Raw genomic sequence first — 288358 nt, 5'->3', positions numbered from 1 at the left:
ATTACCAGTTCAAGGTTCTTGAAAATTCGTGTAGCCATGCACACGAAACTAGAATCAGAAGATGTTATTAAACCCAGAGGAAATTATGTGTTCATGACTGCTGCAAGATAGTAAGAACAACAGCAAACAAGTCTGTGGTGAGCACATAGACGTAGCTGCTGTTTTTAAACAATTTCCCAGTTAGCATGCACAGTTGGTACCCCATAGAGTAGTGGCTGCAGAGGGCACGCAGATGTCTACATGGTACCATGTGGTCGCGCTGTGATGTTCAAATTTGTTTCACTTGGACTTACGCAGACCCTGAAAGAAAAACCAGAATCACATTTAAAAATGAGTGTCCAGAAATCCTTATTTGCATCTCATAAAGTAGCAACCCCTCATGTCAGTGACGCGGTAAAGTCTCGCGTTGTATACTATACTACTTTCAGTCTGATCTGATGACTCCCTGTGCAGAAAAAAAAGTAAAAAGTGCTTTTTGGCTATGAAGAAGCTGAACTCACTGTTTAGAGCATCAAAAGAGTTGAAATATTTATGCAAGTGAGTTTTAAAATGCTGCAATATATGTTCCAATTCAGTGCCAACCTTGAAGCACTCTAGACCTCTTTACTTTTTATGATGGCTCACCTTGCTAAGAGGCACACTATTGACATGGAAATTACAAAAGCTCTGAAAAAAGGTTTACCTTCACTGAAACGCCTCTTTCTTCTTTTTCTTTGTAGCTTTGCTTGAAAGCCCTGATAACTGTGGTTAGAGAACTTACATGTTATAATGAAGTCTTTATGTGCCATTTCCAAAGTCTCTTAACATAAAAAAACTAATAAATAATCAGAAATTTCTATCAGTCAAACAGACGTGAAGGTATAAATGCTTACAAAATCATATCTGATTAAAATCAATTATATGCATGTTTTGAAAGGGTGAAATGTGTTTTATTGAATAAAACTGGCTGCTTATAGGGTCATCTGATCAAGATACTGACATTCAGCTACCTCTAATACACAAAAAATAATTATGTGTACGGATAATGTTCAAATTATTTTGTATGATTTAGCCTTGAACTGAGTTGAATGAAGTTATGAAAATTTCTCTAAAATGTTATTGCTTTATTGAAACAGAGATAAAGGCTAAAACAAATTCCTCATAAAAACATTTGAATGTAACACCATATTAGATGTGAAAAAAACAAAACAAAAAGCAAGCCATGAAAAATGATATTGAATTACAATGTCCCATGTTATATTATTGTTTTTTCACAGGTTTTCTCTGTTAAAACTGTGTTTTGTTCTGGTGGGCCAACAAGAACTGGTTCAGGTCAAATGATGAGGGCTGCAGTTGCTTCAGTTGGTAGGAGGTTACCTGGTTTATTTCCATCATTCTAGGTCAAATGTCAGTATATGTCATTATTATCAATGCAATACATTACAGTACTACAACTACACCATTATTAATTCACTGCAGTTGAAAATAAATAATAAATAGGACTGGGGACTGGGAAGTCAACAGACCGTTCACTGAAGAAAATGCTGACCTGAACTGGTAAGTTGTCCTATAACAGATGCGGCAACAGATGTGAGACTGGTTCATCAAAGCTAAAAATCAGAAAGCAGGTATAGACTGTAATTCATTAATTATAAAGTAGATATAATTGTGGTGGATATCTATCCCATTTGTATCTCGCCTTTTTGTTTGAATCAGTTTAACTTGAGATTTTTGATGTGTCCATGATCATGCAGACCAGTGAACTCTATCAAACTGAGTAAAAGAATGCCTTAAAAAAAAAACACACACACACAAAGCTCTGCGTGCTCAAGTCAAACAAAAATAGCTACACATATTCAAACAGTTATACACGCACACACATGCATTGACAAGAGTATTTGTTTTGGGGGGTTTTTAAAATCTAGTTTGTTAATAAGGTTTTTTTTTTGAGGAATCAGAATTCCTGCTGACAAATGAACTCTATTTGTCTTTTGTGCTCCTTAATAAGCCACAATTTCCTCACAATTCTTCATTCTGAATGATAGCAATCTATGCAAACTCAATCCCAATTTTAATGTCAGCTGTGTAGCAGGAGACTATTATTACCATATTACTGCAACAAAGACAAAAAATTAACCACTACTGTCAACCATATTTATCAAAAAAGATAGATATTCTGCTATACAGCCCAGCCAAGAAGTCACAGTCAGCATTAGAATACTATGCATCCAATCAAGAAATCATTGTGTGTCTTTACTTTTTTCATCTAAAGTAATCAATTTAGCACACTGTGCCTTTTTGACATGCTGCAGTAAAAGCTCACAAAACGCCTGTGTTAGTGAAAACAAAGATTCATAAGAGGGTTTATAAAAGAGAAGCATTCATGTAAATTAGTTGTTAAAATTAAATTACTGGAAGAAAAACTATTCTTTAGCAGCATGTATACAATTAAAAGTAGGATTTTTGTCTGTAAGCAGCTCTTTAAATTCCTCTGGAAGTGCAGGTTAATGACTGTTCACAGGAATTTTGAGGCAGCATAGAAAACTTCCAGGAACTGCCAAGTACTGAAATGACATTTGGAGTAATGGCGTTTTACAAACCTGTAAAACTTGGCAGTTCACCCCCGGTCCCTAGGCCAAAGAGAAGCTTTAACATGTAAATCGTAATGCTGTGAGCTATGCATGTGCAAATGAGGAGAGTAGGGGTCCTGCTCCAGAAAAAAAGCCTTTTTCTAAAATATATTAACTCCATTTTAAGCTCTTCTCTCGAATAAATAATAATGATTAGTATAATTATAAACTTTGGAATTAGAAGCAAAGATGCAATAACCTAATTGCAGGAAATGGTACTTATTTATATACTGACTTCCCACTGTTGCTGACCTAAAAGCTACTGTATACTGTAGCCACAAAATGGCTTAAGTGCACACATGTGAATGGCCATGGAAAAGTGAGTTCCTGTGATAAACCCTTCCCTTTATATCCTTGAGACTGACAGTGGAGCACTCCTGCCATCTCTCTGCCTTTTTTTTTTCCACAGGACCCTGAACAACACAAAAGTCACCAGCTCCCCAGAGAGCATTTCTCACAACTTTGCAAACACCCTGTGTTTTGATGTGTCTGTTTTTTGATGACGCAGTACGTTTCAATGATCAAGGGCAGTGCAAAGGGGGACAGTAAAGGTGAGAAGATAAGCACAAACGCACACACACACACATGCACACGCACACACGTACACCCCACTTTGAGTTGTTTGCCAGAACACCTGCGTGTTTGAAAACGAAAGCAACATAAAGCATCTCCCTTTTTTTCATTCTGCAGCCATGAGGTGACACGCCATTGTTTTCCCCTGTATTCCTCCCTTGTGAATTTTGATTCCTGCCAGACAAAGAATGGGCCTATTGAAGTACTCTTTGAGAGGAGCCATTAGATACCGAGCTGGTCATCACTCTGCTGTGAAAGGCATTCTACTGATGTGCTGTCCTTCATACAAGTAAACTTTTTAAAATATACACATGCATTTTGGTGCCAGCAGCATGCAAATCCAACTTCATCAGGATCTAAAACCTTCAATTTACCATTTATAGTTTTGTTTCTAATGTATTTTCAAATTTCCTCTTATAATCTATCTATCTATCTATCTATCTATCTATCTATCTATCTATCTATCTATCTATCTATCTATCTATCTATCTATCTATCTAAAATAAACTGATAAAGACTTATGTGAAGATAAACAAGTTTAAAATCCTCCCGAAATGTTTTGAATCAATAAAATTCAGTGCGTAAAATAATTGTGATGTGGTATGGGAACACCATCTAAGAGGCATCTTCCTTCATCAACAACAAACCAACAAACAAGGATTTCCTCTCTTTGTTGTTTGTGTACTGTGTGTTTGAACGTGCACATGTATGAGAGCAAATCCATCAGTGTAAACATATTGACCTGACAGTGGGAGGTCTGGTTCATAGTGTTACTCTGCCAACGGTGCTGAGTTCCAAATTAATCACACATGATGAGATGATTAATCTGGTTTATGTCCCTCTATCTGTCCACTGTACCCATCCATCTGTCCTCCTCTCTTTCTCTCTGCTGAGCAGTGAAGGCTTTCTGCTGGGTGCACAGCCCAGCCTAATACCACTGACAGGGCTGTTCTATACTAACATAAAAGGCGTAGGAAGGGGTCAGCTTAAGCTTATATGTCACACATTAAGCTTAAGCTGCACATTTTTAGTACTGTATCTTGACAGTGATGTAATAGTGGATAAGTTTGATATTCTGCTGCTATTTTTTTTTAAGTTTGTTACACCATTAAACAATGAGAGAATATAATTATAAATACATTTTAATATGCATGTATTAAATTAGACATAAGCTGTTAATTCGCAAAAAAAAGATTTTATCTCATGGCTGGCTATGATTTAAAAAAAGTTGAAAAAAAGTAAACAATTTATCTGCAAAGGATTTAATGCCTGTCTAGAAATCTCGTGACCTTAATAATCTAATCTTTAGGTCTAGCTATTAAAAACTTGTATTTAACACCAATACGCTACTATGATGCTATGAAAAACGATAGTGTAGAGCAAATAGTAAGAATCAAACAAAATGTTGCCTCAGTACCAGTCATGCAGCACAGTGTGGTGTTATTTGATCCCTGTATTGCCACTGCCAGCTCCCGTTTCTCTCCAAGGTGCTGAAACATTCAGACATTTTCTGTCTCTCTGCCTGTGACTAAATATGTGTCTACTTAACAGTATTGGTAAAGTGTCCCTTTAGTTTCCACTCCTTAAGGTGCCAAAACAACCAAACCCAGTCTGTTCTGTGTCTCACTCCAAGGTGCTGAAACATTTTTTCAGGGTACTTTTTTTTGTTGTTGCCAAAACGACCATAACAAGCATATGGTATTAACAAAAAAGAGCACACCATATCTACTACCTAGTAATTACCCTAGATTTTTTTTTAGAAACCTCTTTTTCTGCCCACATCCCGGCTCATTATTCAGCCAAAGAGGAAGAAGTTCCTGGGGCAAATTGACAAGTCAAGAAAAAGAGTAGCAAAAACACCTTTTCTTGTAAACCCTCTCCTGAATTTGACATAATTGATGATAAATGTGATGCTTGTTTCATTGTAGTCTGAGTGATTTTTGGTTTTACAGTACAAAACAACATTAATTAAAATGCTAGTTCACAGCTTTGACACCACCAACAGGTGAAATGAATACTAATATCTGTCTCATTACAGCACAGCCTGATAAGGTTTCCGAAAGAGACTCAGGCGCAGGCCAGGGTGTTCCTTTAAGCGAAGAACAGTGCGTTTATTTACAGTGGACACAATCACCAAGTGGCTATATACAACGTGCAGGGGAAAGGGGTCCGGGTCGCCAGGGTCCGTGGGGACACAGGGTTAGGGGGAAAGGTGCTCCACACTTTCTGTACAAAAACTCCTCCTCAGTCACTCCTCTCAGAATCTGGTTTCCAAAACGATCTAAACACAAAAAGGTCAGGTTAGCGGGATAACAACAAAGGGCTTTCAAGATTCAGGTTGGCAGATACACAAGTTTGACTGACGCTGATAGCTCAACGATCCAGCGAAGACTAGTGCAGACTCGCCATCTTAAGTAGTGCAGTACTCAGCCGGAATCAGCGGCCGGTGCGATGATGAGAGCAGGTGTGTGGCCAGCAGCGGGAGCCCGCAATGAGCGTCGCCGCGGCGAGAGAGAGAGAGCGAGAGAGAGAGAGAGCAAACACACCAAACATATTGCCTAATAGAAGGTCGACCAGCGGGGCACAGGGACCATGACACAGCCTTGGGAACAGCGTACAGCTCAAGAATGGCTTGAGGTCACTGACCTTGGATCCAAATGCCCAAGATCCCAATTTAAGTGAACCTCTCACAGGATCCACCAAAAAAGCATGATCCACTGATGTCTAACCTCACACTCTACAGAACTCACAATTATGGCAGCACAAAATGCACCTACACAATAGTGGTGTTTTTAATGTTGTTATAGGTGTCTAATTTCTGTGACACTTTTTGCTGCATTTAGAATTGAGGAAAAACTGATTAGCCTAAGCCAACTGCTACGGAGTGGGATGCAGAGGTTGTTTTCAGGAGGTTGTTTGTGAGCATCGCTCCCTCTCACACCTATGGCATCACTGGTGCTTTTAAGCAAGCTCAAGTACTATAAGCTAGGGGCCACACCTCTTTGAAGTTCATGCCTCAATCCCAGAATATCTCTGGGTGGTAGCGCCGTGGTCAGGGACTTCTCTCTGCTCCGCCTGCAGCCGCACAATCTCTCGTCTTCCAGTTTGAGTTCTTTCATCTTTGTTTTTGAATGCTGTTTACGCACATTTCATATCAACATGTTTCTTTTCAAAACAAACTGACAACCCACAAATTAACTCTACCTCATATTTTACAAGGCTTTGGACAAAAACACTGGCACCTAATTGAAAAAACAAAACAAAACACATATTCTTGTGTGTATAAAAATTTAACTCAATTGCATTTTATTGCTTACAAGTAACTCACTAAATTAGTGACAAAATAATACTAGATTCATCACTTCAGTGTCAAACTTTTGTTTTCAGCGCAGCACTCTGCAACAAGAGCAAAAGATGATAACATCCAAGTCTAAAATGGAGCTGAGTGTAAAATTCTTCTTAAACGTTTTATTTTTATTCAATCTTTTTGTTAAACCCACTGAATTAAAGTCTGCACTTCAACTCCATCCGAGTTGTTTCATTTCAAATTCATTGCGGTAATGTACAGAACAAATTTAGAAAAAAGTATATTTATTTCTGTCGAAATATTTATGGACCTGACTGTATCTGTAACTCAAAGTTTGATTCAAAGAATGAAGCTTAAGAAAAGTAGCATTGCTTGAGCACTCATTACTCTTATCATAGTGTGTGTGTGTCCTTTGTGTGACTCCAGCCATTGCAATAATATTTATAAGACAAACTATGACAATCATAATTTAATACAAATTAAGGGTGTCTTAACAACAATTTCAGTCTGCATTACTACAGGTTTTGTTAATAGAAAAGCAGAGACGTGTGCAGTGAAATATTAAACTATTCTTCAAGGATTTGTCTTTCTTTTCTCCTTTCTTTACTTTTTTTGTAAGAAATGAAGTATGAATCAAGATGAGACCAAGTTATATTTTTGCTCATTTCAAAGGCTCAAGATTTGGAATGTTTACACGGGGATTTGAATCTTTGTAATTTTACTTGGACATAAATCAATAGATTTTGAATGGCAGATGGCATAACTGTAACAAAATAAAAGTTGCCAACCTTTTATATGGCCCACTTGGGAAATAAAGACTTTGAAAATATATTTGTTTCTTTTCGGGGTTTTTTAGACTATTTGTTGGTGTTTTTCTGGAAATCTCTATATATGTGTGTGTGTGTGTGTGTGTGTGTGTGTGTGTGTGTGTGTGTGTGTGTGTGTGTGTGTGTGTGTGTGTGTGTATGTTATAGAGAGAGAGAAAGAGAGTATGTAATGCGTGCTTTATCATAAATCACATAATTATGATCATGAGATGCCTGGAGGAACCATTTTATCTATTGCTGATGTGCTCAAGGACAAGCGTAACTAAATATTAGGGTTCATGTGCTTCGGTATTTCATACACTTGTATCCGATTCTTAAAAGGTGACAAGAGATCATGAAAAGTCAACAGTGAACAATTCAGTACAATCTTATTTATATAGGGCCAAATTTATGACAATAGTTGTCTAAAGGTGCTTTAGACCTACAATATTAGAAAGAAACCTGAACAATTACACAATCCCTTATGAGTAAGCAATTGGTGACAGTGGGGAGAAAAAAATCTATTTTAACAGGAAGAAACTTCAGTCAGTCAGAGGGATAGCCACCTGCCATGACTGGTTAGCAGTGAGGGGAAAGAGAAAAGAGCAGAAAGAGACAGGACAAAAGGCAAAATATAGGAGAGAAAGCTAAAGTTGTATAATTACTAATGAGTAATTACAGTAGTGGTGTATAAACACACAGAAAGTGAAAGGTGATGAGTGAAGCAGAAATGCTAAATGCATCATGGGATGCCCCCCAGCAGCCTAAGCCTATTGCAGCAAAACTAAGAGATAGTTCAGGGTCACCTGATCCAGCCCTTTCTGTAGGCTTTATTAAACAGACAGGTTTTGAGCCTAATCTCAAAAGTAGAGAGGGTGTCTGTCTAATGAATCCAAAGTGGGAGCTGGTTCCACAGAAGTGAAGCCTGATAGCTAAAGGCTCTGCTTCCCTTTCTACTTTTGAAAACTCTGGGAGCCACAAGTAAGTCTGAGAGTGAAGTACTTTGTTAGGATAACAGGATATAATGAGGTCTTTTAGATATGACTGGACCTGAGTATTCAAGATTTTGTCTGAGGAAATAATTTTAAATTAGGTTCTGAATTTTACAGGGAAGGAAACAACGATTAGAAGATACTATGGGAGAAATATGCTGTCCCTTTCTCGACCCAGTTAGTACTCTAGCTAGATCAGCTGAAGGCTTCTTAGGGAGCTTTCAGGGCGACCTGATAATACTGGATTACATTAGTCCAGCCTAGAAGTAATGAATCCATGAACTAGCACTCTGAAAAGGGATCTTTCTTTTTGTGATATTTTGCAAATGAGTGAAGAGTGTCTCACATATGCATGGTGAAGGACATATCCTGATCAAAAATGACTCCAAGATTCCTCACAGTGTTACTGGAGGCATGCCTGTAGTTGAAGTAGTTGATTCGTATCATCTGGCTTAAAGCGGATAAGTAAAGCAGGCTATCATCTGTATAGCAGTGCAAATTCATGCAGTGTTTTCTAAAAACATTGCCAAAGGGAAACATGTATAATGAAAAAAGTGAACCTCTGGAACTGCATGTCTAACTTTTGTGTGTGAAGAAGACTCCCTGTTTAACTTCCACAAATTAAAATCTGTCGTAAAGATGTATTTTAAACACTTCAGTGCAATTACTGTAACAGCAATACCGTGATCTAGTCTCTTTAGTTGAATATGTGTGGTTATTGCTGCACTGAGGTCTGACAGGACACGCACACTGTTAGAGGCAATTATCAAGATCATTCATAAGCTACACTGCTGCTTCTTCGCTATGATGCACTCTAAATCCTGACTGAAACCCCAAACCATTGATTGCAAAGCATTACGTAACTGTTTGACAATCCTTCAAGAATGATCTTATTAGCTGAATTAGGTAAGGACATTTAAGTATTGGTTTAATTACCAAACTTAAGACCCCACGGTACATAACCTGCTAACAAAAATACCTTGATCATAGTTAACATTTAAGCAGTAATTAATGGTGAAACTTGAGCAGTCTTGTAGGAATGAGCTCTAAAAGACACATTGATGGTTTAGAGGATGACATTATTGAAGCTAATTCAGAAATATCAATAGGGCAGAAAGAGTCCAGGAAGTAAATATCAGCAGTTATTAGAATTCTTAATACTTAATGGCACATCTGTGCTACAGCTGTGAATATTTTTTTCTCAAATGGTTTAAAAATGTATTTGTAAAGAAATTCTCAGTAAAGTCATTGCTAGTTAAGGTTAAAGGAATCTGTCAGCCTGGTTACACCGCTGAAAAGAAACCTGGGGTTGTTCCTGTTTTCCTTAATCAGTAATGCAGGAAGTCCTAGCTTAACGGTGGGCTATTTTTTGATAGAGTAACAAACTCTTTTTCCAGACCAAACAGACATATTCTAAATAAGCTCAACACCCTTTGAGTTATCTGCTTTAAGGTGGCCGCTTGAGAGTAATACCAGGGAGTCGAGCATTTCTGATTTGTTGTCTTCTTTTTAAGCGGAGGCATAGTATCCAGCTAGTCATTAAGAAGATAATTGACCTTTGTGGGAATTGAGTTTAAGTAGCTGCTCTGCATTGTGTTAGCACACAGCATTGAGAAGGTGGTGGAATCACTTTCTTAAACTTACCTACAGCTTTTTTTTTAGAAAGTATAATGAAATTTATTGTCCATTTTTAAACACCGGGTCTCTATGGCTTTTAAACCCCAAAATACGCTGCGCCAAAAACTGGTCCACCCCAAGGATCGGGTCCCCCGACACAAACAGAGTAACATAGTGTACGCTGTTAAGTGCCAGGAGGATTGCCAGGATTTATACATCGGGGAAACCAAACAACCTCTAGCGAAGCGGATGGCACAACACAGAAGAGCTACCTCGTCAGGCCAGGACTCTGCAGTTTATTTACACCTACAGGCCAGTGGACACTCTTTCAACGATGAGGATGTACACATCCTGGACAGGGAAGAACGCTGGTTTGAGCGCGGAGTCAAGGAGGCCATTTAAGTGAAAAGGGAAAGACCATCTCTGAATCGAGGAGGGGGCCTAAGGGTACATCTTTCGCCATCTTACAATGCTGTGATTGCAGCCTTTCCCCAACTCTCTGTGAATGGTACTCATGGCCATTGATCAGTGTTCTTTGATCAGTCGGTTTTGGTCAGTGATTGTTGATCAATGGTCATGGGAATTTGCATAATTATGATTAAGGAACTGACCTCACAGCCCATTGTTCCTTCAGTGGGCTGGTTTCAGTCATTATGCAAATGTACTGTTTATAAGGTTTGGGGAAACCTGCAGTCAGCTGAGACTGAAGAAGTCACTTGGATGAGTGACGAAACGTTTCTCCCACAAAACGCTACGTCCAGATGAACAGATTCAACTTTTGGAGATATTGTCCATTTTCTGCATCATTTATTTCAATAAAAATAAATTGGTCAAACAAAGGAGAATTTTTGGGGAATACCATTAAGTTCAAGTCAGGTCAAGTCAGCTTTATTTGTGTAGCACGTCAAGTGTCAGCCAAAGTACTGAGCAGAGGGACAATGTAGTCAAAATAAAAGAAAGAATAAAAATAAATTACATAAAAAGATTATAAGAAATCCATATATACATTCATACATTTATATTCAAATGCCTATACGAGCATATACATATATATGTACATATACACATGCATACATCATCTGATAAGATAAAAAAATAAATAAATAACTAAGACAGAATGGACCCAGTTTCATGTGAAAATAGATAGGTCTTCAAGTTGGATTTGAAGATTTCCAAACAGGAGGACTTTGAAAAAAGAGGTAAGACTATTCCAGAGTCTCGGAGCAGCGATGAAGCAAGCCACCTTTGGATTTTAAGTGGGAGTGTGAGACCTGTAAAAGCATCTGATTGAAGGACCGTGAAGTTTGAGCAGGTAAGTGCAGGCTAAGGAGATCTGAAATGTAACCTGGAGTCAAGCCATGGACAGCTTTAAAAACAAATGATAGAATCTGAAATGTTCAGTTTCTATGCTTTCTGTCAGAACAACATCCAGAGTTGTCTCATAATTACCAGTTAACAATATAAACCTGTAGGCTTCAGTCGCACACACACAAATCTCTGTCCTAATGAGGACACAAATATGATGTTTCTCCTTAGTATTTAGGTATGAACACAAAAAGATGAAAACTACCACAAAAAGACTTAAAAGTGATCACTATGGAAACATGAAAAGGTAGAAATCAAGGCTGCATGACATTTTCTTACCTATTGAAGTTCAGGGTCTGGCTGCTGGGCTGAGGTGGCAAACACTCTGGGTTCTTGGCTAGTTTAGGATTAACATGCTATCTGTGTAAAGAGGAAAAGTTGTAGTAGCAGTATAATGCAGTTGTTTTTGATCTGGTTTGCACTTTACCATCATGCTTTTGTCATTTTCAAAAAATAAAAATAATGTCCAAATCCAGGCTGTAGACCGAGCCACTACTTTCCTCCTATGATGCACGAACTACACATTGGTGGAACCATTGACCCTCCTTACTGAGGAGTGTTGATTCATTTAAACTAACATATTCATCCTGCTCTGACCTTGACGTTTCTGTAACGTTAATATTAATATGTTGATCAATTATTAATTCGTTTACTAACAGGGTCTTAGAAGAGAGAGAGACCTAATGTTTAATGGACCACATTTAATTGATTTATTTTTGTATCCAGTTGAGGCTATTATATTCTTTCTTTGTGAATTTGTTAACTGATTTTAATTTGTTTATTGATGGCCCAGGAGCAGATACAGTCTCCATGGAATGGAGTTTTGGGGGGATGACAAGAGGAGAGAAACTGAACAGATGTTTGGAAGACTGCAACCCAACTTTTCCCAACTTTGAGGTGAGGGACTGAAGCGAGTACCAGTGCACACCAGGAATGCCTTACCTAGGCAATCACAGCCTGGAATGTCCACAAGCGACTGACTGTCAGCAGCAAAGACATGCATGACAAGTGAATAGTCCCTGTATGAATGCTCCTTTAGTTCCTTATGGTTGATTTAAAAGTAGAATTCAGAATATTAAACAGCTAAACTGTGTGTTGAAATATATAATATATAATAATACAAAACTCAGTGATTATATAAAATGCATAGCACACTGCATATGGTGCATCCTCCGCACTCATTTTCTAACATAGCATTACTCCATTGCATCATCCATCATTTCCTTGTGTGAGAAACGTAAGGGATGTTATCATCATTTCTTGCTCTGTGTGATGTCTTTTTAAACTAATCTTTACATTTTAGGCCTGCAGATCACTGACTGAAGCCTTAATATCAGCTAAGTAAATGCTTATACATTCAATATTATTCAGTGTGTCACACATACAAAAACCTAGTAAAATCATGATACGAAGTCTATCAAAATTACAAGCCATCTGTGATTAATATGAAACTGTATTTTACAACATTGTCAAGATGACTGATTGTGAAAACCAAGACAAAGCAATTAAATGTGTCTGGTATCAGGGGACTGGAACACACTCCTCTAACCTTTTATTATATTGCTTCTGTCAAAGTACATACATTAACATGAATGCTTCTGATGTAATTAACTTTTCTATTAGCAGACTGGCCTCAGAGGCAGCATATGCCACATTTTAAAAAGGAGTTGTTCATTCAGAGTGTGCCGTTTCAGATGACTCATTAATGATCCGGACCTAATTAAAATGCAGGAGGACTTTTGGTGATCTTTCCAAAATTCTAATGCTTTCACCCTAGTGCAGCAGACTTCTAATTTTTGAGCAAAAAAAATAAAAACATAGTAGCTATTTAATAATAGCAAGCGTGTCGAAACCAGGTCAAAATAAAATCACTAACCTGGCTGAATTGAGTCTTTCTTTTTAACACTGGACACCAGGTAATGTATTAGAATTGTAATTTTCTTCAGGTTTTGTGCCCTTATTTAAACTTCAGCACATACCTACTAATGCATGTTTTACAATACTACTGTGAATCTAAAACATAGCTATGATGTAGTCCTATTCCCTATGCTGTAACCCATATTCTGTAGCTTGTGTCATGGGCTGATGTGGGCTTTCCCCAAAATGTCAGTACACATCACAGCAATGCAAACCTCAACAAGTCTGTTTGGTAATAACATAGGGTGAAAATTTCGCAAGTTTAAGACTAATATTGAAATAAAACAGGCTGTAATTGTGACCAGCTTGATGACAATACTATTTTGGCTGTGCAGATTTTCATAGTGCTGGTAATCCTTGGATAGATTTAGTTTGTTGTGAAGTTTTCTCTCTTTCCTTCAGTTCAGTTCATGTTTGTCAAGATTTAATAGCTTCATTGCAGATCAATGCAAACAGACAGGTATGAATGCAAACAACAACATAGCCCAGGACACATGATTCAAATAAGTTTTTATAAATGAAACACATAATTATTATTAAAACAAGTGCCAATTACTAAAGACAGATAAACAATTTGAACAGTTTAAGGCTGCTTGCTCTGAATTCATTGTCAGTGTTGTTTATGCTGTAGGTTGGTTGTTGTTTGTGTTTAACCTTTTTCTTACACCCAACTTGTACAGTTACTTTTCCACTCAACATGACAGCTGGAAATATAAATTTAGTATAAAGACTTATAGATTTTGTTTGTACAAGCAGTCAGTATGCCTGGGTGCTGATTTTATACACCTGTGGCCATGAATGTAGTAGGAACACCTGAATTTAATGATTTGAATGAGTAAGTGGATAATTTTGGCAATATAGAGTAGGTTTAGTTTTTCCAACCCACAATCCTGTTGGATACAAGGAGAATGAAACAAGTAATAAGGATTGATATGCACTAAATACATAAATACAGTTATAAAGGTATTTCTTTAAAAGAACTTAGATGAATTGTGTTATTTTATGTTATTTTAAAATAACTTGATATCAAGATATATCTTGTCTTCAAAGGTACATTACAGCATACAGATCTGAATAGTATTTGTGTCTGATATTTATTCATAAATTATTAACTTGTGTCTCCTTCCATACCGACAGATATAGAACGTGAGAAAAAGTTGCCTTCAGAAACGTTTTATTAAAGGCAGCATATTACCAGTGGTTACTTTTCATTGTAAACGTGCCCTCTGATGGCAAAGGTAATTCAATTACCAAAGGAGAAAGTGAGGTGATATAGTTATTATAGTTAAGTCTGATTATTCTTTTAACAGATAACATTAAAAATATTGTCATATTGTCATACTCTATATATACAATTAACAACAAACATTCAGGATGAACAAACAAAACACCTTTAGGAGTGGATTATATGCATCTTTATTTACCTGAAAACTCCATATAGCTTACTGTGGGTATATTCTGTGATACCAATGATTTATTACTGTAATATATTACTATTACCTATCGTCTATAAATATCTATAAGTCTTTATGGAAATTTAACCCAGTAGACAAACCCTGAAATCAGCTTTACAAAAGGTCTTAGTATCAGAAAAACAAAGAAGTTGGTAGACTTAAGGGCCACACAGAGTATGTTGTTATTTAAATTTAGATTAAAAAAAATTAGGATAACTGCTACCTGAAACACCTGATGACAAAACCTCGCTACCTTTAGGCACACAGGAGGCTTTGGATTGTGGGTCATATCAAAACAAGCTTTTGCAAGCTCCAGTTTAACATTATGCATATCAGAAAATATAAGTAAATACTAACTGAAGACTTTATTCACACATATACACACATTCACAAGTGCAAGCAGTCTGCTTCTACTGACATTCACACATCTGAGCAGTGGAACTGCAGACTGAGCCAGTGCAAACTCTTTAAAAGAGGTTGATCTAGCAACATATCATCTTTAACTGTCTGGCTGGATGCCTATTTGTGGAGCTGGTCATCAGACATTACGTCAGCATTTTTTATTTCCCCCCCGCTACATAAAACCTCTGTGAAACCACTAGACGTCACATGCTACATCCCTACATTTTAGTCCTGGGAAGGGTTTAATTGCATCATAGAATGTCAAATGCAAAATCAATATTTTAGCATTTCTATCACAAATCCAAAGGGCATTGATTATTTAACAAATGTAAAAAACAGAATAAGAAGATTTCTCAGACATATAACCTAATTTAGCACTGGTATAGAGAAAGCATGAAGGAAAAAGGTCTTTCCCTGTTTGTTTTGTGGACCAACATTTTTAAAAAATAGTTTTTAATATATTACAAAAAAACATTTAAAAAAACAAAACTAACTAACAAAAAAAGCCTTAATAAGTAAGTAAGCATTAATTCTGTCATGCAAATTAGTTACCTTTATTTAATGAACTGCATTAAACTTCAAAAATGGTGCTCCATGATACTGGCTACCTTGGACGGGTTGCCAGTCCAGAACAGACCAAGATGTTCAGTGGTTGAGTTAATGGATGGATGGCCAAATATTAATTAAAAGTATTATTAGAAAAAAACCCTAAACACTAAAGACAAAGACATTAACCACCCTTTGGGAGTTTTTTTCTTCTTCTTTTAATCGTTTTATTTAAACACAACCGAGTTTTTGTAAAATAATTGTTGTTTTCTTTGAACGTCTGACAGAAACCAGAATTATTAAATAGGTCTTTGGTATAGCATAAAGCTTTATACACAAGTCAGATGATGTTCATATGGCTGATCAAAGATTACTTTTAGAAGTTCTGAGTAAACAAAATTCCGCTGACAGGCTGTGCTTCTGATCCTGCCTGTGCTGTACAACACCACAAAAAGAACGGCTGTGTTTGTGTGGGATCTGTATGTGTGTCTTTGTACTGATATTTCCTTTGTCACATACATGAAGTCAAATCAAGCTTACCTTTTACTAATCCTCACTCAATGGTGCCATAACAAGAGGCTACATGTATTTGCCGTATTTGTATTTGTTTCTCTATCTAAGTAAAATCCACACACCACTATTGATATCATCAAGTCTTCCACAGTCCAGGGTTGTCATCGTTTATCTTCTTTTGTCGGTTTTACCCTGACCACTTGTTTTCCTCCTTTTCTTTCTCTCTTCTTTATAGTGTCCATAATCCTGCCTTTGTTGTTGTGATCATGTTTGTATTTCCAACATAATTGGATGAAGGACTGCTGTCTAGACCGGACTGGCACATCAATTGTTAGCCATCCATCTTTACGGATGACTTTACTGTGCCAGATAACATTCCATCGATGAAAAGAATGGGAAGAAAAGAAAAGGGGCTTCGGGGGAACCGAGGAATTAATTTAAAATCACTGAGCATTTGAGAATGAGTGGCAAGTATTCATGTTGATATAAGTGTTAGTGTGTGAATATCTGAGCGTGTCTCTTTGTGTTTATCATACAAGCCTGTGCATGTTCATAAATTCACAAACTTTAACTTAATGTTAATGTGCTCCGACTTGTTCCCATATATGTTTTTATATATACCAACTGCTGAAAACTGTTAACATGCAGTTAACAATTTCAGATCTTCTGCATTCATAAAAAATGAATTATCATTAAATGTCAAATTTTCAAGAAGTCATAGTGCAGAGAGGAAGGAAATTTATTAACGGTATGTAGATGAACCCAACTAATGGAAACAACACCACATGACCTAAAATTGCAGTAATTCACAGTTAGAAATGTCAGTGCCTAAAAGATACTGCAGTGGCTTAAAGAAGAGTGGGGAGAATGCAAATTGGATATTTTTTATTCCCCAACTTTTAATAATCTAGAATTGTTCTCCAGTATGAGAGTTTATCAGAGAGAAAACACTGTGATCACAAAGCAGAACTGCTCCATTCTATAAGCCTGGGGCCACTCTGAGCCACTGGGTGGTGCAGTACTTATAACAGCCCATTAGCTGCTGAAAGAATGACCTAACCCAAAAATGACCCAACAGATCCAGCATTTGTTCACATTAGCAGAAACATTAGTAGAATCACGTTCACTCTTAAAGTCAGTATTTATATTTTGTCTTTCATCTGCTGTCACTTTATCACATTTGATTTTTTTCTTCATGACATTGAAAAAACAAACAAACAAACATTTGGAACATAGGAAATGTATTTCTTGCATTCTTTTATTGTCAGTAGGCAACATATATTCCTCTGAGAAGCTGGATCACAGGTTCCACATTTCCTCTTGTGTGTATCTGAAAGCAAATTATTGAATGGCAGAAAAAAGTAGTATTTTATTATATTTTTTATTAATTATATTATATTTTAGAAATTAAAATAAACAGAAGTTGACACTGGTGAGACTCCTGTTTTAGAATTCAAGTCCAGCAGTTTAATTTTATTTTTATAACACCAGTCAACACAAAAACAGTTGCTTCAAGATCACACAATAATAAACAGAAAGCCAGAAAGAAACTATCAGATGATCCCCTTTGGACAAGCACATGTGATGTTGGGAAGCAAGAACTCCTTTTTAACAGGAAAATATTTTGAGTGGAATCAGTCTCAGGTTGTGGCAGTCATCTGACTTCACTAATTGAGGCAGGTAGGGCAGATAGAGAGAGATAAAGAAATAGAACACAAACTATGCGGGAGATAACAGATAACAATACTGCATGCCAGTAATGCAGTATTGGCACATAAATGCATGGGAAGTGAAAAAGAATGAGCGGACTGGTTCTGATATAGTGTTTCTTAGCTCTAACTGAGCACTCAAAGTGCTTTACACAATTTGCTTCATTCACCCATTCACATAAGCAAAATCTGGATTAGAGAAGCTAATGTGCACAAGATATGATCTCTTTCTATTTCCTGTCCGTACTGGGTTGGCTGTGACTCAGGAGGTAGAGCAGGTCACCTACTAATTGGAAGGGTGCTGGTTTGATTCCAGTCAGCATACCAAATATCTTTGGGCGAGATGCTAACCCCAAGTGGCCCTTCAGTGCATCCATTGGAGTGTGTTAAATAGAAATCAGTTGCATAGGAAAAGTGCTTGCATGAATGAGGCAAGTTGTATAAGAGGGCTTTGAGTGTTCAGTTAAGAGTAGGAAAGCGCTATTTAATTAGCAATCCATTTATCATTTACTCTGATGTTTTGGATCAACTAAAGGTCTTTCAAGGACCTTTGAGAACAACCTGATAATCAGAAACACAAAAGTCCAGCCTAGAAGTAATAAACCCAGGAACTATTTTTTAGCATCCACGCATAGACATTAGGACATTTCTCATTTTTGTGATATCTGTTTAATGTGCACGCTGAAGGGCATCCTAGTTATAAATGACTCCAAATTTCCTCATAGTGTTACTGGAGGCCAGGGTAATGCCATCCATAGTAAATACCTGGTTAGAGACCATATTTCTGAGGGGTTTTTTGCACCAAATACAATAACCATGTTTTTTTTTTCAAATTTGGAAGTATAAGATTACAGATAATCCAGGTCTTTAAGACATGCCTATGACTTAATTAATTGAGTTGTGTGGTTTTACACATAATACACATTTAGTAATAAGGTAATCTATCAATTAGAAATACTTTCGTCTTATTAATGAGCAATATGAAATATTCAAAAGAGGAACAAAAACAGGCCTTTCAGAATGAACTGTCTATTTTTAGTCATAAATGTGGGTGAAAAGTTCACATTTAAATCGTTTTACACAGTGGCGCATGATAAACAAAGCATCGAGAAGAAAGAAAGAAAGAAAGAATTTGTGTTGAGAATTTTTTATAATCGAATTATTCAAATTACTCGATGAAGCATTGCAGCTTTATTATATAAATTAAAAAACCACTAGTCCCACAACAGAACCCTGAGGAACTCCATGGCGAACGTTATATTTGATGAACAGTCCTCTTTTACATCAATTTGAATTATGAGATAGATACCATGCAAACCAGGACAGCACCTTCCCTTTAATACCAATAAAATGCTGTGAGCAGCAGTATTGAATGGTGCACTGAATAAGCTTCACTTTTTTCTGTGCTATGATGAGCTCTAAATCCTGACTGAAACGCCTCAGATAAACCTGTCCTGTGCAGATGACATAGTTCTAAAAGAACACGTTCTTCAAAATAGAGAGATTTAACTCCTTCCTTAAGTCACAAACTAACAATTGGTCAGGACCCCTTGTTCTCACATTCAACACACTATGTACCCATTTAATGTCATTCTCAGTGTAATGCATAATCCAGAAGATTTCATTCGAAGTCCATCAGTGCCTGAAGAGATCAAAAGTTTTCTTCTTATTATTAATATCATGGGACATGTCACACTACTAAAGAACAGAATGATGGAGTAGTTTATTATGGATGGGAGAAGTTTACCTTCTTACCATCATTTCATTAAGGCTCTGAAAGAATGTATTTTCATTATAACGATCTTTTCCAAAACATACAAGTAAAAACACAAAAGTCTAAAAGAAGCGGCCTCGCATACATGAGATGAGAATGCTTATTTTCTAGGTATAATTTGTCTGACATATGTCACCAACACTCCTCCAACCATCTTTCGTGGACTTAAAGTATATCCACAGGCAAGATGCTATTCAGGAGCACGAACTTGGATGTAGAAGAGGGTACTCATTATTTTGAAATGTGACAAAAGGACATCAGTATGACTTGGTAATTAGGATGTTATGGTACCATACATTACCACCACCACAACCCTGTGCTACAATAGTGTCATTATATCTGTTTTTGCTGACCAAGAGAAAATAATCACATTTCCTGTGGCCACAAGAGGTCCATGTCACACAAACCTAAATAGAGGCCACATTGCTAATGAACTTTTCTGAGCCCTTCCCTTCTTGTCTGCCTTCTTTTGCCTGTTTATCATTTTGTCTGTTCCTTCCCTCTTTTCTTCAGCGTTCTCATCTTTTACCCCCTAAACCTTCTTTTTAGCCCTCTGTCCTTCTTCACCTAGGGTTCATAACTGCTTTCATTACACCTATCCTAAAAAAGCTCTAAACAGTGACTTTACTCCTCTGGCAGTATTTTCATTCCAATTCCAGTAGCTTGTATGTTCTATTTTGTGGTCATCAGAGGCATTGGAACAAACTGTTGCGCCCCTTTTTTTCTTTTTTCTTCTTTTCTGAAAAATCTGGTCTTTTCCAACTACAAATTTTACACGCTGAACTAAGAAGGAATAGGTTTGACTTGAGGATTTATTGAATGGCATTTTAAATGTCACCTCACAGCACTAGAAAGGCTCTTCAGCTATAGTAATTAGATGAATATTTAACAAGCACATTATCTGTTCCTGACAGCCAAAAACATTCAGAAAAGATGGGCTCATTGTGCTTATTATGGACACAATGAGCCATTACAGGTATTGTTTCTTGCTCACTCTAAAGGTGACACTTCTTCTTAGTCACTACTGATGTAACAATGCCTTGCTTTCCATGGTAATGCGATATAAACAACAACAACTATACATTTTAAATGTCATCTCCCTCTCTGATGCTGTCTTTCTCCGCTACTCCCTATGTCTTTAGTTTTCTGTCATACATGAATACAACGATTCTCCCTTTATACATCCTGGCCTCCTAGTGGTACTTTTCCTGAGTCACTGTGAAGATGGAAGAATATGTTTAAGCTCTCATGATCTTATATATCCATTTCAAGCTGTATTTTTTTTATCATTTGTACAAATGTTTTCCTGTTTTTAGCTGCCATGTGGTAATGCATGTCCTTTAATCATGCCTGTAAGTAAATGATATGTGCATTTCAAAAGTTGTACACAAGCATGTCAGATTATTGTGTATACCTGTGTGAAAAGATTTTGTTTATTCTTCAAATATGCTTTGCTTGTAATTGTGTAAACTCTGAATGACGATTCACCCTGATAAACATGAAGCCTTGCCTATGCTTTATCAAATGCCTGTGAAGACAAGTTCCTGTGTACAAAAGAACGGAAAGTTCCTCTTAAGCAGATGTTTAGTATAGTATGGAGAGAATGTTTTAACAAGATATGCATTTGTCTGTTAAGCAATCTATATTCTGAGAATAAGCGGAGACTGCCTCCGCTCTGTTGTGATAACCGCATGCCTATATAACCCACAATAAAGAAGCATACGGTGCGACTCTCTCTCGAGACGTTCACCCATGTACATGTGATCGATTATATTGTCTCACTGTTTCTCTGTTTTACTTGGCAGCCTTCTATTTGGGATTTTCCCCCGACAACCTGCTAGATGTGATATTTGATTCAACCTCATTTTTTAATTTGTGTTTTTATATTAGTGAGTTTTTTTTGATTATACTGGGAATAAACATATACCAGAGTACATTATGAAATATGCAAATGAAAGCACAGTATTGCTCATAATTCACAGGTAACAACGCAACTAATTTAAAAGAAACAAATAAGGATTTATTAACATGTAAAATAATATACTATGTAAATATAGCACTTATTGGCTAACCTTGCAGTGTTAATGGAAATAACTTCCTTACCTCATTTGGATTAGTGCATTTGACTTAATGTAGTCTACTTTTAATAAGTTTACTTACTCATATTGTGTGATCTAAACTGTTGTCTGCATACTGAGTATTGCTATAGGTGTAAGACTCATGGGACTTTACATTCAAGTCTTTTGTTTTTTAGTGTTTTGATTATTGTTTCAGTGAATGCGCAATGAGCATCTTCTGTGTGTTTTGTGGCCAAGAACAGGTTATAAAGATATTGCTATAGAAACAGGCCACTGTGATTGAGGCTATTGTAGCAGTTAATGTAGGGTTCCAATGTAAATAAAAACCAGTGTCTGTGGCACAGACTGATCAAGCCAAGCAATGTTTCTTCAATGTTAAATAATTAATGACCAATTATTTTTAATATATTAAGTTGACAACAATGAGTAACTAAAGTAAGACATAATGATACAAAGATCAAAAGAAAAAAACTGTAGACAAGTTTTTGCTGTGCTATTTTTTGCTTTCACTTTTTGCATACTGAATAATTAAAGAATGGAATCAGTGTATAACTATACTCGCCCCAGAGCAGCAGCTGCATGTGATGGCTATCAGCGTTGTATACATATGCAAAAACACAAACAGTCAGCCACAGCAGGATTAGACAAAGGCATACGTGTATGTTTTGATCCTGCTTTGCTTATTCACCCATGCACACATATGCAAACACACACACAGACGCACTCTCTCTCTCAGCAGGATCAGATCCAGGCATTAGTAGTTTTGATCCTGATCAAGTGCTGCTTCAGATAATGTTGCCCTAGTAATTTACAAATGGTTCTTTTAGTCATTCATAAAGGTAAATCACTAATGTCGTATAGTTAATAAAAGAAACATAGCTCCCAAAAATGCATGCATTTAACATTGTTCATGTGTGACTGTTTGGTTGTTATGGTTTTTTTTCAGTAATTTATTCATTCTTTATGTGTTCTGATGATCCCCTATCTCGATTCTTAAGACTTCCCTGCTTTTCTGACTGCTCAGTCACCTCAGGGAACAATCTGAAAAATGGTGCACCATTTTGGTTTCAGGCTCTGAGTTTTTGCTTTTTTCATGGGTGTATTTTGAATTTATCCAATCAACAGCAATGTGTATATAAATCATAGACTAAAAGATAAATGGGTGTTGTCGTACTGGAACCTCACCATTAGTATTTTGGCCACTGCTAGTTGGTTTTCTGGCAAAAAAAAAACTGTCTATAATCACAGAGTACGAAGTTAGCAGCTAATGCTAGCAAACTTGATTAGCAAGCTGTAACCCTAGAAGAGCCTAGTGGGTCATTTTAACCCCTTGGCATTTTAATTTTTAATTTTAACTTTGTTAAAATAAAATGGGCTTATTCATTAAAATAAAATGGGCTTATTCATTAATAAATAATGAATTTTGGCTCCTATAACATGAGCCAAAGTTAGCTAGATGTGATTGATAAATAAATATATAGGGAACTACAGGGAGGCTGTTAAATTGATGCATTTAAAAAGTGTTTAGGTTTCATAATGTTTTGTCTCAAGTGCCATGTTCTGCCTTTAGTTCCTGGATGTGCCAGCCTCAAGTGCCAAATCCAGGAACTTAAGATTTATTTATTTTTTGGGCGGGAGGGGGGTGGGGGGGTTGGTTCCTGTCTGGCAGCTTTTGCAATCAGAATCATGATCTGAGTGCACTGTTGTGCCAAACACATTTTCCTTTTCCAATCAGCTCTATAAATTCTGTAAAGGTTCTTGTTCAGGATTTATCTGCTTATTTCTTCATTTCTATACGTGTCATTTCAGTTATCACATATATGTGATGTACAGTATAACAATGTTTAAGGTGGGACAGGCAGAAATATAAAAAGGGGGTGGGGGTACAAAGAGTACAAACAGAAATACAATGTTTTGCCAACTGCCGTAACTGTAACAAAAACAAACATACAACACCCGGAACACAAACATTTTAAAATGCACCTGTACATAAATCAACAATCTTCTTGTGGTGTTTGTGAGTCTGTGTGTGTGCATGTGTGTGTGTGTGTGTGTGTTTGTCTTTTTCACAAAATGCACTTGAAAATGAGGATGGGAAGCTGCAATAACACACCCCAGAAGCCAGAGGCAGAGAGAGATGGATCTGGGAAACCGGGCCATCCCCAGCCCCCAAGAGTACCGAAGACCTAAGGCCACATATCCCATCCCAGCAGGAGGAGGAGGAAGACCCTAGATGGTGCACCCATGGCCAAGGGTGGGAGTCCCAGAGATTTAGGCGTGACAGGCAGCCGACCACTCTAGAGGCTGGCCACCCCAGTACGAGGGCTCCAGGTGCCCAAGAACCGCCTGATTCCAGGAAATCAAGTTTTTGACAAGTCTGTGTTGCCATGATGTTTATTTTTCAAATACCTGAGGTCCTGTTTGTTTGTTTTTTATTAATTAATTTACTTTTGCAGTGCAGACTGGATCATTGTAGATACAGTGCTTTCGTACCACAGTAAAGTTAATGCATTAACCTTTATATTTAAACAAACACTTTGCAATACTTTGATAAGGGCAGCTTAGATCTCTCAAGCCCCTCTGCTCAGCTGTTTCTACTCTTCTAATCAGTCACACTAAGGATTTAAACTTCCAGCCTTCCACCTCTCTTTTGCCAGTGTGACCGAGTGCTTCATGTTGTGGCTTTCCAGCATTCTGTTTTGTTTTTCAGAAAGCCAGGATTTTTGAACCTTTGCTTGTACTTTGAATTGTGCCGCAGCCTGTTCTCTGTGTTTTGTTTGCCTGCCTGGTTTTTGAACTCTTGTACCTGTAGTGAGCAAAGCTGGGTTTTTTTCTTTGTTGTTTGTTTGTTTTTTCTTGCTTGTCGGGTTTGTTCTTTTTTCGTTGTTGCTGTCTTTAGAACCCACCTTTACATGCTGCATTGTGGTCATCACTGAGCTGAACCTTTGACATCATTAATATCGAGAGAACCGTTTTGCTTTCTAATTATTCCATTTACCTTCTGTCATACCAGTCTAGTTAAATGAACCAATCAGTATATGAACAGGGTAAAAAGAAAAGTGTGTCATATGAAAATCTGTTGCAGTTACCTTGATTCTGTGCAGGTTTATCTCTCCTTGCTTCCTTTTTCCTGTTCTAGAGAACACCACCACATGGCCTTACTCATGTATATAATGGTTTCTATTCCAAAGTGTTTAATACAGACAGTACAAAAATAAAAGCTTCCTGTTGTTAATTTCTAAGTCTGTGCATAACCCCAGTCCCTGCCTGAGTCCCAAACCATAGCCCCTGGAATTGGCATTAATTGCTTGTGAGGGGAAAGTAATTATCTCAGGTAATTATTACTCTGGGTAGAGTGAGAAGCTGGAGAACCCTTCTCTTCCAGATCCCTGTGGAGAGAAGTAAAAAGAATTCTGCCTTTAACAAGCTTTAATTGGAGGGGCAGGGCCCTCAGAGCTATAAGCTCTCATGCCTATAAGGTTTGCGGTATGTATATATTCAAAGACAAAAAAAGCAGACAAACATCTATCTGCACAACCATTAAGGGAAATGCCTTTTTCTTAGCCTTTACATTAATATTTTTTGCACTCAGTTTGCCCCTAGTGGGAAGTTAAATAGACAAAAGTAATTTAGTTTAATTTAAACATTTAAAATAGTCCATCTTGCTGAAATAAGGCAGGATGTACACCTCAATTATCAATTTTTGCCCTCTGTATGAAAACCATCACTCTTTAGAACATTACAAAAATTTGTCCCCATGAGATCATGGGCCAGAGCACATGGGCTCATGAAATGACATCACTGTGGAAGAGTGTCTGATACTGAAATATATTGTCTTCAACCATCAAAGAAGTAAGGCAACTGAAAGTAACCAGTGAACTTAGAAATCATAAAAGAAAAGTTGTGTAATGATCCCTCTGGAGATGTGCCGCATCACCTGCTGTGCAGCAAACATGCCAGTCAAACAACAGGTGGTCAGTCCTCTGTTAAGCCTTCAGGTCTGTAAATATATACATACAATGACACACACTTTTATACAAAAATGCATGTATGATCACACATACATATACAATCACGCATACACAGCTAGATTACGTTAGGGGTGATGAATAAAAAGGTCCAGATACTGACTATGTTATTGTCTTCCGGACTTCTGTTTTGTGATTCAGGGTAACGAGCCAGAGGCTACAAGGCCCAGGTTAGGGTTGGGGTAGGAGGGGTCACTAAAAACTAGCATTTAAGAGAAGGAGTTCTTTCGATTTACTTGAGAGCTACAAAAGTGGCAACCAAAGAGTCACAGAGTATAAATGTTTCTCAGAACTTAAAAAAATTAGACAGAACACTAGCCTGTTCTACTTCATCTCTTTTGTTGTGGATTCCCATTGGTGAAGTAACTACCCTGTAAGAGGTGGGAGAGGGCCAGCAGTCACCTGCACCAGGAAATAACAATGCTTTCACACTTAAGTATACAGAAAATTTGAGCTCTGCAGAGTTCTGAACTCTTCCTGCTTTCTCTGTCACTCTCTGGACCTTCTCTACTGTGACCTGACTTGGCTGTTTTCTGCTGATAGTCACTATGCTGTGCTTTTTGTTCATTACCACAAGAAGTGTTGCCTTCTGTTGTTCTGTCCTCTTGTGCTGACCAGTTTGCTGTTGAGTGCTACCATTCTTGTCCCAGCTGTTATTTTCTGGTGTTACTGTGCTAGCCTGTCTTTCCAAAGTAGTAAAGGGCAGTTACTTGGACTTACGTATTGGATTCTATCCGTGTAGCATTTTAAGTAGTGCCTCCCGGAGATTAGTGCCTTTGTTGCCATGAGTTGACATTGTAAGGATGGCCTTAGTATGAACTCTCTCTTGTGGCTGCTGAAGAATTTCCAAAAGTTAAAGGTCATCTTTTTTGTAATGGAAATAGGAACTTGTAATCAAAATGTTTACCACTTTCAGATGGGTGTTTAAGATCACTTACTGGAAAATGTACCAATTCAGTTTCACTTTCATTCAGGCATTGTAAATATTTCTGAAATGCCTACACTTGTGTCATTTCTATTCATCGTCTTCTTTAACACTGACATCTATAAAAACAGAAACAAAAACAGACAAATTATAGCTTTTCTTTTTCAAAAAACATACAAAACCATTACCAAATATATAGAAAATATCCATTGGAGGTCCCCAAAAGGTGATTCTATTCATCTGGACGTAGCGTTTTCAGCGGGAGAAACGTTTCGTCACTTATTTAAGTCACTTCTGGATGAGTGACGAAACATTTCTCCCACTGAAAACGCTACGTCCAGATGAAAAGAATCAACTTATGGGGATTTACTTACCTGGATGAATGAGCATGCATCAAGATATCAACAGGAGGATTAAATTTTATTGCAGAAACATCTGAATATCTGAAATCCCAGGAAACTCATTTTTGTAAAGTGGAGTTTACTCCATATCAAATACAAAACAGTTTTGGATGGTTACTTGATTTGGTACTTGTAGCAGATACTCCACACTAATGTGCAAATTGAGTGAAAGTTGGTAGGGAGAGGTTATAGGGGCCAGATTAGAATGGGGCCTAAGGGTGTACTCACACTAGGCACAGTTGACTTGTGCCATGCCCGAGGACAATTGTCCCCGCTCCACACTTCCCCACTGGCTTGCACTCACAATTCTCTTAACATCTGAGCCAGTGTTTCAACCCTCTCCCTCTCTCTCTGTAGCTATAGGAAGCATTGGATCTCTGAGCTGGGATGTGATTAGCAATCACACTACACGTATAACATGCCTGAGAGCAACTGAACCGCACCCAGGCCCACCTCTTCAAGCTCTACAGTATGCTTAACCACACCCAGGCACAGCATGCAATGATCACACTTGCCAAATGAACTGGAATCTGAGGGTACTGGGGTTCAGGGGTAGATTTATGATCAGAATACAAACAGGTGTAGATTACTGGTTGATGATAAGGAATTGGAATTTAAACATTAAAACTTTTCACTGAAAACAACTTTAAAAAATAAAAGCATCAACTAAACCAAACAATCAGTGCATGCAAAATACAAAAACACAGCAATTTAACATTTTAAAAAGCCCAATGAACTAAATGAATGCTACAAATCATGTAAACTCTGCTCTGTGGATTTTTAAAAGAAGACTAAAACAGTTCATGTGTTAATAGCTTATCAGCATGCGGTCTGAAGGAAGCTGTGATTTAAATAGCCCTTTTCTCAGGCAGGCTTCAGATTGTGGCAAATGGTTTTATACCATTATTTTTTTATTGTAACCAATTTAAAATCCACACTTGAGTTTTCTCGTCACAGTCATTTTGACACAAAACTGCACTGAGTGTTGTATTAATCAATGTGCAGTAAAAACACAATTAGCCAGTGCGTGGAAGACACAGAAACAATAGCTAATAGTGAAGTGATACTAAAGTAATAAGAAACCACACCGAGGACACAGAAACACTAGTTACTGCTTTGTTTCAGTGAGTGTTGGATTAGAATTATTCAAGAACTGGTAAAGAAAAAGAATACATTTTTTTAAAAATAATTTTGATAATCGCAACTAATGTTTCACTAATACGCTATCTCTCAAGTGACTTTCTAGGTGATAAAGTAATTATGATTACAATTATCTACTACATGGTCCTGGATTAAAAGTATTATCTAATAAATTATTCCTGAAATGTCTCACTTCCTTTTTAGAAAGTACAACTACACGAGTGGATAGATTGTACTGGAAATAGCATTCAGTTCTGTATCAAATGTCTGTTCTCCAAATTTGAAAACATTCATTGTTCCCATTTGGTTTTGGACAACCTAACATTTTAACTTAAGCGCTTAACACTAGGTAGCAGTTTTATCCGAAAAGACTGTAATTTCATGATCTCATTTTGATAGCGTGGTTTTTCAAAACTGATCTACTGATGCTCTTTACCATGGCACAAACCTATGCCTTTCAAAAAAAGAGAGAAAAGGAACAAGTGAACGACAAGAGCACAATGGAGAATTGCAGCTCAGCCACAAATGATATTACATTCCTGCTGGAGAGCAGAGGAGGTAAAGTTCTGACCAGATGGGAAAATAGATGGGTTCATACAGAGGATGGATTGCAAAACCTCAAGGAACTCCAGAACAGAGAGCAGGAAAAGACAGATTGTGCTCAATCATATACTCTTGATTGGGAGGGAATTGTTACCCTACTGAGCTTTGGAAAGGACTCGGGAAATGACTTTAGAAATGAAGCGAAAAATACAAAATAAACGGAAGGTAACATATTTTCATTCCCAGGTCATTAAATGTTGCAGATATCTATGAGATATGTAAAGGGTGTTCTTTGGCATCTGTGCAGTGATGTACTGGTCATGATAATACTGGACACAGCGAGAAAACGCTGCAGTTTGAAAGAGAAGACTACAATTTGTCATGTGTAGAATCTTTGTTTATGTCCAAAATTTTGTTGGCTTTTACTCCCTGTTTAGTTTCACTGGGTGTTAAGTTAGGTTTAGTTACCAAATCCATAAAATATGCACGTTTATGACTTTAGTCTTGCATGTTACAAGATTATACTTGACTAAATTATTAGCTGTTTGTTGTCTCTTGAAAGACTTGTGCACACAGAGATAATATTTTACCCAGAAATAGCAGGTATGTGTAATTTCTTATCACCAGTTTTCACGACTGTGCCTCGGGTACTCCAGCATCATTAATGGGTCAGTGTTGTTGAACTGTATTTATGTGTAGAACCACTGAACTTCATAGACCATGCTTCTAAAATCCTTAGTTTTTTATCAAATGACCTGTTGGACTATAAAACTAGGACAAGCCACCTGTATATCGTTCAGTCAAATGTTAGCTGAAAAATAAGGAGCTCAGTATTCACTTAAGGTCAGACATTGTGAGGCCCATAAAGAGGGCCTAGACTATAAGACTAATGCAATGTGATTCCAAGTCCACTCACTATGCAAGCTAATTTACAGTCCATTATCAAGAAGATCAAGAACATTCAGAATGTGAACAATTTGAAAATCTCCAAAATGCCCACGTGCAGGTCCACAGTATGTAGCTGTGGGTGAACTTATCCCACAAGGGCTCTTTTGGATCCTCACTGCCCCTCCTGTGGGTTAGCACATGAAGACTCACAATAGTTTTACCCCAAGGAACCTCCATCATGGCTTTCTGTGGGCAGTCTAGAGTGTACTTACAGGAAGCCATACAGGGATATCAAAGGGCAAAAGTGCTGTTGTTTTGTTGGCAAACCTACTTGTGACCCGCATGGCAAAAGTGTGGCTTTTTCTGACCACATAGCCCCACAGTTCACCCACAACTACCCACACCGTGGGTGGAACTATGAGCATAAAGATGGGCCCACAGAGATCTCTAGACTGAATCTTTTTGATAACCTGCAAGAGAACTCAAGAAGTGAAAAATATTCAATTCACTTCAGTTTTATTTATGTGCCAAATCACAACAAAAGTTGCCTCAAGGTGCTTGTATTGTAAGGCAAAGACCCTACAATAATACAGAGAATGCCAACAATCAGCTATCAGGTCATTTTCCATTTTCTAAGGTAAACTACTTTGTTTGAAAGGATTTTTTCTTTGAGAGGGAGAGTCTGCATAGTGTACTGTAGTGCACATGTTTGATTGTCAAGCAAAAGATCCGGCGTTCAAGTGTGGGCAGAGACATAGAGAACAATATTTGGTGAATAAGGGAGTGGCTGAATGTAGTTCATGTCTGGGCAGTGCACTGTGGGGCACCTAGAGTGTGAGCATATTTTGGGTATGCTGTTTTCTGCTCCCAACCCAAGCTATGGGCTGCCCCGTTTCATTTCATGTTGATACTGGAGCCAACAGTGAGCTGCCCATTCCTGGATACTGTTTTTTAAGAGCTACACTTCAACTCTTTTTATTACTGGCTTGATCAACACAAGACTTCAGTACCTAAGCAACATTTACCACTTGCAAAGTCACCAAGATGATCCACATTCCTGATGTTTGACAGTAACTGTTGTTGCTTTTCAGAGTTTGCCTAAGACCAGTTGATTGATTAATTGATCTTCATTTTTTTTAATTACAAATAGAAAAAAACTTGGAGTTTCATATTATTATTATTTTTTTCTTTGTTTTAAAGAGAAAGGTAAATTGCCTAACGGTCCAGATGTGTAAATACGTACAAACCTCGGTTTATGACACCAGAGGCCTGGAAAAAATGGAAGAAAAGGGTTAAAGGAGTCTGTATCCAGAACATCCCTAAAAACGGAAAGAAAATAGATTCCCCCAACAAGCAGGGATATGAAGATTATGGAGAACTGTTTGGTTTGGGAGAGAAAGAGAGAAAGCCTCTTCTGAGGCTCATTTAAACAGGAGCTGGGTAATCGTCAATTACTCAAACCAGCACACCTGAGGAAGAGAAAGGAATGTCCTGATAAGCAAGAGAGGGAAAAGTGGAACAGAAAAGAAGAAAGAAGGAAAGACAACACAAATGCAAGAGAGGGTGCGTAACAGTTACATATTTTCCAGGAAATAATTGCAATTCGTGAAGCAATTGCATAAAAAATTTTAGTATATTCATTAGGAGGATGGTTGTGTGTAACCAAGTGTGAAAAGATTCTTAGGGAGCTTTCCTGTTAGCATCTTTATAACATGTTTTTGCTGAATTATTAAATGTGTTTTACCTATAGTTTGTGTCTATTATAGATTCACAGGACAGTCACCGGGATTAAAGGTTTTCTGGCGTCCAACTCCAAGTTATGTTAGACTTGGGCCAAAATGATAAATCAACAGTTACTTGTATAGCACCCTTCTGCTCACTTTTGAGCAGTCAAAACACGTTCTACTAAAAGTCATGTACACCCAGTTGCTCACATTCATACAGCACTTTTATCTAATGTTTATCTGCATCAGGGGCAACTCGAGGTTCAGTATCTTACCCAAAGATACTTGACACATGGACTGTAGCAGCCAGAGATCAATGCAAACTTCAGATTGGTAGACAACCTGTTCTACCACCTGAGCAGCAGCAAAATAGCAGCAGGAGCAAATGCAGTACTCTAGTTGCCTAACATGGCTCCCAGGATGGTTTTGGATGAGAGGCATACCTTGGACAGCTCAACAGTCAGTCACAAATTCTATTCAATTGGATTAAATTCAGAGTAGTATTATAAAGAGAACTCAAAAGATCTGGTGAAGCCATATAAGTAAGTACTTGGTGACCATGTCAAGTTGGAGCTCCCTTTGAACGGGCAGAGATCCCTGGGAGAAACAGATTCAGGAAATGACAACCATCTGGCTTTACTGGTTGGGTGTGAAATCAAAGAGAAGATATACCATGAGAATCTTGTGGAGACTCTTAAAAAAGAGGCATGGCTGCTACACCAACAATCCGAAGAGTGCCATGTCCTTTCTGACAAGGTCCCAAGAAAATAAGAGAGATGATCATCAAAAACAACAAACTGGAAATTCCATTGGAACGTGGTCATCATGTGGAAGGACAGCAAGCCTGTTGTCATGGTGTCAACTCTCTATTTGATTTAGCTTCAGGATATGTCTTTGAAATGGCAGAAAAAAAACAAACAAATAAATAAAACAAAAGGTACATGTCATATCACCTGCATCTGTCTAGTTCCACCAAGAAGTAAAGTATTTGTACTATGCTTGAGGCCTTGAAACAACCTGCCAAGAGATATTGGAATACTTGGAGTTTCAGCTCCGTTTGGCAGAGGAAAGGTATGTCAGTGAGAAGACACTAATTCAGATGAGAGCAGTTTTCTTTCTAAATGAAGAAAATGAAAGCCCACTCGTATTAGAAATGCAGTCCACTGATCCCACATGCACGCTGCAGAGTGAATGGACTAAGTGCAACTTAATTAATGTGCCTTCAAAAATTCAGAACATATAACACATAATCCAAATATCTCATTTACAAATACAAATAATGGAAAATCACATTGTTTTAATGTTTTATTTTATATTTTAATGCATAATTGCAGTGGTCCCTTATATTAATTAATGTTCATTTCATTAATTTAATGTCCTGTCACAACAGACCCATCACAAATGGGCGCCGACGGATAAGCCTTTATGATATTGGTAAATTTTACTGTCTAATTTGTTTGAACTTTTATTGATTTTTATTTTTTAAATATTTTTTTTTGTCTTTTTCCCACTAACAGTCAGATTATGCTCAAAATAGTTTTCTCTACTTTATCACTTCTGTTTGTTAAATATGTTGTAAAGACACAAGAGAGGAGAAGTTCAAAAGATTACTTTTACACACTAGTAATCAAGGAAAAGCCATTTAGGAGAAGTGCGGTGGGCTTGCTTGTTCAGTCTCTTGAGATTTGAGCAGGTAATGATCTGCTTTTTCAAGGGGTTTGGGGCAAAATGTATTCAGCCAGGGCCGGGGTGGATGCATCCATTTACATTTTTTTTTCTTAAATTCATTAATTAGAGCATTGACTATAACCTACATTTTAAATAGGTCGATTCATCCCATCATTTACAGAAACAGAAAGAACCATTTGTCCAATTCATCCTGCAAATGACTGAGATAAAAATAAAGCAATCTATATTCTCAGCTGATTACCTATTTTAACTAGCCTACTTCATGCGCCCTATTACAAGATATTGTGATGCAATTACAAGATCAGTGTGACAAAGTACCTGAGCACGTATTATTAATCAATTTAAACACATACAAAACAAGAAGAACCTTGAAATGAATGATACGCATGCAACTTATTGCTTCTCATCTTTTTTCTTTTTTTATCATATAGGCTTTTCTTCAATATATTGCCAAATTACACTGTTTATTTTTTTTAGTGTACGCTCTACAATATTTCAGATTACTCTTCACGGTGGAATTAAAGGCAATGTTTTCTATGCGCTCTTCTCACTGAATTCTCCATAACTCAACCTTTTTTGCTGTGCATCAAATTCTAATCAGGTAAGCATCTGCTTAGAATTCACTAAACAACCTTTCATATTTACGCTGGGAAAAAAAATTAAAGCTTTCTGATATTGCTCATTTTCTCCTTCTGCTGTTTGGGATAAGGGCTATGATTTATTCATTTCTAACCATTTTGGGCTCTAGATGGTATTCAGAGTCAGTTTTCCCTTTTAATCAATGTTGAGATAAGCAGAAGTTGCATTTTGTAATTTATAGCACTAGCCCTGCATAACTCTATCTAATGTTTCTGTGCATGAGTGTGAGTATGAGCATGTGTATGAGTGTGATGCATTCGTCTTTGTTTTTGAGAGAAAGAAAAAGGCATAAATTATGGCTTTTACCTGCTTTTTTTGGCTTCTATATTTATATTAATATATTTTGTCTACTTGTTTACATGTGAATCAACATGCGTGTCAGAGTGCTCACATTCATGCACATTATTATGTATGTCAAAGCTGATGATATCAGGTATTGGTTGAGGCAGTGAAATTAAATTATAGCCAGAAGACTATGTAGATGAGACATTGTAATGCATGCCTAAGGTTGTGGAGTGCTGGATGATTAAACAGCTTTAAAAATAGCATACCACCCGAGAAGGGACCAACAGTCAAACACATACACAAACAGATTGATGAGTAAAAATAAACCCAGACACTCTTTCAGCTTGATGTCATGATGTCACATGGCTATATGAAATTTTCAGAGACTTAACATGTTGCACAAGAAAGCTACATCTTGCTCCCTCAGCCTGGAGTTGTATTTTGACGTTCCCATTAAATCCTTCACGTGTATGATGTGCTTTTACTCGGGCTTGTGGGTTGTGTTTTTATACCAAAATCTTTTTGACAGAGGCTCTTAATTGTCCCCGGGCCCGGCTCATCTTGTCTGTGACTACATTATTATACTTGAGATAAAACTAATAAAGAGGAAGGACTTCAATTTTATCTGAATTTTTACTGACCTTTTCATCTATTTCTACATGTGTGAACCATGACTGGTCTTTAGATACACACTTTGTACAACAGATGCTAGCCTGAGACTTTTTGAGTGATCGTGAACAAAATTACGCGTGTATGAATGCAAGTGACTGGAAGTTTGTCTGCAGTGAGATTGACAAAAACCCTTCCAAACAGCACAGAGGCATTACTTCCTATTAGGCTGCAGTGTGTGTGTGTGTGTGTGTGTGTGTGTGTGTGTGTGTGTGTGTGTTATTATTTAGCCCTTTCGTGCTTGCATATGTTCACTGCCTATGGGGAGTTCCTTGCTAAAGCCTCAGTTTATGCTAAAGGGAGCATATTGTTCTTCAAACCCTGCAAAGGAAGAATAACCCACAACACAGAGAATGTGATGTGGCAAAGGTTTGTGTTTCTCCACCTTCCTTCCTTTATTATTTAAATTGAAAGAAACAAAAAAAACTGTTTTCTGTTAACATCATGGAAGATAACTAAACATATTCTTTAATTAAAAATACGAAAAATGAGAAACCACTAAGGCTTAAGAAGAAAACAACATGAGCAAATGGGTGAATCAAATCAAAAGTACTACATATTAATTTCATGTGACTTTTTAGTTAAATGTTCTTTTTACACTTTCTTGATTTTCTACACAGTTGGGTATTTTGAACGTGTTAATCTGGGGGTTAGAATTCCTGATTTTGGGTTGAGGCAGATTTATTCAGAACTCTGTAGTGACTACGGATCTGTAATAGCATAGGGACAAGCCAGTCTGGCCTAAATTAAATTTGAACACAATACCCTCTGGTTTGGCATAATTACAAATGTTTCACACTAAATAATGAAGCGGACTGCAATGCTAATTCCAGGGGAATGACAGAGCAGCAATACTAGGACAAAAAAGAAATTTCCCATGTTCTTTGATTACAAAACGAACGCTCTCAGGTAGGATGAGGGGCTGAGTAGTCTAGAATCTGAGAGAGATGACAGCTGACTTTTATGACTGTTTATCTGCGATTCAGGTGCTTTTTTCCACAAGTGGAAGAGGTGTAAGATTTTTGGGGGGCAAAATTGCACTCATCCTCATAACATTGTAGAGTTAAATACATACATTGCTTTTCTTCGTGCACCACAAAAGAACTTAAAATAGCACCTTTGGAAAATTTATATATACTTAAAGAAAAAAATGGTGAAACATACTGTGCATTCATCAAAAAGTAATTTAAAGGAGATGATTAACATGCAGAGAACAATTTAACTACATTTGTGTTATTCCCAAAGGAGAATCCTGTGATGATGCGCCAATGGTGCTTCTGGACAAGTCACAGAAAAAGGAAGCATTTAAAATAATTTTTCTTATATTATTGAGATAGAAAAAAATACGATCATAAAAGTAATAAAATATGAGAAAAGCATCCATAAAAACCCTCTTAAGAGATCAACATGCAGTATTGTTCCAGCTCAGATACAAAAAAAATTGCTTTTTGTAGTTTTGAGGAACATGAACTTGCATATGCCCATCAGTAGCCACAAACAGAGGAGGAAAAAAAGAGGACACATTTTTATTAAACTGGGAACATAAAATGTTTTTGTATTCATATATATAAATACTGTTTGTTTTGCATATTTTCCTTTCTTTCGGTACATCCATGTAAATACAGTGAGTCAGGATTCATCAGCAAGGGTGAAAAATGACAGATCTGACACCTTAAACTGAGCCCCAAAAACATGCAGCTTTGTCTTAAAACTCAACACTGGCCGAGAGAACATCATTTAAAAGGAATAACAATTCTATAAAGGGAGATGATTTTGAATAATCGAGCATCATTTAACTAGAGATAGAGAAGTTATGTATTTGGTGATTAGACTCCAATGATTCATCATGCCAGAATCCCACTGGTGATAGGATTCCAAACAAAACCCACTGGAGTCTAGATACTGGTGGTGGGGGTGGTGAAGGTGAAGACTGAGGCATGGATGGAGCTCTGACTTAGATGTCTGTCAGGTGGAGAAGGGGAGGAGGTAGGTTTCATGAATGACAAAGAGCACAGATTTAAACAAGGCAGGAGGATGATTGGACTAGAGTAACGATGTAGAGTAACAAGTAACGATTACTGCGATTGACAGCGTGTGAAAGCGCTAGTGATGTAAAGAAGAGTAAAGCAGGAAAACACCCAGGAAAACAGGCAGATGAGTGATTACAGATTAAGCTTCAGAACTTATTGGCCAAACTTGCGCATGTCAGCTATGTACCATTATCTGAGGTATTGAACGTCCCTAAATTAATTTATCTGTGCTGACTTTCTCATCCCTAGTGTGCGTGAAAATAAGCTCACCAAACACCTGTCAGAGGAGTCGGCTCTACCTGTTGTGCTTCATTTTGAACAGCAGGAACAGAATGGCATCTTATTTTCTTTGTTTGTTATTTTCTTAAGGGAAATAGTGAACTAGATACATATCTGGATATATTTAATAGTATTTGTTATTTAGATAAAATGCTGTATTTCATTTTGAGTGTCTGAATCAGTGTCCTAATCTTTAGTATTTAACGTTTGTCTCACGAAACACTGAGTAAAACAAATTATACTGAGGTCAGAGTAACATTTGTTTACTTTACTTTCATATTGCAGTCACATAATCTTACAAAAGTTTTTAATTTAATTAAATACAATTTGTTTGAATTGGGCTGAAATAAGATTCCTTTACTGAACAATATCCCAATAATTAGCTTTGTGTTAATATCCTGAAGTGTGACATGTTGACTGTTGGTAAAGTGCATTTCCAGGAGGGATGTGCAACACTAACACACTCTCCAATCATGACCCATTGATCGTTTTAGGCACATTGAGTACAACAAAAGAAAGAGAAAGTTACCCAAACTGTACCCAATCAACCATTTACACCCTTGACATTAAAATACTTTGCATGTCAACAAGCATCTAGTGCCACAAACAAAAAGGCAATTGTGAGGATGAATTTTCAGTCAAGAGCAGACAGCACACCAAAGGTCTGAGAGCCGATTAAAAACCTCAAACTCTGAGCCAAATAGGTTTGATATCTCATGCTCAGGAGCACTGGGTTGTGTATTTACCAATCACTGTGCTGCTTGTTTTGTTGAATGTGCTGTCAGAATCCACAAGCTACGACTGAGCAGAGCCTAATGATCTTCAGCAGTCCCAGTTCATTTTGGGTTGAAGTGATACATGAAAATTATTGCAGTGTTTACTTGTACAAATTTACTAAACCTCTCTTCCACACTCCTATCAATTTACACCAAGGCAGCTTAGCGCAGGCTACCTCAAGCATGGCTGGCAACGTACAACACAATGCAGTCAATCCTGCACAAAAAGGCAGCTGGGAACTGTGCACACACACAAACTCACCACAGAATATGGCATAAAACTAGGCTTACATAACAACAGAAATTGAGACATACATGCTGTACTCTGCACTGTATTTTTTTTAACTTCTCAAGTTATTACATTGGCCTATGTTTCTTTAAGTGACACATCAGTAATTACTGCACCTCGATGTTGCGCCCCTGAATTTTAATTCCTACCCTGTCATGTAAATTTGATTTGCCATATACCTATACATTGAAGCGTTTATAGGTTCCCTGCTGTTTCCATTTTACCACTTATTCAGATAAGTATGTGCAAATAGTATGCTGCTCTTATAATGACAATTTTATTTTTATTCTGGGTAAACTCAATGTGCTTAACACAGGAGATAAAAACATAAAAACTCATATAGGTTCACAATATTTTAAGGCGCTAAAAACAGGTAACTAAAACGACAACAGCAACAAAAAGTTGCTGTAAGCTGTGTAGCAGCTTGGGTTACTCTAACACTAAAGAAACAATAAGGTCAAGTCAGCCTAAAGAACTGTGTCTCTCTCTGTTCATCTTGAATCAGTAAATCACTGGTTCCCATTGTGGAAAGGGTTCAAACATGTGATGAGTAAAGAAAAATAGCTGTGAGGGTGGCAACAATAAGAGAGTTCTGCTCAGCTTCTGTTACAAGCTGTGCAACAGTGGGGTGGCGATCTATCTCAGCTAGAATCTCTAGAAAAGTGTGTAGAAGCCACTGGGGGACTGATTGTGTTACCTTGCTGTGTGTTCCTAGTAATTTGATTGTGGTGGGTCTTTGGTAGCACCTCTAACAGGCTGGGATGGCAGCCAGGTGTGCGAAGTGATGAGCTGCCAACCAAGACTCTGGTGAGTCCCTCCTTCCATTTCCACATGTTTAGATGCTGTGCTCAGAGATATATATTAGACGTATTTGAGTATCCCAGTTGCATCTCTCATGACCTAGTAAACTGCATGTGTGTTACTCTTGGTGGTACATGCAGGATATACAGCATCAAACAACTCATTTTACCACTGATGGCATCCTTTCTTTCTCTGCAATATATGGAAACTGCTGCTCATCAAACCCCACACTTAGAGTCTTAGTGTTTTAGGCTTTCTTGTGTTTTTTTTGCTGGCAGACTGCTTGTTATGTGTTTGCATTCACCATTTGTGGGCCAGAAGATTATTCCTTCATGGCATTACAGGACTGTGATAAATGAAAAACAACATAAGCCACTAAAACTCAGCTGGTCTACATTTATCAAGACACCTGCATCAGTAGTAATTATTTTATACAACATATATATATCTTATAGTGGCAGTCCCTTTTGCATTAAGCATTTGCTGTAGTCGGATACTGACTTGGGTACAGTTGCATATAACAAAAATCAGGGAGCAATTTAAGAAAAAATATTGTTGATGGCATTTTGTTATTTTAATTTGAAATGAAAAATGTTTAGGATCATGTTAGATTGCTGCTGTCAGGGTGACTTTTAAACACTTAATCTAAATAAGTTTGGATGTTAAGCATAACAGGTGAATTTATATATACGCATATATTTTAATATCTTTATCTAAAATTGCATGTATTGATTTGTGCAGTCTCCATCTGTTCTTTCCTCTTGCAAACATAACTCAAATGGTGAAATGTTATTGTTAAGCGCCATTTAGACAACTTTTGTACTTAATATTTAAATGATCCCAAAATGCTGCAGGACAAAAAAATAAAAAAATTAACAGGCAGCATATTTTCAAGTCTTGGAGACAAACTCCCATGTACAACATCAGGAAGCATGATGGTTTGTGATGGACTGATCTTTTCACATAGGACTGTTGTGCCCCTATGTATCAAATGCAAACGCATAAAAGCTGCAACCATAACATTTCTTCAGAGCTGCCTTAAACATCACAAATAGCATCCCCGACGCATGAGTGCAGGTCAATGAATTAAATATTTGCAAAGAAAGCATAAGGTAAGATAAGAATTTGAAAATCTGTGGTGGAGTAGTTTTTGCTGCTTGGCAGTAAAGTAAAAAATACACATTCAGGGTCTTACTCAGCATCTACAAACACCATGTGGAAAATTGTGTATTTCAATTTGCAGCTAATTTTGTGGAAATAAAAATTAAGATTTGACAATTTTAGATTTTTAACACAACACCATTGTGCCCCTCAGACTAATATGCGCTTAAAAGATGGTTTTATTGTATTAGTTGTTATAATATTTTCAATGAGTTTATCTTGCTCTGTATGTACACATTAGTGTTTTTCCAAGCGCAGCAGAAACACTGTAAAATGTGAAGAAAAACTCAATGCAATGATCATTTGAATCCTATAACTAATTAATACAAGTGCAAAAACAACATAAGTGGTTAAACATACATAGTGTTGTTTAAAAAGAAAATATTTTGTACATTTTAGTGCCAGCAAGATGGTTCAAAAGACTTAGATCTGGGAACAACAAGAGATTTGAAAAGTTATGCAACTGAAATAAATAAATAATTAAAAAGAGAAAAATAAACCCCACACCCAATTAGATAATAGAGTACTGAGAATAAAAAGCATCTGTACCAAGGCTGTAACAAAATACTGAGGTGCTAAACTGGCCTGTCTGCAGTACAGACCTGTCTCCTATTGAAACCTTTGCACTTGGCGCATTATGGAATAAAAAATACAACAAAGGAGGACCCGAACTGCTGAGCAGAGCGATGTCAAAAGAAGACGTGATGCAATACAGTAGTAAACATGCCCTGTCTACACTCTGAAATATGTTCTGGGATCAAATGCAAAACACTTTTCTTTAAAAACAAAAAACAAAATAAATAACAGTTTCAAAACTTTTTTTGTAACTTTAAATTTTGTGTAGCAACCCATTTAAATCTTTTTTTATAAATGTGTCTCGGTGTTTTGTTTTGAGTGTTAGTGCAAACGCATTAAAACGCTGTATCTTTCAAACTGCGTCTTTGTTTATAAGGATAAATAAAGATGCTGTTATTTGGTGTCATCATCCTAATATTGTAGTCATTGCTTTCAGTGTGCTATAGATAAAGCAAATGTGTTACAAACTGCCTCCACACACCTGCCTGTACAATACCCACCATAATTACTGCTGAGGTTTATGAGTGTGTGTGTGTGTGTAAGCATATCCACAGAGTGTGTGTGTGTGTGTGTGTGTGTGTGTGCGTGCATTTATACAGTATGTAGGCCTATGTATCTGTGTTGGTGCATTCAACTGTTTCACAGCAGATGGCCACTAAGTTGCAAGATTTATAACTAAGGCATGGCTTTTTGGGAGACTTGAGTAAGCCAAAAAGATGCAAGATCTGTTTATGTCTTTAATGCACATGCATCCTTATGTGTTTGTCTGGTTTTTGTATGTAGTTTCACTTGTTCTGGCTTCTGACCCCATGAGCATGACAGTGAATATTTGTACACATGTCCCAGCATCCCATTTTAGCTTGTGTAAATGTGTGCGTATTTCTAAATAGGAATCTCATCCTCTCTATCTTCCCCTACCTTTAATGGCTTCTTGGCTGAGTCACAGCCTCCTTTCATTAGCCAGTGGCCACAGCAGCTACAGTGGGGGGGTTTTCTTTCCGATCTGCTCAGCTCAACAAGGAAGCTTAGCAACATAGTGGGGAATAGATGTGAAGCACAAAAAGAGGTGAAGATAAGAGAAGGATGGCTGAGCTCGATTCAGGATGGGGTAGGGACAGGCGATTTCTGAGAGCCGACAAGTGAAATGGGGCAAAGAGGGTAAGAATAGGTGAGGAGAGATAAACGGGTGTCGCGTGAGAGGAATTGGTTGATAGTAATAGACTGCATAAGACGAGCATGTGCTAGTGGAGAAAATACGGCTAACAGTATGGACCGTGTGAGGAAACATCACACCTACATCTGAAAGGTGACACTGATATATGATTTCAACGTCATGTTGTTGGAACCTCTTCATTATTCTCTTCAGTCTCTGCCTCTTTATTTTGTCCCACTTGTCATGTTAGACTATTATCTGCCACTGCTTTCTCTCTTTTCCTTTCTCTTGCTATGCGGCTGCTTCTATCACTAACAGTATATTAAAGTGCAGTGTATTATGTCTGCCATTATCTCTGTTACAGTAACTGCCTGTCTACTGATAACAGTAATCAATTACATCTCTGTTCACTGTGCCATTGTGCACTTACTTTATGTAACACAGTCCTCATCTCTGCACTTTTTTGGTCATTTGTTCAAACCTCTCGCCTAACTCATTATTCTTTCTGAATCCTACTTCACTTCTTTAATTCATCCGAAATATGATGATCTCATCTTTTTTATCGATCTCAGTCCCTAAGTTCGACCGCGTCATAAAATGTCTGCTGTATTAATTGTATCACATGACTTTTTGCTGTTGACCCCGACCTATTGTGTATGTACTCAAATTAGAATCATATTAAAATCTATATTGTTAGCTAGATAAACCCATCATGGTTTAGTTCATTAATACTTTTTCCCTACAAGATGTATAATTCACAAAAAAATTTAAATTGTTATGTGAATTATGATTAAATGCTTTAACAGTAATGCCTGCATGGTCTGGTGTGGATGAAGTAATAGTACGTGTTTTTATACTAACCTGTGCTAACCTTTCATACTGACAACACCAGTGAGCAGTGTTCCAGAAGTTGTCCTCTTTAAGACAAAATATGTTACTTGCTACTTAAATATGCTTAAAAAATGCTACTTATTATGGATTTTAATGTGCTAATTCAAAAATAGCTAATTAGCTATCATTCCCAGGATATTAAATCTTTTTTTTTTTTTTGTATTTACACCTATATTAGCTGTAATCATAAACTTTGAGCTTGTGTGTTCTAATTTTTTTATAGTCACTTGCTTCATAATGTAATAGTTTAAAAATTCACACACAAAAAAGGTCTATAATTTAAGATAATAGCAGGATTACTCCACCTCAGTTCAAAAATGAGGAATTAATTTATTTGAATCCCAGCTTGCCAGACCAGGTGAAGCTGTGTCACGGTATTATGACATGTAGATATTCTGGTTTCATCAGTTTGTCTTGCCTGTCTATGGGTGTCTCCAAGCTTATTTAATTATTTATCAATGTACCCCAGCAACAGAGGTAGTGCAGTGGTTATATGCATTTCACACATGCAAGTCCTATGAGTTACTTTAGTTACTTTAAACAGCATACTGTGACAAAAAGGAATTAAAAAAATATTAGTTGTATCATCTATTAATATTAATATATGATACAAGTCAAATCTAAGGTCAAATAGGTGAAAAGGTCAAATACAGATAATCTAATATTTGAAATTTGATCGTGACAGTTCATACTCAATGCAACTTGAATTCATCAGATTTAACAAAATTGGTTACATACATAAACATTTATCCTCCAATTTAATAAGATTTTTATTAAATTTGTTTTGGAAGCAACTGTCTTCTTTCTGGTATAAAAAAGTGCAAAAAGTCTCTCCAACTCCAACCAGGTTCAAAATGTTAGTATTCACACGGCAATTACCAAATGACATCTTGTCACTAGCATTCTGGCTTCTCTACACTATCTACAATTTTTATAATTATTTTGGACATTTTCAGCTTGCTATTAAAGCACGCTGTAGTCATGTGCTGTAGTCTGCACATCAGAAATGTTGTCTGGTGACCTTCCTGTAGTCAGTAGGATGGACACATTGTGACTTTCTTCAAGTCACTTCTAGAAACACAATTTATAAACTCCCTCTCTCTTTCTCGCTCTCTCTCTCTTTAATTTTTCGTGTGTATTTTTCTGTTGTGATTATTGACAGCTTGTGGTTTTTTTATTTTCTTTGCAATGTTTTCTCTGTCTTAGCTTTTTTTCACTTTATTCTATTTTATTTCTGGCCTTTTGTTTGACTTTCTGTTTGAATTCATTATTGTGCTTTTGCTTGTCTGTCAAACCACAATGTGAACTGTGTTTGTAGGCGCTATATACATAAATAACGTTACCGGCTATATACATAAACAAAGTTTTCAGCACTTTATTTGTTTTAAATGAACTTACCAATACAGTTATTATTGCAATGTTGACGTGGCATTGGTGCAGTAATAATGTCTGGCCTGCACTAATGGAAAGAGAGATTTCCAGACCACTGAATCTGTCTACAGAGACGGTGCATTTGCCTGGGCCAGAGAGCAGGACAGGAGAAACTTTAGCTAATCAACTATGATATTTTTAAAGAGCCACAGCTTGTTTGTTTTTGGCAACTCAGTGCACAACTATTAAATAACAAAAGGTGAAATATGCTGAACTTTTTTTCTTCTTCTTTTTCTTTCTTGGCGTTGCTTCATTATGGGAACTTTAGTTAAAACAATATGTCGCTTATGTAACTGTGTCAAATTAAAATGACTTTAAATTCTAGCAAAAAGTTATCTGGTGATTGCTTATAGAAAACCAATTCCCAAATTGCTAATAGGGAACTAAAGTGAAAACAAATTCAGACTGATGCTGAAAATAAAGTGTAATCAGTTTATTGTTCTTTCTGATAAGAGACAAAGATAAAGTAGTATTACCAACATATAATATCCATCAAATAATTCTTGATTTTTGCCTTCGCTGGTTTCTATTTTTCAGGTAACTACTGCTAAATTAAAAGCATGATAAAGCCATGAACATTGTTGTGCCTAATATATCATGATTACATTCCATATAAAGATAAATAAATACTGATTTTCATTGCTCCCAATAATTATCAAGAAGACATGAACATGATATATATTGCTCTTGTATTAACGCATGCACAACTAATGCTGACTCATATACATTCCTGGCTGTTCCTGAGGTTTTACATTAATTGCTTGATGCTTTTTCATTAAGTATGGATTCATGATAATTTATGCATCTTTGCTAATGTTTGCTTTTTCAAAAAAAAAAAAAAAAACTGCAAGCCTTGATTACTGCCACTGCAGCTTTCACTTCAAAAATACATCAGGTCTTGAAAAAGCGCTGCCTTCACCTAAGACCCCTCTGTAGGCTGTGAGTTTAGTTTCACCTATACTGGAACTGAGTATTGTCGCTCTCCACTCCTTGCTGATTTGCACTTGAGTGGGGAGAGACAAGGTCAGAGGTAGCAGCTATCAAACATTAATGCTGCGAATATTCTACATTTTACACACTGTAATACACTATTCTATGTGAAGTGTCTGACTGGAATATGATATTTGTAAAAACCATGCCATAGTACCTGTGCACAGACACTGAAATAGAATAGAAAACTGGCCCTTACCAATGTTCTGCTTCCTTCACACGTGAAATGTTTCACATTTGTTTCTTTCTTAGTAATTTAAGTATCTGGCAATGTCGCAGCATGACCTCTTTATCAGGAAAATTGGGAATATTTATTATATAGAATTGGGTAATAGCTTTAATGGGTAGGCAGTTAAGATGCAGATTATTTCTTAATTTTAGCATATTATCCTGAGTCACTGTTGATGGTCTGAAACTCATTTCAATTCATAGATGATTTTAAAGTGACATTGTGGTACCTTTGCACTTAAGTATGCTGGAGGATACTTGTATATTTGGTATTAGAAATCTTCATACTACATTGGGAAGCCTATTATATGAGAAAAATAAGCAACCCTATAATATACATTACTGTAATGTACAGTAGGTATATTTTACTAGCTCCTGATTTAAAAATCAGCATGGATCACAATATTTGATCTGCTCTGACCAGATCTGGATGAGAAAAAAACATAGCACTTATTTCTTTGCATTTATTATTAGACAGTTGAGCATAACATGACATCATTTTATTCATAATGTGGGATGCCAGATTTAGACTCGAAGGCAGTGAAGCTGTGATACACTTTCACAAAGAGTTAAGGTACAGCAACCTCTAATTTCATGCTGATTTGTACTGACCCATTGCTTGATTTGCCTTTGCCCACAAGGCCAAACATTGCAAACCTTACTAATAATGAAACTCCAAAGGGATGCTAATGACTGTGTAATATAAACAAGGAAGCAGGATTCAGTATAATCTCCTGTAAGTGTAAGATTGGAAAACCCATGACTTTATCAGCTCCTCGTGGTAATATCCAAATAGACTGTGCAGCCAAAAACGATGGATGTTAATTCATGTTAAAGAACTTTAAATCAATCATAACCTCAAAAAAAGATTGATGTCATTGATTTCATTGAACTTTGTTTTTGTTCATTTACTTAAACTCTGATTTGTATAAGAATTTGTCCCCTTAATTCTTTTTGCAGCAGCCGGTCATCATTGCCTAAATTTTCTGTGTGTGTGTGTGTGTGTGTGTGTGTGTGTGTGTGTGTGTGTGTGTGTGTGTGTGTGTGTGTGTGTGTGTGTGTGTGTGTGTGTGTGTGTGTGTGTGTGTGTGTGTGTGTGTGTGTGTGTTAGTTAATAGCACAGTGAGGGCCTGTAAACTCAGTGAGCCTGATGGCCAGAAAGTTTGTCAGCACCCAGGAACCCTTTAAGCCCATGATCATCTGGACCTCTGTCATAAACCCAAGGTTTATAGCAAATTCGGGCCCAGACATGCTCACTGACACCTTACTCTTAAAAAATAATAGAAGCAATTTGATGAAACAGTAAAGCTGAAGGATCCTGCAAGGAGACTTTTGCTTCAAAGGCTGCTCCCTTGAAATGGGAAGTAGTTGTAGTAACATGTCGGAAAATTCCACCTTATGTGAATTCCGTTTGTAATGTTATTATCAATGTGTGAGATCACAAACTTTAAAGCATGCTCTGGATCCAGAGACAGAAAACTCATTGCAACAACAAACCCATCAGCTTTCTAAAGCTGTCGCTGCCCAGTGAAAACCACAAAATATCAAAAATTAAACCAAAAGACTACATTTTCTTTATTTTATTTTATTCACTGTGAGTCGGCTTGGTGTTTCTTCTTTTTTTACCAGATTCCCATCCATCATTTTTCTTTAGTAAACCTGAAACGTGTTTCATAGAAGTAAGAGTTAATTTTTGATGTATCACATTGCTAAACCTCACAGTGAAGATCGTGTTCAAAATCGAATAAAAATGCAAGCTGCTGTGTAGCTGACACTTGTCTCTGGTGTTGTTCTGCAGTAAAATGTCACATTCACTCCATAACAAAATGCGAAACAGTGACAAATAATAAATTCATTCTCCTGACACCACTTAGGAGCACTGGGGAAGCAGAAAAAATATGGATGATCTACTGCACATTAATTTGGTAAAAGATGAATAGTATTTCTAATAGCAGTGTCAGGTATGGTGTTACCTCTTGGAACTAGTGTGCATGAGTTACTTTTAATATGCTAATTAAAACAATACAATCATTAGTAGACTTACTACGGTTTTGTAACCCTTCCCTTTAATTCTTGCTGCTATCCTTCTATGCACTGTCCATTGCTTTGGATGGTTGATCCAAATATTCTGTCTCACTCTCTCTAAAAAAAAAAAGCATATTAAATAAGTTAGTACAGCTTTCACAGTGCTTTAGTTGCCTAGATCTAACGATCAGCGTAACAGTTCACAAGCCCATAAAAAGCTTTTGACTATAAAAAAGCCAGCTATTACGCTTTACCCACAATGAATGTTGAGAAATAAATATTTAAAAACAAAAAGGTTGAACAAGCAGTCTTACTTTCAAGAATCAGTGACTTGGCCTACTGTACAAACATGGCAATGAAACAAGTACCACAGCAGTTACCTTAGCCTTAATACATAAAGCAGAAGTCTGAAAGTGTCCTGCTTATGTTGCATTAGCTTGATAGATTATTAAAAGATAAGGAAACAACCAAAAGAAAAAAAAAAGCAATGGCTCATAATAAATAGATAAAATCACAAGTGAGTTAAAAGTTGCTGACAAAGAAATTCATATACATCACTACAATAAGATTTATAGATCATACAAAGGCACCCACAAGCAATTGCTTGCCATGTTTAAACATTGGCAAAAACTGTCATAACACCCTCACAGCAGTCCCAGAAGTTCAAAGCTGTTGCCTCTTTACTTTGTCATAAATGCTGCTCAGGAATTTGTCTTCTTTGCAGAGTTCTTTTGTCTCTAGGCTCTTTAAAAACAGTGCTGCTGGGGATTAAGTGAAGTAAGCCACAAATAATGACCTCAGACCATCATTGTTATAGTGCAATGTGACACAACTGAATAGATGCAGAGTCTGACCTGTGAAGGTTAATACCTATTGTTGACAGCAGATCAGTCCTGCAAGTTCATGGTGAGAAAGAAGGCAATGTGCCACTAATAAAGCGCCATTCTTACTTGCTTAGTTGGGCTGCAGTTCATTTAAATTTAGAATGTGTCTAAACAGGAACAACAGCAATAACACAGAGACAAACGGTAGTTGGAAATCTGCACATAAAAAAGTCTTCATTGTATGGGATTTTTAAGTGCTAAATGGAAAAAAGATGGAATTTGTGGCTAAGCTCACCAAGAGTCATGTAAGCTACCAAACCAGGCTACAACTTCAACACGCAAAGAGGCATAATTTAGCAAATGAACCAGTGTGACGTTTCCATTGCTGCCAACCAGAGTTTGAGTTAATAAAAATCTCTTGACTACTACAGAGTTTGCCTCGAGAATGAAGACCAATTACACCCTTTTTCTGAAGGTTTTTATCCAGTGTGATTAGGGCATTACAAATATAACAATAGGAGGATAGTTTATCATCCGCTCTCACGACTGCTACTGATTAAAACCAGGCTTCGTTATAACTGCCATGATCCACAGTGTTTGTTGTTCTTTGCAGTTTTCTGGCTATTTTTGTGGGAATGTCTGGTTGGTTTTTCGTTCTTATTCTTGAGCTTTAGTTTTGATTGTTACTGTTGGCTAAGTCTCATTATTGTGGGTTTCTGTGATTACTGTTATAATTGTTATTCTGCTTTGAATTCATTCATGCTTTCGTATTTATTAGCTTAGCCTCCCTAGTGTCTCCTGTATCTTGTTGTTAAGTCCTCCTCTCTGTTCAGCGTTTCCCTGTTGAATTACTTCCTGTTTCATTTTGCTGGTTTCCTGTCTCATGTGTTTTGCTGTTAGTTATATTTCTCCCCAGTCATTGTTTTAATTAGTTGCAGCCATATCTCATTGCCCTCCTGTGTCCACTTCCTTTGATCACCTCTTGTGTGAGTATTTAAGCCCTCTCTTGTGCTTCCTCTGTGTTCCTGAAGACTTTGGTTTTGTATTTTGCTGCCCACTGGGCTTTAAGTTTTTGTTTGTTTGTTTGTTTGGTCGATTGGTTGGTTGGTTGGGTTTTGTTTTTTTGTTTTCTCACTTGAACCTGATAAAACATTTTATCCTGCCTATCTTTGAGTCTTGTGTTTTGTTCCTAAACCTGCATCCAATGACAGCTGCCGCATGGTAAAACATAGCCATGACCATGCTTGGGTTATTATGATTATGACTATAACATATTATTTTATAATATGCATAACTAGCACATGCAGCAGTTGAGTACATGCATTGCATAACACCTTAGCACAGGTGACTCAGCAAGACTTAGAGTTCAGCCTTTTGAATAAGAAGTGCGTCACGTTAAATGTCTTTTCTCCTCCTTCTGTTGTATTAGCTGAGCATTTTCCTAAATTGGCAGCGTATTATAACTAGACCAGATCAATACTCCAGCTGTCCATATGAATCAGAACACAAAGCACAGGGCTGGCAATACCACACAGATCTTTGTTTTATATGTTAAAACTGAGTTATTGTCAGCTGAGTGCCTGAATGTGTGTGATTAGCTACAGATACAAGCATGTTTTGTTTTGTTTTTTTACTAAAACCGTGTTTCAGTAAAGACACTAAACATCGGCTTGTGTGACTTTGTGTGAATAACCAATACATTTTAAAGTCACTTGTAATGCAAGGACACCTTTGTATATGGAGTGGCCAGGAGGATTGAACCGCTAACCTGGCAAATCTCTTTTATCACAAGAAGGGCTGCGTGTATCCATTGTGCAAATCCCATCCTTTAGTTTTCAGTGAATGTATGTTTTTGCTTCTGCAGACAGACGGGATGCTTAGTCTGAGTTGGTCATTCCAAGAGTAGGTCAAGTGCCATGTAGTGCCCCTCTTCGCCCTGATTCTGATCACAGCACCTAAAAACAAAACTGGTTTCTGACAAGAACAGGCTTTTGCGGGATTTTTGGGGTATATGAAATCTTCAGACATCCAAAAATCCTGGGTATCACTTTTATCAAGTGTGATGAGCTGGCTGTCAGTTTTTCCCAAAGGAGCTAACGTTGAAACAATACCTGTCATTTAGGTTAGCCAACACTTTCTCTTGATTTCTTGTGAATAGTCTCTCTCTCTCTCTCTCTCTCTCTCTCTCTGTCTGGCTCTCTGAGCTAGCGCACACACATGCACACATGTACACATAGAGAAATGCGAGGGCTGTGGCCCATGGGGATATTTTTCTTTTGGCTGAGGGATCAGAAGGATGCGGAGCTGTGAATGCTTCACTCCCGCTCTCCTCTAGTGTGTGCACTCGCTCACACTGTGTTGGGAATTAATGACATCTCTGTGGCCCATCAACAGCACAAAACTCATGGGGAGAAAACATAAGAGATGGAGTTTGGAGGGAGCAGCTACGGAAGAAGAAAATGGCAGATAAACCTGGCACTTTATGTTGAATTTTTTGACCGGTACTGCAGCAAAAGAGGTGATAAAGTACTTGAGAGCAATAGGAATGATGAAAAAAAAGAACAATAAGTTAGTGCTGAGTCAGATTGGTGATATTGCAGGAAGAGGTAATTTCATTTTGGCTTTCCACCAGAGACTTGCAAGAAGAAAAAAAAAATCAAGCTTTTACACTTTATGCCCTTTCCTTTTACCTTCTTACATTCATGCTGAGGTACATTGTTTTACTGAGTAATCTCATTCTCAAGTACACACAAACACAGTGTGTGTACCTGAGACGACATACACATTGAAGTAAGAAAACACAGTAAATGTAGATGGGATTAAAATAGTTATGAGAAAGTTAGAGCGATTGGGAGGGATTAAGGAAATGTTGTCACAAAGACTTTTAACCTTAGAATATCTGTAGCTCAAGTCAGATATCAAGTTTCAGGACATTAACTGCCCTGACTGTCTGTTGTCCTATATTAATGTTTTCTCTATTTTCCCCATTTGTAGTGGCTCCAATTCCCAATTTAATATTGGCAAGCTGTTGGGCACAGTAACTAAAAATGCTGCTGACAGCACGTTCAGTCTCAGCAGACAAAATCAGGCAAGGTAGCTCTCCTGAGTTACCCCATCTAGGACATTTTTTGTTGTATTTCTGCACTTGTGGACATTTAGCAGCACCGCACCTGTCCCTGTATGAAACCAAGCATAACTGTCTGAAATTTTACATGTAGTTCCCTTTTGCTATCCTCTTCCTCTTTTTATAGTGTCCTTAAACCCCCGACAGACTCAAGCTCAAGCTCAAATTCAATTTTTAGTTTAAATTTGCTGTTAAATGTGCATGTGCCATAGCAGTGATAGAGTTTTTTGGGACACGGCAGTAAGCCATCGATTGCCTTTATGAGAAAGCCGAGCAGTGCTTGTGGCACCTTCCAAACATGGCCCCAGATGGTAGCAAATCCTTCCCATGATGTTCACCAGACCTACTGGCACAAAGCCTCGGCCTTCCCATTCATGCTATCACGTTCTTTTCTTACTCCCCTTCATGTTTGAGGGACAGTAAGGTCTTGTTTTTTAACCTACTGGGTCGCTCTCGATTATTCTGAGTGGATCACCCTATCAAAGGTAAGCCCCCCCTGCTTGCTGATGTTGCCACATGTCCAGTCATTTCTTCACTTCCTGCTCAGCCTGTGCACCCATCATAATTAATTCATTATGGATGTTATGTTTTTATGTCTAATGCAAAAAAAGGAATAGTTATAGTAATAGTAGGTGTATTTATTTGTTTTTTATTATCCATTGTTGTCCACTATCTTATTGTTATATGATCACTAATTAAGGAAAAATGATATGTTGTTTATGCATTATAAATAGATCTGTGGCAGAAATTCTTTTATAAGGATTGTCTTTGGGTCAGATCAATACCGGCTTGGACCACACTGCATTTACAGAATATGAAAAGTAAGGGTTAAGCTTGTCTTTTGTCTGCTTAATAACAACTCTTTCTTTTTCTCTTTCTCTTTCTTTGACTGAAATGCTGTGGATGTCAGCCTTCTCAATTTATTTGAGTCTATGTATTACCTTGTGACTATCTCAGTGATTGTGTGGCATGCTGCTCAGCAGATTAAAAAAAAAACACTTATTTTGTAGTTGCAGAATGGCGCATCATAAAAATCGGGCTTTTATGTCCATCAGCGTTGAACAGTCATTTAAAATGAAAGCTGTTGGCGGACAGTGACACAGATATTGGCTTACAGACAGACAGTCCATTACTATTGGCAGTAAATGTAGGAAAAGGGGAGGCATTCCCGCATTACTGAAAAGAAGTTCCCTCTGACATAATTTGTATACATATGATAAAACTGGTACCTTTATGATGCTTCATTTCTGTTACAAAACTGGCACATGTCCACCAACTTACCGCATATAAAAATGCAGACAAGCATCTGACTATCTCACCAGAACACATCTATCTCCAACCATCCATTCTGTTAAACTCTTATCCAGTGTAGGGTCACAGGGGGACTGGACACATCTTATCTAACACTTCAGGTTGCGCTAGATTAAAAGGGAGGCTTTTCTCAAACTCAGAGCTGATTGAACTAACTCTGATCAGCTGTCCAGGAAGCAATGTTGGCATTTCAAAACTCCCAAGTTTGTTGAATCTGCTTTTTTGTAATGACTTCATATTAATGTAGAAGCACAATCTGGTCATTTTTTAACACAAGATATTTGAAATGATTCTTTTTCGAGCTATATTCTTGATAATAGGATGTCAAAACCAGTGGAGAATGCTTCCTTTTCAGCTTCCCAGCAATGCCAACTACAAGGAACTGACATATATAAAGATAATGTAAGTAGGCATGTTCAGTCAGCAGAGTAAAGGGAGTTTATTATGAGCAAAGTTTAAGCTCAACCTTTAATAAACTTTTTTTTTTTTTTTTTACTAGATAGGCTTCTAGACTGAGTTATATCTAATAACAACCTGCAGTGATTTGTTATACCAAATGCCAATACTTTGCTCCAGTGTCCTCCCATGTGCCTCCATTACTGACTTGAACAAATCCTTGGCTTATTTGGGTGCGTTAGACACACTGAGTCAACATTTTCTGTTCATTTTCTCTAGGTCCACCGTCTTGAGTAAGATTGATTACATAATTGACTTGTGGTCACCTTAAGTACTAGAATTACCCTGGACTGCTGACTTTAGCTTGCTCTCCCCAGAATTTATGCCATCAACATTCATGGCCAACTTACTTGGCTTAGATAGCCTATAGGTTTCCATTAGTCCATTTCCACATTTACTGAAAGTGACATCTCTGTCGTTTGAAGTTGTTGTAGTTTTCTTAGTATACCATCACAGTAAGAATAGATTTTCCTTAAAGTAGAGACGGTAAATAAAGATGATTATTTAGTGATTCTTTATCACTGTTTGTAAAAGAAATACTAACAAACACAAATGACTGTGAACTATAACATATAAAGGATTTTTCTAATCATCTTAAAGATCAACCTGATAAAGGGATTGTAATTAAAAAAGATTAATTAATTAATGAGATCAATCCAATAATTAATTAACTGTGCTATACATCCAACGTTTTACACATTTTACAATAGAGGTAAAATGGGAATTCTTGCTCACTATAAAAGCAGTGATAAAATATTTAAGATGTTTATTATTAAATCAAAACTCGACTTGTAATAACAAGATATGCAAATGTTCCCATGTTGGAAAGTAATATTTCATATCAAAGCGCTGAAAGGCTGAATTTTACCAAATACTTCAGTGTTCAATCACTTCACTGTTATCAAACAGTGTTATTAATGCAGTTTTTGTTGAGGAAGATGAGTTCTGGAGCACAGCAGGGCAGAGATCAGCAGTGTATTTGCGCTAATGGGGTGATAACACCCACACAGGAAAGCACTGGCATCTTTAAGTGACAGCTCCTGCTGTCTGTTTTAGTGCTTACTGGTCTGAAGAGGTCACTGAATCCGTTTTGGATAGATCTGGCTTCCTCAGCAGTCCGTGTAGGCAGCTAGTTTGGTGCGGACCAGCTGGCTGTAATTCAACAAGATAAACAGAGAATGGCTCAGTACAATCCTAATCAATAGCTACAGAGCCGTTTTAATGAATTAGCAAGCAGAAGGAAGAATGAATTAAAACAGCAAATTGCAAAACAAGAGTTGTTGGCGTTCATAGATATACGGGTTGGAAGAAAAACACAAAGCAGACGCAAGTGCGCTGCAAAAAAAAAATCTTGAAGCCTTTAGAAATTTAAATGTTGATTAATGGGAAAATGAAAGTGCCGTGACACTGCTGCAAGAAATGATCCCTTTTTAACTTGACAGCACATTTCTTGGGGAAAAAAAATAACATGAGATTAAATGGGAGTTTTAAGAGGCGTTGAGCGTAAATTCTTTAGGGAATGACAACTGTTCCGATACACTAGATGATTCAACTGACAGTGAGGTTTGCTTTTTGACTCCAGGTTTTGGTGACCTGACATCGATCCTCCATCTTCAAGCTATTAGATGTCTCGAGCACATTCTCCTTCCTTGATGCATGAACATCAAATGAAATCCGATCAAATCAGAATCCAATATTTGCTACGTTTTTCTGCTCGGTGTGCATTTAGTCAACAAAACATGTAATAAAAGAATCTAGTTTATATCCTCAAATGTAAACAAACGATCTTCTTTTTAAAACTACGTTTTCATTTTTATTATTGTGCCTAGAAAATCAAATCTGAAAGAAGCTGTCATGCAGTCTCTCGAGACTTATTATCAGTGGGTTAATATCTGATGACCTGATGTTTCTATTGGTCTGTTTTTCACTGACACTGAAACACATTTCTGCTGACTGATGAACAACAGATATACCCAATTATTTTTGAAATTAAAACAGTAGTCAGCTCTTCAGTGAGTGTTTACGCCAGTGCTGAATCACAGAGCTTTCTTCTGTAACAGAGGATTTAAGTGAATCAGCTGCCAACCATAGCTAATTACTATTCAGTTGCCACTTACAGATGTGTGCAAAGGTTTCTGCACCCTCTGGGCAAATTACATGTTGTATCATCATTTATTTGCAGGCTGAAATGCGTCGCTCACAGCCTTTTCCATAGACTAATGATAATTAACTCAGCTTAAGTGAAGGTATCAGAAAGTAGCGTTCTTAAAATGCTGTTCTAAGAGCAGTACCTTAAATAAGCTCAAACTGCTATAATGAAAAACACTAGCTTGTTGTGGCCATAGGGTTAACATAGAAGAGAGAAGTTTATGCATTTTCAAGGTCATTCCTACACAGTAAATGTGGACACTGACTTGTCAACATTTTTATGGGTTCTAGGGCAGAGCAAGCTTTACGTATCAGCTGGCAAAGACAGTCTGACAACAGGAGAAGAATTAAGAGAAATTATAGATTTAAATTGTCTGTTTTAAGTTTTAAGTGCTCATAGAACTCTATGCAGTCTTGTGAAAAACTAAGTTTCTAACCATGTTTCAGCAGCTTTCAAACCACTTTTTGCAGAAATACTTTAATTTTTTTTCTGCATGCCTTTATCAGTCTCTTACATTGCTGTGAAGGAATTTTTCCTCATTTTTCTTTGCAGTGTTACTTCAGTTCATTGAGGTTTGTGATCATTTGTTTATGCACAGCTCCACCACAGCATTTCAATCAGGTTGAGGTCTGGAATTTGACTGGAACGTGCAACACTTTGATTATTTTGTTATTCAGCAATTCTGTTGTACATTTGCTGCTGTGCTTGGGTTCACTGTCCTGTTGCATGACCAGACTTCTTCCTAAGCTTTAGCTGTCAGACAGATGTCCTCCCATTTTGCTCTAGAATCCTTTGGTATACAGAGGAGTTCATGGTTGGTGCAATGACTGCAAGGTGAGCAGGTCCTGTGACTTCAAAACAAGCCCACATCGTCTACCAGCGTGCTTGACAGCTGGTATGAAGTTTTTGTGCTGACATGCTGTGCTTGCTTTTCGTGACATGTGATGCTGTGTATTATGACCAAATTTTCACTTTGGTCTCATCCATCCAAAGAGCACCATTGCAGAGGTTTTGTGATTTTGTTAGAAGCAACTTTGCAAACCTAGGCCTTGCTGCCAAGTTTTTTTAGAGCAAACGTTTCCAAATGAGCCACACTTGCTCGTTTTTTGTTTTTTTCTGATTGTACTGTCTTTAACATTTAACCTAACTAATATGTGTAGAGTCGGAGATGTAGCTTTTGAGTTTTATGCTGTTTCTCTGAGTACTGCAAAGTCTGACGTTGAGGGGAATCTACTCAGACACTCTTGTGAAAACTGTGGCATCATGGTAACACAGGGAATGCTCCTGACCTCTAAACTCCCAAAACAGCTGCTTTTATGAAGGTGGTCACACTTACTGATTATCAATTAATCAAGAGCATTTGATTAGCAGCACCTGGCTCCTACTTATCCTCTTAATTCCTATGGAAGTACTGATGATGCACTTAGTTTTTTAAAGGACTGTGAAAACTTTATTATTCACACGTCTCTAGGTAATAATACCAGACAGGGAGATATAAATGCAGATATTAGTAATTGTCCATCTCTTTCAACAGAGCAAAAATAACATCCAACATAACCTTGTTAAAGTGAGTCATCAGTGAATTAGTAGTGTACAAAGACTGCTCTGTCCTAAAAAAAAGAAATGTTCACATGTGAAGCAACAAAGATGTTTAGAATTTCCAGCATAATAAAAAATGGTAATAGATTTTCTGATTTTCTGATTCTTTGATTATTACATTTTGTATTATCTTGTTTTCTGTGGCACAATTGCAAAGATTGTGTGTACTTTATAAGTGGACGCATCTAAATAGGAGAGTAAAACATCTGGATCGGTAGTTTTCTTAAATCCTCCAGCAATAACTAAAACACACACACAGATGTGCGCGCTTACACATACACACACATCTGTACATCTGTATAAGCTACAAGCTGAATTGCTCTCCACATAGAACTTCCTTTTGGCAAAATGTATGAAGGTGACATTCAGGAGTGAAGGTAATTTAGACAAGATAGCACATTTAGCCAAGAATTTAGCAGATTGTACACACAGCTTCAACCCTGCAAGCAAAAAATGAAACAAATTAAATCTAACTTTGCTTGTAATAGTTGTCCTTTACTATGTGAAGAATTTAAGTAGATGGGTTGCCAAATTACCCATTTTCTTACATTTAGCTCTGTAGCCGTAGATCCAAATGGATTGAAACACGAAATATGCTGAGAGTGAAGTTTGGAAAATGGTATCTGCTAATTAGTCACATACACCCCTGGGCTCTAATAATGTGTGAACATTTGTATGCAAGTTTGTATCCACATCTAGCCAGGTTTGGGTTCCAGGTTCCACATTTTTAGACTAAAGGCACATCTTACAATCAGTGTTTAGTCCTTTATAAAATCTTTCACTTCTCGCCTTTCCCGTCATTTAAAGGGGGGTCTTTTAACTTAAAAAATAAAGACCCGTTTTATGAAGATAAAATTTTCAATCAGGTGTGCATTTTAAATAAAGTTAACTCTAATTAATTTTCTCTAAAGAATAAAGACCTGGTTTATTTTATTTTTGTCCACATTACAGCTTCTTTTATGTGCGAAGCTGATAAATTCTCACTTTCAGCCTTTTATTTTCACCTTCCTCCTTTCTAAATGTCAGTGCCGCCAGATCACTGTGCCGTCGTTCCACCTCTGAACACCCAAACGGAATTGAGGGGAGCCAAGAGGAACCGGAACAATTTGGCTTGATAGCACACCCTCTGCTCAACATTGCTAAGCGACCACCGTGAACTCAATTTCGTGAGCCTTCCCTTACCTAGAGGCTAGAGCAAGTGAGGGAGAGTGTGGATGTGTATGTTTTTGTGTGTCTGTGTGTGTATTGAAGACCCAGCTCTCAAGTGAATCATCCCAAAATCTGTGCAAGTTCTGGTCTGTCGGGTTTTTGGTCTACACTTGGTCGGTGTATGTTCATGTGTGTATAGTACTTGTGTGCAACTTTGCGTGCATGTGGCATTTGTGTGGTTCTGCATGAGTGAGAGGTCTCTGCTGGCCCAACTAGATACCTCAGCTGCAGACAGTCACACTCATATTACAAATAAATGGCAAATGATGGAGCACATTACTCTCTCTCTTTCTCTATGTGTGTGTGTGTGTGTGTGTGTGTGTGTGTGTGTGCTCAATATGTACTGAAGACCTACCTCTCAAGTGAATTGTCCAAAAATCTGCTTAAGTTCTGAGAGAGGGAGAGCGAGTTTTCATAGAACTAATTTTATTTACTATGTGAATGTGCATATTTTATATCTCCATATAGCACAATGCACCAAATGGTTATTTCTGTTCATGTAAATGCTGTAACTTTTCATGGTATTAAATTCAGAATTTTCCTTTTTAGCCGCCTTAATCATCTTTTTCTGCCACCATCACAGAGTGTTGCTGGAAAATTGAAGCACTAGGAGCCTCTTTCTAGCACTTGATCTTAGTTTTACTCCCACTGATTTGGCATCACGAGCACTGCTTAGCTGAATATGGCAATCAAACACGGAAATGTAACTTAAATGGACTGGCTAATAATTTATCACTGACTGCCAAGAAACAGTTGGTGTATTCAGCTCTGGCTACCTCCCCCTAGACCAGTGCTGGATCTGACTGAATCAGATGATGTATTGTGTACAAGTGCATAGACAGACGTACAGGCAGGGAGAAAAAGAAGACATGGGAAGACAGACAGAGGCTGAAACAAAAATAAGAATCTTGGCTTTTGTTTAGACTTTCTCATTCAACTCTCATTCTGTGCAAATGAGATGGAAAAGTGCTGCAAAGCTTTGTAGTCTTTTAATATAACTGAAAACAGTTTTTAAATGTGCTACAATGTTATACCTAAACTTAGCATCATTTCCACGATGTTGGCCAACTACCTTCCACACATCTCTTACTGCAATCAAATTTGAATATTCAAGAAAAAAAATAGTGCATGTGTGTGTGTTTGGAGAGGGGTGGGGACGTCACCTGATAAAGGTGTTGTCTCTGAAATAACTATGCAATGCTGAACTACCAGCACAACATAATGTGACATTTCACAGGTAACAAAACATGCCTTTTTTGACCTTTAGAAGTTTACATTTATGAATCAAAATGATACATGCACACAAACACACATAAAGCCTTTCTGCTCTTTGTATGGCACAGTTTAGATTCGAAACAGTGTTTTGCTCCTGCAGTACAGTTTGAAAAATGGATTATCGTTATGATATTTGGATAGCCAGACAATACGTGATAATATCATATATAAAACACAGAAAATGTGTTGTTAAAAAGACTTGAGCCACCCCTCATGTCTTCATATTTTTCTTCCAAGGAGTCTGACTTTAAAAAAATTTTTTATGGTTTTTCAGCAACAGTTTTCTGGGCTTTTTCTTTTCTTGTTGACTGTTTTTTTCACTCTTTTTCTGTCCAGTCCTTGTAACTGATGATTTTCAGAGGAAGGACTTTTTTCTTTCTTTTTTTTATTAAGCCACTTAACACTGACCCATGAATCATTCAAGTATTAAAAAGACACCTAACTCAAAAGATGAACCAGTGTTGTGGCTATAAATAACATACAACTTAGGCAGGATTTTAAAGAAAACTATTGTAAGAATTTTAAATTGTATCTTTAGGCATTAAAGCAAATGTATTTGAAAGGCATGTCCTTAAGAAAGACCTGACACAGGACCTGAGAGATGCAGGTCCTGTGTCAGGCACTTCACTTTATCCATCTACTGTTTGCTGAAGTCAGAAATGGTCTCAGTGGAAGACTGGCTGTCAAGAAGCCATTTTTTTTAAAAAGGCAAACAGGGAGAAAAGACTGAAGTGTGTTATTACACAAAAATAGACTTAAAATCAGTGGAAATGACTCTTACGGAGTAATTAATCCAACTTGACTGTTTTGGTTAAAATTGTCATCAATATGTATGAAGGAGGTGAGGGGAGAGGTATAACATGAGTGTCTACAACCATCTGTAAAACACAGTGGAGGATCATGGTTTGGGGCTGCGTTTCAGCCTGTGGTGTCAGAATTATGAACACAGAAAAGTACCATCAGATTTTGATCCATCTTGCTATGCTATCTGGGAAACCATCTGACTGGTTTAATTTTTCAGCATAACAATTATCCCAAACACAGTGATAATGCTCAGAAAAACACACAGTGGAACATTATCAGTCAAGGATTGGCCGAATCAGAGTCTGGGTCTCGATATTATCCAACCAGTGTCTCATCTTCTTGACAGAAAACAACCCAAAAGCAGTAAACTTCCAGAGAAGAGATTTGAATGTCCTTCCATAAGACTGGAGAACTATTCCTGAAGACGATTTTTAAAAATTACAAGAAGGTTTTTACATATTTAAAGCAATTAACATATAATTACTGAAGGATGTTTCATGGATCAGGAAAGCAGTTCAAAAGAGAAGTGTAGTGCATAAAATAAAAGAGATATTCTATTGATACTTGGTATTGTAACGTACAGTATTAAAGATAAGTAATATCGATTAGTCCATTCATTCTTTATGGTACAGGATTGTAAGGAGAACAATATAGTGGTGCTGTGTGTTTTATTATGATGATCTGTCTGTGTGTGTAAAGATGCTGCAGGTAAATAACACATTGCCCCAGAGCCCCCAGAGTAGATGCTCTGTTCCTGAATATGCCCACATAGTAGCTCAAAGAAACAAAACTTTATTTCCTGTCTCAGTGCCTCGTATCTACTACAAATCAAATAGTAATACACAAAGAACTGTCAACTACAAGTAAATACACATACGTACAATAGATCCTCTGAAGAGTCTGAGTTTGAGACTGAATATTATGCAGGCGGGGCATCTATCTGGTCGTTTATACCTTTGAATGGATGTGGAATGCTGCCATTCTCATTAACAAGAGGGCAGTCCCTACCGTCTTTGTATGCAGAGTTTGGTCTAGGAACACTTTCCGAGTGAGTGGTACTGAAACAATTGGTGTGCCACTCTAATCTCAACACTGCTGCTGAGCTTTGGATCTGGTTGTATTTGGCAGACAGTCTCCCCTTGTGGTGTGGCAGCCTGCAATAGCTCTGCTCTTTGTGGCACTTCACGGTTGCCAAAATCGGAAGAAAAGGTCATTTATACTGCCGACACAGTGGGAGAAAAACACTCAGGTGTCTGCAAGAGAAGCAGGCTCCATGCTGAAGTTATACATCCATTCTGCAAAGTAGCAACTGTGCTGTAAAGTCTTTTCAGTTACTGGTGCACTCTGCATCTACATATAATTTTCCTTCCCCTCAGTTTCCTGTCTGTGCCGCAGCAGAACTTTTCACCGTGCTTTTCGCCTCCTACTCTGTCGGATGGATTTCACTTCCCAAGTTTTGACATGTATAGCAAGTATACAGTATTTGTGTTGGCAGGCATTCTATGCTAAATTGCATATATTACCAGCTTAACACAATATTACTACTGATAATGTGATGAGATCCTGCAGTATTTAAATAGCTGTGATTTAGAATCAATTAGTGATTTCATGCTACAGGGTATTCCAGATTACTGAAGTACCAGGCTGTACTTTTTGCTCGAATTAGACAGTGAAAAGCAGGCAGACGGAAGCTGAAAAATGGATTGCAGGGGAGTGCTGCAGAAAAAGAGTGTGCTCCAAGCCCCTTAAGTCCTGGCAATAACATCAGCACAGTTCCAGATGTCACATCACGAGTCCAAAGAGTATCAAGAAAACACAACATGTAATTTTCAAAACTTACCAAGGGTAGTTGCATCTCTGTGTTTTAATTGAGTTTTGCAACTAAAATGAAAAACTGAGTTCATTATTAATCAGTAAATATGCATACATTTACATGTCATTTCTGTTTATGGTAAACATCCAGTTTTCTGTCAAGGATGTGGAATTGTTTAGGTTTTTTTTCAGCTTTACTTACTTATTTATTTCAGTTTTGTTATTGTGAGTGGCTTTGACAAAGTAGGTCATTCATTTGAATATGCAGGCACACGGACACATGGCTGAAAGAAAATTTCAATATAAAAGGTGAGGTGATTTATGTGGTGCCCCGCCTTGTTCCATCCAAGCCAAAGTGCTAGGCCCTCAGCTAGCTTGGCAACATGTGTCAGCCTACATTAGGTGGACCAGTGAACAATAGTCTCAGCCAGGAGCAGGTGGTTGTGACTTGAAACTCTGAGAGGAGGGTGTGCACTAATGGCAATGTGTGTGTGTGTGTGTGTGTGTGTGTGTGTGACAAAGAGAGAGAGAGAGGGAGTGAGAGAGAAAGGGAGGAAGGAGAGAGAGAGAGTGGTCTATCTGCCATCTGGAGCGCTGAGACAATCCCAGGTGAGGCGGAAACTTGAATGTGCTGTTTCTATCAGTTCACTGACTGGCCACTCTCCTGGATCCAAACGCTTTTTAGAGGAGACCCCCCTGGTTTCTTTGCTATGCCTCTAGTGATGACACACACCAATTCTGAGAGTGTGAAATGAGCCATTACCAGGTGTGCAGCAGCTCCTCTTAGAGTGGACTGACCCAAAAGAAGATCAGCAGGCCAAGTCAAGTCCAATTTACTCGTAGAACACCTTTCACAAGCTGATTGAAATATTTTACAGTAAATACGGGGGGAAAACATGCAGTGTGTGTGTTTGTGTGTCTGTTTGTGTGTGTGTATGAGCAGGCAAGCAAAAGCTGTCTTGAAAGAAAGCTTACAGCAAAATAACATTTAAGGTCATTTTTAGCCATCTCAGCTCACTGATTATCAGTAAAGCGTAGAACGAGTTTGAAATCAAAAATTTGATGTCATTTTTAAATTACTGCAAATTTGTCACACTCGTGCACACCGTTCGCCCCAAATAATGAAAAGAATTCAGCAATAGAGATGGATTGTCATGTAGCACTTGCAGAGTTTACCTCGTCTTGTCTGTTAGCAGATAACACTTCCTGCTATGCAGCTTTAGATGTGTGATTGAAATTATGCTGAGTTGTTATTAGTATGAAAAGGCAACTTTGAATAAGCAAAGCTAATTTTATAAATAATGCATAGGGCACATTTATAATCAAGCTAAAGATGCAATCTAAGGGAGCAGCACTGTGCCTTTACCTCAGAACTGTGTCATGAAAAAATTAGGCATACTGTTTCAAAGTATGTGACTGACAAATTATTACATAAAACATTTGTTCCATAACTAATTTTGTTTTGCAATCACACCATATGCACTATCCAAACAGCAACTCCCTAATAGCTGCTGCATCAAACGTTTGATTGCAGAGCTTCTGGTTTCTATTCTATGATTAGTTTTATGATGCTTGAAATTGATTTATGTGTAGAGATCAGTGTTGTTTTGTGCACTTTATCCATTTCATTCTTTTGATAGTTTCACAGTGGCCTTATAGCCAAGTGGTAATATGCTCAAAGGGCTTCATGTTGCCATGGCATTTTAAAAGACTTGCTCGTTTTAATGTTCTTCGTATCTTCATATGGAATAACAAAGCAGTCGGTAGCCCTTTCTCAAAATGAGAACTCCTCAAGTTGCTCAGCAGGTTCAATTAATTTCCATATACAGTCCAGCAGGCTCTGTGTTTCAGCACTGTCAGGGTGAAATAAGCGATACCAAATGAAAGTACCAAGCTTCAGCTTTCTCGATACAGAAAGATATATGAGACAGGGTGTCTGCACTTTAAGACTTTTAAAACTAATCAGCCAGATACTGATGAACTCAAACAAAATCACCATGTGTGGTGCTTTGTAGAAGGACACAGTGACTACTTCTGACTTATTAATATCAGCAAGCTGCACTTTGTTTCGTTTTTGCCTTGCAAACAGTTTTCTGCTTATACACTAGGTCTGTCTTCTTATGTCTCCCAGGTCACAGACTTCATTTTCAACCTGTTAGTTTTACACTATTTGTGATATCAATTATTTTTTTCTTTTCTTTTTTTCTTTTCTTTTTTTACTTGTTGCCAGCCAACAGCTCCACCTTAATCTGCATGAAGCCCCAGTCAATCATCAGCAACAGCTGCCTAAGAAATAGATATTATTATTACTACAATGTGTTGAGTAAGTTTTGAATACTTGCAAACTGGCCACTGCGTTTAAAAAGCTGTCTTACATATAACTAGTTACACGTGAAATCAAAGCCTCTGTTTAGTACCATCGCTTTTTATTACCTTTGCCAAGGGGGTCATGTTTGTGGTGGTTCTTGTGTGTGTTTTATCATTCTGTCCGTAAACTCAATAGCTCGAAAAGCTTTCACTGAATTCTGATAAAACTTTGTAGGGGTGTAGAGTGGGGTCATGTTAACAATTAATTAAAATTTGGCTTACATCCATCAAGGTCTTCAAGGCCAATCTAATAATTTCAGGGTCATAAACTGACATAAAGCCTTATAACTACAAGTGCATATTGTCAACATATAGAAAGTAGCATATAAATATTAAAATATCATGCCATATTCAAGCTCTCCTTCAAGGTTACTAGATTGATCTGGAGGTCAAAGTGATAATAATGCTATATAAAGCTAGATAATCTGTTTTTAGACTGACAAGAACACATAGGCATGGGATGTTATGAATTTGTCATGTACATTACAGTAACAGGTTATAACTGATGAAATGCATAACAATATGAAAACATATACAATGTTCAGCAATGTTTTTGTTTGTCTGTTTGTTTTCTTTTTCTTGGAAAGCAAAACAAACTTGTGATCAAAAACTTTTTTCACTTGATATTTAACACATTTAAACAAATTCTACTGAAAAATGAAATGAATGCTACACATGTTCTATGGCCATGTAAATAAAAATAATAATAACAAAATTACACTCAAAATTGTATGAGGTACATTCAAATGGGGACTTTTTTTTACTGCACTACAAACTTTGTGTATGTTTAAAACAAACAAACAAAGAAAACATGATGACCATATACAAATTACTTTTGCCTTAAAAGTAAATACCACTCCAAGAGGTATCTGCTGAAGCACAGAACCTAAAGGGCAATAGATACGTCATATGGTCCTACCAGTACACAAAGCCTGTTTAGTGATAAACAATCCTAATTAATTTCTGTGTTACTTATACCAGACAGTATGGTTGTGACCTAACCATCCAAATTCAGTTTCTCAGACCACCTTTTCAACATACAAAACTACATTAAAATGTGACGATCATACATGATTCATACTTCACATACCTCAGCCATGAGTCCTCAGTCCCGACATGTCAGTCTCACCATCCCCTCGTATTGTGGGACCTGCTCTTTCCTTTCCTGCTTCAGTCTTAACTGCCTTTTCTACCTGTGTCCCTCATACCTATATGCTGCCTTGTCCCCTCACATCCCACTTAACCTCACCATCCGTCTGATTGTCCCCTGCAAGACAATCTTCAAAGCTCAGGTATTTGTCAACCCTAATACTTCACAGTTCTCTAACCTTGATCATCACCATCAACCGCGCGGAAAGAGATGAAACGTGTACGTGAGTTACCCAGTTCATGCAGGAGGGCAGCTCGCGCTCAGGAGCGTGTCAACACGCACCTTCTGTGTTTTGAATTCAGAGTCCATTCCACGAGTACACTGTAAAAAATGATCCGTCTGTGTCGATTAGGCAGTGCCCAGTAGCAGCATCCCGGAAACAATGCATTTCACGCCACACTTCAGAGGCTGAAATCACAAATCCCACTCAAACAGCTGAATCGTTTTACAAGTTCTGCAATGGCTGATTCAGATTGTTTACAGGGAAATTTAAATAAGAATTCATTTACGAATTTCCCAGTGTTTCCGCACCTTATGCTGCCTTCGTCCCAGCTTTATTAGTCAAACTGTATTGGTCATCATCACTCATCACTCATGCAATGTATTCGTTTTACTTGTAAGAGGCACAACCGAAGAGTTGCACAATTTTCAAATGTATGTTTATAGAGTGGCGCGTGACAGCGTGCTTGCATATGGGTTATCCAGCTTTTTTATTGTTCATATAATAAAACACACACACAAAAGAATTCTGCTACTGAGCGAGAGCATTCCAGGTCACCACGAAACAGCTGCCTTCAGACATTTGCAGAGATTAGTATCACTGACTCGACAAGCTTTGTCCACTTTCCTGTGCGGGGGGGAGGGGGATTAACTCATCTCACTGACCTTCCTTCTGCTGAGACTGAATCATATTTTAACAGTGAATGTCTAAAATCTTGTTGAAAGCGATATTTCTTGCAGTATGCATCGCGCACGCGCATGGCACACGTAAACGCACAGACGCTCTCCCCTCCAGCTTCCCTCCCCCGCGGGTCGCTCTGATTGGTTCACCTTTCATGTCCGTCAGAACCGTGTGGGCGGGACTCAAACAATCCACTCGTGTTCCCTTCGCTGTGGACTGTACGCCACAGCAGACCAAGAGCGGGGCAGACAGTAGTAAGGCAACGGCATTCATCCTGTTACCGGAGGACAACTCTTCTTGGTTCCTGAGGTTTTCGGTTCCTGTTCAGAGGACCGGAAACTAACTCTACACCTTACAGGCGGTGCATTCGTGAAAGAACACCCAAAATATTGTTTTTGATGACCGAGACTTTTTACGTATTCCAAAGCAAGACAGACTGCGGGTCGGGAAGTCGGTTTGCATTAACCCCGTTCCCCGTCTCCAAGAGACGCACAAAAGGCGCACTCCCAAGTCTACCTGGATAAGCTGACAAAGCCGTCCGGTCCGGTTACAGATCCAGAATTGGAGAGGAGAAATAAGCGCGGAAAGACAGGAGCAAGAAAAGGGGAGACAGGATGAAACTCAAGAGTCATTTGATTTTCACCCTCTACACTATTTATGGGATTCTTCTTAAAGGTGAGCCTGGGACGGGTGGTGCGTACGTGCGTGAGTTCTGTATGTGCGTGATGTGTATACGCGCATGTTCCAGGCCAACAGCAGGGCAGGATAAACCCTCTCCGTTACACACACACACACTCACAGATAGAGCTTCTCATTCACATGTGCTATACGTGTGTCTGTGCCTGCGCGTATACTGTATACGTGTGTTGAATGGATGCGCGTTTGTCTGAAAACGTGAGGCAGCTAGAGGAGAAAGCGTGCCCTGTAACAGTCAGGTTGGTTGTTAATCTTCGGGAATGAGAATATCCTATTTTCGAAAATATATGCACAGGGCACAGGTCCTCAACCCAAGCGCGAAAGCCTAAAGTCTGTCGCATCTGTGTCTTTATGATGTTGATGTTGTGTCCCGTGCGTGATTGGTTGTCCAAAAAATGAAAAAAAAAAAAAACACACCTCAAAATGATCACAATAACCGTCCCCCGCGGTTGTTTTTTGATTTGCAGCACTTAAATGAGTGCCGGAGACACTGGCAGCTTTTTACGCACCGAACAGTTTGGCACTGCTGGTTACGGCAGCTTTAGAAGCTCTTTGACATGCGGAGCTTTTCGTTTGCTGAGTGCATTTCCCTGTTTTAATTCATGATTGAGACTTATGTTTAGTCTGCTCTGTAGAGATATCTGCGTTTTTGCGCACGTTCAGCTCTGGCGGGTTGTGCATCAGTAACGATTTCAGGAAACCTGGAATGACGACCACACGTACATGGGTTGATATGGGATTGACAGAGTTCTTGTGTTAAATTCTCAAAAGTTTTCATTCCGATCTGATTGCTCACAATCGTAATGTCTTTCATTCAGATTAAGCCTCACAGTGCCAATATAAAATATACTGTACAACTAATTTCCGATTTCAGTTGAGTCTTAAAGGTGTACGTCTGATTTCAAAATATTCTGTTATTTTAGCCTTATTATTTTTATTTTTGACAACTATAAACAGCTTGCAGCTGTGTTTAGGCATCAGATAATCCAAATGTAAACACATGAGTAAGGTGACATTGGGGGTCAAGGTCAACTGCTTTTGCTAGGAATGCAACATTGGCAAAGACTAGAATACAAAAGTAATCCAAACAAAGTGGCAATATATGTAATTTTTCAGTTTTTGTTTTGTCAAGTTAACTTCTTTTAAATGGAGACACATATAAATGTCCATAGATCAGATGGCAAATGCTCATCTTTGATGTTACGATTGTTAAATGTTTGTCGCTTTGGAATGTATATAAAAGAAAAAAAAACTGAAAATGTGCTGTTGTGGTATTTTAGACTCTGATTTTGAGAATGCACATCATACTGAAACCACTGAAAACCTGATGCAAATTCTATTGTACATTTCAGCATCATTTTTACATAAATTCTCTGTAACTTCTATATTAAGCGCTGGATGGCGTTCAGCCCTTTAGGCATCCAAATTGACGTTATAGTATTTCTATTTATGTACAAAGTAAAAGAGGGAACACAGGTTCTTGAGATTCTGGAATGGATCGGCAGGAGGGGGCATGAATTTACTTTGACACAACTGTTAGTCTCTCAGCAGGGCCACATTTGCCACACTAACCTTTTAGTCCACTTCACCCCCCCGTTTCAAATGATATCATGATGTATTTAAAGAACTGCGTGGCAAATGTATCAACATGAAAGGCAAAATTAGCGACATCTTGACTTGAGGAAAAAGAGAAATCTCAAATAAGAGAGCATTTGTGCTTGATTCCCTTGATCATTTGTTGTTGTCTCTTTGAAGTGCACGTGTGTGTGTGCATAAGAGCGAAATGAGAGAGAGCAGTCCTTTCTTAATAACCGCATGATTAGAGCAATTCTTGACTTAATGAATGGGTTTGTAATAAGGTATCTTAGGGTATATCTGACAGCTTCCATTGCAGGATTTACTGATGTTCCAGAGCCTTTCTTTTTCCTGCTCATTCTCTTAACACCGGCATGCTCTGTGAGAATGTGTGCATTTGATTATGGGTATGTGTGTTTGCATATATTCCTGAAAATGCGTGCCCTATGTTTATAGCTTATGTTTGAAGAGGCCTAAGCAAAGCCATAAGCATTCCGCCAACAGCAGAGCTCGTTGCATGTGTGGCTCCCCACCACACACACACTCACATGAGGCTCTTTCCCTTTCGTCCTAACCCTGAAGAGGATAATGCTAGGCTGCTTGATTTGAACAGTCATCTCTAGGTGCAAGGCCTATTATTGCATAGGTTTCACACAGCAGGCAGTTCAGCCTCCACCTGAATGAAGTCTATCAAGCCGAAGACATATCCGCGCGCTCCGTAAATGACAGCTGTTTCAGCCCCTCTGGCCTCGAGCCAGCTGGCATCAAGAGATCCCGAGACTCTAAATTCCTGTCACCGACGAGACCTGCGCCACATATAGTGCGAACGTGAAGTGTTGTGATGGAGGTCGTTGTTTACCAACAGCCCGAGTTGTTAGCATATTATTCTGTGTGTTTCATGTGCCCATGCCGTAGCCAGAGAAAACAGCCTGTTATGCAAATGGGTCTCTTACGTAAGAGCTCAGGGCTGAGCAGCAGGCGAGGGGAGATAGAGGCAGCGAGTGACAGAGAAACAGGGAGATGTTCTAGAATAGAGGAGTTGATGTAAGAGTAATGTGGGAGCAGAGGTGTGGAGGAGGAATGTGCAATCTCCTCAAATAAAGTGTCTGATATGTGCGCTGGTTGTTGTTTGCTGTTTGGATGCTTGTTTATCTTTGCTGCTCTGTCTGTTTCTTGTCGCTTTGCCTGCCTGGCAGTCTGTCTGTTTTGAACTCTGATCTTGCTACCCTAAATACAGACCCCCGCTGAGGGATGTGTTTATCCCTGCAGTGAGTCTAAGCTGCTGAAGACTGACCCTCCATCCCTCTGTACTTCCGTCCATCCCTCCCTCTCTTCATCCTCCCATCCTGGTGTGGAGCTTTGTACCAGAGCAGCGTGGGAAAGCTTCTGATAACAAGCAGCCTTGTGTGTGTGTGTGTGTGTTTACAGCGCCACTGATTACACGGGAGAAACAAGATTTCTGTCTTTCGTGCTCACTTGCACTTTCCCTCCCACTTCTGTGTGTGTGCGCGTGTTTTCACGGTCATGCTTTGACGCAAACCACATGTGGTGTACTCCGGTACCTTTTACCCAGGCTATGAAGCTTCGGTACTGAGAACACTCAATCTAGCAACACTGGCACTGTGTGCATTGCATAGTACACACACACACTTGGAGCTCCACTGTGGATTCATTGCTGCTCTGCCAAGGGATTTCCCATGATCAAAGCCAGTCTTTTGTTAGTCCAGGTGTTAAAAAAGTTAAAACAGAAAGGAGGAGGAGGCTGGAGGGGAACATAGTAAGATTCAGAGCTTACACGCTCTTCATGGCAGAGCAGAGATGTGCCACTCCAGAACTGCTCCAGAAAAAAAAAGAAGCAAAAACATTGTGATCCTGCCACCTGTTCCAACTGTTTCCATATCACTAAACCAGTGCATGTGGACAGGTTTTGCTTGGGAATACAAAGCTATGATAAGTTAAATACAGAGACTCTTTTGCTGTATTTAAACACAGGGATAAAATGAGGCAAGAAGAGGCAGGAGGCCAAGCATTGTTAAGCTTAATACACATGTTGTCGCAGATGGCAGAGATTCAGAGGTGGCAAAAACACATGTAGTAAGACACATGGGCGAAATAAAATGTTTTTATGCAAATGTCCTCCAGTGTGTAGAGTGCTAGCCAATAGCTCAGTTACTAAACCAGTCTGTGGAAATCTCTGAGGCATTTATATGAGCCCGCAAAATAGGATGCACCCACACCGAGTGACGCAGCAGAGACACCAATGCCAGGCGGACTGAATGTCATTGTTAAACCACACAACTTCAGCAGTGTTTGTTATATAGAGGACTTTATCAAGCTGAAATTCCACTCAAAATTCCAAAAATAAAATGAACTGATTTTTTTTTAAGTTGTGGAATTCTTTCTGTCATGATGGAAACTGCAGAAAACATTGCCAAATTGTGCCCATTGCTAAGTATCTCCAGATATGAAGTGATGGCATGACTCATCCTGCCTGTAGGATGGGCTGGCTGTGGTTCCAGAAGTAGAACAGAGTGTCTGTGATTTAAAGTGTCCTTGGGCAAGATGCCGCACCTCAAACCTTAGTGTGTCTGTGTGTGTGTGAAGTAGAAAGCCCTGTATGTATAAAATGTATTGATGTGCATGAGAAAGTAGTAAATGTGGCTTATGTATGATGTGCTTTTAATGCAGCTAGAAAAGCGGTATATAAATGCCATTTACCTTTCACTGCATGTCTAAACACAATGACATATATGCCGACTGCTGATGTTTTTTATGTACGTTCAATGCTTCCAGGTTGACCCATTATGCAGGTAAACACACAAATCAAATAGCTTTAAAGCAGACACGCAGCTTGTTGAATTCTATAATGCAGGGTTTTACAAATCCTGCTGAGTATTACCTGGAATATAGAAATAGTCTTGAATGATTTTCTGTCTGATACTGTGGTCTTTTTAATTACTGCACATTTCAAGTGTAAATGTTTTTTTTTTTTTTAAACCTTTGCAGTTATGCTGCCAGGCAGAAGTTCAAGAGCATGTCATATTTACAAGTAGTATAAGTGGTATTTTAATTTTAATAAATAGTATATTAGATTAACCCAGTTGATAGACGTTTTCGATTCATATGCTCATGATGCTGTTAGAGAAGTGATTTCTGCTGCCGACAAACACAGAAAGTGCCAACCAAACCTCTTTCCCCACAAATAAACATCTTTGTAGTGAATCCGTGTAGAATAAATGTAGATTTGTATTTTGGCGTCAGGGCTGTGTTTCGTATCTCTTAAGCAAAGTGTAATTTAAAGGCAGCCCAAAGCGTGAGAAGGGAGAGATCAAATGCAGCCTTCCGTGGAGAATGGTGAAAATACAAGCCCACAGGTGGATTTGGCTGCAGCAGCGGCATCAGCAGACAGCAAGTTTGCACCCTAAATAGACCTCCCGGTAGGAGAAATAAGTGTGCAAGCTCAGCTAACATATCAGCTGATGGGGCTTTTCTTCAAAGTTAAAATGCTGCTTTTTATGTGTACAAGTAAGAAGATGAACTAAAGTGCTTGTGTCAATGTATGACGTTCATGAGCCTGCTCTGACCACAGCACCGATTCAGTATGATGCGTCATTCTCATAAAGGTACTTAAGGCTTGCCGTTTCACTGCATCTTGTAGGCCGACCTCTGTGTTTAGCTGCTTTTAGTTTGAGGCTGACTACAGAGAGCAGATATCATCTCACCCTGAAAATTAATCACACGCGCACCCATCGGGAAGGAGACAGACAGCGTTATTGGGTGTTAGTGTGTCTGTGTGTACGCATGCTTGCATATGTGATGTCTGTATTAGCAGTGAATTCCAAAGGATTAGCGAGTAGCTAATCTGAAGCTCCAGTCTTTGACAAACCATGTGTTACTAATCTCAAACACTATGGAATAAAGAGACACAAACACAATCACCTTTTGGATTAAAACTCTCCCTGCAGAGGGTGTTGCAGGGAGAGTGTCTTTTCACTTTTGCTCAAAACGGTACAAGAACATTCAGAGTGAAAAGGAAAGGAGAAATGAAAGAAAACTACAGATAGCTGCTGATTTTCTGCTTCTTTATTTTCTTTCTTTATCTCACGCACATACAAAGACCTTACAGAATCGAATGGGCTGATTTGATGTGCTTTCAGTTTAACCTACTGTGCTCTTCAGGTTATCATAGGGTGTCCTGTCTGAGAACTCTGAGACTTGATAAGTTCTTTTTATTTTATTCCATGTGCTCTTTCATCTGACAGCTTGTTTTCTCACAATTCACAGAGGGCCAGAGTCTGGAGTGTAAGAGTGATTTCCTTCTTCTTAACTTTGCCTACTTACACGTCGTGCCCCGACGCTGTTATTTGTTTGTGGACTCTGTTCCTAACAGACAAAATAATTTGGCCAGCAAAGTTAGCCCATATTATGTACAGAAAGATACTCATGGAGGCATATTTTCTGTATACAGTAAATAAACATGCACAAATGTGAAAACAAAAGCCCGGCAGTGTGGAGGAAAAAAACCAAAAACAAAACCTGCCAAATCTCTTGTTTTCATGGTCTGCATTTGCTCTGATAATATTGACCCAACGTGGGATGAAGCTTCAAAATCTTGGCTTTTTTTCCCACTTTATTGCTGCTCTTTTGGTGGCAAAGATTCATCTTTCCCTGTCCGTGTGCACACATATTTGTTTTCATCAAATCTGAGTTGTCAGGAAGAGTTTACAGGCAAAAAACGGTGAAACATTTTGGAGGCAGACCAAAACACAATAGGGTAGAGAGAGAGAGAGATGCAACTCCAGGCCTAAAGATTTGAGGCCGTTTTTCTAAGTACTTTTTTGTCTTCTTGTCTAGTCTGGTCAAAACAGGAAATGAACCCGTATCCGTGGAGAATCCCACAGGTGCACTCACAATCTCTGCTGCTGTTTCATAAAGCAACCCCTAAAATGGCTCGCATCCCTTTTTGCATTTCCTCCTAATTATGATTCTACATTTTTTTAATGGATGGTAGCACTTTATCATTTCTCATTGCTATAATTTACTTTTAAATCAGTGTCAAAATGCAGCTGCATTAGTGGCAGCTGCATAAAACTTTCCGTGCGTATACTTCATTTTAACTTAATGGTTCTTTTATATTCTGCAAAACACCAATTTGGCCCTTAACTGCTTAACTTGTGCATATACATTAACAATATGGAAGTATTACATGATACTAATTGAAAAGCAGGATTTACGACATCCACAAATGCACAACTATGCACTTGTTTTACCATTATGGTCTCAAAGGAAAGCTAAAGCTAATTGAAATATAATTCCCCAAAGACACATGTTCATGTTAATTGACGCTGTGTGCGCCTCTATTTGTGTGTGCGCACTTGAGTGTGTATGTTTTTTGTATTCGTTTTATCGCCAGAAGTCACTTTCTAGTCCCTTGTCTAATCATCAGCTGGAGGGTCTCCTCACATCTTAATTTAGTCTGTGGGAGCTATTAAGCACCCTTTTGCATGATCACCATTCATAAACACATCTAATGTAGCAAAGTTATTCACTTAGAATCTCCTGATGTTGTCCCACACTCAGATCAAATCGGTATTTTCACCGTAAATCACCGTAATTCCGTTTTTACCAAATTGTTATTTCAGGACTTTAGATCTGAGAACAAGTGGAGGACTGTGTGTAATTGTGTGCATGGGTTTCTGTGTGTGTGCATGTGTGTGAAACTGGAGATTATATTTAAAGGCTGTAATTCAGTGATTACTTTTGAGAGCTACAAGTGTGAAATTTCATCCGGTTAAAAAGATTTTACACCATAAGCCCATACACCTGTTTACAGACACACAATTACACAAAACACACACACAGCATCAACATCTATTGTAAAAAGATGAAAAGTGGGCATTTGGAGGAAGACTTTTCTTCGTTGCACTTGGTACACTTTTGTCTTGATATGTGTAAATGTTGACATTCGAATATCTTTGTATGCTCGTACACGCTCTCTGCGTAGTTCAGGCCGCACTATATGACATCTTGAGATCAGCTGGGGTCTGTGTCATATACGTTTTTATAGCAGTATGGATCCAGCTTGTGAGTATTTCAAAATCTTATGTGGCTTCTAAGTTTAGACTCTGGCCGCTCTCTGTGTAGAAATTGCTCCAGGCCTGTTGTACAGGGGAGGGAAGATGGAGTCAAGTGAGACAATTTATAACAGTTAAAAACCAAATGAACTGAGACCCTTGGCTTGGGTGAGCGAGCGGCAGCATACATAATGTGCCTTAGGGATTTCTTCTCCGCACACATTGTGCTATGCAGTGTTGCGAGTGTGTGCGTGTGTGTGTGTGTGTCCAAGCTAGCAAACACATAGCACACAGAAACACACACCCCTCTCTGCCATCTGTCTCTGTTTGCCACAATGCAAATCCATTATATGCTACACAACATTATTCCCCCCATCCTAAGTGGCACACACCCCTAAGCTTACTTCCACTATCCTCCTCGGTGGAACGGTGACGATTTGCTACCACATACACATCTTTGTTAAAGATGCTGTGGCATGTTTCCAGCTGGATTTTAATACATATTTTCATGCTCCATTTAAATTTTTTCGTAAGTTGGCGTTTAGCATTGAAGCGCTGAGATTTTACAAGCCTGTTTGCTTGTTCCTGTTGCCTCATGTGGAAATTAGTGTGGTGATTTATTTTTTTTTATTTCCAATTGGTCCCTTTCGAACCGTCGCTGGACCCTAATAATCCTGCATCATCCAGTTATTAATTTTTGCATTTTGGCAGACAGATTGAACTCAAGCACATGCACAGACACACACACACACACACTGCATGAATCTGGGTAAGGCTTGGCTCAGTAGTTTTATAGCTAACTCATCTCCAGTTCTAATCAAAAAGCTTCCCCAGCCCTGAACCTCCTGCTGAGGAAACAAAGAAGTTATTATGTTTTTAAATGGTCTCCAATTACGGGTAATTTCACCGCCTATCTTAAAGCTATTTGCTTTTCTCTCACTTTGCTCCGGTTGGGTTGAGCAAGCATTGTGCTTTGCAAAAACAACGAGCAGACAAGTTCGACATACAGCAGATGCATTCTTTAGGCAAGCAGAGCGGTCCCCCTTTTTTGCAGCCCTTTCCCAGCTCTGCTCATCTCTTATCATGAGAAATGGCAAACACAGTCAACTCAATTCCTTCTTTATCTTCCTCATTATTGTTTGGCTCACAGAACTCTCAATTACCCCGTCCATCTCTTATACAGTCAAAAGCTCCCACTGGCTGAAGCTGGTAAATATTCTCACGTAGTTAGAATCTAGTGAGTCTCATTTGCGAGTGATGTTAATATACATATAAACATGTACACATGCTGTGCTTGAAACAATTTTCAAACAGTGTAATCTAATCAGTTAGCAGCCTGGTGCTGCATTTTTATGTTTGAATAATTTTATGTTGCTAGTCAGAGCCATGCTGACAGTTTCAAATGTTAAACGGTGCCCCACCTGGGGAGTGAATTTGGTTTTGATGGATTTGGGTTTCATTTGTGCGTTGGGATTCTGGCAGTTGTCTTTTAGTTTTAGGTTTTATGACATTTCAATGATAGAGGCACTCTTCAGCAGAAAATGTGTCAATGCAAGCATTTGATTAATACGTTGCACTCGCATTTTCTGACCATTTCACAATCAAATAAATTCTATATTTGCAGAAACTGAACTACACCGGATGCAAAATGCACAGGCAAACAATTAAAACTATGAATCACAGGTAGCCAGCAGTTTCTGACCCAAACTCTCAGCTTTGCTATTAAACCCATTTATCCATGGTAACTGTTTGCTTTTGCTTTACAAGACACTGAACGTGTTTAGCAATATTCCTGTTTTGAAAGTACATTTTCTTCTTTTCTTACTGCTTCCTTAGCTTCCACTCTAAATTCGTACTATGGCTAAAATCCCAGACTCGTTTTCCCCACATGCAAATGCTGCTGTATGTGTATCCAGTTCAAATGGACCAGCTAATGCTAATCTCTGCTAATCCTCTGAGAAGCACCCTCAGAACAACATTATCATGCCACTCTGTAGCTGAGATGGATAGTGGGAGAGAGGGGACAAAAATGGTGAATGGAGACATAAACGGGGCAAATATTAAAACCTTAACAGATGACTCACACACACAGACACACACGCCAACCCTCATGCCAGTGGTCTCCTGACTGTGTCCGCCTTTGCACAGATGCATACACACACAAAGAGAGAGAGAGAGAGGGAGAGAGAGGAAAATCTCTAGGCGCAGTAGTATTAATGAAGCAGTGTTAACCACAGTTGTACTGAGGAAGTAAATGGTAGCCTACTGTCCAGGACTAAGTGGTGATCCTAAGCCTTTGCCTTAATGCACTGACCACTCTAATCCTGACCTCATAAAAAAATTTGGAGCCTCTAAACGACAAGAAGCCATATCTTTAGACTGTATTAGTTCCTCGACACAGGTGATCATACTTTAGCTTGCTTGGGAGGAAGCCTTTAATCCTAGTACCACCTTTTAACCTCAACGGCATTATGTTTGTAAAAACTGAAGTCCCTTAGAGTTACATTTGAATATGATAGCAACTCACTTAGCTAAGGCGATTCTCAGAAATGTACACTGTATGAATATTACATACTCCAGAAATGGAAAGACTTTTATATGGGATGTGTTTTTATTGAGATTTACATGCTCGTGCCCGTATGGGATTGCGTTATTTTCGAGCCTTTAATCAAAAGCTGCAGTTTTGATACGTTTTCCTGACGTCAGTGCCCGTGCTTTCTTTGATGTAATCTTATGTCCCACTTAATGTAGCTCTGCTTGTAAGTAAAATGAAACTGATAAGTCAAAGATAGTCATGGAATTGATTAATTGCAGTATTGCACTTGTACTTCTCTAGCGCTGCTCATTCGCACACTTCTCGCACATTTGGGTTCACGATATTTACGAGGAGACATTGCAGCATGTATAGGCATGTCCCTCCCACGGATAGCAAATGTGACATTTAAAATCAACGCCACTTTTCCAGTTTAAATTAAGTGAAATGCTGAAATCACTGACATTATGGTACATTATTTCTATGCGTGGCACAGCACAGCAAGGCGCTGTTTGAAACAAAAATATCATATCATCCTTGGGAAGAAAAAAAAAATTAAGCAAGACGTATCAGAGACTGGGGCTGAATTAACTCGAAGCAAGTAGACATTTACTTGTTAATTTGTATTAAATTAGGCCTTTTAAAGTATGACACTACACCAAACAGAATGATTGCTTGGACCGCTTGCATTGCTTTCATCCCTTTCCAGCTCGATTCTCAAAATTAGCAGCATAACTCCTGAAGTAGCAGCTCTCCTGATATCCAGTGGGTACTTATCATTCAAAGGAGGCCACCTCGATAAAAGAGATAACAAGAAAGCAGAACCGAGGAGGAAGGCACAAGCAAAGACAGCAGAAAATTCACCGGGGGAAGGTGATGGGTTGTTTTGAGATGCTATGCAAGTATTTGTTGTGCCTGTGGCTTGGCTGGTGTTCTGTATGACATGCTATTGGCCACTGCTGTGTCAACACTGTCTTTAGGTCTCACTGTGATAAGATGACATGAGACAGGAATGGGGGTTACAGCAAAACACTGTGAATGCCTGCGACACAAAATGGGTGGAGGGAGTGTGAGAATTCGGAGGATGTGGGGGTAACAGGATGGATGAGGGGAGAATAGAGGAATTCCCCAGTGCAGTGGGGGGGAAAAAATAAGAGAGCCCAAAAAAAGAACAGCAGCCACGCATGAAATATTCAGGAAATGAGACTTGACACATCTTCAGACTTGTCCTCAAACACCTAAACTCAGGCACAACATCTCACAAACGCAAGTGGTATTCACAAAGAGTTTGACACATTTATTATATATCACAATGAAGAGATGGAGCCTCACAGGGTCTGTATCACTTTTGCCTTGTGAATGCAGAAAAAAAGGTTGGGTTTTCTATTTAAGTTTCAGTAATGCATAAAAAGCACACACATAGCATATAGATTCTGATGTCAGTCATTCTTATATTTTTATGAAACATGCAGACCCCCAAATGTGAAAGCTGCTGGGCTGGCCTCCAGTTAGTAATGCAGCAATGCAAATGTGTTTCAGTCTAGAAAGAAAGTTGTGTCACATGTTTTCACTTCACTACTTTGTCTCTCTCTTTTTGCGTCTCCTTCCGCTCTTCTCCCGTCTCTCTCCCTCTCTCCTATCTCCATTTCTCTCTCCTATCTGGATGTTTCATTTCTCTCTCACCCCCGACACCCCTCTCTCCAGTGTCACCCTTGGCTTTCATCTTGCCAGGGTGCTTCCTTTATAAGAATACTCCAATTGGCTGACAAGCGCCCTTGTCAGACACCATTCATTGCACTTGCGTAGATATGAAAAGTGTTTTAACAAGCACCGCTGAGTTTTGCAGTGTAGTGGAAACTGCATACCAATGGCAATGCAGATCCTGTGACCAAATTAAAGAAGCTGTGAAGTTTGGAAAAATTTATGTTGATGTCCTTGTCAGACATTAAAGTTTTACTGCAGCACCCACAAGGTGGTGAGTAACTACAGTTTATTTTGTTTTGCTGTTATCCGTAGGTAATTTGGTACAGCAGTGAACTGGATCCTGAGCACATTTTGTGAATTTGATTTACCAGAGACAGAGGTGGCAATTAAATTTTATTCTTAAAAAAGTGCACTCAATCACGGCTATCACAGAAGTGACTTCCACTGGGTATTTATATACTGTGGCACATAGTGTATAATTAGGTGTGTTAATAGTTAATAATCATTAATAATTAATAGTTATTTTAAGACTTTCTTTCTCATTTATAATCTCCATAGACTGCTGTCTGGAGACTGGTTAACAAAAGCAAAAGAGCAAGGTACAGCAGCCATTTATTCAGCAAGTGACATCTGGACAGTTGAGTAAGAGACATACCCATCTGATTAGTGATTCCACTTTAATTGGGCCTTTTTGATAGATTCACAGCTATTAAAACGCAGTGCTGAAAGCAAGTCACCTGGGAGGACAAAAAGAGGTAAAAATAACAAAAAGGTGTTCCTAACAACAAATTTGAAGCTCTCAGATTATTTTTGTCACATCTTGATGTTGCGCTTTGTAGGTAGTCGCCTGTCCACTTGTCTTGTGGTAGTCGTCTTGTGGCTGCCGACCAACTTTGTTTTTTCTTTTGTTTTTTGGTGGCACCCGTACTCACCAGAGTCAGGCCAAGTTTATCATTTAGGGATGTTTCAGGTTTCTCAGAACTAGTTTATGCCCATGTTATAGCATTGTTTCATCTGTGATTATAGACTGTGTGTTTAGTCTCAGTTGGTTGCTAGGCAACGCAATGACGCTATAATATCAAGCATACTGAATGTTTTGTGGATATACATTAAATTTTATCGCTATTGAATTGATGCAAATGCTTTTTTTTATTGTGATATCAGAGCATGATGCTACAAATGGGTCATTTTAGCGCTGCTAGATGGTTGCTAAGCAACACAATGAGACAATATCTGATTTAGATAAGAACCTTCATGGACCTAAGATGTACCTGTGTGCCAAGTTTGCTGTTAGTCTCCAATTATGTGTAACAGTATGAGTGGAGCAGCCCAGTGAAAATCTGGGCAGCTGTTGGAAATGACGATACAGACGTAGTTTTGGTACCAGTGTTTTATTGAGAGGATGATGCATTCCTTTATTAAAACACTGAACTCATTAATGTTTTAATGATCTTTCACTTAGAAGTTATTTATCTGTGATGTTTGAATTTGTGAATATCTTTGCACAGAATATTCGCAATAGTTCCTGTCACAGTTTGCACTGCCAAACCATGTGGAGGGAGGAAGAGGACCCAAATGCAGACACTTGGAACGAAACTATAATTTAACAAAAGGCAAGCCGTTTATTTGTGGCTGGGAAAAGATACAAAACAAAAGGCGGATGCACACTGAGGCAAAACTAACTAGAAATAAACTTGGAAAAACTAAATGCTAAACATAAGAGACAAAGAACAAAACCTTGGGCATGATAAAAACCTGACCATGAAAAACCCTGGAAAGATGGAGGCATGGAAACATGACGAAAACTCAACAGACGACCTGACAAGGAATGAATGAAAACACACAGACTAAGTGCACACAGGAGATGATCAGGGGAAGTGGAAACAAATGGGGAAACAGCTGATTAGAATGAACATAATGACGCTACAAGGGAAGTGAAACTAAACACAATGAACATGGGACACCAGACCTCTTCAAAATAAAACAGGAAACATAATGAGATGCAGACATTGACAACACGAGCTTGACAACATAAGACATGCGGACATGAAACACATGAAGGGCGAGGGATACTTAAACACAGGGGTGAAGACACAAGGGGAATCTAATAAACAATAAACTATAACAGGGCAACACAGGCAAAATAGAAATTAACTTAGCTAATGAACTTAAACATAAACCATAAACATCAAAATATATTAAAGCTCAAAACACTGTGTCAAATGACCCAGGATCATGACACAAACTAATCCAAACATAATAATCAGGCTAGTAAAAAGTGACCTTGATGTATATATTTGTCCCCAGTACAGTTTATTTCTTGTTTTTCCTGTCTTTGAACAACCCCATTTTCTGATCCTAAAAGAGTTATTTAACTTTACTATAACAGGTAGAGTTAGAATGAATAGGACACACCCACATACACGTGTTTACTTTGAATATTTGCTGCATTGTAGTGTAGTGTACTAAAAACACATTAAATAACACTTGTTCACTTATACAGTAAACAGAGCAAAATATTATTCATATTTTAGTTTCCTCAGAGTAGCCTCTGATTGCCTTGAGCCCTGTTTTTCAGACTAACGGCGATATCTTAAACAGCTGCAGGAGGTCTCTAACATAAATTGATTGAGTGACTAACCCTTTTTACTTTCTGCACAAGTTCACAGCAAGTCTTCAACAATCAGATAGGCATTAGAGGGATAAAATGGTACTTCACAGCTGTAAAGGTCTGCTATATCATTATGTTATTTCTGTTCTATTTTGGTTCACTGTCCTGGTCAAAATACGTAAGTGGAACTCTGTGTCCTTAAAAGTAGTTTGATCTTTTGCAGCCAGCCTACAGCAAAGAAACAAAAACACTGGCTGAAAAGAAGGGGATGACATCATGAGTGTTCTACATTGACCACATAATGATATAAGCCACAAAGATACTGTCTCTGAAAATATATAGAGTGTTTGCTTTATAGACCATGACATATAATTTTCTTTGTTCTGAGGTATACATGCAGTGCTCTGTTTCTGTCAGAATGTACCCAGGCTGTACTGATGTAACTGTTACACTACAAAGCTATGTTCTCCAGGTTTCATTTTGTGTCCTTTACACTTGTGTTCTCTATCTGACTATCCCTGGATAAAGCAAGACTTGAGCTTTAAATCTGCACAAGGCCAGTTCAGCTGCTTAAAGGTTATGTGCATCCAAATAATTTCACAAGGCTTAGATCATTTACAGCTAGGCATTTTTTGTGTCTTGCACTACATAATATGCATATAGCCTATAAACACCAATTGTATTTAAAGCTTTCTAAAATAACTTTTGGATTTTGGCCTCTACCTATATTTTAAATATATCATTGGCATTAATGAATTTGACTTAAAATATGATAAGAAGATGAAGGTGTGGAGAAATCTAATTAGTTCAAAATTTATAGTTGGATCACCAAAAGGCACCCAACAGTGTGGAAAATTCATGAATGCATTTCAGATTATCTTATACCACATTAAATGAAATGACACATTCTTCTTAAAGACAGAAGGCTGTTTATCCAGTCAATAAAATGATGCAAGTTGGGCACGTCATTGCTTGTTTTGATATGGTTACGGTTTGATTTGAATGCTGCTAATTGTAGAGGAACAAAATAATATTAAACATGACATCTGAGCAACTATTGACTCAAATGTGCTGCTACCTTGTAGTGACAAAAAACAAAAACAAAAACAAAAAAACGTGTTACATATTTAGTTCCCATTCATTGGCTTTTGAGCATGCATTCTACTAACTAATTCGTATACAAATTTCTTCATTTTAAATTAGTGCCCAATGAGCCAGGGACTGGAATTAGCCAATTTTCAGTGTTCGTGGAGGGGACTGGTGACCGACAGGTCAGTGACCCATATATCAAATTAGGAGCCTGTCCATTCATGTGCACTCACAGACATGACATGACATGCTAACATGTCATTAGCATTGCAGCTCCTCACTGTGAGTGAAGACACAAAGTTCACCAAAGTAAACCGCAGGGGGACCACAATGAACATTCCTGCAACAATAAACCTTTTCAGACATTTAAATCACCCTCACAAAGCTGAACACGAACTTCTTAAACAATCTAACAAAGGAAAAGGAAAAGTGGCTAAAGGTACAGCTAGCCATAGCTGGGAGCTAGCCACAAGCCAGCGGCCTCGGTATAAGCAAAGCTTCAAATCAGTTAGTAGAATAATTATGGAGATGAGAAAAGAGAAGATTGCTGATGTCTTGTTATCTGGTGAATTGATAAAGATTTTTATATAAATCTGTTGTGCCTGCTTTTATTTAGTAAGGTAAAATATGTCAGGTAAATACAGGTGGATGTACGGCAACTCATTTTCAGTTAATAATTTTTTAGTAGAGCCCTCTTTCTTTAGTTGTTTGGATGACAGTAAATATTATTATTATTATTATTATTATTATTTGTATTTGTATTTGTTACATATGAAAGTGGAGACCAGACAGGAAAGCATATTGTGGCATGTAGTCACCAGCTCATACCGGGAGCTAAACTAACACCTGGAAATTCTGAAGTTTAATAAGTTCTTTTAAAAAAAATTTATTATGAAAAACACATTTTTAAAAAAGTTTAGCATTGGAGAAAAAATATTTTTGTTTGTATATATTTCAGAAAGAAAATCAAACGTGGCAAAAATTAGTAAAGGCCACAGTAAATGTCACACAGGAAAAAAAATCAGAAATCATAATCAGGCGAGAAAATTGCCCTTTTTAAAATCTCAGTTTTTAATCTCTAAAGCTCTCGATCAATTCATCTGGAGTTTTTATGTAATGGCCATTGAATGGAAAAGTTGTATTTAAAGTGGTGACACTGCATCAGATTTTTAACACATACACTGATGTAGTCACAGCTATTAAGAAACGATGAGGGATTCTTCATCTTTCTAACGTAACCCTTCTTCCTGTCTGTCTCACTGTGTACGTCTGCTTCCTTCTGCCATGTCTCCTGGCAGGGCAACATGACTTGTTTACAGTCTCTGTAGTGACAACTAAATGAAATCACATTTCCCATCAGTCAGTGGGCTAATTGAGGCTAGCTCTTCCATTAGTTGTCTGCTCACATCTGCTTTGTAGGGAGATAGACCGATCAATGCTCAGCCAGAGCTGAAAACTTGGCACGCACACACACACACACACACACACACACACACACACACACACACACACACACACACACGTGTATTTACACATAGCTAAAACTATATGACTTGCAGGTGCAATCATTTTGCATCATTTTCTGTTTCCCAGACACACTTCCATGTTTTACTCGTGTAATTTCCGTTTAACCAACCTTTTTATGTGCAAATGTTTTGCATGCAATCCAAGCGGAAAAGTACTTTCACTGCTGCATCGGGCTCAGGAAAAGAAGGTGATACAAGGATAATACTTTCACTGCTCTGAAAGTTTTTATCAGAGAATGGGAGTGTTGAGCAGCTCGTCCTCCATCTTTTGTGGTATAAGAAGGAATCTGGCTGTTCCCACAGTCTTGGCAAATTCTGCCTTCCCAAATCCTTTTTCTCAGTAATTCTGTTGTCCTGCCAACGGTGAGTGAAAGCGCAGAAGTGCATTATGGACTGGTCATGCATGAGTAACGAGGGGCCCCTCTGATTGTGTGTGTGTGTGTGTGTGTGTGTGTGTGTGTGTGTGTGTGTGTGTGTGTGTGTGTGTGTGTGTGTGTGTGTGCGTGCCCTGGGCTTCATCTACTTTTCAGCCTCACATAAACCCCGCTATTATAGAGTGGCCATAAGTGGTCTTTTGCTCCTACAGTACACAGCTTACTAGAGCCCCTCCAGGGAAAACAATGGAAGATAACATACATCCCTGGATTGATTACAAACTTGCTTTTGCAGTTCACACCCACATCGTCCCTTAGCCCCTTGCTCCTTATCCAACCACCCGCTCCCACACACCACCACATTGCTATGCATCATACATTTGTAGCAGGTTGTGAAGTGGTTGCCGCGAGCTTCTTTCACAATTGACAAATCAATCCAAGGCAAACGTGACTTTGTTAGTAAAGATGAAACCGTGACAACTTTTAACATACCGCAAGGGATCATTTTGCCCAGTTCGAAATCAGTGTTGCGAAGATTCTGTGGATACAATAGATTGATCAGACTGATTTTTGGCATTTTGTATTTGTCTTTAAATCACATCTGTTTTGGTCTAGTGTGCCTTGGCCAAAGCTTTTGAAAGCTGAACAGTGTTTGGTTTTTAATAGATCACTTCTGCCAGTGCAGCAGAGAATAGTCATCAGCAGAGGCATGAGCTGCCAACATCTGATTCAGCCATATACATATATTTTATAACCATAACAGAATTTATAACTGAATTAATGTATACCCTTATATTTTTAATGGCATTTTCATATGCATTATGCAGATGCTAGAAATAACTTTCCTTTTTAACATTTCGTTAACCCACTTTAAAAAAAATTCTCATATATACATATTTTTTTTAGCTTACTATTGCTGCTGGGATATTCCAAAAAACACAACAATTAAAAACCACTTGTGAATTATACTTATATACATATTACTCACCAAACACATAGAATTTTTGCTCTCAGTTGCTGGTGTCTTTCTGATCTCAACCCATGTCAGTGTCTCAGCCACATGCAGGTCAGATGTAATCAGTGTGGATCTCACACGCCCACATGTGCACACCTTTGACCAAGGTCACGTGTAACATGTTTGGCATGCTGGGGTGTATTTGCTGATGTGGCATCGCACTCTTTTCACCCTCCTTTCCTTTGTTCTTACAGAGCAGTTTTTGTGTGTGTGCGTGTGCGCGCGCATGTATGCAAGTGCTCAGACATGTCATTCTCCCTTGCTACGGGCACAGTTGTGGTTTGGAGGCTGATATTGTTTGGCTTTCTTTTAGTCACATTCTATTTTTGTTGTGCCTCAAATGCAGCATGACTCCTAGCCTACGGCACAGTATAGTGCAAACTAACCGAACGCCAGCGCACAGGATTTGTGTTATGTCTTTGTTTATGTTTGTTTATATGCCTATATCGCCAATCAGTGAAAGCGCACTGTCAGACAAGATGTATAAATAAATAATACCCGCAAATGCTTAATGGATTTGAAAGGATCTTTTCTCTTCTTTGTGACTGCCTTATGTGTGAGTGTCCTCATAAGTGCTTCCTTATGTGAAATTTACTGGTGAATGGTTAGATATTAACCAGTAGAGACAGAGACAGAAGCCTCTTTGAGGCTCTGGATTTGCTGTTTTCCTCAGCCTCTTGGCGCACTGTTAGCCAGAGCCAAAGTGGTTCTGCAGGGTCAGCTTTGGACCTCTGACAGGCTGACGAACGGAGTGCTGTCTGTAAGGGCCCAGGCCTGTTAAGTGATGAGAGACTACCTCCCCCTCATGCTGTCCTGGCTGTAAAGCATCAACCCCCTCTTCCAGGAACCCTGAGGTCTCTGTTTAAAATCCATAAAAAATGTACAGTCTGTTTGAGAATTAATTTTTTTGTTTTTACTTTGGGACTTGTGCTTGTATACCCTGTGTATTGTAATAATGGATTGAATTAAATGATCCAATGCATACTCGCTTGTATTTGTTAGAAAAACACAGCGAAGCAGACATATTAGAGTGTGTGTGGGCTGTGCTCACATGGTGTTGTCCTGTATCTAGTGCAGTAGCCCAGGAGCTAGATTTATTCCCACAGAGCCATTTTGAGCAGGCATAGCTGTGCAGAATTGTTTCGATGCTGGAAGACTGGGAGAAACCCTAAATTCCCTTTATCTGTCACTGCTGGTCATTATTTGATTATTTGCCAGGTGTTTCCTATTTGCACCAATAAACGCCCACAGATGCACATACACAGGTTGCTAGTACTGGATAACCCTGTTTGTAGGAAGCAGCATTGTATATTAAATCGGCAGCTTTTATGGACATTTCATAGAATTTTCTTCTCCTTTTTTTAACAGTAGCTACAGACAGCAAGTAACATGTCCTATATGTTGGAGCCAGGTAAGAAATGAAGTGGAGGCCAGGGTGTGTAGCACAAGTAAAACAATCCCTGCTGCTAAACTTCATGATGGCTTTGAATGTAGTTCTTCCAAAGTAGCATCTGTTTGGTGTGCAGAAGAGACACTAAATCAGATTTCCAGGAAACTGTAGATACTGCTCAAGTAAAAATTTGTCATATCTACAAACCATAGAGAATAGCATTACTGTGGTTGTCAATATATATGAGAGTTTTTGGGAAATGCATGTAATTTTTCACCTAGCCTATTTATCAAGGTTTTTAAAGCCCGAGCGAGGCTTTGAATAGGATGCTCTGTTTGTGAAATTTGGGGGTGACGCCAATGATTAAAATACCAGTTTGGCAAATAGCCATTACTTGCATATTTCTGTCTTTTATTCCCCATGTTGTAAGAGGGAAACACAGTAAGTTGTATCATGAGCAGAAATTCAATCATACAAAGTCTTTGCACTCAATCCCAGAAATAAGGAGTGATGGTTGCAAGTATGGCAAATACTGGCTTATACCATATGTGCACATCCCTAGTTTTGAAAACCAAAAGATGCCATAAATCAATCCTTTTCATTTCTTTTAAAAATAATCAAAGTCTCTCTGAGCTACTTATTCTCTACTCCCTTTCTGTCTTTGTTTTGATTTCACTCACTCTGTGTCCTTGTGGTTGGAAACCGTGGATTGCATAGACATTGCACAGACAGCTCCAGATTTCATTAGAAAAGCATCCACAACAGCATTTTATAATGACATCTCCACCACTATTATGCTGTTTTATATCCTGTGTGTGTGTGTGCTTGTGCACAATTTCTTTCTCTAATGCTGCCTGATGAACGAGTATTTTAAAACCCCTACATTATAATTTAAAAACTCGACTCCACTGTTTACACGCGTGGTTTAAATATAATCACCTAACCATTAATGTTCAGAAAACAAGGCATATATTTCCTCTTTCCTCTTGGAGTTTTAAATACATTATAATTTAAGTCCTAATTATCTGGTACATAACAAATATCTCCTGGAGTATTTCTCAATTTACCTCTCACTCGTTTTATTCATGTAGCAAAGAAACAACACCAGAAACTGTGTGTTTATATAAAGATCAGAACCCGCTGGACACAATTTTAGATGCAGTCATTCTTTTATCGGTACCCTACTGTGTCTCCATTCGATCCCTGACCAGAAAGAAAAACACTGAACCAAAAGCAAGATTATACAATAAAAATGTTAACATTCATGCTCCCTGCCCCATAGGACTCACCACTGCAGTGCACCACTAGTGCCCTGACTTTTCAGAACTACAAATCTTACTTCAGATACTTCAAATCCAAAACGGCTCTTACCGTTAAGGCAGAGCACAAGACAGGTACACATCACCGGCAAAAATAAAAGTAAAATGCACTTTCAGTGACAGATTAGAAAAACACGGTCGGGGATATTTTTTCTCACACATTTACTAAAACTCAAATAGAAATTTCATACTATTTTAGAGCAATAACCCCTGTTGTGTGCTTTTACGTGTCTATAAAAACCGATCTGGTGAAACAACATCAATGATGGATGGATACGGATTCTTTTTAAGTTGTCTTCTCTGTAGTTTGTCTTATTTTTATTTTATTTTTTCTCTTTTTCACATATGTCACTTTGGGTTTTATGAGTTGGAGAACAGGAATTTTCCACAAACCAGTGGTAACTGAGACAGGTTGGCTTTTCCCCCTCTTTATAGTAGTAAAATTAAATGACAGTGAGATTCAAATGTGTTTACTTACTTGCTAAAGTAAACCTAGAATTTAAAAATATTCAGAAGTCTCACACATTAGGGAATGTTGTCCATTAATCACATAGTTGGTGGTTTTATCCCCGTCTCCTCCAGCGCACATATCGAAGTGTCCTTAGGCTACATGCTGAAACCCAAATTGCATGGTTAGCCAAGTGCCATTCATGCTAGTTTAGTGACATCCATGAGAGTGTGTGGGAATAAAAAGCAAGATGAAAAGTGCTTTGCCTAAAAGGGATATGTCATCTAAATGAAATCTGAAATGAAAAATGAAATATAAGCATCAAACATGAAAATTTTAAAATGGAAAAAAGTTTGTTTGAGGAAAAATCAAATCACTGGAGTGTGTGTGTGTGCGTGTGTGTGTGTGTTTACATTCATTGTGCATGCTCATGCTTTGGAGTGTCATTAATCAAATGGAGTATTATTGTTTTCAGCATCTCGCCCAAGTCTACACATTACCATTTTAATGACATTACTCTCCTATTAATCTGCTTACCACACAGCCAGTGGTGCAACTTATAAAACTATCAAAGAAGTACTTTGATAAAAAACAGAAGAAAAAAACAAGGCCATAAAGAGCGAGGGAACAGTAATTAAAAAGCCACTCTAATGAAAGAAACCTCATAAACAAGAAATAGGAGGAAAAGAATGGCAGAAAAAGTGCATATTCTGCAGTCTTGAATTAGATATGTGACAAATAAATGGAAGGCCTTTACAGCAGAGAAACACTTTGGTGTGTGGCGACACAAAGTCATACTCAGTGCCTCTAGCCATACCCGCTGCAATTTCAACTTATTAGAGTTTTCCCCAGAGCCTAATCAGATAACTAAATTAAAGCTGCCATCAACATCTTGCAATCTAGATCCAGGGGCTTTTATAAGTGTTTCCAAACGTTTTTAATGTCTTAAATCTAACTGTGCTACTTTTCTGCTTTCTCAAGCATCCAAGTATGAAGTGAAGATCTGGTCCCGTTGCTAGAATATGAAAAGATTTTTTCCTTTTTCGCCCGATGAGGTGATTAACATTGTTCACCAGGTCTAATGAATCTGTGAAATTCATTTACATGGGGTGACTTACAGACGACTTCCAGGCATCTACAGCAGTGAAAGGCAAGTAAGGCCCACTTGGACACTGAACCTCTTAAATCTTACATGCTTAATTTTCATCACTTATTAGCTTGTAGAGTTTAAAATATGATGTGCATACTTTTATACATTTGATAGAATAGAATATATGATATAAAGATAGGGCTTCAGTGTAGCCAACCCAAAATGATGTGAACAGATGTTGCAAGATGGGACTGTAAAAAGGTTGTGTAGCAGTAAACACAAGTCACCTGCTCTTAAACAAAAGGTGCATGTGCAAGGAATATAAATACAGCTGGCTGAGTATTTCCCTGTTTGTGACACAGAGCTGAAAAGAGATGAAGCTTTGCTCTTCCTCAACAGCAAACAGGAGTTGGGTGTTTGGGATGAAAAACCTAAAACTAAGGATGTGCACGTCTTAACCTTTTACAGTTTGAAAAAATGTCTATTAAGAGATCAAAGATACTGAATATCAAAAGAACAGCTCACACATGCAGTGTGCTTGACATGCAGTACTGTGCAAAGTCATCCGTCCAACATTTAAAGTTTTTCTTTGGACATTTGCTGCTTTTTCACTCATTTTCAATCCAGGCCTTTTGTAGTAAATGGACTGATTCTAATATAGCACTAGGGTTGGTATGTAGACTGGAGCAGAAGGGGTTAAACCACCAACCATCTGATTAGTAGAGGACCTGCTTTACCTCCTGAGCTACAGCCGCCCAACTTCTGACCAATTTTACAAAAATGTATTTTTATTTGTTAAGCCATTAAAAACCTACCTATCTTCAATCTCATCTAGCTCAGAGGATGAACCGGTGTTGTTTCTGCACACATCAGACAATTTAGTAAAGAAACAGTTTTAAACTGATTTTTAGCCTCTTTGTTAGCAGCCTGGTAAAATGCATAATTTTTGCATTTTTTTTTGTTGAATCTCTGACAAATGCAAAAGGTAACACATTCTGAAAGGCAATAAATAGTTTTTTTTGTTTGTTTTTTTTTACCAACAAAGTAATGTCCAGAGAGCTATTAGCCACAAACTTGGCATATCTCGATATAGTGTGAAATGTGTACAGAAAAAAAGAAGAGCAGAAAAAAGAAATGGCAGGCCTAAAAAAAACAAAAAAACAAAACAATTAAAGTAGATGAACATCGTTTGAAAGTGATGTCCTACATGGTACTGTACCCATGTGCACCAGCAATGTTGTGATGCTCTCAAATGGTATACATACCTTGGTATAACAAGGTAACTATAGTTAAGCAGGTGTAACTATTACAGCCAATATTTTTTCTTTAATCGTTCTGGACTCACAAAAATGTAACATTTTACACCACAGCGCTACCAAAACCTTTTTCAGATTGAGTATTCACCCAGAAAGAATACAACAATTTGCTTCTTGTTCCAAAAACAGGAAGCAAAATCTGCTAATTTGATTGTGATATTTCACTGTTTTGTGTTGTAAATGTGTCGGGCTGTGTTTAATTTTCCCTTCTATCTGGATAATTAGTCCTCTCTTTGTGGCACTTTCATCATCAGTTCTCTCACAGGAACATTGTGTCATTATGTCGCTTGTTCTTCTATTACAGGTTGGTGATGCAGGAATTAAAGCTTATCTGCTGTAAAGATGTTCCGATCAGACTTTTATTCGGTGATATTTATTGCTCTAAGAATTGGTCAGACCAGCAACAACAGTGGACTCAGAGCATCTTTAACATCTCTAATTCTCTAAAATCTCTTGGCTCTGATCAGAATTAGTTGGTGGTATCATCTTCTAAATTTCTTGAGTCAGATCATTTAATCTGAACTTGGAGAATTCAATGCCAAAACACCATCAGTTACAGATTACCCTAATATAATTGTTTTTTATTAAAAGTTGATCTAAAAAAAAAATCCACATTTATTATTTGATCAGTTTCAGTATTAAAAGACCTCGCTTGTGTGAACTCTGGTTAAAACTGGTATTGATGTAGACATAATTATTAAGTGGAACTTTTGCTAATAGATAAGGATGAGGGAGAGAGAAGTTTTGCCGGGGGGTGTAAGTGAAATAGAATGCATGTGAGATTGCGGATATAAAAAAAGCGACTGCATGAATGGTTGACATGGGTTCAGATAATGTAGGGGAAAATGAATGTAATGCGTGGAGGTGTCAGGCTGTAATGAAAAGTGTCTCATTTTCATTTGAGCTGACCAATATGACAAGATAAACAGAAGTAATAGTAACAGGAGCTGTGGCTACTGAGTATCAGTGGTTAGACATGTGCAGCCAGCCTGACTGTAAATCACATACAGCCGTTTGACTCCTCTCATCCTCTCTCTCTCTCTCTCTGACTCGATTTCCCCACTTTCATTTAGTCTCGCCACATCTTTACTCTGCATCGTTATTTTCACAGCAAATATGTGCAAGCCTCAGCTTTGGTAGATGCATAGATGGTGTGACTGAAAGAGGATTCCTAAAAGTCGCATCCCAGCAGCCCAAATATGCTGTCCAAGAAAAGGTCTTATTGGCTTATCTTGTGCTGAGAAGACCCATTCACATAATCCTTAAGCAGCTAGAATCCAGAACATCCATCCTTGTCAGCCATTGTTCTGTTCAGGAAAACTCTCCCTGTGTGTGTGTGTGTTTCCCTGAAAGCATGGCACATAGTATGTGTAAGTAGTGTTGCCTACCTGTGCATGGCTGCATGTTTGCTGTGCACCAACAATGTTATGTTTAGTTTTTTATTTTTGTCTTTGTTTCACTTTGAAAACTAGTAACAATAATAGTCCTTTAAGTGAAAAAGCGGGAAGAGAAGCGTATGTATTTTTAAAAAAAATATTGTTCATTGTCAAATTACCAAAAGAAAATTGAGCCTGTTGTTGTCAGTAATCAAACTATTTGCATTTCAAAATCAGAGCACAGTGACTGCGATGGTGACAACACGGCACATTACCAGTCATTTTGTGCATGTTGGATCACAGGACCATGTTCACCATGGGATGTGCCTGCAGTCAAGGGGCAAACTTCACATGGTACACTAGATAAAGTTGTGAACCCTTAATTGGGAATTATGCAGCACATCAGAACTGACCAATGTTGTTGTTGTCAGGGTAGAGCTTGATTTTTTTTTTTTTCTTTTTTTGGTGTGTGTGTTTGAGTGGACTGGGAAGTGGGAGGAGGGGGGCAGTTCCCTTAGCAACCTGACCAGGGTCAGAATGTCATGCTGTTTCACTGGCTGAGTGTGCTGCCATATGCAAATAAGGCCTGTGCCAGCCTTCAAACATTAGCATTAGTGGGCATTTGCATAATATCAACTTTTGCCGGTGGGAAAGTAGGGCATAAGAGAGAGAGAGGGAGAGAGCGAGAGAGCAGGCTGAAAGAAAGAATTTGGAATCGTAAAGAAAGAGTGGAAATCTTTAACAAAACACAGAAGGGGTATGAGGTGGCCTTTTCCTGCAAACATATCAGCCATTCAGGACAAATGTGTCTCAGCCCTGAGAGTGCTCTATGTGTTAACAAGGTTGATACGCGCTAACTCTGTCGTATTTGACATGATGTGCACAAACAAGTGCAGAATCTTATGTTTTCAATGTAAATTGGGGAATTTTTAGAAGAGAAGTAAAACAATACAGTTTGTGCTTCACTTTTGCGTTTGTTTGTTTTGTTCATTTGTGTGTGTGCGTGTGTCTGTGTGTTGTTTATAACATGGATTTGTCTTCAATCAGCTTCCCCCAAACAAAGCCATTCTCCAGAGATCAAAGAGCCTGCCTCTAACTAGCTTACTTGTGGATCAGGTGTTGAGATTCCAGCGTGCACCGCGGATTGCATTCTCTCTGTCTCTGTTGCTCTGTCAGTTTTTTTTTCTGTCTGCGTTGCAACATTGCAGCCTACGGTCTCTAGTGCAAATGTTGGCACAAAAGGACAACAATCTGCATAATTCCCAGCTTTTTATAATTACGTGCACATTTATTAATGATTGTTGGTACTAATAGAAAAAAAGGAAATGCGCTGATTAAAATGTATAAGCTTAAAATATACATATGTTTTTAACCTCCGAGTATATTAGGGTACCTTCGAGTATACTACAAGAATATATTCGGTATAAATGACATTCATTGCAACATAGTATCAGTGACCAGCTATTTTTAAACTATATATCTCAGCTCTCAATTTCACACCAACAAACACTGTACATATTACCTTGTGTATATTCTTGCATTTGTGTGTGTGTGTGTATGTGTGTGTATGTGTGTCCCAGCCAACTCCGAGGATACTTGTTAGGCACAGATAAATGTCTGATGCTCCCTCGGGCTCGCTTTTAGCTTGCAGAGCGTAGTTTTTCACAGTGATTGGATATCGACAGAGGCATCATGCTCTATAAGTAGACCATATACACTTTCACTTTGACAAATAATTCACCTATGCAAGCACATGGGATAGTATAATGTATGGATGTCAGACTATTTAAACATCATCATATATACAAAGCAGTGCGCGTCACAAGAGATAAGGTTAGACTTGGCTGTATAAATTGTGCAAATGTGTTTAACATGCTGGAAAAAATTAGGTTACAATCTTCGTGTAATCATTCTCCACTGTTTTCCCTCCTCGTTTCTCATCCTATTCCTTGCTGACACTTTCCTCACTCATTCATTCATCACTTCGGCAAAGGAAGTGATTTCCCGTACGCAACACATTTTATTTTAAAGATGAATCTGCTTGAACATGTTCCCCTGAAGGTGCCAGGGAGGAGTCTGCAACCAGCAGCTTTTCCCGACACTCACCCACTCCCCAAACCCTTTTCACTGTTTTCTGATCGCTCTTCTGCTTCTTATCAACTGTGGCCTCCTCATTTTTTTGTTCTCTTACTCATATCTTATGTTTGCATTCTGAAACTGCCTGCTGTGAAAGCTTAGAAGAAATCTCCTACTAGACACACACATACAGTGCACTCAGTTAGAAAGGAAAAGCAGTTACAAACTTACTGACAAAAAAGGGCGTGCACAGACGAGAAGTAGAAGAAGGGATTAGATCTAATTGTCTTTTACTCTTCCAGGGAGAACTGTGCTTTCAACCTACAGCAGATCAATAAAGGAAAGTTTTTTGAACAACTGTATCTGTCATCTAATGTTTACATACTATATTTGTTATAGTTCTGGCATAACATATATGAGGAACTGGAAGTAAATTATTATGTTCTTAGTGTTATGCAGTTACTACACTAAGAAACACTCTATGTCTGCTACCCTTTAATAAAAATGCTCAAACATTTTATAGCCGGAAAGAGTGAAAGTAAACGTTAAGGGGTCCCTGCCATTTTAATTGGCAAGCCCATTTAAGGAAACAAAATGTGATGTTACAAGAGATGGAAAAAAGCTAGTTCTTTACTAATGGTTTGATAGCTGCTACTGCTTCCATCTAGGCCAAGTCCATTATGAATTAACCCTTTTAACAAACACTGATCCATTATACAGTAATAACATTTTTTTTCTACTCCAAGCAAAGTACTGAAGCAACTGTATTTATCCAGTGCTCTTTGTGTTTCTGCAAGATTAAGTAAAAACGACATAGTTCATGTTCCAAATTGTGAAACCTGGTTTTAGAGCATATTCTCTGTAAAAGATGGACGTAGCTCCTGTAGCATCCCCTTTGATAGTCATTTTTAAAATTACATTGTGTCTTGTATTTCCTCTTCACTCTCTCTATTAATGACTCAATGTTAAATATACTATATGGACAAAAGTACTGGGCGAATCCTCTTAATCTTTGAATTTAGGTCCTTTCAGTCCTGTGACACAGGCGTGTGAAATCAAGCACCCAGTTGTGCCTTTACAAGCATTTGTTAAAAAAAAAATGTAATTCCAAAATGATTACTGAATTCAAGCATGGTGCTTTAAAAAGCCACCACCACTGCCATAGCAAGTGTGTAAAAGTTGTCAACAATCTGCTTACTGCAGGCCTTCAACCTCCTCTGGCATTAACATCAGAACAAAAACTGTGTGCCGGGAGCTTCATGGCATGGGTTTCTATGTATGTGTAATGTGTAGGTGACTTAATACGTTTGATCATGTATTTAGTAGTGGCTTAATTTTAACAGTACCTAATTTGATTTGCTTTGTATTTATATTAGGAAATTGTTTCTAATATACAGACAAAGTTGTAAAGCTTATATACCAGTAACTGAAGTTCTCAATTATGTATGTTATCCACAGGTCTGTGTGCCATACTTAATTGAAAACAGAGATGTAACCTCTGTGTGGGCACTGAGGAGTATTATCACACTACATACCTAATAAATCCTTACTCTTTATGTGGTCTGCTACAAACCAAATTCCCAAAAAGTGAAGCTGCTGTATGAAATGTAAATAATAAAAACAGAATGCAATGATTCACAAATCTCATAAACCCATATTTGAATGACAATAAAACATGGAAAGCATAAATATTTGCATAAATTGCAAAAATATTCAAACTGAGATTTTAATGACAATATCTACCAATTAGGATTCTAATCTGCCAAATAGGATTCTAGCTGCTCAGCAGTCTTGGATCTTCTTTGTCGCATTTTTTGTTGTTTTGTGTTGTTTCAAGATGCACTAAAACATTTTAATTGGTGAAAGGTCTGCAGCAGGATTGCTGTTGTAATAGCTGCAATGTGTGGTTTGTTGTTGTCTTGCTGAAATATGCAGTGCCTTTGCTAAAAAAGACATCATCTGCATGAGAGTGTATGTTGCTCTAAAACCTATACATACCTTGAGCATTGATGGTGCCTTTCCAGATGTGCAAGCTACCTATTTTTTAACTGAGCACTGATAATAAGCTGGATGGTGTCTCGTCTCTTTAATCCAGAGGATGCAGTGTTCATGTTTTCCAAGAAGAAGTTTGATCGGTGTGAACCCAAAATAGTTTTCTACTTTGCCTCAGTCCATTAAATGGAATAAATTGACTTTGGCTCAGTGAAGACTGCATTTCTGCATCATGTTCATGTATGATAGAGCTCTAACCTGCCTTTGTGGATGGCACAGTGAACTGTGTACACAGACAATGATTTCTGGAACTGTTCCTGAGCCCATGCAATGATTTCTGTAAAAGAATCATGCCTGTTTTTAATGCAGTGCTGTCTGAGGGCCCAAAGATCAGGGGCATCCAATATTGATTTTCGTCCTTGTCCCTTGTGCACAGAGATTAACCAATTAACACACAGATTGCCAATTAAACTGATTAGTTGCAAAATGTTCCTTCAGCTGTTTCTCTTTTATGCCACTTATTTTTCCAACCTTTTGTTGCCCCTATCCCAACAGTTTTGAAACATTTTGCTGTCATCATCACTCATCACTGTAGAATCATTTTCAATGCCTTACCATGTAAAAGCCCAAAAATCACAGGCATCCCGATTTTCAGCCTTGTCCTTTCTGCACATAGATTTCTTTGATTCTGTGACTTCTGTAATGATATTTTGTACTGTAGATAATAAAATTTAGAATTCAGAATATTTAGAATTTCTTCAGAATTTTAAATTAAGAAACGTTCTGAAAATTCTGAAATTTTTCCACAATTTGTAGACACAGTCTTTTTGCAAAGTCCTTTTATACACAATCCTATTACTGACCTGTTGTGGTTAAACCTAATTATTACCATTTACTTTTCCAGGCATTTGTTGCTCCTGTCAAAGCTTTGAACCTCCAAATAATCTAATATTTTCAATGAAATGGCAAAACGTCTCAGTTTGCAAATAAAATTTACATCTATGTAATTTGCAATCATTGCATTGCATTATTATTTACATTTTACAGTGCCCTCTTTGACACTTTTTTGAAATTGGGGTTGTATGTGACATTATAATAGTACTGCTGGTGGTAATTTCACATATCTTGAAAGTCATTTTTTTCCTGCTAACCAGTAAAAAAGACAAAAACAGAAAAAATGCGACATTCAAGATGTTTAAATATATACACACAAAAACTGCTCTGTTAGAACAAAGAGACAGGGGTGAAAAGAGTGCGATGCAACATCAGCAAATACACCCCAGCATGCCAAACATGTTACACGTGACCTTGGTCAAAGGTGTGCACCTGTGGGCGTGTGAGATCCACGCTGATTATATCTGACCTGCATGTGGCTGAGACACTGACATGGGTTGAGTTCAGAAAGACACCAGCAGCTGAGAGCAAGAATTATGTGTTTGGTGAGTAATATGTGAAAAAACAAAGTACAATAAGTACATAAAAACCACTGTACAGTACACCTAACAAAAAAATAACAAAATTATATATTGTGATGTGATTGAGACACGGCGGGTCCATAGATTGGTGTTTAGAGACATCTTTATAATACTTCACACCACATTCCACACCACAACAACTCCAATTACCCGTGGTTTAACACGGCGGGCATTATTGCAGATGCCGTGCAAGTGCGTCCGCACGGCGCCGCAGTCCACGCCCCGTCACATATATATTATAATATAGTAAACAGATTTGACTCAACTTGTGATGAAGCTTAGGGCTCTATTCACCATCTGTACAACATCTAATTTAAATGTCGAGCTGTGATTTGGAGTGCAACATCCCACTTGTTGGAAAAGTACAGATTGTCATTTGCTCTTAAGTCGTGACCAGTCCTGTCGGGAATAATAGTGATGAACAAAGTTATCCCGCATGCAAAAAATATTTCAAGATGCTTCTGCGTGAAGCAGTAGATATTTAAAATCCTTAAACAAAAGACTGCCATAAGCTGTGGGGAAGACACAATCATTATTTCTAAGTGTCATTAACAGCCCTTCACAGATATTGTGTCGCGCAGTTTCTGTGACGTTTATGGCCCAAAATTGGGCCTAAAATATGGGAAAAAATGTCATGTTTGCAGATTTTTTTTCTTGTAACGGTTTATTTATTTATTTTAGCCTCTCATCTGTCTTCTCACTTCTCTGGCACCTTGCTTGGCATGAAACAAAGTTTTTCTTTACAAATATAAATAGAAAATAAATACAGCATTGCAAGATTGGTCCACTGACAGGGTACGTAATGGATGAAAATATTTTCATCTTTTACACATTTCCAAATATCACACATTTTCTACTGTATATTGAGGAGGACAAATTGGTATTTTAAGTAAAAGACCGAACCACGCAACCCCAGCCTGCTGAAGAAAGTGTGGTAAAGCTCTCTTTTGCATCTCTTTTAATTGCATTTATCAACATTGCATTCTATACTTCTTGGTTTCTTAGTAATGCACAATCAGCTTTAGGCAGCGTTTCAGATGAATGTCATGAGTGGGGCTAATTTTTAAGATCATGCAACCCATCGTGTAACCCAAATGTAACTGTCATAATCCTGAGTGTGTGTGTCTGTGTGTGTGTGTGTGCACTGTACAGTACATGGGTGTATGTGTTACAGAGAATCGTTTAATCCCATATAGCATGCCACATATTTTGACAGGGGCTGTCCCCGCCCACAGCTTTGATTTTGTGCGAGAAAAGATAATTATTTCACCTTTCACTTGAAATTCATTATCAGAGGGAGAGGAAGAGACAGGTAAATGACAGGTAATTGCTTTTCAGAGTCAACACCATTCTTTCTCCAATATACCAGAGCAAGTGGGGAGATGTGAGGAATTGAAAAAGACCAGGTGAGAGAAGCGAGACAGAGACAGAGTGGGAGGAATGAGAAGGAAGGGCTAATTTCCATAATGAAAAGGTAATAATTTGTGGTGTTAGTGTTAGTTTCAGTCTAGTGTCTATGGCATGTCAGCTCCTTGCTCGAGGTCATTGTGTGGTACCACTCATGCATACTAAACCCACATGGCCTGTCCCTTCTCAAGAATGTCAGTTTCACCTTCCCTCTTGCGTATCATCTTTCTGAATCCATCAGCTCCCACTTTTCTTTTCCCACGTTTCCTTTTTTTTCATGTATTTTTCAGGCATTTCCTGCGATTCAGAATAGTAAAAAACAAAGAAATTTTAAAAAAAAAACGCCACACAGATGAATTATATCCACTTGTACAATCCTACAAAGGCCACAAACTTTATTTCATAGAGCGCTTCCTCTGACTCTCATTTTGGGACATTGATATGTTTCTTATTTCTCTTCTTACTTACACATAAACTCACAAAAACCACAATCCCTCAACCTAGCTACATGAATGATTTAGGAGCATGCACACTGACTATCTGCCACCTGCCCTGGGCTCTGCTCAGGCCCACCTAGCGGCTGCTGGCCCTGCATGTTAATGCCCAGCGGATAGGGACTTGCATGTTAACATGAAGCGGGACTCTAAGCGAGTTGACAGATTGACAGGGAGCAGACACTGTACACTATTGCTACTGGTTAAAAGAGTTGGAAGTTGGAAGTTGGAATATCAAGAAAGCTCTGCCTTGAAGTTGTTTTCACCGATGGCCACTGACGCGTTCAGCAGAACTTACTGATGTAATGATTGAGCTTTTGGACACATGTTGGATTGCTACGGGCTTCCAGTGAATCCCCGAGGCGTTTAAACTGAATCTATTGTAAAGTGGTATGGAAATGTCAAGTTAGAGCAATGATAGCAAGTATTCTAATCATAGTCAGAGAGGTTTTGTTCTATTTTTACTACAGTGGTCCTTTTTAACAAATGCTTTAGGGAAGGACTGCCGATGATGGGTGCTGTTGCTATGTGACTAATGGAACCATATTTGAAGTGCACTTCCCTTTTTCTAGATAAGACTTTGCTTGTTTTTACTCCAAGCACTGTAAACCATCTGATCACATGCTAAACTGTCAGTGCTGTTATGACTAAACAGGGTACAGTTTCTGCTGTAAACAGAAACGAGAGGTTCTTTGTGTTGGGTCACACATAGCATCAGTGAATCACAGATGAAGCCTAGGGACCATATTGCAATGGCCTTTGAGGTAGTTCTCACTACAGTAAGTGTCTCCACATTTAGCCACGATAACACACAATCACACACTCGGATAGCAACCAGCTATGCTATCACAGCTGGTAAATATAAACATGTAAACCAAACAGGGATATCTGTTTTGCACATGGTTTAAAAAATGCTGAACAAAGAGTAAAAACGATTGTACAACAGGGCATTTTTGTGGCTATTTTATATTTTAATTTTTTTTAAAGGTTGAAAAGGCTGTAGGTCTGTGACTGCTGTACACTTCACACTGTAAAGAAAGCAGACACCAGTACAGTACTGATGTTGAATAGCATGATGGCCTTGGTGATTAAAAAGTAAGTCGTGCATTCGGTCAAAAAAAAAAGGTTTTAGAGAACCCATTCACTCTGCAAATGTTCTACCTAGCTTCTTCCAGTAAATTATGTAAATAGAGTGATTTAAGCCATTTTAAATCAGCTTACAATGCTTCTTATTGCACATGATTGTAAATTGCAAATTAATTATCTAATCTGGGAGTCTGAGTGGATAATGAGCTTTTCAGCCTTAAATAATCTTTCACCAGATTCTTACCAGCATATACTTTAAAACTTTTTATTTATGTAATTTTTGGAGTGGAATTGTTCTTTGTTTTGATTTCCATACCCAGTCAGTGTCTGTGGAGCGAGTGTCTCAGCTTAGGCAGCAAAGGAAGGTAATTGAAATTCATTATATGTGTATGGTCACTTTCTCCCCATTAATTTTTGTTTCCAACTCACTTGCTTTTCTAAATAGACTCCATTCTTTCTCAATATAAAAACATGTGCTTGAAGAATTTTAATGTCTAACTTGCAGCCAATTTTAAGAGGTTGAATACATCACAGGTTTGGAGAAGACTGTTCCTGAATTTTAATTGGCATTTTTATTAATCAAGCTGACATAATTCCAAAGGGTTTGTTGAATTTGCATCAGAATCTGCCATTCTCTGTGATAAATGTGTATTTGGTTATCCACTGCTCAAGCACAATATGATCTGTTTATATTTTGGTTATAACTGATATGCAAGGAAAAAAAATCTGTGTAAAACTGAGTGCTGGGCCAGTTTTAGTTTTAAGGCCTAGAATACCTCAGTGCTGGGAAATGTGGAAACCCGGCCCACTTTTTAAGGTGTTGCCATTTGATTTATGCATGTATGTGTTCTCTAGGTGAGATTTTGGTCTCTGCGTAACTGTGTAACAGGATTAACCCAGCTGGGTTGCATATCTCTTTCCACTATCTCCCACTGGCAATGCAGAGTGCATCAAGCTGAGGAGGCTGTCAGTGGGTGGGCGACATATTCTCCACAACTAGAGGGGGATTTTATAGAGTTTGGCAACCGGCACAATAGGATACAGGGAGGCAGCTCCCCTTCTATCCACCTCCCTTCACCGTCTGGGCTTGTCACTACTAAAAGGGGAACAAAGGCGAGAGCAGCTAAGGGATTTGATTGTTCTTGTTTGGAGGAGAAATGTGTTGTCTGCATGTTGGTAGCATTTTCAGCAACATCCTAAACATGGGTTTATGCTAAAGGTGTACAGGGAGTTGGATGGCTCATCTTCCAGATAATCAACTCCTAGATATTCTCTGTGGTGAATGTGGGTATGAAATAGGTTGTCTCTCACTGTATGTTAAAGCAGACAGGCAACACTGCTTATTGAGACAGAGGCCCAGCCTACTCTCTCAAATGAACACATAACACTGTGATGGACTACTCTACAAATTGTATATGCAAGCAGTCTGTAAATAGGAAATGACTGCGGATGGCGTCCACACAGTCCGACTTCCGCACCGGATGATAATAATGAATAATTTTTAAAAATCAAAGGGTTAATGGGTGGAGAGGAAGTGTGGTGTAAGTAATCAGGCAAGAGAAAACCTGAGACACAGAGAAAATTAAAGCACCTACGCCATAGTTGGCTCTGTTGAGGTGGAGGCCTTTTTCCTGGAATCCAATGAAGTGGACATTAGTGCATTGGAGCACCATGGTGGTCACAAGCCATTTCAGTTTGAGCTGTTGATTCCAGCCCTAGTCATGCTCAAAGCCAGAGCTCTCAGAGCTGGGGCAATGCAAGTGCTGCCATCTGCAACCACCACTAAGCCATATTTGGATGTGAAGAGGAAGAATGCACTCCAACCATCAAAATCAGTCTGATCCATTGCTCCAAAATCGAAAGTGCTGTTATTAAAAAAAAAGTACAAACTTGTGCTAAGAATAACTCTGTCAGGGTATTGTAAAAGTGCAAAAAGTCTAAAATGATTGCATAATGTTATCACTGGCCTGTAAAAGCAGTGCATATATACATTTTCAAACCCTGAAATGCAGAAAAGCTTTAAAAGAAATCTCAATATTATTTATCCATTATTCCACAATTCCATCATTATTCATTTTCATCCCAAAAAACACATGCAGTAATTCTTTATAAAGATGTCTTTGTGTAATCTTTTTGGCTCTTAGCTGGACAAAAAATTACTTTTAATTGGCTCATGGGAATACAGAAGCTGAAGTATTAATTGTAATAACAATGTGTTAGTTACATGCACGACAATGTGTGAGGCCATTGCCTGGGAAGATCAGACAGTAAACTTCACCCTTTAAGCAGAATATGTGAAATGCTGTGGCATCCAGGGGCATAACATTTTGCCTTATTTGACAACCATTTTTTCTTTACATAACTAGGTTGGGAGCATGTGCACATCAGTCTGAATAAAAAAAATACTTCCAGTGTTTTTCTGTTGCCAACTGAGGCATGTATAAATATTCTACTTGTAACAATAAGCGGAGGAGACAGAGGTTGAGAGTGTGCCTCTCCTCTCCTCTCCTCTCTCTCTCTCTCCTCTCCTCTCCTCTCCTCTCCTCTCCTCTCCTCGCCTCTCCTCAGCTGAGGCCTATTGTAGTTTGCACAAGTGATGTTCAGACATTGCAGGGAAAGAGCTATTGTCTCTGTCTAAAAACAAATATGCCTTTTTATAAACTTTTAGCACAAAGAAAGGGGCAAAAATAACTGTGCCGTATATACCATCATACATATAATGTCCTATATTGTTTGTTTCTAAACATTCAACACAGTTGGACTTTGCTTGTGATAATTTTTCTAACCCCTTGTTCCTCTCAGACACTCTGTAGAAGATTCAGGGCTGTGGTACATCAGCTCCCTCAAGTCCGTAAAGTGTTGGTAACAGTTATGTTGATGATTATCACGACTTGATCATTGTGGCTGAGTAGTGACGGACATTGACTATTCCTTTGAGCGTTTAAAAGCCTGCGCATATGGCCACGCTGAAGTCATCCTAGTGTGTGGTGCAATGGTTACAAATTAATGGCTACGAGTGATGTTAAAGCAGGCTGAGTGACTCTTGTTGGACATGGGGATTTGAAAGCCAGCATGTTGTCTCCAGTGGTGGATGCGTTCAAAGCTCACTAGCTGCAGGCTTTACCTCTCCACAGGGAACTTTATGGAGGAAAACACACAGACATACACCACTGAGCATTTTTAACAAAAATATTTTGCACTTTGTAATACACACAATCCACTCTGTTATGCTGAATTATAACATTTATGCGGTTGCTTGCTTGGGGTAACATCTTGAACATGCTGTGTTGGTCAAAGTTTTTAGCGTGCATAAAACAGTTTAAAACTGTTTTTTTTCGCCTTGCGCACATATACCACATCACAAGCTGTGTACAACATACAGTCTAGTTCCAATTAACAGCAGTGACTCAGTATAAAACTGTGAAAGGGTGGGTACCTTAATGTTAGAGGCAATCTTATTATGTGCGTGTGGATCCAGCGTTGTGCTGGGAGTTGGGTAATCATCCTGCCAGTTGGTGGACAGACAGAGTGGCTCGCAGGCCACTCAGGGGACACCAGACACTTTGCCTCCCCTGTGTCAGTGATGAGGGACAGAGAACACCACAGGAGGCCAGCTGACACATGGGTCACTCCGAGAGAGTCTGAACCTCATCTGGCCTCTTTGTTTCACTTGCCAGTCCTTAATGCTCCCCCTAGACATGCCGAGAATGCCATTTCTATGAAGTGCTGTGTTGCAGTAAGCCAGGCTTTCGTTCTAAAACTTGATATGCATTAATGTTGACAGCTCATGCAATACTTGGGCATATCGTCTACTTAATAGGCGGGGGTCTACATTATAGGATCCCTTATATTGTGTTTGATAACTAAGGGCTTTTTGTTTGTGTTGATGCTCTCATTGATTGCAATGTAGAACTGTATCTCCTGGGATAACTGGCACTGAACTGCAACTATGCATATATTTCATGTGTTGAAATGGGCCTTGAGTAAAAGACAGCCCATAATAATAGCATCCTTGGCAGAGTTGAACCTGCGAGTTGTTGATGGCACATCATCACTAGCAACAGCTCTCTTTTTTTTTTTCACATGCAGTTCCAAACATTTACTGCCTCAAACCTATGTTATTGTGTTAATCATGGATGAAACAGTGATGCTAAAAAGAGGTGCAGTTGATTGGAGCAGATGTGACATGTTTGTCAAATGACCTACTTCTGTCCCTATTACGAATTAAAATTGTATGATGGCGACTGGAGCGACTAATGAATGTTACATGTGGGGGTGGGGCCAAGTGTGCTAGTGGAGAGGGAAAACAAAGGTTACACGGGAGTAAGTGTGCATTTAGGTGGATGTGCATGCAGTGCCTATGCGGTTAAATGTATAAATAATACATTGGGGTTCATGTACTATATAGAGATTGCATTAATGTTGCAAATCAGCACAAACGCAAACAGGCGTACTGACCAACGGGCCACCCCCAGAGCCTGAGTGTTAATGGCTCTTTAATTGGTTGAGTGTTTGCAGGGAGGTAGCTTTAGACAGATGTTATCTGGCCCTACTCTCTGTAGGAGGTGAGAGCGGGGCTCTAATGGTCTGCGCATATGGAACCGATACTTGGACCTGTGGTGGAGACACAACCTGCTGATCTGGCCCTTTAGCTACTTAGCTTCTGAATTAGGGTGTGTGGGAAGAAAGTTGACTGAAGGAAGATTAATTTCCACATTTTGCACCAGGCCCTGTTGTGCCAACATCAGCAAACTGCATGTCCACTGCTTGTAGTAACAGTACGTTTGCCCTTATGGACAAACACAGGCTTCGAGTGGGATGCAGTTTTTTTGATAAATGGACACTAGCTTCACTCAGGAAAAGTTGTTTGTCTGTCTTGGCCCCAACTCTTGTTTCTCTTTCTTAGTGAATCCTTCCCCCCCCCCCATCTTCCCCCTCTTTGTCTCCTTCTTTTCTCTCCATCTTTTTGGCTCCTCTGGCTCAGCGAGGCACAACTGTGTGTCGTGAGAGATCATATCCTCTTGACCTTGCTCCAGAACTTCTGATATATTTCATCTTTTCATCGATTTTTCTACTCTCTGCCATTTTTTTTTTATCGCCCACCCCCTCCCTTCCGTTGCCATTTTTCTTCCTCTCCACAAAATCATTTTCATCTCTCATCCCATACAAACATACTAACAGAATTTCTATTAGTCAGAGAAAAAGAATGGAAAAAGCAAGAGAGTAAGGGGATGGTACAAGATTGCATTTTCCATCAGAGTGAACTTTGAGAAAATGTCCACAAACAAATAGAAAAATACAGGTATGCTAGAGGAGTAAAGATGAGAAAAGAGGTGGAAGGGAAAATCAATATACTCATGTGCATGCATGTGTGCGCACACACACACACGCACTCACATCCACATACACAATAAGGTGTGTTTTTAAGGTTAGGCGCTACGTAGAAAACAGCCATTTACCCCCATACGATAACAGGGGCACTTGACTTGAAGCTTTCTCTAAACACTTCAGTGTCACTACCTGTGAGATGGGAAAAAAGACACAAAGCAAGTTCTTTTACCAACTGACTTTTTGACCTTGATAACCCCCGCTAATGTGTTTTGACTAACACAGTGTGTCCCATTAGCATCCATGCTGTTGGGGGGGCCACAAGATCAGCCACCGTATGGTGTTATGGTCAGGGTTCAGGGTTATTGTTACGCAGGCGGCGCAGCCATCGTGTTTACTGTCGATGGAGATGACTTGGCTCATGACCCGCTGCCCTGTTGCATATGGGTCCTCCCAGTGAAATGGCTCTGTCGTTTTGAGCATCCATCCTGAGCTGTCATTCAAATGTTTTCATCAGCTCTCATCGCTGTGCTTTATGGCTTGTTTGGGATGAGTAGTGAGGAAAAAAAACAAACCAAAAAACAAAACATGGGATGAAGGACGACGAAACAAGAGACGGAATACAATGGCCAGGCTATTTCCTGTCAAATCACTTCATCCTTCTCCTTCATTGCTTAATTGACAAACAGAAATGCACATCTCTGCAGTGAACAGCTCCCAGAGAGCAGTACCTTGAATGAGTCAACTTTTCTGGGGAGGAAAGTACAGACTAGCAACAGCAAGAACAGACTCCCAATTGATTTGTCAGCTCAGTTCAAAACAGGCTTATGTAATATCTTCCTCCATCTTTTTCACTCTTATAAGCGTTCTCTCGATTTAACCATCAACAAAATTTGGTTTGTGTGTTTGCACTTGCAAGTGCTTATATAATCAGATGAACTCATGCACTGCCAGATATGCTTATTATTAATGAGACAGAGATTTGGACTGTTATCTGTATTAATAATGTTTCCATTAAGTTAAAATTAAAATCTTGTGCTTACATAATTCACTGTCATTATTTTCTAAGCAAAATGTTTTCATTGTGCCCCCCCCCCCTTTTTTTTGTCTGCTGGTTGTGTTTGTTTTCCTGCAACCAACAATGACAGTGGGGTCAGCTTGGTGTCAGTCTATCATTAATTTTACACAGTCCCCATTTAAGTACATGGCCAAACATTAACAGGCAGTTTGAGTTTTTGAGGGGGGTTTTTGTTCTTCTTTTTCTCTTTGTCTGTCTGTTTCACAGCCTTGTCTTTGTGTCCCCCTGCAGAATGCTTAGCATACTTCCCAGTCTTTTCTTCTAACTGTTTATCGGGTCCCCTCATGGTCATTGTAGGTACTTGGCCAATCCTGTAAAGTGTCTACAGTAAAACAAAACAAATAAATAAAAAAAATAATTAATTAATTAATATTGTGTCATTTTCTTTTTATGCCTTGTATACCCTTTTAATGATCTTATTATAATGTAATTCAGATTAGTTTTAATTTGTTTCATCTGAAAGACCGTGTGAAGCAAATTAACATAAATTCCAACCCAGAATGAAACCAATTTTTTTTTCTTTAGCTATGTTATCTTCTGTTTAGTCAGTCCCATATCAGAAAGTTGTGTAGCCCTGTTTAAATAGGGAGAGACAACAGAGGAGAGAGTAGAGGTTTTCCTTTTCTGATACGATAAGGTAGAGGGAATGTTTTGACTGCAGGCTACATGTGGCAGTGAAAATAGCCGAGATACAGCATATCAGAAAAATATCTCACAATATCTGAATACTTTTCAGGCAAAAGCTGATCATCAGTGTTTGTGCATTTTATCTGAGACTCTTGCAGAGGTACTGCAGCAACACTTCAACTGTTTTCAGCGGATGTCTACATTAATTCTGCTGTTGCTGATGATAAATTGATACATTGTCTGTTCACCAAGCAAGTCTTATGTGTTTATTAGACCAATTAAAGCTAAGAGGAGATATATTGACTAAATTGTACTGAAAATTTCAGCTGCCAACTTACCTTCATAAATGTAATTTTGTTTCATCATAATGAAACAGTTCAGCTATATCTAAGCTGTTCTGGTACATGTGCTTGGTTGTATTTGCTTGATTTAATGGTTTCATAATATTTTAGTATTTGATATGCCTACCTTTTCCAGTCAAGGTTGACACAAAACCTGAAAATCTGTGTTAATCAGCATGATCTAATATTTTTCCAAGGATATCAGAAATGCTTGGCTTTCTCAGTTTTCATCCACTCCTTCGTTGGACTCGTATGGTTTCATTATAACATTAGTAATGTCAGATTATGAGTTGCACCTTAATAGTTGATGTGGTATGACTGTTTTTACTTGAAGAAGACAAGAAGAAGATGTGTGGTTTATTTTGGTTTTGTTTTCAAATGGGATAATTTTTTAATTTTCTATCGTTACAGATCCTTCCCTATCACAGGAAGTAGAAAACTGTGTTTACTTAAACTAAAACTTTAGTTTTCTTTTGAATAATGGTCAGTGGGGTACACTCCTGAGCTGGATTCAAAGTAAAATAAAGTCAGTCATGTTGTAGAGATGTTATGATAAATATTAGCCTAAACTAGAATTTAAATTGAAATTTGCTTGTATTTATTTCTGCAGATCATACGGTACTGTACCTTACTTTGACTCTCTAAATGTTTGCACCATTTTGTACTTCCTATGGGAATTCTTTCTCGTGCATCGCTTTCTCTGTATCAGGTCCACGGCCTTGCCTAACCCTGTCTATCTCATCAGAGAGAGTGGGGGAAGCATGACCTCTGTGTATTTTCATGGTTGACTGGAAAAAACCTGAGTCTACCAGTCCCAGTGGAGAAGGAGAGGATTGTAGAGTGCAGGCTATGACATTCTTTTCCCTGTGTGCTCATGGTTGGCCTCTTGTGGACAATCAGTTCCAAAGCTGACATTTACGCACAACTTGCTCTGCTCACAGAGGGAGAGGGAAAAAAAACTGAAGTGAGTGGGTGTGTGGGGAAAGAAATCTGACTTGCATTAAGTTACATCTTAAGTTTAAGAAAAGATCAAAAAGTCTTTCGCCGAGTAATGGCACGTACAAGGTTTTCTACTAGAAAAATCTATTTCTGTGTATGACTGTGTTATGTACAGCTGTCACATGGGATACTGTGGACTCATTGTGGGCAATGGTGCTTTAACATTCTCCAGTTCTTACAGCATTTAAAACTTTTTTTCATTTACATTATATCTATTTTTATTAATCTAGTGAAGACCGAAGTGTTTTTACGTGTACTTCTCCTCACTTTTACTGCCTACAATCCCAGCTTGTCTTCACGAGGATAGATGAGCGGTTGTGGAACGTGAGCGTATTTTGACTGGGCTCGTAAATGCATCACAATGATTTAAGTACAAATGTGTTTATGTTTACAGGCAGTGTTAAAATGCAGTGTCTTCACAGGAAACAGTGCTGCATTTAGACTTTTCACACTGTTAACTGCTCAGAGTGTCTAACTGCCTTTTACACACTTTATTGTGTAATGGTGTTTCTTCCTGGCTCTGATCCCACTCTCCCTCTGCTTGTCTCTTTTTCTCTTAGGTGAGTACCAGGATCCCGGATGCATGTGTCATAGCCACGAGAAGGACTGGCTTGCTCGTCACAGTATGCGGGCTTGTTATATTAAGCTCTCTGTGCTTCTTAAATCCTCGCTGTAAATTTACTGTGATTCTTGATGGCATCTACACTTCCTTGAGAAATGGCTGATTATAGTTGCGGGGCGCTACAATAGATAATCATTAGCCATATGCACTGTGCACTGGCATCGTTCAAGATTTAGAGTGCTGTCCATGGTGCTGAAAACAAATCTATTGCTGCCAATACATTTGTGCTCAGTTGTGTAATAGGTCTATTGTGTGTGCAAGAATCTGTGGGAGCATGTGGCAGTGTGTACCCGTCCATCTTTACAGCATGTGTGTGTGTGTGTGTGTGTATGTACTGGTATGTGAGCGTGGCTCCATTATCTTTGCGTCTGAACAGTTTTCCCGTCCCATGCATCATCCACCCCCGTCTGTCTCCATGTCAGCCCTGATAACAGCTCCTATTGCCCACAGAGATGACTAATCAATAACACACAACCATGGGAACAACAGCTTGCTCTCCACACAGACATGCAAGCGCGCACACACAAAGCGGAAGTATTGGCTCACTGTCCGCAAACATTGCATTGACTGCTGTAAGCTGACAAAGAATCTGTTGTTTTCTGATTTCGGGATATCTGGAATGCTCACACTTCCACAACACCACCCACTGCTACCAACACTGCTCCCGCAGCTAAACCACACCTTCGCATAAAAAATGCAGAAAGTGTGTGCCCACACACCCACACACACACGCGCACACATGCGCGCACGCAGACACACAATTTGTCAAAAGACCCAGAGTCGGTGATGCTTTATCAGCCTTTATCACTGTGTGGTTGAGGATGTTTCTTCTTACAAAGAATCTTCAGTTTCCTTCAGCTTGCATCACTATTGGTTCTCTTCCCTTCTTATCTATTCATGTTCCCCACTTTAATGCTCTTCCAGTACAAGGCCTGTCAACCTCCGTAGAAGTGAAATCAGGGCTTCGGCTGAGTGAAACTGCTTACTGATTTTACTTGATTCAATGCCCCTCACCTTCAATGAGTATCTCAGTCAGCCTCAAAGGAATAACATAGGACAGATGACAATAAATGCATAAAAGCCTTGAATGGCACCGGCAGAGCACCGTTCGTCCTTCTCCTTTCTTTTTTATTCTATTTTCTTCCACCTGTCAGTGTGTTGTAATGCCCATAGACAGACTGGCCTGTTTAAAACCTTGTCTTCTGTCCTGCTCCCCCCACCCCGAGGTGCCATTCTGACCCAATAACTCCTTCATTCCTCTCTCATGCTTCATTCACTCCTCTTGCTGCTTCTCCTCCCCCCCATGCTCCTCTCAGTCTCTCTCTGCTGCTTACTCTCTCTCCCTCCGGTGGCCAGAATGCTGTAATTGAGTTTTTTATTCAAGTCAATTAAAAGTGCAGGCCCAGTCGGAGACAAAACAAGTCTGCACAGTTGCTTTTTTCCTCCGGCTGCCTCATTTTTTATTCAGTCCACTCTTTATATCACTCAGTAGCTAAGAAAGCACGGGGTGTGTACTTTCATTTCATATGTGTCATTAAACTGTTTTGACATTGTTTACAATGTAATTTATCTTTCTGTATGACGCCTCCCCTTCTCCCAAAAGAAATCCTATTTAAATGGTAATTCAAACTTCCATTAAGTTGGGGCCTTTGTGAATGCCATACAGAAGTTGCTCTATTCCTCCCTTCTGCCTCAGCAGCCATCTGAGGCATGATTGTTTACTCCCAAAAAGCCAAATATTCATCAAACTGAAACACCAGCAATGTTGTCTTCAGTTGATAATGCTTTCCTGTTCTCATTTAGCATCATATTTTCTTTAGCCACTGAAGTGATGAATGATGGTGCCAAGTTCATAGGGATCATCTGAGATGATAGAGCGTCATAACTGTGTGTCATCTGCCGAGGCATAATAACTTTGTAATCAGAGGGAAGGTTCACCAAGGTTTGAATGAGCTGGTCCACTTCAGACTCCGAGTCGAGTATTGGGTGCAAATTGATATGCAGATGTTGACACGAGCCGCGCCGCATATCACAACTTAAATAATTTCTCTCCCTCGTTTACTGAATTGTAATTGTGCAACGCGGAGATAGTGAAAGTGAAGGTAATGCTTTTCATATGCAAATGAGGAATGAAATGAGAGATTTGCAGCATTCATTAAAGAAAAGCAAGGAGATTTATGGTGGCTGTGCGGCTAATTTTCTTTAAATGCTTTAATCAGCGAACCGTTTGGAAGGCACAACTCTGAAATGGAACTTGTCCTCTTTATAACCACATGCATGCTTACACACACACGTGCACTGCTTGCGGTGTATTCTTGTTTTAGTGACGTAGTGGCGAGGTTGAAGTAAAAAGCTATTAACACTTTATAATAACCATCATTAATAAATCGTAAATTGATGGGCAATTAAGCTTTATTTCACAGTTTTTTACTGTTAACAAGCAATTAAATTATAAGTGATGATGTTTACTAAGTGGTTAATAATTAGTTTAAAGAACATTGCTTATTTTTAATACTTAAACTGAAGGGAATTTGTAAATGAAGAAGAACATTTCAAATTGTTAATATAAACTGTTACCAGAAAAGTAGATATATTTGTATCCAATTTCCAGGTGAACTGTCCATCAGCTGATTTAAAAGCAATTCAGTCGGACAACTCACTTTTTAAATGATTTATGCAAGAGGAATTTAGGGTGTCTGGTATCCATGCTATGACCCTGTCACTCCCTGCAAATATCATACATATAGAAATCAGTGATGAGCCAGTATCTCCCCAGAGGCTACAGGTGGATGCCAGGATAATGGAAGGGTTGAAACAGCAGGCAGCAATGCAGGGCAGCATGACACTGATATGTCAGAGTGAGAGATGGGAAATTTTGAAGCCTAAATAGACCACCAAATTGGGAAGCTGTGTATGACGTGAAGAGAGCGCAGCATGTTTCATGTGTATGACGCAGTTCAGCTCGAGTTGAGAGCCTCAGATAACGACGTTTCATTAAGAAACAAAATTTAATATTTTCTCCCTATTTCTTTAAAAGCTATTTGATTTTGAATAGAGGCATATTCTATTAAAAGTTGAAGTCATACTATTTTTTCCTCACGTCAATCAAGAGGATGCAGAATCTAAGGGTTTTTCTTTCACTGAATTATTTTCTGCCATGAGGGTTTTTGACATTTCTGATGCTCAGATATTCCTGTTATGATGCCCAAACCTGTAACAGCCTTCTGTACCAATCTGTGATCACTGGTGAAGGTATTAAATAGATATTTCAGAACAATAGCATGACATGATGGATGTGAGAGGAAAACCTTTTTTTTTTTTAAACCATAATCAGTTTTATCAGAACAAACTTGATAGAGTGGGGGGAAATGATTATTTGATCATCTGCTGAATTTCTAAGTTTGCTCACTTACAAAGGAATGAACAGTCTCTAGTATTTATAGTAGTTTCATTTTAGCGTGCCCATGTGGCACACAGATTCCAATCAATCAATCAGTTTATAACAAATCCTTCTGATCTCAACTCGTTATACGTATAAAGCAAACATGTCCACAGAATCAGTTTCTTCCAGCCTCTCCACCACCATGGACAAAACCAAAGAGCTGTCCTAGGACACCAGGGACAAGATTATATACCCGTACACAGCTGGAATGAGCTACAAGACCATCAGCAAGACATTTGGTGAGAAAGTGACAATTGTTGGTGCAATTAGTAGCCTAGCTAGTCTCCAGACCTCAATCCAATAGAAAATCGGTGGAGGGAGCAGGAAACCTAAACGATTTAGAGAGTTTAGAGGAGGAGTTGGGCCAAAATCCATCCTGCAATGTGCGCAAATCTTATGACCAACTCCAAGAAACATCTTACTGCTTCTTCACCAAGTACAAAGTCAGGTTTTGCTTTGGGATCAAAGACTTGTTTCACTCAGTGACATTCAAATCAATTTAAAACTTTTATGTTTTGTGTGGGTTTTTTCTGGATTTTTGGTTAATATTCTGTCTCTCTACATTAAAATGAAACTACCATAAAATTAGGTAATTTTTTAACCTATAAATTCAGCAGAGGATCAAATAATTATTTCCCCCACAGTATTTACACGCATGACCATAGGCATTACATTACAAATGAGGGTAGTTTTGAATTTTTTTGGCTGTTTCTTTGTTGTAATGAAAACTAATTTTGACTTTTGAGGTATTCTTCACTTATCTGTATGACCGTGTGGGAAAGTGAACTATTTGACTGTTTCACTTATAGATGATTTACAGAGGTAAACCCAGTTTATCATGATGTGTGAACATTTACAGCTGTGGTCTGTGTGCTCTTTGTTAGCTGCCCCACAGCTAACACAGCTGTTGGCCTTTTCACAGCTATTGGCCTTTTCGTTATTTACAGTAGTTTTGCAAGGAAGTAGGGTAAATACCATGAAAAACTGAGGGAAGATAATTGATGTTGTCTGTACGCTGCAGAGGAGTATGTGTCTATTCAATCAATACCTGTATAAATACTGACTTAAATGATTCAGCTGTAAGAAATGGGGTTAATAGCATGTGGTGCAGCCTTAACTGGAGCTGGCTGTGAGATCATTTTGAGCTAACAAAATGTATTTCGAGAGCACAAATCAACTAGTGTTGCCTCCTTTTTTTGTGAGTAAAATTCATAATCTTTAGATGGTAGGGCAGCTGGTCAGTTTGAAATTATTTCTTGTATTTGGGAGATTAGAGAGAACGTCTTTTTGATTAAAATGCTAAACCTTTTTCCTGTCTTGTTGTCACACACACGCACATCGGCAATACAGCATTTATTTCAGGTAGCTGGTTTTTGATGTACCTGACGATGTGGAGCTTCTGGTTCTCAGGGTACTCATTTGTAAGATGGTACATTCAAATTAGGTTTTGATTGCAAGCCAAAAATATGTTCTAGCACAAAAGGTTTTTACATTACGTCCTGTTTAATGCTAAATACCCTTGCACTCATTTTAATTGCTCTGGATGAGAACATCAGCAAAATAATAATAATGTTTCTGGGCACATTTTCTTCCCAACAAAAACAACATTTATGAGGGAAGTTGGAGTGATTTCAAATTATTGGGATTGTAACATTCTAGATCCAGGACACAAACATACAAACAGGAAGAATAAAGGCACGCTTCTGACAGTTTTTAAAAAGGCTAAAAGCACAAACACGGATTGATTCATTTCAACCGCTTTACACTTAGGTGCTGAACACTTAAATATAATCAGAGAACAAATGTGGCATGACATCTTATAAAAATATTACTTAGATTCATTTCCAAAATTTACGCTTTTTGGACTGTTTCTTCTAAACGGAAGAAACAGTCCAAATAGCGGTGATTGGACAGATGGCATGTTAAAGGCCAAACTAAAGCCTGCTGCTGTCAGATCCACATTATTCTTTTATACTCTTCTGTTAAGCTGTTTATCTGTCCAGGACTTGCACAGAAGTGAAGCACTGTTGAAAGTTTAAAGGTCCTAATGCGTGTTACCCTTTAATTGATCAAAACGTTCACTCAGACTTTAAACTTACATGTAATGTGGGTGTGTTACAGCTATAACACATATTAGTTTACTGTGAGGATTTTGTAGATTAATTAATTCTGTATCTATTCATCTGCACTATATGAGAGTTCAGTATTCCTATTTCTGATACCTTTTTTCAAATCTCTCTGTTTCCATGGATACTGAAGACTGTAAAAGGCAGGTAGACGATGGATATACACTTTCAGGCTCTCTACTGTTTGGACTCACCAGTTACAAGTGCTATGTTTAAAATGTCCTACCTGAATTGTCAACCATTTAAATGTCTAAAGACGAGAATCTATGTGAGGTGTGGTTTCTAATGTGTTTTCATGGTCAAGACAAGACCACAGTCAGGTCTCATTTTCTCTGTTTCTTTGGCCTGTTTTATGTTTTTCAGCCTATTTTTTTTTTATGTGTGTCAAGATTTTAAAAAGGTCATTGTACAAGCACTGCAGCGGTGAATCAGATTGGTGAGGTCAATTTGTATTTATAGGGCATTCACAAGCTGTCAGTGCACCAGCTACTGTAAACAACAGGCAAGACATGCATGAGTGTGCAGGCTGGTTTCGCAACTAGATAAAAAGGTGAACAGTTTCAGGTTTGTTAATTCGAGGTATTGTGCTGAACTGGGGGGCTAATAAGAGAAGAATGAACAGAATAGATAGTCAGGTGCATTGACACAAGCATATATAATTTCTTTTCTTTTTTCATATAATAACAATAACAAAACATCAACTGGGTTTATCTGTGACCTTAGCGAGAACTTTTCTTCACCACACTGAACCAAATGTGAGTATTTTTTGCTCCTGCCTTACTTTAATGTGAAATAGTTCTTTGGAGGAAGTTCAGTGAGAGGAAAACTAAATCACAAAATACCTTTAAAGAGTGACCAGGATGATTTACTTGAAAATTTTTACCTTAAAAGTTTAAAAATTTTTCACATTTTCCAAAATACTTTATGTGTATAAATACTTTAGCACAGTGGCTTCATGTTCACTTTGGACAGTAGTCAAAAAGTTTCACTTTGTGTACTTGTGCATTTTAGTCTTTTCTATCTTTTTTATTACTAAACTTTTAGATATTGGAAACATTCATGCCCACACTTTTGACTGGTACTGTATGCTTTGTGGTCGCTTATTTACAAGTTGTCAGTTTTGTCCTTATACTGTCACAAGTTTTTGTTTTGTGATAATAATGTCAAGAAAAAAAATGTAGCAGTGATTAAAGATTTTTGCACAAATAAAAGAAAGGAATCATCAATTTTCTGAATAATTATTTAGTAGAGTAAGTCTTAGTGTATCATTTGAATTTTTATTATAAATATAAGTAACAGTCTGTTTTTTAGCACAGAGTTACAGACAGAGACAGTTGGGTGTTTAAAATCTTCAAACATGTCTTTTTGGGGGCTTTGTCTTCATTTGTAACTGTTGTTCTTTGTCTGTCTTGAATTCAAAGTGACGTTAAGAGTTTTGATGATGGATGGAGAGAACATTTTTAAAGCCCTTTTGCTCAAGCACGGTGTCTGCTTCAAATCTATACCAAGCATCTCTTTTTGTATCTTTTTTTATGATGAAAAATGGTAGTCTTCAAGTTCATACTCAGGTTACATAAAGTGATCATCTCAGTCATCTCAAGTTATTTTTTTTCACAGGGAACATTTTCAATGAACAAATGGGCTGCAAGAGAAAATCCATCTCAAAATGAATAATGCACTATATTTCTATCCTTATAAAACCCTGCATGCCCTTCCCAAAGACACATATTCTTCTTTCTCAGATCCATGCATACTGTGCTGGCACAGTGCAAGGTAGAGCAGATAGAGATCAGATACCTTTGTCAACTCACCTCAGCAGGTTGTAATGATATTGATGTCAGGAAGTCATCATGGAGGACATGTATCACAGCAGGAAATGTCTTAGGTGAAACATGTCCTCTCTGTACTCATCAATTCTTTAGCAACCTGCTGTCACCTCACTCTTCTGGATACAGCAACACATCTCCCACCTTTTGCCGTTTTTTTCTTCTTTTCTTCTTTTTTTTGCATTTGTCCTCCTTTGCACTCTCTCTCAAACACAAGTACTGATTCATCCACACAAAGTGAGTTAAGGTGAGTTCTACACAACAACTAAACAATGCTTTATTCGCACCTGTTTCTATGACTTTACAGGATTTTCAAGGGAGAATCTCAGGCCAAATGAGGACTGAAAAGGCTAACAAAATAAGAACAAAAATAAAAAAACATTGATACAGGTTTTAAGTGTAAAGATACTGTAAAAGGCTAGATCAGTTCAGCAGGCTAAAGTAGATGATTCACTTCTGGTAATGTGATCTGTTTTGGAAAAACGGGGACATTAGAGCAAGGTGCACTATATGGGCTCAACATACTTCCGTAATTCGAATCATCTTTGCTTCTCATTTTGATTGGCTGCTCGCCAGATTGATGCTGGTGCAAATGCTAACAGTGTTGTTTGATCGCACGAGAGCACATATGTTACTTTGTTTCTGCACAGCTTAACTCGGGAATAAACTGCGACCTGCTGGTGACTGCTTTCCCCCCGTCTTTTATAGCGAACAGGTCTCTGTACAGCTGTAAAGGTCAGAAACAGTAAGAGGGTCTAAGAAACAGCTGACTTAAACATAAATACTGCACAGGAAGAGTCTTCACCTGCCATGTTTGTTTTTTATCGACTGTGCTGCCCCCCGCCTGCTCCACTGCTTTGCATAGTTCTCATAAAAAATGACATTTTTATCATAAAACAGATGCTGAATGTGAAAGTTCTGCGTAAATGCAAAGGATGTGATGGATTTTTTTTCCTTCTTTTTAATGTGGGTAGACTTTCTACTACTCTCTGATAATAATTTAATATAAAATGACACATAATTCAGATGTCACAGCTCTTTGTTCTTTAACTTTTGCTTTAGCTTGTGAGAGTCCTGTCTGCTTTTGCTGACATTTAGGCATGTTAGCGTGTTGCCATGTTGTTGTTGAATATGCAGGCTTTGTTTGTGTTGTGTAGCTCTCTGCGGCAGGTAACGCTGATCGGTGGTAAAATGCGTCTTAGTAGTACAAACGCTTTTTTTTTTTAAGCCTAATTTTTGTTTTATTACATCTATTACTATCTGACAGGTAAAAAAAAAAATCCATAAATTTTCTCGCTCCCTGTGTTGCTCTGTATGTGTCCACATCCCCTGCTGAGCTGAAGAGAGTCTAGCTGTTCAGCTGAATCTACTAGTGAATTAACAGTTCTACAGCCTGGCAGGTGCCTCATTAGAAATATTTTAGAGCTGTTATCAGTAACCCAACGCTCCCTGTTTAAAGACCTACAGCCTTGTGTGGTTGTTTTTTTTGTGTGTGTGTTTGTGTGTGTGTGTTTGAGACAGAGAGACGAAAGGGAAGGCGTTTGTGTATGTGTGATTCTGGTTTAATTGGAGCTGTGTTAATTCAGCACAGTAGTGATTTAGCACAGCAGCTGAATGTGTTCATTTTCAGACCTCAGATTTATTTTTGGTGAGTGCTTCTTGAGCAGCTGTACTTATGTGAGGTGAGTCTCCTGAACACCCGGAAACGTCCCAGAATCAGCCAGTGACACGCTGTTTGTGTTAATTAGAAAAACAATTCAAGGTTTTGAACTGTGACAAGCTGTGAACGCAAACATCAACTCGATGGCAAAACTATATTGACTTAATTTTTAAGCCGCTGAATGATGAATTAAATGGTGCAAATACGGTTTAGTTGCCTGTTAATTTCACATTTTGACCTGTGTCCTTGAGTTTTTATATGCTGACGCTGTTGTGTACTGTTAAAAAAACTAAAGACCTTAGAGAAGGTTCCTTTAGTTTGAAAAACTGGAGCCTTAATGATGATGCAGAATGGCTTTAATGTGCACAGTCTTTAAGAGTGCTGCTCATTCTTCGGTTTGTTTTAGCCAAACTTTAAGTCATCCGTTTGACATTTTGGTTTGCTTAGGATGAAATACTATGATTTATCTGTGTGTGATTTCCCGTTTTTCTCTGCACAGCACGCTCAGAAAATAATGAGAAACATTTTCCCAGAGGCTGTGGAAATGCTATTTAAAACCTATACCGTCATCATAACATAAAGCAATAAATACATTTAGCCTGCATCAGAAAAGGAAATCTATTGCACTAGTAATATGTTTGCAATTGTTATTTTTTTCCCTTTTACCAAATTTTTCATATCCTCTCCAATCTGATATAATAACCCAACTTTCAGAGTCACAAAAAAGAATGGAAAATAAAGTTAAAGATTTTTTTTTTTGTCAACGCTCCTTCGTATTTTTCTAAAGCATAAAGTGATGCATTTCAGTTACATGCTCTAGGTCGAAAGACACATTTTTTTTTCCCATGGTCATAATTAGCAGAACATTTCATGAGGAACGTGGAGTGTAAAACATTTGCTTTGCGGTCCTATTTTTCTTTTGACATCAAAAGACTTTTTATTTTTATTTATTTCTTCTTTTTTTCAGTGTTTTTTGTGTCAGGGCAAAAAGGAATGAAGCTTTTGTGGTGGAGAAGCAGAGAAACATTCGGTGAACTACAAAGTGTGGAAATTGACAGAGTTTAGTCTTTGGCTGCTGACAGTGTTGACTGGAGTAGAGCCGAGATTTTCAGGCTGCTTCCACAGACAGTAAGATCTAAATTAACCAAGATTTTCAGAGTGCAACATATTGCCAGGCACTTTCTTGAGTATACTGTACATTCGCAGGGGTAAACATAGAGTTTGAGGTTCTTTCTGTGCATTTGTGGAATCGCACATATTTGGAGGGATGTAAATCTAAATATTAGCTGGTTAAAATAACGGCTTCACAAAGCAAAATCTAAAGTGAACAATGGCATTTTGGCTCAAGATATGTTGAGATGTGAGCTGGGGGGGCGCTCCTTACGGTGTTTATGAGAGTGAAGATAATTTGTAATTATTTTCAGGAGCACAAAGACAAAGGCTTTTGACACTGAATGTTAATTGTTCAACTGGGTACACAACCACTTCATCATTTTGCTCACAAACAAGGGAATATGAGCGATGAGACAATGTGACATTTAACATAATAGGATACTTGGTGTCTCCGGGGGTAACAGGAGTCCTGGTTATGAGATTAGAAATGTATGAAATATACCATATACTGACATTTTCTAATATGTGTGGAGGACTGTGAAAAAAATCTTGAGTCCCCCCCTCATTTTTTAATATTTTGTTTCCAAGGACCCAGACTTGGTGCAGACCTGGGGTGCAGTGGTTAGCATTAGTTTGTATGTTCTTCCCATGTCTGCATGGTCTGTCTCCAGGTACTCCGGTTCATACAACTTCATACAATATAAACAATTGTAATATTTTCACTGCACTTTATAACTAAACCCTACCCTGTGTACAGAGCACTCACTTTACTTTATTTATTGTTTTCTATGCTTAGAGTTAAGAGTTAAGTTTTTTCTTTTTTTCATTTAGTTGTGTGAAAGGATCTATCTATCTATCTATCTATCTATCTATCTATCTATCTATCTATCTATCTATCTATCTATCTATCTATCTATCTATCTATCTATCTATCTATCTGTCTGTCTATCTGTCTATCTGTCTATCTGTCTCTCTGTCTTACATTTGATTAGCCAACTTTGTACTTTATTAATACAGACACTGATAAAGTGAGAAAGTAGCTAATGTTGAAATTCTTTGGCTATTATGGTCTTCAGTGCTGCTTTTGAAATACCACTCTAAACAACATGAGTCTTTGATAGTATTAATATAAAAATAGTGAGATATTAGGAAATGGGTTTTAAAATTGGTAAACCTTTGATCTTCAGGATTGGAAAGAATGTTTTTAATTCAATAAATATGGATGGGTTCATGCTGAAGGAAATTTGGCTTTCATTTAGCTCTCAGTCTCACAAAGAGAAATGCAGTCCAAGTCAACAAAGTCTATTTTCACTTAGTCTGGAAAATATCCACAGAGAATCAGTTGAGCCTGGAAGAAGGAATGCTTTTGGCATGATACTCCACTTCTCAAAAGTCTCTCAAAACCTTGTGAATAGGCATCCAGGCTCATCCATTTCGCAGCCCGCTTTGCATGGCACCAGAACCAAGAAAATACTCATTGAGTGCCAGACCACAATACACAAAGTACAGTTTTCTCTTGTTTTTTTGGAGTTTTGAGACAGCTGATGTTAGCTTAACAATAAGTCTCAAATGTGCTAGAGAAAAAAAAATCGTGAATAATCAGAGAAATAATTAAAGAATAGTGAACCCCGACGAACGTGCTTTTGCTGACTTTCAGTGGCGACTCAACTGCTTCTTTTGGGTTAGAGGTGCAAAAGACCACATCCAACACTGTTAACAAGTGCAATCAGGGGTAAAACTTATACCGCTTAAACAGAGATTAATGCTGTTTAAATAATTAGATACGTGATTTATTCATTGTTTTGTAAATCGGAAGGGCTGTTATCATTTAGAAAGTTCATACTTTTAGATTACAGTTTAGATAAAGACATACTATACAAATAGAAGGTACATTAAAAGGCCTGAACCTGTGTTTGTTGCTTTAAGTACATGGTATGCCACTCCATCCACTCCAATCCACATATTAGGTTTCCTCTATCTTTTTTATTTTTTTATTTTTTGGCTTATTGATTAAGTCGATATTGCAAAGTGGCAACCATATGAGCAGTAAAAGAACCAAATTTTGTACGGTATAGCAATTATTCGTCTACTTTTACACACGTGGGAAGGAGGGGGTGAGAAAAACTAGACTACCAGGATGGACTGTTTCAGTATTTGATTGTCGTGTTGTAAGGTGAATTTCTTGTATAGTGTATAATAGCAGACTGACAGTTCCATACTTCTCTCAGACTCCATCATTAGCTTTTCATGCACTTGATTTAACAACTGTAGCAGTTTCTAAACTGTCATTCGTCATTACATCTTGTATTGTGGGTATTGAGGCCAAGGCTGACTGGACTCCAGACCGTGCCTAATTACACTGTATATTATATCAAAGTGTAATAGTCTAACACTTGCTCTTTGACCAGTGCTACATTTGCAGGCAGACATGAGCCTCCAGTAAGAAAAATAAATAAAGGAAAGCGTGCACAGATCTGACAGCGAGTATTCCTGGTGATATTTCATGATCTCTTATAATAACAATAAAAAAAGAAGAATTTGATAGGAGTCCTTTTTTCCCCTTCATCTCATTTATCACGTACACAGACAAAGATGTTTTTCTTTCTTTCCTTGCTTGTATGTCTGACACCGTAATTATCTTGGGGATTTACAAGCAGTCACAAGGCAACTCTGAGGTTGCGCCCAGACAAAAACACTTAAAGGCATTTCGGTCATTGTGGAGTGGATGAGGCTTTGAATGTGTTTGACAACAATATTGTTCTTGTCTTAGTAGTTGCTTGTCTGGAGATTCATCAGATTTTAATGAAAAAAAATCGTTGCTAGTGGACAGCCAGCACACAAGGCTAGCACTGTTGTTTCAGAGGCAGAAGGTTTGAATCTGCCCGGGTCCTGTGCAAGTGTTTTCTCAGGGAGATCCAGTTAGGAATTTTAAGTTAACCGGTGATTCTACGTTGACTGTAAGTGGGGATTTGAGTCTAAGTTACCTCCCAATGTCAGCTGGCTCCAGCCCCCATACCCTCTCAACCTTTGCCCACTAACCCTCTTCCCCATGAGCCTTGTTAGATAAGTTAATATATTTGTTTAGATTAAATATTACAGGAAAACAAAGGCCATTGTGTGAGGTTGTGTAACGAGTGATAATATTAGCCTTTTGTACATAAGTATACACAGTAATAAAGTAAGGCAAATATAGATAATATAGATGTCCACACATTTTACCATTTTTCGCTTGGAAAAAAAATGAGTGCCATAAAATCTGTAGGGCAGCAATCCTACTTTCAGTATTTAATTATGGATCCTTTAGCTTATCTCCCTCTAGAAAGGACAGCATCATCTCCCATTTCATGCTACTCCACAAGCAGAGATTCGCCCTGCCTGGCAGCTCTGCTTGCACTACTGCGTCACATAGAGCAGTCACACACTTGAACCCACACATCCACTCCCACATGCACAGACACACACTCGCTTTCACCTTGTCAGCACTTGCTCCAGATGAATCTTGATGGATAAAGCTTCCATTAACACATTAGAGTGTCTATATCCATGTCAGTGCAGCTGCGCACCTCACGCATGTGCTCCCTCTGTACACACTGCTCATCTTTCCCCTGCAGGTGGAGCTGAGCTTGTTGCACAGCAGCAACAGCAGCAGGGTGAGCTGTGATTAGGCGTTTGCTCATGATGATGTAAAGTCAATTCAAAGAGGCATTAATGTGTTTACTGAAGAAAAGTAGCTATTTTCCACATCCTAAAGATCACTTTGTTCACTGAGGTGAGTTCAGCTGTCTAATGTTAGTTCTTAAGGTTCCTTCTTCATGCCTCATTAGCATTGCTATTGTGTGATTGGAGGAGATGAGCTTTTACTCTGCTTCTGACTTCAACCCGGGGCTCATTACTCCTGCACTCTCGCTCGCTGTCCATTTTGACTTTATTTTCTCACACACATGCAGTTTGGGGCAGATTATTATAGAAACCTGTAGTTCTCCCATCATGCTGTAATTCTATTAAATAAATACAGTGACATATACTTAGTAACGTATTCACATAACATAATTGTATGTAACTATTTACTCTGCAGCCCTACAGACGTAATTTAGACAGCAGTGGATTCAAGCATTTAAAAAAATTTCATTAACAGATTTGTTGGACGTCATTTTTCACATTGCACAATCTGTCATCAATAGATGCAAATACAGTCAAACACAATAGAATTTTTAAAAAGCAGAAAACAAAGCGCCTTTCATAATTTAGAACTGCCAACGATGGCTGACACTGAACCACATCGCTCATCATTTCACAAGATGCCAGGATCTCATCCGCCCACTTGCACACATCCTTGGAAACACATATACACAATTACACAGACATGCATCTTTTTCTTCAAATAAACACACTCTCCACCCTCTCTATAATCTCCATCCGTCACTCAGCAGGGAAAGACATCCTGATCCTCCTCCGATGAGTTGCTCTCCATTATGGAAGGACGCAGTGTATCAAAGTGCAAGCATTTATCGATAGCTCTGTTTAAGCCTTAATAAATATACATACAGTGCAATTCACAAATTTAATCTATCTATCTATCTATCTATCTATCTCTATCTCTCTCTCTCTCTCTATATATATACATACATATGTACATACATATGTACATATGTACATATATATATATATATATATATATATATATATATATATATATATATATATATATATATATATATATATATATATATATATATATATACATATATATATATATATATGTATATGAGTTAAACAATGACAAAATGTATATTGCTTCTAAAATAATTAGATAATTCCCAAAGATAAGCTCAATATACAAAAGTAGCTGCAATTTCATGGAAATTGTTTTGGGGTTTTTTTTCCTCCCGTAGTTGCCTCATTCTCTGCATTTACATTTTCTCTTTCTCTGTGTCTCTTTAGGTGAGTCAGTAATGCAGTAATGTGCGGTGAAACCTTCTTCTCTGAAGCACTGGGTTTGTAAGTGATGGGAAAGCATTCACAGTGTTTATTTTCAGTAATGACAGGTTCACACCTATTTTGGAAACTTTCTGAGTATGCCATCAAATCTCAACTTTTTCAGTTCCTTAAATTAATTCAAAAAGGCAGAAAAAAATGTAAAGCCAGAAGCAATTCACCTCTCTTTCTAAATACATATAAAACTGCAAACCCGGTCTCCCCAACCACTGCCAGGAAGGTTTTATAAGGTCTAGTAGTTCTGGCAGGTTTTGTTGACAGGAACCTGCACTGCTTCATGTTTGGTAGAAATGTTCAGTTTGTCTCTTTCAACATGGGTTAACCAGGAAAGATCACCAAGCAATATCATGAAGCACACAGCTTGACATCTCAGCAGCAAATAAAACTTTATAAATCCTAGGAGATGCCACTTTTCTCTTACTGCCAACGTTATATGCCCAAAAGCAAGGAATAAGGAGTTCATGTTTCCTTTTCTCTGTTTCCACTTGTATATGGGAGCTCAACTACTGTAAAGACTCTTGGTGTGGTTGGTGTCATCTAAATAAAAATCATTTAGTTCAAGTTGAAGGTGGTGGAGATATCTATAGATTTTAGTGATTCCAACCTGAAACTGTGTTTTAATTTTGATGTGATGATAGGCTGCATAGCTTCAGGATAACAGCTATTTGAGATAGTGCTACATGCCAGGTGGCATCTACTGTTTGAGCTCCTAGTGCTAGTTTTTCCAGTTCAGACATGGCACCCTAATCAGCTCTTGGAACAAACAAAAATACAGTGATAATTTCTGCCAAAATACATTTGTTAACACTTTGCTTCAAAAGTTTTCACATTGTGATTTTTATCACTAAAGAATGTCGTGTGCAGGCTGTGACATTTACTTTCCTGTTCTCTCGGGGTTTGTTGGTGCAAACATGAAGTGGACTGATATCAGCTTAAAAGCCTCATGTGATCACTTACTGCTATTTGTACAGAGAACTGCACATGTATTACAAGGTTTCTCTCAGCCTATTTATAACTTTAGTAAATGCTATGCTCCATTAAAATGCTCATTTCTATTTTCCAATACCAGATCTTTCTTTCAGTATTCTTTTTGTAAAAAAAAATGTTTTTACACTAACAGAGTTAGTTTTATAAGCTGGAAAGTCAGTAATTGGTATGACCACCTGTATTCTTCAACGTCACCTGAACTCTGTTAGGCAAGCCTTTTCGTCATTTCTTTAGTCCTCCAGGGAGACATTTAAAGCTTTTCTTTGGAAGGCTGCTGCTTTTCTTTCCCCTTCTCTGTAAAATGATCACACATTGCTTCAGTAATGTTGAGGTGCAAGGCTACCAGTCGTGGATTGACCTCTCCAGAGGTCAAGCCACGACTGATTGTGCATTTTTTCTGTCCATGTATGCTTCTACTGCATTGGCAGTGTGTTTGGGATCATTGTCATATTATTAATTAACCAGTTGCCATTTCTGTATTCATAGTTCTATCATTTTAGAAGACATCCCAACACCACTTGCTGACATGCAGCCGCAAACCTTGACAGAGTCTCCACTGTGTTTTGCAGATGGTTGTTGACACTCACTGTGTGTATCTCTCTGCTGCCCTTGACAAAAACCCCAAACTTTCTAAATTGGATTCATCACTCAATAAGACCTGTTGCTACTGATTTTCAGTCCAGTTCTAGTGTAATCTGGCATATCCCCCATTCCCTTCCTTAACAATGGCTTCTTGACAGCCTTCCTTCAATAAAGACCATGCCTGATGAAGCTTTGGCAGCTTAAAGGCCAGAGGGATCTGTCAGGTCCTGTGTCAGGTCTTTGCTGCATTTTTTCCTTTGTCTTAGGGAGATGACTTTTAGATACTGATCTTTAAAAAACAAAAAGACAAAAAACATTCCTCTGAAAATGGGTGAAAAGGAAGCTAAGTGACAATTTTAAACAGACAAGAATTTGGACATTAGTGTTCACCACTGCAGCCCAGGCCCTCAAAACTCAATCTCCTCCACCTCCTTTGGAAGTTTTTGAAGACCCTGATAACTCCACAGGCAAAGGAGTTTCTTTGCCACCACACAGCTATGTGATCACAGCCTGTCAACATGCCCCTCTTAGCTTGTATGCTGTGCAGGGGCATTGTCCATGATAGACAGCAGTTTGTAAAAGGGCCTCTCTGCAACTGATCCCAGCTCACTCAGAGTCTACTCTCATAACCACGGTATTTAAAAATAGTAGGCCACTCTCAGAATGCTCACAATAGACATAATACATTATTTCTAAACCATATTTCATAATTATTTTCATAAAGATGAAGAGTGTCCACAACCAGTCCCTTGTGGTCTTTGATGGATTTTTCAGTAATGAATAAAGACATAACAGTCATTCTTCTCCCCGTTTCTGCTTGTAAATTTGAGACTGTTGACAGCTGTTTCTCGGGTATTTGTCTTGATATCTGTAAGACTAGATGGTATTGCTTATTTTAGATAGTAATTAATCCATACCACTCAAAATAAGGCCCTGCATTAATAAAAACCTGACATGTTCCTCCAAAAAACTCCAAAAATCTTTCAACTCTGCTATGTTCCTGGCATTTACCAGGTAGAGCCCATGCATCAATATTTAGAAAATGTTTTTTTGTTTGTTTTTTTTACTTGAGGTTTTCTTTTCTTACATGCAAATGATGTTTGCATGTAAGAAAACTCTTGTTTTGTTCCATGAGCCCCACCTCGAATCTTGTCCTGAAATCCAGAAGAAAAGCCCTCTGCATTTCTCTCTGGTGATAGTAGTATTAACATAGTTGGTATTCCCGAAGTTGCCACTTGCCTTTCTGCCTTACTAGATGAAAATTTGGAATCATGCTGTTTGTAGACTGTGGCCAATATTTATTTTTCCATGAATGTGTATTTCTTGTATGTCAAACACACACATCCACAGAGACTTAAAAAGTACAACAAGTAGAAAAGCTGCTTTCGACTGCTCCCTTATTCACAAGGGGTTGCCACAGCGGGTAGCTCCGCATGTTTGATTTGGCAGAGTTTTACACGGGATGCCCTTCCTGACGCAACCCCAAAGGGATTTGTGTCTCCTCCCAGAATCAAACTGGGGATCTTTCACTTGTTAGGCTCCACAGTGTAGTGCGTGTACTTGCTGTGCTTAAAAAGTACAGGTAAAATAAAAATAAAAAGTCAGATATACAATAAACTGAACTGAATCTTCATCGCCATTAAACTCTTATAAAGTTTCAACAGAGAGCAGGGAAAAAATAAAATAACAAGGACGTTTTTTTGCTCCCCCAAAGGGGAGCAGGTTCCCCAGAGTGATGTGTGCAGGTTTATGCCCCCAGCACATGGGTAATTAAATGACAGACACATACAAAAACAACAGTTTAAGCATATTTTTCTCCTTTAGTCTTTTATTTGTATCTGCTTTTCTTTTCATTATCCCCCCTTCTCTTCACCAAGCCCAGCTTAATGATACTGAAAGGCTGAGCTCAACCCTCCATAACCTCATTCTATCCAGCAGGACATTAGCAGCCCCTCCCAGTGCCCTCTGTCTTCTCTTCATACTCCTCTCTTCATCAGACACTAAGGCACACAAGCACTTTCATAAATAGGCAACATTTCCCTTCCACATACACACACACACACAGGCCGTTGGGCAGACACATGCACAGACACCTTCCCAGCTGTCTCTAGTAAAACATTAAGGACCCAGACTTTTGATCATGCAGAGTACGCCTGACTACTGAAATAGTAACGAATGAACCCTCAGCAAAAGTGAAACTGTTGTCCCATCTCAGTGTGCTTTGATTGGATCACATAGCAGGCAAATCCGCCATCCATAAAAAGGCTGCCGTGCAGTGAACCCCAGCTGTAGCAAAACACACGCATCTGGTTTGCATTAGCACAGTATTACTCATCTGGGATACATGTCTGCTCTTGCAATGGAGACCACCCTTCTGTTTTCTCCTTTTTTAAGTGGTTACTGGAGTCATTAACTACTGGTTTGGCTCATCATAAAATAGAAAGGAGAAAAAAAGAATGACTGACTGGAAAAGACCAACAAAAGTCATTTTAAATTAAACTTACTGGGAAGAGCTTGAAGGAGAGGGTGATGGGCTCAAGAAACTGGCTCACAGACTGTTTATGGAGTGTCACTTATAGCCTAGTGTTCTTTAATAAAGATATATAGCATTAATATGTGCATGTGCCCTCTGTTATGCTACAGGGCTTCCTTTCCCCTAACTAGTTTCTGACCAAAAGAAACATCTTGTTTTGACTCTGCCTTTTCCATTGCTAGAAACTCTAGACTGCCCTGATTTGCACAGGCCAGTGAACAAATACTGCGCTCAAAAGTCAGTGAAAGACTTGAGCACAGAGTTGTGCATTTCTTTGTTTTTTTTTTCTTTTGCTTTTTTATGAACACACGATATAATCACAGAAACAAAGAACAGACTTTGAAAGCTGTCAGATCTCATCGCCCTCTCTGCCAGTTTCCCTTCCTCCCTCCCTTTCTTGTGTGATGTGTCACATTCTGGGGTGTAAACAACCTCTACACTGGCTCAGGACTAGCATAGCCTCCCTTTGCAAGAGCTGTCACATCATTTTAGATGGCACATTAGATTGTGAACACAAGTGCACGCACAAACACACACACACACACACCCATACGCACATGCACACACACAGCAAACCCACACAACCCTCAGTTTATCGGAAAGACCTAACCCTATACGGCAGTTGGCGTGTCTAGACTCTACTAAAGCAGTGAAAAACCGCATCAAACACACTCAAATCCAAGCAAACATCAAGGTGTGAGATGCACTAAAAAAGCAATTTAAGTACCCCTCATAAGTTGCCTTTAGTGTGTCTGAAAAATTTTAAATTAAAAAAACAAGAGGAAAACCACTCAAAATTCAACTCGTATGTAGTTGAAATGAGAAGTGACTAACGTACTCAAATTTACTCTGTTTTAATGAAATGGAAATTATACTTAATACTTGAGTAAGCTCATATGTCAGTGTGCAAATTGAAATCAGCTCATTAAGTGTAGTGGGCCACTCTTAAATCAGTATGTAAATCAAGAAGCATCGCGATGGTTCCACACGCGCTTTATGAACACACACCCTCATTCTTCATTTCACATTGATTATGCACGCCCTTTGATTCGGGGTATAGGTGTGTTGCTGAAATTAGACTGGACTAGGTGCACAGAGCAAAATGTTCAGCAAGAAGTTAGCCGAGACAGCTAAAGAGAAGAAAGGACGACAAGCACACAGAGCCAGAAAGTGTGTACAGTGTGTATGAACACAGCCGTGTCTCTGTGACTGTGTCTCTGTGGTTTACCTCGGTCTGTAAGAAGAAGCCAGCAATAACAGAGTACAGTGTACAGTGTCTGCTGCTCAAGCCAGCAAATAACTGGGCGATATTGTTTTGTGGGTGCACTATAGGGCACACGTTTGAGACATGACACGTAGCGAGATGGTGGAGCAGTCAGAGCGACTGTCCTGTTTATGAAAGGTCACAGATTTGAACCTTGCGCTAGTCAGCTACACACACCCACACACACACTGCCATTCCCCTGCCTACTCACCGAACCCTGCATGTGCTGGGTTTTTTTTTCAGTTTTATTCATTTTACAAAAGCATTACTGTAACGGTTTCAAAACCTTAACTGCAAAACCTAAATGTGTATGCAAGTGCACATGTGTGCACTGATCTGCACATAAACACACAGACACACACACACACACACACACTTATTTTTATCAGGTTTGATTTTTATAGTTATGTATTTTTCATCTTCTAGACTATATGAAATATTCTGCAGTCCACAGTTACTCCAAGAAATGTTCACGCCATGGAAAAAGTTAATACGCTGGTACCATTTTTATCTTGTTACAAACTTTAACAATATTATATAAAACATGCTTTATAGAATAGAAAAGCAACCAGAACAAAACTGGTCAGATCTTCTCCGACTAATTCTGTATTGCTATAATGAACTTTGGTATATCTTTTACTGAAGCACAAACCATTGTGCTTTAAGGTGTAGTTTCTATTTTTGTCTCTTGGTGGTTATGGAAGAAAAAAAATGTGTCTGCTTTCCTTTGGACATACAGTCGTTGTTATTTTATATCTCTGGATATAAAACTGTACTGTAGGAGAGCACACGGGGGGTGCACAGCCTATTTCTCAACGCGTTTATTTTCCAGAATGGTCCCCATATGTGTCCCCGATGAATTGCTCAAGATAAAAGTAGAGCCTTTTGGTGGATGTAAAAAGAAGTTAGATTGAGTGGGTGGAAACTGTGGTCTGGACTCTTGGCTTTGTTGCTGTTAAATATGGGTTTGAGAAACACCACAAATTGAGAGTCCAGCCTTTATATTAGATCATTCTTGGGCTCACTGGCACAAAAGCATGGTAATGAAAAACACACCGTTCTATTCAGACACACAAATGCTGCACTTTGTTTTGCTCTGTCTCCTTCTTTCAGAAACAAATCTACATAAAGCAGATGCTTCAGACTTCTTGTATGACACTGGAGGAGAGCGTTGACCGACCTTAGCCATTTTGCGGAAGCGGATGTATTATTTGGCTTCAGATATGAATTGAGTTTTTCTTAAGTAACATATTATTAATTTGTTTATTCCATGAGCCCATGTTGTTCTGAAATTCTCTAAATCTCCCCCAAATTTGCTCTTAATGACCTCTTATACAACAAATGTACAGGCTAGCTCCTACACACAAACTGTAAAGATGTCAACAGCATGCTGTGCTGGTTTCCCAATTTCATTGGTACAAAACTAAGATCAAACGAGGCACTGATAGGAATTTGACCTCAAGGGAGCACGGACTCCCTAGGGAGGATTTTACTGTGGTCCAAGTCAGAGCCAATAAACTCTCCGTTCAAACAGGGCGATGACACTGACAGATATTTGTGTATGTTCTCGTATGTGTGTGTAAGCTTGCCATGCATGTGCTCTTTCTCACTGGCTCCAAAAAGTATTCTGTGACACTTTAAGATCAAAGAACCCAGAAATTGGCACTTGTGAGCAAGCATTTACCAGGCTTTGATGTTAAAAAAAAAAAGAAAAGAGCTGAAAAGCTAACAATCTGATGGGGTTAGAGATAGGTTGAGGAGAAAGCATTTAGTGTTTGAGGTTAAGGAAAGTGTTAAGGGTGGGAAAATGAACTAAAGTCAAACAATTGTCCTCAACAGAACAGAGGTGCGTGGGCTCGTACACGGTTTTTCTATTGATTTTTATCTTTGTGTAACAATCTCATGAATCCTTAGAGGGGGGTGTTACTGTCCTCTGCCCCACCAGGGCCCACATTGCCCTGCATGGAGAATGGAGGTTTGGGATTGAGGCTAAAAGGTTGATTGCATTAGTGACTTCTATCAGGATTCATTTGAAGACTGGTTTAGAAACAAAGTGATGGTTTTTGAACTCTGAGGGTGACCTTAACATTGGGGTGTCCATGCAATCTTATCCACTGGGACGTGTGTGTGTGTATGTGTGTGTGCACGCACCCGTTGTCCACAGAAGTTTCTCAAGATCATATATCGGGCAATGTAAAGTTTTTTTTCTGTGGCTTTTTATCTCTCTGATTTCAAAATTAACTCATGAATTATTCGCAAAAGAAAGTTCAAATAGTGCAACACATTTGTTTAAGATGTGATCTGGCAAATAGATGATAAAAATATGCAAACTGAGGAGAAACAGATGACAGAGGAGGTTTTAAGGACACACAAGGAGGAGAACCGAATCAAGAAGAAGCCTCATAGCAGTAGTGAAAAGAAGTGAATGAGGGAAAAATATAAAACACTGTAAATTCTCTGTCTTAACAGCGATCATAAAGAAGGCACTAAATTAAAGGACAGCAAAGTGGAAGTAATGTGAGGACGGCTCTGTTCCTTTGTTTCATGGTTGTTATATTGTCACTAGGAATTAAGCACTGCCCTGAATTTTGTTCTCATATTGTTACCGAAAGTCAAACACATGAAGTTGTCCTCGTTTGCAAATCAGCACATCATGCCTTCATATAACTTACAGTCTTGTAAAAGTCTGAAAAATCTGAAATCTGAAAAGTAAGTGATCAGTAAGCAGTGTTTCAGTTTCAGGTTGTTAAAATCAGGCATATTTTCCACACAACTCCTCTTTGTTAACCCCAGTTATAAGTGTTACGTGACGGAGAAAAAGAGCAAGAGAGGAAAGCGTGTCTCGGGAATAGTGTCCTACTTTGAAATATGCACTAAAACGCATTTCAGACTGCATCCATCCCAGCTCGTTACATCCCTGGCTTGCCTGGATGTGATAGGAAGCTGCGCTGGATTGCAACCTTCAGGTTTGTCCTTCACAAAACAATAGCTCTAACAATCTTGCTTTCCACCGCTAGGTCAGCGGTAACAAACTCCCTCTGTCGCGTGCATGCTTGCTCAAGTGTTTGCAAACACGCCAAGACATTTCCCTGAGACCACAGATCAAAGCACGTGTCACAAGCATAAAATCACAGTTTAGTCATTGTTGTTGTTGCTGTTTAGATACATTGTTCTCGACTTGATTTTTTTCTTCATCCCCCTCCTTCCTCTCATCTCCTCTCCTACCATCTTTATTTTCTTGTATGTGTTTGATGGATGGGCTTCTGTATCATATGAATAATACTAATGTAGGCCCGTCTGCATGCACTGGTTCTATCCTTGAAAACTGAATGTGTCAGCGTCCCCTTTGTTTTTTTCTAGGTTTTTTTTTTCTGTCCTTTTCTCTCACTTTTTTCACTGTGTGTGTCTCTGGGTGTATGACAGCACTCTTTAGCTTTTACACCCCCTCCCCTCTGCCTTCTAGGTTTATGTATAGACTTTTTGAATCATTCGTTCTATATTCAAACGGCCATTCATCACACTAGATCATGTCCGCTTTTGGAGTGAAACAAATAAATAACACATCTGAGCCCCTTTCTTATTGTATTCAGTCTTTATTTCACTTTTTCAAGTCCTAGCTCTTTTCCTTTTTATTTTTCTAATTCTCAACCCCCTTCTGTTTTTTCATGATATCCAGTTCCTAAATCGTCAGAACACTTACCCCTACCAAGTAGCTATTGCCCCCCCAAAAAATAAAAATAAAAAAAATAGGCTCTTATTCTTTGTCCCTGATCCCTCCCTGACTATGTCAGTGTGTGACTCCAATACTAAATGAGCCACTGTTCATTGCTAGGAGATAAAAGATGGACAGGGACAAGTCGTACCCTGCTTTCTTACTCCCTCCCTCCTTATCTTGTCTCTCTTTCTGTTCGCTCTCTCTCTCTCTTTCCCGCTGTCCTCCCCACTGAGCAGTAATCTGGCTGATGTTGAGTACACAAATTTGTTAAGTTCGACTGCGTTTCTTCTCATCTGTGTGTGCGCACGTACACAGGAACAGGGTGCGCTCGCAGATGCATGCTTTGGCCAGGATGTGATCACGCATACACCTGGTGCATTTACACGTTGTTTGTCTCTCCGTCAGCCGTCCATGTGCTGCTGAGGGCGAAAGCTGTGTGTCATGAACCCTCCATAGCTGGCCAGCTGATTGTTGCCCATCTGCATTTTTGGAAAGTAGCACATTAACACTCGGGGAAACAACACAGGCCCCCAACAGCTCTCTCTCCTGCCTGCTATTAAAGGAGGAGTGAAGCTGAACATATTTTTATCCGACCTGTAAAAAGCTCAATTTTTACAGCCTTTGGATCTTTTTATGGGTCATTTGCACACACTGTGGGTGTTCTTGTTTCTTGGTATCTACAGTATCTCTTTATCACCTTCCCTCAATCACTCTGTCTGTTTCTATTTGTCTTTGCTACACCAATTACTGCACCTCTCAAATCCCTTTTGCCAGCCTTCCCTCTCTTAGCTCTGTCTATTCTCCTCCTTCACATTCACTTCAGTCCCATCAACACGTTTTTTTCCAGCCGTTCCTTCCCTCCAGTGTGTTTTCTCACCTATTCTTCACAACACCATCTTTCAGTTTTCTTTCTCTCTTCACTCATCTCTCTATCTGCTATGGTACAACTGTCCCCTTGGTCTTTTTGAGCCTATCATTAGGGTCCATTAAGGTTTCGGCTGTTCCACGGAGAATCATGAAAACACACTGTCACCTTCAGTGGAGAAATTTGGTGGAAGATATTAGGGAAGCGAGAAAATATCAGATGGAAATTGAAATGTGAAAAAAAATCAAACTGCTCTGTTATGACCATTGTGAAGACTTAACAAGAAAGGTGCCTGTGAACTGGCTGATTAAGAAAAAGGATTACAGCAATGTGACAACAGGGTGATAATGCACATTTTGTGTTAAACGTGGCAACATAATGGTGAGGTGCACATTATCATCTGGGAAAGCATGATATTTTGGTCTTTGCGTTTTGGTGTGGCCGTCACTCCCTACAGATTATGCAACTTAGCGACTGTAAAATATAACTCGTGGATTTCAAACACATGACTGCTTAAGCATTACATTTGTTTCCAGCAGCGCTGAGTCAATGCACAAACAATGCTGTCGAGCTGCACTTGAGTTACAAGCACGCACATAAATAAATAAATAAATATTGCATTTGTGCAGTGTACTATGTCTGTAGTATATGTCAGGTTACATGAATCAGTATGTGTGTCTGTGCAAGAGAGAGAGGGAGAGGGGGAGAAAGAGATCTATCAAAATGACACTTAAAAGCTTGTAGATCCGTGAACTGCTCAGCCAAAGTGGAGCAGAAGTCCCTTAGCTCATGCCTGGCACTCACACATCTATTTTAATTTCGCTGCTCACTGTCAGTCTTGCCTGACTAACATGTGATCAATATAGGCAGACACCCATGTAATTATGATAGATTGGATTTCTCAGAGCATGAAACTTGTGACGTGGGGCAGGGGGATTGTGACATGTTCGGTGTGATGGTAGGTCTGTTCTCATTAGACAGCACATTCTTGTTTCCAGAATGTCTGCGGTTCAGCATGCTCTCCTCCTTCTGAACATCAGATCAGTCACACTAGTCCAGCTGGATAGTCTATGGTCCAATTACAAAATAAGGGCCCAAAAAAATGGGTGCGCTCAGGAAAGATTTAAACGTTCCTGCTCACTTGCATATCATTCCGTCGTGTTTTCAGGTGCAGGTAAACGAGGTAGTGATTTGTGAGTTTATTCCATGCTCTAGAAAGAGAAATGAGCAACAAAGCAGAAGGATAAGACAACAAACCAGATTTAGGTACAGTACAGTGTTCACAACCATGTTGTTTAGGATTACCTTACATATTTATCACCTAATGTGAGCTCAGTTGTCTTAGGTTTTGGATGAGAGCATGAGTAAGTGAGTAAGGCTTTCAGACAGAACAGGCTACAGTTGCATCTGAGTTCAGAGCACAATTCAGGGAAAGTCATAGGGGAGAGCAGTAAATTCATATCTTTTTCTCTCATTACTCACAGTAACATACTTTAATAGATTTGGAGAGCTGTTGGGGAGGAACACATATAGGAGCTATGTTTACACATGATGCCTACCTTTAACAAACTACCTGCCTCTTAAATACACACCTGACATGTCTGCTTGGTCCTGTGGGTATCCTTCATAGTGTGCAAGTTCAATTAATTTGAATTGCTTCAGTTGCTGCATGAGCTTGCTCAGCAGTAGTGACATTATAGCAGTTTGCTGTTTTGTGTCTAGACTTATACACAAAGGGGGAATCATGCATTTGGAGGTTGAGCGTAGACCGCGCAACAACCTGACTCTAAATATCAGGAGTGCTTCCTGGGGATTTCTTTTTTATCAAACCACAAATGGAAGTTTTTGCCTTTAGAACTTTTTGTTGGCTTCATAACTTAAGGGCCTTTCAGCTTTAGGTCAGATGACCCAATCGATACATAGGCGAGGAGTGGGGTTAAAACAACAGAGATGCTGTGACAGAGCCGTATCATTAAGCGCCATACAAAGAAACGGTAAGATGTTAGAATCAATTATTTTTTTTAAACTAGAAAAATGTGAGACTACAAACTGTAGAATTTGGACAAGTTGCAGACATTAGGGCCATATCATACTGTTCACGGTAATACCGGTATAATGTTGGGCAACGATAAGAAAATGAAATATGGCTATAGAATATGGGTAAAACGCACATGCGCAGTGCCTTTGTTTTCATACGCACATGACGGAAAAAGCATGGCGGCGACGGAGAATGAGAAGGGCGAAAGCGGATCGTTGAATGAAACGGATGAACCAGAATTGGTTTGTAAAAATGCTGCAACTTCAGTGGTGTGGAACTGGTTTAGCTTTCGTCCGTCAGATACACGACAAAGCACTATTTTTGGTAGCGCATGCATGCGGGCCGTCGTTATTACCGTATTTTTTGGAAAATACGGCAAACTTAAAATCAATCCTTTGATTTTTCTGACAATCGACAGTGCCCCTTATTATCCCGTGTGCCTTATGTATGAATTCTGGTTGTGTTTACTGACCTCGAAACGATTTAATGTGGCACACGGCGCTCGAAAATCTGTCAAATGTTTTAGTACGACTTTGCTAAGCTACGAAGCCACACCGCTTGATGGATTGTCGGAGCATTATGGCTACCGTAGGCAGGCGCCTCGCGGAGTGATACGTACTGTGCTTCAACATAATATTACCGTATTGTGTGTGTATAACCTCTTTTTAAGTTTTGTGGATACTATACATGGTTATGCTGAGGATATGTCGGCCAATTTCCACTGGAAATGCCTTTTTGTTAAACTGTCAGCAAGGAATTTGCATTTGCACTGTTAAATTTATATAGCTTTAATGCACATAAAAAACAGCTGCTTGTTTAAGTGAAAATACATTGATGGGGGTTTTTTTTGCACTGATAAAGTTGTGGAGTTGTAAAGTATTTTGTCTAGTGTCAATTATATCGTCAGTTATATCGTTATCGCAAATTTTCAAATGTATATCGTGATAAATATTTTTGGTCATATCGCCCTGCTCCAGCAGACATTATAGAAGTGTAGATGAGCGGATGTATTTTACTTCAAAACTTTCTCCAGATCATAACCAAATTATTAATAAGGAAAAGAGTTCTAGCTCGAGTATCGCTGTACCACGTTGATGACATCGATGTGGCCTTATATTGAATTCATACAGCTTTATGCAGAGTGTGATATGGAAAGAAAGCAGCTTGAGCTGTGTGGGGAATTTGACATTTTCTGTAGCAGCCCACCTCCACAAAGGCAGAATGTTTTTGTTGTGTAGAGTTTGATAATACAACAAAAAATGCAACATTTCCTATGCTGACAAGCAAACATCACTGAATAATTCAAGCAAAGCATTTGCCAATCAACACACAGTAGCGCCAGTAAAAACATGCAGATTATTTCCTCTGTTTGAGTGGACTCCAGCAGGCACTTTTGATGCTGGGTTGGCACTGAGTGCATTTATCCAGTGAATAACAAGCAAGTCACACTTGTTTAGTTTACAAGAAGTGCAAATCAAATTTCATATGTCAGTCACAAGCGCCCAGTTTAAACAATGTTCAGTACTCAAATAAATTTTCAAACTATGTTAATTTGCGCTGCACGGCTAGTCACTGGTGGCCCAAATCAAGTGAGAACTTCACACAATTAATTTGCCCTGGCTGCTGTAGAAGTTACAGATTTTGGTAATTATAGTAATTAGAATAGAGTTAGAGGTTTTACGTTTACAAAAATTATTTTAACCGGACCTAAAAAAAAACTAAAAAAAAAAATAGTTTGCCCAATGAAATGCAGAATAACTTTTTGGTAGTCTTAATAAAATAACACAGTGGAGAGGAATGAATGTTATTGTTAGATAAAAACTCAAATTACTGCCTTGCCAATGTTCACCAAGCTGTCATGCTTCAGATTTTGAGTCTGTCCATATTCATCTAATTTATGTAGTGAAAAATTTCTTGCAAGCTTACCTTCTTTTCCCGAGTTATGGAGTTCAAAACAATCCAGAAAGTATTTTTTCACAACATTTTACTGCTGAATACTGAGTTATAAAAGTGGCCTTAATCTAATTTTCCTGATGTATTAATGTTAAAATAAATTATTGGAGTTTCCTTGTCTTTAGCGCACGACATCTATCCTTGTTAACAATTCATAGCTAGATAGATTTCACATTTAAAGTTATTTTATGTTTTTATTGTCATGCCTGTCACTGTTGTACTGTAATTGTTTTCTACTGCTTTTGCTCTGGTAGTACTGAAGCGACAGTCTACTGTAGAACTGGCCAACATGAAAGCAACCATATTTTTTAAAGATGCAAAGAAACGTGAATTTCGTGCCGAGTGCCTGTGTAGCACTCATCTGTGAGGAGGCAAACGTATTCATGTGTAGTTTTAGTTTTAAAAGAATATGAAAAAGCATGTCGCTGAGCTATCTCTGTCTACATGATTTTGTTTCCTATCACTGATATGTAGTGGGAGGTAATTCTTTTCATACAAATGTTCCTGACAGGAGAAAGTATAAAGCAGTACAGTAAGGATAATTCCTCAGACTGTCAATTTTTTTCACCCAATTTGTTCTCGTTCAAGCTGAGATAAGTCTCTTAAGATTTTTCCCCTTCACACAGTCCAGATATTGAGAAGTATAATAACTGCATTTAAAGAAAAGTAAGGATGTGCTCAAAAGTAAGGCCATGAATCATTGTTTTTATTTATCAGTTAACATAATATAATATATGTGTAAAATCTTTGCGTAACACTGTTTATTTCTAAAGCATTTCTTCAATTTTCTTGAAGTGGACTGTGGTAAAAAACATGTAATATGTATCCATATTGCTTCAGGCTTTTTCTGTGGAAAAACGTGGATCTTTATCACATCATCCTTCAAATGTCACAGTTTATTTTGTTGCCGTGTGTGCTACATAAGTGCCCCCTAGCACAACCATACATTTTGCGAGTATATACTTCCCTTTGTCCTTATTAAGCAGTTGTTGTTTTAGAAAAGCTGCAAAGTTCACAAGAGTGGATACGGCAGGTTATGGGAAAGGGTGAAAAAGAGATTCAAATACTCATCATGAGTACAGGAGGGCGAGGAGAGCTGAGCTGAGGTGATGCGTCAGATATGCTGCCAGACAGTGAAGGTTCACCTCAGCACCCCGCTAAGAGGGTGTTGGGCACAGGTAGAGAAGCTTGCTGTTCCCCTGTCTGACTCTGTCACAGCCTCCCTATGGGAATCTGCCATGTGTCAGCAACCTTAATTACTACACCTCATCTCCTCAAAGATTAATGATGCCTCTCTTCTCCCAATATTCATCATCTTATCCGCTCATTTACATTCTGCTGTGCGCGTACTGTATGTTTGTGGGCCAGTAGTTGTAAATGCGTGCCATTTCGCACAACAGTGATATGCGTAAACTCGATTTTGTTTTAATGTAGTTGTGATTGTCTGCTAAGATTATTTGTGTGTATACGCAGTAAAATTAAGTGAAATGTCTTGAAGATGGAGCATGCTGTTAAACTCATTTGTTTTCTTAATTACCTGCCGTGCCCCAAAGCTCCAGTTTGCTTCAGTGCTTAGGTCCTGCCTGGTGAGGCTTTGTTTCAGCTTTTGTTAGTATTATTCCTTGTTTTATTATTAGTCTTTCTGTTTCATGCTGCTTGACATTTGTGTTTGAGTGTCAAATCTGTCTCTCAAATGTGTGCCAGTATATACATGTTTAAAGACGCTGTTTTGTGTATTGTCGAGTCTTGGGGATAGATGACGTGCGTGTGTGTGTGTGTGTCAGCTACAAATAATAATGCATGCTGTTAACTTCTAGATATCCCCAGTGCAACAGCTCAAACTGGAGCAAGCATTCACAAACCATTTTTAGAAAGAGAGACCAACAGAAAAGAACAAGGCATAATGTCTAAAAGGTCAAAGGGGTGTCTCTGTCTCTATTCACTCCTGCTTGCTTTATGTAATATTTATGTTGTGGCTTCCCTAGCCTCTCCCTGTCTAATCCACATACCATGACCAACCAGCCAGATCCACCCATGTTGCTTAAATGCCAGTAAACTACAACCTAGTCTGGGGACACTGCTCTGTTGTGTAATTGTTCAGTTTAAAGGGGATCAAAAGCTGGCTTTCCTTGTCTTGGTTACCTTTATACGGACTATCTGAATGTAGAATGTCGGTCAATCGCCTAGTGGTGCATTTTCATTTAAATAATTGTTCAGATATCATTTACCGTGAAAAGAAGCCCTGATTATCATGCATAACTGCAGTTTTATCATTGAATTCCCCCTTTCTCCTCAAGTCAGCAAGTGCTCATTTTTTTCTGAATGATGTCACAAATATAAACAAAATGTGAAAATAGCTGGGCAAGATGCTGCCAGCCAAATCACAGTTATTAATATCAATTTATTCCCAACCTCTCGTCTTTCCTACAGTTTCTGCATAATCAAGCTGTCATCAGGCAGAAATATTGAGATGGGGAGGAAGGGGGTGGAGGGTATAAAGGGAAAGGGAAAAAGGGAGATAAACATAGCTGAAACCTCAGGGAAAATGTATTTCTCTTTAAATTGCTCTGCAAAGTAACTGAGTGCAACACTGTATGGAGTCTGTTAGGAGTTTGGGAAGTATTTGTGCTGAGTTGGTATATGTGAAGGCGCGTAAAAATAATCTTAAGGTATGTGTATACATAATGATAACAGGCACATTTTATAGATTTATAGATTAAGGTGGTCAGTATGTTTGATAATATTGAGAAAAGCTTAAAATTTCGCTAAGGCAGAAAATGCAAATGTCCCTGCTGTCAAAGATGACAGTTGTGTATTGTGCTTTTTAATAATTCTTATCTCTGATTATCTAAAGCACTAACTGAGAAGGATCAGTGTGTTAATTGATTGAAGAGTCGCTAATTTACATGATAATGTGGCGGAAAAAAATACAACCCCGTGTGACAGATGACGGATGATGATAGGCAACTTAATTGCTGGGTAATTAAAGGAAGCAGCAACATTTTGGGTGACGCCGTAGCTGGATTCGTATCTCTTCTCCCATGATTAAGCCCCAGATTATGTTTCTGGATGGTCATTTGAGTACTGTTTTCCAGCTTTTTGCACATTCTTTGGATGTCTTACGACAAAGGGTAGTGGCATATGTGTTAGCGCAGCACAAAGCTCGGTGATCTTATTTTTTAATTTATAATCACAAAGCTTGTAGAGTTTGAATGTGCAATATTCAAGATATACAAAGACTTCAAAGTTAAAGATGTATGAAAATTGTTATCGCTATGTCAGTCTGAGACAGCAAGCATATGCAGGTGCAGGTGTAAAAAAATTGTCATTTCTTTTGGGATTTAGATTTATCACTTATTTACTGAGGCATAGATTAAAGATGTGCATTAAAACAAATCATTGAAAATGGCAACTGCTCTTTACAAAGTCACTAGGTGATGTAGAAAATTTTCAGCTGCCTTATTTTGGGCCCAAGAGGTATTTACTTTGGAGCAGCTATTCCCAAAGTCAGGAAGTGCCGCAGCCTACTTAAAAACCATAAAATCCGATCTTCACCCTAATCATAATACAAGAGAGAGTGATGTAATTACTTGAAAAATTTATTCAAAAAACATAAACAACACAGGCTGTTGGCTATAAATTGCTAATGCTAACCAGACAAATGCAATGTGTGACCCACCTGCCGCTGCTGAGACGAAAACTTCCACACAAAGCAGTGTATTTAGGTCGGAGTAATATCACAATCTAACCACCTTCTTTAGCAGCTTTACTTCACTTTAAAAAAATAATAATAATAGACATTTATATAAATATATGGTGAGTAATTTCAAAATACATTTCTGTCATACCTTCAGAGCCCACCAGGGGATCCCTTGTGGTCACTTTGCTCAACTCAAGAACACAAAGACAACAGTTATGCTTTATTTGAAGTGTCTTTAAAAGAATGTGCCACTAGTCTTTTCCACAGAATGATGTCTTATGAGTTTAGGTAATAAGTTTCAGATAAACTTGATTGAACATTCCCAGCTTAACTAGAGACAACAGCACCTTAGTCCGGTGCATCAGTCGCTGGTGCAGTGCTACACAGCCATCACTGTCTTATATATTAAGTCCAAGATATGGTGTGAGATTCTTTTGGCTGTTGATATGGCTAATTACCAAATTTTAACCAAGCACACACATCCTATAGTTTGATATGCTACACTTACAACATCCAATAGGAACAGTCTTACTGGCTGAAATAGTCTTATTTGCCTGTGATCGTACTTAATGAATGATGTGTTCAGTGGTAATGGGCTATAATATGGTGCTTTCTAATGATGCAGGTGATGCCCTGATGTTGACACAAAACATGTTGTCAGTTATTATACGATATAGTTCTGATGGAAACTATTATCTGTCATCAAAAAAACAAAATGAGTACATGGCACTCATTATTATTTTTGAATAATATTTCTTCTCTTTAATTGTTTTTTTGCCACTGCTTTGGATTTGGAAGTGTTACCTCTATAGCAATTAATTTTGAAGTGTTTCTACATGAAACAGCAAAATAAATGAAACTGGAACAAAGCACAGTTGTGAATTACATCTATTGTAGCCTTAATTGCAGCTATTTAAAAATCATAATAATGTGGTTAATTGATTGTAGAAACATAATCCTTGTTTAGCCATTGGAATTCTTGTGTCAAGATATTATTTGCCAGTTTTTCTTTAAATTGACTGCCACCATATATCCTCGCAAGACACTTTAAATCAAGTGCATGAGTACTTAAAAATACAATCTTGGGCTCATGGTTTTTTTAGTATGGTGCAGTGGTATATTATGGTTCCAATATTCTTATGGAAACACATAGCCATTTCCAACTAACCTTGGGCGGAGAAGGGGCTGAGGAGGGAAAGGCAGTAGCAAATAGGAGTATTAATCACAAGACAACCCCCCCTCCACACACACACACACACACACACACACACACACACACACACACACACACACAAGTATCTAACAGGAGGCAGGAGCCACATATATGGAACACCCAGCCAGAGAGAACCAATCATTCTCCGAAAGGCAATGAGATCCCTGATGAGCAGCATCAATAGTAATCATAGAATTTGCCATGATGGTGATGGATTTTTATGCCTTTTTGCCCTCATTACCAGCCAGTCTGATAGCTTAGCTAAGCTCATATTAACTTAGCTAAACTCAAAAATAGTAACACAAGTAAGCTACAGCATATGTAAAACAGAGTTTGGTAATAGAGTGAGTGGTAAATAGAATGTTAAACAAGATTTATTTATTTTTTAACTTGGAAAAAAACACCAGTATTATCATTACAGCATTGTTATCTGGTGTTATTTTACTGTAACCAATCGTTCCTCATATCTGTGGTTGGGAATGACTGGAAAGTACAAAAACTTGGCTTTGTGTCTGCAGTTTTTGTAGTGCATTGCACTTTACACCTCTCAAACTTGGTAAATTCCCCTTAGCTACAAACATAAAGTTGATTTAATTTGAACTGAGTGGGCTGTTTCACTGTCAACATGCAACCTTTCTTCAGTCCAAATCTGCTCTGAAGGTACATTGACAAGAAATATCTAACTTCGACTTTCTTGTGAAGTTAATGTTGGACTCAAATTACAGTGCAGTAGCAGCTAGCCTGAAGGGAAAACTTAAAGTAGTTTAATTTGCCATTTATACTGTATAGGGAAAACTGAGAGAAGAAATCCAGCATGAAAAATGCTGAGGAGTTCTTGCCTGCTATTAGTCCATTAGATACCATTTGTCTGAACCTTTGAAATACAGGCCAATCGTTGATTTAATTTCTAATTGACAAAGTAAAATTAGATTTTTCCAACTTGATTACATGCCAGTAAATCATTCAGCCCTGCCTGTTGAGGAGGAGGAAAAAGGGGGGTGAGAGTACCGATTCTTTGTTCTTTTTTGGTAAATTGAAGTATATCGACCTCTGTAGTTCTTGAAAAACTACCAATTTAATTTTGGATTTAATTATTTTTTTTAAAGTGTTAACATGTTAAATAGAATAATCAACGAATAAAAATTTTGTCATTTTTAGGCAAGTATCTATCTATTCTGTATCTATCTTGTTTCCTTATTTGAACAGCATTACAGAAATAGTAGTGACATGAAGTTGGTGAGGGTATGCGAGGATGATGGAAAGGAGCAGCAGCAGTGGAAGAAGACCTTTAGCAGGTCACAGAAGATTAGAAAGGATATTTGAAGGTTAAGCTGAACTGAACTCTGCACCAGTGTTTTTATGAGCACAGAGTTAAGTAACTGTTTTGTTATTTCCACAAAATACAACGATTTTGTTGCAATATTAAACTGTTTGGTCATTTGGTTGCTTTTTTGGCCACATTATGTGTACAGATTCAATTTTACATGCTGAATGTGAAGCACCTGAGACCATGCTTTGGCTCTTCCCATGCTGAGTGGGAGTTTGCCTACACATATGGAGCTTATGGGCTATGTCTAAACAAGCATATGGTTTTACCATCTTAGCAACATAGGTGTTTTTAGTCTTCACAGTAGTTTATGTCAGTCTTCATTCTGAGGTCATGGGTGCGCATGCACCATGCCACAGTTGGTTTGTCGTGCATAGCACACCAAAGCATACACATGCATAATTAGAGTCATTAGTTGTAAACATGAGGTAATCGTTAGTAGTGGACATATTTTTAGACTCTAATTAAATGTTTTGTCAAAAGAGCACAGCTTGATGAGTAAGATCCATTCTAGTAGCGCTTTTTTATTTTTACATGCTAATTATTACTTTTTAGGTTCTTATAATGAGATGTAATGTACATATGCTGAAGTCTGGGTCAGACCTTGTTGGTCCAAGAATTTGTGAAAAAGTGAAATTCCATTGGGAATCTAAACCCAGACAAAATTTCAATCTCTTGTCTTAGGCTGTGGTCTTTTCATGGTAAAAGTGTATTCTTTTTCATTATTGCATATTTAGGAACAGCTAGTAAAAATAAATTAACGGTGAAAATGTTTAAACATTTGGATTTGGAGCCGGAGAGAGCGAGAGAAAGAGTTTATTAGGCTGGTTGTTATAGACTCGCTTGCTGTTGTTTCCAAGGGAACAGCTATGCTGTGTGTGGAGGTTGCTGTAACCTCTGAATTCTCAAGCATTACTTTCGGCTATGGGCTGAAATTGGCTGGGATATAACAGGATAACATCTAATCTCTTCAATTAGATCCACCAGGAGGCTTCCCACTGTGTGTCTGTGTATTAGCTTGCATGCCTTTGTGCATGTGTGGGTGTGTGTGTGTGTGTGTGTGTGTGTGTGTGTCCATGTGTCCATATGTGCAAACACATACAGTATGTGTGAATATGTGTATCAATCTGCTCTTACACAATAAGCCAAAAAAAAAGAAAAATCAAATTTGTCATAGACATTGTTTGTCCATCATAGCCATATGTATCATCCACTAATTGCAATGCATCACAGAACAGAATACCAGCAAAGAAAATCTATGGTGTGCTGGGAAAATGATTCTTTACGTGAATGGTTCTCTCTGTGTCCAATATATAAGCTTTTAATGTCCTTTTCTCACACTCTTCAGTAGCCATCTAAGTACATACTTAATACTCTTTCCTTTAGCATATATAATATATAATTATCTATGCTCAGCACTCCTCAAAGAGCTGCACTTCAACCAATATTCAGTTATAGCCTCCTCTATCCTCTCTCCCATCTGTGCTCGGGGCAGAAAATATGTTCCTCTCATCTCTCGTAAGGCATAATTTTCTCTTTCTCACTTACTTTCTTTCTATCTCCCATTCTCTCTGCCCCCCTGCACTCGTTTCTTGCAACACTGGGTGCTTTTTTTTGCATTAAGCAATTGCATCTTAACCACTGTAAAACGATTACAGTGTAAGAAGTGAAATATTGAACACAGAAGCCTATAGATCAACTTAAAGCTGGTATATATCTATATCTATATATATCTATATATATGTTTATGCAATCTTGTATCTTAATGTTAATTATGTCATTATTATCATTACCTAGGTAAATATTAGCACATGGGGGTAAATTTCTTAAGGTGTGGGCTCATTATTAACATATTTGGGGTGCACTCTTTATTATTATTTCTTTATTATTTATTACATAAATAAGGAAAATAAGAAACAATTAGAAGATAAATTTGAAACTAAAATGTCAATGATGTTTGTATCACAATCTATCAGAATTTTCTAGGTTGCTGCCTGCAAAACAACAAGTGTGACCTTGACCTTGAACTCAAGGTGGGCAAAGACTCATTAGGTATGTGTAAGTTTGACTACTTTGTCCAGTACTGCAGGGATGGCAGTGATTTTAGAAAATTATGGAGACACAGAAGGACAACAGGAAACTTGCGGCAGCCTAAGCTCATCGGTCTTTTGGCCAGATAAGATAAAAATCATACAAAAACAAACAGTAGTGGGAGATAGATGAACAGGTTACAAGAATTTGTCCACTTCTTCAACCTCTGTAGGCATACCTATTCAGAATAGATCGATAAATGTCTAGTCTAGTCTTAAAATTGCCATTTGTTTGCCAGTGAACCATTCCTTTCCTTAGGTGTGCACAGCAAGAGTTTAGCTTCATTTTGGAGCTCACAAGTTCAAACAGGGTGAGCTCTAGATTCTGCCTCTATTAAATATATATATCTTTACTTTTGTGTGCTTTTCCAGCTATTTTTTTTTTCTCCGTGTCTATACTGAGTCATGGCACTGCAGACCTGCAGGACTACTTGGATTACCACTCGGTGTTCTCACCTGTTTGGGTAGAATATGAAGAAGTTTGAACTTTGAAACTGGAGCTTTACAGTAAAAGTGAAACTTTTCTTTCAAGTGTAAGAAAAATCAAACTCACAACGTAATTGGTGATAAAAAATTTATACCAGCTGCCCCACCCCGAGAAGGTCAAGCTCCTGTGCACCTCCTTTCTTCCTAATGCTTACACAGACTGCCTCCTCTTGCAGAAATCTCTTAGTGAAAAATTTCAATCAAAGATTATTTTTAAAAAAGACAAAAAAATATTTTTCATTAATACTCTTACCTTTTATATATCTTTTTTTTTCCCTTTCATTTTGACTTGCTTATTGTTTGGACGAGCACCCTGCTTTGCGCCAGTGGAGAAGTTACTGTCTCACCACACCATGAAACCACCTAATGTTAGAAAATGATGTAATGGTGTAGTTAGAAAGGCTTAGGCTCTTCAGTTACTAAACTGCCTACAGTTTGCTAGCTAGCCATGCCTTCCTCTTGTTATCTGTCCTTAATGCAAACATTCGTAAAACAGCTCAGGCTTATATTTAAATTTCCCAAGAATTATTAGCTGAAGAAGAGGTGGATTAATTTTGCGAAGATCCACATTGTTGGAGAGCTTAAGCTCACCGTCAACAACCTCCTCAGCTGTGACCATTTTACTCCTTAAAGTTTAAAAAGAACCTTTATTAGAGAAGGCTCATGAACAATGTACTTACTTCTCTTTTCCTACTGAGAATGCTTTTTATCCTTTAAAGATTTGTTGTATATCGTTAACATAAAATTAAACAACAATTTTGAAATGTGGTGCTAAAATTACCATATCAGCCTGGCAACAGCAAAGTGAAAAAGATATTCAGTATCTAATATCAATATGCCCCTCCATCCCTGGTCCCTTTGCCCACTTAAGCAGCCCATTTTAGCTAGCATGAGGGCTGTCAGTCATCACCCTCACACCTCTTGCATTTTATCACATTTCTAAAACCTCCTAATATAAAACTTGCTGACTTATTTACTTATTTTAAACATTCTAACAGATTTTCTTCTGTGGTGTGAGAAACTTGGAGTACATATTTATTACTGTTTTTCTATACTGTCAAACTCTCAGTAGGCAGAATCTATTCGTTTTCTCCCCATCGCTGGATCTGGATTGCAAAAAAGTCCAACGTTCAGATCACAGATAGTGAGTCCAGCATACCTACACAAAAAAACAAACAAATAAAAACATATTATACTATTTAATGGCACAGATGTCATTAGCTATTAAAAATAAGAATCCTAACACAGATCCGTGCAAACGAAAAAGCATTTGTTCTGATAAATATAGATTAAAGGTTTCAACATGTTCAAAGAGAATGGCTCTTCAGGGAGTATGTCATACAGTCAGCTATGTGAAGTATGTTATCAGCTTTGAAATATTCATAAATATCTGTATTTGTGATAGTCTTTAGCTATTAGAACTCCTTGCTTTTCCTCTATGATGCTGTTAAAGTCATAATTTTTTTTTAACCAAGTAAAGCTCTTAACAAAAAGAGCTATTTTTTTTATTGTGTTCTGGTTCAAAATCATTAGCCATTTGCATTACTGGATTGATGAGCTTTTCTTGGAAAATATACACTTAGTGTTTTTTGTCACATGAATCTCACATTAATCCAGAATACCCCCGCAAAAAAGGGAGCAGCTTCGGAAAATTTCCAAGTGATCTTGTTGAAATGTTCTACTTATCCACAGGGAGCCAAGTAATTTCAAAATGCTGCAATTTGAGTAAAAGCTAAAACAGTGTTCCAGCAAGAAAAGGGCACTGGTAACACAATTTCTCTTAAAAAGATAAATAAATAAGTAAATTTTTAAAACAGGCAATAACCGTAAGGAAGAAAAAGGCACACTAGATTGTTTTAATTATTCAGTTTTACTTACAAGAGAATGCCTCAAAAGGTCAATAGAAGAAATGCTCTGGGAAAAAAATAATGCTGAAGGAAAATAACTATAACGTTCAAACAAAGTAGTCACGTAGGAAAATTAACCTGTGTAAAATTTACCCGAGTACAACTAAATGTGAGAAAAGGATACTAGATGTAAAATTACGATATTTTATATGATAGCCCAATAACTTAAAGGTACTAATGGTAATTTAGAAGGTTTTCAAAGTAAGATGGTGGCAACATGTCTCAAAAAAATTGAATGAGGGCAACAAAAGACTGGAGAAATAAGTGGAACTATTTAAAAAAAAACAGTTAGAGGAACGTTTTAGCTACTAATTATGTCAGCTGGCAACAGGTGAGTGACATGATTGGATATGAAAAAAAGAACATAGGGAGTTTCTCAGAAATAAGAAATGTTCACCAATCTGCAAAAAAACGGTGTCTACAAATACAATTTTAGAATACATTTCCTCAGTGTAAAGAATGTGAAGACTCATCTTCTACAGTACACAAAATCGAGAAAAAAAGCTCAGTGAATGGAGAAATCTCAAGATACAAGTTCACAAGAGACAAGGTAGAAAATGAGACAAAGCTTTTTTGGCATGGACTGAGACAATGTGGTCAAACAAATTGAAATGTCAAATTATTTTTGGAAAATATGGATTGTGTGTCCTCGTAAGTAAAGAAGCCAGGAACCATCTGATGGTATGGGGGTGTATTAGTGCCTATTAAATTAACAGCTTGCACATTTGGAAAGGCACCAATCAGTGCCGAAAGGTATATAAGGTTTTAGAGCAGAGCTTCAACAGCATAGCTTCATATTAAAAAAAAGAGTCGTACTGAACTGGCCTGCCTGCATTCCAGACTTTTAACACTTGAAAACATTTGGAGCACCATGAAGTGAAAATGAAAAGAAAAGAAATCTCCTATATCAGACTGGAATGGGAACATTTCTCTCTCAAAATTCCAGCAACTGTGCCACCATCAAATTCAAAATTAGAGAATATTTTTCTTAAAATGGTGCATGCAAAGTAGATGACATTGGAACAGAGAGGCACTTGATTGCACTTGATTAATGTAGCACTATCCACCAACCATGATGCTTAGTCTGTGGCACTAACAGAATAAGTGCATTGGTGCTAGCTAAATGTTTTGCTTCTGTGTAAATACAGTTGGTGGCAGAGAAAGAGAGTCTGAGGAATTGTTATGTATTGTTAACTTGTTGGACTTTCCTCCCTTAACCTATAGTCAATGACAAAAAGAAAATTACTTGAAGAGCAACACCTCTATCATATGATTTTTTTCTTTTTTTGCAATTTGCCTGACAACAGCAGTTTTTTCCACACTTATTTGAAGCACAAAAAAATGACACTGACACAATTGGCAGGTCTATCACATGCATTTGCATGATACTACTAAGAATATGTCATGATACACTGTGGGATAATATCACACCTTTTCCTGGTGGGAATCTCACCACCAAGCACTTTAGGATGAACAATAAATTCCCTTGTATTCTGTAGACAGACGTTTGCAGCCATTGCCTACAACAGATTACAAATGTGTACTATATTTGTGTTGTAGAATTACTAAAAAATAAAATTGGGACAAAATTCAGATCATGACAAAAAATCTAGCAACGTTAAATAATCAGGCAGCTAAAGCAAAATAAAGCAAATACTCAATTACTCAAGTTTTCAACTTACAGGTGACTCATTCATCAGTAATCACTAAAGACCTCCTAGAATATTTTATGAAATTAATTTCAAAAGAAAGGTCAGTAAGTTGGATTTTTATTAGTTTTGCCTGTTCTCAGATGTGAAAACACTGGTTGCTGCAGTATTTCATCATTGGCACGGGTAGCATTAAGCTACATTTAAGCAGCCACTTCAGAAAGATGCAATAAGGCAATTTAGATACTCTTAGATACTGCTTATACTGGTGTAAAACCAATATAAGACAGGTGTATTTACACAAATGATCAAACTATATTATAAAAGCTGTTATTGTGTAAATGAAAACAGTTGAAACCTTCAAAGTTTATTGTGCTTTGAGTAAAATTTCTTCAGAAAATATACCTCGATTTCTTGAATGAGAGTCCATTGTTGCCTATTTAAATCATTGCCTGGAAAATAAATAAGAGCTCAAACTCGCGACTAAAAAAAAAAGACATATCTATATATATATATATATATATATATATATATATATATATATAAATGCAATCTGAAGAGGAAGGCAAGTGAAGAAAAAAATGACAGCAGTTGTCAGGGATGGTTAAAGATGCAGTTTGAAAAAAAAATCAGCACATAGAGGAAAATCCTAGATAATTAGCAAAACTGAAATCCCTTGCCGGAGAGATTTTTTTTATTTTTTTTTTCACAGAAATAAATGGCCAGCATTACAAAATGACAGACTAAGCTGTCCGTATTAAAAACTGAGGCAGCCTGTCTAGTGTAGCAGTCATTAGGTTTTTGAGCAAGACAGATCTTCTATCTATGCAAAGAAAAAGTCAATCTGGCAATATTCTGTATTCTGTGAGCGAAATGAATTTGTGTGTGGATACTTCTTTGCAATCGCAAAATTGTAAAATCTGATTAAAGATATACACAAGAGACATAACTGCCCCACTATCTAATGAAGAATATGGTGAGAACAGAGTGGAAGAAAAATGAGAGTTGTCACTCACCTCATAGCTCGGCTAGCATGACATTATTCTCTTTCAGAATCACATGTCTTAACAGATGAGCTTCACTGGTCTTGCATTTAGAATATTTAATGTGTTTTGGAAATATTTTCATGCTTGTTTGTTTTTTAATGCTGCTTTTAATGAGAGAAAAACAAAAAACATCACGGATTATTTTTTCCATTATTCCCTCTAAGGAATTGCCCGCTATTCCTGTAAAGCCATGTGACCTTTAAGTGTAAGCTAATCTCTGGGTGCTGGCCTTTAATCCACTGACACTTTTTATTCTTTATTCAATCTCTCTATTCAACACTTAAGAGTCCCACACTAGTCTTTATCCAACAAATATTACATGTCAGTGCTCTCTTATTCGTCCTCACTTTCTCTCTCAAGTCTCATCAGTAAAGCACGTGTGTCATACAGCAAAAACAGCAGCTTGTATCCAGAGGCTTTTTCCCAAATTGATTTAGGAGTAGCGGTACGTATCTGTGGAAGCCCAGGATGACTAAATGAGGACTATATATATATGGATTTTTTACATACACTTGTAGAGCTATGAAAAAAGTCAAAAATCAATTTAAAAATTACATGGTAGCTGTGAGATTACGATGGGAGCGATAAGTAGGAGAGCTTTTGGATCAACATGCTACAGCATGTAGATGCTCGCACACTGGGAGAGCTACAGCGAGGCCAGGAGAGCTGTTCACATAGACGGTCTACTGCATTAGTAAAAATAGCTGTACTATAACTGTGTGCATGTTTGTCTGTGTGTCTGGAGATCAGGTGCATGAGCAGAGTCTTGTGTGAGTGTCGGACTGTAAAACAGCTGTCTGAGACAGTGACTCTGACAAAGATGGATGAGATGGCTACACGAGGAGCTGTCCACCAGGGCAGAGTAGACATTGCCCTAAAGGACGAAAATACCAAACACGTACACATATATTTATTATGTCTCTCTTTTTTTTTCCTCTTACACATAGACCAAAATTGTGTGTGTCCAAAAAGAAAGCCGTGAATTGCCTCTGTATTACTATTTTGCTGAACTGGCAACTACAAAGAATGGCTGCTCTGAAATCAGATAAATGTGAAAATATGAATGTCATGCTTGTCCGTGCCAGCTGACACCAGACCAGACCAGACATACACACACACATTCGCGCACGCACACATACACACACACATAGTCAGACTTACATGCTCTATTTCCTGACAGATAACATATTCATTGGATTTTTTTTTCTTTTCCATCGTCAACATGGTGTCACTCAGCGGTCATCAGTTGGAAGAAATTGTACACAAACACGCACGCACAAACAGAAATATACAGAAACACATACATAGATTTAAGAATGACATACTAATTAACAAACCAACATTTCTGTGTCAACATTTTTATTTTTTATTTTTTTTTGGACAGGTATGAAGAGTGAACGAATGATGACGAATGCTCCTCATAGTCCACTATCCCAGCTTTGGTATTTTTTTCTTTTAGTTTTGGAGGGTGGGATGTTTGAGTGTTAGTAGACAGTTATTTGGATAAAAGGAGTCAGAAACAGAGACAGAGAGAACAAATGTTAAGAATAAGGCCAGTAGCACTTGCACACAGTCTTCTTCAACGCAGTCGCAGCCTTGCAAGCACATACAAACACAAAGAAAGAGAGAAGAGCTGTCTCTTGTCAGTGCCAGTCACTTAGTCACAGTGCCATGGACAGCCACCTTGTACAGAGTAGTTTTTTGTTTTTTTTTATGGAGAGAAGAGAAAGACAGAAAAGCAGCTAAAGGCTAGAGAGAGATAGAGGATTAAAAAGCAAAACGCATGGTAACAATGAAAAAATACCACCAGATGAAACAAAAATAAATACTCAGGCGTGAAAATGTTTATTTGCTCTTCAATGAAAGGTTAAATGCAGGAGAGGCCTCTGGAGAGCCTGAACTTGTCCAGCTGTGTTTACATGAGCATTTTCCCACAGCTTTTTTTATTTATTTAGTTTTTCTTTGTTGCCTACTTCAGACCCAGCCAACACACTCAGACAAAAACTGGCTCATCCCAAGGACAAAACTCCCAAACACAAACTAAACAATGTATTGTATACTGTGGCACAACGTAGAAGAGCCACCTCGACAGGACAAGACTCAGCTGTACTTCTGCATCTAAAGGTCAAAGGTCACTCTTCTGAGGATGTCAGTGTTCACATTTTTGACAGAGGAGACAGACTGTTTGAAAGAGAAGTGAAAGAAGCCATCTATGGCCACTGTGAACTGCCATCTTTGAACAGAGGGGGTGGTTTACAACACTGTCTGCCACTTACAATCCAGTTTTTAACGCCCACTCACATCTTGCATCAGTTGATCTTAATAAGTCACACGATAGGCAAGGTCTCACAATGGTTTCACCCAAAACCTCTGCTGATAATGACCCACTCCTTTTTTCACACCTTGTCTCATGTGATGAAGCACAAGATCAACGGTGGGTTAACGACCCTCTAAAGGGGCATCTCCCACTAGGGCTTAAATACCTGGGACTGTCCAACATTTGGTCTGAGAACTGAAGAAGCTTCTCACATGTGAAACATCTTCAAGAAACTTAAAGAAGTTTAGTTGCTTTTCTTTCCAAGCTCCTTAGATCTTCAGTTACTAAACTCCAAAGAATGTTCTGTACAAAATGCTGACTAATTTAATTATATATAAATTGCCTGTGTAATTTGGGTACATAAGTGCAGTGTAAAATGTTAAATTTAACAGAAATAGTAATGGAATTTACTTGATGGGTATACATTCTGTTTAAACCGAGCCCGAGCATATTTTCCTTAAAGATTAAGTATTTAAATAAATAAACCTTAGATTTTATATATTTCCATTTCATTTTACTCAGAATGATCGGTTCATGTTTACTGAGGGTGAAAAATCATTTGAGTGTAGAAACATTCTGGGAGGATGTGCACTGATTAACACCTATTCTGTACATCTTCTGTGGGATGTGTTACTTTCCTTCAGTGGCCACGGATTTACACATTTAATCCCATTAACGGCAAATTGTGTAGGTATTTAATTTCTACCAGCCATTTCCCAAAGCCTACCTCCACCTGAGACAGCCTTGTGTTCCAATTTATTCCGCTGGAGTTTGAAAATCAGCACAGAGTGACTTAAAATACTAAATGATACTGATTGGTTTTCATCCCAAAAAGGAATTCTGAGCCAGGCTTGAAGTTGTTATCACTGTCTATCTGCTAGCCCTCTACGAAGAAGAGAAGTGAAGAGATCAACAAAAGAGAACTTTATAAAGTTTTAAAATTTGCAATATTTCTCTTATGGGGTCAATAAATCCACTTAATTCCTGTTTGAAAGTTTTAGCTGGTATTTTGTGATACAACTGCAAGTTTTTTAAGCAATTGGCCAAAAAGAAAAAGAGAAGAAATTGCTATGACAAGGTCATTTTAAAATTTCTCTACTTCTGAAACCAAAATGGTGATACTCAAAGGCGTATGCCATGTCATATCACCTGCAATAATAGTGATATAAACTTTTACATGATATAAAATGTTCATATTGCAGTGTAAATGCTATACCAGCGCCATGCATTTACATTCCCTAGTGAGGAGCAACAATTTCAGCCCAGGCATGTCTGAGAGCAAGAGCCGCGGATCAGCCTCCAATAACAATTTAGTATCTAAAAAGGGAGGTACTTCAACATCATCCAGCAAAGTACAGTACTTGCAAAATATGCAAGCAGATTGTTCCCGCTAAAGGTGGCAACAACACACTTGTTTACCACTTGAGACACAACAGACCATCGAGGACAAGCAGGCTATGAAGAAGGCGATACTAGCAGCTGGTGATGTGCTACCAAATGTAAATAAATGACTCAAACAAACATGGCTGAGGTACTCAATAGCTGCACTCCATATGACAGGAAGAGCTGGTTCAATCAGCTGGTTAAGAATCCACAATGCAGCATCCCAGGTAGAATCATTCTATCATTCTATCAATCATTCTCAGTCGTACTATGTATGACTGTGCAATGACAATAAAGAATTATCTTATCTTATCTTATCTTATTTTCAGTTTCAATATGTGCCACAGCTGAAGAAGTACAAGGTTATGTTACTTTAGTTATTGTTAAACTAAAGTATGATCGGCACATATTTTAAACTTAGATTGTCCAGGGAAAACACTACCTAGGTTAATTTTCTGCTTACATTTGACTTATGCTGCGTCACTGTGTATAATGCGATGTCAATCCTATTGCACTATAATGCTGCTGTTGCTGCTGGCACCTTGTTTCAATAGATTCACACTTTAAATTAGGAAGTGTGTCATCAGTGATGGTAGCTCATTGGAAAGGAACAATGGAAAATACCATACATCTGCTTACACCTTTAAATCTGATGCCTGTGATCTGTAAATACAATAAAAGATTCAGTATTTTTCCCTATATCAATAGCAATAAAATCTTGATATTAACCAGTAATAGATGCTTGCATGGAAGCAGCCGTTCCAACTGCAAATAGTCCTTCCGTCCTTCCAAGTTTGAAGCTGATCTTGTACTCTGTATTAAGAAAGTCTTTTTTTAGACACTGACAGGGCTGCAGTGCCTCTGACTCATTGAGGGAAGAATGTTTTCATTCCATTATATGCATCCTGCCTAGCTTTGGTTAGCTATTCAACTCTCATGGTCAGTAGAGAATATCAATGGTTGCCACTACATTTTATACATTAAGTTCAGTTGGTCTTCAGTGAGTGAAACCCAATAGCCACAGTAAATGATTATTCCTGAACTCTGGTCTTTATTTAAGATGAAATATTGCTTTACCACTAGTGCAGCAGTTTCATGTAGTCTGGAAAGGCAAGTCAAAGCACTGATACCATTCTGTAGCTTCAAGGACATTTCGACATCAGCTTAAACTAGTCTATTTTTTCCATTTTTATTTTTTCTTTATAATGGGGAAAAAGTATTTTTCTGCAAACTTTGTAAAAAAGACAAAAACAAAAAAACCCATCATAATATTATAATGAAAATAAAACCAGAGCCATTGCAGTGCTGGTAAATACACCCAGTGGACCCCACAAATGCTACTGTCAAATGAAATCAGATATGAGAGGATATTTAAAAGCAGAGTGAAATTTCCTTGTTGAATATCTACACTCATCCCTGCTGTAAATGTGCTTTGTAAAGATCAGCTTGCGTGCCCCTTTATGTGTTTGTGCTGCTTTAGTCGTAACAAAATGTCTTGTGTTTTCTATCTTTTGCGCTGCCATATTGTTTTGTGTTGTCAAGTCTCAACTGCCTCTGAACCTGTTAGATCCCTTGTATTGTTGCCATCCTCCTCTCTTACATTCACCAGCTGATGTGAGGCAAGGCCGCCTTGTAGTGCCTGCTGTCTATTTACTCCCGTTCAGGGGATTCACTTGAGAGGCCACAGCTCAAATAAATTCACTCAACAGCCACTGCTCAGTAGGGACCTCTTTCTCCTTTCCCCACTTGCTTGCTCATTCTCTCCCTGCCTCTCCCCCTTACTTCCTCTGTTCTTTCTCCGCGTCTTTCCCTGTCTTTGTTCATTTCTCTTTCTTTCCCTGTCTTTCTGCCTCTCTGGCCTCACGTCGATTTGTCCATTTCTCCATGGCCTTTCTGTTTTTCTCCTTCAAACTGATGAGGAGCACTGGTTTAACACTACAGCAATCAACCAGCGCCATGGGAAAGCATGCATGGTGCTGTAAGACATAAAACCGGGCATGCTGAGTTGCTTTTAAACAAGTACCCAAACAAATGCAATTTGATGACTTGCTATGTGAAAATGCACGAGCAGCATATGTTGGATGGTTGTTGTTAGTTGGTTACCGAAAGGTAAACCTTTTCCTGAATACATTATTTTTCTCCTTCAGAGCATTTGACCATTGATTATTCAGTAAATTTTCAAAAGCAGGATGCCCTCCTCTGGTGATGCACACAGATTTTCTGTCTTTCTTTCTTTTTTTTTTCAATAAAGCTCATAAGGGTGAACACACACAGACACTATGTGTACATAAGCTCGAGAATATACACACATCTGCACACACAGACACCTAATCTTATGTTTCTCCTTTCCAGAAGGAGCATGAATAAAACAGGAGTGCAGAGACTCAGTGAGAAGCAGTGAGAGACGTGGGGTGTGCTGGCAGATCTCTCTGCAGCAGTGGCAGTGTATTCGTGCCACAATCTCCGTGTCTGGACTTACAGGATTAGCTCACTCTTGGACGATGTCTGCTCTGAGAACGCGCACTCTTTTGCTAACCTTTCTGTACAAACATGCTCGCAGAGGCACACACAAACACACACACAGACACACATTTAGACACCAGTGTGCACATGCAGCTCCTGTACCCCATCCTTGCAATGCAATACACTTCCAAACTGTTTAAAAAGCAAATTAAAACACTTCATATGCTGTGCAGTACTTCCTAGAGTGGGCACTTCTCTCTTCTCTTTTTCCCCTCCTTTTTTCCCTCTTTCTACTTCACGTTTCTTAGTGTACTTCATTGTCTGTCTCCGTTATGTTTAGAGTGTGTTCTGAAAACCACTTTTTTGACTAAACATACAAATGGTGCTTATTTATACAAAGCTGTTTACTGTCTTAGATTTAGATTTTGCCTTTCCTTTCCTGAAGGATGTCCCAGTATATTCTATAAGAGTCACCTTTCCTTAGCAGTTAAACAGCTCAACCAGCTTCTACAATAGGTCCCACTTAGACTATTTGACCATAGCCGTTGTATTTTTTCCGCATTTGTTTCTTCTCCATCTTCTTTATTCTCTCATGTGTCTCCACGCAGTCGTTGCTTTTGCTTTAAATTGCCATTTATATTATTTGCATTTCTTTTTTGGACTTAATTTTGTTCATTTTTTCCTGGCTTTAAAGTTCACTTTTATTTGCTTGAGCACTATATTACTTTTTACCTCTTATCACACACACAAAAAAAAGATTGTAGAATGTGGTCATTTCATTTATTTTGAATGCTATAATTTTCAAAACAACCCAATCTGATCTGGCACCTTTGAAAACTAGCTCTATGCTGTTTTTGCTTGATATTCAGTACTGCTTTTTGCAGGTAAATTAAAACTAGCTTTACCATTAGAATATTTGAAGGTGAAGTATTTAATGTGTTCTTCACGAGGAAGCAGTTGGAACCGAATTAACTCAAATGAGCAATTTGATTATTTATAAGAAATAAGACATCCTCTCTTTCTAGGCAGTAACAGATTCTGTTGGTGGATATATCAGAAATCCAATTCCGTGCCATTCCTCCTTAAAAAATATTGATATCAGTAGTAGACCGAAACCTTGTGTGTGTGTCTATCTCCTTGCTCTCTTAGCTGGTCTCCAAATCAATACTTCAAAATCTCCAGGGTTTCTTTGCCCTGCTAGTGAAGCAGTTATGAATTCTGAAGACTCAGCTGACTGAACCTCTGACCCTGAAAAACGCCCACTGAAAAGAAATGAATGCTGCCACTATGTTATTTCAGTCGCAGTAAACAAATGGAATGTGGAATGTGGAAAAAAATGCAATGCCTCTCAGTGCTTTTAATATTTGATTCTCTTGAACGACCTCAATTCTCAGAAGGTCTGGAAGAAGAGCCTTATTCCAAAATGAGGTATCCACTATTTGGAAAAAGTGGTGACACCTACGCTGAAAGCAAGACTGATGGCAAAAGCTAAAAAATAAAGAAAGAAAGAAACTGTCGGACTTTTTAATGGATAGTTTGTTAAAGACCTTGGCTGAATGTAACTTTTGCAGACTGGTGTGGCTACAAAAAGACGTTACTAAGTGATTTGTAAAAACAAAAAGACATATTAGGTCCCAAAACCTTAATAAGCTTTATGATAATTTTCAACAGATTTTAAGTTTTAAAGGTTTGGGCTACATTAACTGCATTTCAACATAAACTTAACAATCAAGCCTCCTACTTCCAGCAGGTTAAACTTTAAAGAATATGTATATACAATTCCTGTTAGTTCATGGTGTTGTTCACTTGCACTAGAAGAAAAACAAAATGAAATATTCTTATTTGTTGTGTATGTGTATCTGTGTTTGACTTTCCTTTGGGTCTGCGTGCAGCTTGGCTCACTAGTTTTTCAGATAAGAGGAGCAGTGGGAATCCTATGAAAGCTTAATGTGCAGCTTCATATTTAAAAGGAAGTGCATTAGGGGTTTTGTGCCCCCATCAACCCTCTCACAGCAGAGCTCTCCTGCCTGCAGCTCTGCTCAAACCCCTCTCAAAGCCAGCGACCCACCAGATCAGTCCACCTCTGTTGCAGCAGTGAAATTTAGTCCTGAATAAATGAGTTTGCATTTAGTTGCAAAGTCCTTTTCTCCTGCAGTAGCATGGTTCAAGTTAGCGAATCCAGCACTAGTACAAACCAGCGTTACTGGAAGTGAAAGTAGTTACAAAAACATATATAGAGTAGTTAACTTTAAGGTCAAACAGACTGTTTATGTTTAAGTTTTCACCTGGATTAGATTTTTGATCCTGCATGTTTTTGAGGTTGTTTCACTGCCTTTACTGTAAATACGCCCGGTTTACATTGATTTTTTTTAAATCTAAAATTCTCTTGCCTTCAGATTTTACCTGTTGCATTTTGCATTTTGCAATATCCATCAAATGACGGTTTCAGTGTTTGCTAGAAAGAAGGAATCTTCAGTAGAAGGAGAACTTATTTGGGTGATATTTCCCTGATTACCTTCACAGCAGAATTATCCCTGTATACACGCTGACGCAGAACAATATACGCAGAAGTGCCTGCACATTATTTCAAGCAATGTCAGTGGCTTCCCAGCACATTATTCTTTAAAGCACCATTATTGACTTAAAAATTTTATGAATATGTTGTATTCAGGAGGCACTCTTATGTTTGTGTCTTTTCTTTTTCTTTACTAAAAGCTCTTGGAGTTTATGTCGGGATTTGAGTCTTTTAAAACCGGCTATATATAGCACCTGATGTGAAATACTGGATAAAGCAGCCTACTTTTGTTTATTTATTTATTTATTTCAGTCCTGAATCATGGATGGAGGTGCTCTAATGTTTCTTCCTGGCTATACAGGATGACAAAATAGTCGTGTCTCATGTTGTGATCCATTTTCCAGTTGGTCTGCTGTTCGTTTGGGTGTTGTTGTTCTTCTAAAAATGCAGTAAGGCTAGCAGCAGGATCCCAGAGCTTGTTTGAGGTGGCTGTGTTTCCTGTCATTAAATCCCTTTTTGTTGTTGTCCACCTGGTGGTGTAAGGTCCAGATTGCTCCCAGCTTTTCTTCCAGTGGATGGTCCGAGCGAAACAGGTTATACTAGTTTGTACTTGCAGGTTTTCACATTTGTCTTGTTCGATGAGGGCGATTGCAGAGTTTCAGGAAGGACAGTCATTTCACATCTCTCTCTTACAGGTGATACAAAAGCATTCATGTCTCATTGTTGTTTCAGACCTCAGATATTTTACATAAACAGAACTGGCTTTTACATGACAGAGCAAGGTTAGCTCTTTGTTTCCCAATGTGTTGATTGAGGTAGAAATACAACAGTGAATAACAGTGAGAGAAGATAATGACAAAGGTAACAAAAGATAACAATGAAGAAAAAAGATGCTGTGAATTTCTGGTAAACTCAGGCACTGACAAGTGTAAGTTCTGAAGACTGTGTTGTCTCTGCATTTCTTTCTTTCGCATTTTAAAATTCCATTATAAATTCTATTGTAGTAGCTGCACGTAGAATATCACATGCTGATGCACTCTTCACTTTTAACATGCTCTTTCCATGCTTTTCCACATTTCATTTTTTAATGTGCTGGAAGAACTATTAGCATCTGTGTAACTTAGAATGATTTTTTTTTTTTCTCTGTGTAACTTAGAATGATTTTTTTTTTTCCGATGGTGATTTAGACCAAGAATGAATTCGTTCCCTCTGTCTCTGTCTCAGACACACAGTATTAGCCTCACACTCAACGCTTCCCTCGTCCTGCATCATAGTCTCCCAATTACTCAGAGTCAGCGTGGTTCAACGCAGAACAAAGGCTAATTTGAGGCATGTCACTAGCTAATTTGTGACATGTGGCTAGTGCTTTGAAATGATATCACACATAGCCTGTTGAAACAGCTCTCCATTTTGATCTCATTAGCAGCCTAGTTGCATATTGGTGCTGGCCTCACTGTTTATCAGCTCCATGAAAGAAGTCGTTTGCGAAGAAAGACTCTTTAACAACTGATCATATTCTGATTTGTATATAATAATTATCTTCAGTCCCACATGTGGTCATGACCGCTATTTATCAACAAACAAGGAAAAAAGGAAGGGCCTTTAACTGAAGACTACTACTAAATATCATAATATTTAACGACATAACTGTGGGAACATCAGCTGGTCAAGTACATTTGGTTATTGTAATGAAAATCCACCTAGACCTACTGTATCAAAATTAACTGTCAGTTTGGTATTATAGTAACAAAACACCTCTGCTACGTATTCACTCGGTTTACACCCCACCCACGCCCAACCTCAAGATCATAATAATGTGCAAACATACTTCATTAAACTACCAAGCGTCTATTTCTTGATTAATAGATCACTTATTCACACTCAAGCAAATCCAGGAAACTTCTTAGGTCCCTCTGAAGTGCTTTGCACTTTGCAAACTTTTCTAATCAGCACTGATCTGAACAGCTAACCTTGCTGTGTGGTTCCAGCCCACATAGCATCGTTGGTGTTTTGAGCGTCGGTGGCTTATAAATGTATTTCGCCAGACGAGACAGGTTTTGTTCTTCCCTCTCGTTTAGCTCAATAGGCTCTGTAATTAGCTGGCGGAGTGTGTCTGGGAAGAGGAAGAGCACAGAGGCCTTGATACCCAGACGTGACCATGAAAAGCATTTTCTTGTTAAGTTTTAAAGACTAAATGATTGATGTATTTCCCCCCACGTGGGCCTGGCGACCTACCGTGCTCTGATCTGAGCCTGCCTTGCCCTGATTGACTCCTGATGAAGTTTTGATTTTTAGTAATTTCCCAGTGCACCTCGTAGTTGAAGGAGAGGTAAAAGGGTTTTGTGAACAGGTATGAAAATATTATTTTCGGCAAGAATATACTGTACAGGTAATGTTTAGCACCATGCATTTTCTCGATAGAGGTTATTCATCCACATATTAATATTTTGCTGATGCAGATTTATGCTGTGTAACCGTTGTGATCCTGTGTTCAATACTTCATGTGCAGATGTATTGATCACAGCGAGGACATTACGTAATTACACAAATTCAGTAAAGTTTTTCTTCTGCAGCAACATTATAAACTTTGCCTAGATTCTCTTTTATTCACTTTCTCTTTCAAATAGAAAGAAAACTGATGTCAGGCTTTTGAGTGATTAATTAAAATGAACTTTGTAGCCCATGTAAAATTAAATCATGGGCTTTTCTTTCTATATAATACATACGGTGTTTGTTTGTCTCAGCGTATTAAAGTTTTGATCAGATTTCACATCATCAAACTTTTACCATCACAAAACTCATTAGAAAACCAGGTGTGCATGTGTGTGCATACGTGAGTGTGTGTCTGTCAGTCCTATTAATAAAAACCCATCAGTAAAGCCGAGTGAAAGGATTTGGACATTTGGATTACAGACACTTAACTTAGGGATTTAACACTCGCACAGTCTGAAAGCAGCAAAATCATTATTAGCTGTCTGAATGAAAGGTCACTTATATAGAAGATCATAAAAATGGATTCTCTATCTGTTCTTTCCCCAATCTGCTTTCTTTACCTTTTCAAAAAAAGTTGGCTGCAAAAGGTTTACGCTCCAGTGTTTTACAGCCTTCTAAATCTAACTTTTCTAAATGTCACTCTCTATGGGCTTAAAATATGACACGTTGATGGCTTTTTAATTGGTCATTAATTGTGCAGCTACTGTATAACTATAGTAATTAATACATGCAATAAACCTACATTCTTTTTCTGTCAAAAAGGTGGTCTTTTAGTCTTAGTGCTGCCATAATTTGCAGATGTGTGCAGGTGTCTGACCCCAACTACAGGTAATTCTTAGCAGCGCTGGAGCTCCATATGTGTGTATGGAAGAAGCTGATATTCCTCCACACACCATATCTATGGCGATGTGGGATATATCTGTTGTTGTGGTTCTAAGCTCACACATTCCTCTATCTGTCACATGCTTCACATGTTTCCATGTGAACACTCGTTCCTGTTGAGCTAATTCGGATGTTGTTTTGCTCTGACCTCTGTTTGACTACTGTGGCACAAACACTGAACACAGTGTTCCTGACATCATGAAATGGGTGTCTTTTCTTACTTTAGATATTCCAGCTGTAACTCTTTGACCCGTACGCTCCAGCTACTGTATTGTGCAGTGCGTCACTGTTGTGAAGGAGTCGCTGCAGGTTTTCCAGTCACAGTAAATAAAACATCCTCCCCATAGTGGTGAAATATTGAACAGAAGAGGCACTGAGATGCTTGTCTTGTCTGAGGTAGGGGGGTAGAGGGCCAGGGGGGTTGTGGATGCAGAAAATGGAGAGGAAAAAGCACCATGGCTAGGGTGAAGCAGTGAAGATATGGGTGAAAGCGCATCACCGCAGAGAATTCAGTTGGAAGAAATGGTTCTGAAAGACAAAAATGATGGGATGGTGGTAGAAGCTGATAATGGACCGTAGGCAGGGTTGCTCTTCCTTCCTGTTTCTTTTGGTTGCTCAGATTGAAGAATTCATACATAAACTGTGCATAAAACAAAAGTAACTGCAGGTCATGGTGACTTTTCTTTTGCCTTAGACACGTATGGTCTCCTCCTTGTTCCTTCATTAAGCTCCTGCTCAGTCACCCTCCATAAGCTGCACACAGCCTCACACCAAATATCACACTACACTATCTCCGTTGTCACATCAACACTAACACATGCCTGCAAGGCTGCAGTCGCAAGAGAGAATAACATAACTCTCTGCTTTGTGACTCTGTGCACACGTGTAAAAGGGAGGGCTGTTATTCATGACATGGGCTGCTCGCCGGTGTATTTGTGGATTTTTAGTTTATTGAATATGTTTGTTGATGTTGGAAGCAAGAGTATTTAATAATTAATAGGATAACAACTCCTCTTCTTACAAATGTTACATAAATTCCACATTGTTTTTTACATGATTCCTTCTGGCCAGTGTCAAATTGGTCAAAGTTAGGCTTTTTCCTTATTTTCTGTTGCAGTGGTGGATGCTTAAATTAAACGTGGCTAAAGCATACAGCATGTGTGAGTAATCACTGTGAGTAAATGCTTAGATTTCAGATGGCTCTTTCAATCTCTAAAAGTTGTTTTTTTTTTTTTTTTTTACTCTTGCCGAGTGCCAAGAGCATCAATATGTTTTAAACATCTGGCAGTTTCATTGTATATTAAGAGATTCTGTTATTTCTGCATAAGTTGGTCTTTGTTTTAGAATAGCTCATTCTTCAGTCTGGAGTTTATAAAATATAGTAAAGTCATCATTAATAAATTAGATAAAACACCCTTCAAACCTAAACATTAAATAATCTTCTCTAGCTAAATAATTTCGCTCCATTAACAGAAATTAAATATTAGCCACAGGAAGTCAGGCCTTATCAGAATCCCTGTTATAATTTTCTGATAGATGTAAGGCCACTTTTTGTTGCTAGCATTCAGGAAAAACACCCATTGGGGTTGACTAACACCTTACCTCACATGGTTCCCTGTCTCAGCGTCTGATCTGTGTGATCCCTGTCCACAGTAAAAGTCTGGGACAGAAGCAGCATGAAAACAAAATATAAACCTATTTTCTAAACATCAAACAGCTTCCTAACAGCAGACTAGGGCTGTGCGATATGACCAAAATCTCATATCCCGATATTAAGACATCTATCGTCCGATAACGATATAAATCACAAAAATGTAACATTTTCTGTAAATTCTGTGAATGTCGGGCAGCTCGACTTGCGTGAAGTGTTTCCAGCTGGGTGTCGCGTACCTGGAGTCAAGTGTTTTAACTGATGCATGAAACGATACATTTTTAGACATAGGTTGCTGCCGTTTTCTTTGTGAGTATTTATTACACAGCGTGCTGCGGGGGAAAAGCCTGTTCTAACGTTTGAGTCTGAGGTTTATTTTTAGCACCTGGCGGCTCTTTTTTTTGCTTCTCATCCGTAAATACTCTGCATCTTTCACGTGATTCAGTTTATTTTGAAAAGTCTCAACAGGATCTTGAGCTTTATTGTGAAAGGTTTATGTGGAAAATAAACAAGCGGACACGAGGTGGTTTTACCGTCGTTGTTGCTAACGACAACGCATAAAAAAAACAAGCGCTTGTCCGTCTGTAGTGTGGTTATATTAAATATAAGAGAAAGAGAGAACTTTAGGAAATTAATATAGCCACTACAGTGACCATCAAAATAATGAAAAATATTGCCGTAAACAGTTTATTTTGCGACACCACGAAACAAACGATAGCGTAAATGAAACGATAGACGTTTTCTATCGTCATCCGATATATATCGTTATATCGAACAGCCCTACAGCAGACATAGCTCTTTTCCTGGTCGCAAGTTATACTGGTCCATCCTTAGCTTCTTTTCATTATCCTTCATTTGTCTTTACTTTTCTTAGATGTAGTATTGGACCCCATCCCAGCTGATAATGGACTCTTATGCTAGATGTAATTACCCACAATACCATTTAGGTGTATAATTTCATAAATGCACAAATGTCAGTGTTACAAATGATCTTTGTTTCACAAATTAATGTATACTGTGATATTCATCCTGAAGACAGTTATTTGGGAATCTATAAATGCCTTCTGTTGGTTTTTGCATCTTATTATTAGAACCATGAGTAAAAAGAGTGTTAAGGCATTAGTACAGGTCCCCTTTCACACTGTCAATACCTCACATAAAGCTTCTGGTAGCCAATATTATAACACATTTAAACCCTCAAAAGAATCAAGGTGTGTGTGTTGTCTGTTCACTGGTATATTGGAAACATTCCTCTCATGCATGAAATTAAAGCAAGCCAGTACAACCGGTATCCTGCTCTACCCACGGCTCTTTATGATGCCACTGAGAAGGAATCCCCCTAAAATTAAGGCTGTGAGCAAAGTTGGCCTACCCTCTTTGTATCCAAATACCTGTATGTATGTATGTGGAGGAAGCTAATCAGAAGTGGAAGGAAGAGAGGCTGAAGTTACTTATTTAAGAGAAGGGATGAACTGTGGAACTGCACCAAGGCCAAGGACAAACAAATAATTCTCAAGCTATGCTTCAGAGTTATATTCGTATTTAGTCTTTTCAAAACCAGTAGAAATTCTAAAAATTTACAAGGTAACAGACTTCTGGTATACAGATGCAAGTATAAATAAAAAAATATACCCACTTCATGCACACAAAGTCAAAATGTATTTTTTACTTACAGAAAATGGAAAAAGGTAAGATGTTGGGGTTTCCTGCTGTGTCTAAATATGTAATTTTGTCAACCCCTTTCTGTGCATCACGACTGCACCGCAGACACTAATTACTACTTTTCAGCTTGGAATCACAAAGCAAACCACCACCTATAACAAACCTTAAATCAAATGCCTCAATTATTTCGATTGGCATTTGTATGAAAAAGTATCTTCACTCTGTGTTTTAGATATTTTAAGTTGTCAGTCAAAACTCAAAATGCAGATTGAATAGATACAAGAAAAAAAGACAGAGAAACATTAATTATCACAACAGTTAAGACTCAACCCCTTCATGTTTACATACCAGACGTTTGCATGAGCCTAACCTAGCCTAATCTATCTTTGTCATAGAAATTATGTTATCTATGCACATCCATGGTGTGACTCAAATATGAACTCTGACCCCAGATCTCACTGATTTATCATGACATAAATATTCTGTGGCTATACCAGAAGAAGAATTCATATTACAGTATTCCACACAAATATCAGATTGGTTAAAAAATGATACATTTGCAGTGTTTTACAGCAAAAGGTCAAAGGTGAAGTTTAGACAGGCACTAAAATGGAAACTGCAGTTGACTGGTTGCCAGAGGCATGCAGTTGCAAAGCCACAATAACTCCTCTGTCCAGGGCAAATTTCACCCAAGGGAGACAAATAAAGAAACTTTGACTTTGAATAGTCAAAAAAATCTAACAATTCAAGAACTAGCAGATTAGAACGAGTTTGTTCAACAAGGTAAAGTGAGCAATTTGTGAGTTTTAATGGGCAATACAGTGTGGTTAAAATATCTGTTTATTTATTTTTAGTATTTCTCAGAAAAATGATTAACAAACTTCTAACAGGTCAGAGATCAGGGCAGGTCATCTACATTGCAGAGTAGATGCAATATTTCATGACAGGGTCTTAGTGTCGAAGATGCAATGTGTAGAACTTCTTGGTATTGCAAAACCGAGGTTCTGAAATATATATAGTGTGTGATAAAAAGTCAATATTTTTAGATAGTTATGATAGGGTTTTGTAAATACCCAACACTTGGAGAATTGCAGTATCCTTTATGCGAACGTCAACACTGATGAAGATGAAGATGTTCCAGCACTAACAATCAACAGATACAGCTGCAGGAATACAAAAGAAAAGTGCCGTCAAAAACACATTTTGTCGTCTTTAAGTTCTTAAAATTGCTATATTCAAAATTTGAGTGCAGCAGAATTGCTATCCCAGAGAGGATTATATTTGAGAAAACTGGAATATCTAACACACCATTTGACTGATAACCTTCTTAATGTAGAACAACAAATCCTCAATTAAAATGATTCTCTTTAGCTCAGCTTAGATATTGGCAGTTTACTCTCCTGAAAGCCACTGCAAGTATGAATTTAAAATCCTAGCAGGGGGACCATCTGTACACTACACTCAAGTCCAGTAATGAGAAATAATAAGCAAACAATAATGTCTGCTTTTGTCCGCTTGTTTAGATAGAGTACATTGATTTAACTTTCATGCTTCCTTTAAACCTGTTAATATTACTGAAAAATGACTTGATATTAAAATGTATTGCTAAAATGTTTTGGGGGTTTTCTGGAATATATAAGTAGCCTTTATAATAGCATATTAAGTACTGGCATATGTGTTTTTTAAAGATGTGCATTGTGTGACTAATTGTTATCTGTATTTTTAATTGTGTATATGCTGTCATTACTGCTGAATGCATGTGAGCTTGTTGTGAAGCTAAAACCAGTTTTTTAGATTTTCTCAAAACACATTGTGCATTGTGAAGACAATGAATAATCTGATTATTTATTTACAATCCCAAACCCAAAAAACTTGGGATGCTACGCAAAATGTAAATAAAACAGAATGCAATCATTTGCAAATCTCATAAACCCATATTTATTCATTCAGTAGAGCATAGAAAACATATCAAATTTTTAAACCTTGAAAATCAGAAGAAAAAAAATGATCTACTGCACAGCAAAGTTTTCCACTTTGCTTCAGTCTGTTTTAATTGAGCTTTGGCCGAGAAAAGATGGTGGTGTTTCTAGATCGTGTTCACATATGGCTACTTGTTTGCATGACAGACCTTTAACTTGGACTTGTAGATGCCACGCACGGTCTGTGAACTGTGTTCACAGGCAGCGTGCTCCTGAGCTCATGCAGTGATTTCCATGACAGAATCCTGTCTGTTTTTAATGCAGTGCTGCCTGATAGCCCAAATATCATCGGATTCCAATGTTTGTTTTTTTGTTCATTCAGCACATGCACATGAATTCATATCAAATTCTTCACAATTGTCCATTAAGGAACATTATTCTGTAATAATTCCACAATTTGACCCACACCCACACCCATTAAATCATGAATTAACTGTGATTAACCACAATTTCGTTGGATAGCTGGGATCAGTTTCACTAGCTGTGCCCGAGTCTGATTGCTGCCAGACTTGTTGAATCAAGAAATCACTTAAATAGAACCTGTCTGTAAAAGTGAAGTAGGCCAAAAATCAATAGATCATGCTACGATCTTAAACAACAGCTGCGAAAAAAGTCGACGTCAGTCGGCCTGGAAAGGATTACAAAGTTATTTCTAAGGCTATGGGGCTCCAGTGAACCACAGTGAGAGCCATTATCCTCAAATGGAAAAAACTTGAAACAGTACTGAACCTTCAGAGGAATGGTTGGCCAAAATTACTCAGTACAACATCCAAAGAACTCCAGGCCTCACCTCAGTTAAGGTCAGCATTCATGATTCAACAATAAGAAAGATGCTGGGCAAAAATGGCATCTATGTGAGAGTTCCAAGGTGAAAACCACTGCCGACTAAAAAGAACACAAATGTTTGTCTCACATGTGCCAAAAAACATCTTGACTTGTCTTTTTGGAAAATATTCTGTGGACAGAGGAGCCAAGAATCAAACATTTTGGAAGGTTTGTGTCCTGCCAAATCTGGTATTATACTAAGGCAGCATTTCATAAAAAGATCATCATAGCAATAGTCAAACATGGTGGTGGTAGTGTTACTGTTTAGGGCAGGCGTCAGCAACCTTTAACTTTAGAAGAGCCATTTTAGCTCCTCCTACCAAACAACAGGGCAGACAGGTGGATGATGGATGTAACTGGGAGAGCATAAATTAATACATTTGGTATATGTAATTACAGGGTTACGGTTAACCTTTATCCTAACCTGTGGCTCGTGAGTCACATGTAGCTCTTTAGTCACTGTTTTGGAAACTGTGACAGACAGACAGAAGGACAAACCGATAATATTTCCTCTGGGGGGAGAATTGGGGTTTTGGGGTGGTCTAGGAGTTTTGGGAGTTAGGGATCTTTGGCCTATTGTTACGGATTTGGTTCCTGTAGAACCATAATACCAGCTTGCTTTACACTGCGGGCACTAAGTCAGACCTATTCCGAGTGGGTATCGGCTTTTCTAACCATAGTGGCAGTCCGTACAAGTAAACAGATAAACAGCTTGCTAGGAAGTTAATGCAATTTTATTCTCTCTCTTGCTAAACAGTAAAACTTCAAAAACGGTGTTGCCTCTAGAACGTGCAGCTTGTTTATGACAGCTGATAAGTTTTACCTCTAGCTCAGACATTTGCAAAATTACTTCTGGAAATGCAAAACAACACAACAAACAAAATAGAAAAATTGCATTGTCTACAATGTTCCCACAGATGATCACACAAACACGAACACTAAAGCATCTGGTGGTTATATTGTATTTCGCTTTTAAGTGACTAACAGCTGTCCCCTGGTTGATTTCTAATTAGAAAGCTATTGATTACACTCAATACCGAACTTCCACTAGGCCTGATAAGCAAACACAACAGATGTTTCAGAACATCAATATGGGAATCATTATTTAATGAATGCCATATTTTCACTTAGTTTTAGTATCCCATTTCAAAACTTAAGTACCAACACATTCCTAAATTAATGAGCTGCAGGCAGCACCACAGTTTCAGACCAATATAACAGTTTTAACTTTTCTCTGGCAACTGCACAGGAAGCAGAAAAAAAAAAGTAGACAAGTGGTTGTCTGTTATTAATTGTCAAATCTGCTATATGGAGCTTTTGTGTTTCATCTTTCAGCCCCATAATTGTACCACAAAAAGTGGATTTGTACAGTAGTTTAGCAAATATCTTACCTCCATTCTAATTTATTCTGTACCTTTTTCTACCCTAGTCTGGCAAACGTCAACCTGTATTTAGCAGCACTAATTAGATCAGTTCTGCAGCACAGTGGGAGACAAGTTGGATGTCACTGGTGGTTATATTTGTGCTCACTGGTTAGAATTTGGTAGTTCTATTTCTAATTTTGTTTTATAACAATCTTATCATAATAGAAATGCTGAATGGAGCCACTCAAAACAAAAAATCAGCCAAAGGTCCCAGTGGAGACGTCATATAATTGATAATGACAATTATATTGATAGTAATCTAACATGCTTTTGTTCGTGCTTGTTCATTATTTTATTTGTAAGTCAGCCTGAGAACACAGAAGAAGGTTTACCAATGTAAACAGCATTTTCATACTAGAATACAGATGGATGAATGTAGGGACGGAGGGATGAATAGATCAGATAGATCAAAGAAATCAAATCTTATTTTTTTTCTTGCTTTTGCCACGTGATGGTAGTCTGGGGTCAAGAAACACATGGTGCAAGAGTCTGCTTTTGATGTTGAGTGTTGATTTACAAGTTTTGACAGCTATTAAACATGCCTCAGGTTCAAAGTCATGCTTCAGCAGAGTGCTTTAGTCACGTCTCTGCCCCTGCGGTTCACCCTGAAGAGGGTCCCCAGTGTCAGTTCTTCTTCCCAACTGAGGAAAAGACAAAGGGAGGCATATGGCAGTAGAGACACTATTAGGAAACTTTCCACTCAAAATCTCTGCACCCAGTGGTCTTGGCTAACTTTTGATGTCTTAGAAGTACTGTTCAGCTCCATTTCATTAGTTCAGGCTTGGAGATAGATAGTTGGTCCTCTCTCCTGTTATGACAACTGTTATATTAACCAGCTGAACCTGCCAGGTGCATACACTGCTCTCAAAACAGAAAGTCTTTTTCATAACACACAAACATACCACCTGACCATACTTGCACTGGATAATGCTGGTTTAAAAGTCACGCAATGCGATCTTGCTGTAATGAGGAACATTGTGATCCAATCACGAAACTGGTTGTGACTGCAGCTTTTCAATAGTCCCGCGTGACACAAGGAAATGGCATTATCTGTTAAATGGAACTATTTCTCTCCAGAGGAAATAGAGTTGAGGTTCACTGCCAAGACTGTAGTCAATAGCAGTCCTAGATAATCAACACAATTTATAGAGAATCGTTTTGTTGTAGCAATTTTTAGGATGTGTAAACATAAAGATTTGTTTGTTAATTGACTTCACCTGTAGCGAAACTGCCTACAGAACCAGATTTCCATAAACATTATTTGTTTCATTTACTGTTTAATTATACTATTTATAATCATTCTTTCTCCTCAGTGAGTGTCTATACATGCATGTGTTCACGCATGCACGGTGCCTGTGCCTGTGCGTGCGTATGTGACATCACACTCAGCAACCCTCACTAAACCCTCTTATCCTTCCTCTGGGGGCACAGCTTAGTGTAAACAAAGGGAGAGAGCGCAAAGAAAGGGGGAGGCGGAGTGGATTATCATCCCTCTCCTCTTGAATCCGGGGGAGATCAGCGAGTCATTTACACAACATAATTCATTTAAGATGTATTATTCCCCAAAAACTAATGGACTTAAACACAACAGCTGTTGCCAGCATATGACACACTCCAGTCGGTTAAAGCAACCAATCAAGGCTGGGGTGTCAATGCAGTTTGGTTTTCCAGCATTGAAGCTTCCCCCTTTTGATGCCTTGGGAATTGCGATGTGTGTCTCTCTTTGCCTTCAGCCGTGAACTTCAGTTAATGAGAGGCAGAAATTCTATAGTGGATGTACTTATTTTATACAGGTTCTTATACACATACACACCATTACCTCTTGCAAGCCAACTTCCTAACAGAGCTCAAGTATATACATATATATCACTTATCATCCTTGTTATAAATTTGTTGAAATGCACATGAAATATACATGTGTTTGCATAACACATGGCTATATATACAGTATGTATATATATATATATATATATATATATATGGGCAGAATATATATATATATATATATATATTCTGCCCAGCTTAGCAAAGTAGCAGCAGAGAAACTTATAGTATTGCCCACCTTAAGAATAGCATCAGCGGAAATGAATGACTTAGTGGATGCATTATTTTCTTGTTGCAATGGTCTTTTAGTTTTGCAAAGTGCTGAATTGTGTTGTGCTTGACATGTTTTCGGAAAACAATCATCTATACTCAAGTTTTTTTGTTTTTTGTCATTTTGTCTTTCATTTCCTCCTCCTGCTGGCCTGACTGTTACTGACCGATGTTGTTTCATCATCAGGTAAGCAAACAATTTCCTGTACTCTGACACAAGTCTGTTGTGTGACTTGGTTCCACATCCCCTTGTATCCTTTGTCCTCTACTTGTTAAAACCATTTTTGCCTGACAGTTTTCTGGTGATACTATTTTTTTCTATATTCGGTCCTCTGGAGTAAAACTAAAGGCCAAAATTATATTTTCTTGTTGAATATAATATAAACCTATTGGATTTGTGATGCAGAAGTTCTTATTCTCTTTAAATCGAAACTTGCTGTTAACCATAGGGACATTTATATGTAATACCAGCTCTATTACCTCCTGTATTCAGATATAATATGTCATTTCTTATAGAGTTGTATTGTGATTGTATAATATATTAGGGTCAATCATTCAGAATACTGTATTTTCAGTAATTTGAAAACACCACCAGTGTATTCACAACATCAATATCAGATCCTCTGCTGCCACTTCTACAATTTCCTTCTAAAAGTTTCATATCTTTTGTTATTAAACCTTCATTTCTCCTCCATTGGAGTCATAATATTATGTACTTATTTTCTAAAGCCTGAACATTTTTTACTGAAAGTTGCAATATAAAATTGAGAACATAAAAGAAAACCTAATTTAAGCAACATACTTTGGTATTATTGTTTGGCTTTGCCTGTTGAGCCTGTTGAGGCCGAACCTTGGACAGATCAAGCTACGCAGCTTAGCAGGATTTACTTTACTTTACTTTACTTTAGCACTGTGTATTTTGATTTAAGAACATAAACTCTATAAAAAAAAATCAGACTGTCCATTTCATTACACCAAGTAGTTAGAATATAAATAAACAATATGTCTGCTCATTATATCTTGCCTACTCAAGCTGTTTACAGTATGGTGTGTTTAAATGCCCATAGGTTGTGCCTACAGGCATAAAAATGATTAAGGATACAAATCACTGTTGAATGTTTTTGAAAGTTAATCCCGTGAGTATGCACAGAGTGCCAGGTTCAAGCAATTAAAAGTACAGATCTTTAAGCAGAAGCTGACGTTCATTTCAATCCTGTACATCTCCAGAAAAAAAGCAGCAAACCGAGCATCTTTAACAATGGTATCTCAAAAAAGAGGCACTCTGCGGAGTCAGAGTTAGGAGTTAGAGGTTACTGGCAAGCTTTCAGGGGTCAAGCCAGTGATGGTGGCTGTAGTAAATATCTGTAATGGCCAATAATAAACAGAGAACATATAAGGTCCCTGCTATTGTCAGCAGAAAGCTTGGTACTATACATCATTCTAATGGCATCCCAAATGGACAATGTCTGCCATTGTCTCTAAGCACCAAAGGCAAGAGCAGCCACCACCTCTTTATCTCTTTAACTACCCAAGCTGTGGAGAAATACATGTTGTGGTACCTCATAAGATCTAACCATCCACCACTATAAAATCCTGTCCAATGAAAAGATCTAATATTAGTCCTTTGCTGCCAGTTTAACTAGCTTGCTTTAGTGTCTGATGGGACCAGTGTGTGAGAAGCTGAGCAGTAAATCTTCCCTCTGTTCTGGAGCTGTTACCCACCTGCACCTATCCCACCAAAAAAAGGTATGGATTTAAATCCAGATGTCGACAAATGGTTATACTTCATTTAGCATGTCAGATGCGGTATTACATTGCATAATGTGATATAATACTGTATTGAATTGTATTGCATTTGACTGCAGTTTGTACATGGACGTATCTGTGCACTGCACCCAACCAGCACACCATACATGTGCTGGTTGTAGACTGAAATTGTGGTGCACAGCCTGCCAAATGTTAATGTTTTTCTGTACTTGAAAATTCTGTGTTCCATGGAGGATACTGAATGTTTAACAGTGGCAGTGAGCTAAAAGAGAAGCTTCCGCACCCCCAGAGAGATGTTTAAGCTTAAAAGTCTTTGTGTAGGGCTTTTCTGCTAGCCCTGCAAAAACCTGTCCCATCAGTGAAAGTGAACTGTGCATCTAAAAATGTATTATAAATGAAAGAAACCAGTGCTTTCCTGTTGTACACTTTTGTCTCTCAAATAAACCAAGTGAGCTATTATTGGTCACCTGAATAGACAGTAATCACAATAACACGCAAGTATGCAAATATATCGAATTAATGACAAAACCAGATTATCTTGGTGTTGTCATAGCGATACCTTTGTGTTGATATGACAATGGGTGTCTTGTTATAGCTTGTAAATTTGGAGACTTGCTGGCGTTGCCATAACGAGAAACTATATGCTTCTGTTTATGTTCAACATAATGAACACAGTGCTACTTTCAGAGTTACAGTACTTCACACCAAACACTGACAACGATTTTTTCATAGACCTCGGAGGATTAATTTGTGGGGGAAAAAACACTGACAAAAAAGTGATGTGGAAAAACAGTAATCAGCTACTTTTGCTTTAAGTGTGATTCGCATCATCCTAGATCCAGCCCTGCCACAGCTGTTAGCTTTCTAAATCATTTCTGGATGAAATGACTGGCGTAGCCCTAGTCAAACATAATGAAACAAACACTATAAAGCATTTCTGTTTGAATAGGAAGCCTCTGATTAACCGTTTATATAATCGAACAATGTGACAAGTGACATATGAAGTTTATTTCATGTTTCAGGTTTCAGTGTGTTGACATTGTCACAGCGTGAATAGCATATTGAATATACATAGCACACGGTAGATGCTGTTTAATTCAGCATCTAACCATCGGCTGCCAGCGCCTGGTCCCTCATTACCCATCAGCCCATTTGCCAGCTGCCTCATCATTACCCATCTCCCCTGGCGGCCCCTGTCACTCAAAAGGCTTGGGAAAAGCTGGAAAGTCAATTAATGTGTGTTGTATGCAAGCATAACTGTCTGCCTGTCTGCTCGCCTGCATGTGCGTCTGTGGGAGCGAGAGAGAGAGAGAGAAATACAACAAGAAGGTGGTTATGTGTAGAGTTAATAATGCCTGGGTGAATAGTGTGCAGTCGGTACTGAAGGTGAATGATTCATGTCCTTTGAGCCATATTTTTGAAAAATGTGACCAATAATTTAGACCCATGCCAAATGCTAGGTAATGTGCAGAGAGGGAGAGAGAGAACAACATACGCTTGATATTACTTTTATTTTACATGTGGCACACAATGCTTTGCACTTGTCTTTGGATTATTATTTTTGGTTATTTGCTTTTCCCCTGAGTTCAGTGCTGTTTTTCCTGTTCCCTTGTTACTTTCCCTTTTGTTCTTCCTACCTGCCCATGTGTCTTGTGCCTGCATTTGGGTCATCTTTTGAATCAGACTTAGTGAATCAGTGCGTAGCTGCTATCCTTTCAAACAGTCATATTAATTGTCCCTTACTTTCCAGTTTTCATTAATATTTTACATTTCTCAAAGGTAGTTTGTCTGTATGAATATAACCAAACACATTTTGTGGAATCCTAAATTCAATAAAAGAAACCTGATTTCGCACCAAGTTTTTGCATTTATGTGGTGGAAGTGTTTATGCAAGATTTCAACAAATGTACTGTAATCCCATTGCATCTGCATTCACAGGAATGCTGTGCTGCATACGAGCCAGCCTTCAGTTGGCTGTAGGTTTCAGTGTTCTGAAAGGCAAAGCCTTCATTCTCCCGATAAGCAGTTTTTTGGTTTAGCAGAGAATAATAATAGTGAGAACAATCCTTTAATCCTCAGAATGAAAATTGGATTTTTATGTTAATCTGAATATTTCTTCTCATGTATAATTAAATCATTCCCTTGCATTAGCATCAGCATTAATCTGTAGTATCTAGACATTCCTGCGCTTGCTTTTGGACCCTCTATAGCCATATCAGGTGTAATCAAGTGAGTAGCTTACTGAGTGGTGAACGTGTCTTATCAGAGAAAAGTTTTGCCTAGTTTTGTTGTGCGACTGCAAAAGGTTGCCTGCAAAAAGGCTGCACAGTGTTTCACTTTTTTTTCCTTGAAATGTATCTGAAATATTGACTGTAGAGGGACAAAAAAGCAAATTCCTAAGAACAACAGTACAGTACATTCAAGTCACAGATATTTTGTAACCAGATGTTTTTGCCAATTGGCTCCATTTATGAGTAGCTGGTGTACCTATTTCAAATTCAGTGGGAGGTGTAGCTTGAATTTCTCAGGTCTAATGTGTTGGGCTAGGATGAAGTGCGTGTGGGCAGTTGAGTGTTTACATCATCCGAAAATGTCAAAATGGATGATACTGAAGTAGAAGCAAATGAACAGATGATAAGAAATGTAGGGGTGAGAAAGGAAGGAGGGAAGAGAGAAAGAGAAAGTTTTTTCAATGCCAGATGGAAGAGCAGTTGGCACCTCTCTCATTACTGTGGGGATAGATTTTCCTCTATCGCACCAACACACATACAATCACACAAACACACATGCACACACATGCAGAGCTACCTCCTGTCACTCGATACCACCTGCCCAGCACCTGGTCATCAAAGCAAGACCAAGGAGGGCTCTTATCTTTAGTTGAGGGAGAAAGAATTAGACGAATGGAGAAGGCGTGGAAGGGCACTAATGCCATATGCTTTCACTTTTGGTTATTTATTAATGCCTTATTTGTCTGTGTCTAATTCATCAATTTACCTGAATCAGCTTTCTGTCATCTCATGCCATATTATATCTGCTTCTTTCTCTCTGCTGACGTCCGGACATGTGGATCTGTGTCACGCCCTCACAATCAAGGCAAGCGAGGCCTGTCGTGCCTGTGATAAATTAAATGTGACACAGATGGGTGGAGTAGCTTCCCCCTTTGATCCAAGCAGTGCAACAGAAGGACAGACCCTGACCAACACATGTCAGACAAAACTGTTGGGCACCACCAAAGATAGCTTTATGGTCCCATTGGATCTAAGCCAGGGGTTGAAACCACAGAGAGAGTTGGCCAGACACACACAGAATGGCACCATGGACAGAAACGAAACTGCAATTATTGAATTTGAGGAGTCACAAATTCTGTGGTGTATGGTAAAATGTGCGAGGGTGATACAATGCATGATTGTGTTGAAAGAGATGCACCAAGTTTTGAATAAATCATATCTGCAAGTGTGAACTTCTGTGTCTTAGCCTGTCAAGCTAGATCTCCTCACAAGCTAGTTGCAAGGTAACAGTGTGAGTCACAGCTGAAGAATGTGCAATCAAAATGCACTCAGCCTCATTTTCTGGCAGATATGTCACTCAAAAATGAGTAGGCAGCAGCACTGACTTGCTTTAGATTGAGAATTATCTGATGTACAGCAAAAAAGTGGATGTCGTTATTGGCGTTTGAGCTCAGAGTGTTCACATTCATTGACTCCCACAACCGTACCCGGGCATTCTAGGGTCTGAAGTTGGTAGGAATGCGTTACATTTACTCCATTCTTTGTATTCAACATTCGCTGTCTGCTCATCTGTCTACTGCCTGACTTCATTCAAACTCCTGTCAACTTCGGCGAGAAGTCAGACGAGATATGGCATTGAAGTCCAATACAAGCTATGACGAGTACCACACAATACAATAACATACAATTGATCAGGATTGTGCAAGTTCCACTAAAATGCACTGACTGAAAACCACAAGTATACATAATACTGTGTCCAGTTTCCATATGCAGAGAAGCAGGCAGTGTGCATTCAAGGACAAAAACTTCTTTTGGCACTTGAGATTATGTATCTCCTAACTAAGCCTTTTTGGTCATAGGGCCCCAGTTTGCTACACCTGTGGTTATGTTAATGTTAGAAATACATTGTCATTTAAAATCACAGTTATAATTGCCCCCATGGAGTGAATTCATTCACACCTGAATTTATTAACACTGGGATATTATGCAAACACGTTTTCCTGACAGTCAGGAGAAAGTTTGTCAGTGCTAAAATATTCTATTGATATCACAGTGGCTAATTGATTGTAATGTATTACATTAATCTAAAAATGCACATGGCGTAATGGCATACTCATGGCTATTTTTAACTATATCGACTTGAAATGTAATAGTTAATATGAGATATGCCTCTTCCAGATTGTGTGGAGGGTGAGGAAAATCATTTTGCTCCTGCCCCTATGTGTCTGTATATAATAGCCTATTAGAGTCTTGCTTTTAAGCATTGGTACTGCAGTACTTACACCAAACTGTCTTGAGTAGACCTAGGTCATTCAGGCTTGCAAATCCAATGAGAACAATGACCTTGTTTTCCATTTGGATGGGTGGTAAGTCAGTCTATCTCTGTTCCCCACAACCACAACCATCCCTCCCCTCTATGAACATCCATCTTTAAGAATTTCCCCCTTTCTTCATTCTTCTTCTTCCTTTTATTTCCCTGGCCATGTTTAGGCCTCCCTTTGACTCTGCTTCTATCTCTTTTTGTCTCTCTCGCTCTCCTCGTCGTGTACTCCACTGGGCTCTGCACTGGCATCCTAAATACAATTACAGTCTACAGCTGAATGGAGAGGAAGGGTCCTCAGGGACCCCTAGAAACAGGAAATGGTCAGGAGGGTTGGACTGAGGAGGGAACGGCAAATCCCTAATTCAATTGGCTGAACCTTGGCAACAAGCCCCTGGCGACTCTTACTGTGGAATCAGTGGAATCAAACAATGCGGCTCAAACCACAAGAGAGATTTTCATCCACACTTGCAAACACACACACGCACGCACACACACACACGCACACACAAACTTACACAAATGCATCTCATTTCCTTGTTTCGTAGCTCTACGTTTCTTCTTTTCCTTTGTATAGTCTTATAATGCTTCATTTATCCATACTCTATATAAACAAAAATGTTACACCATGCCTCTTAATCCTTCAATTGTTTTCAGTCCCTCTGACAAAGGTGTATAGATCAAGTGCTTAGCCATTTCTGCCTTTGCAAACATTTGTGAAAGAATGGGCCTTTCTAAATAGCTCAATGAATTTAAGTGTGGTGCTATAATAGGATGCCACTGTTGTAACAAGTCACTTCATGAAATTTCTTTCCTCCTAGATATTCCACAATCAGCTGTAAATGGTATTACTGCAAAGTGGAAGTGTTTAGGAACCACAGCAACTCAGCCACGAAGTGGCAGATCACATAAAGTTACAGAGCGGGAGAGCTGAGTGCTGAAGCGCATAGTGAGTAAAAGTCGGCAACGCTCTGCTGACTCAATAGCTGCAGAGCCCCAAACCTCCTCTAGCACAAAAGCTGCACCAGGACCTTCATGGCATGTAGCACCTTGATGCAACTGTTGTTGTGTTTTTGCGCCAAATAAATAAAATTCAGTGAATTGAATGAAATGGGGATAACGTGTAGGTGCCCCAGTACTTTTGTTCATATAGTGTAGGACAATGCTTAATTTTTAATCACCAATATAATCACTTAACTCTAACGCTAGCTTAGAGGTTCAGAGTTAGCTTCTTTGACTTTTTGTAGTGTCCCATCTTGCTGTAAACTCTATTGTTGCCCAGTTATCATAACTGGGAAAGTGATCAATAGCTGCTCTATCTGTCAACTCTGTTGACCTAGAGCCTAGCGTTTATGAGTAATTCATGATTGTAGAGGAACTGCACACTCACACATGTTCAATACACTCACAAATATAGACGAAGGGAAAAAAAATCAATCTATAACAACACTAATCCACACTGTGGGTGTCCATCAGCAACCTGGAGAGAAGACCAGTCACCGACTCACATGCGCATAAGCATTAATAACTAATATCGCAAGGGAAAAAGGCAGAAGTGATTTTATGGAAATCACAGTTTTGAGACAATTTCAGGCTTACTGGCTGTGCTGAAGACTACTTTGAGCTCTGTAACCTCAAAACACATCATTTTAAAATTAGTACTTTGAATGTCTCCATCTCTAGTGCTTACTGAAAAAGTCCCTAATGCAGTCATAACTGCAACCCTTTGTTAATGTCATATCATGTGACTGTAGCTGACGATCTGTGGAAAATAAACTGGAGTCATCAGTAAACCCTTAAAAACATTTTCAAAAGACTAAAAGCATAGCAAGTTCTTCTGTATAACAAAGGATTTGTTCGCCTATTTTGAAACCTCTGTGTCAGATTTCATATATTGGGAGACAGAAGTGTATATAAAAAATGTATATTGTCCAATTGAATAACTCATGATCAGATGGGAAAGCATTATGCTTTTGTGTAGCATAGAAACTGCCTAGGGATTCCTCTTCTAACCATGAAAAAACAGGTGCACAGAAATAACTTGAAATATTTATTTATTTATTGCATCATGCTTTCTCGTCCTTCTCCCTCAGCTTTGCGTCTTCTGCTTCTTCCGCCTCTCTCTACCTCCTACTCCCTTAAGCCTCCGTTCTCAAATGCGGTTGCCTCTGTTGCTCTAATGCTTGTGTGAATAGTACTATTAGGCCCCAAAACCTTACTGATAATTGGAACAAAGTGGGGGATCGATGTAGAGGGCACACACATACACAACAATATAAACAATCACATTTCCACACAAACACATACTGGTGCTTTCGCAGACACACAGTGGACTGGAGCCCTGGAATCAATACAACTCAAAGGCAGGATTTTCCTCAGCATTTACAATGCATGCTCAAGACAAGCTACCGTTGAACATTTTGTGCAACAGATACAACAACACTGTGTTATCATTATTATTTCATTTGTTTTTTGGGGGGTATCCTACAGAACTATGCACAAAAATATATGCAGACAGAAAACACACATTAAATAGTAAAAGCTTTTGCTCCCTCGAAGTTTGCAGGACTGAAATGCCTTGAACAGTTTCCTTGAGTCTGAAGAATCATCTAATGTCAATATTTATGTGTATATTAATGACAAAACGTGTCCATTCTTACAAATACTAACTGTGGAAAAGCCTTGTGCTTCTTTGACATATTACTTACTTTGACATACACATAAACTTCTACATTACTCTTTTGAAATGTGCCAGTATAAACCAGTTTTCAATGGCACTGCTCTTGCTAAGACAGAAATAAATTCAGAAATCTCTATTTCTCTGTGGTGGAATGTCTGTCTTCATTTATGTGTGTGTGTGTGCGCTTTCAGCATGCAAGGATGCACACGCATGTGTGTATTCCCCTAAATAAATGTCTTGTGTTTTATGGAGTTTTTCCTAGGGGAGGAAGGAGCAGCCAACTGAGACTAACAGGCAGGTCTAAGTGGAAGTGTGCTGATGGGTCTAAGTGGAAGCGTGCTGATGTAGGAGGTTACTACATCCATTAAAACAGGAAAGATATTTAATCATGGCCTTCAGTTGTCCTTCTTTGAGGGCAACAGCATCATAAATGTCCCTGTTCTTTCTTCCACAGGTCGTTTGTTGCCCTTTGAGCAGTAAAAGTAGCAGAGATGTTTAAGATATTAAATCCCTTTAATGTCTTTAAATTATTTGGAGCCTAATGGGCTCTTGTTTGCATTTTTTTTTTTGGTTTTGGTTAATTTGAGTTAAAATGGTTTTTGCTGTAGCCCAATCTAAGGTTCATTGGATTTTATTTCTTTTATATCTTGAACAGCAAGGACCTCGTGCAATATACATCCTTTTCTCTACACATGAAACAAACACAAAACGAGAAAAGAAAAGAAGAAATTACTGATGTTATTCAATTTTACTTATTGTTGAATTTTACAGTTGGGTTAAGGAATCTTGAGCAAAAGTGAGCGCTTACCTCTTTCTATTATTTTTTAATATCTACAAATCAACCTGTCCCACATGGTTAAAGGCAGCAAAAAGATTGAGTAAGTAAACAAGCGTTGAATATTCCTCCTATATCGATCTGATAAAACTGACACCCAATTTTAAAATTACCGTCACATTAAAATTCCATATAGATAAATAGCTCATCTTTAGTCCATTACACAATGTCTACACTCACATACTCAAATTCGGCTTCATCCTTTTGCAAATAATGGAAAAATAACCATCATGAACTCTTTCCTGTCGTCTTACAGCTCATTTAGTCGGAGATTGACCACACATGCGTGTTGCTCTGCCCTTTGTTTCCTTGGTATTTTTAAGTCATTTGACTGTTTACAAGACATTTTAGAGACGTGCAGGAAAATGTCAACAAAAATAAGACATTTATCCACATTAAATACACGATTTCCTGCCTGTTTTCCTCCATTCTTATTGACTTCAGATCATTAGTTTAGGTTCACACGAGTTCACCTTTCTCAGTTCTTGCAGCGCACCTGAGTTCAGCTGCAGCAGACAGCAATAAACACAGTAGATATTAAAGGGCCGTTAAAAAAAGATTTATTTGACTGCTACTTGACTGCTACTTAAAGCTTGAAGTTATGTGCTTGAGACAGACATTTACAGCAGTTATGATCTCCCATATGTGAGATAGAAACCAAGAACAAACTAAAGTAAGCTTAGTAGTTAACAGTATTTATTTCTTTGTGCCTGTGCACTTCAATTTCTGTCATATGGATACCTTAAACAGGCTTCCAACTTATCTATAGACGTCAGGTGCTCCTCCTCTTTTCATGCAATTTCCCTTCATATTATATGACACCATAGATATAAGGTGTCAGATCAATTATGTCCAATGTGCAGGGTGTTAATAATGGCATCAATATCTGTACTTACAGATGTGCTTTGCTTACATGAGGCTGTCAGATTCAGCCTTGATTAGCTTTTCTACACTAAAAGTGTTGGGTGTGTCTTGAGTTAATATATTTTTATTAAACAGTTAAAGATATACTTTGTATATAAATAAATATTGATGCAGATGCCGTCTCTATGCAATATTGCAGTTGAGCAATCCAGTGTAACTTTATGTGGGTTTAAATTAATAAAACTAATAAAAATTATACAACTGACAGAGAAAAAAAACATAAAGTTCCCAAAGTTTGATAACGATCTTTTCAGGAGTCATCGTTGTTATTGGCTTAAAATTATTTGAAGTAAAAATAGGGAAAAAATACATTATAATGAAAATGAAAACCTGGAGTGAAGCTGTAATAAGTACTGAAACGGTAGTAAGGTTATCAATATCAACATTTCAAATAATGTCAAAACATAACAAAGCATCGTTTTTTCTACATATGCTGTCATTTTCTTGAGCTATTGCATGGTGAATGTAAACTAATATTATGTCAACATCACAAGGAGACTGAGGTCTAAAAAAGCTAAACATCAAAATAACAATTATTAACCTGTTTATTGTTTATACTACAATAAAATAATTTTTTAGTATTATATTTGTATTACATTTTGTTTACAAAAATGAATAACAATGTCAATAACTGAGCAAGGTGTTGTTTATACTCTAAGTATTGCAGTTTAGTACAAACTGTAAGTACTGTAAGCAATACAGTGTTGAATGTCCAGGTATTGAGCTTTTCCATACTCTAAAAATACAACCACGAGGTCAGAAGAAAAAAGGCATAACTGCCGGTCACGACAACAGCTCGCATTAGCTTTGGTTTCATTTTCTGAAGGAGGGCAGTCTCAGTTCTTGGTATCAATATTAAATGCTGTGGAGCCTGTGGACTGTGAAGTAGCATACAGTGTAATGGTTATATAACACCATTAGAAACAAGTGTGAATAATTTTACTCAACAGGTTTGCCTATACGCCATATTTTCTCAGCTGAAATGTTGTTGTGCTCTGAGTATATCACCAGGAAAAGAATTTGGGAAAACATCATGCCTTTTTTTACAGACAGATTTAATCTACAACACTGAACAGACTCCTCTATAGCAAATATAGCAACATCTGGTTGTGAACTTTACAAATCATCATCAGCAGTGCAGAAATCACAAATGACAGTGAAACCGAGCTGCTTCTTTATAAGAACAGATGAATTATGGCAGATTTGGTAAGGTTAAGTTAACCAGCTATGCTTTTTAAACACTACTTATCCTAAAATTAACCGGTTTGAAAAAACGCATTTATATTTTCAGCAGATAGAGATGTGCATAAAAGCTACTGTATGTGTTTTTGTAGAGAAGTGTCTTTCTAAGGTCATCTTGTCTGTGGTCTGTGGTGTCCTTGCCTGCTTGGCCAAACCATCACAGTTTATTTGTCTTTAGGTAATTGAAAGATTACAGAGATTATCCCACAAACCCAACTCCTGCTTTTGGAAAACTTCTACCCCTCAACTCTCTCTCTTGCTCTCTTTATAGTTCATCAGTCAATCAACCAATAGACCGTGTTAATAGTTAAAAAAGCTTCTGTCTAAAGAGGATATTATTTATCAGTGCCTCTTTTTTGACACCATAATCACTGTAATAGATTGTGCATGTGTATTTTATGCAGATATTCACATACTTGTGCTTTCAGAAAGCTAAATGCAGTACCAGAGTATTGGACTGTCATTATGTCTACATGTATCATTAAAGACTGGCTGCACCACAAGTCAGGATGAATTTGCATTTTGGTCTATTTTATCCACTTAAAAGAAATACAAAACAATAACTGTAGAATTTAGACAATGTCTCCATGCATATATTGGAATAGATACAGTTCTTTTTTGATATGGTAAAAGATTTAGTGGGAGTAGTGTGAAATTTTGCACATAAGGTGTGAAACCTTGTAATTCAGTTCTCTAAACAATAAACTGAAGTATAACTTTTATTAGATCCTGAAAACAGTAGTGAAGTTTGGCAAACTCACACCTAACTGAACAATCCAAACGCGACTCCATTGTGCTTTAGCAATAACCTTGTCATTTTCATGATGGCTGATTTGCTACGGTTGACAGGTGGGATTGTACCAAGTGAGCGCTTACCTCAGAGGATGAAAACGTATTCATTCAGTAAACCTCTGTGGATTTATTTTAGACTTTATATATGCAGTGGCCTTTTTCTAGAGTTACCAGCTGACAATCACAGGTTGCCACCCATCTATGAGAGCATGGCTATGTGTCAGGTAACTGACATTTGAATGGTCTACTCACTCACTGTGTGGTGTTGAGGTGTCAACACCTTTGTCTGGACTTGACAGAAAGTCAGCTCTGATGGATATGACATTGCAGCTCCTTGACATTATTGCTCCCATTGAGAGGTCTGTAGGAGTCCACAGGATACAGGATACAGAATCCCTCTTTCTTTCTCTGTTTCGCATACACACTCAGACACATAGCCACGTGCATTCACACGCACACTTGCGTGACGTGACGATACAGGCTCAAAGCCAAATCGCATAATCCTTCAATGATCCATCAAGTGTTTGAGCACCCATTGTGTCCTGACCATTAACTGGGCAAGGAGAGCATCTTTGAGATGGTAATGTTGCCGCTGTCATTTAGCACATGGCCAAGACAAAATGCCAACTGCTAATCAGCCATGTGTGTTAGAGGAAGGGAGAGCACAAGAGAGAGAGGAACATTAAGGCTTTTCATAAATTCACATAGGCATTCTTCCTCATTATTTGTGTGGAAAACCTATCACAATCCGGCCCCAGCAAATAATTGGTTTTTTGTTGGGAATCTCGTGGAATGCAGTGAATGCTTAGTATTTATATAAACTTCCCATCAGCCGTGAACAATTGCGCCCATTTGGCAAGAAGTGGACCACAATTAGTGGGTAACTACTGACAACAAGTTCCAGCCAAAGATATAACTACAAGGAAGCTTGTTTCTATGCATTTTTTTTCTTTGTTTCTTACTCTTATCATATTATCTTGATTAATCTTTCAGGTCAGAAAGTACTAAAGTACCCTGACTAATCTTTAGTGCCAGATAATACTTGAGTTATAACTTAAGTTCATATCAGAATGTATGTAACATATGAAAGTGAAAGCCAGAAAATTTTACAGTAACAAACTGTTTTGGGGAGATTTCATAAATTATGGAACAAAATAATTTCCTGTAGTATTGTTCAAATACATCCTACTAAATATCATGGCCAGAACATATTATTTTTGAAACAATATGCAGTACCTGCACCCACTTTACTTGGAGCAGCACTTGCATTCCCACACAAATGTGCATCATGGTGCACTGGGATGTTTGGGCGCATTGTGTGGTACACTGTGATGTTGGGGGCGGACATTTAACAGATGGTGCCAGCTACCTCCCAGGATAGTAATGTTCAATTGTCTGTGTCCAATTTACACCTTTGAAATGGGCGAAGAAGACAGGGAGAGAGGACAGTGAGAGAAATGGTACAAATGAAAGCAGGGTTAAAAAAGATACATGGAGTGTATTTTTTTCTTTCTTTTTTTATCATTTTTAACTTCTTTAATTATCACATGGATTCTGTTCCTTCTTTTCCAAAGCCGCGTACACTTTAGCGTGCCTGTGTCCACCTTCTTCTTCTCCCACCACCCCCTTAGCTACACAGCTCCCATGGACTCGTGCCTGTGGAGCGCTATAATAAGAGCGTGTTGAGGTCAACTTTAATTTGATAGGGAAAAAAGCAAACAAGTCACCATTTTATTTATTTATTTAGTTCAATTGCCACACTCGGAAGGAATTAGTTCCAGTTCAATTTGTTCAAAATGACCCAGATGAGTTCAAATTTGTCTTTGGTAATTGAACACAGTTTTTCTTTTGTTCTTCTGTAAATATAAGCTGAGCCATGAAATGGAATTATTCATAGCTCCCAGCTTTGGTTGGAAGGTAATGGGTGAAGCAAGGTGTGTCAGTACCTGGATATTTATTTTCCTTATTGGGTTTGGGACTTTTAATCATCTTTTTTTGTTACCATACAGCTTCCAGTGAATGAATAAAAAGTAATGTATCTAATGCCTGATATTTGGGAGAGAGTATAATGCCTTTTTCCAAATACATATAAATACATTTAAAATGATAGATTTAACTGTTTGTCACAGATTTTGTGTTTAACAAGTATATAGAAATGGAAAAGCAAAAGAATTGGTAAAAAGTAGACACTTTAGTCATGACTTTAGTCATGTCAGAGAAGCAGCTTGAACATGATACTACGTTCATATGGAAATGCGTGCAATTTTAACGTCCTAAAAATATATCTATTCTGAAGATAAGCCTATTTCAAAAATAAAGCTTGTCAGGTTTTATGTAGATTGCACTGCCTGGGGTTTAGCTCCTGTGGGGAACCTGTGCGTTGCAGCGCTGCTTCGTTTACTACAGTAGCTTCATTAAAAACTCTGCTCCATTTCTCTGTCTCGCTGTCTTATGTGTGTTGATACATCTCATGTGTGCTCGCTCTGTCTTTGATTAATGTGAATCCACATCACCCACACTCACTCACTTGAGTTTTTCTTTAGAAACACCGGATGGATAATGGAAGTGTAATGAAATCTGTGTACAATACACACACACAGTGAAGGTTAGCCATTTTTACCTCTGTTTACCTCCCTCTGTCCTCTCCTACTCCACTCTACTCCCTGCTGTCTTGTTTTCTAGTGGCCTGCCCAGGGATAGAAGAAAACATGATGCATTTTTGACTATTTTTGGAGAAGGAAAAGACACTTAAAACCATTAAGGTCTCAATCTTTGGATGTAGAAATAAAAAGCAGGCAACTGGAATACAGAGGCGAGAACGCTAAAGTCACAGACTTGAAATATATCTTAGTCTTTTTTTTCCTTTTCGTGATCCCGTCTTCACTCTCCGTTAGGCTTCTTCCCGCTGATTATTGCCATCATTAGAAAGGGCGATTTGCACTGCTGTATTCCACCCATGCACACGCACACACTGACTTTTGCTTTTAAACATGCAATGGTGTGCAAAGAACAAAAAATGTTTCTTCAGCTCGCAAAATATTAACCGTCACACACATGCGCTCACACAAGCTGCAACATTCATTAGGTGTACATAGCCCTGCAGGACCGAAGCTTTCAGTCTCTCTTGTTAAGAATCTATTCTCTTCTCAACCTGCTGGAAAGCAACTGTAACACAATGCCCTAAATAGAATGGGATATAAAGGTGATGGTTTGAAAATATGAGGTAACAGCCTGGCTATGACTGAAGCATTAACAATCACAGGGAGCTTGTGCTGTTTGATGCCAAATGGTCCCTTGAGGGTGAGGCTCACCGGTCAGCTCCCTACAGAGACGCAGTGAGCACTTTGCCAATTTACCATCATTCTACCCTTTGTAAGGCAACACAGCACAAACATGCCTTTGTTCACTGACCTTTGAATAATTCAGCTCGAGCAAAATGCTATGACACATTTTTGATCAAAGTCTCGCTATCAAGGGGAGGAGGCATTTTCCAGACGCTATGTGTTCCTCTCCACTGAGGATAAAAGCTTCACTCCACAACACAATCACTAACAGTAAGGATAAAACGACAAAATAGAAGATCCCTCAGAAATGTAGGACAGTCCATTTGTTTAAAATAATGAGAGCACCTGAAGCTGGATAAAGCATTACTCCCACATAACTCTTTATCCTCTAGGGATTTCACCTCTGCGTGCGGTAAAAAATTGGAGCTTGAATTATCTGGAAGTTTTCCATGGAAATTTCCTGTCCCTTCACCCTCTGATAAATGGTTGCAGATTACAGGTTGGTGACCAGGCGTACAAATCCACTTCAAAGCTTTGTCTGGTGGAAGTCATTTGTTACCCCCAAGGCATCGATCACAATATAACCTCAACTTCTAAACAATTCATTTGAAGAAGCAGAGGAAACAGAAAGCTGCTGAGTTATAGGCTAGAGCTGGACTCTCCATCATCTAATGACAGTACCTGTTTGACAGACTGCATTTTTCTGCGTATGCGAGCACGTGTATGCATTTAGCTGCGTCTATCATCCTGTAGCAATATGTGTTTGACTTTTCTTGTTGTTGAGATTCATAATTTTGTTACCCCCTTCGGCAGTTTGCGGAAATTGAAATGTGCTTCTCGAGTTCAGGGGGAATTTCTTTAAGGTTTTAAATGGCAAAACTAATGGGCTGTGTGTGTGTGTGGGTGCGTATTTGCAAACGCGTAGCTATATTTGTTTTCTGCACTCGAATATGATCCTGGTCATATCTGCACTTTTCTTTTATCTCTCTCTGCTGTTGGGACTGTCCATACAGCACTAGACAAGCTCCCAGAAATATGACTGCTGCTGCACGCAGACTTGATAACAGATCAACATGTATAAATCACAAGAAACAAAATCAATCAGTTCTCATTAAAAATAGTCCTGCCATTCTCAGAAGTTGTCATGCAGCACGGGATATGTCAATAGTGGGAGTAATAGTTTTAGAGGCTGTCTGGATCCTGACAAACATTAACAAGAGATGCAAATTCTCAGTAGAAGGAACTTTACTCTTCCCATCATTTTTTTCACTACTGGCAACACATTAATTTATTGGAATATGCAATTGTAATTACAGTCACATCTATCTGGGCCTTAATGGTGAGGCAATGATTGCTAGCTGCTGGCTCTTAATTGCAGTTACACTGTAAGTCTACATGCGAGTGAGGCAGATGTCCTTTGTTACAGTATATGCTGCACACTGTGCACTTGCATCTTATAAAAGGCTCTGACATCACAGACAGATGTTGTACTTTCAGTTATGGATATATTTGGCTTTGCCTCATAGGCATGCATTTGGTTCCACATTATTACCGCCAGTTTCTGGCTTGTTATTACACAGTTACAGACATTATTTAGCTATAACCACTGTTAAAAAGTCATTATTTGGATATTGATTTGGTAATTGAGTGGCAACAGTTGGCTATTTCCATGTTAGTAAGGTCTTATTTCCACCTTATTACCCCACTATTTAAACTGCAGAAGGTGCTGCTGGTTTATCTTCTTGTAAAAGAGGGAAACAAAGTCATAGAGCCTTTTTTAAATGTGTGTCAGTCCTAAATAAATTGATTATTTAGCAATGATTGGCACCAAAAGTATTACTGACGCTGTGCACAATATATAATGTTTGTTTTTAGCCCTGTTTCAAAGCCTTCAGATTTAAAGGCAAACTGTTTGAGTTAAATATTTAAGAAAAACCTATTGTTTGCAGTCTGGGATGTCAGGTCTTTGATGTTTAATATCTCAGAAGTGTGCTCCATTCTGATAAAACCTGATAGTTCCAGGCCTGTTATTTGTCTAACAGTTTTTTCAGTAAATTAAATAATGTTATATCAAACTACTCAAACCAGGGAATAAGAACAGTAGAGATTTCTGTACAATACAAACTGCTTGGTGTTTCTGATGAGTTCTAGAGGCAGAGCGTTATATTTATGGTAGCGAGTATGCTTCATCTGAATTAAACCTTTACCATAAACCAAAGTATTTTTTTTAGATTTACATAGGTTATATGCATGCTTCCAAATGTGCAAGAGTGTGCAGTTGTAGTGAGCAGTGAATGTGTTGTTTTGTGTTGCAGTGTATGCTGTGACCTTTCCTATAGAACCGCTGTGAAGTCAAGTGACAGAGGAGCTGTATACCAAAATGTCCTGACATTAAAAACACGATGCCATGGCCACTGAATCCTTTTCCTAATATACTAACTTTAGATTGTGACCAGAGTGCGTGCATTTTTTTTATAACACAATAAAGTGTGGGGCTTTTTCGGTCTCACCTTCTGCACCACATCCACCGCTGACAAAAGATTACTAAAGATGACTTTTCTCACTGTGTTGAATTTCTCTGCTAAAACATGATCTAAATTAGTATTTGTTCAGTGATGAATCACAACATCTGTCAGCCAAGTTATTTCTAATTGCGTGGCAGATGTCCGTACAAAATCTTTATCACAGTTTTAACATAGCTGTCACGAACAAATTGCTCAGCACCACAATAAAAAAATCAATGAGCTCAACTTTATGTGGGAAAAATTTGCAGTTGAACGAACATATTAACGATCTATTGGATGTGGGCGCATGTCTGATTATTCTTTTTCATTTTTTTCATATATAATGACTGTGCATGTTCCATTGCTTCTACTTCAGAAACAATCAGTATCATACAGTCAGTACTACTTCCTCTCTCAGTTATGCAGGTATCTAAATGAGAAACATCAGGTGGATTTCTATTTTAAAAACAGTGTAAAAATGATCTGAATGGAGCAAATAAAACTAGCTTAAATATATGCAATGCAATCAAAATGACATGTAATGTATGTTGCATCATTCCTCACAACTTTTCTTCTGTGTACAATTAAATATGTTGCAGTTGGCAACAAAAATCATCCTTTAAGTTCAAGTACCCTCCTATTTATTATCTTACTGTTCCTTTTGCCCCCCGAGGCCACCCCGCTGGACACGCCACTGTCAGTAAGCACAACCAGAATTCATACATAAGGCACACTGTCGATTTTTGAGAAAATTAAAGGATTTTAAGTGTGCCTTATAGTGTGTAAAATACGTTATATAGAAGAAAAGAATATATCGCGATATATATCGTTACTGCACATGCTTCAAATTATACCGTGATATGGATTTTAGGCCATATCGCCCAGCCCTAGTGGAAACATACATTTAATATGGAAGACAAACATCGTGATGTGAACTGGATCCAAATAAGAACCACAGAGTTACCAAAAGCTTAGACAAAAAGGGATGTCATTTTACTGGGTCACCTCTGTGCTCGACCTGTGCCAACACAAAAATGAAGCCCAAAGAGGTGGCAGTCTATCATCAATAAGTAGTGGATCCCTTGAGTTATTTTCTTTCCACTTTGCCTCTAGAGCATACAGAGTCACAATAACACAGCATATGTTCTTCAAAGAGGTAGAGAAAGAAAAACTGCATCTTCTTAGATTTCTTAATATATTTTCAAAGATACCCAGGCTTTCACAAATTAAATTCTCAACCTCTATTAAATCCCTGCTGCATACAGCACTGTGCAAAACAAATCTTGAGCCACTCTCCATTTCTTTATATTTTGCTTCCAGTGAGTCAGACTTGAGCAATAGTCTTGGACAATGGTTGTCCAGGCTTTCTGAAGGTCCTTGAAAGGGCTTTCTTTACATTGGCTGCTTTTTCATTAATTTTGAGTCCTTGCGAAATAGGTGAAAATACAGCAGACGACTAACCCTAACCCTGGACTGAAAATCAGTGGAAACAGATCTTATCTGGAGTTTTTAGTTCAAACCATTATTAGGATGTGCAAAAGGGGTCAGGAGAGAGGTACAGCACTTAGTGTCTATATCCATCTGTAAAACACAGTGGAGGCTCTGTCATGGTTTGCTGTATTTCAGCCAGTGGTGTTAGGGATCTTGTCAAAAGTGATGGAATTCTGAACACAGAAAAGTACTGTCAGATTTTAATCTACCATGCATGTACCATCTGGAAAGAATCTGATTTGCAGCAGATTCATTTTTCAGCATGAAAGTGAACACACTGTCAGTGCAGAATACCTGGATAGAAATACACACAGTGGAACATTATCAGTCATGGACTGGCCTCCGAACTGTTTGGACCTCACCATTATTGAAGCAGTGTGGGACCAAGACTAAAGATGATTAATGATTAATAAAAGTAATAATGCCAATATTGATAGTAAAGCTTGTTAGATTTGTACAAGCTTATATACTGTATTTTCATATATGTTTGTATATGTTTCAATAAATTGCTCCGCCTATTTCACATGTTCCTGCCAAAATACAAAGAAATATCTAGTTTCATTCCTTCAGATTGCTGCCTTGCAGTTAAAAGTGTTCAAAAAACCACATTTTTTAAAGTAATTCTGAGCTGTACTGTACGTACAAGGGCTGGTCACTGTGCTGGCAAACAGAATGTACGCAGCTAAACAGAAGCTCTCGGGGCCAGATTGTCTGGTGCCATTCACACATGGTCTGGTGATGGTGATTCATAAGATTTTGTTGCAATTGCAGAAAAAAAAAGTCTGGAAGGCATTCAATCTGGGACCATAAACACCGCTACAGAGCATCATCTAAAGATGGAGCAAGTGTTATGAAGAGCATGTACGTGTCATCAACATGTGTGCCTCGTGTGCCCATCTTTGTCTCTGTTTTATGGGCATTCGGTTTATGAGCGCATGATTCAACCGCAGACAGAGTATGTATGTGTAATTGTGTTAAGGAGTGGAAATCAAATATGCTAGATTAAATGACAAAGCAAACAGATGTGTGTCTCTCTGTAATGGGAGAAAACATGGGTGTGGTAGACAGATCTAATAAAGCAGGCAGTATGGTGGCAATAAGCTGAGTTAAGTAACCTTGATTCCATCTATTAACACTGTTTACCATATCCTTTATTACAAAGAGATGAATCGCAGCCCTTAGCTAAAGCAGTGCTAAATCAAATAGGATTTAAATGCATTTGCTGCTAACTCAAATGAGATTCAAATGCATTCACTTGATCGCTATTTTGAAGCTGATTATTTTGCTTTGAATAAATACAGCCACGAATGTGTGTAGGGCCCTCTATGAATATGTCACAGTGTACATGTTTTTTATGCTCTCATGAGTATGTGACAATTGATAGTTCTATGTACAGCCAAGTCATAAGGTGACAAAGAGTGTGTTAAGGTTTTACAGCAATCTGCTCACCGGTGGAATATTGGTTGGATTCCAAAGGGCCGGGAGTACATCAGACATATGGCAAAACAGCTGCTGCTGTACGAAAGATAAGCTAAACTCTCCATCATGCCATGTGACACCTCAGAGAGCCTCGCTGCACACATCGATCTCCATAGGCTTTTTACTGCTTGTCAAACTCTGAATATATCTGCCACTGTGAAAAAAGGTAGCCTGAGGGGATAGGTATTGCAGAAGGGCAGAGTAAGACGCAGGCAAGGAAAGGGTTAATCAGGAGGCAGAATGATTTGAAAAGAGAGGTGATACAAACTCCTGAATGTGCATAAGTTGAAGGAAGACGAATGTAGACAGAAAAGAGGAGGAAAACAGGAAGGATGTTGTATTGCAACATCCTTCCTCACGTCCTCCCAGGAGACTTATACCCCGAGGGAATACTGTGATCACTGCTATGTATGTGTGCATGTACATGCCTGCGTGTGTGTGTGTCACAGTAGGTGGTTTCAGTATGAACTATCACACAGTTTATTCATGACAGCTCCCTGCTGATGGGTACAGAGACACCGAACAACCTGCTTGCACCTCAGTGCTTTCCTGTGTCACCACCATGCAGTCACTCACTTTTCATTTTCTTAGATAAAATGTCATTGTTTGCACATTACTTAGACCAAGAGCCTGCTTTAGCTAATACTTGGAAAGAGTGATGGCATGCATGTGCATCCATCTGTTCATATTACAGTTATATTTACACAGTTTGAAAAAAACCCCCACCAAATGTCTTAAGACATGTGATGTGTTAATGACTGTCTTTTGTAATAGTATATAACATGTATCCAAGAAGCATGAAGTTTATTTAATGCAGATTACTTTCACCCTGCAGGACAGACCCCATTTTTACTACGCACTGTTATTTGTGCACGCAAGATGCCATGAAATGAAGTTAAAGCTGAAGTGACATGGGTGGCAGACAAGTTCCAAATTAAAGCAGTTGAGACTCGATACAGACAGTGTTATTATCTTATGGCTATCACACCTAGTTACACATTCAGCAGAGACACAGAAGCATACTAGGGTTCTAACAAGTCTGAAACTGTGGCCAAACCCTAATTCAGACAAACCGAGAGGATTTACGTGATAGAAACACGTCAGAAGGACAGTGTAACAAAATAAGGGAAGGGCTGCTTAATTGCTTCAGCTAACTGCAGGGATACCACTGGTATGTTAGCTAAGCTTTGTGGTGAAAAATACTTTAACGGGTGTCTGTTTAGCAATTCTTTATTAAAGGCTTGTTTTGTGTTGGGGTAAACAACATGTGTGTGTGTATATATATATATATAAGTAATAGTAATTGCATTATTTAATGGTTTTCTAATTAGATCGTGTTCATTATGCTCATAGTCATGTAGAACTGTTAATCTCCAGTCCGGTTAGTGCCGGGTCTGGTGAAATCTATAATGCAAATTTTCAGGCATAACTTGATCTTAAAGACTGCCGAATAATGCAGTTTTTTTTTCAGTCATGATCCAATCGTGATTAGGTAATCGTGAATATAATATTGTAATATTTATAATTAAGCCCCATCTGCATCCATAAAAGACTTTAGACATACACAGATAATTAGCTTATAAATACTAGTTACTGATGTGGTAAAATTATTGTCTTTCCCATTCATTTTCCCTCTCCATTTCATTTCCAGGTCAGTACACACTGTGCTTTACTCCCATAGTGGCTTCAAAGTTGAGGTTAATTAAACATGGTAACTCCCTGTTTTTCACCACTAACAATTATTTTGTCACCAAATTTTTATTGACATTCCATTAGCATCACTGTTTGTGCCCTCGCGAATATCAAGCTCTGCTGCAGCCTTGGTTTGGTCCACCGACTAAAAGTGCTGGTAAAGAAATATTCATAAATAAAGTGGTATGTTGATGTGCTGAAGTGAACTCTCTTCTGAACATGAAACAATGGAAAAAGAAGAGCTTTTGTGTGTACAGTATACACAAACAGCCAAACTTAATCCAATTCAGGTGTTACATCCTTATCTCTCTCTAGTGGATTCTCGCCAATCAGTATGAAGTATTGAGAGCGTGTAATAGGTGGCCATTGTGTAATCAACTGGGGATACTATGCTCACTCCATGGTAAAATGGGGGAATGAGAGAACGGGATGAAAAGCGTTTTATGCAATTTCAGCTTGACTTACAGAACTGTTGTGTCGGTTGCCTGGTAACTGTAAAACTGAGACGCAAGTGCGGAGATGCTAGTGAACAAGTCTCCCTCCATTTCTTTTTTTCTTTTTTCTTAGCAGCTTGTCCTTTATGTCTATCAGCTGTATACACCGTATATTCCTCCTTTGTTATGAGTGAAAAGTTGTAAAAACCCACATGTTTTTTTCACCTTTTGTCCGCTTTTTTTTCCCACAGATTTTGACTTAGAAAGATCACAGAGGCAGAGTTGTGACGGGGAACTCATACTTTGACATCAGGCATGAAAAGCAGGGATATAGAGAGGTCAGACACGGCTAAAGGAATATTTCACAAAGCCATCAGTCTCATGTAGAAAGCAGCCCTGGTAGACATGTGACGTCCACTTCCCTTTTGTCTGTTGGGCCCTCTCCCTCTTAACCAGTGACACAACAACAAGGTGTGAACATTTCAAGTGTCTGTGTGTGTCTGTGTGCATTTGTGTGCATGTGTAAAAGAGGAACGATGTGTCACGTGGTCACTTTTTTTGCCCGATGAATATGACATGTAATATATGTTTCTTTTGTAGCACTTTTTCTTGCATTTTCTTTTATCTTTCATATTCTCACTTCCCCACGCTACCTTGCATCTTGGCAAGTTGTGAAATAGTACTAACAAAGCGTAATCATCTCTGTCAGCCACTGAAAATTGGCTATCAGGATTTAATGGCCCTCAAATATAAACAAAACAAAATCCATGTGAGAGTCAAGGGAGTGTACGGACTGTTTAGCAGCTGGTTTGTATCTCCGGGCCGGCATTCAAGGATTACTTTTTGCTCCCTTTCTGATAGTAAATTTAAAATTCTGTATGAAATTTCCATATTTGTCATTGAGAGAGAGCGCAGTTTATTAATCTGTAATCGAAAAGAAACCACAATAATTTTCATAACCTGCAGACTCGGCACCTGCAGTGAGATTCTCTTTGTTCTCCCGCTCCCTCATTCTTTTTCAGGCCTTGTCTCTTAGAGCTGTACACGTTTTCAGGCTCACTGGAGGCATTCCAATAGATCCATCAATTTGGCAAAGCAGTGTGTGTGAAGCATAAGAGTCATTCCCTCAGGATACACACGCAAATACACAGACACACACACGCACACTAATAGACAATCTATGTTGTTTATTTGCCTCTCCTCTGTGTTTTTACCTGCAGGATGTCTCAGAGGTGATGCTCATGTGTTGGTTAGGTCCTCTATGTTGTGGTTCCATTTGTTTTTCATACATGGCTTTGCTGGCCTGTACTGAATAAGCTACTAATTGAATACTCCCATAGCGTGCCATACACTGGTTTGGACACCATCCCTGTATGTCCTTCACTTCGCTGATTACAGCGCTGTCAGTCACAGGATTATATGATGGTTCACCGGTGTCGGAATGTGTCACTGCATCCAAACATATAAATCATTACTATGAAACAAAATCTTTATTTTCTACCCAAAGTCAAAAGACGGGCGGCAGCACAAATCCACAACATGACACGTACAGTATGCTCAAACCCATATACTGTAGGTCTGGCAGTTAAAAAACCAAAAGCACTCTTGCATGATCCACATGATGTGTCTCGACTAATTAAAAGGTGTCACACTCTAAGGTCTCAATTTGCTGATGAGCTAAATCAGGACATTCTCTTTCAGGGTTGACTGATCTGTGCGGGTGGGGGTTCAGCACTTGTGACTGACATCCAAGATAAAGACAATGCTGTTTCTGCACATATGCGACAGATGCAGACACGCTGTTCTTCCTACAGTTATCTAATCAGTTGTTCTGTCTTCTTTCTTTGTTCTTTTTCCTCTGTATTCTGACATCTGCCTCTCTTGCTGTCCGTCCAACCCCACTTGCCTACTTGGGGACTTCAGTGATGGCTTCAAAAGGCAAAGTTCGAGGTGAGTGGTGGCTGCTGCTGCTGCTTTTCCTGCTGTGCCTCAAACTCAACCTGCCAAACCAATATCAGAAAAGAGACTTAACCTTTTATTTTTAAAAATTAATGGACGAATATTTTAGTCTATTTGCTTCTATTCTTTTGTGTGCGTGTGTGTCTGTGCTGCTTTTCCCTGACTATTTTGAGAATAGTCATGTTTGTGTATTTGGGTGAAAGGGTTGTTTTTTTTTCATTTCAGATTTCTAATACAGGGTTTTGCCATAGTGGGATTTATCACTATCCCAACACTGAAAAATAATGTGGAAAAAATGATTTGCTTGAGAATAAAATTAGACAGTTTGTTTCAACATAGATTTTTAGATTTGTAAATTAGTACTAGGGAAATCATTTAGGTATGTATATACTGCAAAGACAGCTCAAGGTCATGCAATTATTAATCAACTCTTTAACTGTGTGATAATGTCCTTTGCCATTGCTTTTATTGGAAAGGTGGCAGTAAATTAAAGAGATCCAAATCTTCTCCATCATCTTCTGTGTCTGCGCTATGGCAGCGAGAACGGATTATAGATCAAAAAGTGAGTCAGAGAGGAGAAGCAAAGTGTTTATTTGAGAGCAGATAACCTGATTTCATTCTGCGTGCCTCAGCAAATATGCTTCTCAAAGACTAAGAATTTATTCAACCGTGGTTATAATCCCTTTCTGTTTAGTTACCATCTTTGGCTAATGATTACAGATACACACACACACAACAGTCACTTCCTAAGCAGAGATGTGATCATAAGTCAGATGAAAGGATTGGTATCAGCTAAGGTTGGCATACCTAATAAAAACACTCAAACTGTATCAAAGCATATTTGGCAGAAATGAAGCTCCTTTTTTAAATTTTATAGATTTTTCGCAGTGATTATGCAATAAATACATTTCTTCAAGAATCATAATCTGAGCCAAATTTTTAAATTAAAGTGGCAGAACTTGAAAGTGTTTGGCACTGTGCAAAGCTTTTATATAACTCAGGTTATTATGATGAGATCGCTTTGGAGCTCAGTCCCAAATTCATCCTGCAGCATGACTGTGACAACAGCAGGGCAGTCAGAACCAGAAAGAACAATCCTCGACAACAAGAAGAACATGGCTCCCGCAGCAGATGGCATGAGCCCTGATCGCAACTTCATGGAGTCAGTATGGAATAAAATGAATAAACAGAGGCAATCAAGACAGAGGAAATATGGCAAGTTGCTCATTATTTTAAATAAAATAGCAAATCAGCTCATGTGAACAGCTTTTATCTTAATCCAGAAGCCTCCTGTAGAAAAGCAACATTTTATATAATTATTTTTGTGCTCAGAGCTCGTACGGACCTTCTACACAGGTCCTTCCAGTGTTTGTTTCCTTATGGTGCATCTTAACATACAGGGCTAGAAAAGCTGTATATTACTAACCCAGTCTGAATGTAATGGAAGGAAGTGAAGGAAGCAACACTTGTTGTTCTCAGAGCCTGCTGCCGAATGGTAGATTTGGTATAATCCTCATGTTAAAACCCTGTCATCGCCTTACATCCTCCTTCCCTGCTATCCTCAGCTGTAGTGATAGTAGTCACAGGATCAACATCACATTCCCCCTCAACACTTCGCTACAGTTTTTTCTCATTTTCCCGCTGCGTCTGAATGCATAATGAATTTAGACCACCTCTTTCCTGATCAGCATCCAGCTGCATGTGTTTAACTGTATCATCTCTGTCTCACTCACTCTTGATTCCCTCCTCTCTTTAAAGGCTACCCTAACCTGACTATCATCCTTTTCTATCTTACCGCAGCAGTATAGGAAATCCATCGCACTCTTTAATAGGGGGAACAGAAGATGTGTAGATCAGAGTCGAGCACATGTCTCCGGCCTGCCTCTCTTACCCTTATAATGAGGCTACTGGTAGGAAAACATAACAAGCCAGATAAGATTCATGCTGATCAGTGGGTGGATAAAGGCTTAGTTCACCTCAAAGTATCGGTTCATCGGTATGTGTGCGACTGAAGGACTGAGTGGATGGTTAGGGGTGCCTTTATTCTTTTGTAAATGTATATATAGCATCGCCAATTACTGCATACAGCATGAAAGATTAATTCAAAGATGGGTTTTTTTCTGTTCTTCTACTTTTTTCCTTTTTTTAACTTGTGGAAGTTTAAATCGCAGTTATATTTCACTGTCAGCATTGCAAATGAGCACGAAGAGCAAAAAAACAGCACAAAAAATAAATATATGGCACTTGTATGTGCACAAGTGACACAATTTCTAACTAAATTTAATTAGTGTTTTTTAAACTTTACAAAATCATTATCTAGAGTGAGTCTTGTACATGCATCACTTGCGCCGTAACCACAACACATAAGTCGATTGGCCAAAATATTTACAAAGGGCTGCTCATAAAATATTCAAATAGTCACTGATAAAATACTGTCTATATATTATGTAGATGGCATGTGGGTCTCCTCACCAACTCATAGTAACACTGCAGTGGTGGTGTTTCTACAGAGTCACATCTGAGAAAACGTTTTTACAAGCACATGAATTATATTTTCGCTGGGAAAGAATAATTCAGTATGAGCAAATGAACTTCTATTTTCTGCTCAAATGTTAAAGCTATTAGCTGCATACTGTAAATACACAATCATAACATCTTTTAATAAGTTTCACTCAATTTTCCTAATTTTCCTTCCCAGCATCCCAAAGCAGCAATTTTGGCATAGTGGCCAAACCGCATTACTATAACATCTGTATTCATCAAGTGATGCACACTGGCTCAAAAGCATTCATTCAGTCAATGGAAAAAGAGTCAATGCGAAACTGAGTGTTAGAAACTCTGCAAAAGGCCTCTTCTCATTATAAAAAGACTCTAAGACATAAAAGATGCGCTGTTAACATCTGGTACTAGATAGCAGGGTCTTGCTTAGCCTGTCGAAGCTGTTTTTTGACTGGCACACAGTTTGGGCTTCTCAATCTACTTCGCTGTAGTACATATTAAACAAAATGCTAAAATCAGTCAATTTCTTTCTTTCCATTTTTTATCTTATATTTATTTAAAGATAATCTTGCCCCAAGTTTTTGGAATCACAAAACTGTGAAGTTTAGTAAGTTTGCTGCAAGCCACAGGTTGAGACCTGTTTTCTGCTTTTCTATACATTTCTGTACACAACTACTTCAACTCAAAGAATACAAAGTCACAAGCAACTCTTGTTTGCAGCCTACTCATGATGTACAATGAGTTGTTCACTTAGATGAAGAAAATTGTAACTTTAAAAATATGCATGCCGTCAGGAAAGTTGTTATAAGAATTTCTGTAAGTCAAAATTATAGCACACATGGGAAATTTAGTGTGCAGACCGTCTCAATCAACCCCCGAAAGTCCAAAAAGGAAAACCTGTAAAAGCTGGAACCTCAGCACGGTGCATGCATATGCCACTGGAGGCACACACACATTTTTAAAATATATATCAGAAAGCTGTTTTTCTATAGACTTCTGCAGGACCGGAAGTCTTTTTGCAACCACAACTATAACCTTCTGATGTCCTTCACATGGATTGAACGTTTTTAGGCACTTCCATATACTCTGATATTATTAACATGTGAGATAGCTACACATGTGAAACCGTTTCATTTATGTCACCTGCCTAAATTCATGGATTTCAGCATATTTCTTCTTCTTTGTATGTCCCGTTTCTGTTTGTGTGCAGCCCCCTGCTTGTTGTCCACCCCTCCTATAGTGATACATCCATTCTACTGCATTTTACAATTTTACAAAAGAATTTACTGAAAAAACCCATATAAAACATACATAAAACCTCGAAGAACAGACAAAGAGAACTTTTGAATCTGCTCTGTAGCAGGATTGATAAAGAGGAAGTGCACTTGTTAAATTTTGTATTTACATTTATTTAAAGTATCAATCTAGCTTGCTTTCCTAATCTTTTGAGACAGACGGCTCTCAAAGTTTAGGAGCATTAACGACAAAAACTGCATCCCCAGACGAAAAAACCTTGGATGTCTGTGAAAAATATTGGCTGTCTTCCAGTTGGCAGTAGAGGATCCAAGAGTCCAAGGGCTAGATTTACTAACAGTCTGCGCCAGCGCAAACCCTCTTTTGGCATTAAAAAGCAACGACTGGGATTTACTGAAGAGACACAGTGTCAGTTTTGCGACTGACAGGTGTGGATCGAGGTATTTTTGCAGCTGGACTTATTGCCTATATATTTCTAAGAGTTTCCCTCTCAGGGCTCAAACTGTTTTGGTTCTACAGAAAAAGTGTGAATGTGTAACTACAGCAGTGCATGGTGTGCTGCCTGACAAGGTTGGCAAGTGGTAGCATGTATAATGAGGAAAGTAATGGACCAAGACACCTGCCCTGTGCAACACCACAGGAAATGAGGGCAGTCTCTGTGGTATTATGTGCTCTACTAAGTGAAGATGTGATAGTGGTCTGTCTCTACTCAGTATTCTAGTATCTGAGTTCTGAGGCTTCTTCAAAAGAGGCTGTACTACAAGTGTTTTGACTGTGGATTTAAAAACTCAAATAAAAAATTCAGTTAGTGCATTTCACAATAATAACAACTGGATTAAGTTATGAGATATAAGATTTTCAAAGAGTTCTGAAACAGAGACAGGGGAAAGTTTGATCAAATTTGGAGGTTTTATGCAAGGTAAGACTGTATGGAAACCTAACGTCCATTGGGATGCACTCTTTTCTACCTGTCAAAAATATTACCTTCCCATCTATCCATCCGTTCATTTTCTGCATCTTACCCGTTCCATAGTGCAGGGGCACCAATCAAAGCAGAGCTGCCCAGACCTTCCTCTCCCCATCCACCACGACATAATCTGAACTGTTGATTTGTAAGATCGGTAATCGTCAATTGGAGTGATTTCAGTCAAAATGAAAAACGTGTGACTGTAACTGCAGCTAGTATCAGCCCTGTCATTGTGACTGACTAATAGCTGTGGCAAAAGTGCTTTGTGGCAAAGTAAGTCTGACACCAACCAAATGATGAGAGCTGTTTCTTTTTTCTTTTTTTTTTTAAATTAGTACTTTCTGCCCACTGAATCTTGCAGGTCCTCCTGGGGTGACGAGCATTTCCCCAGATCCTTCTTAAATGAACAGAATCTGTCAACACATCACTACACATTAGAAAATCACACTGTGTCATGTTGATTTGGGGAATTTGGGAATTTTTGGTGGCAGCAGTGATTAGTTTGATTTCCCTCATGAATGCCACCCTAGCCTGCGATTATCCTGCTCTCACCCTGTATGAAAGCATAAGAGATGAAATCCTTCCTGTGATAAAAAAGAAGATGAAGTCAAGTACACTCTTCCTCCACATCATTTTGCAAGAAAACACAATAAATTTGATTTCCCTGCCCTCATGCTTTCATGATATTTAATTTGAATGACCTACTAAGCCAATAAACATGTGGATGCCTGCTAATATTGCTTGGCCTTATATTCAAGAAGAAATCGAGCCAAAGCTTTGCCTTCATGTCCTTATAAAGTGAAAATTTCAATAGATGAAGCTGTGATCTTGCTATTTTGAAAAACAGTGAAGATAACATTTAGTGGATATTGCACCTATTACTATTACATATAAAGCGCACAGTAGTATGTATAGCACAAAGAGGGTACACAAAGATATGTATTTAATAGTACCTGCTTAAATTTTATGTATAAATCAGGACTGCATAACTTTTGAATGTTTCCAAAGTTTCTGCTTGACAGTTCAGAGAATTTAGCTGTGCAAGAAATGGCTCTTTGATGGCTAGAAGGAAACATTTAAGATATTGTTCCTTTGTTTCTGCTCTCGCCTCAGTTGTTTTCTTCATTCTCTCCTTTTTTCTCCCTTTTTTTTTTTTTTTTTGCTTTCACTTATCTGTCAAAATATGTGCTTATATCCTTTCCTAATTTTCTTTTGCTCTCCGCTTCGTCGTCTTCTTCTTCTTGCTTGTTTGCTTTTGCTAGCTGGAAGAAAGCACTGTATGAAGTATTTATGAAGGCCTGGTTTACCTCCGTCATAAAACCGTGAGATGTCTGACCTTGGCTCAGAAAGGATAGTGAGATCCCTGGCCATTCTGGACTGAGCAAGCTTGAACTCAGGCAGCTTACATGCTGAGAGTGGGCAGAGGTTTATATCTCTGCCCTTTAAATTGATGTGGCTGAATCAAGGGCAGAAAATACTGGGCAAATGGTAGAAGTGTCTGGAAACATGTCTGGTCACCAATTTGAATTTGGGTTGTGGGCTTTTATAAATTTTCATATGTAGGTTTGGCTCCTGAAAAGTGGCATCGCAGAAAAGTTCAGCTGTGGCAGGTCTTTGTAATCAAAAACAGAAACAAAAAAATCAAGAGGAGATACGTGAGCTGGCATGTTTGTGCTTTGTAAACTCGAGAAACACCACTTCTTCTTCGGTGTTTCCCCTTATATCATATTAAATGATATTATTGTCCTTGTATTAACAGCATGTGTTAACATTATTCACTCAGTGGAAAAGGAAAAACCATACACAAACAAACCTGGACTCTCTCTGTAACACTGCTCTTAAACAACACCTAACAGCACCATGGAGAAGTAGGTGATATTTTGTTGATCTGACTCCAAGGGCCAAGTTGGATGTCAAGTTTGCAACGGCAGCACCAACAGCTGCCCAGTCTAATTACTGTATGTAAATGACAACAGCACTGCCGTAGCCAGCCTCTCTGGTGCCGAATAATTAATTTCATATCTCCAGATCAAAAATGACTGTCCTGAGGTGATTGTATGCCCGTGCTGAATACAAAGGTAGCTCCACCCTCTGCAGGGGTTGCATTCAATTTGCTCACAGCAAGAAACTTATCATTGTCAAAAGAGCAAGCTCAGATTAGAAATACTCACGCGGGCATGCTCGCTTGCAAGCGCAATTTACATACGCCTCATTTGCCAAGAGAAAAAGAACAAAGCTGAAAAGTGAATGTTTATTCAGTTATAAGAATGAAAACAGAGAGAACCACTATAACCCAATTTATGTCCATTTGCATGACAATATTGTTCATATAAGGACAGGTGACAGATTAAAGTAAACACCTGAACTGTAGACCCCTACAGAGAGGGGATCAGGTGGCTCTGTTATGCTGTGAGGGGCATAATGATGGCACTGTGTGGGACCACTTGCCCTCTTAGAGGGAACTATGGCAGTTCTAAGTGATTACTTTGGCGCTGTAGTGAAACATTTCAATCCTGATGGGGATGATCTCTTCCGGGATGAAAATAATGTGATCTGTAGGTCACAAGGGATCACCTATAAGAAACATCGAACTGAGATGTCTGACAGCACGCTCCACTGCCATCATCAAAACCCCAAATAAAAGGAGCATCCACACAGGAAACGACTAGCAGCAACAGGCTGACCAGGAGCCACAAAAAGTCAGTGACATACAGCGACTTCAGGTGATGGCAGGTGATATAACTTGTGGTGACACAAGGCGGGCAGGTCCTGAGCTTCTCAACCAGCGATTAAAAATTAAAATGAAGAAAACCACTGATTAGTAACTATATAACTTAGGCAACCAGACACTACAATATCTGCTAGTAACCGACAATCAGCTACAAAGTGATGGGCGATGAGTGTGGGTGCTTCTTAAGGGAATATCTTTGGAGAACCTGATAAAACAACACCCTCCTAGTGGTCTTACTAATTTTAATAATGATTACTAAACTTAGATATAGAATAACAAAATGTATAATGATATGTCAACTGTATAAATATTTATTGTCGGGTATTAATTAACTGAAGTTTGGATCATACGTTAGAAAAAGAAAGGTTAGCCCCAAAACACAACTGAAAGAGGCAGAGGTGTAAAGATGATGATAACAATTAGAACTGTGTGAAGTCTTCACCAACTATACAAGGTTTTAATGGATAAATGCACACAGGGAGAAAAATGGAAGGCAGATTTTAAATATTTTCACTTATGAGCGTTTTGGCAGCAGTGAAAGTGCTTTAAATCTAACTCTGCCTCCCTTTTCAAGCAATACCAGTCTAAATGCATTCAATTGTGTTTTTATTGCCGGAGATTTCACTTTGTCTTCTCTTTTCAAGATATTCAAAAGATAAATTACATATGGTGCTTTAGACTCCACTCATACTCTTGTTCTTAAAAGCTGCTATATACTTTTTGTCACAGTGGTAATTACCCTTTTTTTCCACAGGAACATGCAATTTCATTTCATAGTGAACGCTAAAGGCTGGCTTTTTATGCCAGGCGTAATAGTGTTATGAAATGTTGATAAATCACATTGGAGATGCAACATTGATTTAGGATGGATGTTGATAGAAGGCGTGAAAAAGGTCACCGCAAAAGAGAAAAGAGACAACGCCGTGTACGCAGCGTGTTCTTGAGAAAAACGAAGGAGAGAGTGTGAAAATTGTCACAGTTGGAGGGAGAGTCCCAGAGTGAGGGCAGTGAGTGATGATGCTCTTCTCTGACATGTTAACTTCTGTTCCAGGAAGTTACTAACCACATTTTGTGCTTCATGTGATCGACCCTAGCCTTTCCTTCCTGGAAATGACAGCGTATTCTTATTTTTATTTTTATTTTTCCAGTTGCGTGTTCAATATTTTTTCTGATGCTTTAAACGAATGAAGAGGTTGGAGAGTTTTTATTCTCAAGGACGCTGTGACAGGATACATCCCTGGCTGATGAATTCACACCAGCTCTTGAGATGATAAAACTGTTGACCTTGTACCATCTCTCCAATCACCAGGCCACCCTGCTGCCTGACACTTTGAGAATCACTCTGAAAACCTTGTGTACCCAGCTGCGTAGCCACCTGTGTAACCTTATAGACACTAACTGGTCATGGCAAAGCTGTCATGTCCTATGTAATCTTTTGCCTCTCATTCATTATCTTCTTAGTGGGATGCCTTTTTTAACAGTGAGCCACTTAAAGGCCACGTTTCATAGTGTCAGAGCATCTGAGAATATGCTTTGCAGGGTGGCTAAACCTTCGATGCGGATTCAGATGCACATTTTTTAACACAGGATTATTGGAAAAACATCAGCAAGTGCTCGTAATACATTTATTTTTGTATTATAACATATAGCGATAATGGGAAATTCTTCTCTAAGGCCCTGCAGATCTAGTTCAGGTTCAAATGATTAATTGCTCTGAGCTTAACAGTTTAAATGCAGTTCTAGTGTGTTACATTGTGGGTTTTATTTTTGTGCTTTTGACTATTGTTCTTACTTGCGGTAATAACATTGTGCCTCCTAATTCCAAGGGAGTCCCACAAGAGCTCCCACTCAGTGTTAGAACTTCTCTTTTCCCAGCGCTGGAAATAAAATTAAAGTTTTAAACAAACCCGGAGATTAACCTAACTTGTGTGGTCAAGGAAACAAAGGCAAGCAGAAAAATGTATACACATATTTATTATTGTGTTTAACGTCGTAGATAATAGCCAGACTTAACAAGCTAACTCTTAGCTCTTTGCCAGTTCTCACATCTTACTTTTTATAACCCACACAAATTATGGCCATGCTCTACTAATCTGGAATTGTCCTTTAAATTTTAAGTGTGATCCCAAGCCTGCAATTATCACTTGTGCTTGACTGGCTTAAAAGGTGACTCGGCTAATCAAAACTGTGGCCTGCCTCTTCCCGTCCTGTAATCCTGTATTCTCGGCCATACATCACAGCTCTACAGCTCAGTTGAGCTCCAGTCCTGGTATAAAGGTCAGTAGCTCCAGGCTGTCCATCTGTCTGCTGCATCTCTCTCTTTTTCTCTGCTTCTTGAATGCCTAAATAAGAAAGGTTAGTAGACTCGGCTGCTCTTGCTTGAAAGGTCATGTGGGGGAGCAGACAGGAAGCACCCAGGATACTCTTATATTCGTATCAGTGTTATTTGTCCAGTCATTTGCTTGGGCAAGAAGCGGCTGAACTGGCCCGTGCATTTTTCTATAATGCCTTTCATGTTTAGGCACTAAAAGTAAAGTGGGAGCTGTGTGAGGACTATAGCATTAGTTCCTCCTGTCGCTGAAGTTACCACAGCTTCGTGTGTGCATGCAGGGTTCTTTTGATGCTGCAGAATGAATTAGGAGCCAATCAGAGCCCACCTTTATGGTAATTTGTGACGGATAAGAATCTACAGCTAAAGTGTCTGAAACTTTTGCACAGTATAGTAAGTGATCTAATTCGAGCTAAATAAAGCAGAGCTAATTTCATTATGTCATTACTTTATAATGTCATGTAGATGAGAGGATTGTTGACCTGTCTTAGCCTTAGCATGTCAGTCAAGGTGGAGGGCAATTAAAATGACCCCATTCGCCGTGACAGATAGAGCACAATTGAGCAACAGAAAAGAGGTAGGATCAAGATAAACTTTAAAGACTAGGGAGCAGCAGGAGACAGAGAGAATATGAAAATGAGAGACAAAGCAAGTGGAAATGCCACCCTTCAGGGATCAACTAGAGGAGAAAACGTGACAGAGAGGGTGGAGGGAATTGAGTGGAATGGATGTGAACTGGAAAAGACAGAGCAAGAAACTGAAAGTAGGAGAAAGAGTGGAGTTGAAGTGAGGAAAGGGCCTAAATTTAGACATGGAAATCAGGAGAGAACAGCTGCCTCCTTCCCTCAGGAGATACATTTAAATCAGGTCTGGCTGGCCAGAGGGGAGAATGGAAGAACCTACTCCACTGGCCAATTAGGCGCAAAGAACACTACGCTGTTCTAATATAACCATCATTGTGGCCCCTTTGGCCCTTTCAGTCCCAATGGAAGTGTAGCACCAGACACTGACGCAAAGCATAGACAGAGGGATCCCCGGACTATTGTAGATCTGTGTAGGAGAGGAGAGGAAAGAAGAGGAGAGATGAAATGTAAAAGCTAATAGTTTAGCGTGTCTAGCCGAAGTAAACCTATGGCATAAATATCTTTATATCGGCCTGATAGACCAGTGTGCCTCTGCTACCAGACTGCTACCAGTCAGTCACTGACCAAATAGCTTTACATATATCCAATTCTGGAAAGGAAGTGCAAACCAACTTATGGTGAAAATGTTATGGCATGTGGCAGGCTTTATGTCATTCCATGTTGACCTGCAGCAGGCTGACGTTTCCCTCTCACAAATTGCTGCACTTCGTAGTAGAAAACTACAGCTCTTATTTTGTTTTGTAGCAATACGCTATGCAAACACACATATCAGTTTAAACTGCATACAGATTTGAATAAAGCTACATTCAAAACAAAATAAAATGAGGTGTGTTACACAACATATCTACAATATAGTGCTAACGCAATGCCGAGTAATTAGCCAGGGTATCCATCTGTTTCCTTGTTGAAGTAGCTGTTGTTAAAAAATAGTTCTATCAAATTCCAACAGGATCAGCTCAGTCAGTACGAGGCAAAGCTGCAAACTAGCATTTTAAAGGTGTGATAAGAGAGCGATGTGGGCATTTAAATGTATTAGATAAAGAGTCACACTGGATCTTGGGGTGTTATGTTTTGAGATTTGATTTAAGTTAGCCATGTGCACTGGTGTAAAAGTTATTAAATGTGTGGTTTTACAAACTGATAAATGTTTGAATTTAAAGAAAACAAGTGATTTTCACATATCGATCAGATTCCGCTGGTAAGACGTAAAAATTTGGAGCCCAAAACCAGTGAAGAAAATTTGATCTTGTTGCATCGTAGTCAAAATGTATTAGCATCATAGCACAGTCACTATGTATCTTTCTACACACACACACATATATATTTATATAGAGAGTTGATCATTTTCTGATATTACAATTCTGATGCTGTGATACTTTTACATTCGGTTACTCCGTAAGTCTTTAGTGAAAATCTGAATGAGCGAGCCACATTTTGGAAATGCTCATTTTCCCCCAAGACATACGTGGCATTTTGCCATACTCATTAAATCACTCAATTCTTCCTTGTTTGTCATAAGCAGATAATTTGGAAAACAAACTCGTCTATTATATTTTAAGATATAAGTGAAGAGTTGGCAACACAACAAGCAAGCGGCTCCCCAGACACATCTGCTGCGGTAATGAACTAAAATTATATTTTGCAAAATCTCACTCACAAAACATCATTGGTACCATCGGGTATGGCGGTTAACCATTAACTTCTCTTTGTGGCCAGCACAAAGGAAACAAAATGTATCACACTGGGCCGCACGTCGCTCCACTGCGTGAGCGAGAAAAATGAGAAAAAGTAAGTGATTTAAAGAGAAGGAGTAATAAAGAGAGTGAGGGCAGGCGCAGCAGAACGGTAAATCGCTGGCAGATCATGCCTCATGCAAAACTTTCATGAATAAAACATATTCCTAGCCTCCCATAGCTCACATCCATTTTTCCTTCGTTTCCCTCCTCTTCCCGCTCTATCTCTCACACGCATGATTAACCTCGGGAGGCCTTAATCAACACTGGAAATGACCCGTGCTCCATGACTTACCTCTCGCTTCCTCTCTTTCTCTCCTTCACCTCACCTTCTCCTGTCTCCGCACATCCTTCGGCGTGGGTTTCCCCTGCCTCGTCTGCTCGCCCAGAACACAAAACACCGTCTGCGGGTTTGTTTATGCTACCTGTCCAATAATTAACTTATGTAAGGAAAACTCCATTAGCAACGTTCAGTGGATATCGTGGCGTTTAAAATCTCACAAATTTGAAAAAAAATTTTCACCTTATATATGTTTTTCTTTTCTTCAGTGTTTCCTAATCCTTGCCTGGGGAGGAATGGCGGTTTAAGACGTGAGAGTTAGCTGGGGATGAATAATCTTTCTTACCTAAGCCTTCATTCACACAGTCTTTAAAATCTGTCCTCCGGGGATGGGGACAGGGATAGATTTATGGTTATTATTATTTACTTGCTTACTTGCTCCCTCAGCCTTCACACTAAAGCGTAAGCAAACACACATGTACACCCACACGAGCAACAGTGTGAGCTGTCCAGAGTTCTGAAAACTGGCAGGCAGCTATTGGTGAACTGGCTCCAGAAGTGACCTGTCCATGGTGCTGAAAACTCCCTCTATTCAGCTTAGAGGTCACCCAGAATGATATCACTCAGTTGAGCTCTGCGATTCTCTCTTTGGATGCAGGCTTAACACAAATTAACATCCATGCATGCACACGAGTCCACAGAGAACAGTTTTTAATTGGTCTTCCCTGTGTAGCTAAGGTTTCAGGGTTGGTACCGCGGGCTAAATGCCTCCTGTGTGTTCAATGTTAGGGTCCAATTTAGCACACAGTAGTGACTGGCCAGTCTGCCTGAACATTTGCTTTGTAATTAGGCTGTTAAGCTTCTTTTTTTTTTTCAAACACACAAGACATTTTTGTTCTTCCCTTTTCTTCCCTAGCAAAGAGCCGATTTACTCCTCCAGTGATATTAAAGTATTTTACTTATTTTTTACAAGCATCCTTATCAACCAGCTGGATAAAAATCGAATTCCCCAGTTTACCTGCAGAGCTTCTTATTTTATATCGCCATCCTTGTGCTGAATTGAAATTCATCAAGATAATTTAATTACCAAAGCACCCTTACAAGTTGAGCAATCGCAAATGTGCCATCTGTCTGACTCTGTCTGCCCCTGCAGCTTTCTCTGTCCCCCACCTGATGCATCCACATCTCCTCTTACACGTTTCTCGTTTGTGTCGTTTTGCAGCGATAAGCGGTCAGTATCCTCTGGTTCAGAACGTGACTGTGACAGAGGGTGGGACAGCGAACCTGACCTGCCGTGTGGAGTTTAATGACAACACCTCCCTCCAGTGGTCAAACCCAGCACAGCAGACCCTCTTTTTTGGGGACAAGAAGGGTGAGTTGATGGAGCAGACACCAGCCACCACATGACAGATCTGGTCTTTAAAAGTATATGTTGGGTTTGCAGAGGAATGCATAAAACGGGACTGAATCCTTTTTTTGTTGTTGTTGGTTGGAGATTGACCTAAAAAGCCCAAAAATCATACTTTTTCTATGTGTCTGTCTCTGCTGTGTCTCAGCATCTGTCCCACATTTCTCGAGTTTGTGTTTTCATGTCTGTGCAGCACGTTCTTTCACAGTAAGGAGAAACAGATACACTCATGTCCCAGCTGCTTTTCATGATGTTTTTTGCAAAGCTTCCCTCTGTAATGTATAGTATGCCGTTGTTATTACTCTTTTACTTTGTTACTGTTACACACATAGATAGACACACATACCCCGCTACAAAGAAGCTGTTGGTGGTCGGAGTAGATGTGACCAGCTCTATTTTGAACAGTATAACCAGTGCTGATCATCACCTGCCATTAGCAGTTTAAGGGCTTTAGCTTCTCTATCTGTTTGTGTGCATTTTGTTTTACTTCACTGTAACGGTTGTCTGTGGTGAATGATTGGAAAGTATAACTGAATAAGGTAAGTGGGGGTGTAAGAACAGGCTAGTGCATTTTTCATCCATCCTATCTGGCATTTCAAGTACAAGCATGATCAGTGCAAACCTTGGATCAGATTAACCACCGCCAATAAAAAAATGATGTGGTGGATCAAATCCATTTTTATTTTCTATAACCCCTCAATCTACATTTAAAACCATGCTTAAAAGTTTTAAATTGATGTTCTGGTCAAGTTGGAAGATGAGATCATCCCACATAGGGATGGGTACCGGTTTTGGCACCGGTTCTGACATAAAGTAGTAACCAGACCGAAAAGCAGCGCACATTTCGGTCCTTTATTTCGGTGCTTTTTTTTTCCTGAGCTGTGATACACTTTAGATTCTAGCCAATCATTTTATGTTTCCGAGGATAGTAGGCGGGCCGAGGTACGTACGTTCTTTTAGAGCAGAGCTACAGATTAAAAATGCCCAAGGCAAAGCGGTCAAAAGTCTGGCTGTACTTCACAGCAAAAGATGCAAACTCAGCAGCCTGCAACAAGTGCTTTAAGCTAATACTGTGATACTGTGCAAATGAGGTAACTCCTCGAATCCGATGAAATACCTGGCAACGCATAGCGTTTTTTTAAAAGCCGAGAAATGCGCAGTATTTGATAGCTTGCTGCGAGACCTCACACCGAGCACATCTACTGCGGGTGTGGTGCCTGTTATCGGACCCGGAGTTAGCAACATCCCCCAAAAACCCGACGAGTAGAGTCCTGGCCCCTAGCCCTGTCAGCGTAGCAGAAATGATGACGGATGATGACGGCAGCAGCAGCCGTTCTCCTCTGCGTGAGTAGCTTCATGTTGTTCGTGTGTAATTTACGTTGAGTAGGCTAACACATTATTAAATTAATGCATGTAAGGTGAACTAGCAAACACCGTCGTAGTTAAATGCGGCTGTCTTCTTGTTTGATGGCAGATACTCCCTTCACCCTGGCCAAAAAGGCTAAAATGACCAAAGAAAAAGTGGAAAACAGCTAAACATGAGAGGTTTTTGGACAAAGTTTGTGTTTTTTCCATTGTTTAAGCACTGCTTCCAGTCAAGAGTGATACTATATATGCCCTATAGCTGCAGAAAAGGCTAACATTGTTATCATTTTACAAAAACAGCTGAACATGAGAGGTTTTTGGACAAAGTTTGTGTTTTTTCCATTGTTTAAGCACAGCCAAGAGTGATACCATATATGCCCTATAGCTGCAGAAAAGGCTAACATTGTTATCATTTTACAAAAAAACAGCTGAACATGAGAGGTTTTTGGACCAATTTTGTGTTCTCCATTCTTTAAGCACCGGTTTGAGCACCGTTTAAGCACCGGTGTTGTGCCAAAAAGTGATTGCCTGCCAAAAACGGATTTCCAATGTTTCTGTGTTATTTTTTATGTGTAATATCTTTACTTATGTTGGTAAATAGACTTCGGTGAACAGGGTTTACAAAGGGGTTATATATAGAATTAAAAAACTATCTGTTTTTCAAGTATCTTTACAACTCTGTGTTATTGTACTTACATTATAACCAATCCGGTCCTTTATCCCCACTTAAAATATTTTTACAGAACTATTGTAATATTTGCTGCCATTTCTGTTGTCCTCTTGGCCAACTTACTCTTACAAAAGACATTTTTAATGTTAATGAGATTTTTTTAATTGCATAAATAAAGGTTATATAAAGGTCACTGCCAAAAACTGATTGCGGCTTCTACCTTGTTACACGAATGTTGTTTGTGGCTCAAGATGACTTTATGTCATCCATGAGGGATGCGTTTGACATATGTTTCACATATTATAGCCCAACAAGTTACTTATAGAAATTTAAATACGAGCAATCAGTTTTTGGCAGACAATCAGTTTTTGGCACAACACCGGCACCGTTTCAAAAGTACCGGTTTGGCACCGGTATCGGATAAAACCTAAACGATACCCATCCCTAATCCCACACAGTCTGTTGGTGCTTAGCTCGTACCAGCATCAGCGTCTGCAGCACACAGTATATTAGGAGTGATGCAATATTGTTGGCTTGTGTATAAGTGAGAGCAATAAAGTTGTTGCTGATATTCAAAGACTCATTTTCACATTTTGTGGTATAGCCTTCATCAGCAGAGCATAACTTGCTGGAGTATCCAGTTAGCTATTTAGTGGTACATTTTTCCCCAGGTATTACAATGGGTTCTCAGACCCAAATGACTGTCATATAACGCAGAAGCGAACAAAAACACTTTGGAACTACAGTGAAATTTCATAGCACATAAAAACATCAGCAATGAAAGCCACATCTTTGTGAGAATTGCCTAAAGAGTGACAAGCAAAAAGTACAGACTTCACTTAAAGTGCGTGGGTGAGGGGCGTGTTTAAATCCAGTTTAATGATTTAAAAATGTTGAACAGGAAAGATTTCACACTTTTTTTTAATAAGAGGTGTTAATATCCATTTAATCAAACTCATGCTTCAAATGTATGAGTTTGTAAACATTTTGCAACTGTGAGGCTATGCCACAGTGTACAAACAGAGGAGAGAATGTTTAATGTTTTGTTATATAGGACTTTAACAATCTCATCAACACATCCCACTTTCAGGGAGAAAACAGCCTGGGAGTGATGTCGTCTGCAGAGAAGAATCGAAGCTCTGTATAAATAACAGTTTATATACCCGAGATCTGCATATTCCCACACAGACATTTCTCCATTAAACAAATGCAAGCCCTTGTTATCGTTCACACATTCACCGACGCGCACAAACACAATATCCTGTGTGCATGCACAAACTCTAGGTGTGGCAGGAAACTACGATTGTTTTAATGGCTAATAAGTACAGAGGGTTTATTCCTGACCTTTTACACCATCTTCAGTAGTGTCCCCATAAAGAGGATTCATGGGCCTTATTTAGTTGGTTCATGCCTGTTGGAGTGATTGTGCCCTGCGCATCTCTCAGCTGTATTATTTGAGTGTAATAGAGTATGAATCACACTCTCTTGTAAGTGTCTGGATTAAGCACATATGGGATTTACACAGTCTTTTTCCATTATCCCGCTGCCCACTGGGTTGCCTTGTCCAGTTGGGTGTTCGTGCACTGTACGCGTGTGTGTTTTCTGTGTTTGTGTTTGTATGTATTTTTGCATAGAGTAACTGAATGCATGCATGGGGCAAAGCATTTCAATTTTCAGTCATTCACGTTTTCACTTACCTGCCTTTTTTCAGAAAGAGCAGCGGTAAAAAGCTGCATTGAACATCAAATTCAACAGTTGATGTTCTCCGCAGGTTATTCCATATCACACCAGGGGTCGGGCTTGGGGGTCTATTTCATGGCATTTCCAGTGCAAGGCTCTGAGATTGGAAATGAAAAACCAGCCAAGGACTCTCTTATTATCAGAAAAGCAGGGGGATACTACTAAGGCTCCAGAGCTGTGTTGCTGTTTTGGTTTGGGTCTGTGTTTGTGTATGTGTGTGTATGTGTGCTTTGGGAGTTGTCTTGCTGAACGTGGCAAATTCAGATGCACATGCTGATGGGAGCACAGAGATGGTGAGTGTTTCCAAAGTGCCACTGGCAGTGTGTGAAAGGAAAGATGTCTCAGCTGCAAACGCCTTTGAGCACAGTAGGTTTCAGATTAATTTTCCCTGCTGCCTGTTGGGAAGAAGAAGATGGGGATTAGGGCAAGCACACAGTTGCTCAAAAATACAACCCCAACTCGGCAACTTTTTGCATACTTTGCTATGTCACAGTGGTTGAAAAAACTATTTTTCCCCCCGTCTCTTAATGTACAAGATATTTTCCATGCAGTTTAGCATCTACCTTGTTTGAACTTGCAGGTTCACTCCGTGTAAACGCAATTCTTCTTTAAATGTTAAAGGTCTATTTCAAAGTCAGCTACCGTAAATTTCACTGTGATGAATTGTGTTTTTTCCCCCACTCTAATTTAGACCGAAGGAATCATTTCAGATTTCCATATTGATGCGCGTCTTCTCAACAGGTTGGTGACTTTGCACTGCACCTGCATGAGCACGTGTCGCATCACAAAAGAACGTCACTTGCATCCGGGGTTAAACCCAGCCACAGAGCATTAGCATAAACATATTGCTTTTGGAAAGACAAATGCAGCAACTGACTCCATCGCAGTCTTTTGAGTGGTGCTGGTTTCTCGGCTGTTGTTGTTTAATGTCAGCGCTGAGACTCACCTCTAAGACATTTAGTCAGATGAAAGAGACTCCTCTTGTCTCCCATCCTCTCAAAGGTGCTGGCTGTGAAGAGTTGTTTGAATTTCAAATAAGTCATTGTCCCGAATGTAGCCAATTTTGTCCTTTCCATCACTTACCACTAAGGGACTTAAGCTGTGCTTTGACAGTGAGAGAGATGAGCGCTGGGCAAGAGGGATTCTCTCTTTTATAAGATTCAAAAGAAGCTAATATCTCCTTACAAATTGCTCTTTTGGTTGACTTGATAATAGCTTTATTTCCTGGATGGAGAAATTCTGCAATGACCCATGATTACAAAATATTCGTTATTCCCATACTAGAAAGAGCCTATGTATAATTACTTTCCAGGCTAAATTTGCAAGCCTATTTAGTGGACTCATCATGTGTGAGCGCTCGCTATGGTATGACATTTAAATCACTTACTCAACATGGTTGCTGTAATTCGCTAACCCTTTTACATACCATTTCTTTCTTTCTTTATGAACACCCACATGTGGGTTTTCATTTTCAACCTACTTCCTTGATTCTTTTCCCTTCTCTTTAATTATCTGTCCACCCCTACCTTCCAGACTATGGCAGGATCATGGTTTACCTGTCTTTACATGCATCATAAAGCGTTTCCCTGCAGCACAAACTTGGCAGAGCTGAATACATTATAGTTCTGTTCAAAATGATACTAAAGCTGGAGGCCTTTGTACTGGGAGCTGTGTGGCTAGAAAAGATGCTGCACATATTTCTCCAGTAATGTAATTAGTGGTCTGATATTTGGGTTTAGGTCATGTTGTCTTTGGACAACCTCCAGGAAAAAATAGTAACATGCCTTGCAGTGTGGTGGTGTAGTATTTCTTCAGGGTCAGAAATAGTACACTTTATTCTGGAACTGATATCATTTATATTTGCTCGTTTAGTTCCTGAAATAGTTTCCCAGCTAGATAAGTACAGGGAAACTATCGTGTTACACTATGAGAAGATTTTTATTTAAATTTTTTTGCCATTTTCACCTTCACTGAGTAGATGCGGCAGAGGCAGGAAATGTGAGGAAAGCGAGCAGATTGACATGCAGTAAAGGTCTAAGTTCAGCGTGAATCAAACCAGGGACTCTTAAAGATCCTTAAAGATATTTGCACCCATGTGGTATTCACTCTGAACACTCAGCTATTGAGTTGGTCTGTTTACAGTAGAAAAAGATAAAAATGGATTTTACAATAATAGTTCTCAGACACATCTTTTAGATAAAAATGCCATTGAATACCGTTCTTTTCATGTAAATGCTACTCTTCAGCAAATCCTCATAAGTGCTGTTCTGTATATGTATTTGTTATGAATATATGACTAGGCACTGAAATTAGTTTGACATCTTTCCAGCTAAATGCTTTATTATTGCTTTGATTTTGAGAGATTAATGCAAATTTTAAAGCATTTTTCATGCTCTTCAGTTTCTCTGCTCTTGCCTCATGCTGCTGAAAAGGCAAACTGACCATTAAAAGGTCACGCTGTCTTTGTAACTTCTAACGCAGTGTGAACTCGGGGAGCTACCTGAGTCCCACGCATATGCGCTGGCATATTAGAAGAACAGTCAAATTAAAAACTGCATTCTAAAAATGGGCAAGTTTTTCAGATCTGTTTGCTGCAGAGGTTATTTGTAGCATTTTTTGAAGTACATATGAGCAATAGTTTGTTAATGGTTCTTGAAAAATTACCAAGTGCTGAGTGCACCTGTGGTGGACAACTCTGTCTATGCTGTGCTATTTGCAGATTGATTGAATCTGTTTAAACATTAAGATTAGTGTTATGGGTGAACAGCTAAGGGCCAACTGCTCATTTTTAGGCCCCCAAACTGCTGAATATGAAACTATTCAGGTCCTAAGATATCAAATATTCAGCTGTCTGAATCAATTTGCTGGCTGTGTGTGAGCGTGTGAGCGTGTGTATCTGTGCTTGTAAGCCCATATATACGTGTGTGCATGTGGAATGTCAAGCCTTCCACCTCCCCAGTATGCAACCATGAAAGCTTTGATGCATTCAGAGTATCTGTGCCTGAGCAATTTAGGGGGATAGGCTTTTAAAAGTTTTCCAAAGTAAATAACAAAATAAGAAATGCCTGACAGACTTTTTATTAAACAGATAGTAGAACTTTCTCTCAAAACTTAATCTTAGCTAGAAAGTTAAACTTTTGAGACAGCTGTCTTTTTCCCCCTGGTAGAGTACCTCTATGAAACATCCTTTCATATCGGGCTGAAGATTGGTACGGTGTTCTCTGTGATAGAAAAAAAAACTTGACTGTAAATCTCCAAAGATCCCTAACAAGTCCCCTTTCTCCAAGACAAGGACCATAAAACATGAGAGGAAGAAAAAGAAGGAAAAGGAGATGGAATGTAGGCCTTGGTGGGATAAAGGAGACGAATTAAGGAGGCATTTTATGAGAGCTTTCAGATGCAGTTATCACCTGTGAAAGAAACAGGCAAACTTTTTCTCTGACCTTGAGGATTCTGCGTCCTCTCTCTTTGTCATTTCACTTTGCGCATGTCTGTGTTTGAATGTAACGTTCAGCGTTTGATTTGAAAAAAGGAAGAAAAAACCTGCTTTTGTTTGCAGTGCACTTAGACGTGCATGCAGGTATTGTAATTAAAAGTAGCGTTCTGTATAGCTGTCACTGTGGATTGGAGAAACTGGTGTCAGACAAATGTCATTTCTGCTCGTTCTGATGTAAAACAGGCTGAGGTGAGAAAGACAGTGCACTGTCAAATGAGGCAACAGATCCAGTTATTACTGTCTTTATTAGTAGAGCCACTTATCATTCACAGGGTGTAGAGAAGAATACCGGAGGCAAATGGGAATAATTACCTCACACTTATAGTGTCAGGCTTATTCTTTCTGTCTTTAAGGAGAAAGTTCTGGAGTGCAGAATTGGGAATAGGAAATAATTTCTCTCTCTCGCTCTGTCTCTCTTTTCTTTTTTAGAAAAAGAAATACATTTTTTTAAACTGCAGCCTAAAATTAAGAGTTGTTTGCAGGGAACCTTTAATCCTATAAAAACAAGGATACGACACTGCAGACCTTTTCCACTTTCTTTTAAATGCTTTGCAAAGTCATTTTGAAGGATAGCTGTAGTGGATACCCCAGTAAAAATATGTAGCACCTTATAGACACCCTGCTCTCGAGCTGCTGGGAAAAATGTATTCCTCTGCAAAATACAGTAGAGTTTATGGGCAAGAGCTGTCTCCTCGCTGACCCGCTTCTCACAAGGACTTAATGAAGTAGGGCTGGCGAGGGTGTCCCACTGAACTCGACATGGCAGGTAGAGACTGATGAAAGAAAATCATTTCTGTCACAGGAAAAATCTCCACAAGCCAATTACTCTATAGAGTATGGCACATTTTACATTTTAAAAAGCCAGTATTCCACCGAAAGCTATAACAGGTAATGGAGGCTGAGGAATGCCTGAGATAGAGAATATACATTAAGCAATTCAATAGGCATTGCATTCTGTTTGCTTTTCCCTATCAGTCCCTCACACACACACATTCGCGCAGACAAATTCAAGTCCCCAGATGGGTTGTTGACAAGGAAAAGAGAACAGTCACATCCAGACACAGGCGGCTGAATGTATATTCTGAAATTTGCACTTTTCTCATTATAAAACTGTGTCACTTGAATGAACAAACACCTGCCAAGGTTCCATACTAATACATACTGTCCCTGGATAGATGAAGGGACGGGGAGGTAGAAGGAAGGGGGGGGTCAGTGGAAAGAGGGAAAGAAAAGGGCAGAAGAGAGGAGAAGGAAAAAATATAAGGAAGCAGTAAAATGTGCAAACATGACAGGTTAAAAGTGAGTAGTTTGAAAGTCCTGGCTGTTATATGGACTCTGTATGTCCATACAATAAACACGTGTCTAGTGTAAAACAAAACAAAAATGTAATTACCATCTATTCACATATACGTTTCCTTACCTGCCACTTTTAATGGTGCCACAGAGCAACACAGGAAAACTGCTACAGTATCTATGCGGTCTAATTAGACTCCAGTTGCACACACACTGTGCATGTCACCATATATAAACAATTTGCTGGCATGCTGTGGTCATCTACTGTGATATTTGCAGTTTTAGTGAGGCTCACCTAACATATTGATGGATCACAAAGCCATCAGCTGTGTGTGGTAACAAACTTACTGTAGGGTTACCCTGGTGGAGATGGACAGAGCTTTGAATACTCGAGCCTTCTGTTCTCTGTGGAAACAAAGGGAAAGTGATTAAATAGATGCCTTTTAGTTCCACTGTGGTAACGTGTTTTAAAGGTGAATGCTGCCTATAATGCAGGTTTGGGTAAGACACTGGTCGGACTGTGCCATAGTCAGATTTGGATACTTAACATGTATTGTGCCATCGCTATTTTCTGTGATCTTAACTAATTATTAAAGTCAATTTCATAGCAAAACCAGGAGGCGAAAAATCTCCATGACAGGCAGATCATACCTTATGTTTTGAGCTTTAATGGTGAAATGCAAAGATAATGTCAATAAGTGGAATAAAAGCTTCCCAACATGTGTTAACAGATTAGAGGCTAACAGGAATAGTGGCGTCAACACCGCTACTCCACCTGTTTATGTTAAAATGTTGACCAAAGGTGGTAAATGTCTGTGTGAACTACTGAAGGTGCACTATTTTAATTGAATCTGTTATTATGGATCAAAAATTTAAATTTTACAGAACAAACAGAGCATGTTTGCCTCCATCCACAGTTTCCCACCCATAATAAAAATGTCACTTCAAATATATATATATATATATTTTTTAAAGGCATTTTGCACCTTCTGTCTGTGCAAGCTTTGCTTTGTCTTAGCTTTCCATTTCAAAGATGCGCTTTTCTTCTCGGAGTCTTGGAGCTTTGGTGTTACCGCCGTTCACTGTTATCTGACGTCACGGCTGCATTCATGGGAACCTCAGCATGGATGCTGTTCTCAGCCTAAGGCCATCAGCGGTTGTAATTGGATGAAGAGAGAATCAAACTTGGGCTCAGTGAGCAAAAAAAAAATGTGGTTGTATTCCGTCAGTAGTTATTGTGGAATACAAATCTGCCACCCTTTGATGTTGACAACAACACCGTCCTCCACGAACACATTCAGGGCTGTCGGCACTAATGGTCTATAATGGATGGCATGCAGCTGCAGCACCTTCGCAGACAAATAGCAAAGGATGCATTCCTCTTCTCCACTCTCTCTGTCAATATACAAGCTTTCATGTGAAAGACTAGTGGTCGACTGTAGTTTGTTCTACATGCCGTGGAAAAATGTATGTCCTGTGCACCGTTGATCTGTGTCTGTTAGCTTTTATGTTGTATAAATCATGTATAATTAGTATATAAAATTTGCACCCTGAATAAAGTCCAAATGTTAAAAAATATAACCTACATTCATTGGGTGTTTCATCCCTTAATTGTATTGTCTCCATCTGGCGGGCCAGAAGTTGATGTTGTAATGATGTGGTCACATGAGCTTCTGGCCTCTCCAGCTTACCCTAACCCAGTCAGTGCTCTTCTCCCAGCTCTGCCCTCTGAGAGATCTTGCTCTTGGTCTTCCTAGAGCTAAGTAGCTTCTCCCCTGCCCCGATCAGCTGGGTGGATGGTGCCGATGTCCCAATGGGTTTGCAGTTTCATACACATCTCCTGCTCAGAGATATGTGCCAGATCCAGGAGGACCCTCTCTCTTGGGTGAATGACATATTGCAGCCTGACAAAGGTGTGGGCCAAGATGCTTTTGTTTCCACAGAGCATGTCTCAATTCCCAAATGTGCAGGTTAGCTGAAGGGAATGGTGCCTCAAACTACACTGATAGAAACAGTGAAAACATGTCTCCAGAAGCCAGTTTCACTGCCTTTGTCCTTTGACTGTCTTTTGCCTTCTGCGACCCCTGAAACTCAGACTATCTCTCTAATCCTTCCCAGTTAGGTAGTTAGGTAAGCATTTGGACAATAGCACAACATTTTAGTCTTAATTCAGGACTCTGATAAAAATATTGTATTAACTCTTTAGGAATTAAAGTCGTTGTTATAAAAAGCCTTTTCAGGAGGTCATTGGACAAACTAACATCATTTTAAATGGTTTGTGTTTAACAGTTGTGTTGAAATGCTTTGCAACCAGTGACCACTTGAAGTCAGAACCCATGGACGTCAACAAATGCTGTGTTTCCTCATATTCACTTACAGGCCTTTAATGCTGCCTGTCCATATTTTTTTTCTTCAGTAACTGAAAAGCATGCTCTGTTGGGCTGAGATCAGATGACTTGGTCTTTGAGGAATATCCTATTTCTATTCTTTGAGAAACTTTTTGGTTTCTCAAAGGTTTAGGTCATTATGCCTATGCATAGTGAAGTGCATAATGGATAGTGAAGTTTTAGAGTATTTGGCTGAATCTGAGCAGAGAGTATAGCCCTCTGTAATCCTCCAAATACATCCTGTTTCATCTGTCAGCAGTCACATCATCAGTAAACACTAGTGACACTGTAACACTTCCACTTGAAGCCATACATGTTCATGCCATAATGTTGCCTTCACCATGTTTGACAGATGAGGTGATATGCTGTCATTCCGCTACAAGTTAATTTTAGTTTCTTCTGTCCTAATTTTTTAGAACTGTTTTGTTTAGGGCAATTCAAATCTGGCCATTCTGTTCATGTGTGTTACCAGTGATTTTTCTTTTGCTGTAAATCCTCAGCGTGAAAGTGTCGCTGGATTGTGATATGGCTACCTCCGCGAGATCGTTCTTAACTTAGTTAGATCGTATGAGTGGATTTTGGGAACTGTACATTGATTCACTTTAGCTGTCTTCTGCTGTCTTTCAGGATGTATAGTGTTGCTGATCAGCCTGTGCAATCCTCCTCCTCCTTCTTCTTCTTCTATTTCTTCTTCTTTTTTAAATGTACCTGATTTTTGATCTCTTTTTTTGGATTTTCAGCCTAATGACAGCCTCCCTCACTTACATAAACATGTGTTTGGACCTCATATTGAGAGTACAAGTGAAAAGAATAACCTGAGAACAGGCCTCATCATGACAATGACTTGCCAGTTACTTGTCCACTTTTGATTAATTGTTTTTGGGCCTCTGAAAATGGGGCACTGGTATAAAAGTGGCTTTAAATCCTAAACAGTGAATTTAGTTTTGTTTACAACCTTTTTTTAAACTTTAATTACTTTAAATTACTTTAAATTTTAATTGTTCTATTCTTTAAGCGTTTGTTAAACCCCCCTTGATTAAATATGAAAGTCTTTATGTCACACGTTGATTATTTGATTTACAGTCCACTGCGTTGGTGTACAATGGTAAAATTACAAAAATAAATGGGCTCATTGTCCAAAAACATATACACCTTACTACATTTCTAGATAAGACAGACTTTATTTGTAACTTGCTGACCAACTGGTCTGATTATGGAAGTGGGACTGAAATCTAAGGGTATTTTTACTGTTAGCAGTATCCTTAGCAGCTATGTTATGATTTCATGGTTATATATAACAGCTTTCATGTTTCTAAACCCAGCCTGAATCCCCTCCTTCCAGGGGGCTCAGGATGATCCTGCTTTTTGGCATCAAATCTATCCCGATCTTTCCCTGTAACTACTGGAGAAAAAAAAGCAAAAACACATGACTGGATTACAAAATCCGGATTATGTATCGAATAATAAGAATCATATAAATTCAGTATTCGAGGAGTATTTAATCGTCTTTCTCCATTTCTTTATCAAGAGGTGATTGACAGGATTTTCCCACTTATTCAATCAAGTTTTGTTACAGCTGAGTCACTTTATAATTAATCGCATTTATTATAAATGTAATGTCATCACAGCAAGTCAAATCATTCTCATTTCTTTGCTTAAGTAAACCAGCAAATCAGAAAAGTCTATATGCTTTTCAATGAACTCCTCATGCCCCTCATTCTTTCTCAAATCAAATCTTAGAGTGGGATTTCGAAGAGAGGACAGGATGAAGGCAGAGTTGTATCGCGACAGCAAGCGAGCCAGCAACAGTAAATGTATTTCCTGACATTTGCCTGCTCGTACTTCCTTGCCCAAAGCAAATAAGACAACAGTTGAACTGAAGCATTGTTTAACTTTTACACATTCACAGGTTAGTGGAGCTGCCTGAGTAGACAGAATGAGGTCTTAGGGTGGGTGGAAAGAGAGAAACTGAAAGACTGACAGAAAGATAGATAAACAGAGACAAAGAGCAGTCTTTGTTGGGATTTAATCCATATTTGCCTTATTTTATTTGTTGGGACAAAGTCTATGCATTTGTTTGTATAGTTTGATGACATGCTACAGGAATCCTAACTATCTGTTCAGGAGAGCTTTAACTGGCAGTGTATTAGACTGAAACTAATTCTGTGGTCTTGCATTAATGGGCATGCGAACTCATACAGACACTCACAGAAACAGCAGTGTACTGTCACTACACTGGAGCCTACAGATATGTCATATGCTCATATCAACTTGTCATGTCTGCTCAGGCTCTGTACACAACGTGTAGCGATAACCGGTGTTGTGAAGAACGGGAAAGGACAGAACAAATGCAATAATAAATGAGACAGAGCAGCTGTCGTTTAGCCAAACCGATTACAACACTTTCGCCATCGACGGTAGATGTTTAGCCTGGAACCCACAAAGCAAAGCTTTCATGTCTCGGCAGACCAAATGACACAGCATTGCTCACTGACATTTCTCTTTATTTTTCAGCTCTGTGATCACAGCATGCACACATAGAAGCTTCCAAAATAATGCACCTAGAAAGGCTAGAAATGTGCCACTGTCTGACATTTACAAAGGTACAGTTTCCACTACGTATAGATTATTACCTGTGCAACACTGAATGCCTTCTGCTTCACCCAGTTTTAATGAGAATAGAAGATGAGCAAATTTTTCACGAGTACTGTCACGGGAAAAACTACACGTAAATCCTCAAAATTATTCTAGTGTACGGTTTGAAAAAAATGTTTCGCAACACATAGATTATTACCATTAGACTTTCCAAAGTTATGAGCAATTATCTGGCCCAGTTCCTCTGTTCTTTGTTACACCTATTCTGAAAATTCCCAGAAGAATTGTTTGGTCCAGGTTCATTTTGGTTCTACATGAAATCTTTTCAATTCAAATTTACAATATCCCCAGTACTGTTGTCTGCCGGGCCAGTAGTGTGAAGCAGTACAATTATTTCTTACATCTCATGTTTTCATGCTTGGATGCCCATCAGCAAAAAGAGTAACATATTGATGAAGTGTAAAGAGTGCAACTATCCAGCTTTGCAATAAGGCGCCGGCTCAGCCAGCTAAATACAAAGAGAGCGCCAGCTTCTTTCAAAGAATTTGAAATGAGGCCTGATCTATATCTTAGCCTTATTAAGGTGCCTATTAAAAATATCTAATTATGTATTACTCCATTAATACATTCGAGTGACTAGGAAATTACATCCATCCATTTTCTTAACCACTTATATGTTTCAGGGTAGCAGGGGAGGGCTTGAGCCTATCCCAGCTATCATAGGTCACCAGTCTATCGCAGGGAAATTGCATCCATCACTAGTAAAATTACATCTGATGCTCGAACTGCAGGAATATAACAAAATACAATGACAAGACATTGTATATTTTTGCCTTACATTTTAAAGATGTTTCACCTAGTATTGTGTAGAATATAAAAATTAATTAAAGTTTGGATTGGAGTTTGAAGAAAGGCTGAAAAGCTTAACGCTTTATGATGTTATAATTGATGTATTAGATACCTTGGGTATCATTTCTCATAATTCTGCCAGCCAGACTTTAAAATACTCCTCAAACAGACTGTGTAATAGCTTTTACTTTTCAACCCTGTCTAGAGAGGCAACAAAACCCAGAGTGTTTTTTAAAATTATCATAAGATACAAATACGCTTGCAAAAGCTCACATGAAAGAAAATGTAAACATCTGTACAGAAATAGTCATGCTATCTTTCTGTTCTTTCCTTCAACCCAAACATACTAAGTCACACATGCACACACACTGTACTTGAACAAGGGGAGTTCTGAGTCACTTTCATGGAGATTAAAAGCAAAGTAGCCTTGGCTGCTCATATTAAATAAGGTTTGTAGAAAGGCATTATACTAGCAAAAGGAAGGCTTGACTAAATCTTCCCGACAGCCAAGGCCACAGAAACAGCAGGAAAGAAATTTCTGCACACTTAATAGTTCACACAGCCTTTTTTTTTAATTGCACATTAGTGTGTAGTTTTTCGATGGCCATTTCCAAGGTGTCGACGAATTTTATTTTATTTTTTTTATTTTACCGCACGTTCCCGTCCTATCATAGACGTGAAGTCTAGTTTGAAGAGCCCTCTTGTATCTGTAAACTCGCCATTCAATCACAGCAAATCTATTTCTACTTGCACATCTTGCCAAATTCTCATTAAGCCTCACTCTCTGCCTTTTATTGCAATATTGATCCCCACTGCATTCGGTTATGTCTTTTGGAAGATTACATTTTCATATAAGTAAATGTCTGCAGTGGTTTACAGCAGTGAAGGCTGTGGTATAGTTTAATGCGGTGGTTTGCTGATGCATTCATTTTTAAAACTAATGGAAGAAAATCAATTTCATTGGTACTGATAGATGACTTTAATAGAGAAGTTCATCTAGGATATGCATTAAGTAATGCCGAGAGCAGATGTCAAAACTTTAGGGCTTCTGCTGTTGTTTGTTTGTTTTTTTTCAGAACAAAGAAAATGTTTAGAACCAAATTTTTTTTCTTGTTTGTGTTTTTTTCCAGATAAGATGATTCTAGATTGGTTAATCTCTCTCTGTGTGCTTTTTAAACCCTCTTTCTCTCCATCTGTGGATGCAGTTTATTCCCTATATGGACATCAACACTGATGCATTATAAGAACCACCGTTCAAATATTAGGCACTGTTTCCACAAGTTTCTCCCACAGCCGCTAGTTTACAGTTATTTGAACATTTTTCTAACTATCTGCCTCTGGTTATCTGTGTTTCCAGCTCTAAGGGACAACAGAATCGAGCTTGTGCGTGCAACATCATCAGAGTTGACCATCAGCATCAGTGATGTCACGCTGTCTGATGAAGGCATGTACACCTGTTCTCTCTTCACCATGCCTGTCAGAACGGCCAAAGCTTACCTGACTGTTCTGGGTGAGTACACGATCCAAAGCAAAAGCAAAAACTCTACCTCAAAGGAAAATTTCATAGATGGATGTTACAGCAGCTCTAATGTGTGTAAAATCTGTAGTAAAGTGATCTAAGTACATGTTTTTCCTCTCTCTCTCATTTGCCATGGCTAAAAAATATTATATATACTTTTTTTTAAAACTCTAAACAGTGTTTTAAAAAATAAAAAAACAGCTTCCAAATGCAACGCATACACTTTAGGTTTGCTTTTACCTCAAGCAGAAATTGTCGATTAGTGAGAAAAAGACGAAAGAAAGCAAAAAAGAAATTGCATACCTTACTCAGATGTCTCAAGTGGCTGTATATCCATTTCTGCTCGTGAGGCTGCTGAAGATACAAAATGCTCCAAATGGACTTTCTTTTTCACTGTGTCTCAGGAGCTTTTCAAATCCAGTAATAATAGTTTGGAAATAATTTGCAAATCTGACTCCCCATTTGAAATCTTTATATAAACATATATAATTATTATTATTCACAAAATGAAAATAGTGAAATTGTCAAGTTTAACAATATTTATGTGATTATTTTGTGAATTTGTTGATTTCAGAAGATTCGGAGTTACTAGTAATACAGCATAGCTAGATTTTGCAACCTTACTGGAGCCTTGCTTTTCTTTTTTGAGGCTATCAGCTTATTGGTTTGCTGTGATGCTATGTTGTTAGAAATAGCCTGTTGCTTATGCCTGCAAATGCAGATAAAAAATAGTGTACACTGTTAGTACCTCCCTCCCCTTAGCAGTGTTTGTGTTGTGATCATGGCCTCACACAAACATTGTCTCATTTCTTGCCACTGGGCTTATTATCTTGCCAATTAGTTTTTGCTAATCTTAATAGATGTGCTTGTGCACTCCAGGATCATTAGCTGGCTCTCTGTGTTAACAAGCATTCTGAGAATTAGACATTAAAGGCTACTGCTCAATAAGGATATGGAGAAAATCATTTTGCAATTTTGAACAATAGTTAATGGTGCAAGCTAGAAAACAGAGAGGGTGATTTAATAAACATAGCAAATAGTCTGGGGATGGCCTGGTTTATCTGCCACTGCTTTGGGACCGTAAGCACTGGGGACGAATAAAAGAAAACACCAAAAATGATTTTGGAAAAAAACCTGTAATACTACAAATATTCAAGCGTCGCATTCAAATGATTTGGTGCTTGAATAAAAATATGTGCTCATCTGTTGCCAGTGTGTAAAGCTGATGGGAATGTCATCAAGGAAAGTAGTGTTCAACCTTTTACCTGATGGCACTCTAGATGTTACAGATATTTTGAGATAGAGTTCAGCCTACAGGTAAAATAAATGTCTGTAATAAATTTCATAGCAATCCATCCTATAGTAGTTGAGACATTTCTCTAAAAAATGTGAAACTCCTGAAGGTAAAGTAAAAGTAAGAGCTCTGAATAATCAGGAATTCATCCACCAAGGGCCATCAATACTGGCACATTAATGCCTGGTAATCTTTCTTAAGTCTGAGTCATCAAAGTAGCAGGTTTACCAACAGACTATTTCTGGAGCTTAACTATGGAATGCATCATTAGCTGCTAGCATTTCCACTAATACGGCTAATGCTGATGCATGACTTGATGTGCTTAGTATTCGATCAGTAATTGAAAAAGTATGTAAATGTTATCAGTTCACTAGCTGGGACCACATCCTCGGTAACGATGGGCGATGAGGGATGAGGAAGTGTGAACTGGTGCTGCAGTTTGGGGAAGGCCTCGAAGGGGACTGGCGACGGCTCCCGGGCTGGGCAGATCCCCATGTACTAACGAGAAATGAATGAAGGAAAGGAAGAGAGGAGAAGAGGAGAAGAGAGGGGAAAATGGCGGGGAAGGGTGGGGCATGAAAATGAGAACAGCAGGTATTGGAGAAGGGGGGCTTTTAGCCTGAGGCCGGAGGGGGCGTGAAGGAGGAGTGGTCCCGCTCCTGAAATTCAGATGATATCTCCACTAAAGGATATTACCTTTAGCTCTAAATACCTTATGATGGACCTGAATTCTCAAAAGCTTAAAGAAAATGCATATATATTTATGTGTTGTGTAATCACACCCCACCACAGAAATTTGTGGAATTTCCCTTTTTTCCGTGTATCAGAAATTGAGCTCTTTTCTGCGTGTTCAAAACTGGGCTTTATAGAGAGAGGGTGTAAAGCTGTACAGCCTATAGCCACCCAAGGGGAACGTGACTGTACACGATGAACAATGCACTTGATCTGCTTTTATTCAGTCTGGAGGGAAATCCATCAAATACTTTTCTGAGTCAACCCACACGCACTTATTCGCACACCACCGTTCTTAGCTGGTGTGGCACTCTTACTTTAGATACTTCAAAACTAAGCAATTTGCATTAAAAAAACAGGCACATTAAAAATCACATGTATAATATTTAGCTAGATGAGGTGTGAAATCTCACTAAATTGTGCCTCTGCCGAGCAGCGGCTGTTGTTGGGATTATGTATGCAGTTTGCACCTTCAAACAAATTGGAAACATAAAACAGGAGGACCTTTAAACTGTGGCAATAAACCTTACAGGAGGTGGTGAGACGGACAAGGCAAGAGTCAGTCAATGGCATTGACTGACAGAACTTTCAGTCACTCAGCCGGAGGCAGACTTATTGCTCATTGACAGTGGAAGGGCAGACACCACACATTTAAAACACTCATTATGGGAAAGGCCAGTGATTAACATTTTCTGTAAATAGTAATGGCCTTGTCTGCGGTCACAGCCTTGTCACACACAGACATACAAAGAAAACTATTTGTCAGCGTACAGTTTTTCCTTTGATTGATGTGATGATATTTGGGGTTTTATGTTTTCACAGGAAGTCTAGTAGTGAATAAAAACCACAGGAAAAACTGTGGAATTGTTCTTTGATTGCACATTGATGTGTTTTTATGTATTTTCTAATTCTGTGAGCATCAAAAACAAAATTCCTCTCTGCCTCATTGTATTTGTTTTGCAGCAGAGACAGTGTTTTATGACCTGGAAAACCAAAGAAACAAAGCTAATGGTGAAAAATTATGTCTCTTATAATCTGGTTTGACCTAGCAGTAAAGTAGGGAATGACCCAGTGGTTAGAAAAAAAAAATCCACCCACCCATGTGCCAGCACGAATCTTCTGTGATGTACCGTCGAGCATGTCGCTGCTTGGTGAATCTCTGTAGTCTGCTCTCTAATCTCCCTGCAGGTGGGAAAGCTAGGGGGGCGGGTGATTTCCAATAAGGCATACTAATATTATTGTTGTATAATGACACCCTGCTGCGCATGAATTAGTTCTGCCATCGCTGTGATCTCCGTTTCCATCCTTCAGGTGTGCCAGAGAAGCCAGAGATCGATGGCCTGACAAAGCCCGCCATGGAGGGAGACCACATCACTCTGACCTGCATCACCCAGGGCAGCAAGCCCGCCGCTGACCTGCGCTGGTTCAGGAATGAAAAGGAGGTCAAAGGTATGTAACGTCATACCTGCGTTTACACCTGCATCACATCTATGGGTACTGTGGCTAGAAAACATGCCGTCATGCAAGCAATTCTAAAAATCCCAATCAGAATTGGTGAATGAAAAAAAAACTGAAAGGGACATTATGATAAGCACGTTTGCTTTTGTATTCACCAAAAACAGCCTGATGATTCATTCGCTTTTGTTCAAAGATTCTGTTATTTTAAAACATGATCAACTTATTTTTTAAAATCAAAAATTTACGCTGTTCTCTGTCAATTAAAGTAAAAAAAATTGTTACTTTTTTATAAATGAAACTATTTTGTTACTTTCTTTGTATTCCGTACCTATTAGCTGTGCTCTAATAGCATCACTTTCTGTAATTGGTATCTGCTGATTTACTGATATTTTAATACTCCCCAGTTAGACCCACAGTGATCTCTTTGGAAAGCCATCTCGCTGTGTTGTCAGATACAAAAAATATTGGCTATCGCATTTCACAATGGCTCATGATTGTGCTTTGTGATAAACAAACGGAGCAGAAATGTGGCAGAAAGTACTCATTTGTATTTCAGAATGGATTTAAAATGGGTATTTTCTTTTTCATAAAACTATTGCCATAAAACTGCCGCATTGGATGTCTCTACAGTGTATTCTTGTTCCGAACAAGTTGTTTCTAATAGAGCAGATTCAGCATGTGTCCTCTGGCCTGAGACCGATACATTAACCTCCCTTGTTATTAGAGGGCTGTTCTAAATCTCACTGACTGGACTACATACCTCATTTCCACCCTGCTCCCGCTCTGTTCTACTTGATGAACCGTCCGCTTTGTAATTGAACGAGACAGCGAGAGGGGGAGAGAGAAGGAAGGAGAGGAGAGGAGAGAGAAAACTGATAAAAGAGATTTGGACATGAAATGATGAAATAAAGTTTTTCAGGGAGAGGAGGAACAGATGCAGTTGTGTATCAAATAAAGTATATAACCCAGTGGGACAGACTGTCACAGATCATCACAGCTGAAGAACTCTTACAAAGGTTTCTCTGTTGATTCAGAAGGCAGATTAAAGTCAGATATCAAAATGCAAATTGCCCTTTTTCTAATTTAAATGACTGCTGAATTGGATTGAAAATCACACATTGACTTTTTAACTGCCAGAAAACAATGCAAATTTCTAGGAAGGCACTGTCAAAATCTTTGTATAACCCAACAGATCACTGAAACCTAATAAGAATAACAAGCAGGCAGGTGTTACACATTCTGAATACCCAATTAAATGTAGCAGAATATGCTTTATGAGAGGGATTTGGGATGCGCGAGACAGAAACTCCCCAACATTAATTTCCCTCCTAATACAAAGGATTAATAAACCACATAAAATGTTTTTTTGCCAATGCAAAGATAATTTTTTGTCTTATTAACTTGGCGTATTAATACTTTTCTTTCAGCTGTCGCAGACTAAATTAGTTATGTCTGTCATGTCTCTGGCACTATTTCTTCTTGTAACTAAATGGGATGTTTTTTTCTTTATGTGTATTTTTTAAAACTACTTTATCAATAGATGCTTCTGCTTCTGCCGAGACACCTTATAAATCACCTGGTAAAGTGTTGTTTCTTCTTTAATTATTGTTTCTTTAATTATTATAATATTTAACATAAAATCACATTCTTTCAATTAATGTTGTTGTTAGGGTTTTTTTTTTTTACTCGTTTGTAATTTTACCCACTGCACTTAGTATGTCTTTTGTTCCCCTTCCAAAGAACAAGCATATAGCATATAACAGATTACAAACTAATTAGCAGACTGAGTATTTTTTCCTTGCAGGCTTATTGTGTCTCTACGGGTGATTATTGCTACTCCCAGTGGCCAACTACTGAGAGAAGAGCTCCCTGTAAGGCACTGCTAGCCAGGACATTATGTTCTTTTAATTTACCACAGAAACAGGTAGTCAGTGATATCCTTTGTGGCTTAAAGTAGAGAAAATCTCAAGAGGATATGCTCTCTCATTAAGGTCAGATGCTATAATTTGCTGCTGAACATGGGCAACAACTGTCTTTATTTCAGTCCTTTAACAATTGTATAACAATATGTTGTTCGCTGTAGTTGTTTCTAAACTGTGCCTCGGAGCCGCCGTTTATAAAGCAGAACCTTGAGACAAATATAAATGTCAGATTAGAAATTTGTCGTCAGACCCGCAGTTGGACTCGTCAAGAATTTCAATCCCAAAGGATGTTTGAATTTACTGAAAAGCTTCCTGAGTTTCTGCCGCTACACCCTTTCCACCCGTATTTAAGTCCAGACAGCTCAGACTGCTATCTGGCTTTAGGATTTTCTATGGTGCAGACATGCTCTCAGATAAGACTAAATCAATGCTGGTTTTCTACACAGTTTTAAGCAGATATCATGTTTATCTTTCATTTTAATTAGTTTGCTGATGAGATTGAATCTGTGTCATCACTTTTGTTCGGAAATGCTCAGAACGAGGTCTCTCCTAAAACAAGCTTTGTTAATCTCGCACACTGGATCTGAGCGGAGTGATTTACCAACACCTGAAAAAGTCACCTCTAACCAAACAAATTCATGAATAGTAAATAGAAAACTTAGAAGAGTGCTGGTCTCAAAGGGGGAAAAAACATTGATCCCTCATAATAATCTGTCTTCCTTGACAAGTACGTGTCCGTCCATACAGAACTGTTTCATAAAAAGCTGACAGATTTCAATGTTTTGAAGTTTTTATGTTTTCTAAAGATAACATAAAAAGTGTTCAAACTTAAACATTTTAGTTTAAACAGTATGGTTGCCTTTTTTTGTTTTGTTTTTTTAATTAGATGCCTGCAGTGTAGTTGCTTTCTGCAATTTATTTATCAGACATATTCAGGACATGTTTGGTTCAGGGAGAAGCCAGCGCTCAACAATATGATTGACACAGGCACATTTACATATTTAGTTCTGCTTTGTCAATCACTAAAGCATGTCTGCCACTAACTGGACCATTTCTTGTACAGATAAGAAGGTGTGAATGGACCCAGTCGGTCTAACTTGTTATATATGACAACTTGTTATATAAGACACTGAAAGGCTGGTGTCATTCACAAAACATTACAATATATTTATTTCTTTTTATATATATAAAGAAACTGTGTTGCATTTAAATGGTTAAAATGAAATGAAACCAATAGTATGCCTCTGATGGCTGGTGGTCTGGGATGTCCTCCAAAATAACAGACTAAAAAGAAAAAAAGCACCTAAAAGCAAGCAAATAGAAAACAGCATGTGTTAATACACGATGTATCTATGCACGTGTAGGTGGATTGGAGTGCACTTCAAGTGTTCATCATCCTGACAGGATCAGGGTGTGTTCAATGTGAAAAGCCATCTGATTGTGAGCGACCATGCTGGGAATAAATGACAATTGTGACATATTGGTGTGGGATCTGGGGGAATAGAGAAGATTATATTACTGGCAGAGCCACTGGAGCAGTCCATCACCCATTCGCATGCAGTTAACAGACACCCTATGCTAAATGTGGGTGTGTACATCTTTGTATACGTGCGTGCCTGCATGAGCAAAACAGACAGATGGAGCAGACAGCGTGCATGTAAGGACATAAGCTTGTGTGTGTGGAACAGAATCCAATATTCTTATTTCTCAGTCTCTTTGTCCCTCAGATCCCCTCAGTCCCCACCCAGTAATGATATATTTCTATCTCAGTTACACACCATAACCCAGAGAGACCTCTTCCAATATCACCACATGTAGAAGTTGTTTACACACCGCTGAACCAGGGGGAGCTGTGTGGAGACCAAGCAAGACAGAGATGAAATGAATATTTATTTCAAATAAGGGTGGGGATGTTCTCTATCAGACTAGCATTATCATACTCTCTGACCTAAACTGTAGAGGTTATTGCTCTATCATGTAACGCAATAGCTCTATTCCAAGGGGGCTTAAGGGGAAAAAAACACAGAGATTTGATTCAAATTCGTTTGCAGTCGCATCCCTATTCAGTTGTCAAACTTGTTAGTCAAGGACAAGGTCTGAACGCTATTTAAGGTCATTGTGACCTCACTTTTCGTACACTATCACTCAAATACTACTGACTGTATTCATTTATGGTTAATTCTCCAGAATTTGGTGCTACTCACTATTCGAACGTTCGAATGGGGGTGAAGAGGTGAAGGGGAAGGGGAAAAATGTGAACACTGTGAACATTCCACTATGAATCAAGTTCAAGAATTTAAAGAAGTTTTGCAGTTAAAAGAAAAAATACACTTTTCAGCTGCTTGGGCAGTGTTAGACAGCTTTGCACAATACATAAAAAAGTCTGCGTTGGAACTACATTTATACTATCCAGCTCCCCGGGGTGCTGCGGATCAATGACCATTAAAGATGTAATTTCAAGATGGCTCCTGCAAGTCACGGTGTCATGAATAAAAGATGCGTTAGATGCACACACAAAAATACCTCTTCACCCTCTCTATCCTGTTACATGTGCGCAACAAAGTACTTGCAAACACGCACATCTGACATATGATCTGTGGAAATCTGTTAGGTTTCTATATTAATCAGCATTAAGATACAGGGCTCAAATGGACAAACAAGAAGTTCCACCTGTTTTATTTTACAATTTAGGTGAGAATTTTTCAAAGCCTTAAATAACAATATGTCATAAAATAAAGAGCATAAGTGCGAACGGTTTCCTTTCTTCTTTCCTTCGTCGTTCGTTGAAGGTATATCCGACTCATCCTGTGAGTTTGAGGTTAACAGATTTAGACTTGTGCACAGAAGAAGAGATCATATTGGTACGCCCACTGTCTGCGCCCATTAAACGCCACGTCCTAGAGGTGGAGCACCTGTCCATTTTTTTTAAATGTCAAGACACTGAGACTGACCAGACCGCTCCTTTTGGAGTGGAAAACCGTCTTCACAAATCCGCAGTACACGCTTCTTCTCTGTGAATGCTCAGGGAGTTTCATGTCAGAAAGGACATTATGATACTGGTCTGCCAGGCAGTGATAGAAAGTCTCCTAACATTTAACAGCGCTCCCCCCGGTTGTAGTCACACGTCAGTTAAGCATAGAGTCTAGCTGGTAAGGCAGATCAGTCAGGGGAAGATGCTTACAGACAGCCAACAGGCAAGCTCCCTGAACGCTGCACAGTAGCAGGAATAAGCGAGAAGATGGTGGACAGCACGATATATCATCTCCACACCTCGCTAGAGCGGGAGCTTGCTGCATATTTTTGCCCTTGTTTTAAAGTTTACTCATCCTTATTGTTATGCAGCTCATCTGGCAGGCAAAGGGAACAGCATACATAGGTGCTAATCTGCCAATATTTTCGGGTAATATTGTGTATTTCAGCGAATTTAAATTTAAAATAGTGTTTAGTCTCGCATATATTTTGATTATTCTCACTCTCACCCGTAGAAGATTTGATATTGTTCCTGCTTGTGCAAGTTGCTTTAATTCTCAGATGGGATGCAGCTCAGGGTATGTTGAGTCAGCCCTCGGACCCCTGCCGCCAGGATTAGTCAGGTCTGGCACTGTTGCTCATGATTCCTCCACAACCCCAGCAGACCTCCTCAGTCTCTCTTGTCGGTCCCTCTATGTTCTCTTCTTCGGCTTCAACTCTCTCCTGTGAAATCGCTTAAAGGGGTCAGATTCTCGCATTGTACGCCTGTCATTTCCATTTCTAATCCTCCAAGGCTCTGTCTTGGCTCACACCATTGATGCAGAGCCATGAGCACCCACCCACAAAACAACCGCATTTGTAGCCAAATACTACCAGGCTATTTGCGGAAAAAAGGTACCACAGGTGCATATGGCAGCATAGTGCCATTTTTTTCTCCTTTTTTATTATATCGGGTCTACAAATGGTGTTTGTAATGAGAATAAATAAAAAATGAATATGATTTTTAAATAAAAGCTAAAATTTGCTACAGTATTTTTTAAGTATCACATTATTTCCAGTTATTCCTCCATTTTCTACTGCTTATCTGGGTCGCGGTCGTGGTGTCAGCAATCTAATCTGAGATGCCATTGCTACCTTTTTCCCAACCACCAGCCACCTCCAGCTCTTCTGAGGGGACACCAAGGCTTTCCCATGCCAGGCAAAAGAAATAATCTCGCAGGGTCAGCTCCAGGGCGTCTTTCTGACATGCCAAAACCACCTCAACTGGCTCATTTTAATGCTGAGGAGCAGCAGCTCTACTCTAAGCCCCTTCTGAATGACTGAGCTCCTCACCTTATATCTAAGGATGAGCCCAGACACCTTTCAAAAGAAGCTCATTTCTGCTGCTTGTATCCGAGATGTTATTCTTTCAGTCACTACCCACAGTTCATAGCCATAGGTGAGGTTAGGTAGGAACATTTAACAGTAAAGCTTAGCCTTCACCTTCAGGCCGGTGGATGCTGTGTTCACTGCAGTGCTTTCCTCTACAGAATTATTCCTGCTTGTAATATTTGCCACCTGAAGACCCTGTTTTTTACTTTCTTCTTCCTTGTGCAGTGTTTTCTCAATATGCTTTGAATCTTTAAACGATTTAGTGCTATGTTGACAATGTTTTTCAGTTCAGCATTTTTCTAAAATATTTGTAATTGTCGACTTTCACAGAATCTCTGACACGACGTTTATATCCAATCATTCCTCAATTTCAACACCGAATATCAACATAAATATTTTCTGTCAGTTAAAAAATGCTTTCTGGTTTTATTTGCTTTGTAACATTACATATACATGTAAAAAAAAGAAGCCTTCATGGAAAAATTTGCTGAATCTTTTGCAACTTTTCTTACTCCACTGAATATAATGTGTCTGTCATGTAACAGTTTTTCTTTCTTCTTCGATTGACAAGCCAGAGCTTTAACGGCACCTCAATGGCAGCTGCTCTTTTCAGCTATGTTTAAAATGTGATAAGATACTGTATTTATGGACCAATTACATCAACTCTTATCCAAACACTTCCACACACACACATTTGTGCATGCTGATTGCTGCTCTTTATTGATGAAGTCTTACTTGGTGTTGGACAACTGTGATTATGTTCTCGAAGTGGATCTCGGAAGACTCGGGAATTATAATGTTAATGAAATTAAACTTTGAGCGAGCATGTCAGTTTCTGTGCTCTCATCCTGAATCACACACAAGCAATCAGAGACCATTTAAAATTCCATGACAAAAAAAAAAGCTAAAGGAATCCACACTCTTAAATTAAACGGCCAAATTATACACTAGAGAAAGTCATTTTTTGAGTCTTTCCAGCAGTTTTATTTCAATGCAAGCATATTTACAATCAAAGAACTTCAAAAATAGAATTACAATTAAAAAACTCAGATATAGTAATGTTATAAGATAACTAACTAACTTGAAAACGATAACTTTTTTTTTGCTGAAAGTCTACTGTGAAAAATAGAACATTAGGAGCATGGCCAAGTGCACATTATAATGATTGAAGTACTTAAATTTGCGTCTTTAGCAGCACAACTGTGTGTATAATCAGACTGCATAATTCAAGATGATACCTTCAGTTTATTCAGTCATCACAATCTTTTGATTTACATAAAATAGTTTTTATAAAATAAAAACACTGTAACTTCTTATCCTCTTTGGAAATGTGCTGTAAAATACCATCATGTCAATATGGACCAAAATCTCAGAGGAATGTTTCCATGACCTTGTTGAATCAGCGATGCTGAGCGATAGAAATATATATTATACTCACCAGCCACTTCATTAGCTACGCCAATTTAACTGCTCTTTAAAACAAATATCTAATCAGCAAATCATATAGCAGCATCTCAGTGCATTTAGGCATGTAGACATGGTCAACAAGTTCAAACCAAGCATCAGAACGGGGACAAAAGGTTTAAGTGACTCTGAATGTGCTTTGGTTATTTGTGCCAGATGGGCTGGTCTGACTTTTTCAGAACCTCCTGATCTACTGGGATTTTCCTGCACATATGGACCATAATCTCTAAGGAATGACTCCAGCATCCCGTTGAATCTATACCACAAAGAATTAAGGCAGTTTTGAAGCACTTCAGTCCAACACACTGACACAAATTCCAATCCTAATGAGGACACACACAAGATCGTTCTTTTACTCTTTAATTATGAACACAAAGCCAACAACACAAAGCAAACTTGAAATCAACCCAGAGAAACTTCAAAGCAAATTCTGCTTCAATTCTACTGTAACTGAAACATGTATAAGTAAAAATAGAGGCTCCACTATTACAAGTCTGACTCTTCATCGCTGCCTTACTGATGAAGTTCAGGCTCGGTTGCCATACACTCAGCTTTAAGCTCACACTGGGTTCTTTGCCAGTTTTGTGTTAGCATGCTGTCCACACAGATGTTTGCAAAGTGCAGATTCTTTGCCCTGGATGCAATTTGCACTTTACCAACATACTCTTGTCTTCCCATGGCATAAAAATAAAAGAAATGTTTATATATCAATTCCTCAAAAGATACAGACCACTCCATTTTCCTCCTCTCTGCACACAGACAGAAATCAGCTGACTGTAGCACAAGTGAGCAAGAAGAAAAAGACGTTTGACTTTTTTTTTTCTTCCTATCCACCCATCTTGCAGATATCTGAAGGACCTTTTCTACGCATGTCACTTCATAAATATGATGTGATTATTGAACTTACTACAACAGTGGAATATCTTACTGAATTACCAAAAAATCAAAAAGAGCAAAAGCAGATATAGCATGTTTTAATTTTTAAAAGAGCATTTGTGTAGAAGGAACCTTCTAGTGTTGCAGACAGGAGGAGAAAGACAGGTTGGACTCATGTACTGACAAAGAGGCAGGGAGTATCAGTTCATTAGGACCTGCCAGAAGTAATAGAAATGGAAAGAAAATGTTTGCACTCCTAAAATAAACTGTTGATATTACAAGTTAGATGTAATTTATTTTAGCCGTCCTTTTTTTTTCTCTGTCATCTCCTGTATCTTCTTTGTGAAATGCAGCCATTTTCTCTCTCCCCTGTTGTTCGCATGGATGTTGCTAACACTGCAGACCTGTCAGTCATTCATCTCTAGGGGAGGCGGGCTCATTGCCTCAGTTGGGGGAAGTGGCTGAGCAGAATAGTTGATTGGCAGAATTGAGAGAGAGAGGAGACAGTAGGGTGGTATGCTTGGAAAGTGGAGCAGATGAGCACAGAGGAGAGAAAGATGTGGAGCGTAAACAGTCTCTTTAGGAGGTACAAACAAAGGCGGTCAGCATGAGAGATACGGTACATACAATACACTTATGATATATATAAAAACTGAAAAGGAAGGACATATTTTTTGACAAAGCAGGGCAACATCTCAATGCAGAGATAAGCCTGGACAGTTGAATACATTATAGGAGGAAATTCTTTTCTTGTTTGAAAAGAAACTCTGAGTAGGATGTAGCGACTTGATATGATTTTTAAAAACTGGCCGCTGGCGTAATGTAAACAGACCAAACACCGTTTGTTGACGACTGTCTGAAGAGATTTTACTGAGAGAAAGAAGGTTTTAAAATAACTCCTTGGAGGTGGATATGTTTAGATAATTATCATCACGTAAGACAGCCAGTAAGTAAAAAAAACCCAAAAAACCTAGTGGCATTGAATTGTGAAAGACTGTTGAGTTAAGTGGGAGATGTGTGGTCTGAAGGAGGATGCTAATTTGTATTGCATAATGCATATATAACAGCTCCCAAGTTTTTAGGAACACGTATACCTTATTTTCCAGTTGCAGCACAAACATTCTCGGAAAATGTTTGTGAATAATGTCATCATCTGCTCTCAGTTCTGGTGTCTAATTTCTCTAAACACTAGCTATTTCCTGATATATTGTAGTTTTAGGTGAGATCCTTTAAGAGGGTGCTAAAGTTTCCGCGAAATAGTAATTTTCTTAAACTTTAAGTTTCTAGAAAAGGTAACAAAAACATTAGCAGGAAGAAGAATTAGAAGCATTAGAAGTTACTACTTCTGTGATGTAACTGTGGTCGTGTAGAGTTCACAGCGAACCACTGATCTACTAGGTCAGGGTACTCAAGGACAGCTTGACAGAGAAAGGGAAAGTCAGTGGTTTAGAAGTCTCATTCTCCACTTTGAAGGACTTCTCTGCCTTTGAGGTGCTTTGCTTTTAGAGAGGAAGGTTTATCACTAACTGATAGCCTTTCAAGGGCTCTGATATGGCAGTCTTAAACTTGAGGGCAGGTTATGACCTGTGAATCAAACACATTTAGTTTATCAAAAGTCTACAGTGTCAGAGAAGAAATGACGGAATGTGGAATATTCCAAATTTAAGCTGGCTGTAGGATTTTTCCGCTATCTTTGCGGTGTCAGGGATATTGGTGGTCACAGGGAGATGCAACAACTGATTGCTTAGGATAGCAGGTGTTGCTGGGATAGCTCTGAGAACAAATTGTACTGATAAAGAGAACTGTGCATAATGACACTTTGCTAACAGGCTAATTTAATTACTGCCAATTACTGTCTGATTTCCACTGGTAATGTTTTTTGAAGTAGTTGTCAGGCAGATGAATCAGACCAAAAGGTCGGATAGATATGAAGTGCATGAAAGTGTTGATTTGTACAAGCTGAGTGGGAGCACATGCAGAGATGACAGGTGAGGCCACACGTAGTCAGAAATGTTAACATTGTAAATATATGCATTCAAAGAGGCACAACTTAGAGTTGAGGCAGCTGGCTTTCATTTTAACACTGCCTGCAGCAAAATCCAGGTTGAATTCGTACTGAGGTAGCCTAGACATGCAACAAAGTGAACTTACAGAACAATAACAGTAAAAGAGCTACAATAGGGTAGCTTCCAATCTATTGTAATCTTTTGCTGCATGTAACTGGAGTATAGTAACATGATTGTCACATTACTGGAGCATGTTGTAGCTTTAAATACAAGCAGCTCTTACAATACATTTCTTAGTGCTTAGTAAGAGCTCTGTTTGCATATTTTGTATATTGGATTGATTGGCTGTTAGCATTAGCCATATTCTTGGCTAATGCCAAAACAATATTCAGTCACAAATCAACATGAGTAATGCAAATTTTGATAATTTGATATGTAACTATGTATTTTATTCTATAAATTAATAAAGAAAACACTTGAAATTGTTACCGTTTGTTGTAGAAGAGTTTTTTTTTCTTAAAACAAAGGATTTTTTTAACCTATATTGCAAAGCTAAGACAATCACAACAATGTGACAGGTCAGTGCAATGTTGATCCTGTACATTGGTTGAGTTTTAAAGACAACTTAATCACCCTATTCATAAATATGGAAAAATGATCCTTGCTCTTAAACTAGTGAAATGTGACCCGTTTCAGGTATACCTGTAATGAAAATCACTATGAAGGTACATTGAAATTTTAGGCACTAATTGTTTTGCATGATAGGCATGTGTTCTGTATGAATCGAAGACTAGGGTGGAATCTGCCAGTGGTTGTAACACATTGGTTCGTAGCTATCTCACCTTGCAAGATAAATGTGCTGCAACCCTGACAGAATGCAATTCTCTCCCAAGGTGCCAAAGAGGTGAATGCAAGTGGGAAGACATTTACAGTACGGAGCTCTCTACAGCTGCAAGTGGATAGAAATGATGATGGAGTGGCCTACACCTGCAGAGTGGACCACGTGGCACTCACACAAGCACCACAGCAGGCCACTGAAGTACTGGAGGTCCACTGTGAGTGTAGACGCAAAGTACAGCACTCAAACACATATATGAAGTGTACACATGAGCATAATGGATAACAGAAAATTCAAACCAATAAAAGGCAATAACTACTGTAAATAGCCATGGTAATGGGTGCTTTTATGGCTGTTGAACCCAGTTAGAGAACATTTCAACTAATGAGGCCTCCATCATTGTATGTAAATGCACTATTTCAGAGCTGATTTTCTGTGATCTTGCATTTATAATTTTACATTTAGGCACTAGTATTTTATTCAATCAGTATCCCTTGGTCTGGGCAAAAATTTATTGTCCAATTGTCCAAATATATTTATAATATTTATATCACCCCCTGGAATTGTATGTGTGTGTGATCCAAATGCTGTGTGTTTGAGGGTTCTGTTCATTATTCAAGAACTGCACTTTTTTGGACAAAGACCTTGGATGTTGTTCCTGGAATCTGCTGGAGCTACTTTTCTAGTTTCGAGTTTATAGCTCCTATTATCACTGGGACTACTTTGGACTTTACCTTTCAGATCTGCTCCAGTTCTTCCTTCAGCTCCTGATACTTCTCTGTTTTTTCGTGCTACTTCTTCTTGATCTTGCTGTTGGCCAAGATTGCCACATCTATCAGAACTTCAGTCTTCTTCTGCTTGTCAGCCACCACTATCACCTGGTTTGTTGGCCAGCAGCTTGTCTGTCTGGAAGCTGAAGAACCACAGGAATTTACCCCTTTTGTTCAACTCTGACAATGGGACTTGGGGACTTCTAGTCCATATGCAGCACAGGTGTTCTTTGGTTGTTCCTTGATTGTTGTTGGATCTTCCAACAAGATGGTGCCAGCTTGGATCTTACACCCTGTACTATGTATTGAATAGTCTCCAGGGCACCTTTGCAACGTCAGCAACTTGGGCCCTGTGGTAGACTCCTGCTTATATGGATCTGGTGCGCTGTCCTTTTTAAGCTGTCCTTTTCTATCAACCAGTAGGGCTTCCTGATGTCAGCTAGTTACATATGCGGGGGCTTGGTTGTCTAGGATAGTTCCTCTTCCTGTTCCTCATCACCATCTGTCTGCCTGAGGCAGGCTTAGAGAATCTCATCTCGGGGGAATATATATATGTATCCCATTTATGTCAAGAAAATGTGAAAACAATATGTTTTATATTATCTTCCCTCAATTATAGCCGTCTCTCTGTTTGTCTTAGATGCTCCTCGTGTGGAGATCACCCACTCCCTTGCAGTCCCTCAGGAGGGTCAGTACTTGAAGTTAGAGTGTGTGTCCAAAGGAAACCCTTCGTAAGTCTCTCAAAGTTTTCATTAATTGGTTGACATCATGCTTTCATATAGTGTTTTATAGAATAGATCTAGATGTAGCATGCTTTCTTTCTCTTACAAATTCTCTTACCTTTCAGGCCAGATCCTGTGATGTGGACAAAGGACGGAAGTGAACTTCCTGACCTGGACAGGATGATTGTAGAAGGAAGAGAGCTTACCTTTACGTCTCTTAACAAGACAGACAATGGGACCTACCGCTGTGAAGCTAGCAACCACCTAGGGACCAGCAGTGCTGAATATGTACTCTACGTCTATGGTGAGTTCAGGGGAAGCATTGATATATGGATAATTGCATTTCATGTCACAATATAAAAAAGTAAGTCAGTCAGTTACTAATATGACACCATTGGAAAAAAAAAAAAAAAAGCTGCAAGAGGAAAACTTGGTTTCCAACAAAGCTATGTAAAAATTGTGAAAAGTATGAACCTCACAGGCATGAGTACAAAACACCATTGAAAAAATACAGGATTATAATACCTCCTGATCTGCATACTGTATCAATGCTAATAGTGATTAGTGGTACCATCCCTCACAGGGAGAATAAGGGCCTCAGGTGACACAAATGCCACCAACGCCTTTCCTTAAATAAACCTGTGTCCCAGATACACACACACACACAAACTCACTAGGAGGGAAATGTGTGAGAGAGGCAAAATTTAGTGCTGCGTTGTCAGGAATATCACCAGGAAGGATAAGTAATTCCTAGTAACGCCAGAGGAGGTGGAGGATAAAGGGACTCAGTGTCAGGGAAAACAGATAGTTCTTCCTCTCTTCCGCTTCTTCACTGCCATTTGTCTCTTGGCATTAAGTAATAATGCTTTAAAAAATAGCAAAGCAGTGAAACATCTCTTTTCACTGTGTTATAGAAACAGAATCATTAAAAAACAGGTAGTTCTGACGTTAAGAAGTGGAGATGAAGAAAAACTTCCCGAGGTTGATCAGTAAAACATAGTATTAATAATATTACATGAGCTATTTTATTTAGAAACAGAAAGTAATGAAAAATCTAATTAGAAACTTTTGAGTATAAACCCGAGCTGCCCAGGTAACACAGGTTACTATGACTAGGTCATGAAGGGCTGTGGAAACCTCTAAAGTGAGGAATGACAGAACAAAATGAAATACTCGTCCATGCAATTAGATTTATTTGATGAGAATGCAATTAATGTATAAGCCATTCAACCTTTCTCTAAGTGAATGCTGTAAATTTTTAAATATAACACAAGTCCACGCAAGCAGATGTAAAAGGCAATACAAAATATGCTTATTTTATGCAGAATGCCATGTGATAAAATCAAGGTAAGGATTAGGTATAGAAACCTTACATTTTTCTAATTACTCATATCACTGAAATTTAAACTTAGTACGCACACGCAGTATCTACTGAGACAACGTTGCTGCAAAGATGCAAATGAGTTTCATTTGCTATATATATTCTGTCTGTCAGATTTTCGCAGATCATTGCTGATGCTTTTAAAATAATGTTGGCGTAGAGTATATCGCTCAGGTATTTAGTTAAAGATTCCTTCTTTGAGTTCAAAGCCACAAAATAGGATGAGTGAAGACTAATTATGTATACCATGAAAAATGTATGATACTTTTCAGCTTCAAATTCAAATCCTGTGCATAGGTTTTATTAAAGGAGGCGATTCTGAAACAGTGCTGTTAGAGACCTTTAGAAATTTTTTTTTTAATTCAGTCCATCAAACATTTACCGAGTTTTTTTTTTTTACTAGTTGATTATTTGTTTGAGCTGTAAAATTATCAGAAAATCCCTTTCACTGTTTCCTAAAAGCACCAGGAGATGTCTTTACATTCTTGTCTTTGTTTAAACCCCAAAAGTGCTGAATTCTTGAAAATTCTATGATTAATTAAGCAATTAGCTGTGGCTCTTATTTAATTAGTGGATTGCTCACACTTGTCATGGCGCGCCGCCGCACCTAACAATTTCTTCTGAAGCTGCAGCAAGAATAACCAATGCATGTAATGACAGTGATGTTATTAAACTGACAAATTCTCTGCCAGAAAAAAGACAATTGGGTGTGGGAGGGTCAAAAAGTCCTATTCAGATTCATTACTTGTTCTCTTGAAATGGCACCCAGTCTGTTCCTATCCTTCATTAGTGATTATCACACCTTTTAGCCTTTCACAATTGCCTCCATAATTCTTGGAAAATACCTTTTTAATGGTTCCCCTCGAACAAGGGGACATTTTCTCTCTTCCCTCTTTCCCGAAGACATGCAGTTAGCTGCTTAGTGAGTCACGCTAAGGCTGAAATGTCACCAAGACACAGAGGACAGTTGGCCCAGAGAAAGACTACGAGAGCCAATTAAAAGCTTCTGGATCACCATAAAATGCAGAGTGACATAAACATAAAAGCCAAGGTGGTAATGTAACCTCATTAACTTTGTCACCCAATGTTTCGCTCTCACTTTTTTCTGTAGCTTTAACATGTGACAGTGAGAAACGATCAGTTTTACCATTATCCTGTAGTGAGAAGCCAAAATTCAACACGGAAATGAGAGCTTAACCAATTTTTTTTTTTTATTCATTTGTCAGATTACGTTTTCAAATCATCAGCTGTCTTCCCTCTCACATGTTGAAAGGTTGCTAGTGCAGGGTCTATCTCCAGAGACAGTCGCCAGCATTAGCAGATTTAAGGTTAATTCTGCTCTTTTGCTCCACAAATTGCCCTCACAATTCAAAGACAGAATACTTGAAATCAGAGTTGACAGAGAAAATGTAGAAGATTGGGACTCTTAACATCGCTGATCATTTCAGAATCAGTGAGAAAGCCTTACTGGCCCACTAAAACAGGAACAGTAATGCACTCAACTCATGTATGTTGTTAAGGGCATCACATTTCATTATACTGGAAAGGGCATGCTTTCTTGTGCTGTGATCTTATGTTATATGCTTTGAATTGTGTCATAATTTTCCCTTTGTGTTTCCCATCACTGTATATTGTTTTTTTTTTCTTTGTGTTCTTTTAACGTATCTAACTTTCCCCATGTGAATTCATTTTGCTGTTGTTGTATTTTGTGTATATGTGTTTATCTGTGCCCTCCACCAGACGCCCCCACCACCCTGCCTCCACCCACCACTCCCCCCCTACATCCCATCACTCCAGATCCTACCGCACTATTAGGCTCCCACGCCTCAGACCCCACAGTCACTGGCAACAGAGGTACAGTACCACCCCACGCATCTCCACAGCATGCTACAGCATAGTCTAACTTCCCTCTCACTTTCATAGCTCCTCTGTTACTTCTTTCTCAGCTACTTCTCTACCTCAGTCATTTATATTCTTATTTCTTGTGGACATAAAACATGTGAAGACACTTATAGGTCATCCTACCCAATTATTGCCTTTAAGTTTTGACACTTAAACTATTTTCTCACCCGAAGGACTGTAAACATTGAGCAATGATATATTTTTTTACACTGGGACAGACTTTTCTGAGTTTCAGAGAAACTCCAGGTGTTCAGATACTCTGTGTGCTGTCCCCTTGGAATTGCAAAGACTCCAGCACTTCTGTGCCCTGAAACCTCAAAGAAGCAAATGTCATGTCCAACTGAAAATGTCTGGCCACTGGAGATATCTCATCATGCCTTCTAATGCTGTGTTAACTCTTAGAGAATCCTAACTTGACATAGTCCCTTTGCCACTAAGACTGCATATTTGGTGTTTTTAAAGTGGTCCCTGTACAGAACTAAGGCTTTTCTCTTTTTCGTCTTATGCCCTTAAACATAGATAAGACAATGCTAATTTCTGCATGCTTGTAAGCAGGCTAGCTCCAGTAAGCATATAGCAAGCTTCATTAGACTTTGTGCTTCCAATCATGCATGAACATAGGCGGGCTTAATGCTGCATTTGATGGCATGCCATTCCTGACTCTAAAGAAAGCAAACAATACTTTTGCACTTAGTAAATCAGATACTGTTTCTAAACACTGATTATGCAATTTCCACACATAAAATCTTCCCCATATTGCTTTTAATATAGTAAAACTGTGATTTTTGCTTCTTTTTGGCTTTTGTGTTGCTTTAGATGAGTAAACTACACTACATTTATGACCTTTTTTGTTTTCTGTAGGGGAAAAGGAAACAAAGAAATGGTTGGGGTAGCCATGTTTTTTTGCCAGTTTGTGCACTAACTTGGCAGAGTTTGAAAATGTTTTCATTTTGGCGTCTGAATTCTCACATACAAGGTAGATCAAATGCAGCATAAGGCCGTGCTTCCCTTATCCCTGTGTACAACGGGGGACGGCAGCATCCTGTTCCAGCTCTAATGCGGCTGCCAGAGCCGATCGTTCCCACTCAAGACAATGCTTGCGATTCCACCAGACATGCTGCAGCCCGTTTCAGCAGCGTCTCAGAAGCAGATTACAGCTACTGATGACACAAGGCCCTGCAGCAAAGGGCTATCATAACAATCTCCTCCTGCTAGCTTTTGGCTGAGTTTTCCACAGAAGTTTTCACTTTGCTGTCTGCCTTTCAAAAACAAGGGCAGCAGCAACCAGCCAAGGTTGCAAGCCACGTGAATTCTAATGCACTGAGTGGTGAGTCCCAGGTTCAATTCCAGCTTGACATTTGCAGCTTTTCGATCTCACGAGTAACATGATGTGATATTTAACAAAGTTAGTCCGTTTTGACAGACTTAATTACCACTCGCGGCATCATAGGCTGCCGTTGCCACTCCTCAGTATACGATGCATACTCTCGCTTCAAAAGGAGTCAGTCCCACTTGAGGTCCTCTAGCACGTCCATCTGAACTTGTTCAAAGAAGCCAGTTGAGTTTTTTTCTTGTTATTTCTTTTTTAGTTCTTTGGTTGTTTTCTGACCAAGATCCCTACTGTATTTTTTATGTTTTTCCTTTTATTTTAGGAACAAAGTCTATTTGCATTGGCTAATTACACTGTGCTTTTCCTGAGGCCATACAGATCTAAGCAATACAAAAGAAAAGAAAAGCAAGAGAAAAGGAAAGAAAACAGAAAGAAGAGGAAAAAATAAACCAAGGATCTGTGTGTAGCAACTAATTGTAGTGTATTTTATATGACAGTTCTTCCTCTCTTCCATGAAATCAGATCTAAATTGTTTAACAAACTCTGTCCGTACTTTCCAGTAATCATCAAACATGTCCACCCTGAGTCTCAAATGAAATGTCAGTTTTTCCATTACAAAAATATCATGCATCACATTAAATCAGTCTGCTCCGTTGAGGCGCTCAGCCCTATACAACAGGGAGGTGACCCTCAGGCGGACACAGAAAATGCTGAAAGGAATCGCATATCCCACCTGTCTAGGGAAAGCATCAGGATCCTTCAGGAGGACACGGCTATGGAAAAGGATGTCTCGGCACCCCTGCGACACATAACTGGCAGTAAACAGATGCAGTAGATGAAAAGGATATGGCGAGCCTCTGGGAAGGTGTAGTTGCTTTAACCTATTTGCCAGGGCACAGATGCTGACATGGCACCACATCTGCTACAGTAGATTGATATGTCCACGTTTTTGAGTGACACGTCAATTTAAAGCTAATGTGCTGTGATGGCCCGTATGCAGAAGAACTTGCTCACTCATATATCATCTTCATCGTGGTTTCCAAAGCTGTTATCAGTGTGTGACATGTTTTCCTGAAGTGATTGTGTAAACAATCCATCATAGTGTGATATCGGTAATAGCACATAAAATAAATTTTGTTAACATATTTATAACGCTGTATATTTTCTCACAAAGCAACATATTTAACACTGTATATTTTCTCACAAAACGTTGCACAAAATATGAGCTTTCAGTTTAGCTGCAATTAAATATACTTACAAAATCTATGCATTCATACATTTTCTGACACTTATCTAGGTCTGGGTCACTGGGGCAGCAGCCTAAGCAGGAGTCTTCCCATCTCCAGACAACACCCACTCTTCTGGTGGGAAAGAGAGGCCTTCCCAAGCCAGCCAAGGGATATAATGATTCGAGGGTTATTGGGTCTCCCGCTAGTAGGAAGTACCCAAAACACCTCGCTTAGGAGGTGTCCAGAAGGAATTTGAGTCAGATAATTTAACTACCTTAGGTGGCTCGTTTCGATGTGGAGGAGTAGCGGCTCTACTCTGAGACCCTTGCTATCTCTAAGACTGAGCCCAGCCAACCTCTAGAGGAAGCTCATTTCCACCCCTTGTATCCCACAGCTCGTGGCCATAGGTGAAGGTGGGAATGTAGGTCGACCAGTAAAGCAGCAGCTTTGCTTTCACACTCAGCTCTCTCTTCACTGTGACGGACTGGTACATCATCCACATTATTGCAGCTGCTAAACAAATGAACAAGACCCCAGAATACTTGGGGAAGCAACTCTGTCCTTATGCAGGATGGTTACCCTAGCCTTTTCCAACTGAGAACCAGTGTCTCAGACTAAGAAGTGTTAAATCTCATCCCATCCGTGTTAGGTGGTTGGGATGAAAGCATCTCATTGGCTGAAATCACCCAAATGGCAAGCTGGATGAAGTCAACAGAGCAGCATCATCTGCGTAAAACATACAAGATTCCTAGACCGCCAAACCCTGCACGCTCTGCTCCTTAGGTGTGCCAAAAATTTCTGCCCATTATTTCAAATAAATGGTGAAATATAAGAGAAGAGAGTCATTGATCCTTTACATGTAGTTCACCCAAGCAGCTGTATTCATTTCCATTTATGTGTGTGTGTTTTTTTTTTCATCATATAGACGTAAGCAAGATATCATCTGTCTTGTCTGTGCTCTTTTGCTCCCTCTCTTCATTCCTCTCAACATCATGGTCTCCATCTCAAAATAATTTCCTCTCATCACTGCTGCTTTCTGTAAATTACCATCTTTAAAGTCCTTTGGGAGGCTTGACTCCCCTTCTACCTTTCCTCCGCTTTAGTCCCTCTCTAAGCTTTTGTTCAGTTATTCCTCTCCTTTCCGCTTCATCTCTTCTGCCCCCTTACATCTCTCTGAAGGCCCTGTTAGATAACAGTCTTCCACACATTGTTGGATGTTCTTCATCAGTGTGCCTCAGTTCTTCTCTGATGTCTGTTTGTGTAGTTCAGAGACACAAGAGGAGCCGAGCCTCTCAGTATATCTACAGGGAATCTAAATATCAGACTCCTTCACTGCGTCCCTAGTCACAGGATACTACACTATCTGTTTTCATGTGTCTACTTGATTTATTACCAGGTTTTTCATGGCCCTGGATGAAAGCAAACAACTGTGGAGCTTTACCAGCCCCATGACGTTTTGTATTTTTGCATAATGAAGTTGTCTTCCTCCACAGGCATGCTGTAGGTTCAGCACTATAGCCTGTATGCGTTCTCAGGTTTCCCTTTGTCTTTTCGGTGATCTTTCCTTCTGCTCTTTTATCAGCGTATGGGGGTTTTTTTTTTTGAAAGCGTACGACTATCCCTTTATGCATTTATCTGGATACCAGCATTAGGGTTGTGGTTTCTTTGATTGGCTGTGGATGATTACTCTATGCAAGCCCTCACTTCTACAGTCAATAAATTGGGTGGGTTATGCTGTTGGTACCTTTTGGAGCATTTCCATGGATATGGCTTGCTGTGTGGTACAGCTGGTTCAAGAAGTTTGTGCTTCAGATTTCATGAGTGAAATATTAATATTTTATCTACCTATTGGTGTGTAACTATACTGTAAAAGGAGTCAGTTTGTCAACTGAGCTTTCTAGTGTTAAGTGAAAAACTGGCTCTCCAACCTCTTATCCAAATGTTGACACTAAAACCAATGGGTGATGTCACAGTGGCTATGTCCATCTTTTGTATACAGTAAATGAAAAATGCTGTCTAACTCATGTTGCACAGCAGCTTTAAACTGGCTGCAGATATGAATTTCTTTCCTTTCAGTTGTTTAAATTATTTCATATACAGTATTCACAAAAATGTGTTCCCATAATGATAAATGTTATTGTCTAGTAGGATTTCACAGTAATGGCTTTTTTATGTGTTACTTTGCTGACACAGCCTCACCGAGTTTTAGTGGCCAATATAATCATATACCGAGACATTTATTTATCCTTGTACGAATATTAGACAATAAATATTTTATCGTACACTTACTGGAGCTAATAGGAAATTTAGATTTGATAAAACCCATGCCTTTACTTGTCTTGTTGACCTTTAGAGTGCTGGTAGTGCACAAAAAACCAAGAGATTCCTCTGGTTTTCATTTGTATTGTATAATGCCAGAACTGATGCATTACTGCAGTCTCTAATTCTCTTTATTAATGATGTGCTGGCAGGTATGCCCAACACTCACACTGCTTCAGTAGCCCAGCCAGTCTTAATGGCTATAATAACTCTTTCAGTAAGTATCAGAGGTCTATGTAATGTCATCAGACCTTCACATTATGAATACACACACGCGCACACACACTGAAGCACAACACGCGCACACGTGCACGCACATCCACACATTCTCTCTCTTGAGTTCTCTAAAATATGCCAAATGCTTTTTGTGGCTTGCAAATTAGCATTGACCTTGTGATGCTAAAAGGTGAATCATGCACAAGGGTTTCTTTGGTGTTTAAAATATTTACTATTCACTTCTCATAATAAGCATTCGTGTGGCCAACCCCAGCCCCTGTAGCCTGGTGTTGCTGCAGAAAAAGGGCCCCACTGCTGGGAAGACAGCAATTATTCATGCCTAGTGTCTTCTCCTGTGGAGAAGAGAGAAAAACTAAAATACCCCTATACCTGATTGTAGAGTAAAGGTCTTGTTGCCCACGAGGATAAGAAGATAAAAGTCAAGGAATGCAACAAGAACCTTGGGACTATTAATCAAAGTGCAGTTGTCTTAATTGATACAAGAGGGATGGTTAGCATTTTTACTGACAGTGGAGGTTATCATGATACTCTGTACTTTTTTCCCTTTTTTGTGGCCGGTGCTCCAAAGCCAAATCATTATTCTTCTCCTCTTTAAGCTGAAACCAGTACCTGCAAACTTAAGGAGAATTCAAGAGCAGAGACAGTAACAAAAGGTCAAGGTTCAAAGATCAGGATTAGCCCTTAAGCTTTCTCCCTTCTGAAGTGTGCGCTGGCCAAAATGCTGCATGCAAATAGTAAAGCAAGGTTGTTGGCAGTAGAACCAGCTTGAGATGCAGATTGCTGAATTTCCAGTCTTGGCCAAAGAGTTGGGCATAGCAGATTCAAAATAAGTCAAAGTCTGCAAGCCTATTTTTACCAACTTCTGTTTGCAGTTACTCTTTTTTTCCCAACTTACTGTCCTTGCAGAAGAATTAAAGGAGAGCAATAGGTCTTTACTTTTCGCATTTAATGTGAAAAATTGTATTACTGGGAACATTACTTTCCTTTAAAAAGTTCTTTTGATGAAATGTGGCCAGAAACATTATTTTCTCAGATATCCTATAACTCTATTCATCCTGATTATCTCAGGAATCCCTGGAGATGATTTCTTCATATTTACGAGACATTTTGGTTGTCAAAGATCAGTGTTACTGCAAACTCTCAATCATTTTCTAATTATAATTAGAAATTATTATAAAATTTCATTTAAACAGCATATTTTATGGTCAGTCTGTCGGTCAATCCAAGTCCCAGGAGGAGCCACGAATCCCTTGGAAGTTCTGTCAGGAGGGGCATCTGGTGTAAAAATCTGCAAAATTAAATATTTGGAGCTACCTGTTGCATTGACTCCTTGTAACAAGAAAACAGTTGAAAGTAGCATTAATTAGGAATATTAATCTAAACACTCACCAGCCATTTGCTTATGTACATCTTTTCAACTGCTTGTTAATGCAAATATCCAATCAGTCAATCATATGGCAGCGACTCAAAGTTATAACTGAGAGTTTTGATTTTTACTGCAACATTCAGATGGAAGTCAGAATTTGGCAGAGAACAGGCGAAAACATGGCTCCGTCCTGCCCTGTATCAATGATTCAAGCTGCTGGCGGTGTAATGTTGTCGGGAATATTTTCTTGGCAGACTTTGGGCCACTTAGTACCAATCAAGCATTATTTAAACACCACAGTCTGAGTATTATTGCTGACCATGTACATCCCTTTATGGCCATCGTGTACCCATCTTCTGATGGCTGCTTCCAGCAGGATATCACGTGCCGTGTCACAAAGCTCAAATCATAACAAACTGGTTTCTTTAACATGACGTTGAGTTCGCTGTACTCAAATGGGCTCCACAGTCACCAAATCTCAATCCAATAGAGCGCCTCTGTGTGTGCATCCTACAAATCTGCAGCAACTGTTTGATGCTTTCCTGTCAATATGAACCAAAAGCGCTCAGAAATGTTTCCAGCACCTTGTTGAATATGTGCCATTAAGAATTAAAGCAGTTCTGAAAATTAAAAAGGGGTCAAGCAATGAAATGAAAGTTTGGGATGTCACTCCACATGGCTCTGAAACTGTACACTAAGCCACACTGCAGATTCTAAATGTTATGATGCTAAACATGCTGAAAACTATATGTAACCACACAGTGAAACAACAAGCGGCTTTACCTCAGCTGTAATTGCTGTCATTACTAACGTCTGTTTTTGCTTCCTGAGAAAGGAGAGGGAGAGACAGCTCTATCTGCTCCCCGCAGCTCAGACTCTGATGGCAGCTTTGAGGCAATCATCATTTACCTAACAAACACACACACACACACACACTCACACAGGCCATTATCACACTACATGTAACGTATGTAAACTTGCTTATGTTTACTGACAACCTGTCACCTGATTGTTGACTGTCTTTTCATGTTCCTTCTGTGCTCTGGCATTGCAATACTCCCGATTGTGATTATCTGCATAATTCACAAAATACCCATAGACAGTTTAAATATAGGCTGTATTCGCATCCCAAAATAGGTTATTAAACGTCATTTAGCCTGTTTGTACATGCCGGGATGTAATATAATATTATATATAGACTTTAACATATAACATTCAAGTCATTTGTTTTAAATCTACCTTATATAAATCTAAATTATACATGATTTTGTAACTCAAAAAATGAAAATAGGTGAGTAAACATGCATCAGAGAATACAGTAATTAACCTTACTAATGGTCTCAAAACTAAGAAATAAATAATTGGGTGGTTAATTCAAGGTCCTTAATAATAAGCTTTGTGTATTTAGGGAGATTGTTCAAATTTCAAATCATTTCTTTTCATCGCTGTCACAAAGTGTTTTGAATTCAAAAGAGCTGATTGTACTCCACAGGTGACCATTTTCTGGCTATAACCACACATTCTATTCAAGCTTATTCAGGCTGAGGACAAACCTTTTGTGAAAACTCAATAAGGGAAAATCCTTGGAGGGATTTGTAACTGTTTTATTCCATTGATATCGATCTTGCTTTTAAATGAAGGACACAGGTAAGGCAATGTGATGACCAGAAAACATATTTTCTGGAGGGCAAGTAGCCCGGACAGCTCTTTAGTCGCTGTGCTTAAACCAGAGAGGTACAGGCCGCTGCATCCCTGGGGTGAAATGGTTAAATATCGGACAACGGAGATCACCTTCACACCGCTCTTTAGACGGTAAAGCTTAGGAGCACTGGAGAAATTAAAACATAATGCAAAGGTCTTTCCACTTATTGCCAGGAAAGCTTATTGATGACCTGTCACATTAACTCGCTTTGGGGAAGAATTATAGCAACAATTTGGAATAAAGTGTAGAACAGAAAAAGAGAAATCATTAGATCCTGGGGCTACTGTTATGAATTACATGTAATAGCCCTTCTTTTCATTAAATCCCAATGGCAGAGGACACTTTCAGCAATCTTGAAGAAACACATACACACAGAGAAGGCAGTCCAATTTTCATTTATTGACATGAAGTGCTATTTGGTCCTTTTATAAATTTTTCCTTCCTTGTCCCCCGCCCAACCCCCCCAAGTCGGGCTTGTGGTGGCAGCTTACTTCATCCAGAATCGCTCATTTCTTTAAGCCATTATTTGTGCTGTTCCTGTGCTGCAGTTGGCTCACACAGCGCGGTTCTTTCGGCAGAATGTAGCAGTGTCGTTTGTGGTGGAAAATATTTGAAAAGCAGCAGCAACACAGGCAAGATTAAGTTACCACAAGTGTAACATTGATGCTATCTTTCTGCTTCTTCCTTTGGTGGATTTTATTGCTGTTTTGAAGAGGTTATGGATTTTGCAGAATGTAGAGCTGCTTTGATAGATGATTCTTGCATGAGACTTAATTAATTCTTATGATTAATTATCTTGCTTTGCTTATAATTCCATGCTGTTACCCTGCTGACCACTATTTCTTTTTATTCCGCGAGTTAAAAAAAAGAAAAAGACTGGGTTGAATATTCAAGATAGTGTCCACATGTGGGCTTTATTGAATGATTAGCTGAAGTAATTTGTTTTCAGAATCTAATTAATCCGCACGACCCAGCAAGCAGCAATGTGCAAGGACACACACAAACACGGCAACACGCACATCTTGGTAGCATCTACTCTTTTTTTTAATTCTCTCATGGGCTTGGGTGCATGCATTCAAAGGTGGACACACAAGTGTCTTTCGGCCCTCTGCTACAGCCTCCAGGGAGTCTTTCATCTTGGCAGTAGAGCCAGCATTAGATGCAGATTGGTGAATTTCCAGTCTCAGCCAAAAAGTTGGGCATAATTGACTCACTGAACAAGCAAAGTCTGCAGGCACTTTTCACCACTTTCTCCCCTTTACTTTCTGATTGTAGACACTCTAGCTTTTGTATCGGTGGCTTTAACTTACCATCAGTGCAGAAGAATTAACACAAAGTAATTCATTTCATTTATGTTTCACGGTAAATGTGAAGTGTTTTCAAATACTGTTTTAAAAAAGACTATTACTAGATAGATTATTACCCTAAAACACACAAAGAGGTTTGGAATTAGCCTGTTCACCTGTGTAAATCTGCATGTATTCTGAATACCCTGGACTGATATCATTTGTCCATACATGCAAGTGTTCCATTCTTGTGAAAATGAGAATGTTTGATTGACTGAGGATGTGATTATAGTTCGATCTCCAAAGGTCACTTTTGCAAGAATGAAAATTATGATGAAATTATCAAGTTTGGATAGACATGGATGTAAACTACTGGTCAATTTGTTTGTGGCCGCACACAGGAAGTTTTGTCATGAAGCTATACCTCAACATGTAGCACCTTGCCATGGAAACTGCACACTTTTGCTATGCTTACCCAATGATGTTACGGTGTGACTTGTGTTACACATATAACACATGGGCATGAATCTACAGAAACATCCCTCAGAGACTTCGGTCTTTATTGGCATGATAGCATCACACAGTTGGCTGCACATCCATGATGCATGTTTGCGATAATTAGAGTTTTGTGACATGGCACATGATATCCTGCTGGAAGCAGCCATCAAAAGGTGGGCACACTGTGGTCATTAAGGGTTGGACGTGGGGAGTAATAATACTCAGGTGGGCTGTGGCATTTAAATGATGCCCAGTTGATACTTAGAGGCCCAAAGTGTGCCAAGAAAAAATTCCCCACACCTTACACCACCATCAGAAGTCTGAACCATTCATACAAGGCAGAATGAATTTCTGACTTTACCATATGAGTGTTGCAGGAGAAAGTCCTCAGACCAGGCAACATTTTTCCAATTTCTATTGTCCAATTTTGGTGAGCTTGTGGGAATTGTAGTCTCAGTTTTCCTCTTCTTTGCGTGCAGGAGTGGCACTGGGTGGGATCTTCTTCTGCTGTAGCCCATTGGTTTCAAGGTTCAAAGGTATAGTCATATTTCGTGAACAGTGAACAGGTGCATCTAAAAAAAATGGCTGGTGAGTGTGTAAACATACAGTGTGACAAAAAGCTGCTGTATTTGCTGTCATTCCTAATGTCTGGGCCGCTACCTGTAGATAGAACAGTTTAGAGTGAAAGAGCTGTATCTGAGTCCTGCAGAAAAAAATCATGGTGGCTGTGAAACAATCATCATTTGGCAAAAAATGTAAAAATAAAAAATTTTAAAAAAGAAAAGTGAACACTGTGCTTGCTCATTCAGCGTGTACTATACAGCCTGTCAAAATCAGGAGGGGTGATTCAAATGTCACAAATATAGGCTGGCTTCAGCTAGCCAGTATAATATAAAAATATAATAAATATATAAAAACTGAGGGATACAATGTATTGAAATGATTTAGTCTATTTATGGATCCACTGCAGCCTGTGCAATATTGCCTCAGTTTGTTGAGAACTATACCTTCAGTGTCTTCACACTGTAGGATTCTGGCCTTTTTCTGAATGCTTACGCTAATGGGCGCTGACAGCTTTACTATGAATTTCTTTTCACTTGCACAAAACAGCCTCTTTGTGATCATAAAAATCTGTTTTGTTCGCCATCTCTAATGTGGGAGTTCAAACTCACAGTATATTCTAAGTTGTTGTTTTGGGTTGCTTTTTTCTAATTTTATATCAAATAAAAGTAAAAGTTTAAAAGGTTTCCAGGCAGGCGTGCCAAACAGTGTGCAGGCAAATATCAAAACACATTTTAATTACACTTACTAAATGGGTAATAAAAGGGGAACAGATGTGTGTGGTACATTATAAGCACTGGTGTTTTTGCACAGACTGTTTGGTTTTATGATGAAGAGGCAGAGGTGGTCGCATATCTTTCTTGCAGCACCTCAAAGCAACGGCCATCATTAAACAAAAAAGTTGTCCCCAAGCCAATAAAACGTATAAGCTCGATACACATGCTCTTTTAAACTTACTGACATCCCATTCAGTGATCATTCCATTAATGTACAACAAGTTTCATATTACCTGATAAAATAGCATCCAATTTATTTATGTATTTATTTATTTTTATGTTTCTCATGAATGGAGAAATATGTTGAGTTTCAGTTGCAAACTCGTATTCTCTGTTCTGCCACACTGAAAGATTCCCTGACCCGCACCACAGATACAAGGACACTGCAGCTCTATAAGCAGCCCGTGCTTAAGCTAGCTTCTGCTCTATTGATCTGAGCTGAAACCACTGCTTCACAGAGCTAAATCTAAAACTGAGAACGAAAAAAGCATAACACAAAAGAAGAAAAGGTGCCTGTGGGGGATGAATTTTAATATTCACAAAATTACGACCGAGAGGGAAAGAGAGGGAGAAAGATGCGTGTATGTTAAAGCAGCAGAATGGAAAGGACATTTGAATAGCTTGCACTGTATGACGAATTAAAGGATTCTGTCAGTGCAGATGAAAGGCGGTGTGGTGGATGGTGTACAGCTATAACAATAATTTACACGTGGCAAACATTTCTCGTGATGTTCTTCAGACACTGACAGCAAACGGTGTTTGAAAAGTGAGATAAGGACATGCAGTTGACATGCAGTGTGCTGCTCTAAGAAGCTTTCTTTGACACTTAAGCTGCACACGTTTCTTTTGCTTACGTGCTGTCTGTGGAGATAGCAGCCCTGCTGAACCAAACGCAAACTAGCTTAGTGTTAGATACATACTTGTCAGCTGTGAGTGTCAAAGGAGTCTCTGTGAGTCACAGTTGTAGATAAAGTGTTTAATATCTGCTTTGGATTTACAGCACTTAGTGCTTAAGTACATCAATCCTTATATCACCTTTTAGACATCATGTCATTAGGTATATATGCTTAATGCATGCACATTTTTATTTCCAGCCTTTACACAGTCTCTTAAAATGTGCACAGTATCTTTATTACATACCCTTCCACAGTAACCCCATATGGAGCCAGCATCAATGGAAGAGATCAGATGAGCAGTTACACTTTTGGCTCTCTGCGGTCATACAGTGGTTCACAGAAGACCTGAACCCTCTTTAATTTATTAAACAAGCCCAACTCGCAAGGCCAGGCGACAAGGAGGGTGTTATAAATATTAAAAGAAGAGTTTGCTCTGCCACACTCTCATATTAAATCACACAGAGAAGAATGTATCTGCCCTTATTAAAAGATAATGTGTTCTGGAGCCATAAAAATGTATAACCCACAACTCTAGATCCCTCTCCTCCTCCCCCTTCTTTCCTCTTTTGTCTTGGTCCAAGTGAAATTTCAGCCTTTTTGTCTCCATCAATCTCTATTTTGTCCCTTTTTACTTTGTCTCTTTGTACAGCCTTGTTGTATTTTTTTCTCCATCGTTGAGTAACAGCAGACTAGACCAGAATACATAAGAGCAGAATAGATGATTTTTTTTGTATTTTTTAAATCACTCACACAAAAGGCATGTACACATTGTAAATGTTGCAAGCTTTTGACGCTGCATGAATATCAAGTTAATGGAGTACTGGAAAATTTGGTCTTGAATGTCACATAGTCTTCCCTTTAGCTTGAAAGGAGCTTGAAAGGTTATGAAATTTTGAACATTAATAAAACAACCAAATAACTATGCAGATAAAATCAATAGCACCCTTAGACTCCCTCTGCATTGTACCCTCAGCCCAGTTGAGGTCCCAACTTTCAAACTGTTGGCCCCTTACTGTGTTTGTAGGGAGAGTAGAACATTTTCACACATGTTCTGTACTTCTCTAAACATTACACATCAGGACCTCATGTGAGAATCCAGAATCAGCTGGATCTGATGTTAACCACCCGCCTCCCTAGCACAATGTCCACAAATGTCTGATTGAGCTCGTGTGAGAAAAGAGCCGGTAATTACCCAGGTAATTCAGAGCAAGTGAGAATTATGTGTCCTGCAGCCTGCAGGCTCTACCCATCAAAATGAGGATTTCCTCCAGTGAGGATCTTCTGTCGAGAATCTCCTGCAGTATTCTTTTTTTTTCTTTTTCTTTTTAAAGAAGGACAACTTCAGACAAGGCCTCAACTTGATTATCTTGACAGTGTATGGAATTCATGTGTAAGAACGTCTGAATAGGGTGACCACTCACGGCACATTGTAAAAGCTTTGAAAAATCCTCTGTATGCGTGGTGCAGTGAAAAACACTTGCTTAGCAGAGTGGATTAGAGGCAAGAGGAGAGGAAGATAATGTTGGGCTCATGGTGGTCAGATTGATCCAGCAAAAGCAGGACCTTCTTATTTTTGTCAAAGCCTATCCACCAATGCAACATAACCAGCTACAGTTTGGTGAGAGACTAAGCTGTTTTTTTTTGTTGTTTATAATGTCTAGGATCTGGCTAGTATGCTTCTTTCTAATGCCACATCAGCAGACACACTGATTTTATTTTTTTTTAAACCTCTTTTGTTCAGCCACAGACGACGACTTGAATAATATCACTTGAACTCACTCTGAGCAGCTCTACTGTATATGTAGCTAAAAAGGCATTCTGCAAGTTTTTTTCACATATGCAATAATACTCCCTAAGCTATCACCAATAAATCAATAAATGTGTAACTCTTGGCATGGCCTTGGAGCTATGAGGGAGCAGTAGCACGATGTATGACTCGTGTTATGAAGAATGCATTAATGTTTCAAATGTTTGAACATAGGGTCAGTAAGGACCAAATGGGTTATTCTTCTATTTTTGAAGCCACTGAAAGTGCAGTTTTTCCAGGATTTGAAATTTGCATTGTAATCTATACAAAGATCAGACATCCAGTTGGCTTGTTTGTGGCTGACTTGGGCTGTATAATAGCCAAACCAGAGTGGAAGCGGTCAGACAGTGATAGTGTATGATGTGTGTTTAAAAAAAAAAAAAAAAAACCACTCACAGTCCTGACAGGTGGAGGTGAGGAGACACAACCATGTGTGTAACTTAATGCCCTAGTCCTCGCCCTGCTGGGTCCTGCCAGGGGAACATTCCTCTACTCTTTGCTCCACTGACCAAGCAGAACTGCGGCGCAGTGAAACCACAAACGTCTGTGCGTGTGCGTGTGTGTGTGTCAGTATGAGTGCGCGTGTCCACTGGGAGGCAGTGAAGTGTGACAGCCTGGTCACTCGGACCATGGAGACTTATGGAGCGAGAGCAAGCCAGCTGTTCAATTTGGCCACATGGGCAGACAGAGAAAGAAAAGGAGAATACTGAAGAGAAACAGTGTCAATATACGACGTGTGTTGTATGGCTAAACCGTCCTCCTATCACTGCCTGCCCTGCTCTGACATTGCTGTATTTTAGCTATCACGAGCCCACACACTGCACACAGACAGGGGCAGGGTTGTATGTGGCATTCCTCGGAGAGGATAATGAGATAAGTGCTAATTTCTCAGGTGTCATAGACTGATATGAATAATACAGGCCATTCCGTTACCTATCTTCCCCACTGCTGTCACTGTCACCTTTTTTTTTAGATCCGCCTACAACGTGTCCGTATGCTGTCAGCGCATCGGTGTCGTGTCTTACCTTGAATAACCTGAAAACCAGACTTTGTGAAAAGAGGAAGTCAGTGCGAATAAAGGAAATAAGCTTTTGTTGGAAGAAAGGGAAACCTTTGATGAGTTTTTGCATGAGGTGTGGACAGGCAGATTCCTTTCTCTTTCATGACTATCATCTCTACTGCTTATCCAGCAGCTGGAGACCTGTATTGACTCCTAATTCATTTTCCCAACAACAATTTCTGGCCAAGAATCAGAAAGAGATTGATCCCCCCCTTTTTATTTTCCAAGTGATGATTTATTTACTGTGTACTGCTCTTCCACTACTGCCCTGGTTTGCATGTTGGGGACTCCTACGGCACTGTGGGGGTGGTCCTGAATTATTCACTTCTTTTCTCCAAGTCCCTCTTTCATTCTCTTTTTCCTTCATTTTGCAGGGCGAATGTGTGCCTGCTTGTCTCTTTGTGTAAATCTGGTGTCCGTCTCTCTCTTCCCCTCTCTCTGTATTTTATTATTCTCAGACAGCTACGAAGCTCTGCTCTGACTGCATGATGTGAACCAAATGATAGCAGCTTAGAACAATCGTTAAAGCAGGAACGAGCTGGAAATAATCATCTCCTTCCTCTTTGCTCTGTTGTGTACTGTCTGCCTTTCGCTGTTCTCTTCTCTTACTCCCTAACCTCACCAATTGGCACTTTCATCAGCTCTCTTTGTCTCTCTCTCGCCGTCTCTCCTCAGATCCCAATGCTCTTGGGCAGCACGGCACTGACCATGCCTTGATCGGAGGAGTGGTGGCTGTAGTGGTCTTTGTCACCTTGTGTCTAATCATTGTTCTGGGAAGATACCTGGCCAGGCATAAAGGTAAAATCCACAGTGGACCAGACCTACGGCTCTCAAGGCTCATGGAGCTAGTGGAGCATGTCGTTCTTGTCCCATTAGAATACAGTCCTTTCCTAATTCCCAAGTTACACCTGCAGGTGTAGAACAAAAATGGGAAAGCTTACCCCATCCACACATTAAAAATGTTAATGAATATGTGCCTTTGATGTGCAGCAAAAAGTAATAGCACATGTTGTTATTGTAATTCACTCTCTATCCATGTATTTATCAATAATTTGAATGGAGTTTTTTAATTGCGCAGAGGGCCGTAATATTATTTTAATTTAGTTGTGATGATGATGGGAGAAAATAAACATTCATAAATCCACTTTGGCACCACAGAAAAAAAAGCATTTTATTCCCAAACAGTATTAGACAAACAGTAATAATGTGAGGGAAGAAATTCATTTACGCAATTAAACATGCTTTCTGTATGTGTAAATGTAAATCACTTCTCAAATAGAAAGTGATCGATTGATTCTCAGACTAACTTGTTACAGTTTAGCTCCAAGTTCGCGAAGAAGAGTGGAAATAAAGTGAGTTCCAAGTTGCTGCTTGGTTTTCGTCACTAATGCCACAACATTAACTTCTAAGTTTAAGCTAAGAGCTCAATTTGGACTTGCAGCTTTGAGTTCTGATGGCCGTCACGCGCAGCGTAGGTGTTGATGCTATTCTGCTGTATCGGTGCAGGGTCTCACAAATTTTGCTCTGCTTTATTTAAATACTCCACCACACTATCCCAGCTCCTCATTGTTTTAGATATGAATAATGTAACACTACTGATGTTGTCTTCAGATGTGTTTTTCGCCTCAGGCAGCCAACACCATGCAGGGCTGCTTGGTATTTGTTTTCCTCAATAGAAGTTTGTTTTTTCGTTGCCACAGGAACATACTTGACAAACGAGGCCAAAGGAGCGGATGATGCCCCCGATGCCGACACAGCCATCATCAATGCTGAGGGCAACCACGCGCACGCGGAAGAAAAGAAAGAATACTTCATTTAGACTGCAGGGGGAGCTGTGCAGCTCTCGCCTTCTCATTTCCTTCTTTTGATCTCTGTACTTCTTATTCTCTCTTTCTGTCTCCCACTTTTCTTGTTCTCCTCCGGCCACTGGCCCCCATCATGTCAACAAGGAACCCACAGGCAGTCCACAAACAGACAAGTTCCCAGTGTGTTTTCCTGTTATTTCCTTCTGTTGAAACGATTTCTGTCATTTACATCTTGTCCTTTATTTTTTCATTGGTTTGGGGTTTTTTTGTTTGTTGTTTTTTGCTTTTGGCAGATGTTTTTCACTAGCAGCTTGCTGTTGCTGCTGAAGTTGCCCCTTTGTCACTCTCTTCCTCATCGTCAACATGAATACCTAGAAATCTGTAAATCTACCATGACTGCTCCTTAGCCCTCTCGTTGGTCTTTACTCCTCTTCCCCACCAAGCAGACACCCAAACACATATTCCTGTTCACACACATCCACAAACACATATCATCTCTCACATCAACACGGTGCCTAAAAATACAGACGCCATTGAACTTCTGTCAATGCCTTCATGTATCGTCTGTCAGTAGCAATGTAAATGCTTTGTAGATGGTTACCTTGGCCATCATTCCATTGCTTAGCTCACAGCTTTTGATTACGCATCGAGTCTTTTTTTTTTTCTCTTTTCTTTTTCTTTTTGAATGACGATTTGTGCTATTTACGCCTTATACATGTCTGTCACACTAAATATGGTACTTTTAGGTGATCCACCTTTCCCTATTCCATCTCCCTCTAAATAGAGTTGTAATTAAACCGCTGACCCTTGTAAGATACGAAGAAGGATTTGTGTAACACTGTAGCAAGGTTTATCAGATACAGTAAGTGTACAATATGATTTGCATTATTAGGGTAGGAGTAATAAAGGGTAGTGTGGTATTGTTTAGAGCAGAGAAAAACACACCAAAAATATATGAAAGATGCTAGGTCAAGCGTTCCTTTTCAGCGAGCATAATCAAGTATATAAAACCACTTGCTAAATCTGCTGCCCCTGTACTTTTACCTGTATAGTCCTGCACCGTCCAGGCAGCGGTTTAGCAAAACACCATCACCTTCAGTGTCATCTGGACAGCTTACAGTAGTTTGTGTTTTCCATAAAGGGTTCAGGTGTGCAGAAAGAGTCACTCTCCTCTCTCTGTATAGGCTGTATAAATTGTATTCAAATAACTTTAGCTTTTCACTTTGAATAATTTGGTTATCGTTTGTCACATTGAAATTATTTTAAGGCTTGAGGAACCCGTGAAATGTAAACTCAACCATAAAGTGTTAAAACAAGACCAGACCAACAACATCTGCTTGATTACTGTCATTTTTTTTATTCTGTCACCTCCAAATTTATTTTTAAATAGTTTTTAATAGTTTAGTGAAGCTGCCCTCATCAGCTTGTCATGCTTTTTATGCTTATTTTGCCAGTCTGTCTTCATTAACTCAACTTTAATTTCCATTTCACGGGGTCTTCAAGAAAAAAAAGAGAATAGAAAAACAAACAAATGGTGTGAGTGCTGGGTCATGGATCTGCAGGGGCCTCTTTTCCAAAACTTAAAAAAAAACTGAAAACAAATAGAAAAGCACAAAATTGTCTGAACGAGTTACTGTGTTCATTTGCCAACAAACAGATCGCCTTGTGAACGGTTCTTTCATTCAAATGGGTAACGAGAAGATGAGAAGGCTGTCTTTGATTCAATTCTGAAGGAAAAAAAAGTGCAGTGCATCTTTTTGAAAATGTAAGCTAAATCATGTTTTTATATTTAAAAAGAAAATGTTTCTAATATTTTTTTGATTTTAATGGTTAAGCTCCCTGCTGTATATTGTGTCTGCTACAATGTGGTTGGTTGTGAAAATTGCTGTTAAATTCTGGATTCCTGTATTTGCTCAAATATGTATATTAGCCACCTTATCTAATTACTTTTTTTTTTCCATTACATTATCCTCATTAGAGAAATTTTAAAACAAATGTATTTTTGTTTTGGCACAAGGCATGTATATAATGTGTGAGAACTAAATTTTGGTAATACACATTAGCATGTTTTTGTTTGGTTCTTTTTCATGTTTAATTTATTTGAAATTGAAATTTATTTAAGAGAAAACCACAATGAAGATGGTATATTTGTACCTTGATTTTGGGAAAACGGTGGCTTTGTGTGTTTGTGGCCTGACCCTAGTTGCTCCAAATCTGAAGAAGTTGATGTTCTAGGACATTTGGCAAATCAAACGCGCAAAACTCCGGAATAAGCTGCTTTTCCATGGAAATTGAGGTAATAGAATTTGGAGCTGAAGTCAAAAGAAACAATACCTCCATGCCGGTGGCAAGAAAGTTTCCACATATTAAGACAGCCATGACGCATCATAGTCAGCAACCTTTCATCTTTCATGAGTTTGGAGAAGTTTGGCTTTGAAGGAATGATCCTAAATGCTTAAAAGCAAGGCACTAGTCTACTACCAGGGAGCAAATTTTAATCAAGGGCAATAATATTTTGGGCCCAATTGTCTCCATTTTGGTGGTCAATTTACAACATTATGCAAATAGGGTCAGCAAGAATCTTTTGTCTGTATTTTGTTACTCAAGCGCTGCTCAAGTGAACCACAAGTTGGAAATAATTAGGTCAATCTGCTCAGTTTTACCTTTCATCATCGATGTAGGATTTAGGTTGTTTTGACATTTTAATACATTTTAAAAGCAGTTATTTGTTTGTTTTGAAAATAAAGAAGCTTTGCCACAGTTTCCATATCTCACACTTTTAGTGCACTGAGCATATCACTATATACAGGTTCAACTTCAGCGTCAGCACAAATGTTCTATACAACCAGGCTAAAGTGTTCTGACTCTGGTCCTAGCAAACCTTGGGTTTTTCATGTGTAGATATATTTCTTACAATGATTTAACATCTTTCTCTTTCTTTTTTTTTGGGTTTTTGTATCTCATTCTACTCATTGTGTCTTAAATCACTGATGGTGTCAATCACACTTGGTGTTGCTTTACAACTCCAACTTTGAAACAGGAAAGTAGTTGAACGAAGTCAGAGAAACAAGTTAGGCGGTTTCTCTGATAAAACACACTGAGAATTAACCAGGTCTGCAGTGATGAGTTGATGCTGGCATTAGTAATAAAACAGTTGCCATTTACTCAAGTATGCACTCTGACCAATGCGGTGGATATTTCTTAGTAATTAGTAAAATCTGTGTTTTGTTTTGAGCTTCTTTTTTTTTTCTTTCTGAAACTCACATGTAAATATTTGTTTTGACATAATAGTAATGAGCTAATTTGTTGCAAATGGATTTTTATAATCATTAGACCAAACCTGAATCTTGTTTAATTTGTTATTTTAGCAGCCTGGCACATACGACCATGCACTACGACAGGATCAACTGTAGCTCTGTTATATCTTGGCTATCTTTGTTGTATTTCTTTGTTGTTGTCGGTTGAAAATAAGCTTTAAACGTGTTGCCTCCTTGATTTTCAACATTTATCAGTTGGGTTAATATTCACTAGATCACGAGCCTTTAATTTCATCCTGGCAGCAAGACAGTAACGGCACTAACAGAGCCGCAGTGCCATTTCCATTGGGCACAAGTCCATTTTGTGGGATTGTAAGTCTCTAATTTCCTGGCTCCAAACAAACCCGCTTTCTTCAACTGAAGGTGCGAGTCAGGGAGCTGCGGTTGTGCATTTATGCAGATTTAACAGTGCAATACTGGCAGTAATTTCGCCATGAAATTGCACCCAGTTTTGTGAACAATTTTCAGGTTGGCGGAGGCACAAACAAGCCTGTGCAAAATCGCATTAAAAAAAAGTTTCATGTATAGGCTACTGTTTTGCCTTGGATTTGTCAGATTGAAATGCACAAAACGCACACCTTTTACGGGATGTAAGCTGCTTGCAGTGGGTTAAATTGGAAGATTGTTTATAGTTTCACAGTTCCTCGTGGGTTTGTGAGACCATGCGCTTTGAGTTGATTAAACCTTCAGCTGTAATCATCTCGTGTGTGTCTGTTCTGAATGCAAAAGAGGGTAACTGTACGATCTCAAGTTACTGTTACTATTTACCATGTGGGCTGAAACAGTATATCGTTGCCTAAAAAATGACCAGATTACAGAGTATCTTATAAAGTCACATTAAAACACATATTTGAAAATCTTTATATTAGTGCCTTGTGACTCTGCACCTGAAGTTTGCCGCTGAACCTCCCTCCTGGGCTCATTTAAAGAGAAATCAGACAAGTTGATGCGATGTGTGATTAATAAAGCTTTCCAAACCTGCTAAAAAAAACACACTCGTTTCATCGTACCACGCTGACCTCGAAGCAAATCGGGTTACCAAACATTGCAGGAAGTAATGACACACACATATTTTTTTAAGTTAAGACTTCCAGGAAATTAGAGGCCGACGTTAGTATTCAAAATATTAAAATCCGCTTAAAAAAAGAAGTGACCGTAATGGACACTTTGGGTTATAGTCTGTCAGAAATTCTCCTTTTTTTAATCGTATGGTTTATATTTTTTTAATACATGAGTTTAATGGCAAATGTGTTCTCTACAGTAGTGCTTGTAACATGACATGGCCTGTTCCTGTCCCATCTCTCTTCCTCTGGCTCTTCAGATGTCTTTGCTGTACAGTATGGCTTCAGTGCACTTCTCTATCACTCCGCAATAGTGACACAAGAATCAATCAGCCCAATTTCTTTACTGTCACACCGATGACAACATGTGACACAATCGCATGTAGTGATGTGTTTCTTTTTTATTATTATTATATCTGTTTCTTTTGTTTTGCATCTCAGGAATATATTTCATTTAGATTTTTTGGTTTGTTTGTTTGTTTCCTGTCTTAAAATGGGGACTTGTGAGCACTTTTCACTCTGCTAGTCCCTGTGTGCTGACACCATGTATTTTTTGAGTTTTAAGATTATCACAATGATAATAAAAATGATTCAGTGACTCTTCAATAATTCTGTCACCTTGCTGTCATTGGAATATTAGACTAAGGAAACCTTTTTTTTCTCTTTTAATTTTTTGATCACTGACTTGAAATACTGAGATTTAGAAATATGCTGCAAATTACTGAGTTTCAACGATGATGGAAGGTGTCTTTAACTATCTAATTTTAGCTTACGTAAGCAGTTCAGTGCTTTTTGTCCTTTATCATGTTTCCCTTTGTAGCAACACACATCTTTATGTATATCAGTCTTTAGGTGGCAGGTGCTGCAAGGCACTGTCTCTCACTAAATACAAAATATCCACAGTGAGGCTCAGTAAAGATCAGGATTAGAGCTAGACAAATGTTAGTTCAGCCTCTGATGTACCTTGGTGAAATAGGGGGTTTGATATCAAGCTGTACTCCGAAAGCTTGATTTGATATATAGCACCGTAACGGAGGTGTTTCTCTCCCATTGTCTGTGGGATTTATTATATTTAATTTAGAGGTTCGTATGTATGAAATGAAATTGTTGAATAAATAGTTGCCAAAACATCTGTATAAGCCTGATTCCATTTTTTCAGTAATCATTTTCCTCCTGAAAGCCTCTTACCTCAGTATTTCTCAACTGAGTGATAATGATACGCAATAAATACGCTGGAAACATCTGAATGTGTCCTCATGAGGATCAGTGCACAAGCGCACCCACACAAACACATACATATACACATACTTGCAAAAAGACAAGAAAACGCATGCACAGATACGTGTTCATGAATTTTTATTAACAAGAATAATTCATGTTGTGTTTTTGCGCCCTATCTGAGCTCTGTGGTTGTGATGGTACTATGATACCATTCACATTATAATGTGGTATCTTTTTGGCTCTCTCTGGTATTTTTTCAATATTCATAAATCCCCAGTTCGAAAAAGGTCGGTACATTAGGTAAACTGTAAATAAATACAGAATGCGATGATTTGCAAACCTTGTAAATCCATAATTTACTCACAACATAGAACACAGAAAACACATCAAAATTTTAAACTGTGACATTTTACTATTTCATGAAAAAAACTAACACGCTATGAATTTAAGGGCATACATCTAAAAAAAAGGTTGTGGTGGAAAAGTAACGGGGGCTAAAGTGGTGGAGAAACATTTTTCATTTGATTAGGTTAATTGGCATCCGGTCAGTAATATGATTGGGCATAAAATTGTAAATTATAATTGTAAAATTGCATCGATTTTGAATCTTCTACAAATTGTGACATCAACAAAAGATTCAGAGAATCTGGAGAAATTTCTGTGAATAAGGAATAATGCCAAAAATCAATATTGGATAGCTGTGATCTTCACTCCATAGAGTGGCACTGTGTTCAAAACAGGCATGGAAATCACTGCATTACCCCCCCCCAAAAAAAAACATTTGGCACATCATAAAACCAAAAATAGCTGTTGAGCAGCCGTAGTCCTCTATCAGATCCAAAAGTCCAGTAGCTCCACTCTTAAGTTCCCAGATGTTTGTTGTTAAAATGTCAGTGTTGCTGCATTAGATTCAAAATTACATTACTTTTTTCTTAAAATTGCAAATTTTTCTCATTTTAAACATTTGGTACGTCTTTATGTTCATTCCGTTTCTTTTTACAATTCCACTTTTGTTGGATTTGAGGTTGTAATACTCCTTCAAAAGTATCGCTATCTGAGATATGCATGAGGAACTTTGAAATTAGTGCCAGTAAATCAGAAGAGAGCAGTGCATGGAAAAGTCATTGAAAAGAATGAGGAAACCTGGTGATTTATTTCAAGTCTGTGTTGCTGGGGAGAAATCACTCTAGCTTGAAAGACACTGAGGGAGATGAAATACAGAGGAGATAATTCTTAAAGTTTCTAACCATTATTGAACTGCTGGTCATATCATCCATCTATTTTTCTTGACTGATGAGCCAACTAAGTCGACCTGGACCATGCCCCAGCTGTCCAGAAAGGCAGGGTACACCCTGGTTTCCAGTCCATGTGGGCTGCTATATAAAATAATAATAAGGTGGAAAATATGTAAGATAAACTTGTGCCAGGAGAAGTCCATATGAAAAAGAGTGGTGTTCATTTAACAACTCAGTGTATTTCACCATAGATAAGGCTGAGAAAAGCTCTTTTGTGGTGATTCTACTGGTAAAATTGTAATAGCTGACAAAGTATTAAGAGAAATAAGGAAAATAGAGACATGCATCGTTACACCCTTGACTGAGGCGCATCTCTACTAGCTTTTTAGTTACTTTTATGAAAGTTTTAGAAATGGTGCCCAAAAGAGAGAAAAGCATTCACAAAGAGCAGAGTGCTTTAATAAGTAAGCTATAATTTTCTTCAGATCCTTTGAATTAGTCAAACCCAAATCCAAACATTTGAGCAGGCAGAGTATTTTATTGTAGTAATGAGATCGGTACGTACATTATCCTCTTTCAATACTTATGAAAAGATTAAGGTTTGCTTTCTAACTGCATCAGGAGAGTGAGAAATGGGCATAAATGAAGGGAAAGATGGAGCACATAAAGAGGAATGTAAGACTATGAAAAGGGAAAGACTGGGAGGAGGTGTGGATGCAATGGAGCCTGAAAGACAGGAGGGAGAGGTATCCACCCCTTTCAGTGAGTCAGGAGATGACTGAGGGGGGAATTAAGTAATGGCAATAAGATGTCATGTTAGACTGAAGAAAGCAGCTGCAATCAGCCCATCTGTCAGGAATAAATACAGCCTGGAGTGGGTTGCATTTGTGCCACCGAGGTATGATTCTTCTCCTGATGAAAAGTGAGGGGTCAGTGAATGACTCAATTACCACTCAATCTGTCAGAGGAGTCATGTGAACTGGCACACTGAGAAGGAGGAAGACCTAACAGGACCAGCAAAACTGCGTTTTCTTGCAAAATATTACTGAGCGGACATGTTTTTCATACTTCCTTACTGTCAAGCAGGCTTTGCAGCCAAAGGGGTTGTATTCCATGCGAGAAATATATCTTCTTCTTCTTCTTTCAGCTGCTCCCTTTAGGAGTCTCCACAGCAGATCATCTGCTACCCCATCTCTAGCATCCTACTCGTTTACACCTGAGTTGATCGGCTCTGTGGTCTTTCTCTTTTCCTCCTGCCTACAGCTCCATATTCATATCCTTTGTCCAATATATCCGCTGCCCCTCCTCTGCACATGTCCAGATCGTCTCACCCTTGCCTCTCTAACTTTGCCCCCAAACCATTCAACTTGAGCTCTCTCTCTGACATACTCATTTCTAATCCTGTCCCTCCTGGTCACTCCCAATGAAAATGTTAGCAACTTCAATTCTGCCACTTCCAGCTCAACCTCCTGCCTTTTTGTCTGTATCACTGTCACCAAACCACACATCACAGCAGGTCTAACTATTGTCTTATATACCTTAGCTTTGTCAGATTTGCTGAAAGATTTAAATCTGTAATATTATTGCTTTGATAGGTGTGATGTGCAGAAGCACCAAACTGCTGGATCACACGCAAATGTCTATATGAAGTATATTAAGCTAGATCTAGCCATCCATTTATTTGTGAACTTCAATTACAAAGCCTTGATTTTACCATTTTATCTGTATCTTGATTTTTTGGAGCCAGTTACCACATTTTAATCAAAGGATTTTATTTTTTTTTTAGCCCAACAAACCACATGGCTCTATGTTTCTGTGCTTCCAGCATCCACAGGAAGTCTGTACTGTAGGGGTTCAATGCTTTGTGGCTTTAGGCATGGAACGTCACTTCTCTGGTGGGGAAGGAGAGATACTGGTTAAATTTATTCCGATTCCACTCTGGAACCAATTTCCTACAAAAGGACTGGACTTTGTTCCACTTTTTGTCCCATTGCACATCAAGCAGGGGTCGCTATACTTCTATCCCTCCTGATGATTAGTTCCCTGCAGCTTCAGGTTATTCACCAAGCCGCAGTTTACAGTAGTGAGGAAGTTTAGTGTTAACTTGGGCACTGAAAATGAAACCTGGAGGGGTATGACTGGGAGGAATGGCCACCCCAAGTGTTGTTCTGTTTCTGTGGGACACAGGAGGCAGCTGACAGATACTGGCAGGCCAGGCAGAGTGTAGCTGTGGTGATGAAGCAAAAAGTTTGAGAGATGTTTATTGGTACCATGGAACATGGCTTTTGGTCGGCCTGGAGGCAATTCTAGCAAAGTGTCATAAGTGGAGTGGAAGCTACAGCAGAACAGCATGAGAGAGGTGTGGAGGGGCATGAAGACCATCACTGGATTCAGGCCAACCAACAGCAGGGGAGCTGAGGGAGGTGAGAATAGAGCTAATGAGTTGAATCTGTTTTTCAATAGATTCGACACCACAGTGTCTGCTCACACCCTCACAACCTCACCTGTAGTCAGCCTGGAATCCAGAGCCACACCACTGTGCCAGCCTCTCTCTTCACATGGCACTGTTGCCTCCTGTGAGATTCCTGACACCCCTCCCCCACCCATCACCTTCACTCAATACCAGGTTGAGATTCAAATGAGGAGACTTCACTCAGGCAAGTCTGCTGGACCAGACGGAGTGAGTCCCCACGTCCTCAAGGCCTGTGCGCCCCAGCTGTGTGGAGTCTTCCATAAACTGTTTATGCTGAGTCTGAGTCTGCAGAGGGTACCAGTGATGTGGAAGACATCATGCCTCGTCCCTATTCCAAAGACGCCACATCCCAGTGGCCCCCAGGATTACAGGCCCGTGGCACTGACCTCCCACATCATGAAGACCCTGGAAAGGCTCATCCTGGACCAGCTACGACCCATTGTCTGACCACATCTGGATCCCCTTCAATTTGCCTATCAGCCTCGTCTCGGAACAGAGGATGCCATCATCTACCTGCTAAATCGTGTCTATACCCATCTGGACCAGCTGGCGAGCACTGTGAGGGTCATGTTTTTTGACTTTTCCAGTGCTTTCAACACCATCAGGCCGACCCTCCTGGGTGATAAGTTAACAGCGATGCAGGTGGATGCTTCTCTGGTGTCCCGGATTGTTGGATGTATCAGCAGGGATGATGAGACAGAGTACCGGGCTGTGGTCGACTCCTTTGTCACGTGGTGTGAACAGAATCATCTGCAGCTCAACGTGGCAAAGACCAAGGAATTGATAGTGGACTTCGGGAAGACCAGGAAACACTTGACCCCTGTTTCAATCCAAGGGGTCAGTGTTGACATTGTGGAGGACTATAAATACCTTGGAGTACATATTGACAATAAACTGGACTGGGCTACAAACATCACAGCACTTTACAGAAAGGGCCAGAGTCGTCTCTATTTTTTGAGGCGACTGAGGTCCTTCAACATCTGCCAGAAAATGCTCAGGATTTTCTATGAGTCTGTTGTGGCCAGTGCGATCCTCTATGCTGTTGCATGCTGGGGGAGCAGGCTGAGGGTCGCAGATGCCAACAGACTCGATAAACTGATTCGTAAGGCCAGTAATGTTGTGGGTATGGAGCTGGATTCCCTCAAGGTGGTGTCGGAGAGGCAGATGCTGTCCAAGATAAAGACAATGTTGGATAACACCTCCCACCCACTCCATGACACGCTGGTCAGTCACAGGAGCACGTTCAGTGAGAGACTGAGATTACCAAAGGCACCACTGAACGACACAGGAAATCATTCCTGCCTGTGGCCATCTCCCTGTACAACTCCTCCACTTAACACACTGTTTACTGCAACAGCTACACCCTTTTTGCACATGTTCTTTTTCAGCTATTTATTAATAAGTGACTTTTATGTATATATATGCCTGTATATATTGTGCTATTCTTAGTTAGTGTATTGTCTGTCTCTGTTAATGTTTGTTTATAATGGAGCACTGTAACGAAAAATAATTTCCCCTAGGGATCAATAAAGTATTTTGATTCTGATTCTGATTCTGATGATAAAGAATAAACAGCACACGGTGAGGATGGAGTGATGTCTGGAGTGGAAAATAGAGGTGGGTGGATTGATTCGATAGCATCAACATCAGTGCTGGTATTGGAATCAGATCGATACTAACACAGGGAAAATGAGCTATCAAAAATGTCTGAACCTGAAGTTATTTTATTTATAGCCTATAGCATATTTAGACAACAGAAGTTGACACAAACTGCTTTAAAGAGAGACACATTTACATATCAGATCTCCAAAAAACCCTGTTTTAATATGCATGAAAGTTGAAAGGTGTGATTTATTGTCTTAACTAAGTATTGTGGAAAGTAAAAATCCAGTAAAAATGATTTAGAGTTTAGAAATTTCAAATAGATTATGATTCATCTCATAAATCGTGACACATTGCTCTCCTCTATATAAGCTGCCTTTACAAGTTAAGAGTAGCAGTACCTGTACTGATATCGGCAATTTGCTTGGTATCGGATTTATATCAAAATTTGCAGTATTGCACAGCACTACTGGAAAGAATACTTCACTGGCACACCTTTCATTGAGCAAGCAGAATCTTGGGATGAGTTTAATGATTTTATATCTTTTATTCTTTTATGCATTTATATATTTTAGTCTTTGTGGCATATATTAAGTTACACTGTTGAACGTCAAAGCCTTGTTTCCTCTTCCCTAGCTTCTAAAGGACTCACTTTTAAGAGGGGTCTGTTTGTTACTAGTGTCGATGACGTGCAATTTGATTACCTTGTTTCTGTAATCGCGTCTTAAGAATACTCTTTTCATGTTAACATGATGTGGCGAGGCAACCCCTGCCTCTCCACACATGTTGTGACAGCTGTTACTAGCCCCAGATGGGATGGGATGGGATGGATGGATGGATGGATGGATGGATGGATGGATGGATGGATGGATGGATGGATGGATGGATGGATGGATGGATGTGATGGGATGGGATGGGATGGGATGGATGGATGGATGGATGGATGGATGGATGGATGGATGGATGGATGGACTTTTGAGCTAACCTTAAGTGGCCATGAGTTGGATGAATTTTTAGTACTTCACAATAAAACACACCACTAAACTGTCTCATAATCCAAATCCAACACCCATCACTGTATCCACTTTTAGATGGATATATATTCTCTTTATATCAGAAATAATTAGATACTTCTTCAAACCTTAAGCCTTCGAGGTAGACTTTCAATTTTCTCAGTTATTTTACTGGCAATAAGAAATATTAGATTTGTCAATATTTTTCTCAGTAAAAGTTGACATAGAGGCTTTATTGAATGTTTCTAAGCCGTTATTTGTTATTCTTTTCACAAAAGAAAACAAGTGGGAATTTGGCTCAAATATTCCCCCAAACATGATTAATAAATCATGAATAACTACGATTTTAAACCTGTTATAAAAGTGACTTAATAATAAGTTAAAACACAAAAGCACAACAAGCCAGGATACAGAAATGTTATATTAAAGTAAAAAAGGATTGCAATACACGGTATACATTCCAATTTGTGCAGCCTATTTAAAATTGCTGCTTTGTTGCCACCAGAGAAATGACAAGGGAATAAAGCAGGAAGGGAAATAGGGGTATTATTGATTGATGCATTCATTTAAGTTTGTCAGTGCACGACTGTTTCAGAATAAAGAATAGCCCACATATTGGCAAAGCAACCACGTTAGGGCACGTTAAACACGTTCATGTAGGAAAGTTTAATTTAATAAAAAATAAAGTCCTGAAATCAGTCTTGAGCATAGACACAAATGTCTGGAATATGAATATAACACATGAATGTTCACTCATGTGTTTACTCAGTACAGCATTTTCCTGCCCCTTAGTTTAATGTTGGGAGACGCACGGGAGAAAACTGTTTGGGAAAAAAAAAGCAGCAATTAGAAACATGGATGCAGATGGTTTTGCTCGGGAAAAGAGTGATCTCATAGAGTTTATCTCTATTTTTGAAGGCTGCTGCACAAAAGGCTGTTTAAGATGAATGGTGCCCTGCGCTCACACACGGACACACAACTCTCGTTAAGTGTCACTTTCTGAATGTGCCACGGTGTCGAGCCTCACACCTGCCCAGCGCTGTCAGTCTGCCAGCTGTGAGAGCTGGAGCTGTCTCGAAGGTATCAGCCGCTCCATATGCAAATACATTCCTCTTCTTTATGATGTGGATGCACTAGCCCACATAGCTCCTTCTTTCAGTGCTTTTAGGCAGAGCCACTTTATTCTATCTTTCTATCGATGCTTATCTTTTCCTCAACTGCTTTTCCCCTGCTCTAAACGCAGGACTCTTAATTCATCTTCATTTCCCTCTTCATCTTCCTTAATTCCCCACTCGTCTGCAGGATCCTGTCCAGTAAGAGCTCCGTTGACCTTGCAAGATGATTCTCTTCAGAGGATGACAGAAGATATGTTAGTACCCTTTGATGTTCAGTGATTGTGCTGACCATGTGAGGCCAAAGCTTCGCCAACACATTGCCTAGATACATGTGCACACATTCTCACATGCACACACACAAAATGTTTGCTGTGCTTCGAGATGCCATCAGAGAGGAAAAAGGCTTTGATGTCTACATGTTTCACTTTGAGGGAATTTTCCCCACATGAACCACTGAGGTCCTCTTTGACTTTCGTGAAGTTCAGGCCAGTGAACAGAGGTGATGAAGCAGGGGACTGCCAGTCAACACCTTATACCGACACCCTTCCATGTCACAGAGACATAGTGAGAACATATATTTTTGTACGGTAACAACAATACAAAAGAATAGAAACACAGTGAAGCAGAAGTTTAGAGACTGTTAAGTTATATATCAAATGGTTAGACTTGGGAGAAAATAATAAATTGTGAGTGCATATTTTACTCATCAGACCCTGAATGCAATTATAGTTAATGCAAGACAAGAGAAAAGTATTAGATGTACTTCATTCATTTAGGTAATGCAAGTACATTGAGAAAATAATACGATAACTAATATGAATATATAATCACCAAACCAAATATGCAGCAAGTTATAGATAAAAATTAGATCAAGCAACATCAGTGATCTCTAACTTAATAATTATGGAGTATAACTTCTGGTTTTTCAAATTAAATCAAAAAAATGATAAAATTCATATCATGCTCCATTCATGAGTCCACTTTTGTAAGCTGAAGATTACAGTGCATTACAATAACCTTCTGGAAAACAGAGTTTGGAAGTTAAAGAGTGACCCCTTATTACTCACCACCAAAACCCACTCGCTCCTTCTACACAAACAAACAATGCTTAAGGAATTAAAGGCAAGTTATTGAATAGATGTACAGTAAGTAATGTGTAAAGCAAACAAATCGTTCCACTAAGGAACCCTCTTTGCACATGTCCTTGTGTTTTTAATCTCTATAATCTCTCTCTTCTCTCTCTCTCTCTCTCTCCCTACATATATATATATCTATATATATATAGATATATATATATATGTATAAAATTCCCTGCTCGCCCCCGGGCGGTCAATTCTTCAAGCTCGGGTCCTCTACCAGAGGCCTGGGAGCTTGAGGGTCCTGCACAGTATCTTAGCTGTTCCTAGGACTGCGCTCTTCTGGACAGAGATCTCCGATGTTCTTCCCGGGATCTGCTGGAGCCACTCGCCTAGCTTGGGAGTCACTGCACCTAGTGCTCCGATTACCACTGGGACCACCGTTACCTTCACCGTCCACATCTTCTCGAGCTCTTCTCTGAGCCCTTGGCATTTCTCGAGCTTCTCATGTTCCTTCTTGCTGATGTTGCTGTCATTCTGGACCGTTACATCTATCACTACGGCCGTCTTCTTCTGTTTGTCCACAACCACTATGTCCGTCTGTATCTGAAGTCCCACAGGATCTTAGCTCGGTCATTCTCCACCACCCTTGGGGGCGTCTCCCATTTTGACCTCGGGACTTCCAGGTTATACTCGGCACAGATGTTCCTGTACACTATGCCGGCCACTTGGTTATGGCGTTCCATGTATGCTCTGCCTGCTAGCATCTTACACCCTGCTGTTATGGGCTGGATTGTCTCAGGGGCATCTTTACACAGCCTGCACCTGGGGTCTTGCCTGGTGTGATAGACCCCAGCCTCTATGGATCTTGTGCTTAGAGCTTGTTCCTGTGCTGCCATGATTAGTGCCTCCGTACTGTCCTTCAGTCCAGCTTTGTCCAGCCACTGGTAGGATTTCTGGATATATATAAAAAAACAAAAAAACAAAAAAAAAAACACCCAGCACGCCCCTGCGGGCGGTTTATCCTTCAAGCTCGGGTCCTCTACCAGAGGCCTGAGAGCTTGAGGGTCCTGCGCAGTATCTTAGCTGTTCCCAGGACTGCGCTCTTCTGGACAGAGATCTCCGATGTTGTTCCCGGGATCTGCTGGAGCCACTCGCCTAGCTTGGGAGTCACCGCACCTAGTGCTCCGATTACCACGGGGACCACCGTCACCTTCACCCTCCACATCCTCTCGAGCTCTTCTCTGAGCCCTTGGTATTTCTCCAGCTTCTCGTGTTCCTTCTTCCTGATATTGCTGTCATTATATATTATATATATATATATATATATATATATATATATATATATATATATATATAAGAGCTATCAATCTGTCAATCCTTTCCGTGTCCGGGCGGGGTGAGGTTTCCCGTGTTGGGTCAAATTAAGCCGCAGGCTCCACTCCTGAATGGTAAGAACAAGATCCGGGCCATCAACACCTACGCCCTGCCCGTGATCAGGTACCCTGCTGGGGTAATAGGCTGGCCAAAGGAGGAGATAGAAGCCACTGACATCAAGACAAGAAAGCTCCTTACCATGCATGGAGGGTTTCACCCCAAGTCCAGCACCCTGAGGCTGTACGCTAAGCGGAAGGAAGGGGCCGGGACTGGTGAGTGTCAGCACCACAGTCCAGGATGAGACAATGAACATCCAAGAATACATTGGGAAGATGGCCCCAACTGACTGAGTGCTCAGTGAATACCTCAGGCAGCAGAAACCCAAGAAAGAGGAGGGAGACGAGGAACCATCATGGAAGGACAGGCCCCTGCACGGTATGTACCACCGGCAGATAGAGGAGGTGGCTGATATCCAGAAATCCTACCAGTGGCTGGACAAAGCTGGACTGAAAGACAGCACAGAGGCACTAATCATGGCAGCACAAGAACAAGCTCTGAGTACAAGATCCATAGAGGCTGGGGTCTACCACACGAGGCAAGACCCCAGGTGCAGGCTGTGTAAAGATGCCCCAAAGCTCCTGACCATGCATGGAGGGTTTCTCCAGCACTCTGAGGCTGAATGCTAAGTGGAAGGAAGGAGGCCGGACTAGTGAGTGTCATCACCACGGTCCAAATATGTGTGTGTGTATACATATACATATATATATGTGTGTGTGTATATACATATATATAAATATATATATATATATATATATATATACAGAGAGAGAGAGCTCCTAGAGAGAGCTTCTGATGCTCATGCTTTTGTGTCTCTGTGCAATCGCACATTTATTGTTCACTCTATGGCCCTTGTGGGGGGAAAAAAGGTGTGTTCTAGCATTTGCTTTCCATATTTTTAAAACAAATTGGCATCCACTACATTGCTAAAAAGAGCTGAAAACTTTGCAAGTTTAACAAACAATAATACATTTGTGGCACAGGGGGAAAAAACTACTTTACTGGCCCTGGATAAAGTTGTCAAAACATGGCAGAAGTTTTCCAACTGCTTATTTCATGTGAGAGAACGTATCCATTAAAGCTGACAGCCTGGACATGAAACTAATAGCAGCTGTGCGGTTTCACATCAAAAGTAATAACAGCACAGAGCCAAACATCACTGTATGGCTGTCCAAAGAAGCTCATTTTATGTGAGACACCAGTGTAGTAGGAGTATATCATGGTGGAATGTGAGCTTTATGGTGGACTGCAAAGCATTAGTCCGCCTTTGGCTGGATGCTGCCATGGTTGCAGTGGTACCGCTAATTTATATCTGCTGCACAACTAATGGAGGATATAAAAGGCCTGGGGTCTGTCCATTCTAGACTGCGCGTTTTGGGGCACAGCTCCAAATGATGAGAAAGCACAGTGGTTAGTGTGTGTGTGTGTGTGTGTGTGTGTGTGTGTGTGTGTGTGTGTGTGTGTGTGTGTGTGTGTGTGTGTGTGTGTGTGTGTGTGTGTGTGTGTGTGTGATTGGGTGCTGTGAATGGTGATGCCTCATTAAATTGCTGCAGAGTTATCATAGTTTATTATAACAGATTACACTCTCTTTGCATTTTTGTCTGTATTTCATGCACAGACACTGCAGCTAAGTACAAACACAAACACACACACCACTTAGCAGCAGCTCTGAAAGCGTGCGTTACGTAATTGCTGCAAGTATAAACCAAAAAGTATTGCTTCTTTTTCTTTGGCAGGGGCAGCCATTCACTTCTGCTCTCCATCTTCTCCGTTTTTCTCTGTGCGATAGTAAGAACATGAGCCATTCGTACTGAACCATGATGCTTTGAAATGTATTATAATTAATTTTTATTATTCATTCGCGTGTTCTACCTTTTAACCTTATTAATCAATTTATTAATATTTACTCTGTTGTTGTGCTTCTTGTGTTTAATACTAATTGTAATATAGTATGTTTTTGCTCAGTGCAGGTTGTCTGTCCATGGCTGCATCAGCAAGCTGACTCTGTATTCTTAGTGGGTATTTGGTAGTTCCTCTAGGGTTGATTGCTTGGCTCTTCAGTTGAAATCTGTTTGTTTGCATTTTCATCCATCCATCCGACTTCTTCTGCTCATGCAATTCAGGGGAGCTAGTGCCTATTCTAGCTGCCATAGGGAAAGAGGTGCATCCTGGACAGGCTGCCAATCTATCACAGAGCTAACATACAGAGACAGACAGCCATTCATGCTCACATTCACAGCTATGACCTATTTAGAATCATGATATAACCTAACCCCGTGCAGGTCTTTGGACTGTGGTAGGAAGCACGAGTGCCTGGAGAGAACCCACGCAGACACAAGGAGAGCATGCAACCTACAGAGAAAGGCCCCAGGCTGGATTATAATCTACGACCTTCTTGCAGTAGTGCAGTGGTACTAACCACTGCACCACCATGCTGGGTTTTTTTTTTTTTTTTGTACAAAATAAAAAAATTACAGCATATTAAAAAAAATATCTAGCTGATGAGATTTGCTCCGTTTGGTCCCAGAAGAACAGTCAAAATTGATGCCACAATGTGGAGGTTATATAGTGATGACACCTATTGCTCAGGGAAGACTGCAGCAAGCCAGGAATGCCTGTAATGCTGGTATAAATGGTGGCAGGCCTGTGGTGAGGAATACATACTACTGATCTAGGTACATTTTTAGTTGGAATCAGATGTATGTATTATCATAATATGTTCTGGTACATTTATCAGAAAGTATTAATGCTAGAATTGTTTGTTGCCTTTACAGATTCTTTTTACAAGTTGGGTGTGGCTTTAGCATCTAAAAAAATCTACCCTAATTGTGGCATACAAGTACTTTAAACAGGTAATTCTTTTTAATAGCCAGCAGGAGTGACTCCTCAAGTTCTTTGACAATAATAAACACTTTCAAGTCTACATTCAAGTCTTAATGAATACAACATCAACTTTATTTTGAAACTCCTGTTCTCAGCTACAAACATCAGACCAACATTTTCAGCCCTTGTTTTTAAGAAACTGTTGATCTCAACGTGGCTGGGACCATCTTTTGAATACAGTCTTTGGGTACATTTAATTTATTTTAGATATCTCCCATAAATGTGGATATTGTTAGCATATTTCTACATTTTGCATTGTTCCGTAGTCAGTATAATAGTTTGCCCCTTACTAATACTTATTAAGCAGGGTTCAATGATTCTATATTGAGGGATTAGCTTTCTCAGTAAAATCCATGTCCTAAGGTATTAATATTTCCCTCAATCTGCAAAGCAGCTTAAAAAAAACATCTTACTATATAACCATTTTCTAAAAGTTGTTACTATTTTTTTTTTAATCAGACATGTCTAAATGTAACTATCAGCATGCTCTTTAAGGCTAAATAATATCTTTGATTTGATTTAAACCATGGTATTTTTTTTATAATCTTCCATCAAAGTTACATTATTAACCCACTTTTAAAATTTAGCTTAAAATATAATAAAGTTTAAATAAAGATTATAGATCAAGTATGTGGGTTGCTATTTGGTACAGTTTAGTGCCCAAGGACAACAAAGTCTTGGTTATCTGCCTGGTTCTAGGCACATAGATGTGGATTTATTATAAGAACAGGCCACAGAATCCATCTTATTCTGCATTTTCAGAAAGAAAAAAAAATCCATGCCCCTGGATAGAAATAAATTACTTTAATTATTTCCCAAATCAGTTAAATTTTGTGTTATGCCTTCTGCAGCTGCATTCTCAACATTTAGTGCATTAACTGGCACCATTTCAATAAATTACAAATACTTGAGTCAGATATCAAAACTCACTGTATAAGGCCTACTTCTCTGTTATGGAAGTCAAGATATGTGGCCACCATATATTGCGTCTAAAGAATTCCTGTAAGTATGAAGATGTTAAGCCACCAGAGGGTTATTATAATTTTATTGTGCAGTTCTTAAGACCTATATGATGACAATAACTTCACCTTGCATTGCATTGCAGGCAGTCACCGCCCAGGTGTACAAATTAAAAACTGTTGAAAAAGCTGTAACTTTATCAGAGGTTGCAGAAAGGTCACGATGAAGCAGGTGTTTTTCACTGAGCTCCGACTCCACATGCTTCTCTGTTCACAGACACTACCCGCTCTGGTTCGGCCAGAGGTAATGATCTATGTCGAGAGAAAGGTACAACTTTACACCAAGGTGCCACACTGGGGTCAGGGTCACCTTTAAACAGATGTTATGGCAGAGGCAGCAGTCAGAGCATCGGGACATGGGTCAGTATTAAGCAGATGTTGCAGACCGGGAGGGATTAGCATGTCATATCCTCTATGAGCTGACTAAATGCTACCGTCTCTGTGAAGAGACCTCCTGTTTGCGAGTGCAATAGCAGGAGCGAGGCTTTTATGCTGTTGTCATGGTGTTGCTAAGAAAAGATCGTTAAGGTTGCATATCGTGAGAATGCACCGTTGAAACATGGCTCTTTGTCACGTCATTCAGTCACTGCAATTACTTTATACTTCTCTGTGATGAGCTTTAGTCCCCTTTTAATGTCATAACTCAGGAAACTTGTTTTGTGTAAGAGAATGTCTGGGTTGTTCAGTAAAGAGGATTTTTTAAAAAAGAGCAGTGGAGGTCAGCTGTTCAGTATAGGCTGTTCATCCTTCTGTTTGCATGTGAACAGAGAAATACAAGAAGTCCAGGAGTGATGACTTGTTTATCAGTGGTTGTTTTTAAGCGATGCGAATGAAAAAAATGTTCAACAGATGTCACCGTGGTCCGAGGTAAGTGAGGTCCTGCTGTCCCCTGCAGTTCTGACTCACCGCTTTGCTTGGACACAGTGGGTTAACGCACACAGATCTTAACCAAGGAGGAGAAAAACACATGACTCACACAGATAAAAATGAATAATCTATTGCAAGACTTGTTCACTGTTAACTGCTCTGTTAGCAGTTAATAAAGTGTAGTTTAAATATGTATTTTTTAACAGGTAGAATAACTTAAATATTAATAATATTGCTACTGTATACTTTGGCAATGATATTTAATTATAATTATGTTGAAAAAACAAACAGCAAAACAGCAAAGCCTTTTGAATGACATGCTGAACTTGTTTAAGACTGAACAAAAACTTTTCCCCTTTATATCCAGAGGCTAGTAAACTAATTCATTTTCAGAGCTGAAAATCTTGAATGTAGGTGATTGGAGTTCAATTCCAAAACATCATTGAGCAAGAATCGCAGAAAGCAGCGATGGGACAGTGGTGACCCGTTTCACTGCTTTTTGCAACTCAACTATGGATTCCAGTGACACATGTTTCACTTTTTCCTCTAGAACATTATGTTTGGCTTCTATGGAAACCAATCAGCACACAGATGAAAACACAGAGACTTATTGAAAAACTACAGACATTCTTTTCAACATCTGACCCAACGTACCTTACTCTTACTTACTCTTTATCCCCCTGTTAACGCTGAGTTGTTGAATAAATTATAGGTTTTTGTCTCCAGAATCTGAGGTCTGAAAGTGTCTAGGTCAGGGGTCTGCAACCTTTTACACCCAAAGAGCCATTTGGACCCGGTTTCCACGCAAAAGAAAACACTGGGAGCCGCAAATACTTTTTGACATCTAAAATGAAGATAACACTGTATATATTGTTTTTTATCTTTATGCTTTGTGTGAACAACTAAGGTGTGCTGCTTATGAAATCCATGAAGTGCTACAGAGAAAATTAAATTATATTTATGTAATCAACACATTTTGAACTCTTAAAGAAATATAACAAAAGGAAAGACACCCAGCTGAACTAAAATGATCCATGTAGCAAACAAAAACTGTTGTCAGCACACACCCTTATATCGCCTTTGGGCTGTTGGAGCCTTGACCTGACTCTTAAAAATAATTGGAAAAAGCACTATGCTGCTGAAAGATGAAAAATAGATATTTGCAAAATTCTGCCTAATTATGTATTTTACCTGGTTAATGCGTGCGGCGGGCGTGGTTTGCAGCGCCGCTGCAGGGGAGGCGGACGCACCTGAGCGGCACCCGCAATCACGCCTCGCTGCCTTTACGTCTGCGCTATCTGTGCTGTGTTGGTGGTGTATGTCGGGCTGTGAGCTGAAAAGCTACAGCCGGCTGTATGCGTACAGCAACCGTGTGTGAAAAGAAAAGTGCCCAATAAAGAGATGCTCAAAAGCATGTTCATGGAAACATCGTCGGGTCTGCCGTGATTTGTTTACAATGGGACTTCTGCTCCTGAACCTCTGCGCACAGAGTCCGCAAATCGGGGCTGTACGAAGTCAGTTTACGCAGGACTGTAAGCTGTCATCTGTCAGGCGTGAACGGTGTTTGTCTTTAACATAGTTCACGGTGGAGAACAGCTGCTGACATAATGTGGATCCGAAGATCCATAATTGGCCTACCTGGGGTTGAAAGTCTCGATAAATGCACGGCGTTTCGGCGGGTACACCGCTTCCGCGAGTGTGACTCTTATTTTGAGCGATGAAAAAAATAATAGAATATAATTTTATTTTTATATTTCAATATCACAATAATCTTCCAATTTAGAACTCCGAGTTAAAAAGAACTAACATAAATAAAATACACTTCAGCTAAATGCTTCTAATTTATTTGCCCAAACCAGGCGGAGCCGCACTTTAAGGACTAAAGAGCCGCATGCGGCTCCGGAGCCGCAGGTTGCCGACCCCTGGTCTAGGTGAATGCGGTGTTTGCTGACAAAGTCACTTAACCCAGTGCTGCGAGATGTCATTTGTACTTTCAATGGC

The 288358-nt window shown here is 38.8% G+C and overlaps 1 protein-coding gene across 2 annotated transcripts; it reads left to right on the top strand.

Annotated features, from left to right (window-relative positions):
• The first annotated feature begins 66431 nt into the window (after nucleotides 1-66431).
• On the top strand, nucleotides 66432-271028 carry cadm2a (cell adhesion molecule 2a). Of its 2 annotated transcripts, XM_039618524.1 has the most exons (11): nucleotides 66432-66879; nucleotides 199669-199695; nucleotides 213364-213513; nucleotides 229302-229454; nucleotides 232801-232938; nucleotides 244450-244611; nucleotides 245805-245895; nucleotides 246012-246190; nucleotides 249008-249121; nucleotides 264912-265034; nucleotides 265937-271028. In XM_039618524.1, exons 1-11 carry the CDS (start codon nucleotides 66819-66821, stop codon nucleotides 266053-266055), a joined length of 1317 nt encoding a protein of 438 aa, XP_039474458.1. In that variant the 5' UTR covers nucleotides 66432-66818; the 3' UTR covers nucleotides 266056-271028. The 2 variants fall into 2 exon arrangements, with proteins under 2 accessions (XP_039474458.1, XP_031610022.2); XM_031754162.2 differs by lacking the exon at nucleotides 199669-199695.
• The last annotated feature ends 17330 nt before the right edge of the window (nucleotides 271029-288358 follow it).

This window comes from Oreochromis aureus, linkage group 10 (assembly GCF_013358895.1).
Source record: "Oreochromis aureus strain Israel breed Guangdong linkage group 10, ZZ_aureus, whole genome shotgun sequence".
Classification (NCBI taxonomy): Eukaryota; Metazoa; Chordata; class Actinopteri; order Cichliformes; family Cichlidae; genus Oreochromis; species Oreochromis aureus.
Note: the sequence above shows the minus strand (reverse complement) of the source record. Positions and strands in the feature narration are given on the sequence as shown.

What these genes read in the sequence shown, in the direction of transcription:
- cadm2a (XM_039618524.1), top strand. Translation starts at nt 66,819, where the DNA reads ATGAAACTCAAGAGTCATTTGATTTTCACCCTCTACACTATTTATGGG. An exon ending in CTTTTTTGGGGACAAGAAGG is followed by an intron (nt 213,514 to 229,301) that starts GTGAGTTGATGG and finishes CTGTGTTTCCAG; the next exon opens with CTCTAAGGGACAACAGAATC. An exon ending in AGCTTACCTGACTGTTCTGG is followed by an intron (nt 229,455 to 232,800) that starts GTGAGTACACGA and finishes TCCATCCTTCAG; the next exon opens with GTGTGCCAGAGAAGCCAGAG.